The sequence below is a fragment of the Cynocephalus volans genome, chromosome X (genome assembly GCF_027409185.1).
Source record: "Cynocephalus volans isolate mCynVol1 chromosome X, mCynVol1.pri, whole genome shotgun sequence".
NCBI lineage: Eukaryota > Metazoa > Chordata > Mammalia > Dermoptera > Cynocephalidae > Cynocephalus > Cynocephalus volans.
Genome location: NC_084478.1, coordinates 60,508,644 through 60,797,001, shown reverse-complemented (window position 1 = coordinate 60,797,001; position 288,358 = coordinate 60,508,644). Strand labels below are relative to the sequence as shown.

At 40.3% G+C, this 288,358-nt stretch overlaps 2 protein-coding genes and 1 pseudogene across 2 annotated transcripts; all 3 read left to right on the top strand.

Moving 5' to 3' along the window:
- Nucleotides 1-91,738: 91,738 nt before the first annotated feature.
- NDP (norrin cystine knot growth factor NDP) lies at nt 91,739-101,199 on the top strand. Its single transcript, XM_063082986.1, has 2 exons — nt 91,739-91,912; nt 100,972-101,199. The coding sequence occupies exons 1-2, from the start codon at nt 91,739-91,741 to the stop codon at nt 101,197-101,199; spliced, it is 402 nt and encodes a 133-aa protein (XP_062939056.1).
- A 37,963-nt stretch (nt 101,200-139,162) lies between these two features.
- LOC134367732 (phosphatidylethanolamine-binding protein 1-like) lies at nt 139,163-139,761 on the top strand (annotated as a pseudogene).
- A 16,721-nt stretch (nt 139,762-156,482) lies between these two features.
- Nucleotides 156,483-270,465, top strand: MAOB (monoamine oxidase B). Its single transcript, XM_063083606.1, has 15 exons — nt 156,483-156,583; nt 190,940-191,034; nt 193,881-194,018; nt 233,849-233,953; nt 234,786-234,877; nt 239,727-239,868; nt 241,501-241,650; nt 242,583-242,742; nt 258,166-258,262; nt 259,301-259,354; nt 261,612-261,669; nt 263,948-264,045; nt 267,087-267,198; nt 267,771-267,833; nt 269,570-270,465. The coding sequence occupies exons 1-15, from the start codon at nt 156,538-156,540 to the stop codon at nt 269,720-269,722; spliced, it is 1,563 nt and encodes a 520-aa protein (XP_062939676.1). The 5' UTR covers nt 156,483-156,537; the 3' UTR covers nt 269,723-270,465.
- Nucleotides 270,466-288,358: the final 17,893 nt, after the last annotated feature.

Genomic DNA, 288,358 nt, shown 5'->3' with positions numbered 1-288,358 from the left:
TGTTCATTCTACACGTTGTTCTTGAGCCTTGAATAGGAGGCTGGCCCTGCGTCTAGCACAGGGGACTGAGTATGTAAGCCAGATGGGGCCTCTGCTCTCATGGGGCTTACGGTCTAGAGTGGTTTCTGCCAGCCCCCTTCCTCAGTGCTGGCCACATCTTTCAAGCTTGCCCAAGTCTGCTAAACAGACACTGTTATCACTGCTGCTTGGGCGCCCCACGTTTGGACAGACTTTAGTTTGCTAGCCCATTCAGATTTAGAGATTTGCTCTGACATACTCTTCCTGGAGAGAGGCACATTTGCTGGCTGCAGGGGGTTTTGCCCCCAATTCCTACTTCAATCCTTCCTGGCTTTCTTTTCCTCATGACCAGGAGTTCCAGCATGCTCTGGGGTTGGGCCCTCTACCGAGAAGGCAGAGGCACAGATCACTTTCCTGTACTTCCTTTGAAAGTAGTGTTCCTGGGTGGGCCATTTTGGTAATTGGCCACTTTGCACCTGTGTGGGAGGAGAAGTTTCCCTCACTTTGGGTTAACCCACACTAGTGATACAAATTGAAGCAAAGTAGATTTCTGTCCCCAAATCCACAGCAAAGGAAGTTACTGGCCTCCACCAAAATGCCATTTGGAGTGCCAAAAATATGTGTTGTGGAAGTATTCTCAGAGGACTCATAATTTACTTGATGTGCTTTTTAAAGTGGCCAAATTGTGAAGCCTTTGTGATGGTGTCCCTTTTGGAAATGGCAGCCTGCCTCTGATTCACAGACTTCCCAGAACATCTACAGGAGTGTGGGCTTTCTCAGAGTTCTTAGGAGGCAGGGCTCCCGGTCACATTAACAGAAAAATGTGGCCTGAACCACAGACTGCTGAATCTAGCTGTTTTCATGAGGAATAATTTAATATTCAAATAAGCGGTCATTAAAGAGCCACTCTTCCTCCCTGACCCATCTCGAGGCTGGAGGCGAGCTATGAATCCTGCGATTGTGAGGCAGAGTGGCCGCCAGCACAGTAAAGCCAGGCAGCAGAGGAGAAAGTACAGTACAGCTCCTGGGTCATAATACCTCATAAATCAAATAGATTTTTCTCATTGTCCAATGGTCCTGCTACGTTCTGGTTTCCATTTAGATTTACGAGTGTGTTCTCCACATGAGATACATACCATGATGGACTAATTGGCACAGAACACGAAGAAACACAGGGCACTTAGGAACCAAAATATGAGGAGCCCATTGACCCCAGTCAGCCTCTCTTCCCTGACAAGTTAGTTATTTGGATTCCCATCTGGGGACAGTTCAGGTCACTAATAGCTTCTCAGTGTCCTAATGAAATCAAGGGAGGGAGAAGGCACCCAAGTTGTGGGAGCTATCTTTCGTGTGATTTTCTTCTTGGAAAGTGACTTTGGCTGGCTCAATAGAAGTTATCCCGGCCTTCACTGGATGGCCGGGGCCAGCAAGGAGGAGAGAGAGAGAGAAGAGAAAGTAAGAACGGTGAGAAGAGCGCCTTTAAGCATGAGCTGAGAATGGCTGGCGTGGAGATCTGGGGGGCTAGGCTGTGTCTTCCTCACGCCAGGGAGAGTCCAGTTCTTGCTTTACGCGTGTGCCATGGGGAGAACCCGGGATGGCACCCCCAGCCTGGCTGCCAGGCTGAGTCAGAGCTCTAATGTTCCAGGGCTTCTGTGAAACCAGAGAGGTGTAAAAATGCTTTGTGGGGAGACGGGAGAATAAAAATAGTTCGGAGAGAACACACGCTTTGCTCTTTGAGCTTTGGGAGCATACATCAAATGCAATCACCACAAAGTTGGGGAATTTCTTTAAAACAAGAAGGGAAAGAAAGAGGTTTAGATGCATTTAGGGACACAGCATTTGTTCAGGCTTTCATAACGCTGTATGTCTCATCCTGTATGTTTCACTGAATGCCTTTTGCTTTGTTCTTTTGGCTTCCATAGAAAATAAATAATGAATATAGAAAGGCTGATTTACCCCAAGCTGGGAAGCAATGAATAATGCATTGTAGGGTTGTGACGAATTCTGGACTTATGACAAGGTGCCATCATTCATATGGCTGTGCATTTGCTAAAGGCTTTTGTAAAGTGAGGCATTCTAATTTCCCCGATTTTCTACTCCAGATTTACTACTTTATGGTCAGTCAGGTAACTGCCCATGCAGAATTTCCACAGAGCAAGCTTTAAAGCCCTTTAGATAGTCTTCTAGCATGCGATTTGTAAGACATGATAGAATATGACCTAAAAAATTAAAGACGACTCAGGGGCAGGGTGTTTAAACCCTGGGACAAAGTACATACTCCTTCCCTCCCTTCTTTCCCTACCTTCCAACCACAGCATTTTTTATTATCTTAAAATGAGGTTAAAATAAGCCTCAGACAGCTGTGAAGTAGATTAAAACCACAAAAAAGGCCTGTAGCTTGGAGGGATGTGCCCAGGGTGAAAGGACAGTACCACCAACCTGGCCTTGGGGATGAGTCACAGACAGATGGCACCATTGCCAATATCTCTAACTATTTTTAGCCCCAGCTGATAGAGCCACCTCCTTCTGCTCTCTTCTCATGCCCCCTGAGTCACTCTAGCATGGGGGCCCCAGGCCATTGTCCCCAGTGCTCCAGGACCGGCTCTGTTCAGGCTTCTGCCATGATCAGAGAAACTTTTCCTAAAATCTCACTAAAAATAGGAAGTTCTCCTACTGGAGTGTATCTTTTATGGGTGATTTATGTACCAGAAATAGACTCGTGTGGCCCCAACGCCCTCATAGAAATTAATCACTTAAAGTGCTCTCTTGTTGTTTGCATATCATAGGAAATATACAACAGGAAAAATCTGGAAGAGTCCATCTGTTTGCCTCCATTTCTAACTTCTGCGTTGGCCACTGAAAGGACAAGGTCTAACCGGTTGGTAACATTTACTGAGCCCACATGACCCCAATTGGGTTGAACATTTTCCAGAGACATACAATAGAAAGAACGATATGTTTGTCTGGAAGATTAACAGCTCTGTTTACGCAATGTTTCTGTGAGAAAGGAGTGCGTTTGCTCTTCTGCATCACTGTAAATTACCGTCACGTCACAGAAAGTAAGCAAATGTGAACGTAGTTGGACGCATATTTTTTCCTTGTTACACAATCCAGAAAATGTAAAACACTGGAATATAGGGATGTTGTAGGCAAGTCAAAGGAATTTCATGGAATCCCTTTGGTAGTTGTGTATACCCCCTCAAACAACAGGATGGAGAGTCTTTTATTAAAACCAGGGTCTGTGCTCACTGGGCCCTGGAGATGTTTGCCTGCCTTGTTGATCCATATCACCCATGTTTACTTCTACTAGACTGGAATGCTATCAGCCAGGATGTGCCTGCCACTTTTCATTGGTTGGTGGTATTCTCTGAATCTCCACACACGCATTTTAACTGAGGAAGCAGGATTTAAGGAGCATCCTTTTGCTGAACTGGAGTTGACTTGCTTTCTTCTTTGTTTATAATAGCCTCAAGAGAGTTACTTCTTCCTTACTCTTCTCACTAGAAAATGACCTTCCTTGAGCTGTTTTCCATTTTCCAAGGTCAGACTCTCCTGTCTTTGGGAGGGGAGGCCCAGTGTCCAATGCGGGTGGTTCTCTTCAGCTGGATCTGGCTAAGCTGTCAGTTCCTCAAAGGGCAGCTTCTGGAACCCATGACCCTCTCTGGATCCACCCTGCTCCTTAGAACAAGCATAACTTAGGGATTAAGATAGTGAACCACAGATTTTTGGCTTTCCTTCTTGTCCTAGCCATTGCATTCTGGGGTCTTCCTGGACAAGTAATTTAAGTATTCTGCTCCTCAGCTCTTCCACTATCATAAAATGATAACCATCATAGTTACTTGGGAGAAAATTCCTTTGTGATCCTGAGATGAAATCAACCAGTGTAAATGCAAAACCGTATAATGTCACCAAAAAGTCAGTGACTTTCTATTCAATGAGTTGTCTTGGTCAAGAAAAGAAAACATGAATTGACCTATACCACTATGGGGACTTTAACATCTTTTTGACAATTCAAGAAACAAAACTGTCATTGAAGTTAATCAGAAGAGTCTCTTCTGCCAAGGTATCCCACTTTTGATAGAGGGTGGGGGGACAGGGAAGGGCTGTTGCAAATGACCAAGACGGTCATTTCCATCTTCACGAGTGAAAGCCCCTAAAATATACTCAAAGAATGCACAGGTCTAAGTGGAAAGTATTGTTATACAGCTGTTATGGAAAACAGTATGGAAGTTCCTCAAAAAATTCAAATATGATCCAGCAATTCCACTTCTGAGTATATAATCAAAAGAATTGAAAGCAGGGTCCTATAGATATATTTGCACACCCATGTTCACAGCAGCATTATTCACAATAACCAAAATGTGAAAGCAACCCAAGTGTCCATTGATGGATGAGTGGATAAACAAAATGTGATGTATACATACAATGGAATATTATTCAGTCTTAAAAAAGAAGGAAATTCTGATACGTGCTACAACATGGGTGAGCCTTGAGGACATTATGCTAAGTGAGATAAGTCAGTCACCAAAGGACAAATACTATCTGATTCCACCTATATGAGGTACCTAGAGTAAACAGAAAGTAGAGTTGTGGTTGCCAGAGGTTGGGGATAGGAGAAAATAAGGAGTTGTTTAATGGGTATGGAGTTTCAGTTTTGCAAGATGAAAAGAGTTCTGGAGATGGATGGTGGGGATGGTTGCACAGCAATGTGAATGTATTAAATACCACGGAACTGTACTCTTAAAAATGGTTAAGATGGTAAATTTATGTTATGGGTATTTCACCACAATGAAGTTTTTTTAAATTTTAAAAATTAAACAAATAAAAAAATAAGTGGAAAGTAATGGTACTGGGGAACTTTGGGATTTCCCCAGGCCACAGTGCATATTAAGTGTATGTCCAGTACAGTTCAAAGCATTGTTTTTTCTCTGGTCTTAGAGCAAGGTACTGCTACTTAAAGGCAGTTCTTACTGACTCCAGGGAATTTGTACATTGGCCATAGAGGAAGTTTTTGACAAGACAGGCAATCCAACTTCATCTCTGAAATTCCTGAACATTCTTACGTGTCAACCCATGTGATAACCCACAGCTTTCCTCTTCCAGTGGAGAAGAAAAAATTCAAGTCCTCACTCTAAGGGCTGAAGGGATTGACAGTTGACTCTGTTCACTTGCTTGCCAAACATGTGAAGATTTCAGGCCCTGCTGGAAGCCTCCACAGTGCTAGACAGGGCAAAATTGTTTTCACAACTTCTTGAGGAGAAGGCACCCAAACAGATGGCTTCCTCCTCAGCTGGTTGCTAGAATGAGCTCCTGATTTTTCTTTTGAGAGGCTGAGATGAAAATTACCATATTATGGAATTCCTTGAAGATCCTCAAGAAAAGCAGAAAGTAGTGTTTTATTACTTTCTTTCTGTACAATTTTCTTTGTTCCCCCCAAAAAGAATCAACTGTGGAGCTGGCTGGAAGGTCCTCCCCATCTTCCCCCCAAAGACTTAGAGAAATTCTACTAGCTTTCCCTAATTGAAAAGAGTCATTAGGCTTTTCTATATATAGGATCATGTCATCTGCCAACAGGGACAATTTGACTTAATCTTTTCCAATCTGGATGTCCTTTATTTCTTTCTCCTGCCTGATTGCTCTGGCTAGTACTTCCAACACTATGTTCAATAGTGAGAGTGGGCATCCTTGTCAATAGCAAGAGTGGAGTAGTGAAAGTGGGCATCCTTGTCTTGTTCCCATTTTTAAGGGAAAAGCTTTCAGCTTCTCCCCATTTGGGATGATATTGGCAGTGGGTTTGTCATATATAGCTTTTATTGTGTTGAGATACTTTCCTTTTATACCTAATTTGCTGAGAATCTTTATCATGAAGGGATTTTGAATTTTGCCAAGTGCTTTTTCTGCATCTATTGAGACACTCATATGGTTTTTGTCCTTGATTTTGTTGAAGTGATGTATTACATTTATTGATTTGCATATGTTGAACCATCCTTGCATCCCTGGGATGAATCCCACTTGATCATGGTGTATAATTTTTTTGATTGTTGCTGCATTCTATTTGCTAATATTTTATTGAAGATTTTTGCATCTATGTTCATCATAGATATTGGCCTGCAGTTTTCTTTTTGGTGTATCTTTGTCTGGTTTTGGTATCAGGGTTATGCTGGCCTCATAGAATGAGTTTGGGAGAATGGCCTCTAATTCAATTTCCTGAAATAGTTTGAAGATAATTTGGATTAATTCCTCTTCAAAGGTTTGGTAGAATTCAGCAGTAAAGCCATCCAGTCCTGAGCTTTTCTTTGTTGAGAGACTGCTGATTACTGCTCCAATCTTGTTGCTTGTAATTGATCTGTTCAGGTTTTCTATGTCTTCTTGGTTCAATCTTGGTAGTTCGTATGTGTCCAGAAATTTATCCATTTCCTCCAGGTTTACAAATTTGTTGGCATATAGTTGGTCAAAGGATAAAAAAATTCAGTTAAGACAGCAGGGATAAGTTCAGGATATCTATTGTACATTATGACTATAGTTAATAACAATGTATTGTATACTTGAAAATTTCTAAGAGGTTAGATTTTAAGTGTTATCACCACAAAAAATGATATGTATGCAAGGTAACACATATGTGAATTAGCTTAATTTAGGCATTTCTGTAATGTATACATATTTCAAAACATCATGTTGTACACCATAAATATATGCATTTTTAAATTTGTCAATTAAAAATAAAGAACAAAAAAAAAAAAGAAAGAAAGAAAAGAAAATCAAATGAAAGGATTCCCAAATAGGCTGAACTCTGTAAGGCCTTCAGGAGGGGGGATGGGGGTGGAGGTGGGCAGTTCTAATTTCTTCCATTACCACCTTTCTGCACTCTGGGGTCACACTGTGTACTAGTGTGACCCAAACATCAAACAAAACATTTCCAATTGTTTCTCTAAACACAGTATAGTAAAGACAGACTGGAACTTTTGTAAAAGCTTTATATAATTCTAAGGAAAAACAAAAGGAAATAAACACAGATAGTGGTATAAGGTTCACAAAACAGTTTTTTGACCCTGATTTGGGCAGCCTGTATCCAGGGCTTTTAGCCTACATTCCTTTTCATGTGCTGTGTTGGGATTTGTGTTCTCAAGCTCAAATTGTCAAGCTCTTGCCTGACCCCTTTATTTCTGTGCTTCTGTTGCCATGTGGCTGGTGCCATCATGGAGCTTTAGCTAACTTGTAAGACATCTTTGTGTGAATGTGACAAAGCTGCCCTTTCTGGGCAGATCCAGCCCTGTAGGTTCTTGTCTTGGGGAGCAGAGTGCAGCCTGGATTTCAGCTTCTACTTACCCCATCAGCCAGGCATTCTTGTACAGTGAGCTACCTCCCCAAATGTATTTAGGGGCCCTGACTTTCATCCAGGGCTTTTCAAGATAACTTGATCTTTGTATAACCAAGACAGCACATACTAAGTTTCCTCTACCTACCTAGAACCTTAGCTTTTAGGTCTGGCTTCTAGTCTAAAGAAATGCTTTTTCTCCAAATAACTGTCATTAGAAATGACATCCCAGAATTCCACACCTTATAAAGACTTTCTTGCCAGCCTACCAACATGTCTTAATTCAATATAGTGACTAAATTATTTATACAGTAACTATATATTTGGAGTCATAAAAGGGCTGTTCCTGCACTAAGAGGAGTTTTTAAAAACAAGTTTAAAGGTCACTGGATAAGAAATAGTTGAACTCAGTTTGGACTTCTAAAGGGCAGGTCCCCTTCCAACAACCTAACTCTTCAGCTAAACAGAATCACAGTGAGCTGTTGTGTAGTCTCCATGTTGATTGCCATCCAATTCTACAAAAGCTCAGAAATATGTTTTTTTTTTTTTTTTTAGCAAAGCAGATAAGCATTGCATCTAGGATCAACATGCAGATTTTCAGCAAAACACATATCCTGCTGGGTCCTGCTGTACTCTCTCCACATATTTTGAATAGACTATCTTACAAAAGCAAAGGGTTGTTTCCTTGTAGAAAAAGCATAGGGCTGCTGCTCTGAGTCTGTATTTGTTGGTAGGTGTGTGGTGCTTGGGGTGATCTCTCTTGGCTCAGGCTTCCCTTGGGCTAAAAAGGACACCGTAATTTAAGGTATTTGATCAACAACATAGACAAGGAGCTCTAAATTTACAAATAGGCTGTGCTGTAAAATATTCTTCTATAGAAGCAATGTTATTTTATTGGGTTGTTCAGGTTTCCAGGTTAGTCTGCATCTCCCCCTGCCAGAACACAACACGGATAATGAACATTTTAGCTGGAATTGTGTTGGAATATTTTTAGCAGAAAATTTTTAGTGGCAATGTTATTAGCACAAGTAATCTACATTTAGTTGGAAACAAAGCTTTTGCAAAATGACTTATTAAGGGAAAACATTTTTAAATACATGTTTTGTTTTTAATGATTTAGAATGCTGGGGTTTTGGGTAAAAGCATACCTGAAAGCATTTGAAACGGTAAAGAGTGATTGGGGGTCTTCCAAATTTGTTTAAAGGGCTCTAGAGGTTAATTATAACGATTTTCTATATTGCTTTATTTCACCTTCTATCTCCCTCATGTTGATGCATGACTAGAATGAAGGTGGTATTTGGAGCTCACAAATGGGAGAGAGGGAAAAAGTAGAAGAGGGATGGGAGAATAAACAGAGATTATGTGAAGTAACAGAAAAGAGACAAGGCCGAGAGGAACAAAGCGGAGGAGCAAAATGGCCCAGGGTGAAATTAACTGAAATCTACATAATTTCAAAGGCAGGCAAGGAGGGGTTGGTGAAGCGCTGTTGGTCCCTGGTGCCTGTGACACCAGCACTCCTTCATCCCAAGTCACTTCAGTTTCTAACCAGAGCAGTGTCACAGGAGCCGGGAGGAAAAGGGAAAGGTAAGGAACAACCAATTGGATGTTCATATATACATGGCATTCTTCACTTATGTGTTTACGGCTTGGAGAATACATTTTTTTTCTGGTTAAACAGATCAATTGACAGAAAATACAGAAAACGACAATTCATCAGTCCTCGTTAACATTTATTAAACTCAGATTACACGCCAAACAATCAGCTAAGTGCTGAACACACATTGTTTTCTCCTTTCTTGTGACAACTCTGTGAGCTTGCTACTATGATTCTCCCCATTTTGCAGAGGAGCAAATTAAGGCACAGAGAAAATACAGAGATGGTCTCAAACTTACAGAGCTGGTAAGTGAAATAATTGAGTTCAAACCAGGAAGTCTCAGTCCAAAGCCATATTATACAGTCCTCATGGAAATACTATTTAGCTAATAAGTGATTTGTAATCAAAGTGATAAAATAAATTAGCACTTTTAAAACTGCAACAGTATTTTTGTAACTCCATCAGCTGCTTAGCTTGGCAAACGCAGCTCGAGGATAGTAATTCAAGGTTTATCTCTCACTCTTTCTCTCTCTCCCTCCGTGTTTCAATCAATAAATAAGCATTTATTAACCTCCCTACTCTGTGCTGGGCACTGTGCTAAACACCAGAAATATAATGGTGAAGGGATCCAGGCCCTGCTTTCAAAGAGCTCCCAGAACAGTAAACAGATTCTTAAAACAGAATGTGATCTGGGCAGGAACCCCAGAGTTGTAGTAGAGGACTTTACCTAGCTTTGGGGTTGGGGACCAAGGAAGCCTTCTACAGTGACGTGAAGTAGAGCTTAGCTGGATGAAGATGGATAGGGAAAAGTGTCTCAGGTAGAGGAGCCAGTGTGAGCAAAAACCCAGAAGACTGATGTGTCACTTTTCTTCCAAAACAGAAACTGGTCAGTTTCATATTACTTTGTGGAGTGTCCCATTCAAGTGGAGCACTTGGCATTGGAGGAGGGATGAGTTACATTCAGTGGTGTGCTGGAGCCAACTTCATTCACATTTCTTCCCGACTTTGCATTCAGTGAAGTCAGGTTGGTAGCTTGAAATTGGCTACGGTGGAAGTGTTTATACCGTGGAACTCTGCAGCCACTACAGATCAGAGTTTTTTATTTCCTGGACAGCTGGTTGTTAAACATTTACCAACACACCACTGGACACTGGTTTCAGAGACCATACTACTGCAAATATATATCTGTGATGTGGCTTTAATTCTGCTTCTCACCTAGAACTGAACATATTTTTCCTGATCTTCTACCTCCCCCACAGGCAGCTGCTCTTGAGCTGAAAGTGGAATGGAGATCAGCCACAGGACGCCACCGCAATAGTTTCATCACCCTGGTCTCCTTTGACTGCAAATCTTGCCACATTCACACATGCTTACATCCTGTGAGTCTTCCCACATTCGCAGCTTTTAAAGTCAAACATATGTTAAAAAATAAACTGACACTGTTTTCCTCAGACATCAATGCTCATTAACACGCACCTAGACTCCCATAGCTTCATTTTCGCACCTGTAATCTGATTTGCATGAATAACTAAATCTTTGCTTATATTGACTTGAAGTGATCCAGAAGAACTAGCATTTCACTTTCAGAAGCAGATTCTTGCTGCAGACCTCAGCAACCTGCTCAAAATATTATCAGAGATGAATAATATATTCAAAATCTACCTTGCCATGGTGACCCCAGTTTCCATGGCAAAGGTCAGGGGCTGTGATCTTGTAGGAAATAAGGAATAGACCTAGGGTGAACTAGGTTTAGCATATGACACTTTGTCATTTTCAATCATTTGACCTCCCTTTTTCCCTCCTCTCTCTTTATTGATCTGGCACAGATTTATATGCCCAGAGCAGACTGGGAAAATTCCCTTGTGCCTTGTGGATGGTGTCTCTGTGTCCCTGGAAGGAAAGGTGACAAAGAAATCAAGTCATATTCACATGGGAGGTAGAGCAGGTTTTATAGAACAGGACTGGCTCCATCTGAGAGGCGGAGGAGAAAATTCAACCTAGCTCACGGCATGCTGGGAGTTTATTTATTTTTCACATTCAATACAAATTAGCATCTTCAAATTTTATCCATATGCTTTTTCAGCAAGAAGAGCTTTTTGTTCTGGAATTCATACCAAATGTTTTGGAGAATGGCATTTTTTTTTTTTCTGTGGATTAGATGCATAGGCACTAAAAACACTTCTCAAAACTAATTAAAATGAAGCAAAGCTGTCCCCTTCTGAAAGCCCATCAAGGAATGAAAAGATGAAACAGAGAGGTGGTTGGGTTACATAACTAACCTGGTGGGATGAAACTCCCTCCCCCAAATCTACTGTTTTACTCCTAATTAAACTTATTGTCTATAGTCGAAAAGCTGCTATTAAAACGAATACAGTCAGTGTTAACATCAGTAAACAAAATAGTAGGATTTTTTTAAAAAAGAAAATGTTTAAAAGTTTACATAGATCAACTTTCTAAAAATACCAGTTACCTGATTCCTTCCCCCCCCCCCGCCCCTTTCTTCCCCATTTTTAATTTAGAAGGCTATTTAGAGTATTTGAAAAAGCATGTACTCGGGCACAAACTCCAGCCTCACTGCTTTCTGATCAGTAGGCATTGAGCATTTCACTGAACCTCTCTATGACTCAGTTTCCTTATTTGTAGAATTGAGGTAATAATATCTACTGTCTAGAATTGCTGTGAGGATTCAGGGAGATAAGGTATGCATAGTATCTGATCTATAGCAATATCTATTGGCATAGATTTAAAGTTTCATTCCCTGTGTTCAGGTTGGAAGTTCTAATTGGTAGTATGAAAATAAAAAAATTGTGATTCAAGATTTTATAGAAGTGATCGTGGGATGAGGGGGTAGTGGGAGTAGAGTCCTCACACCAGATATTCAGGCCCATGTTGTTCTGCTACGATGCACATTGAGAGAATGTGGCCGTGTTTCTAGATACATTTTTTGAGACCTCTCTATTCAGAATATTTTGAACGTTTTCAACAATTTCTTTCTCCTCTCCTTCTTTCCCTCCCTCCCTCCTTTCTATCCTTCTTTCCCTCTTTCCTTCTTTCCTTTTTAGAGAGTGGGAAAGAATATATTAGAGGCATTATTCTCTCAGTTATCTGAACATTTAACAGTATCCCTTCAAATTCTCTATCCTCTGACCCTGTGTGTTACACATGAAAATATTAGCAAAAGCAACCTCCAGAAATTGAACTTGTTTTTTTTCCATTAACTGCCCAAAGATATAATCAGGCTGGACCTGGACCTGATTATATCATCGATTGCACTGAGCTTTGTAATTTATACCCTCCTATTCTAGATTGGCTTGTGACTTGCGGAATAGATTCTAGGTGATTCTTTCTGTATTTGTAGAATATTATTTCATGTGAAAGAGAATTTTATAAAACCATAAATGTTTCCATAACTGGAAACATTGTCAGTACAAAGTAATTCTCCCAAATTCCTTCTGTAACCCTCAGGGATGCAGTCCCATCACATCTTCTTTCTCAAAATTGAATTTAAAATGATTAAATTTAAGAGCCAGATTGGCAAGGAACCCAGCATCCTCTATTTTTGTCAGCTGTTCCCCACACTCCATTAGTTGCTTAAGGTCTGTCCTCTTGGATACCTGAAGGCCACTCCTGGTGTCAGCCAGCCTATTGCTGCATGGCTGCCATCCCTCCTAGACTCTTCAAAGCCCCCTGAGGGCCTTGATTCTCTCCATCTTCCTGTCCTTGCTGGCTCCATTAGAGTGAAATCATGCTGGTCCCAGTCCACGGTGGCCCAGTGGGAGAGCACAGTCCCCCAGCCAGCTGGGGTTCAGGCACCCACCCCCACAGAATTGCAAATACCACTCCTCTTCCCAGTCCTGGGGATTCCATCTCAGGGGTGGAGGCACATCCTCTTTACCACTTGAATCACAAAGAAGCGGTCATTTTGCCCCTTCTACCTCATTATGCTTCTTTGCCTTTGGCTAGAATGATACCAACTCAGTAAGGGGGCTCTTGGCTTTATATAGGTGAGAAGACATTATTAACAATTACTCAGGTCTCTAATTAATAAGACATTTTTAACTTGTTTAAAAGTAAGTACAGCTTGTTTGTTAGTTAACATCTTTATCAGTCAGGATCCTGCAGGGAACAAATGGCACATTCAAGGGGTGATTGAAGAGAAAAGGAGCCTTTATAGCACTGTGGTTGGCCTTAAGGGAACCAACAATGTTGGTGATGCACCCCAGGGACTAAGGAAAGCAGGAAACCATTACCACCTGAGGTTTAAAGGGGCAGGGGGAGGGTGCTGTTACTGGAACCCAGAGAGAGCTATAGCTGTGGGGGAGGGGCTGCCAGGCAATAAAGAAAACTGTGGCTTACAGGGAGGTAGGGGAGGGTGGGATATGTTTCCTGACCTCTCTCCTTCAGCCCTCTAATTTCCCGCCAGTGCCCCACATTGGCCCAACACAACCCGAAACATGAGGACTGGTGAGCCCAGTTGGTGCAGTACCATAGAAGTCAACTTCAGGGCACAAAGAAGGAAGGAGAAACGTGAACCTGGAAGAGCAAACCAGGAAAATAGCCAGAAGAACATCTTTTAGCACAATAGAAAATACAAAATGGATGAGAAGATCCAGTGAGTATTAAGGGAAATGAAGGATGGGTCCCGGTCAGTAGAAAAGGTAGGGGAGGAAGAGATGAACTGAGGGACAAGGGATCCTCTCCTCCTGGCTACTTCCCAGAGTGGAATCCTAGAAGTTGCAGCTAAATAATTACTCTTTTCATTATACCTCTGTACAAAGAGACCCTTCCCCAAATGACCCCACCTTCCGATCCACAATTTGAAATGCAAACATCAATCAGTAGTTGGGACAGCATACCATCAGGCCTTCAGAGCACCTACAATCAGGCAATCAATTCTCAAATGTAAAGGCTATTGTCATTTATTTTCCTGGTTTGCTGCTGGGGAAGGGAAGGAAGAGTGTGTTAGTTATCTTCTGCTGCATAACAAGTCACTCCAAAACCTGGTGTAAAACAATGATTTATTATTTCTCATGATTCTGTAAATTGATGGGGCTCAGCTGGGGCCACCTTATTTATGATCCATGTCATGTAGCTGAGGTCATGCATGTGGCAGTATTCAGCTGGGAGCTTGGTTGAGTTAGGAACGTCCAAGCTGGTCTTTTATCTCCTATGGTTTCTCTGCAACATTTTGGCCTCTCAACATTAAGTGGCTAATCTAGGCTTCCTTACAGCATAGCAACAGGCTTCCAAGGAGGACATGATCTAAGAGGACATGTCCCAGTGCGCAAGCATTTATTAAAGTCTCTGCTTGCATCATGTTTGCTAATGTCCCATTGACCAAAGCAGGGCACATGGCACACGGCCAAAATCAGAGTCATTGTGGGAGGGGACTACATGAGGGCATAAATACAGGGAGATATAGTCCAGCAGGGGCTACCCATGAGGCAGTCTACCACCAAAAACTAAGAGAATCTGGTCCTTGAAGAGAAGGAGGGATCATCACGAAAGTGGGATGGTGCAGAAAGAAATCCAGAAATCGAAACTTGCTCAAGTCATCCTTGCTACCTTAGTTTTATGAAGGCAAATACAGGTTATGTTCAGAAGGTTGTTGCTGTGAGCATGGAGAGCACTGCTTCCATGCTTAATGAGGGTTTCTTTAACGTGTAGTAATAATGTAATTCTCTATCCAGGATAGTCATTACTACAAGTATCAGGGTAGCAGCTTGCTCTTTAGGTTTGAGGAAAGAGAAAGAGATGGGGGTGAGGTGGGGAAGAGTGGGAGAGTGGAGCTCGTGGTCCTTTTGCACAAACTGAGAGGTCGGCTCAGAACTGGCACCCAGCATTTCACCTCTATCGCTGGACCTAAGAAAGTGAAGCTTAATGGAAATCAGAGTTGTGCTAAGTTTGACAAAGGCGAAGATGTTTGTTTAACAAGTAGGAAGTATTCTGCTCATAAACAGTTTGCAATCTTAAAGACTGCAAATGGAGGGGGGTCCCAGAAAATAATCCTCCCTTATTTATGTTGTAAGTCATTCTGCCCACTCTCCTTCCAACCAGCTTAAGGTGAGTGGCTGTGGGTGTTATCAGATTTCTCTCAGTCCTGAAGGGGTCTCAAGGTGTAGGTGTGGCATGTCAGTCTCATATTGACTCTAACTGCCAATTGGAAGGAGGTCTTAGAGGCACACATGGGTAATCCCTGTGCGTACTGCTGTGAAAGCATCCTGTCTGTTCATGGGGGTGGTGAGGGGTATTATCTGGAGCCCACTTGGGGGACTCTGGGTCTCTTCCCAGTGTCCTCTTCTGTCTCAACATGTCCCAACGTGGCCTATACTTTCTATTTGCCTTAGAATGTCAGACGTAGAGGAAAAACTGTAAACACATAAGCCATGGCTATAAAAGATGCAGATCGAAAATATTCAGATGACTACCTGATTTTAAGCATTCAAATGAAGATTAAATCAAGAAAATCTTTTTCAGGTGCTGCCTTCTAGGCCAATTTATGAGCCACATAAGGACATTGGTCTTTTTTATTTAACATTTACAAAAGACAAGACTAAAAACAGCCTTACCAGCCTTGATTAATAACCTTATTTATCTGAATGACTTAACTGTTTTCATTACTCAAATCTATCTGCAAAGAAAAAAAAAAATGGCCATAATTTGGGGCTGGGGTAAAGTAGGGGGAGTGCAAAGAGTGTGCCACAGGCACTGAAATCAACTCTGAAAAAAATTTTAAAAACTGATTTGAGGAATAGTTTAAGTAAAAGATTGTTGAAATATTTAGAGCCTTACTAAGTTGCCTAACTCGATAGGGACAACATACATTTATGTTCCAGGTTCTAGTATGTTTGTCTAAACATGTTTTTTCTTTGCCTCAAGCTATATTTTATTAAATGGCTAAAAGATCTGTGTCAGTCAGCCTCTAAAATGCCCCGCAATCGTTTCTGCCTCCTGGTAATCACACGCTTGAGTGGGCTGGACATAGTGACTTGCTTCTAATATATAGAATACAGTAAAGGTGATAGGATAACTTCTGAGATTAAGTTACAAAAAGACTGACTTTTTTTTTTTTTTTGCTTGTGATCTCTTATACACTCTTTTTCTATTGGAGTCCTTGCTCTTTGGGAAACAAGCTGCTATTTTGTAATCTGTACTGTTTACAGGCCCATTTGGCAAGGAACTGAGAGAGGCCTCCAGCTAACAGTCAATGATTACCAGAGACCCTCAATCTAATAACCTGTAAGGACCTGAATACTGTCAACAGTCACTTGAGTGAGCTTAAAAGCAGACCTTCTCCAGTTGAGCCTTCAGATAAAACTGTAGCCCTGGCCAACACCTTGACTGCAGCCTTATGAGACACCCTGAATCAGAGAATCCAGCTAAACCATGCTCAGATTTTCAACCTACAGAAAGTGGGAGATAACAAATGTGGTTGTTTTAAGCCACAAAGTTTTTGGATAATTTGTTACACAGTTCAGATGGTCCCTTACTTATGATGGTTTGACTTACAATTTTTTTACTTTACAATGGGTTTATTGGGACATAACCCCATTGTAAGTCAAGGAGCATCTGTAGTAGATAATTAATACAGATCAAGGAAAGAAACATTTCTTTCTACTGTTTTCTACCTTTGAAGAACATTGTCCCAATACATCTATGTAAAATTTAAAATAATGAGATTTTTACATGGTTAAAGATTCTGAAATGTGAACAAATAAATTTCTCAAAGGGACTAACTAATCAGTGGGAATAATTCTTCCAGGACAGTTCTGGTAGAAGTAGTATGATGGTCACCCACAATGCCCTTTTTAATATCATAAAATGTTAAAATTCATCTTTGGGTCAAAGACTAACTTTGTATATTTCCCTTTGTTAATCTCCATTTCCTCTTGAAAGGCAAAGTTGTTTTTCACTTACTTCATCTTATAACATTAAAAAACCCTCCATTTTCATCAACAATATTCTGGAATGGTTTCCAGAGAGGGTGTTAATTAAAACAATCATATAAACAGAATTGCATCTCTGTACAAGTCTTATTTCATGCTTGAGCTCGTTTCATATCCTTTGAAGACAGCCTTTTTTTCCAGGAGTAGCTCTAAGCCTGCATTATTATTGAGAGATGACCAGGCTGGACCATGGCCAGTAGCTTGTTTGTAGGAAGCTTTTTCCCCCTCTCTGGCCAGCAAGTTCGTCCAACTGAAGCTGTCTAGTCTGATAGTGAGGCGGCTGAATGAAGTCATAGCTGTGATTCAGCCTGGAAACAGCTAATGATGGTTTCTCACAGGTTTGGGGAGAGACTATCCATGGAAGGGAGCTCTTGTCATCTGAAGGAGGTGTACTTTTTGGGTTAAGGCTTGGAAGAAAGATATAAGTTGAACTGCTTCTTATCTCCCACCCTTTCTTTCACTAATGACTCATTAAACTGAGTTGTTAATGACAGAACGATTTCCCTGCAGGTCTTAGAGTCTGTCAGAAACACCCAATTTATAAACCCAAATCAAGTAAGTTTACATTACGGGTATATGTGTTGGCAGATCACATGTAAAAAAAAATTATAGACAGGAGGCCCCCTTGTACAGTCCACAGCTAGAGTTTAGGTTGTGCCAACATTTCCATTACAACCCATAATTCTAAGGGTCAAAATGAGAACAAGGAAGAGGATACCCCACAGGGGTCTGGCCTTCTCTGAGAAGGGTAGCTTAGTGATTTTTCTGACTCAGACTTGGATGTGCATCTTCACACAAATAAGAATAAAGATCAGATTTCAAGAGGACCCAGTAGATTTTGAGTGTGAGATGAAACTCCTGATTTCTGTTGATGTAAGTCTGGTGATTTGTATTTCTGGCACTCAACAACCCTGCCAGGTCTTCTGAGGCTGCCACTGTGGGAAATGTCCACAGTTTTCTATTGATTCTTTTATATGAGAACTTTCGAGAAGAGCTACGAAATCTATTTTACTCAGGAAACTAAAGACTCTTGTAGGATCATTTAGGGCTGCATCAGGGTGAATAAAATGTCTCTGGGACCTGAAGACAGCTCTCTGCTGTCCTGAATGTAGAAGAATGTGGGTCCTCAACAAATGCCCCTCTGATTCAGACCACAAATGCCAATTCAGCTATGTCTCGGGGTGGCTGGCCAATAGTAATGAGAAGGGGCTACTGACTGTCTCCTCTCAGACAACCAGTAGCCCCTTCTCAAAGAGCTGGAACTCTGCCTGGCCAGTAAAGTTCACTGATGATGTGTGGGCTTACTGACATATATGAAGGTAAGAGAGAAGCATGCTGAACAGAACTGGGTTTAGAGATCATAGGCTGTCCCAGTGATCAGTGGGATAGTAGATCAGATTTATGTTTCTAATTCTTAATTCTCTTCTTGTAATAGAATTATACATCCACACCCTTTGCCTCTGTGACTTTGCAGTGCCTCTCAGGAGAGTAAGCAGATTATATACCCGTGACACATTGACTTTGGTTTTGGCCATATGACTTGATTTGGCCGAGGGATGTAGGTAGAAAGAAGTGAAATGGTGTCAGTTCCTGCCTGAGGCCTTAAGGGGTGTTATGTATTTCCACTCACTCCTTTCGTTTTTCTGCTATTGGCTATGAGAAGAACATGACTGGGTAGCTGCTGGTCCCAGAATAAAGAGAAATGTGGAGCAAATCCGAACCCAAGTTCAAGCTTGGAGCTGAGGCCAGCTGAGCCCAACTGAGCTACAGCAATAAATGTTGATTGTTATAAGCCACCAAGTTTTGGAGTTGTTTATTATGCAGAATTATTTCAGCAGAATCCTAAATAATATACCAGGGACCCTCATCTTCCCATATTCATACAACAGGGCTTTCATTCTAGCTGAAAAAGACATTAGTTATCATCCACCTCTATCTCTGTATCTAAAGCCCTGGCAGTGAGATGACAAGTCTCTGGCAATGAGGTGACAAACCCTTGAGGTACAAATGTTAGGTGGTAGAATCATGGCTTGACTAGATTCTCATGCCATAAAAAGAAAATTCTTACTTTTACTCAGAAAACACTTCTCCAATCAAGGAGTCAAGTGCCATATCTGTATAAACATTGGCTATATAGTGTAATAAAACTTAGAAAGATGATCTATGGGCAGATCCAGCAAAGAAGCACCATAATGATTATGTACTAGTTTCAGAAATTTCTCCCAGGATATTTTCTCATCAGCTTAGACACAATATATATTTTTAAACCTGAGGCAGGTGTCTAGTTCCTGAATTCCAATGCTGGAGGGGTGACACAGGAAGAAAAACATTCTATTAGGGATTGAATGTTGATTTGGCCTATCCCATAGTCACCACTTATACAGCTTCAGTTACAAAAATAACTATTAACTCTTCATTTCTGTTTCGATGCAAATCTCAATAGTAAATGTTAAAGACTGTTATCTTATCACTTCCCTAAAGATCTTCTGAGTAGTTAGAGTTCAGTGGAATATATATGGTCCTACCTGGAGGTGGCAGGTTGACCTAGATGATCTTCTGCAATTGTTTATTGCAGTGTTATTAAGAAAACATCTGGTACTATTAGCTAAATTGATGTTTCTTTATTTGCATAAATACCAGGGCAAAATTCCTAAGAATGTTTAAATACCATCTCTTTACCATAAGCCAATCATACTATAACTTTTCATTGCTTGGCTTTTTCTTACAGTTTCAAAGATTTGGGCAAAATTATTCCAAAGGACACTGACATCTTAATTATGAAGCTGGCTTAAGCTAACCTTCACAAGGAACTCAATTAGGGGCCTTAAAAGCTCAGATCATAGTTCTCTGGAAGGTGAGATAGAGTCCCTTTTTCTTAGATCCATGTGCCACAGCTTCTCTCCACCTGCCTGTGGAGAAGTCAGTAAGTGCACCATGATGGTAGTAAATTATAAATTAAAAAATTTAACTAGCCCTCCCTGCTGCTTCCCACCAGCATCCCCCAAACTGGAATTTAGCCCCCAAACTCCATACCAATCTTGTCAGTGACTGCCCCCACTTTTCATGGAATTCACTGCCTTCTAGATATCCTTCAGAGGCTCTGAAAAATTCAGACATTCTATTCTACAGATGTATCAGTCAGGTTTCTAAGAGGAAAAAGTTGACACACTCAGAAAGGATAATTTAAGGAGGATTTACTTACAAAGTTGGTGTAGGGGAACCACAAAGGATAGTACAGTAACCTGTAACTCATAGCAACCAATTTATTTTTATTTTTTCTTTCTTTCTTTATTATTATTATTTTTTTTAACTTTTATTTTGTCGATATACATTGTGGTCGATTATTGTTGCCCATCACCAAAACCTCCCTCCCTCCTCCCTCTCCCCCCTTCCCCGCAACAATGTCCTTTCTGTATAGCAACCAATTTGTTATCACTCCCAGGCCTGAAGAGTTAAGGGGAGGGAATGGTTACTGGAATCGGGGAGGGGCTAATGAGTCTTTGGTTGCCATAGAGTAGGCTGTCTGGAAAAGGTGGTTGAAGGATGCTTCCAGCCTGAGGCCAAAGTTCAGGGAGGGAGCCAGAGGCATTATTATTTAATATCCTGCCCACTCCCTCCTCTGTTTCTCTGATCTTCTGCAGATGCTTTCTGTGGCCTAAACACAACTGGAAGCCAGAGGGCATGAGAGCCCTGTTGATGTAGTGTCCTGGAAGAGGGTAGGGAAGAGAAGGACGGAGAGTAGAGCTAAGAGGACAGGGCAAAGACATCTGAGTAGTGCATTCTTTGGTGCATCCTGACTGTCTGCAGATCCTTCATGACATCTGAGTGCAGAAATGCTTCTAAACCACTCAAGTATACCTCATACCTGGTAGGAAACATTTCATTCTTCGATGACTGATGCTGGTGTAAATTGTGTGGATAATCCTACAGCCCTTTTGAATATATTTGTTTGCAAGTCTCCCCACTTCGCCCCAGATATTTTACAGTTGGGGTGGGTGAAGATTATATGGCTTAAGGTGTGAAACATGGCAGTCCCTGCCAGGGCCACAATGTAGGCCTGTAACAGATGGGCATCCCATGGATTCGTGTCGATCTCTTAGACATGCTAAGATTGTCACTGATGCTGCTGGGGATGTGTGGTTTGTGTTACTAAACCTTGTAGTAACCATGCAAAGTTTGTATAAGGCTCTTTAATTTTAGCTTGACTTTTGTGCCTAGTAGTTAATATTTCCTCTAGATAACAGCACAAAACACATGTAAATGTCTCACCTATCACTTCTGATGAAGACTTAATGAATATGGAGGAAGAAACCCTCAAGTGCCCTTCAAAAATATCAGGGAAACAAGAGCTTGCACTCTTTTCTGGGACAGAGTCGAGTAAGGCAGACCTCTAACTCTGTTCCCTCCACCTCCGGAACTATAGTAATACAGCAATATTTGTGAATGACTTCCTAGGAAACCCAACAGGTAATGGGAAGACACTGCCAAGTTCATCATCCACACTGATAAGCTATGATAAGCTGCCACAAGGGGACTGATCCTTGTCTCCCTGCTACAGTGGTTTGGGATTGCCAGATGATGACAGCAGTGGAGGGATCAAATACTATACTCAAAATTGGAGTTGGGGTAGGATTAAACTGGATGAAGAAAAAAATGTGAAAATGTCACATTCTGCATGTACAAACTGTCCTAAGGTGCTCTCTGTAGGTGTAACGTCCATAGAAGATGTCAGGCATCATCTGGGAAATGATTTTGAGTGTTGTGGGACATTCAGATTCAGAATTTTGTTGGCAAATAAGTAATGTGTTAATTGCCATTCGTTCTGTTTGTATATACTGAGTACCTTTGTCTCCAGCATCGTCCTGTCTAGCCATGGAAATGCCAAAGGAGGAGACTCCATGTTTGCTTTAAGGAGACAAGAGAGAGGATGGTGGTTAGGAAAAGCCCTCTCAAAACCGACCAAGGACAGGAATGCATGTGGGAGATGTAGTTGTCTCTCCCTCAGAAATGCAAAGTCAGTGTGAGTGAATTAAGCCAAGAAAAGGTACTGGGAACAGTGGATGAACGTGATGGAATAGATGGGAAGTGGGGTGGGGAAATGCGTGCACGTGTCTTTGTATGCATTGTATAAAGAGTAGGAACTAATAGAGTCCCGAGAGCACTGCCTTTCCCATTCTTCTTCATTATTTCTTTATAGTTCTTTCAAATAGGCAGTTCTAGTCCCAAACTCCTCCTGCAAGAGGAAATTGAGTATAACAGGGAGATTAAGGACTTGTTTGTTTTTTTAAAAAAGGTTCCGGATGGCCATATTCTTTCCTTCATGTTCCAAGGGAACATTTCTCAACACTTACCCTATGCCAACCACGAAGTCTTAAATCTGATTTTCCTCTGAATCCAGTTTTTAAAGAAGAGTATGTCCAAATGTTACTTAGAGAATACCACCAAGGTGCCGGCCAGAGAGGTGGCCGGTTCACAGACCTTCAGTTTCTCATGTCCTTTAATACCTCATGAGTGGGCCTTGAAGGAAGCATGAAAACAGTTCTTTAATTTGAAAAATAGATGTAAATGACAATACTACTGTATAGTTTGGAAGCGGAAAATGGATGATTAACGTATATATGTACTGCTTTAATAGATATAACAATTTAAATAAAAATTAACATTTAAAGAGAAATCATTGCTGCCTTTTGTATATGACATTGATGAATTCTGGCTCTTTAATCTGAGTTAGTCCAAGGGTCTGAAACCTCAGGATATAAAATGATCTTTGGCAAATAAGCAATCCAGGCCTGTAAACCAGACCCTAGTATAGAGTCCTTTAGTACACATAGGGATTGTTCTGTTGTTTAATGATCATTCTGTTCTGATAACAGCACTCTCAAAATCACAGAGCACCTTTACTGGCAATGAGGAAGGAAAAGTACACAGTTCCCCAGAGTTTTATTACACACAGAATTTAGGGAGAAACAAAATGGTGGGTATTTGTATGTTATTTGTAATATTTGTATTACTACAGTCCACATTCAGTTGTGAATGGACATTTTTACATGATATCTTAGTCCTTTTGGGCTGTTATAACAAAGTACCAGACTGGGTGGCTTAGACAGACATTTATTTCTCACAGTACTGGATGCTGGGAAGCCCAATATCAAGGTGCCGACTGATTTGGTTCCTGGTGAGGGTCCTTCTCTGGTTGCAGACAGCCATTTTCTTGCTATATCTTCACATGGCAGAAAGAGGAGGGTGAGAGAGCTTTCTGGGGTCTCTTTCATAAGGGCACTCATCTCATTCATGAGGGCTCCACCATCATGGCCTAATCTCCTCCCAAAGGATGCCATCTCCTAACACTATCACTGTGGATTAGGGCTTCAATGTATGATTTTGAGGGGGACACAAACATTCAATCTACAGCAGATGAGGAATGAAAGGAAAGAAATGCAAACTAAGTTCTGCTTAGTAACACCTTGTGTATTAAAAAAAAAATATTTCTCTAGAAATGTGATGACTTTTACTGATTAGGCTTTCTTCAATTATGGGGACAGAGTTTCTAAAGTTAAGACAACAAATGAGTGCCTTAAGTGATCCAGAACTGGCATGTGGACAAGGTTAGACGTAGGTATGCATTTATAAACATATAATCAGATAGGAAGCAGATAATATATTTTCTTCATTCAGAGGAGTGCATTCCTAGGAAGAACTAGGGCACCACATCCCATACGTACCTCAGAGAAACAGCTGTGACTATTAAGACTGAGAAGGGCAGAAATGCTTTTGGTGAGGAGTTAGCACCCAACAATTTACCAGTCTGAGGCTAAGGCTAGGGATCATAATCATTCTAACACATGCTTTGGTTGGTTTCTTGTCCACAAGAATCATGGGCAATAAGATGGCTGAGTGTTATACAAGTGAGATTTCAAATACAGATGTTCTTCTGAACTTTAGCTTTAGAAAGGTTGGTCCTGCCCTCTGTTCATTCTAGAAAAATGAATCCCCACTAATTATTTGATAGGATTAAGGAAAACAGCCAGAAGTTTTCATAGGGAGGGGGAAGATGAGTGCATCTGTGTTAAAAATCATGTAATAATAATATTTAAATAGTTTATAGGCCATTTTAGTGTTTCCATTTCTACCTAATTGTTTTGAAATAAATATCTAGTCCAGGAATTTCACAGCATGATTAGGTTGGCCCCTTTGAGGTTTTTCTCTCACAGACTTGAATGTCTTGGCAGAAGGTCTTTTGAAAACTTGCTTCTGGGGGTAATAAAGAGATGTGCTTCAGGTACGATTCATGGGAAGGTTCTGAGAACTGTCTCAGCATATAGTGCTAGCCCTCAGACTTTCATATTTTACAGCTACGTGTTATTCAGAAAAGTAAAGGAAGCTTGAGCTGTGGTTTATCAGAAGGTGGCCTTCCTATCAGCAGGTCCCCTGCCATGTCCACCGAAATTGGGTCATGGGCTATACAGAACCAGCCCCCGCCCAGTCATTCCTTTGGGAATTTTGGAATTATTTGTAACTAAGTAATATGCTTTTCTTGGATAAGGAATCAACTAATTGCTTATTTTCCTTGGTGCTTTGCAAATCTGAGTAATGTTGACTCAGGTAGAATATTATGAAGTTATTTATGCTGTGGGTGATAATTACTTGCAAATACATTTGTAGTTGGAGTGAAGCTTCAATAAGTTTATACAATCCAATTATCCAGCCCTAGGTAATTAATGATTTCTCTCCCTTCTTTTAAAAATGTTATTAATTGATTTTAGTTTACTGTTAATGAAGATGGTTTCCTGAGTTTTATTTTTTCAGCTCATTACACAAATCATCAATGTGGAAAAAAGAAGCAAGGGTAATTCATATTTCTTTTTGAAATATAAATCTGTGATGGCTTGAATCTTGCCTTTGCAATAATTTGTGTGTAGAATATATTGAATAGTACCAGGTTTTGTAATGAGGTAATTAAGGATAATAGTCATTATCTCACCAAGTTCAATAGTAACTTGCTGCTTGCTTTAGATACTTTCAGTGAAATGTTAAAGTCTGGTAATTCTTTATTTTTAAAAGAAACCAAAAACCTAAAATTTCTAGAAGGAGAAAATTATCTACAATCTGTGGATAAGTTTCTTAGTAATTTTTTTGCCAATACATACTAGCTATTATTGACCATGCTACAAACTACCTATAGAAAAGATACAAACATTAATCATATCTTTTAAAAACTTAGTACTAAGTAATTGACTTTTCTTTGGGTAATAGCAAATTATATTTCCCCACCCAGGATTTTGGCTTGTATCTCAAAATATTTTAAAAGTTAGCTTTACCACCAGTCACAGTTTCCACAGGAAACTACCTCTGTGGTAAAATAACTTACAATACACATTTTTTGTACAGCATTATCCATCAATATTGATTTTCATTACCCCACTACCCCCACCCCCACTCCCACCACCAACAGAGAGCTAGAAATAGTATTTCCTTGGGAAAATTACTTGGGAATGTGTATGAACAATCAAACCTGCGGTATTTTTTAAGTATTAGAAAACCTAAATTCACATGCATTAGACAGAAACCTTAAGGTGTTAAAGGTTAATGTTGTGCCAGATTCCTTCAGTGTAAAACAAAAAGAAAAATGTAACTGAAACAAAAAGTGCAGTGTGTGTATGTGAGTGTGTGTTTGTGTGTAGTGGGGGAGGGGGTTATAGGAAAACAATTTTAGTGGGAAGGAAAAAGACCTCACAGCTCTTTTCCTGGCCATGGCAAACAAGCCATATATTTCTGAAAGATGGTCAAAACAGTGTCTCCCATTTCACACACTCTTCTACAATGTGGTTTTGACATTCCTCTCGTCATGAGGTGGGGGCTGTGTTCCCTCCTTTTGAAACTGGGTCTGCTTTTGGAACTACTCAACCAATAAAGTATGGTGGAAGTGACACTATGAGACTCCTGAGGCTAGGTCATAAAAGGCCAATCAACTTCCACGTGACTCACTGCAACACTCATGCTTGGAGCAGTGAGTCTCTCTGTAAGCAGTCTAGTCATGGAGATGCTGAAGTCTCCATGCTTTTAGGGAACCCAAGTTAGCCCACATGGAGGGACTATGTAGAGAGGCCCTGAGACTTCATGAAGAGAGGAACATGCCTAGCCAGGTCCCACTGTTCCAGCCCCCAACTGTTCCAGCTGTAGTTACTGTCTGACTGCAGCTGCACCAGAAATTTCACATTAGAACCACCCATCAGAGCCCTTCCCGAATTCCTGACTTGCCGAAACTAGGACAGATAATAAATTGATTGCTGTTGTTTTAAGCCAGAGCTTTGCTATGCAAAAATTGTAACTCGTACACTGGCATACTGGCTCAGGATGAGGCACCTGAGTGGAGTGGGGATGGAGATGGGAGTGAGGGAGGTTCACCTCTCTGTCTTCCTTATTTTCACCATATTTCCTCCAGGTTCTTCTCCTCCACATCTGGTTACCAGACAGACTGCCCCTTTATTCCTCAACTCTAGCCTCCTTAAATGAGAGTTTCTGCCCTACACTGGCTGGAAGCCTCTTCTCCTAGGTGTAAGACTGAAGTGACATTTCTGTAGTCCTCCATGAGGCCTCAAGTTGCAAACTAAGTAAAAGAACCAGTTGAAGAAGGCACGCTTTGTTAAACAGCAGGGACAACTCCACACGACTTGCTTGAGATAGGAGCAGCCCCTACCTTCAAGAGGCTCATAGCCCTAGTAAGAGAAATAGAGATATAAATCAATGGTTGCCTTCAGGGGAATTGCTAGATGGAGGTATATACAAAGTATTGTGGAAACAAAGAGGAGTTGGGTATAAGGTAGGTTGACTGTATGCTGTCCTGGCCTAGGCAGGTTACCATAATTTTCTCTCTTCCTTCTCCTCCTCAGACCACTAATTAAATAGCTTGCTCTCAAATATGGAGAGCCTCTTTAGAATCTCCAATAAATTTCTGAAATCTAATATAGAGGCTTTGTCTTATTCTCAGGCAATTTGAAGCAAATGATGATCAAAATATATTTAGTACAACAAATAATCATTCCCCAGCCAAGATCAACTGATTTCTAAGATTCTTTTTTTATCTTCTCCCTCCCCACAGGCAGTCCTATTTCCTTGCTCAGGCAACACTAAATGGTTGTTTAATTGAATTAAGCTTAGTTGAGATTAGTACATTCACAGAGTTCCATGATTCCTTAAACATAAAAGACCAGAATATGATTATGAAAATAAGGTTAGAGCTGTCACAAGTTAGCTTATAAAGAAGGAAGGGCAGCATATGTGATTGACAGTGGTAGGGAGAATGGGAGAAAATGTGTTTTAAAAATTAAAATATATTCCAAATTTTTGGGCTAAGAAAGTTAAATACAAATCAGGCCTTTTCGTGCTAAACTTTGTTTGCACTGGGTAAAGTGCAACTTCCTGTTTTGAAGAAAAAGTTTTAGTAGGTTCATGAGGACTCCTGGGGGCTCACTCATTTACCAACATAACATTTGAACCATTTTAAATGTAAATTAGGGAAAATGTGGATTGGATTTCATTTGCAACACAACTTAAATAAGAGAAAGAGAAAAACATTTGGAAATGATGGCAACCATTTGAGAACTCCAGATCCTAGTCAATCTCCATTATCCTCTACCAGCAGGAGGCCCGCCAGGCCCAGCGGCTGAACCTTCATTCCTCTGTCAGAACAATGGGCATCAGTTTGGCCTCTTAGCATCACTATAAACAAACACCCAGTGATGGCTCCTCTCCCTGAATTCAGACTTATTGGGAGTATGACCTCTATGAAATAGTGAAAGAGTTCAAGAACAGAATACTCAGAAAGAAAGACAATTCTGTTTCTTTGCAGTGCAATTAAGAATACTCACACATCTAACAAACAACTATTTTCTTGTGCAGTGTTCTCACACTTGAATGTGCATCAGAATCCCCCAGAGGGCTTGTTGATACAGATGGCTGAGCCCCCCTCTCCCGCCCACCAGAGTGTCTGGATCATCTGGTCTGAGGAGGGGCCTGAGAATTAGCATTTCTAACAAGTTCCCAGGTGATGTGGATGCTGCTGGTTGGAGGACCACACTGAGAACCACCACCTTGGTGATGGGCAGACACACTCTTGGTCCTTCTTTGAGGGGTGGAAAAGCTCCATCATTTGTATTCATGTATTCACTGGTGGATTCAACAGACTGAGCACGTAGCTACTCTATACCCACATAATGGGTTGGATAGGATTGGTTTACAACGAAGGTACCAAGATTTCTTAAAACAATTATTTTTGCTTACGCAAGATGAAAATGCTTTCACCCATTCTTATTTACACTATAGCACTTTCCTTAACACGTTCCTTAGCACACTGTTTCTTCAGAGAAAGTGCAGAGTTAAACATCAGCTTGACCTAGATTAAATCATCACCAATTAATGGACTCCAAATCAATTAGATCTTACTGCATTTAATGCAGTAGTTTTGTACATTTGAGTTTTTTTATAGTCTTTGTGTGCATTTGAATTTAATTATCTGATGTGGGAGCACTTTGCTAGTGCTGAATTCACTACTTAAATAATTTTGTCATCAATTCTTATTTACACTCTTAGATGTTCTATATTAAAATGCTACGGAGGGTCCGTTATATAAGAGATTAGCTTCAAACTAAGAAAAGGCAATGTTGGACCTCCTACTCTAATAAAATTATACTTCTGTGAACCCAGAAAGATCACACCAATTCTCATTTAATACGGACTGCACAGAATAACAAAATTATAAGGATGAAAAGATTCTTCCTGGTACAGAAAACTTCTCAATCTGTACATCTCCAGTCAATTTGATACTCTGGAAAGGAGCTCTTACATTCAATTTATCCACCTTTACATTCAATTTATCTGTTTTCCATCTAGTTTATTTTTCATGTGTTCATTTCATAAACACAAGCCTGTAAGACAATTGGCTAACATTTTCCTTGTGAAAAAAAAAATTCCATGTTTAATACTGATGCTTTGACAAGGTCTCAGCAATTGGGGCTCATGTAAAATGGAAAATGTGGCAAGGCAGCAGGAAGTAGTGCAAGGAGCATGGGACAGATAGTTGAAAAGCCTAGGTTTGAATTGTGCCTCTGCAACTAACCTTCTTTACTGACCTTCTTTGACTTTTCACTTAGTCATCTTTAAAAGTAGAAATAACAGAAGGATAGAAAAACCTAAGGATATTAGAGATGGGGGGGGGAGGGAGGGAGGGGGCATAAAGAAATATTACGATTTGTAAGAATGAATATGCTAGTAATAATAAAAATTTAAAATAAAAGAAAAAAATAAAAAATAAAAGTAGAAATGAGAAAAATAGCCATCATAAGGGGTTCTTGTGAAGTTTGGAAAAAAAATTAAGTAAAAACTGCAGCAAATTTCAAAAATGCTAGTATAAATTGAAATTATTTATAAGATTAAGTTCTATTATGTGTGTCAGACCTTGTCAATGAAATGAAGCTTCTATTATTTTTTGATTGATGTTTTTGGACTGTACCTAGCTACCCGCTGTATTCAGATAGGCCCTCTTGGTGTCATTTTCACTGGCTAGTTTCTGATCATGAAACAAGGTAAATCTCAAGTGGTCGACACCCAGAAAGAACCCCTTCACCATAATCTCATTAGTACCATGCTTTATGGCATACTTTATCCCAGGTTACATCCAAACAGACCTCAGAGACGCCAAGTTAGTCTGTTGGCACAATTTACCCTTGAAAGGAAAACTGATGTCATCTGTTGACTAGAACCTCCATCCATATGTATTAGTCTCCTAGGGCTGCCGTAGCAAAATACCACAGACTAGGTGGCTTAAACAACAAAGATTTACTTTCCCACAGAGGCTGCAAGTTCGAGATCAAGGCAATTAATAGGATTGGTTTCTTCTAAGGCCTCTCTCTTTGGCTTGAAGATGGCCGTCTTCTCTTTGTGTCCTCACATTGTCTTCCCTCCGTGCGTGTCCACACAGGTATGTGTGTCTTATAAGGACATGTGTCATTATAAGGATGCAGTTGTATTGGATTAGGGCCCACCAAAATGACCTCATTTTAACTTAATTACCTCTTTAAAGAAATTATCTCCAAATACAGTCACATTGTGAGGTAATAGGCATTAGGACTTATAGGAATTTCAGGGGAAAACACAATTCAGCCCATAGCACTATATGTAAGCCCATTACTTCTCATTCACCTTAATAGGATAGAGATCATAATATTCTTATGTGAATCCTTTTTACACTTAAATAAAGGTAGTGCTTTGCACGTGTTCTAGAAGTGGTTTTGGCCACCAGAGGGCTCCTGTATTTATGCAATAAACCATAATTAGAATGATATGTTCAAAATTAAAATTGATTATGAAAGTTAAATGCATGATATCTGTGTATCCTCAGTGAATCAATCCATAAGCTTCTATTAACCTGATGATGATGATGATGATGATGATGATAGCTGCATTTACTTGAGTAGCAACCACGAGCCACCACTGTGCCTGGTGCTTTACCTATATGATCCAATATAATATTCTCATCTCCCCTGTTACGCTCAGTGTTTTTATGATTTCAGTATTACAAATAAAGTATCTAAGACTTGGAGAGGTTAAATAACACACAGCTAGCAAGAGGCTGAGTGGAAATACAAACCTCTAGTACCATGATTAGCACTAGTTGCATCCTACGGCCTTTGGAAGACAGTTCCTAATTAGCTTCAAGAGGTTTGTGAACCTCCTGAAATACTATGAAAAATATGCAAGTATATGTACAAGTGCACAGACAAAAGATCCAAATTTGTTGTTTTGTTAAGAAGCTCAGCTCTGCTCTGTAGTCTAAGAAATGTTGGTCACATGGCAGAGTCAAGGTGGCTCCAATCTGCTCTGCACCCTTTTCATTTCCACTGCTTGACTCATAGTCCCCACAGTTTCTCCTCTAAAAGGTGCTCTGATGGATATGTGGCCTCTATTACTACTTTAGTTTTATCAATTGTCTTGTCCCAAGTGTACCTGGCTGAGTTTCCCCCCCATATTAGCCAGGACTCTTGGTTGCAAGTGACAGAAACACAACTCATGCCAACTTCAGACCCAGGAAGGGCAGGGGTGGAGCTGGTCCCAGGGACACCTAGAACAGGGGACTTGAACTCCATCAGGGCCCCGGTTCATCTTCTCTCCATGCATCTACTACATTGTCTTCCATGGCAGATGGGCTTTTATCCAAGAAAACGACTGATTAGCCTGGCTGGGAGCATGTGCCCATCCCTTGACAAATCACTGTGTCCAGGGGAAAGTGGCACTAGGGATGTCCAGGCCTCAGTTACATGTCCCTGTCTCTGACAAGGTGGGTGGGATATCATAAAGGGCAGCCTCCAAAAAATCACACGGATAGAGTTAGGGAGAAACAGCCTGCCCCCATCCCCTCAAGGAAGAATCGTGCTATTACCAGAAAAAGAGAGAAGGAATGATAGGCTCACAAATACATCAAAGATCTGCCATAGGAATGACTTTAACCACCAGAAACAATCCTGTCTCCCTCCTGTTTCAGAAAAGAGAGTACAGCAGAGCTGGGTGGCTTACAAGAATCTTGACCTAGAATTAAGTTCCAAGTTGACCCTGACTCCTAAATTGTTCACTGTCATGCTCAGCAAAATTGAGTACTATTTATGAATTTCAGCATTTTATTTATTTCAGTACTCTAAGGTACAGTTGTTAATTATATAGAACAGTTTTGTTCTATGACCTCTATGAACAACCATCCATTTATCATTGACACAAGTGGCTGGTATGAAGGGACTAATTTTTGTTTCTGGGCACATTCTTTAGTCCCTGAGGGCTGCAGTGTTACACATGCCCACTGAACCCTACCTCTCCAAGTCGAGTGGTTGTGGGAACTTTGCAATGAGACTTTGGACATAAACACTCTTTGGGGAAGAAGGTAGAGGGAAGAGGGAAGGCCCAAAGGTGGGAAGCTCTGCTTTCCCTTGTCTTCCAGATCTAGAGTTCTCCCCTTTGCACATCTAGTTAATAATTTCAGATCTCAGCATCTCGTCTGGGAAGCCTTCCTGGACCCTCTGGGCCTGTGTTAGGTCCTCTCCACTATACTTCTGGGGTTAATGGGGACACTAGAAAACAAGACTGCCAGATTTCCAGTTTTAGCTTTGATTCTTGCCTATGCTTTGCCATATGCCTTTGACCAAGTGAGGCTTCACTTTAGTTTCTATAAATATAAAGTTAGGTGAATAATAAGCCAACTTTTCTCCAAGGTTTACTGTGAGTATACATGAAACAATATTTGTGATTCCCTAGGGTGCTAGGCTGTATGCATAAGGAGCTCAACGAATGCTACCAGGAAATATATGTAGTCATAGACTAATATAGAAGAATAACCACTTACGGAAAAGTTACCACATATCAGCATTGTCCTAAGCACTTTATATGCATGATCTCGGTTGAGCCTCATGGTACTCTAAATGATACCACATTATTATTTCCATTTTACAGACAAGGTAACTGAATGCCCAACCTCACCCAGCTAGTAAGTGGCACAGTCAGGATTTGAACTCAGACCTCACTGATTCCAAAACCTTAGCACATAGCAAACTGTTAAGACTTTTAAATAAATTTCAGAACACTACAGCCCTGTTATAAAGTTCTTCAGTGTTCTACGTATTTAGTTATACTTGGGATCTATTTGACTAGGCATTCTCCTGTGTGTATTTTATGATATTTGGAAGATCTTTCCCACTATAACCCTGGAAGCCTATTATATGGGTCTTTTCCTTTCTCTCTCAGTAGCATTACAACCAAAGTCAATTGTAGTATTATGTAGTATCCCATCTTTTCTGCTAGTCTCCCAAACACATTCTTGGATCTGTGAGGGAGATAATGAAGTCCAGATAGACCACCACAAACTAGCTTGGTTTTAAAAAAATTTCAGAACATTACCTTGGATTAGGGGTTGTACACATAGACAATATCTGCTGTAGTCAGCGTGACGGATGATTTTTTATGGAAAATGAGTGCACACTGCCCTGTTTGGCTTTCTCCTGCCTCGTCCTGGCTGGCCCACGCTCTGCTTGTCAGGGCTAGGAGTTAAGTCTCTCCTCGTCTTCAAGGTTCTGAGCTGGTGATCACCCAGTCTTCTCTACCCATCCCTGAATCTCCAAAGGAAAAAGGTCAAAAACACTTTATCTTTTATTTCTTTTTAAAGCTACTGATGCCACATTTTCAATGGCAGCTTTCATCAGTTATGAAAGCAGTGAACAACTGAGGGAATGTGATTTCAGTAGTGGCTGTGGATTTCATTCACAAGATGACCTTTACCTAAGTCAGAAGGTTTGAATAATTCTCCCCATCCCATTTTCATGGTGTTTAAGTTTTGGCTTCCAAGGACTTCAGACAAAACACACAGATAGAGGGCCATATCATATAGCAAAATGAGCCACGGGTCATGTAGGCCAGAAATCTGAGAAAAAAAAATCGAATGCAAACAAGTGTGCTGGGCCAAATAATAAGAAATAAACAGAAATGAAGTCAAGTCACAAACCAAGCCAGAAAAGGAAAGCAAACCCCCTAAGAAAACACACTTAAGGAAATCAACAAAACGTGTAGCCAGAGGACCATCAGGGCAGTTTTTAGCGAGCAGAGGCGAAGGGATTCTTTCCTCAGAGCCCAGCCCTTCCTGGGGAGGGCTCAGTCCTGAGGCTCCAAAGTAAAGGGTTGGGGCAATAGGGTGTGAAGTAGGGAAATAGGGCGGCTCCCCACTTCCTAGAAAAACCAAGATGCTGAGGAGACAAAACAGCTTGTGGTGAAGACCGTGAACTTTGTAGTTCCACAAGGTTGGGTGTGAGTCCTACCTCCCCACTCATTCTGTGACCTGGGGCAATTTACTTCCCCTCTCTGTACCTCACTTTTCTCATCTGTGACTGGGGAATGATAATAATACTTATCGAACAAGGTTAAAGCGGAAATAAATGAGCTAATGCATGTAAAGTGCTTAGAATCGTGCTCACAATGGTGGTGGGTTGGGGAGCAGAATAGAGACAAGTTATAAAAGTAGTGAACAGAGGAGGGACAGGAGAGCCAGGAGACAGCTGACGTTCTATAAGGAATTAAGGAGTAGTGGTTTGCCTAGGAATCTCTGTGAACATTTTAGTCACAGTATTCTTATTTGAAGGTTCTTGTTAGTTCTAAGTCTCCCTGACAAGTAAGTCCTCTGGGACCTTCCCAAGAGCCAATTTAGCATTTCCCAGATGCCCTCAGAATTGTCTGGAACAGATTGCTCACACAAAGATCAGGTGTGGCGTGGGTTTCTCTGTAACTGAACCCAGAGATCCTGGCATCTCTGGAATTCCTGGGTACTAAGAATTGGGTCCAGGGAACCAGCTACCCAGCATGGCTGGCTGCAAAACAGACACATGCACCAAACAGAGAATGGAAAACAGCCACCACTCCTGTGGGGCTTCCCTGAGCTTATCTGAACCTTCATGGTCTCCAGTGGCTGAATCAACACGCAGCACATGGATATAGGAAAAATAAAGATAAGGTAAAGAAAATAAATATTCGCTCTGCCTTGATCTCAGCCAATTCTCAAAAGGTCTATTCGCACGTCCATCTGTCTGAATTGTCTAGCAACAGAGGAGACACAGTTCTCTCAAACTGGGTGCCTCCACCATGGGTGAAATGTCAGAGGCTTTTCCATCACATTTGCCCTTCCCTTCCTTTTAAAGGAACATGGCTGCGCTATCCTGGCCAAGTTTAATCTATTCTCTGTCAAGTAGGAATATTACAGTGGGGGGTACAGACAGTTTGGAGTCTAGCATTTAAAGCTCCACATTGAAGATCCACTTGTTTTGTCTCAGAAGTTGTGGGATGATCAAAAATTATTTCTTACTGCACACAGTATGGGTCATGTAGACATTTATCTTTCAACTGTAGCATTCTTAGCATGCTTCATGGTAAAATTGTTAGGTAAGTTAGTTTTTTCCTGGACACTTCTATTCCTTCCTTTTACGGGTACTTTATTACCTGACCAATGCTTTCCTTCTCCTCAGGGCCCCCAAACAGACCCTCCACACGTGCACACCTAGCTCAGACAGCCTTTCTCTCCCCAACCACTTTCTACACTCAACAAAAGTATGTGGGTCCTGAATCCTGGTCCTGCAAGGTGCCCACTAACTAACTAATCTGATCAATGAATTCCTGCCAGAATGTTAATTTCATAATGGATTTATGTATAATCCCTCTTGGGGGATGTAGTTCCATTTTAACAGGAGCTTCTGAGGTCTTAATATCTCAAGTTAACTCCAAGGAGGGGAGAGAGATTTGTACATGCATTTTGGGCCCTGGCTGTTGCCTTCATGATGCTGATTGTCTGCAACTCTCAAACATCTTAATGTGTCTTGAAAAAAACATCTGTTAAATCCTTGGATTGGGATAGTGCACTTGGACGACATCAATGGTAGCCTGGCCTGGCTGTGCTACAGAAAATAATCCAGAAGCTCTTGTCTTTTCAAGTCTGAACAATTTTATTTATACTGTCAGATATTCATGGGGTTGCTGCTATAAGGGTGGTCTTGAGAATATTAACAGATTCACCAGTAGAATTGAGACATTCAGCCCTGCCTTTATCACCAACTAGCTTTGTGGTCCTGGGAGAGTCCCTTAACCTCTCTAGGCCTTGATTTCTTCCTTTTATACTTAAAAGAATTAGACTAAATGATCTCTAATATCCTTATAAGCTTACAAGTTCTCTAATTCTAAAATCCATCAGTGAAGCCTGCTAGGGTGTTGACGGTGTCTCACACTAACATATTCACAGCAGGGTTACTTTAGGGCATTGGAGTAATATCTCACTGGAGACACTGTTTCTTTGTCTGTAGATTGCTATCTTGCCACAGAGGGTTCTTTTGCATTGCTCCGAGTGCTGAGTTACAAACCCATAAACATCGTCTTAATAGTTTTATCTTTCCAAGAACAATTGGATGGTCAGTAAATATTTCTTCTACACGTCTTCAGTGTACTTATTTTAGCTTCACTTGATTCCAATCCAAAGTTTTCGGTTAGAGTATTTGGCTGCTTATTTTAGTCAGCAACTCTGTCTGTCCAGTTGGGAAGACCACACCGTTGAACGACTGCATGGGACACACTTATACTTTTTCAAATATGATGCTTCCACATTTCTACTCTTCCCCCTCAAACTCCCAAGATCGTCTCCTGACAATTCCAAACATTGTGTTCTCCCCTAATGTGGATCAGGGTGATTTAAAATAATTGTTTCTCTAGTAATTCCACTTCTAGGTATATACCCAAAAGAATTGAAAGGGATCTTAAAGAGATATTTGCACACTCATGTTCGTAGTGGCATTATTCATAATAGCCAAGAGGTGGAGGCAACCCAAGTGTCCATCAACAGATGAATGGATAAACAAACAAACAAACAAATGCGCTTTATACACACAATGGAATATTATGCAGCCTTAAAAAGGAAGGACATCCTGACACATGCTGCAACGTGGATGAACCTTGAGGACATATGCTAACTGAAATAAGCCAGTCACAGAAAAACAAATACTGTGTGATTCCACTTATATGAGGGGTATACAGTAGTCAAACTCACAGAAACAGAAACTAGAATTGTGGTTGCCAGGGGCTGGGGGAACGGGAAAACGGGAGCTGTTGTTTAATGGGTACAGAGTTTCAGTTTTGCAAGATGAAAAAGTTCTGGAGCTCTGTTGTACAACAACATGAACATACTTAACACTACTGAACTGTACACTTAAAAATGGTTAGAATGATAAATTTTATATTATGTTTTTTTTTCACCACAATTAGAAATAAGATAAAAATTTTTAAACATTGTTTTCTGCCACTACTTCAAGTTCAACAATTCCACCACCAGGGCTCACTAGTTTGCTGTTTAGGTAAGTTGCTAGGAGCTGTGTCTGGTCACCTTGTTCTCTTTGTAGAGTGTTTACAATAAGCCTCTGGGGTACTATACTCCAAATATCAAGTTTGGCATTAAGACTCAGCAGCTCAGATCTTGTATTTTCCCCTTTTTGCCTCAAGGGATTGTAATTTGGGGTAGAAGGTGTGCCCCAAGAGTGCTAGATATTCTCTTGCTACTTTAGGCATCATCTTACAGCTAAGTGAGTGGCACTTCTTTTGGAAACATTGACATAGCGATCACCCAAACAGCCCCCCAAAGACTTAAAGGGTGGTGCAAGTCTGGTGTTCTGTCTCATTCACTTTTTTCACACATATGTGATGCTCAGTAAATGTCAAAGTGTAAAAATAAGTGTTTTCTAGGGCTGGCTTCAAAGGTGTGCGATCTGTGTACGTACAGGGTCCACCCTCAGAAGGGCCCTGTGCTTTCATTTAATGCCCTGCTGTCACTTTCTTGAAATTCTTAATAATTTTACGTTTGAACTTGTGTTTTGATAGGGAGGGCTGGTGTAACAATCGAGCATGCGCATGAGTAGAGGAGCGGTCTAGTGTTTCTTGCCACCTCCTTAGGACAGCATTCAAGATGCTCCTTGAACCTAGAATCCCACTGGACCCACCGGGTGTGTCAAATCAGCCAGACTCACTCAAAGCATGTTACATCTCCACCTAAGTGGGCAAGGGAGCTGACAGCCCTGAGAGGCCACACTTTCCAGTTGAATCAGAACTTGCTTCGATTTCAGAACTAAGGCAATGATGTTCTTAGAAACATGGAGGATCAAGGAGCCCTGTCATATTCTTTCTTACTGGTGTTACTTCCGTGTGTGAGCCAACCCCTTACACTGAAAATGGCAAGAGGGAAGGAGCGACAAAGATAGGACATGGCTCCTTCTCCTTCCACTCCTTTCTTCCTCATCAGTAAGCCGGAGATTGAGAGTCCTGATAGAATGCATGCATGTGAAGAAGGGAAATAAAAACAGTTGAGTTAGTTTGTGCAGCATTTTTGCTCTTCTGGTAAAAACAAAATACACATAAACATAGGAGCTATGAAATCCAAATTGTGTACTTTTGGTGCTTCCACATACGGGTCAAATGCTTTTATATTTGCATTTATAACTGGCATCGTGCAATATAAGATGAATGGTAAATTCATACTAATAATTTAAAATTTGAATTTTTCTTTACTTAGAACGACATTAAATAGCAAATGAGAAACACCATGACAGGAGAGAAACTGCATAAGAAAGAAAAAAGCTTTATACTTTAGTACCTTTAATAGAACCTTTTTTCCTGCTTTTTGAACAAGGGGTCTTGCGTTTTGGTTTTGCACGGGGCCCCGCAAATGATGTAGCTGGCTCTGATGTCCCCTACAGCATTTGGCTAGCGTGCTTTTCAGGGAGGTGGGGAGAATTGTAAAAGGGCCTCTGTGTTCAAGGGGCCTTGAAATTAAATTCATGTCTCTGGTTCCAAGGACTGAAAAAACCACGAGACACAGTCCTTGCAAGTTTGTTTTTTGTTTTTGTTCCTCACCCATGCTGGACGTGTGGTCATGCCAGAGGGATTTGAATGAGCCACTGACATTCAAAAGGTTACATGACAACCAATTTGCTTGTATAATATTAACCAATGGCACCTGTGCTAATAGTTGCATGTGAAATGAAGTCAGGAACAGATGGAGTTCTAAGGCCAACTGTTGCCAGTCATAGAAAACCTGCCCTCCTTAAATAGCCTCTGGTGTAATTGTCTGCCCACACTCTGCCCACTTTTCAGGTTTAAATGCAAGGCGACATTTGGTATGCATTTCCTGTAATAAAAAAACATGGGATGATTATTCCCAAGAGGTTATTTTTAAGGCTATTGTTAACTGTGGTCTGTCTTTGGTTTCTCAGTTAAGGAAAAAGCAACTTGACTCAAAGTATCACTTGATTCAAGCAGAGCAACCACAGCAGAACAAGCTATGAGCAAATTTCCTGAGGGAAAATGAGTGGGGACAAAGCCACCCCACTTTGCAGACACTGAGGTATGGCATGATTTGGTGACTCCTGGGAGATCAAATCTTGCAATGCTGTGTAAAACACTGGGAATGTCACTAACACATGAGGTTATCTGTTTTTATAACAATCATAAATACCTATTTATTATATAGTTATTTGAATATATCACCTTGCAGATAGGCACCCAGATCTGGTTTTTCTTGCTTTTTTGGTTTCATTTATGATTAAAAATAACTTGAAAATCAATAATGTTGAAAGGTAATAGCTTATTTTTCTCAATATGAAAGAAGAAAATACAATGTAGATTGAAGCAATTAATTAAAAGAATAAGACAAGTGTGCACTTAAATTGAGAAAGAGCTTGTGCTAGAAAGGAGTCTATGGTCTATAAAGTCAAATCATGGTCCAGTCTGATTCATGCTCAGATCTGACTTGTGCCCAGTGCTTGTCTCAATAGGTTGGCACCAAAAAAGCAGCAGGGATTGGTTGAATAGAGGCTAGTACTTACTGTAGAAAGCTAAGAAATGCCCTGAAGTCTTGTGCCCAAATCAGGAATAAGGTATTAGTAGTAGAGTAGTCCCTAAAGGGTAAAGAAAGACCTGTGCTCAGTTGAATTTCCTGGAAGGCTTTGGATCTAAAAAACGATTATGATCTATTTACTTAGTCTTGGAGTGGACATTCCAAGACAAGTGTGTTTGAAATTAAGTGCAGTTTATTTAAGAAGGTATCTGGCTGAGGTTAAGAGTGATGCAGGGCCTCTTTAAATCTATATTGTATCTATAAAATCTATAAAATCCAGCCAATGTTCATAATTAGTGTTAGGTTGAACCATATGAAAATGTGAATGGAGACTTCATATGGTTCAGCTTAATACTTAAATATTTATACCTGTTATTTTCATAAAAAGATACCATTCTTTATGCTAAAAAGGAAAACGTATTTGGACTGTACACTCTTCTTGCTCTCCCCGGGCTAACTGTGTGTTGGGTAAGATGATCTGCTTGTCTTTTAGAGTCTAATCCAAGTCTCATATGGTCCTGTACCACCTTTTGGGGCCATTCTGGTATGTAGTGATTAGTTGTAGGATATATTGAAAATAATTTATTATTAATAATAGCTAAAGTCTGTGGATTTTTTAACTCATTAAAAATAAACCAGTGCAGAAGCAAGGTTATGCCTGTAATACTGATACTCTCAACAAATTGCACAGCAATGGGCTTTCTTGAGTAGGGGAGCAAAGGCTACCCTGGGAGTGATGCCCATGGGAGAGAGTTGCATATGATAAGAGTCATGGTAGAAAAATGCTAGAAACAAACACTCTAAAAAGAGCAGCACTGACTTAATAGCAGCTCTTTCTATTGGGTGTGATGCTTAGAAAATTGGTTCTCAAGTTTTGGGATCTCAAAAGAAAATTTGAGAGCTGATATCGGGTTGCCGCTTTAAACTTTTTTTCAAGTATGACCATTAGAAACACAACTTCCATCTATTATCACTACCATTTAAGAAAAGAAGACATTTTGACATTAAAAACAGAGTGATGTTAGCTGTGGGGGGAAAGCATACCACGTCCTCTTCAGTTTTCTCATTTTGCTGGAAATCAGGAGAAAAATGTTAAGGACTGACTCAAGTCCATGAGATACTAGTCAGCCTTTATAGGGCTAACAATCACCATCAACTGTTAAGCACTTACTTATTTTAAACATTATGCTAAGAGCTTTATATGCCTCATTTCTGATCTCCAAGTTAGGTATTATTACCTTCATTTTGTAGATGAAGAAACGGACACTCAAAAAGATTAGGTGACTCTTTCAATCATGAACTGTAAGGCAAAGTCTTTCAACCTATGGAATTTTTAAATCATGTAACTGATAAAGTGGGTAAAGGATTCTAATGCAATTTCCAAAGTCTAAATTTTAAAGTGTTTTTAGGCTGGAGTTTGTGTGGTCACCCATCTCTATGAGACTTTGCAGGGTTCCAGATAAAATTATAGAGTTGTGCATGTGAGTCAGAGAAGCCTTAGTCCTGGAGGGAGCCCTGGAAGAAGAGTTTTGTCTTAGATTGAAGTCCCCAGAAGTAGATCCTGGCATAAAGATTTGTGTGCAAGTGAATTTTTCAGAAAATGCTTCCTGAAGAAGGCAGTAAGGATGTGGAGGAAGTAGGACAGTGAAGGAGAAGAAGGCAATGGAGGTGGGTTCTGAGGCAAAGTCCCATGGAGGGAAGTCTCAGCCTGATTCTGCAGGGGAGCTCTGGGGGCTAAATTATGCCTCAGAGTTGTCCCAACTCACGGCCAGGGAGCTGGGCTTTCGTACCACAATGCCCACAGTGCCACAGAACTGGACTGTGTCAATCATGTCTTTACAGAAAAACAAGTATCTTCAATAAATCCATTTAGCCCTATTTCCATCACCACCTCCTTAATCCAAGCCACTATCATTTCTTACAGGTGCCGCAGCAGCAGACCTCACCTCTAGCTGCCAGGCATCTACCCTATGTTCATTCTCTACACAAGTCATGGCGATTTTTACAAATACAGTGGTGATGCCTGGGGATGAGGGTGAGTTGAGTTGGAGACACATTAATCACCTCATGATCACCATTAGTCCCTGTGTCCCCCCATTCTTTGGAGGGCACAATGGACATCTTCTCACTTTATGCACAGTGCTATGCAGTTTTACTCCATCTCCCATCTTCCCTGCTCACCAACCCTCCCCTCTGCCTATAAAGACTCTTCTCTGCATCTTGCCACTTTCAAGCTCTTTCCATATAGAAATTCTGGAACCAGCAATGTTAAAATGTAAATCTAGTCACGATGTTCCCCTACTTAAGAGCCTTTAACGGCCTCTCATCACACTTGGCATAGGCTCAAACTTCTTCCCATGACCCATGAACCCCACCTCAGATGGCTTCTGTTTCTCCAAACGGTTTTGCATGCTCACTTACCCATCAGTTGTGGGATAACACAGAAAGAAGGCCCTCACCACATGCCAGCACCATGCTCTTGGACTTCCCAGCCTCCAGAACTGTGAGCCAAATAAACTTCTGTTCTTTGTAAATTACCCAGTCTGTGGTATTCTGTTATATCAGCAGAAAACGAACTGAGACCTTCATGCTGTCTTGTGCATTGATTTATTGGCTTATTTTCTGTCCCCTCTGCTAGATTGTAAGGTGCAGGAGGCCATGTTTGTACAGGCCACCACTGGATACCTCTGTAACAGTGCCTGCCATGGCCATAATAGGTGCTCACTCAAGACTTGCTAATCTGAAGTCAGCCTACCAAAGAAGCAATTTATTTATATGCCTTCACAAGCTTTGTAATAAAATCTGTGAGAAATCATTTTTGCCTCATGGTTTTGATGCAGGTAGATAAAGATGAGTCCTTCTCAGAAATCACCTGAAAGAGATGGCTGAACATGGTTGGATTCACTATCTTCCATATACCCTACTGGTCTGAGCCTATCTAGAAAATAATGTTTATTTCCAGTGGCCACACTATGTAAGGAAAAGGAGTCCATGATCACATGGCTGAGTGTAGTTAGCCAAGAAGCTTCAGCTGCCGCTCCTTTGGGATCCACAGCCAAATTCGTGCTCTGCAATGACTGAGCACAGTGGGGGTGCTAGAGCTGGGCTGTTTTAGTCTAACACGGGACTTCTCTTATGAACAATCTTTATTCTAGTGCTTCCCATCTGCTGAGACTTTCTCAGAGCTACACTGTAGCCTGAGGCTCCTTCTACCCAATTCTCCTTCATTTCCTCTCTCCTTTCATAGGTGTAAAATCTGCATCTTGGCCTAGTCTCTCCCTGTCTACTCTTGTTCCCTTTCCCTTTTCTCTTTCACACAAATTTCTCTCAATAAATCTCTCGCACGTTGAATCCTACCTTAGCATCTGCTTCCTGGACGACTCAAACTGACATAAAAAGTCTAAATCTTACATAAAGAACATATTGATACTGTGTATGGAATCATCTGTAGAGCTGAAAATATTCATTTAACTTTCTTTTTCTGGGTCAGTGAAAGGACACTAATATTAACATCCTTGAAAACCATGGGTCCTGAAATCCATTTCTTTTTCTCCTATCTGGGATCCCAATGCAGTCGAATTGTAAATTAATTCAATGGGGATTGATGGTTGCTTGGCTTGTAGAAAAAGTTAGTTCAATCTGGGAACCATGAAAATGATTCATACATTTCTTAAGCTTTTAATTTTAACTCAAAATATGTAAATTTGCATCAATCCTTTGATGAAGGGCCAGGATTTTTCTTGAGTATGTTTTTCTTGAGTGTATTTTACAGATGAAACAGGGAACATTGGTTAAATTTGGACAATCTGTTAAGAAGTGATTGGTAAGAGAACTTTCACTACATGATGCTTGATATAAAATACTTCAAATTATTAATGATATTACTCCTGCATTTCCTTTGGCTCTCTAAGCTGCCTCTATCAGTGGACAGCAATAATTGATATTGACTCTCTAGCATGGAACATTCTTCTCAACTAGTTAGTCTTATCCTTGTCTGATCCTTTTCTGGCTCATGGATTCTGTTGAAAATCTGCTATGTCATAGACCCTTTTATCAGAAAGATGTACACTCACATGCAAAATTGTAGGCAGAATTTTTTTATCTCTGAATCTCATTTGTAGATTCCTTATTCATAAACCCCATGTTACATTATTAAAACACACAGAGTAAAATTTAAATAGGCAGTGCACAGGCTTGTCATTTTCTAACCAAGAAAATAAAGTCAAGCATGGACCATAATTGCCTGATAAGATTACTTGATCAGAAATGCCACTGTCTGGTTCTTGAGAAATACAAAACACCCACAAAGACACACCCACACTCATATTCACATTTGTTTAGTCCCCTTCAGAGAGTGGCGAGAATCATGTCAGTCTGATTCATTTTTCAGGAAGGAAGAGGGAAGTACAGAGTAAAGCCACAACCCAGGCCACAGAGAGGACTGGTCCTGGAGCATAGCAGAGGTTGGGGCCGTTCAAGGGCAGAGCAGTAGCTGTCAATGAGTAAGGACTGTGTCACCGACCCCCCAGATGGGTACAGCTTCATGGTGCCTTGCCAATCATTCAGGCCAATTCATTCCACTACTCAGTCCCATCAGATGTAAACTATTACAGGATAACATGCAAGAGACTATCCTCTCATATCTACTCTCAACTCTAGGAGGAGTAAGAATTGCTTTCCTGGCCTAGATTAGCAGGCAGGTGGTTGGCGCCAAGTGTCTTCCTCCTTGTCCTGAAGATGATAAAACTTGAACTCATCATGGTCAGTGCCTACAAGTCGGTGATAAAAGCTGGGTGGGAATTCAGCTCTTCTACTGCTCTTTACATGTTCTTGCTACCAAATCCCACTGCTCTCGGCCTTTATGATGTTTTTGTGGTTTGGCTAATCATATTAAAATAATTTAAATATCAACATTTCAATGACGTTCTCATTCTGTTCCCACTCTCCTCCCTTGTTCTTCTGTTCAGGAAGAGCTTTGAGGCCTCAAGATCACCAGGGACATTAATGCTTCTATTTCCCAGGCTTGATAAATTATTCTGAGTGAGGTTGAGTTCTATTTCTTATTTCTGCCACTAACTTTGTACAGGGTGTCCTAAACCCAAAGTCGAATGGTTAGAACTTGCAATCAAGTACAAGGCTCAGCTTAAAAGTGTTGCTTAGGATTGCCTCCTTATTTTGCTATCTTGCTTAGGGCATTGAATAGTGACTCATTTATTTATAGAATAACTTAAAATGAACAGGTGATTATGTACAAAGTAAGCTGATAATTGGTTGGAAGCTCGTCTTTCAAGTACCAATCCTCTCAGCTGAATAATGACCTGACTTGGCAGTAGGAGTGGAGACAAGCCCAGGGGGAGAGGGAAAGGAGACTTCTGTTTGTGCTCCTGGCCACAATGGAAGGGGAATAAAAACGGGGGTTGGGGTAGGCAGGATAATGCCACCCCCAAATGTCTGCGTCCTAACCCCTAGTGAATATGGCACGTTACATGGCAGAGGGGAATGAATGCTGCAGATGGAGTTAAGGTTGTTAATCAGCTGACATTAAAATAGAAATACTATCTTGGATTATCTGGTTGGCCCAACGTGATCACAGGGGTCCTTAAAAGTGGAAGAGGGAGGCAGAAGAGGAAAGTCAGAGGGAGATACGACTACAGAAGAGGTCAGAGTGAAGCTCGACCTGTTGTTGCTAGTGTTGGGGGCTCAGAAAGCGACAGCCCAATGAGGTGAAGGCCTCAGAAGCAGCCTCAAAAGCAAAGTTTCCTCTGATTTTCTCCTGCCCTCCTGTCTCTCAGCCTCATTTTCCCCTGAGGCAAGCTTAGAAACTAGATTCTCCCTGCTTTGCCTAAAGGTAACTTGGGCTTTTGGAGGCTCTGTGTTAGTTTTCTACGACTGTTGTAACAATTTACCACAATAGCTCATGGGACCCTTCCTCCATCTTCAAAGCTGACGGTGTGGGGCTAAGTCCTTCTCATACTGCCATCTCTCTTCTGCCTCCTTCTTCCATTTTAAGGACCCTTGTGATTACATTGGGCCTGCCTGGATAATCCAAGATCATCTCCCCATTTCAAGGTCAGTTGAACCCTAATTAGCAACCTTAATTCCATCTGTAACCTTATTTCCCCTTTGCCATGTGACCTAATATAGTCACAGTTTCTGGGACTAGGACATGGACATCTTGGGAAGCTGTTATTATCTCTACCTCGGTCACTTTTTCTTCTGTGCATTGTCCATGTTGCAAAGATTATTTTGTACACATATACACATGTGCGTATGTACATACATGCATCTTTTTGCTACCTCTTTCCAATGAGAGGGCCTAGAAGCAATGACACCCTTGTAGCAATCGAGCACACCTATGACCTAGATTTGGTTTTTATCTCCACAAAAAAAAAAAAAAAAGAAAAAAAGAAAAAAGAAAAAGAAACAAACCTGGACTCTTTGGAGAAATGGATGATTCTGGGGTTGGGGCAGAGAAATTACAAGATGATCCTGGAGCTTCTCATTATGCCAGAAAGACAGGAAGGGCTCAAAGAAGGTTGGAGCCATTTCAAGAGGACACAAGGGCCATCTTGAAAGAGCTGCCTCTGGCTGATCTGAAACAATTTTACTTTAAAATAAACAATGTCAGTAAAGGATTATAACCCACAAAATAAAATACGAATCCATGTGTCCATGGTAATATAAATAAATAAATAGTTGAATAAATAAATAATTAAACACAGGAGAAGAGAAGGCTCTTTCTTACAATAGAAAGGTCACACATAGAATAGAAGAAATGGTAGAAATAGAAAATCACCATTTGGCATCATCATAATGATAATTGATTTAGGTGAAAACCCTCAACAGATGACTAGAACTAGTCAGAGATGTTCCTTCCAGGTGGACCACAGTGAGACAGCCCATCTTGTTCTACATATAAACAAGGTAGTGTGAGTGACCCGTTATGTTCTTTAAAAACAGCATCCAGCTCAATCGCTCTTTCTAGTTTTGTGCAAGTACCTGTGAGGACATAGTTAACACTCTGTGGGTTGTCAAGGTCAAGAGCTTAGCATCCAGCAAGACCTGGGACATAGGAGGTGCTCAGGGTATCTGTATTCTGTGCATAAGTCAGTGGTGTCAGAATATGCTTATTTTCATTTGCATTTCAAAGGAACAAATATTTGTTTTTTACTTTATTTTTCATTATTATTTTTAATTGACAAATCATAATTTTATACATTTATGGGATACAATGTCATGTTTTGATATATGTATACGATGTGGAGTGATTAAATCAAGCTAATTAGCATATTCATTACCTCACTTGCTTATCATTTTTTTTGTGGTGAGATATTTGCAATTTACTCTCTAAGTTGTTTTGAAATGTACAATATATTATTATCAATTATAGTCACCCTGCTGTTCAATAATCTCAAAACTTATTCCTCTTGTCTAGCTGAAACTTTGTACCCTTTGATCAACAATTTCCCATTTCCTCTCCTACCGCCCCCCTCAGACTGTAGAAACCAGCATTCTACTCTTTACTTCTATGAGTTCAACTTTTTTAGATTCCACATATGAGTGAGATTGTGCAATATTTGTCTTTCTGTGCCTGCTTACTTCACTCAGTGTAATGTCCTCTAGGTTTATTTGTGTTGTTGCAAATGACAAAATTTTCTTCTTTTTAAAGGCTGAGTAGTATTCTATTGTGTATATATAACACATTTTCTTTATCCATTCATCTGCTGATGAACAGAGGTTGATTCTGTGTCTTGGCTATTGTGAATAACGCTGCAGTGAACACAGGAGTGCAGATGTCCCTTTGACATATTAACTTCAATTTCTTTGGATATGTACCCAGAGGTGGGATTGCTGGATCATACGGTAGTTCTATTTTTGGTTTTTTTGAGGAACCTCTATAATGTTTTCCGTAATGGCTGTGCTAATTTATGTTCCCACCAACTGTGTTCCAGGGTTCCCTTTCTCCCCATCCTTGCCAATACCTGTTATCTTTTATCTTTTTAATAGTAGCCATTCTAACAAGTGTGAGGTGATCCCTCTTTGTGACTTTAATTTGCATGTCCTAATGATTAGTGGTACTGAGTATTTTTTCATGAAACTGTTGGCCATTTGTATGTCTTCTTTTGAGAAATATCTGTTCAGGTCCTTTGTCCATTTTTAAATCTGGTTGTTTGTTTTCTTGCTATAGAGTTTTTTGAATTCCTTATATCTTTTGGCTGTTAACCCCTTATCAGATGTACGGTTTGCAAATATTTTCTCCCACTCTGTGGGTTGTCTCTTCACTTTGTTAATTGTTTCCTCTGCTGTGCAGAAGCTTTTTAGCTTGACGCCATCCTATTTGTCTATTTTTGCTTTTGTTGCCTGTGTTTTTGGGGTCATATCCAAAAAAATCATTGCCCAGATCAAGCTTTTCCTGTATGTTTTCTTTTAGTAGTTTGACAGTTTCAGGTCTTTTGAGTTGATTTTGGTGCATGGTGTAAGGTAAGAGTCTAATTTCATTCTTCTGCATATTGATATCCAGTTTTCCTAACACCATTTATTGAAGAGACTGTCCTTTCCCCTTTATGTGTTCTTGACACCTTTGTTGAAAATCAATTGACCATAAATGTGTGGGTTTATTTCTGGGCTTCCTATTCTGTTCCATTGGTCAATGTGTCTGTTTTTATGCCAGTACCATACTGGGTTTTTTTTATCTTTAGATATTTATTGTATTACATTTATTTTTTTATAGGACTCTTTTTTAAAATAAATTTTATTGTGTATATTTAAGGCATACAACATGTTGTTATGGGATACATATAGACAGGAGAAAGGTTACTACAGTGAAACAAATTAGCATATCTATCATATCACATGGTTACCTATTTTTTTGTTTGCTTGTTTGTTTTGGCAAAAGCAGCTAAAATCTACTCATTTAGCATGAATCTGAAATACGGTACAATTTTATTACCTAAAGTCGTCATGTTGTACATTAGATCTCTAGTCTTGTTCACCCTACATATCTGCTACCTTTGTATCCTCTGACCTATATCTCTTCATTTCCTCCTCTTACCACTCCTTCCCCAACCCTGGTAACTACTGTTTTGTTCTTTATCTCTGCATATTTGATTTTTTTTTTTTTTTTTTTTAGATTCCACATATAAGTGAGATCATGTAATATTTTTCTTTCTGTGTCTGGCTTATTTCACTTAGCACAATGTCCTCCATGCTTATCCATGTAATGGCATATTATTCAGCCCTAAAAAAGAATGAGATCTTGCCAGTACCATGTTGTTTGGGTTACCATAGCTTTATAACATATTTTGAAACCAGGAAGTGTGATGCCTCCAGCTTTGTTCTTTACACTCAAGATTGTTTTGGTTATTTGGGGTCTTTTGTGGTTCCATACCAATTTAAGGATTGTTTTTATCTATTTCTATAAAAAATTACATTGGAATTTTGATAGAGGTTGCACTGAATCTGTAGATCTCTTTGGTAGTATGGACATTTTAATAATATTAATTCTTCCAATCCATTAACATGGAATGTCTTTCCATTTTTTTGTGTGTTCTTCAGTTTATTTCATCAATGTTTATAGTTTTAGGTATACAAGTCTTTTGCCTCCTTGGTAAAATTTACACCTAAGTAATTTTGTTATTGTTCTTTCTATTGGAAATGGAATTGTTTTCTTTTCAGATAGTTTGCTATTTGTGTATAGAAACATTACTGATTTTTGTGTGTTGATTTTGCATCCTGAAACTTTACTGAATTTGTCAGTTCTAATAGCTTTTTGGTGGAGTCTTTAGGGTTTTCTATGTATAAGATCATGCCATCTGTAAGCAGGAACAATTTGAATCAGCAAATATCTTATACTACTGTATTTACAATGCTGCCCTCTTTTGTAATTTTGAACATTTGAAGATGATGTGCAGAGTTTATTGAAAAGAACATTCTAATTCTGATTGTGGTAATTGCTCCAGTAGTGGCCCTGAATAAACCACACTTCCTTGTATTCTTGCTCTGTGTATTCCCTTTCCCCAGTGACCCTGGGCTTCAACATGTGTCTTGCTTTGGCCAATGGGACATTACCAAGCTCAGCACAGGTAGAGGCTTGATAAACATTTGCACTTGAGGCTTTCCTGCTTGGAAAGTTCACTCTAAGAAGCCAACCAACCACCATGTAAGAGACCTGACTATCCTGAGATCACTATGCTGTCAGGAAGCTGAAACTAGCCATGTGGAACACCCACGTGGAGGAGGACCAAGGTATTCTGGCTATGTTAAACAGAACAAAGGCCCGCCAAAGATGCCCACATCCTAATCGCTGGAACCTGCAAATATGTTATGTTACTTGTAACGTTACATGTTATATTAAGTGTTAGTGTTGTGCAGCATTTCCATAGCTCTGGTAAGAACAAAATACATATTCATGGAACAAGCTGCAAAATATGAATTGAGTAATATTGGCGACTTTGCATATGAGTTAAATGTTCTTGTATGTGCATTTAAAACTGGTATCACACATTATAAAGATACATGGCAAAATTCATACTAATAACTTAAAGTTGTAATGTTTTTTATTACTTAGAATGACATTGAATAGCAAATAAAAAACACTATGGCAACTCAAGAGAGACCACGTAGGAAAGGAAATGCTTTATATTTTAATACCTTTAATGGACTTCTTCTCTTCCCCCCAACTTTTTGAACAAAGAGTCTCAATATATAAAATTAAATAAAAATAACAATTTTTTATATAAAAATAAAAATTTTTATTTTCCACTGGGCCTTGAAAATTATATAGCAGGTCCTGATGTATCAGAATTAAGGTTACAGATAGACTTAAAGTTGCTAATTAGCTAACCTTGAGATGGAGAGGTTATCCTGGGTTGACCCAATGTATTCACAAGGGTCATTATAAGTGAAAGAGAGAGGCAGGAGACTCAGTGTCAAAACCAGAGATATGGTTTCATGAGAAAGCCTGGACCAGCCATTGCTGGCTTTGTAGATGGAAGGGACCATAAGCCAAGGAGTGTGGGCAGCCTCTAGAAGCTGAAAAAGGCAAGAAAACATGTTCTCTCCTGCAGAAGGGAAGGCCACTCTGTTGACACCTTGATTTTAGAACAGCTCTACATAAAACTTCTGATGTCCAGAACTGTAAAATTTATCAGTTTGTGTTTTAAGCCACTCAGTTTGTGGTAATTTGTTACAGCAGGATTAGAGAATTAACACAACAGTCGATAACTTCAGCCTGGCTATGAGCTAAATGTAGTTGGCATCACATAGAACAGAAAACCACCTAGTTAATCCACAGAATGTTGAGAACTGATAACTTGTCATGGGAAAGCTTCTCTGGTGAAAAATAAATGTATGTACATCTAAGCGACAAATCTTCTGATTGCAAGTAACAGAAAAGTATGTGAGCAATTTTAGGTTAAAACCAAAAATGTTTGGGGAGGATTTATTATAACAATACAAAGATGTTTTAGAAAACTGAAAAAGAAGGCAGAACACAGAGGGTCTTGAACCAGGACTGAAAAGCCATCAGAAACACACAGGGCTTCTCTGCCCCGCTAGGGCCACATGCTTTCTTGAACCTGCTTGATTCTGTGTATCTGCTTCTCTCTCTCTCCAGGACGACTTTCTCTTCTTCAGGCATTCATGGTCAAACAGGACATGCCCAGCCCACCCTTTCTTTAGTTTGCAATCCAAGTTCCCAGCACACTGACCAGTACCTCTGAACCTCAATTCTAAATTCCTTGGAGAAAGAAAGTGGTCCAGGTGGGTCAATTATGCAGGCCAGAAGGGCAGATCAGCTAGCACAAACATGGCCAATGGGACTCGTGTGTGTGTTTGTGCGTGTGTGCATGCACATGCACGCTGCCATTCTGAGGCAGGCAAGCACACTGGTGATATTCTTATAACCCACCTCTTGGAGCAATAGTAATCTATTTGGTCTTACTGCTATAACTTTGAAGAAAGTCAGAAGTGCAGAGCAGGTGGTCCCAGATGCCAAAGCCAGGGATTCTGGGAGTACAGAGCCAGATGCTCCTCCAGGGAAAGCCTGAGTCACAGCATGGGCTCCTGGGATACTGCTCTCTGGAACTCTCCCACCCCACCCACTCACACTCGGATGGGGAAGTCCAGACCATCGGGACATTTGGGACACAGGCATCCAGGAAACTGAATGTGTGATGTGGGTGGTGAAGAAACAGACAGCCTGTCTGGGTTTAATCTGTCTCTAGACAACATACCCATTTATGTTTCTCCACCTTTCCTGACGCATGCCTCCATTTGAGGGATTTAAACTCCCACGCCCTCTTAATTGTGATTACATCTTCAAAGTGAGTTAATTATGGTGACTAAAATCAAATCTGTAATTATAATATTAATTATTCATTTTCAAATAAACATGCCTTCAAGACTCTGATCCGTCTCTCTGGGAGAAGGGAGCGCTCTTTCTCTGCTCCATACCTATTTTATCCCACCCCTGGGTGAGAGCAACTGATTTCAATCCTAAAACAATTGATTGCATTCTGCAGAGATTCTTACTGGTGTTAATTATTATTAAAACAACACTTTTAGAATCTGAGAAATGACCTTTGAGTGAAAATTCATGAGGATGCATTTACTTGCAATGAAGAAATAGCCTTGGGTGGCCATTTTATTTTATTAAATTGCCATTGTATTGGACATCTTTATACCTGCTATTAAAAAGTCAGCTATTTTCTATGTGCCCACATACAGTGTCATACTTTCTGAAGTATACAGAAAATGTTGTTTATGCAAATGAATAAAATCTTAAACACTGTGGTTAGCTGATCTATAGAAAGCTAGGATAATAAATTTTCCTAGTGCGGTATGCCTGCAAATGGGGTGATAATCAAGAGCCTTATTATGTTGTTATTACTCTAACATCTCATCATTCACATAGAATTGGGCTTACTAAGGCCACCTATTGTTGTCTTGAGCATTATCAAAGGGTCTCATCAGAAATCATATTTCTGCTTAAAGGATAAGTTGTTTTCAACAAATTTTAGGAGAAGTTTGCTTTGTAAAAACCTTTTTCCTAGAACAGTTAAAATAAGAATGGATTGAGGTTTTCTGTTTTTGGAAAGGTCTAGGGTAGTATTTCCCCAAACGTGTTCTGTGTCATGTTATCATGGATGCTGCAGAGGGCAGGTGGTAAGGATCCTTGTTCAAACAAAAATAAAGTGCTTTCCTGCAAGATAACCATATTAGTCAGTGTTCTCCAGAGAAACAGAACCAATAAAAGGAGACATGAAAAACTGGCTCATGCAATTACAGAGGCTGAGAAGTCTCATAATTTGCTGTCTGCAAGCTGGAGACCCAGGAAAGCTAGTGGTGTAATTTCCAGTCTGAGTCTGAAGGCCTTTGAACCAGAGGAACTGATAGTGTAAATCCCACTCAGTCAGAGGGTAGAGGATGAGATAAGATGTTCCAGCTCAAGCAGTGAGACAAGAAAGGGGTGAATTCCTCCATCTTCAGCCTTTTGTTCTATTCAGGCCCTCAGGGAATTGGATAATGCCCACCCACATTGGGGAGGGCCATCTTTTTTTGAGTTTGCCAATTGAAATGCTAATCTCATCCTGAAATACCCTTACAGACACACCCAGAAACAATGTTTAATCTGGGCACCCCATGGCTCAGTCAAGGTGACACATAAAACTAACCATCACAGCCATTCAGAGCCTTTAATATACTAATGAAGAGAAGGTATATCCAAGAAGAAGATAGTGGGTATGACTTTGAAACAAATTGGATCACAGAAGTCCTGTTTTGAAGACCCATTGGGACACTATATTTCCTCGCAATGTATTTTTGAAGAAGCTCATCTATTGTATGGTGGTTTTTTAAAAAAATTAAGGTGAACTTCACATCACATAATATTAGCAGTTTGGGGCTGGCCAGTTAGCTCAGTTAGTTAGAGCACAGCCTTGTAACAAGGTCAAGGGTTTGGTTCCCCACTGGCAAGCCACCAAAAAAAAAGGTTAACAATTTTAACACGAACAATTCAGTGGCACTTAGTGCATTCATCATGCTGTGCAACCACCATCTTTATCTAATTCCAAAACATTTGCATGACCCCCAAATAAAATCCTCTACCCATTAAGCAACTATTCTTCATATTCTCCCGTTAAGGGACGCCCCAACCCCTACTGACCTTAACATATGCATTCTGCTTCTGTACAAGTCGCTTGCTAAAATAAATGGGGGAATAAACAGAGTAGCATGGCCAATGCCATTTTAGGCGGCTCTGCCATTTTAGCCTGAAAAGTCCCTATGGGGAATCCAGGGTGGGGAGGGGCTACAGGGCTAACCACAAAATTAGCTTATGTACCGCTGGCTTGCTTGCATTGGCTAGATTGTGTCAGGTGCGAAAAATTCCCGCCTAGCTAAAAATAAAAGCTGCGAGAGGTTTCAACTCGGGGCTGTGCACCTCGATTGGCCTGCGTAGCCCTGGCTGCCAGAAATAAACTCTTTTCCCTTTCCTATCACCCGGTTCTCGTGGGCAAATTTCTTTTACCCGTCGGGCGTTGGGCATAACACTCCATTTCTACTTCAACCAAGTCCCTGGCAACCACCAGTCTGCTTTCTTTCTCAGCGGATCTTGTATGGTAGGTTTTTTTTTTTTTAAAAATAGACTTTATTTTTTAGAGCAGTTTTAGGTTCACAGAAAAATTGAGTGGAAAGTACAGAGCTCCCATATACCCCCCAGCTCCTCACACGCACAACCTTCCCCACTATCAACAACCAGCAAGAGAGTAAGTACATTTGTTACAATCCTGTGTTGGCTTTTAAATGGGACATTTTTTAAGGTTCTTCAGAGTCTTATTTTTACAACTGAAATAGTTTATGTAGTCAGAGTCTCCATGGCACATTTCTACAGAATTGTTCTATAGTTTCACTTTTAATGCTATTGTCCCCTATCCCCAAATGATGTCTATGACCAACCCCCCCTCTACTTCGTAACATTCTGCTTCATGACTGTGGTAATGGGCTGAATAGATTTTTCTTTATAAATGCTCAGATAACCCTTTGGAGTTGGGTCCACTCATCTCTCCAAGGTTGACGTTATGACTTCCATGAAAGTAGAAGGCATTACTAAACATACATTACATCACCTCACCTCCCAAAACACAAAATCTGTTTTTTTGGACAAAATAATAAATGTGTTGAGGTAAGAAGGAGTAGCATCTAGTTTTTAAATGTAGCCTTCTTAATCTTTGTGTGAAATGCAAAACTTCAGGCTAATGTTGTTTTAATCTTATAAGCCACTAATTTCCAGTTTCAAATTAATTGACCCATTAATCATTTAGTCATTCAATAGTTATTTGTTGGGCACCTCCAGTTCTTGTAGATGCTTTGGAAGAAAACCAAAAATGTAAAAACAAAAAAACAAACAAAACCAAAGCTGTCTTAGTGGGGGAGATGATGCATAATAGTGGGTAAAGTTTCTTAGGCTTAAAACATGCAACTTGTGTTGATTTTCTGCTACAGTTTTCCAAAACTGTTGTCCATAACTGGTTATCTCTAGCTATCATCTTGCTTGGTAAAAGAAACTTAACTGTAGTTAGTTCCACATAAATTTAGGCAATCCAAAGTTTTCTCGGTCATTTCAAAGCTTTCCTTTTCTGCTCTTGTCTCTGGGGTGGTAGCCAAGTTCCAATGGGCTCAGTATGAGGCAAGTTTTGGGGAAAGAGCTTCAGCAGAGAAGCCAGCGTAGACCCACTGCCACTGGTCCCTGCACATCATTGGTATTTGTGCTCACTGGTACCTGCCAAGATATTTCCATCTAGTCTCTACTGGTCACTTGTACCATCCTTATCTGAACTCAGAAGACCGAAGTTCCACCATTGTTCTCTTGGCCACACCTAGGCTTGGAAAAATCCAGGGGCTGCTTCAGCCATGCTGGAGTGCATGAAGGCTCCCAAAGTCTCCCTTAAGTCCTTCTGCCTGGACATCCCCAACCCCGAAGAGCCATTGCCACTTATCTGTCCTCACACCACAGAGGAAGGCATGGGGAGCTTGCTTGCTGTAGTTTGCTACAACTGGAAAGGGAGCACAGGTTCCCGTCTTCAGTCTTCATCTCCCACTCCCTGTAGAAGCCTCTGCTCTGACTCTCCTGATCTCTGCCCAGCCCAGGTGCCTTTTGTTAAGCGTAAACTTTGTGTCCTGAGTCTCCTTGGCTTTTAAAACGGAAAAAGACCATACTCTTGGAACTCAAATCCTTTTGCTCTCAAACTATTTATTGTCTCTGCCACAAACTTTAAGAGCCTATTTTGAAATCCAAAAACCAAAACTGAGTACATTTTTTCCCCTTAACTCTGTTCTAACAATTCTTTCTTCTCTGAGTTGATGATGCCTGAGACTGGAAGGGGAGAAGAGCAACGTGTACAAGGCAGGGCAAGGGGGAAGGCCCCCAGGTCATGTCTCAAATGGCTGACTCTCTCTCTCCCTTTGTTTCTCAGAAAAGTGTATGAATCTCTTTCTCTAAGAAGAGTATAAAAATTAACTAAAATATAAGGCTACATTATAAGAGATGTCACAGAGCAGTATTTGATTATTGACCAAAGTGGCATAAAAACTGTGCTGTCAGTGGCAGATGAGATGAACATGGGATGGCCTCAGGAACTTTCAAAGAGGAGAAGGCATTGACTGATTTGTAATATGTAAATCAGTGGAAAGAAATGTCTAGTGAATCCCACTTTGAGTCGCAGAGAAGTGAACACACATGGTGTGGCCATGGAGGGGACATTCATGAGTGTAGAAGGATGGCTGCAGTAACCTGGTGCTGCAAAATCTCGGGGAAGAGAGGGTTTCAAGGAGGGAATGGTTAACTGTGTTCAAAGCTATAGGGAAGTAAAAGCAAATACCAACTGAGAAAAGGCTATTGTATTAGTTGGAAAGCTCCCATGTGTTGGTGTTGGGAGGGCATTTAACATCGCTACATATGTCAAAGTTTATTGACTTCTCAATAGAGCTGACCTATAGTACAACGAAGATTGTAGGAATGGACAGAGAAAGGTAAAACATGCTGGAGTCATGTTGGAAAATGACAGCTGACCCACAAACGTCTAAAGAACATTTCCACCTCCCATCGGTAATGGTCCCTAGAGCTCTGTACCTATAATCACATACCTGGAGGTGGGGGGGGGGGGTGCCTATTTGATTCTTAATAAGCATGCAAAGGAAAAGTAAGTAGTAATAATCTTAGCATCCTATTATAAACTGACAAGGTACCGTGTTCAAAATCACCCTTGCTTTATGCTTATAGCTGGTAGTTCTATCAGCTGTGTTCAACCATTACTTATTTATTGGTGTTCTAGATGTCTCTCAAGGCCATATGTCTATAGTAGAAATGCACAAAAGGATTAGCAGAGAATCAAGCTACAGTATTACATTTTAAACTATGTGGCATATTCATAATATTCTCAGATCAGTTTTTTTTCTTTTTAAAGAATTTCTTTCTGTTCAACTTATTTGAAAAGAAAAATGACTTGTACTAGATTACTAAAAAAATGAGCTTTTCCATATACAAAGTGAATTCAGAAATCTGCTCGCAATCATCAGTTACAAAAATCTATAGCTTTAAAGAGCCCAATGTATTTTAATTTACTTACTGAATGATCAGTTTGGTATGTGATAGAATCTTGAATAACGTCAACTTTGAAGTAATGCATGGTGGGCATTTGCTGATAACCAGATAAACATTTTTGGACGTGGTGGCAGGAGTAAAACCTTGCTCTGAGTCGGAGGACACTGTTAGAGGTGAGGTAAGCATCTGCTTGCTCAAGAACTGGGTTACAGCTCTGTGCGGTGATAGGAGGCAGACCTCAGAGTGACACAAGAGAGTGATTCCTCGGTGACAGAAAGAGGGGGTGTGTGTCATTGAGTGTCTGGACCCAATTGATTAATGGATGACTGTAGGGGCATGAAGAGAATGAAATTTATTTAGAGAAGCTCCCAGGTACAAACCTCCGTCCACATCCAACTGGGTGGTCCTCATCTTTCTGCCTGCTTCGCTTATGCTAGGCCCTGACTTGGTGGCTGCCACACCTTCAAGGCTTTCACCAGGATGGGGCAGTGGCCTGAAAGTGTTAGAGGCACCTGAAGAGCAAGAGCTTTTAGGAAGGGGAAGGGAGTTGGAAAAGTTGTACACAGGATGAGTATCAGGAAGCACAGACTTACCAAAATTAAGAATGAACTCTGAAAGGAGGGTTGTCTGTTCTTATCCCCAGACTTTCTGGATTCACGTATCTGTGACTGAGAGACTGTTTTAATGGGAGACTTTTTCAAGAACTCGAGTTAATAACGGATGACAGAGCACACACTCAGTGCTGAGGACTCATTGCACTTCACCACAGAGGCTTAAACACAATTGACAGAAGGGTCAGAGTGGCTTCTGATGTCTGTCACCAGTACCTCCCCCTAGGACCCGTTCAGCCTCACTTGCCTCTTGGTTTCTGCAGCCAGCTCAATTCTTTCCTGCCCTGGACCTGTGTGCCTGCTGCCTCTTTTCTTGGGATGCTTTCCCCTCTTCGCAGGCCAGTTCCTTCTCATCCTTTAGATTAAAGCTGAAATTGTGCTTCCCCAGGGCGGCCTTTCCTGAGTACCCAATCTGGACAGTCCACAACTTGTAATTATGTATTTTTTTTCTTTGCTCATTTGCTCCTTACCCCTTGATGGCAGGTTTATTAGTCTGCTAGGGCTGCTGCAACAAAGTACCAGAGGCTGGGTGATGTAAACAACAGAGATTTATTGTTTCACAGTTCTGAAGGCTGGAAGCCTGAGATCAAGGTGTTGGCAGGGTTGTTTCTGAGATTGGCTATTATAAGAAATGATGCAATGGACATATTTATAGATAAATCTTTAGCAACATTTATAATTATTTCCTTGGGACAAATTCCCAGAAGACCAAAGGTCAAAATGTGAAGGTTTTTAATATAAATTAACACTTTCCCATACAGAACATTATAAAATGTATACTCCAGCCAGGTGTATGTAAGGGTACCAATCGCTCTCACACTTACCAACGCTTGTGTGTTGCAATCTTATTTAATTCTTTTAAAATTTTTGTTAAAAGATGACTGGTAAGGGGATCTTAACCCTTGACTTGGTGTTGTCAGCACCACACTCAGCCAGTGCGCTAACCGGCCATCCCTATATGGGATCCGAACCCGCGGCCTTGGTCCTACCAGCACCACACTCTCCCAAGTGAGCCACGGACCGGCCCTAGCAATCTTATTTAATTCCTGTCAGTTTGATATACAAAAGGTGATGGATACCTCATCTTTATTTCAGTGTGCATTTTATTACTAAAGAGGTTAAACTTTCTTGAAAATAAAATGATTGACTCTGAAATTTTGTGAATTACCCTTTACTAAAATTGGCTTTGCCAATTTTAATTTTTTTTTTTTTTTGATTTGTGAAAGCTGTGTCTTATATATATTTTTTCACTTCGTATGTAGTAATGATGTTTTCCCAATTTTGTTTGTGGTCTCTCAATAGAAGAATACAATATGTTTAAGTTTTTTATGTATTGTATTTTCTTTTATGTATATGAGTTTAGAATTTTTTATATGGTTCTATAGACCAGTAGTTTTCTTATAATTGCTATGGTTTGAATGTGTCCCTCAAAGTACATGTGTTGAAACGTAATCTCCAATGCAACAGTGTTGGGGGGTGGGGCCTAATCAAAGGTGATTAGGCCATGAGGCTTTGCCCTCATGAATGGATTAATGTCACTATCGTGTGAGTAGGTTAGTCATTGAGAGAGTGCACTTGTTATCAAAGCAAGTTTGACCCCTTGTTGCTCTCTCTTGCTCTCTCGTGTTCTCCTGCTGCCTTCTATGATGGGATGATGTGAGGCCCTCACCAGATCTGGGACCCTTGACCTTGGACTTTCCAGCATTCACAACTATAAAAAATATTTTTTTCTTTTTAAATTCCCCAGTGTGTGGTATTCTATTATAGCAGCACAAAACGGATTAAGACAATGATGTTGCTCTGGGTGTCATGATTAGAAAAGGCTACCTCACCCTCAGATTACATAAATGTGTATATTCTCTTCTGGAATGTTCTTAATTTTTTCTTAAAAATTTACGTTTTTAGCTCAGCTGAAATTTATTCTGGAATATAATGGAGCTACTTGAATTTTGTCACAAATATTTAGTCACATATCTAGTAAATATAATTTTAAATGCCACAGCTATCATGCAGTAAATTCTTAAACATTCTTGTCAATAGAAAGTCTGTTTTGAACTTTCTATTTTTGTTACTTTGATTTTTGTTTTTATCTAGTCCTGCACCACGTTATTCAAATTATTGTGGTTTTATAATATACTTCAACATTTAGTTTCAAGTCCCTTCTCATTTTTCTTTTAAAAATTTTCTTGGTTCTTCTTGCATATTTGTTCCTTTGGATAAACTTTGAAAGCATTTTGTCAAGTTGCAAAAATGTTCAGTTCGTACTGGATTAGATTAGAAATGTATTACATTTATAAAGCAAATTGGGAAGAATTAGCACTTTAGCAATAATGGCTTTTTCTATCTGGAAATATGATGTCTTTCTCTGTTTTAAGATTTTTGGTTGTTTTTAGTTTTTTCTTAAATTTTATTTGCACAACATTGCACATTTCTTGTTAAGATCATTTGTAAATATACTTTTTGTTCATTTTGTAAGTTAAAGAGTATTTTTTAATAAATGAAAGCTATACTTTCATTTGTATATTTGTATATTTATGTTGTTATTTGCCACTTCCTAGTAAGTTATAACATTTTCATGGCTGATTTTCTCGAGATATTGGGCTAGGTTATAAAAATTGAAAATGGCACTAGTTTTGTCCCCTTTTCAATATTTATACCTCATATTTTTTATTTTATTGTTTTGTCCAGAACTCACATGAAATGAAAAAGAATAGTTGTGATTTGAAGCATCCTTATCTTATTCCTGACTTCAGTTGAAAAGCCTGTCAGAATGAAATAGGTTGTTGGTTTATAAAATATACCATTTATCATGTTGAGAAAGTTTCCTTCTTGTCCCAGTTTACCACATATATTCATAATGAATGGATATTTAATCTTATCCTCTGTTGATTGATTTGGGGATAGCTACTAAAATTCTGGCTTTTCTCCCTTTAGGTGATAAATTATAATTAGTAGATTTTTAAATATTAAATAGTGCTTGCGTTCCTGGTATAACTCTTTTTCATTGTGGTGAACCATTCTTTTATATTCTTGCTGGATTCAGTTTGCCAGTGCTACATTTAGGACTTTTGTTTCTATATGTTCACTAGACTATTTAATAAGCTTTTTCTATGAGTGCTTAATCTTTACCAGGTTTTAATACTGTGGTTTTGTTAACTTCGTAAAGTGAATTGGAAGCTTTCCATCATTTTCTCTACTTTGGACTTATTTAAATAGCATTGGAATATTATAAAAATGAAAATAACCCAATAATTCTTCTTCTACAAGTTTTTCAATTTCTTGTATGGTTTCTGGCCTGTTCCAATATCTTACCTTTTCTTGAACCAATTCAGGGGGCTTTTTCTCAGAAAAGTGCTTTTGGAACCTTAATGTGCATCCATATCTCCTTAACGTGTACATTCCGTTTCAGTAGGACGACACTATGTAGTCTAAGTATCCGACTCTCTAGTGTTCTACCTTAACTCAGAGAAAGATATTAGAATATCTAAGGAGATGGATGTAACTTAGGTTGTGTTTCCAGAAGCATACCCTAATTTGAGGATTCATGTTCATGTGACTTATTTAAAAAGTGCTCCCAGGAGAAACTGTCAAGGGAGTGAGAGAAACAGGCTAGAGGACAAGAAAAAGCCAAGCAAAGGGGGGAGTTCAAGTGATGTCCCAGCCTCAGCCTGATCCTGCAGAGCACACTGGAGGATGAATTACAACCCAGAGTTTGTTCTGACTTGGGGCAAAGGAACTGGGCTTTATTTTCCTGCACCCATCAGTCACTGGCTAAGGTCTATGGGGTCCAGGGGTGAGGTGAAGATGAGGTAAACTCCCAGGTACTTTCTGCTCTAGAGCCTGTGGGCAAAGTGCCTCCAGTAGCCTGAGGTTAATCCTCTCAAAAAGAGTTGCAATAGTTGGGGGAAGGTACATGCTGGTAAAAGGGATCCCAGGGGATCTGGGCAGAGTGATGACAGTGCTGCCTACTTGGTGGATTATATATCCCTCAAATAATCTGCCCTAGGCATCGTTTATTTCAGACAAGCATTAAATTAAAAATAGGGCAACAGAGAGTTCGAGATTGTATTCTTTGATGATTGCCAGCAGTCAGTCTTTCTATGCTGGAATACTTTCGTAGAAGATTGATGGTCTGGGAGTAGGGTTGACATCCTTTTGAGAAAAGCGAGGAACCACCTAACAAGGGTGTGTGCCTGAATAGAGAGTCGTATTCCCTCTGCTTTAAGGTGAGACATGGGAAAAGTTTGGGTGAGGCTAAGATTCTCCTAAAAAATTGTTTTTCATTTACTACAATGCACAGATACATCAGGAACAACAGCCTGAAGTGCTACTCCATATAATATGACAAAGATATCTTTAGCCTGGAATTTTTCAAGGATTTGATCATTAAAAACAATATCTCAGTAAAGGACCTGAAGTAAGTTTTTTCCAACAGTACAAGATAACTAAATAAAATAATGTATTTGGAAATGTTATCTATATACCAGTTTGTAATTTGAGAAAGGCCTGCCAAAAATGCCTTTAATTTTAAAAAAGTTTATTTGTACATCTTCTTTTATTCAATTATTTGTTAGAGTTTCAGTAATCTGCTCAAACCATAACATCTGCATATGAGAAAATATTTTTATTCTCATCGCTATTGTAGGAAGGCATACGCCCAGCTTGTTCAAAAATGGTATCAGATCCTTAAAAAACGAACTACCCATTTGCCCTGTGGCAGATTGTATTTTTCAAAGATGGCTGCATATATATCCCATCCGTCATGCCTTCTTACAATATGACATTGGCACTTCTCCATTGAGATGTGGGGTCTCTGTTCCCTCCCTTAAACCTGGGTAGGCTTTTGTAACTGCCTTGATCAACAGAATATGCCAAAGTGATGTTGTGTGACTTTTGAGGCTAGGTCGCAAAAGGCAATATGGCTTCCTCCTGGCTTTCTCTCTGCTGCTCCCTTCACCCTGAAAATCCAGCCGTCACGTTGTGAGGATGCCCAGGCTACGCAGAGAGGTTGCATGGGGGTGTTCCAGCTGATAGTCTCAGCTAGGCCCCCAGCCAATGGCCAGTATCAGCCTCAGATAAGTGAGTGAATGAGCCCTCAGAGGATTTCAGCCTCCAGCCTTTGATCTGCTCCAGCTGAGGCCCCAGACATCATGGTGTGGAGACACGCTGTTTCTACTGTGCCCTGTCTGAATTCCTGGCCTACTGAATCCTCAAGAGATAATAAATGGTTGTTGTTATTTTGAGCCACTAAGTTTGGGGTTCGTTTGCTGAGACATGCACCAGTAATCTATCTTTCCCCACTGATTTAAGAACCCATCGTCATATACAGTCATGCTCTGCATAATGACATTTTGGTCAATGATAAACTGCTTATACAATGGGTGGTCCCCTAAAATTATAATGGCTATACCATATAGCCTAGGTGTGTAGTAGGCTCTACCGTATAGGTTTGTGTAAGTACACGCTGTGATGTTCACACAACCAGGAAATCACCTGAGAATGCATTTTCTCAGAACATATCCCTATTGTTAAGCAACGCGTGACTTTACGAAACTTCCAAATGTACATAGGTGTACCCTATGAACCCTTTTCTATTTCTTTTTGTTTTTCATTCAACAAATGCTTATTGGACTGGCTAAAAGATGATATCAAGAATAATTCTGTATTAGTTTCCTGTTGCCAAAATGTAGCAAATTAACAAGTTAGCAAATTTAGCACTTTTTTTCATTAGGAACACTTAACTTTATTCATTTTTCATACATGGTTGGTAACTAAACTCCAAAAAAATTGCTCAAAAAATAAAAGCAGAAGAAATGCATCATTTCAATGGATGCCCTCAGGGGATGATATGTTCTCATGTTCTCTTTTATATTTCATTGATCTATTTAGGAGTATCAATTGAGGAAGTTAGTTTTCCTTCATATCAGCATATACATAGGTAATGGTATCGTAAAATACAAAACTTTAAATCTTTGTAGCTTAATACAACAAAGACTTATTTCACGTGCACACAAATTGTACTGTGGGTCGGTTGACTCTCCAGGCCAGGTGTCTTCATGCAGAGGTTCAGTGACATAGGCCTCTTCTGTGTTGTGATGCCACAATCTTCACATATGGCCTTCCAGTCACTGAAGTATGAGAAGAGAGAGCTGGAGAGTTTGTGCCCATGGTCTTAAATAGTTTGTCCCCAAAGTGGTACCTTTTCTGTCCATTGGCCAGAACTAGTCACATCGTCCCACAAACAACAAGGGAGTGGAGCAATGTGAAGGAGTACATGGATATTGGGGGTAGTAAATGTTTTACTGTACCTGTCATTATTCACTGTTAATTTTTCCAGAAATTTCATAGCTATTCTCACCTATATATTGGTCCTGACAAATTTTAGAATCAGATAAACTAAATTTTAATTGTATTTTAAAAATTCTCTATATAGTTATAACTAAGGAAAAGAAAGTTTATTTATTTACTATTAGCATATTCATTGTTACAAATCATGATTTTCTTTATGTCCTTTACCTGATCTATCACTCTCCAAACCCCCTTCCTCCCTCCCCCATCCCTAGTATCCTTAGGTTTGTTCTCTCTTTCTGAAAATTCAACATATTTTTGTGGTCCTTCCTCCCTCCCTCCCTCCCTCCCTTCCTTTCCTTCTTAGCACCCAGTTATGAGTGAGAACATGTGGTATTTCTCTTTCCATGTCTGGCTTATTTCGCTTAACATAATTTTCTCCAGACTCATCCATGTTGCTGCAAATGTCGGAATTTCATTCTTTTTTATGGCTGAGTAGTATTCCAATGTGTATATATACCACAGTTTCCTTATCCAGTCATCTGTCAATGGACATTTAGGTTGGTTAAATGCTTTGGCTATTGTAAACAGAGCTGCAATGAACATGGGAGTGCAGGTATTCCTTAGACACGATGATTTCCATTCCTTTGGATATATACCCAGTGGTGGGATTGCTGAGTCATACGGTAGATCTATCTGTAGTTGTTTTTATTTAAAAAAAACCCAAACCAGATCTTTTTTGGGGGGAGGGGAGCAGAAAATAAGCTAAAACAAAGAGGAACCTGAATGATTCCCTATTTTATATTATTGTGCATTTTTATTTGTTGCACCATTCTTATCAACCAAGACTCTTTTGGCTCCTGGTTAAGTATTATGAATCAGTATTTAATGTCTAGCTCATTTAGCTTAGGCCATAACCAATTTCCTAGCTCTAGACCCAAAAGTTCAGGAGAGGACAATGGCATTTTCAAATTTCCTTGATGATTTCTCCTCAGAGTAATAAAGAATATATCGGTGATCTGTAGTGGAATAACCATATCCAAAGCATCATTGCTTCCTAATTGAAACATTGGTCTGAGAAATCTAGACTTGAGGCAGAAAATAGACATATCATGTGAGTGGAATGTCCAGTAATTTAAGAGTTCTGTAGTTTGGGGGAAGGGGAGAGTAAAATATAGCCCTATTAAAGATAGAATAAAATGTTGCATTCAAAAGAAAAACAAGCCTTCCTCAAAAAGCTTTGAAATAATTAGGTAATTTAAAGTCTCTGAAAGAGTAAGCAAAGTAAGGACTTTTGTCAATCTCTTGTTCAAGTGGCAGAGAATTCTCCTTAGAGGAGTGGGGAGAAAGCTTAATACTTGTGTCTTCGTCAATTTTGAGTATCTGTGTTTGTAGAAATATTCCCCCATTACCTTGGAACATGATACTTGAAGTCTATCTCAAGCCTGCCTCATGCAGTAAATCACATGTATCATCTTGAGATTACATTGTGCTTGAATGTTCCTTCTTCTCTTGGTGTAGGCAACCAAGAGTCTGCCTGGAATAGACGTCGGCACTAGGCCTGCTCCAGACTTCTAAATATTGACACAAGGTTGGCGGAGGTCAGTTTGTGGCCCTTTTCTCTTTTATATGTGCTTCTCAGATGATTCAGTCTCATGACTTGCAAAGAAATCTACATGATAATGACTCCAAAATTTATATCTGCAGCCCAGATTTCTCCTCGGAACTCCAGGTGCTGTCCATCTCTCTACTTGGGTATCTATTAGGCATTTCCAAATCAGAACTCTTGATTATACCTCCCCTCCCACTACACACTCCTTCAATCTTCCTTATTTCCATCCATTATGACATGATTAAGTCAGTTGTTCAGGATAAAAACCAACACATCTTCTCCGATTCCTCTTTTCCCCCTCAAATCATAAAGCAAACCATCAACAAGTTCTTCAGGAAATCTACATTCAAAATATTTCCAGAATTCAACCACATTTCACCACTCCACCCCTACCAACTTAATCCAAGTCTTTACTAAGAGATAAGTGTTAATTTGCCCGTGAATTATCCTCTGTGGAGAGGGAATTGGCCTCTTGTAAATCTCCATAGAAACTGGCCGAGGCCAGCACTTAAGGCAATCAATCTTGGTCAACCATGAGGCTTGGACCTCAGCCTTCCAAGCATGCCCAGATAGGGGCTGGTGCTTCTCTAATCAGAAACACCAATGTGGCAAATCCTGCTGTTGGCTTTCTGTGTCATACAGCTGCAACACGGAACTCGGATCCTCCCCTCACTTCTGTAACACTAGAAGAGGAGCTGGTAGGATAAGGGTGGAGTGTGGTTCTACTGTATAATATTGCTATGACATTCTGGCCCTTCATCATATCAAGAAAGAGCCTGATTCTTCCCTAATTCAGCATAAATGTTCCACATCCCAAATGTCAAATCCCTCTTCCACATCTGGCAGCTGGGGTGAAGCTACCCCAGAATGTGAGGGGCAAGGGGAAACTCACACAGCTGCAATGAACGCTGTTTCAGTAGGTCTGGTCTGCTCGCCATCAGAACATTTGTCCTTGGTGCACAATAGATGTTCTATTATGTCCAAATCAGAGCCCTTGGTTCTGTCTCCCACATCCACTGTACTTATCCTCTAATCTTCCCCATTTCAATCAAATGGAAACACCAATTAATCACCAGTTGTTTATACCAAAAACCTAATCACCAGTTGTTCATACCAAAAACTTAACTGCCATCACCAATTCCTCTTCCCCCAAACCATAAATTCAATCCATCAGCAAGTTCTGCAGGGGATCTACTGTCAAAGTATAGTCCGAATTCCACCATGTTTCACTGCATTGGCCTTCTAACAAGACTGCCTGTTTTCACAAAAGACCCAGGGTGATCTTTTATGAGCATGAACCAGGTTATGACACCCTCTAGTTCAAAACTCCCCAGTGGCTTCCCATCACAATCGAATACACTCTGAATGCCTTACCATGGCCATAGGCTCTACATGATCTGATCCTTGGCTCCTTTTCTTCTACTCTTGCTCTTATTTTCTCTGCTCCAGCCACAGGGGCCTCTTTTCTTTATCTTGAATATGCCATGCTTGCTCCCCTCTCGATGCTGTCTCCTCTTCCTGGAATGGTCTTCTCCCAGCCCCTGCATGACTGCTCTTCACCCATGTCTCTATTCAAATACCACCTCCTCCTGGGTGCATTTCCTGATCACCCCATCTAAAATAGCATTCCCTCTCACTCTGTATCCCCTTATCCTTTTCAATTTTCTTAGCTGCACTTCCGATCACCCAAAAGTACATTGTATATTTGTTCATGAGCTTGTCTGCCTTCCTAATGGAATGTCAGCTTCCTGAGAGCTGAGACCTTATCTTGTTTGCTACTCTATCCCTAAGGCCCAAAATAGAGCTTGACACTGCTCAAAAATTATTTGTCGAATAAATGAGTGAGTAAGACTGAAAAAGTTTGGAAAATCATTTCTCAGCTATCTGGGAAAATCAGGGGATATTTCTAAAAAATACAAGTATAATTATTCATCAGTTTTCAGTAAGGAAAGTGGGTTTTTTGCACTTAAAAGGCGCTTCATAAATACAGATTAAATAAATGAGTGGATAAAATGAAGCTGCCTTTATTCATCCTATAAAACAACTGTGGAACACCTCTAAGCCTGTTATTTTTTCTTGACTCAAATCACAAAATACGGTTTTTTTAGATTGAGTTTTAATTAAAAAAGTTATAAACTTGTGGCAGAGAAAGTGTTTAATATGGTGAAAAAATTCGTCTGGGAAAAATAAAGAAGTGTCAAATATAATGAGTGGTATCTTTTTTTTTTTTTTTTTTTGCTGGGGGAAGATCAAAAAATATAATCATTTTTTGAACATCTAGTCAATGACTATTCATAGTTTCAATTCAAAAGTGTACATTAATTATAAGCTGTCAGTAAAAACTCTAACAATTAATTCTTTCTACATGAGAGTGACCTTAGGTAAGATTAAAACTGACCTTATACAAATTTGTTGAGCTACTAGTAAAAGTAGTGATCCTGAGACATGCAAAGTTAATTAAAAACATATTTTTAAATGAATGTCACATTTTATACTAAAAGAAGTGAATATTTCTTAATACTGTGAAATTTAAGAATTTGAGAAAATGGGATTTGATAGTAAAGCCTATTATTTTCTAGCAAGAACATAAGAAATTCAAGTTCAAATATGTCTGAAGCAGTTCTGTCTCATTCTATAGAGAAAGTTATTACTTCCTAGCCTGCCGGTAGTTTTATAGGCATAATAATATAGGAGTCAGAGACCTTGGGTCTCTTTATAGTCAGGACTGAGTTCACTGTTTCCTTAGGTGTTCTCCAGCAGGGCCTTGTCTAAGAACAACACAGCAATAATGTTTGAAATCAAAAGCAGTGGCAGCTCGGTGTCTCAAATAGCTTTACACACTGAGCCTCTTAAATTGGTTTTCTTTACCCATAAAACAGATGAAGTAACTGAGGCTGGAAAAAGTTAACGATTTTTCCAAAATTGCAGAGCTAAATAAGAGTTTCCAGGCTGGGGCGACTATGATGCAATTAAGTCAAGGCTACAAAAAATGGGGCAGCAGAACCGATGATCTATTTGACTTGCTACCTGGGTGAGAGGTGCCAATAGGAGATTTAAATGGAGATTTCTGGGAGCAAGTGGAAATTCTTGTTTTGGAGTTCAGAAAGCAGGTTAAGAACAGAAATTGACATTGGGCTAACATTTGAACCATGAACTAGATAAATTGCTCAGGTGGGTGTTAGTGGAGAAGAGAATTTGGGCCTTGAAGGAAAGGGACTCCAGGGTAGGAGTGAATCCCACAACCTAATGAAGACTAAGAGAAGAAAGAATTTTCAGGAAAGCTGCTCATTTGTGTCAGACGCTGTTAAGGAGTCCTTTGGGGTGAGGAATAAGACCTTTGAAATAAAATGGACATTGGGGTCTTTACTTCTAGCATAGAGCCCCTCAGTGGTTTAGCAGAGTACACCCTCTGTGTCCATGGGTGCCATGTCAATGGGTTCTGCCTCTGTGGATCCAACCAAATAGGGATCGAAAATATTTGAAAACAAAAAGCACAACAATAAAAAACCATACAAAAAAATACAGTAAAACAACTATTTACATAGCATTTACATTGTATTATTTATTATAAGGAATCTAGAGATGATTTAAAGTATACAAGAGGATGTGTGTAGGTTATAGGCAAATACACCATCCTACATCAGGGAAATCCATGGATTTTGGTATCTGAGGTGGGTCCTGGAACCAATCCCCAGGGGACATTGAGGGACAACTTACTAAGTGATGATTTTAATAAACTGATTTCTCACCTTAATAAGGGGGAGCTAATTTTAGAACCACAGTGAATTAAGATGACACACTCTGTTAGAGGATTTGTTTCCTCCTTAGAGACAAATCCTTTTTTCTCAAATGTTCTTTGGACTGCCTTGAATCCTTGCATTTTTAATTTTGTTTATAAAGTAATTTTTCATTAACTTTATGTAAGAACTCACAGAATTTATCTAAAAAGGGCTAGATGAAAATCTTAATTTTTCTGTTGCACTATGTTGCTCTTAAAATGATTTTTATGAAGTTCAAAAAGTGCTTAAATTTAGAGCCGAAAGTCTTTTTTCTTTTGTCATCTTTTTATAAACCAAAGATTATCCCTGATTTATGCCTTTGATGAGATATACAATATGTTGTAAGATGTCTTCTCGGTGCTTTGAAGAAACTCATAAAATGGTGGAAAAGATGCCAAAAGAGATTATTCGTTAAAATGAGCGCATTAGTGGTTCATTAGCTTGAATTTACACCATGAAATTGTTTATTGAATCGATTGTATACATTTATAATGGTTAAAGATGGCTCTTTGGAATCATCTAGGGAGTAATTTTGTTTTTTTTTTTTCCAAAGGTATTAATCAGGTAACATTTTGAGGGAAGAAGGGGAAGTGTCCCATGCTTATTGTGTTTTTTAAAATAGACTGTATTTTTTTAGAGCAGTGTTAGGTTCACAGCAAAACCGAGTGGAAAGTAAAGCAAATTCCTATATAACCTCTGTCCCCCCCACGCACAGCCTCCCCCATTGTCGACGTTCAGCACCAGAGTGGTCCATTTGTTACAACTGATGAACCTACATTGACATGTCATTATCACCCAGAGTCTACGGTTTACATTAGGGTCTTTCTTGCTGTTGCACATTCTGTGGGTTTGGACAAATGTAACATGACATGTATCCACCATTATAACATCATACAGAGCAGATTCACAGCCCTAGAAATCCTCCGTGCTCTGCCTCTTCATCCCTCCCTCCCCCTCCCCCCAGCAACCACTGATCTTTTTACTGTCTCCATAGTTTTGCCTTTTCCTGAATGCAATTTAGTTGGTGTCATACGGTACGTAGCCTTCTCACATTGGCTTCTTTCACTGAGTAATATGAATTTAAGTCTTCTCCATGTCTTTTCATGGCTTGATAGCTCGTTTCATTTCTTCTTAGCACTGGATAATATTCCGTTGTCTGAATGTATCACAGTTTACCCACTGAAGGGCATCTTGGTTGCTTCCAAGTTTGGGCAATTATGAATAAAGCTGCTATACACATCCGTGTGAAGATGTAAGTGTGCAGGTGGACATGACTTTTCACCTCATTTGTGTAAATACCAAAGAGCACGACTACTGGATCCTATGGTAAGACTTTGTTTAGTTTTCTAAGAAACTGCCAAACTTCTTCCAAAGTGGCCTACTGTTTTGCAGCCCATCAGCAATGAATGGGACTTCCTGTTGCTCCACATCCTCTCTAGTATTTGGGGTTGTGGTGCTATCAGTGTTTTGGATTTTGGCTGTTCTAATAGGTATATAGTGGCATCTCATTGTTGTTTTAATTTTCAATTCCCTAATCATATAGGATGTGGAGTATCATTTCATGTGCTTATTTGCCATCTGTATTTCTCCTTTGGTGAGGTATCTATTCAGGTATTACGCCCTTCTTTTTTTTAAAGCAGGTTGTTCATTTTTTATTATTGAGTTCTTTGTATATTTTGGATAACAGTCCTTTGTCAGATGTGTGTTTTGCAAATATTTTCTACCAGTCTGTGCCATTTTTAAAAAAAATTCTCTTGACATTGTCTTTCACAGAGCAGATGTTTTTAACTGTAATGAAGTCAGGCTTATCAATTGTGTCTTTCATGGTAGTGCCTTTGGTGTAGTAAAGGAAGTTTTTAAAAATACCAAATGCCCAGACCTCACCCCTAGAAATTCTGTTTTAATTAGCCTGGGTGAGGCCTGGGCTCATTAAAACATTTTTGAAGCTCTCCATTTAATTCTGAAGTCGAGAAGTGCAGGTGTAAAGCTGTAGTGCCCTGTCTCTAGTTTTAGGTAACAGCTTTCTACGAGCAAAAAAGCAAAAAAAAAAAAACCTATTATTGTTTTTCTGGTGACAACCCACTCTCCTAGTTTTCCTCCTCCCTCTCTGACCTCTTCTTTTCAATCTCACTTGGTGTAGGTGAGAGTCAGGGCTCTTTACTAGTTCCCTGCTAGATTCTCTCTCTAGGTGATCTCAATCAATCATATGGTTTTAAATACCCTCCATAGGTTGACAACCTCCAAATGTATAGCTCCAGATCTGAAATTGCCCCTGAAAATCCAGACTCGTATATCACATCATGTTCTTTACATTTCAACTTGGATGTCTTGTAAGAATGCCAAACTGAACCTGTTCCAAACTGAGTTAATGATCCCAGATTCACTCTTCATCAAACCTGTGCTCACTCCAGCATGGGGCAGGCATCAACCCTTGATTTTTTTCACCTCCTGCATCCAATCCTGAAGCAAGTCTTGCGTATTCTATCTCCAAAACATATCTGAGATCTGGCCACGTCACTCCAGCTCCACCACTACAACCTTGGTGCAAGCCGCCACTTTCTCCTGCCTGGGAGACTTCAGTGACTTCTCTCCTGCCACTCTTTGTCTCTTCCCACCTCTTTTCCCCATGGTCCATCTCTACACATGAGCCAGAGGGAGCTTCTAAAAATGTAAATCATTGCTTTAAACCCAGCAGTGAATTCCCATTCAACTGCAAACAAAACTGTATTAGTTTCTTAGGGCTGCCATATGAAAGTACCAAAAAGTGGGTGGTTTAAACAGAAATTTCTTGTCTCACAGTTCTGGGTGCTAGAAGTCTGAAATCAAGGTGTCAGCAGGGCCATGTTCTGTCTGGTGGCTCTAGGGGAGAACCCTTCCTTGCAGCTTCTACCTTGTGGTGTTTGCCAGTAATCTTTGGCATTCCTTGGCTTGTAGATGCATCACTCTGGTCACATGCCGCCTCCTCCCTGTGTGTCTTCACATTATCTCCCCTCTGTGCATATCTGTCTCTGTGTCTAAAATTCTCTTTTTTTATAAGGACACCAGTCATATTGTATTAGGGTCCACCCTAATGACCTCACTTTAACTTGGTTCTCTCTGTAAAGACCCTATTTCCAAAGAAAGTCACTTTCAGAGGTGCTGGGGGTTAGAACTTCAACATATCTTTTTTGCCGGGGGGCGGGGATGGGAATTCAACTCATAACAAAAACCCGAACTGCCTACACTGGCCTATGCAGCTTTATGTGCTATACAAGGGCATTTCAAAAAGTTCTTGGGAATATTTGTATTATCTTTTAATTCTATTTTTTTCTGTGAACTTTTTAAGTACTCTCGTTTGGCCCCTGCTTTCATCTCTGACCACATCTCCTACCACTTTCTCCCCTCACCCTGTTCTGGCTGCTCTCGCATTTCTCCTCCCCAGGCTCGCTCTTAGCATTTAAATGCAGATGTTACCTCCACAGAGAGACCAACTCTGATCACCCTGTTAACTCACCCCCTCTCCTGCACTATCTTATTTACTCTTTATCTCATTACTGTTCATTAGCGTTTGTCACACTCTGAAGTCACTGTGTATATATATTGTCACTCTCACCGTGACAAATGCCACTAGTTGTCTACCCAACTGTCTTTCGTCCTCTTTCTTCGCTAGGAGAGTCTGACCGTGTTTAGTCTGCTGTGCCCCCAGCCCCAAGGCATGGGTCGTGATGGGCAGGCCAGCGATGGCTATTGTGTTTGCCTTCGCAGAAGCTGCTATTGGGCTGGGCATGTGGTCAAGTTCTGGCCAATGGGATGTAAGAAGAAGCCTTTGAGCTTTCTGGAAAGATTTTCCTCTTGACTGAGCACCATAAATGTCCTTATGTTTTAAGCCACTGCTACTCAGGTTTTTGTTATTTGCCTTTAAGGTGTCCTTACTGACATACTCCTCCACCATAACCATAGAAACTTTATCTGTTTCATCCAATGCTGGAGCCCCCGGGATGAGAACAGCATCTGGCAGTTAGGAGGCACTTGAAGAATTTTTTTTTCCCTGTATTTCAAAGTTTATTTCAAGTTATTTACTATGGCATTGTGACAATGACTTAAATAATTGTACTTTTTGCAAAATAGCTCTTTCATAAAAGAATATCTGTTGAATGAACGCACGGGTGAGTGGAAGTACCAGTCTGCACTCCTGCCGTGCTACTTATCTTTGCTCCTCTGCCTCAGTTGTCTGCTTTCACTTACATAACCTTTCCTTTGTCTCCGACTCTGTCCTCCCCTTTTTAACCCCATCTGGCCCCAGCTCCTTAGCCTGCTCCACTCTGCTTACTACATCCTCCTGGCTCACCAGGGCATAAGTCTAGGTCCACCTTTGTCCTCAGGTCCCCACTCTGTGCCTTCAAAGCCCAGACCCAGTGGGGTTGTCCCTGATGCACCACTTCCTCTTCTTGCACCTTTTACTTTTCTTGTGGCCCAGATCACATTCTACCTTGCAGTGTCTTCATAAATGAAAACTTCTCTCTTCTCTGCAGTATCATGAACACCTTAAGAACTAGATTCGTGTCCTACTTTTATTGGTGTCATGCACAAATAAATGGTCTCAGCATTACTGTAAAGGGGCTGTGTGGGAAATTTCTGTTGAATGGGAGCAGCACGGCATAGCAGTTAAGCCATGGCCTTTAGAGACAGGAAAGTCCAAGTTCATATCTGCCATTTGCTTGCTATGGCAACAACAGGCAAGTCACTTAACCTCCCATAACCTCAGTTTCTCCATTTGTAAAATAGAGCCAATAGTGGTATCTTCCTTACAGGGCTGTTGTGTATCTCTCTGAAAGAGATAATGCTTATAGAATATTTGGCACAGAGCCCAGCAGAGTAAACACCCATTAAGTAGTTATTATTATCATTAACAGGTATTTTTGAATGCATAGATACTATCATATTTATGAGGACAATAAAGATTAGTATTCTCAAAGAAAATTGTGCCTAGTAGACTATGCTACACACACACACACACAACCATTTATCTTGTTATATACCTACATAGGAATTTTCTACTTTCAAAATATTTTAGCCGAGACTATAGCAGAGTGACAATGATTCTGAAACCACATATTTGCTTGGGAAAGTAACTAGGAGGAAGTGAAGGCTGTATTTCCATTTGCATGTTAATGATGTTAGTTTGCTTAAATTTGGAAAATGTAGCGTTCAGGTCAGGACTCCCGGTTGCCAACCTCAAAAACTGTCCCTAGCTAATTAAAGCAGAGAGGAATTTATTGGCAGGATCTTGGCAGAGGTGAGGATAAGATGCATTCACAGAATCCCCAGGAAGGCTGGAGATCCAGGCTCATAAAATGGTGGTGAACACGAATGTAGCCAAAGAGATGAGACATCTAAGAATGTCATCATGGGCTCTGTGTCCCCAGGACATCCACCGTCACATTGCTGGGCTCTGTTGCCCCGACACTGGCTGCTGCAGCCTCTGGACTCTTGATTTAAGTCTGACTACAGAGGGAATAAGCTCTGAATGTCTGCATGCCTTGGTCACTCCTCCCGGATGGCTCAAGCAGTGAACCAGGCTTAGTCACACCTGCCTCCTCCAGCTGCCCTGAGGAGGGGAGAGGAAACACCTGCTCCTTCAGGTCCTGCAGCAAGGATGCAGGTCCTGCCTCCCACCTGCCTTGAGATTACCCACCCCCCAGGGGTGTCTGGATGCTGGGCAACTCCTGTAAATGTCTACTAGGGCTATCAGGAAAGACAGATGCTACCTGAAAACAGGACCAGAAATAAAAGGCTCAGAAGTGGTCCCTTCAAGGATTTCCCATCCAGCTGGGGAACATCTGCAAACTCTTTCCACCCTGAATGCATATGAAATAACAGCAGGGGTATTCTCATCCCTTTTTGCATAGGTGGAAATTTAAAGGGAGCTCTTCTTTCTCAGTAACATTAATGGTGGCCACTAAAGTGACCATACGTGGCATGGTGACCTTTCTAAAAAGCATGGTGATGTGATGAAAAGAGTTGCTATTGCCAGATCCCTATTGACAGGCTTACAAACGGGTCCTCTGGAGCCCAGCGGGTGGAGGAGGCAAAGCCTTCCTTTTGAAAGGGGCAGCAGATGGTATTCTTCGCCACCCATGACAGAATAGCGGCTGGAAACAGCAGTGGGGCTCCATCTGGGAGCAAGCCCACCTTCTGCGGCCAAGCAGTCAATGTGTTTGCAATCTTTATACTTTCTGTGGTGCTCTTTCAGAAGGGCAGATTGTAGAAGGCTGGAAAATTCCGCCCAGGAAGAACCACACCTTTTCATGCTACTTCAGAGCAGATAGGGTGACTCCGAGAACCTGAAGGTGAGAGATGACAGGGTGGAGTGGTGAGCACGTATTGAGAAAGCCACAAGTTATTTCTTAGGGGAAATGAAAAGGTGGATGGATGTCAAGCTCTGATATCTGAAAATGTTGGTGGCCGAACAGTATATCCTCCCTCCCAATGTGTCCCACAAAATAGAGCCAGAAAATGTATTCATTACTGTTTCCATGGCTCTTACTCAGCTACAAGTCATTTCCCCTTGCAGATTATTTCCATTTTTAAGGCCCAATTTCCATTTGCTTTTTGATCTTCTGCTTTTAAGACATTTAGCCAATGTCATCATCAGCCAAGTGCCAGGTTTTCTTTCAAGGCTTTGAACTTGTCATTTATCCTTTATCCTTCTTAGTGGATTCTGTTTGTGACTGGCTGGTCCAAGCTAGACAGGGGTTTCCAGGTAGAGCAAAAGAAAAAGGGCTTCTTATTAAAAGGTGGAGGTGAAACTGTTCATTTTAAGACACCTCTTGTAAATAGCAGTGCCTGTTTGGATTAAAGGTTCTGTGGAAAACAAGCAAACAAAGAAACAAAAAACGAAAACAAAATTTGATTATCAATTTATTAATGAATAATAAATAGTTTAATACAGCAGAACATGGCAGTTTCAGTATCAACAATTATGTGGCGCTCCCAAAAGAAATTTCTTCTTCAGTTTTATGATATATTTACTCTTCTGTGAAATATCATTTTCTAAAAAAAATTCTCAGTTTAATTTTTCCTCAGTGTTAATAAAACAAATTCTTCTGGGGCTGGGTCCACCTGACATTAAAAAAAAAAAAAAAAAATATATATATATATATATATATAAATGGTTCTTTGTATTTTCCACAAAAATTGCTGACGGTTTTCTGTCTTAATCTGAAACTTGTAAAGGGCAAGAATTATGAAATATTGCCTTTGTAGTCCCGTGGCTCATAACACAGCTTTGTTCAGCTGCAGGTACTTAACCCACACACATAGCTCCCCTCGTCACTTTCCTAGTAGCTGTGGTGTGACGAGTTGGCCTTACCTGTTAGTCTCCCCCCACCCCCCGCCGTCATATACCTCCAGGAGTCACCGACTACACATCCTCCTGGTTTCGAAATCAGATCTCAAGTTTTATTCCAAATGATGAAGAGGAAGGCACTTATTAAAGTGCCATTATGAATTTAATCATATATATGCCGCTAAGCATCACTCAATGGGTGAACAACTCGGAAAAAAGAACTCTCACCACCCACACACATCGTGACAAAACAGGGCAGCAGTTTGCACTTGCTTCTACAGCATCGCCCGAGAAAGCTTTCTGATTCCCATCTTTCTCCTCTCTTGCTGAGCATTTCAACTTCATCCCAGTCAGCGGCTGAATTGTTCAACAGAATGCCACTCTGTCTTTGTATTGCCCAAACTATGCGTCTCTACTGCGGACTGCACATCTTTAGGGCAGCCACACGCTTGCAAAAGAATAAAACTCAGAATATTCACTTAGCCTCTTATTATTGACATAATACCAAAAAACCAAAACCAAACCAAAACAAAAAAACCCTAACAAAAGGAAACTTCCCTGCCCTTGTTTTTCTAGGCTGTTGCCATCGTAAGATGCTGCGTGGAAGGGCGCTGAGCGGTGGGCAGCGGCTGCGAGTCCCCGATAACGAGCGCCTCACATTTCCGTGGCGTTCCCATTTGCTAGTACGCTGCGGCGGCCGCACGCCTGATTGATATATGACTGCAATGGCACTTTTCCATTTGACATTCTCTCTCTCTCTCCCTCTCTCTCGCTCTCTCTCCCTCTCTCTCTCTCCCTGTGTCGCTTAAACAACAGTCCTAACTTTTGTGTGTTGCAAATATAAAAGGCAAGCCATGTGACAGAGGGACAGAAGAACAAAAGCATTTGGAAGTAACAGGACCTCTTTCTAGCTCTCAGAAAAGTCTGAGAAGAAAGGAGCCCTGCGTTTCCCCCAAGGTAAGCAGGAAAACAAGCGCTGCCCGCTTGCCTAGGAAATTGCTTCTTTCCAAGCCGAGCATTTCATCCTCCTCTCAGACAAAGAGACAACCTTTAGATACCACTTAAATTTGCATTACTTTAATTTGCATTAATCTGTAGCATGCTAGCATTGTGTTTTTTAAGTGAACGGGTCTTTGAAGTCTGTGACAGAGCAGGGAGCCTCCCAGAGAAGCTCGAAAACATCTTTTGGTTTGACTTAGAGATTTTCTTTTCAAACTCTGCGTAGTTAGATGTAACTTTGTAATGGTTCGTATATATGACCCTGTGAAAGGGGGCTGAGGAGCAGCAACTCGCCGACATGGATTCATGGAGCCCAGTATCTTCCTCACTGCCCTCATCCCACTTACAACGGGGCACTATTAACGCAGGCGAGCCTGCGAGTTTAAAAGCGCACTGTTTACTTTTATTACTACTTATGTATGCGGCTGATCTCCTGCCAGGGCTCTGCCGGAGTGCTAAGAATGACTTCAAACAATAGGCAACATTTATTTCTAGCTTTCTGTGTCATGCTTTGCAGGAATCCTGCTCCTTTGCCTCTTCTCCCAACGCACAGGACTTCGCTTCCATAGATGCTTGCGGGAGCACCGGGGAGAGATGAGGGTGGGTTTACTGTATAATTTTGATTGGGCAAAAAATCTGAGGAAATGCATGCTGTTTGCCTTGGCCTTATTGCAAGGGGTTATTTTTAGTGTCAGTCTGTCCCTGCAGCACGACCAAAGCTACAATGTCCAGGGAGTGACCGGGAAAGGATGCTCCCACCAGCACAGGGACCAGGACCTGTAGGAATGACTCCGATAGACACCTGAGGAATATTCCGGAGGGTTCTTGCAACCCCCTGAATACAAGTTCTCTCTTTAAATGAACAATCGAGCCGTAGGAGGCCCGGGCATAACTCTTTCTTGGGGGATGGGAAGTTTGATTGTGTACAGAATGTTAATGACTCATGAACGCCCAGTGACTGAGGCTCATTGTAATGGACAAGCCCAGATAAACCTCCCTGAAGGAGGCAGACTCCCATCTGTACTGAGATTCAGGTGCGGGAAAAGAAGCTATTTGGCAAGATGAGAGTCCCACGTAGTAGTCTTTGTAACTGTCATTAATAACAGATATGGCTGCTGCAAAATATGCCTCTTTTCATTTCTAATATGAGAGTATTTTAATTGCAAAGCTGGCATCAGCGAATTGCTCCAACGCACAACCCTAAATACCCAGTGCATTTGAAAGCACAGAGATGCCGAAAATGCAGTGTTGGCTGTGGGTGTCAACCAAATACAGCAAGGACTGCAGAATGCTTCTCAACTGAGTGTTTAGACCAGATGCAAAGATGCACTCATTTTTCTCTCACCAGTCTTGCTTCTGAAAGTAAACTTTAGGGTCCTATTGACCAGTTTTCATTGTGGAGCGGGGACATGGCTTATGAGAAACTTTTCTGATTTCCTCTAATAGCTAGCCTAACAAACATTGTTCAGTGGAAATCTGACTTTTGAATGAGTTAATTTACAACTTTGGGATATTCAGTATTCGAGGAAGCCTGTAAAAGACACTATGGATTCTACTGCTATAAAATTTTACAGTGATTTTTTTTTAAACTACTGCTGTTAGCGAGCATTTAGCCGAATCAAAACAATTTTCTTAAACTATTATTCAGATCATTACCTGAGAGTGTTTGAACACAAAATGCAACGTTTTGCATCATTTATTTAAAAATAAATTTAGTTCAGGTAACAGGAGAACTGGCCGAGGCCTTCCTACGACTGTGTACCAAGCAGCTGACATCCACAGATGGAAACGTGCCTGTGGAGTTTTCAATCTTAATTCGAGTTCCAATGACACTGTCAAGGGAAAAATAAATCATTTTTCAATACATTTAACAATTTCCAACTCATTTATTTTCCTGGGCCCTTGAAAAATGTGGTGAGTTTCTCGGAATTATGGCCACCAATGGTGGCCGGCAATTTTTACTCTATTTTAAGGACTCACAATTCAAATACTATGGTTCTTACTGGTTAGTTATTCATTTCATCATTTCTTAAATAAATATTTATTAAGCATTTACTATATGTCCGGCACTATGCTAGTCTGGATGCATGCAAAAGTGCATGAAACATTGCCCCGCACCCTAATTCTCGGTCCGCACGCCAGCTCCAGTTTGATTTTGGAGCTGAAGTGGGCTTTGCCGATGGGTTAACTGGACAATAAATTCCTTGTTATAAAGAACCATTAAAAATAGCTGTTGGTATCCAGATTTACTTGAGACGATTCTCACTTATCAAAAGATTTTCTTTCCGTTTATGAGTAAGGGGTTCCCCTTCGACCTTTATCACCAGGTCCTGGGGACATGTCACTTGCCCAGCTAACATGGCCTGGATCCTTCCAACCTGGGTAGAAGCCTGGGAAAAGAGCAGTTTGTCCTTTCTCTGCTCTCTTGAGCACTCCTCGGAAAGGACCACATGCTGCCTCTACTGGGGATGGGTGTGAGTCACCTACTCCTCAGATGACATCAGAGCCACTTGATGAATCATTGAATTAGAAACATGCATGGAGGAAGATACAGTCACTGTCTTCCACCACTTACTTGTCCCACCCCCAGGACAAGTCACCTTTGGGCCTGGCCTAAATTCAAGTGGCCCCTGGGAAGAAGAGGCTGGAAGTTGTTCCCCAAACCCAGGTCTCTGTCAGAGCCACACACAGTGTTGCTTTTAAATAGCCCAGTCTCGTGTTCTGCCATGCAGTTAGGTTACTGGGAAAAAACCCTGAAGACAGCATCACCAGGGTCCTTGACTTGGTCCTTATCAGTAGATAATCCCCCGTGGTTGGATTAAAATGCCTCTGACTCCCTGGGGTGCCTGACTCACCCTAGCCAGCCCTCAGCTTCTTGGCCAGCGGCCTTCGAGCCCATCCTCACCTCTTCCCATGACAGTCAGTCAAGGCTACTTTGTCCAGGCCCTGTGGCTCAGCCAGCGGCTGGCCGGAGCGGAGAGGATGAGGAAGCAGGTGGAAGGACCGAGAAGCCTGATGCAGAGGGTGGAAGCAGGGCCGTGAGAGGGGTGGGTGAGCTCCAGGGCTGGGATTGCTGTGGCCTGCCCTGGCTGTGATCAGCTGTCATTTCCTCTTCGTGTATGACACTGTGGAACATATTAAAATTTCTCTGGGATGGTATGTTTGGAATTCCTCTGATGCCCCACCTCACCAACTTACCCGGACAATAAAAGCAAGGTTGTAAGCCTTTGAACAGCTGGCCGGCTATATATTTCCCCTCTTTCTTTCGCATAATCTAATTCAGAAAAGAATCCAGCTAGACTGGCAGTGCCATGTCTGGGTACTTGTTTCCTGCAAGTCCTTCCTCCACCACCTCCAGCCGCCCACCCTGGAATCTTCCTGGGTGGCATGTGGCTTTTCTTTTCTTTTGCTCACCAGCGCTCCCAGCCCGCCCCCTTTTCCTTTCGCCTGAGCTCCTTCCATTGTGAGCTTGCTCTTTGCTCTGCCTGTGTTCCAGACAGCCTGGGTCCCGTTCCACCCAGGAAGAATGGCCCATGAGGTCTCCCATCTCCGTAGTATTCCCAGGATGTCATTTTTGGCCCCAGCTCTGCCGGGATGATAGGACTGGGGGGCTTTTTGTAGCCCCGAGCCTGAGCCCACTCACAGAGAGGAGCGGCCATATGGCCTGGCTGTCCCTTAGGCTGCTGAGAGCAGGGCTAGAGTGACCCGGGTTGGCAGGGACAAGCATACCATCACAGTGACCCGGACGTCTCCAGCAAGGCCTGGGGGTGGGAGCGCTATGGGAATGCCTGGATGTGCTTCGGTCTACATTAAGAGAAATGTTATTCTCTGTTTCAGGGGGAGAGACAAGTGACTTGAAACAAAGCTTCCTGTACCCTCCCCCCACTTGTCCTTCCCACGTCCTTTCCTCCCCAAACAGAAAGAAGGAGAGACAGGACTTTTAATTTGGCTAGTACAGGCCTGAATATCTTTATGCAACCCATTCCGTGAAAGGGAGAGGGGAGGAATAGACCTTGGGTTGAGCCGAACTAAAAATGCATGGGGCTTTAGAGATGGGGAGGGATTTTTCTTTCTTTCTTTTTCTCAGCAGAACAACTGTTTGGTTGATGAGTTGCAAATGGAAGGAACTAGACCTCTCAATTAGAGATTCCCATTTAAGAGCCTCATGTAACCCTCTCTGTGCAGCATCCTTAAAAGATGCTGCTAATGTCCTTGGGACCAAAAAGTATTAAAGAGCAATCTACAAGGCAGCTTCCTATCTTTTCCTTTTCCTGGGGGCTTTGGTTGTCTCTTTCAAATTAGCTCAAGTTCATTAAAAGACCTAAAAGGAAAAATTTAACACAGCTGAATTAAAATGAGTCTTTTCCTGTTAGCTTGACAAGAAGGAAAAAAAAAAAAAAAAGAAGAAAGAAAGAAAAGAAGAACCAACTTCCCTCCGCTGCCACTACTTGGGTTTTAATATGAATTATTCCATACAAGTCCCTAGGCTAGAGGATCTATTTAAAGATGCCTGGCAGCATGAAGGGAGAGGGTAAAAATACAACCACTCTTTTGTCCATCAAAGGTTTTCTTTGGGAGGACATTAAGAGCATTCCTGTTTTTCTGTCTGCCCCTGCCCGTGGCGGCACTCCAGCTGTTAGTACCCACTCCTCACCCATCAGCTCAGCGACCATGAACTTCTGTTTGATTCCAGGAGAAAACAAAGGGTGAAGAACCCTGGTGAAACCCTCAATGGTGTGCAGCAGGGCAGGGGAGGCTGGGACTGAAATGAGGGCTCGCTTGGCTGTGCAGGTTGCACGCTGCAAATTTACACACCCACACATTTGAGTGTCTGAGGGAGATTGTGCCCCTGGCATTATTTCTGATGCCAGCTTCCGTCACATCTGCAAAGCTTTTTTTTCTCGTGTCTTTGGCAGTAGTTTGCTTGGCACCATTCACGATTACTGTCCCCTTCATCCAAGGGTCACTGAGCCTGATGGGTGAGAATATATCTTTAAGAGTCACAGCCCCTAGACCCCTTTTCAATAGTCAGAATGTAACACCCTGAATGGAGTTTACAGTCGGAACAACTACTTTCTTGTTAGAAAGAGTGCTGACTCAGAAGACTCAAAGAATGGGTAACTTTAGTTGGCAATATGTCCCCAGTGTGTATAACCAGGAATTCATCCAGTTGGGGTCTATTTCACCCTCATGTCAAAACCTGGACATGAACATTGACTAGTAGCTTTAAACTGGATACAAAATTTGTAGTAGATATATATTTCTTCTTCTTTTTTTTTTTTTTCCACAAAAGCTAACATTTTCTTAGACAATCTGCTCTCTCCCAACGCCTGGCTCAATCCCAACTTTTCCTTTTAAGCCGTGATCCAACCAATGGCACCACCCTTTGAAAATGAAAGGGCGACAGGTTTAGACATTCAAGAAAGTTGATGAGCCATCAGAAAATGCTCAGGGTGACCTATCTCGAGTGCCAGAAACCAATAGCTCTAAACCTGGAGTCCCCTTCCATCCTTTAATCAATAGGGAATAAAAAGGGGGGGGGGGAGCAGGTCATGGGGGAAGGCACAAAAAAGAGGAGGAAGGATTATTTTTGATTTTCAAAATCTACCACCGCCCTTTCAATTTTTTCAAATAGCACGATTTCAGAAAGGGACGGTTCCTTTCGTTTTACCCACTCCCTCCCAGTAAGGAGTTTGAAGTTGCTTTCTTTACCCGAAAAGGAGGTCAGCTCCTCAAGTGGAAAAAATCCCCCATCCTCAACTCTAAGTAAAAATGTAGGTACACACATTCCTAATATGGATGGGAAGAATCAAAAAAATCCCATCCTTAATCAAAGCCCAATTTTTCTTTAAAACCCAAGGGCATATTTTAGGACTTGATACATTTCTGTGATTTCTTCCACAAATTATGGAAAATGATTCCTTTTCAGAACTTAAATTTTTCTTTTGAGATTTGGAATCCAAAGGTGGAATAGGATTGTTACAGGAGAGCTATTAAAACGCATAACTATAATATGGGTGGTTTAAGCAAGGCAAAATACAAACAGAAAACAAACAGCCAAACAAGTTTAGGGTTATCAACAATATAGGGAAACTTTTTTTTTTAATGTGATTTTTGTGTTAACCTTGCCCTTTTGACATAGGTCTGTGTTTAGGAGTGTTCCGGATTGGATTCAGTATTCAAATCCCACCTATCAGGCAGAAAAGGAAAACTGAATGGAGAATGGGGAATGGAAAGACTGAGTTGCTCCTATTGTTTGTGCCCCATTTCTAACTAAGGGCTCTACAGCTGTTAGGTGAGATCACTACCCACCATTCCAAAATGCTGTTGTGGGTGAGGAGATTCAAATGCAGCTTTGGAAACACTTTGCTAAACACTTTGAAGAAAAGCCAACACACTCATTTGGCTCTAGAGGAAAAAGGAGCCTGTACCCTGAGTGAACACTAGTCACCTCTCTTCTCTTAAAGCCATACCACAGCCAGTAGTCCAGTGGCAGAGCAAGTGTCAAGTTATTTCAGCACAAGGGTCCCCAGAATACCTGGCCACCTTTTCTTTTCCCCAGGGAGAGTGTACATTCATGGATTTTGGCAGAATTGAGTCCTCTGGGTTGGGTATCTCAGAACTCTCTTGCTTTCTTTCCAAAGAGTCTTATGCAAGGTGAGCAGTGGAGTGTGTCTCATTCCCCACACAAAACCCCCCTTACTGGGAGGGAGTGGGTGAAATGAAGGGAAACGTCCCTTTCTGAAATTGTGCTATTTGAAAATTTGAAAGGGCAGTGGCAGATTTTGAACATCAAAAATAATCCTTCCTCCTTCTCTTTTGTTACTTCTTCTGTAGCTTCATCTCTCCCTATTTTAATTCCCTATTGATGAAAAGATGGAAGGGGACTCCATATTTAGGGCTACTGTTGATTGGTGGCACAATAGAAAGGCCACTGGTAAGCATTTTCTGACAGCTCATCACCATATCAGTCACAGCTTTTAGTCTGGTGACTAGATTTACAGAAATAATCCAAACCCCTGGAAGAAAAGTGCTTCCCAACTCAGGTAATCAGACCAGACCACTTCCAATTTATGCAAGGTTTGTATTCTAAAAGTCAATTTGTTCTGTCAACTGTTAAGAACTCAGAATGAGCCTTTCTGTAGAAACTATAGAAGTCCACAGATGCTCAGCACAGGATCCAAGAGCCATACCCGATGGTCAACTCTTTTAGACCTGAGTCCCAGCCCAGGGGTTAAGGAATATACCTCCCCTAGCACAGAGGTTCTGAACCTATTTTAACAAGCAGAGTGCTCTTGACCACTAGGATCTTATTAATTTTACACTTGCAGAGAAGACAATTCTTCTAACCAACCTTCCTCTCCTATTCTGAACAAGAGCAACAAAGATGGCGCCTCTAGAGCATGAGGATCTGTGGCTCAATCTCAGTTTAGGAATAAGGGTCATTCATGAGAAAGGTGCAGGAGGGTTGAACTTGGCCTACATCACCATCATCAAATGAAAGAAGTCTAATTCTAGCATGATTGACTACTATTAGTCTTTCTCCTCCTCCCTTTTATGCTTTGGTGGAGACTGGAAAGAAACACCATACATTTTAAGACAGCTTTAAGAGAAATAGGAACTGGTTAAACATCCTTGCTAACTGCTTTCTATTATTAACAGCATATTAATTTATAAACTACATTTTGTACATTGCAAGCACCAAATCAATTGATATTAAGGGCTATTTTTATTTCATGCCACCAATATGGCCTCATCAAGGGGCAAATTCTTATAGCTTGGATTTCGTTGTTGGCCCAGGCACCACAATACAACTGGTTTGGACTTTTCTGCAATCATTAACACCTTGAGTAAGGAAGGAACTCTTTCTATAGGAGTGCTTTGGGGAATATGTAGCCCCCAAAACAGGTGCTGTACTGAAAAGCTTTGGAAGAGATATAGACTGTTAGAAATGGATAGAACTGCAGAAGCATCTAGACCAATCATTTTGTAGATGAGAAAGCTGAGTCCCGGAGAAGGCCAGTGATTTTCAAGATTGCACAGCCAGTGATGGGAGAATAGGACTCGGAGCTTGAGGATCCTCACATCCACCTTTTTGCCACCAGATCAAGCAACAGTAGAATGCTCTTTAGGTTTCAGAATGCAGAATTTTGTCAAAAATACTTCTGACAAATGAGTACAAAATACTGGGACACAGGACACTAACAACGTAGGCTAGCAATGGGTCTGGGGTGGAAAAGATGAAAGCTGTTTGTAAGAGGGAGTTTGGATAACAACAAAAGGTTTCTCCGGTTTTCCTGACAATTCCTAAAAATCAGTATTTGAAGTTTCAGTCAGGCTCAAGGTTAAGTCCTCCCACTCCTGTTCCTCCCCAAACAGTAAAACTATTTGAGCCAAGGACACACACACAGGTGGAGCCACTTGATAGTTGGCTCGTCTCCCCAAATTGTTTCTATCCCCAGTCCTTTGTTTTCACCCCCCTATGTACCCCAGGATTGTGATTTATTCTCTGTCCCTAGCTATATTCCTCCTTCCCTTCTGCTTCTCTCACCTCTTTTCTTCCTCTGTCACCCCCACTGCTGAGCTTGGCCACGCTTGGCTAGTAGTGTGGGTTGGGAGAACACAGAGTCCTAGCCCAGACCAGAAGACTGCTGTTGGATTGCAAGGATGTTATCTTCTCTTCCCTAAGGCAGTGCTTTGGTGGCAGTCATTGTTCCTATGCTACCCCCACTCCCACCCCCACTGTAGAAGAGACATGCTGAGATGAAAGGGGCAGGAGCCGCTCCCTCCCTGCTGACCTTGTGGCTGCCCATCCTTGGAGATGCCTGGAGTTGGCAGGCTGGAGTCCTGGTGGTGTTTGCAGTCAGCACCACTGCCTCTAGGTCAACCCAGGCTTGGCTTTTTGGCTGCTTACTGATACACTGCCAGATAGGAATAATATTAAAAACCATTCATTGAGCGCATGGGATGCTTTATAAAATCCAACATGCTGTTTACAGTTTATAAATTAAGTGACCTGGGAAGAGGCATCTGACTTATTCTACAAGGCATCTAGTTGACTAGATCCAGTTGGAATTCTTTAAGTTCCTGGGAAGGGGCTACTTAGCACTTCACACTCTGAATTAGACCTAGAGTTCTTGCTTTTCCAATTCTAGGATGAAGTGTTATCTAATGGCAAGCTTTCTTCCACACTAATAAATCTTTGATCTTGGGTTTTTTTGGAGGGGCAATTCTTTTGAGAGAAGACCTATGTTCAGCCATTTTCATCTTACTCATGCCATAAATTATGACTTTTTTTTTTTTTTTTTTTTTGGTGTCCGGCCGGTATGGAGATCTGAACCCTTGACCTTGGTGTTATCAACACTGCACTCTAACCAAGTGAGCGAACTGGCCAGCCCTCAAATTATGATTTTTAAAAGTTACGGTAAATATCAAACAATTCTGTTTACACTGACTCCATTCCAAAGTCATTATATTTTATATGCTGAATTTGATCTTCTTAGAAATGATGCAGTGCATATTGCATACCAATTAGATGTTAAGGGGGTTTATCAATGTGTCCAAAAAAATTACCCAGGAAAAAAATAGGCCAAAACTCTTTGCTTGTAGATGCAAGAAGAGGAATCTAGGATAGGGCCTACTTTTTTCCCTGACCCTTACCTCTTCTCTGCTAGAGCAAAAGGAGGCACATAGTAGGTGTTCAATGAATATGTGTTTTAAAAAAAATTGGTTGAAAGAAGCCATGGGAGGGAATACCTGCATTCATCAGTACTGAAGCCAGCCTGGGGTGTGTGTTGGGAGGGAGGAGGCAGGAGAATCTGGATAGCAAAGTGCCGCCCTCCTTTGCCTGGCAAGCAGGGCAAGAATAAGGCCATTTTTGGCACATGCCACTTGTCTTAGCCTGTTGCTGGAATAACTTGCCTGAAACCAGTGCTTGACCCTCTGCCAGGCAGAAGGTCAGCCCAAGAGTGAGCTGATCTGTGGGCACAACACCATCTCTCACCCAGGAGGCTGGGCCCACTGTAAGCTCTGCTATATTATTTCGCTGAGGATGACAGGTGGGGAAATCTGGGCACCAGTTGTCCTTTTCCACTGGTATCGTTTGGAGGGTAGTTCCAAAGTCGGGCACGCCAGCCTACGTGCCTCTTCTGCCGACAGAGGCTCCACATCGGAGTTATTAGAATGTGGGCTCTGTACCTGGGCCAAGTCCATGTCTCAGAGACTGTACCCAGGGCACAGCGCGGCCACGGGGCTACTGAGTTCAGCAAGAGAGTCTTTCTGCCATTCAATTCATCGCTGGCTGGGCCGAGGCTCTAAGTCCTGAAAAAACTAAGGCAAACTGGAATTACTCTAGTTTTAAGAAAATGACAGAAGCTCCTACAAGGCAGAAATAACCCTATGCTGCAGAAACTCAGTGGATTTCAATGATGTAAGTTTTCCTAATTCCTGATTTTCCTATTTGGAGGTCTCCTCCTACCCCCTTCTCCCCACACTCGGCACATTTCGCCTAGACACACACTGACCAACACAATAAGACAACTCCACTTGGCACTGCTCTTTTCGTGAGCTTTATTTTTATTTCTTCTTCAACACATCAGTGTTGGTTCATTCCATTTGAACACTTACAGCCAAAAAAATCCCAGTGTTAGGTTGCAAGGGTATTGAGGGTTCCGTGAGTTCTGTGGCATATTTACACTATTTCTTGCATCCTCATTTTGGAGTTTAATATAAAAGCTGAGCAAAAAGTATCATGCTTTGTGAGTATGTTGAAATGAAAAATCTATTTCTTAGAATTAGTTGAAGCAACAGTTCTTCTCTCACTCTTTTATTTTTCATTACTTCTGGGTTCAGCTTATCACCTCTAAAGAAAAAAGCCATATAATAAAGTTACATCATATGTGACATTAACTATTTTCTTTACAAGTATAAACATAATATTTGCTTGCAAAAGTGTTTTATTCACCTTTCAAGAAAAAATTAACTGTGCTTGCAATTCAGGGTGTTGCTACTAGGTGGCAGTAGCGTACAAGAACGAAAGGGTCCACCTGGAACAGTATTTAAGAAAAAAACACTGGTGTGTCTTCCCACATTTACAAGAACTAATATAATATTATTAAAATATTCAAACTGACACAAACATTAAACATCCATTAACTTAGTTACCACTTTTAAGGTGAGCTTTAAAAAGAGAAAGCCTTTTTGTATTTGGGTATGTACTACATTTACAAGTTCAAAAATCTAAAGATATGAGAAGGTATACTGTGAAAAGTCTTTTTCCCATGTCTGTCCCCCAACTCCCTCAGGTAAATAATTTTATTAGTTTCCTGGATATCCTTCCAGAGCTTCTCTCTCACAAATATATATTCTTCTTCCTCCTTATTTTAACACAAATCAGTACATAGAGTTTCTGCCTCCTTCTTTATATAGTTGCCCAGTATTCCATTGCATGAATGTTGTGTAATATGATTTATCAGTCCCCTATTGATGGATATTTTGTGCTGTTTCCAATTTTTTGCTATTACAACCATGTGCTCATGAGATTTTACATGTAGGACAATTCCAGAAGTGGAATTGCCAGTTCTAAATTATATACACTTGCATTTTTAAAAGATTGCCAAAATGGTCTCTACAGAGTTTGTACCAATTTATACTGTGCTGTCTCCAAAATGGGTCTGTTTTCTCACGGCCTTGCCAACAGGGTGAGTAATTAGACTTTGGAATCTTTGTAAATCTGATTGGTTGAAGAAAGTTATCTCAAAGCACTTTAATTTTCATTTCTCTTTAGTAAGTGAGGGTGCCCATCTTCTATGTATAAGGGCCCTTTATATTTCTTTTCCTCTGGAGAAAGTGGAGATGACAATGAATACAACTATACATACACACATGTAGGGTTTTGTTATTGATGTTGCTTGTTTTTGTGATCATGCTATGTTTTTCTCTAATTTGCTTAGCTCATTTAACCATACCTCCTGGCCATGGCTCTGAAGAGAAGTTGCTGGCAATGGGAAGGGAGGACCAGGACTGAAATGTCTGCTTTTCCCTTCATCTTTTTGCCATCGACTCCTGGGGGAAATACCTGTAGACTGGAGTGTTGAGAAGAGAAATCTAATCAATTCTCTGTCTGAGATTAATTAAGTCTTCAAAGAGACAGATAACTGCTTAGGATATTTTAGTCATTGAAACTCAGGAAATGGTCAGTAATACTGCATCCTCTTAAACATGGACCCCAAGAAAGTCCTGACTCTTTGAGCTGAAGTCTTGGCGAGTTTCAGGGTAATGTGTATAGGAAAATCTGGAATATGCATCTGAAAAGAAAACAAAAAATGCTCTTTTGCATCCTTTGCTGATTTGGAACTTTGGGCATAGGATTGATCCATTTTACTGAGATGCTGCCATTAGCATAAAGGAAAAGTGGTGCAAAGTTGTATAAAAAATGGTCTCCTCAACTTTAGGATTACCTTCTGCATATGGAAATGGTGGTAGTTGAATCCGTAGCTATCAAGTCGTGGCATTTTAGAAGAGGAGGGGATAGGACATACCATCTGGGCCAACTCCCCAGCTCTGTAGGTGAGGAAATGGGCTGGAAGAGTTTAAATGATCTGTGTGAGGTTTCCCAGCTAATTAATGGCAGTACCAGGACTCAAGTCCAGGTGGGTTCCTCATTACTGGTCCCTGCCCTTTCTGCAATTTATAGGATTCCCTGAAACACATGAGGCTTTGCTATTGCCAGAGATGTTCTGTTCTGAAACAGCCCTATCTCATACTGTCTTTTCCGTCTAGGATCCCTTGCCCCGCATTTTCAAAGCAGCTAATTGAGACTAAGTGGGTCTGGGGCCACTCTCTTAGGGTTATACAAATTGGCTTATTCCACCTTGAACTTCTAATCTCAATTTTATCAACACTTTGCCCTGTTTATTCAGACTGTTCATGAGTAGGAAGCTTAAAAAAATGTGCTATGAGCAAAATAATCAAACTTTTATCTGAAATACCTTTGAAAGTTTTTCTGAGGCTTTAATGATCATGTTTCTTTTGTTTTGGATGTAATATCAGGTGCCCCCAATTTTCCCACATGTTTGAAAATATTTTTGATACTCTCTGTCTTCTGGTGTGATAAAAAGCATCCGTGTTGGTCATGCCTGGGGGTGAGTGAGGTGATCTCAGTAGATCTCTGGACCCCAATCCTTTGTCCAAGAGGTATGGTTAAAAGAACAAAGCAAATTTCAGGAAAGCTGGTATGATATGATCCCATTTTAATGGTAAGTCTCTACTCGAAGGACAGCTTTCTTTTTCCAGTTACACCATTACTCAGGCTACAAAGGCTGTGCAGAAATGTGTGACTCTGCTGGCACATACATATGAGCTGCCTTAACCATGCTGGAGGCTGGTTAGCAAAATGTATATTTCAGATGTAGTTTGTCATTAATGCTGGGTGGCATAGGGCTTAAAACAAAAACAGGATGAGCCCCGAACACAGAAGTGGAAAACTAGGTGGGTGAGTGGGTGTGGACACGGACATGGGAAATGTGTTGCCCTGTGGGACATGGCCTGTGTTCATTAGTGCTGACCTGCCTCCTCTTTAACCCTGTAAGCTGATGTTGACACGAAAGCTTACTGAGAAACTGAATAGACCCTCCTGCCCCCACCAACCCACGATAAAGATGAGACTACCCAGTTCAGTTATGCTATGACCAGAACCACGTGTTTAATCTTTACCATGAGTTCAAACTATTCTTGCCCCTAGGAACATGGACTCCAGCAATTAAAGTCAACATGTGCTTTCATTAAACCTTGTGTCCGCCTCCAAATGGTTATAAATATGTAGCATAAGTTGGGGTGTGTGTGTGCGTGAAATGGATGACAGCTTATACTAATCACACTCTAGAAACCAATATTCTCCACTCCAAATGACATGGAAAAATTCTACTCAGTCCCTCCTGGGTTCCATTAGTGTTTCTGGGTAAATATTTCTGGGGAAAATAATTTCTGTTTTTATTCCAGCTGTGTGGCAGATCCTGGGATGATGGATTGCAAGTGCAAAAAGTAAGACAAAACTTCAGCTTACAAAGGACAATGACAACCAGAAAGCTTCAGCCAGATCCTGCCCTTTCCTTGAAAGGAACTGGATCCTAGGAGGTGAAGGCATTTCCAATTTTTTGTCCTCTGCCTCCCTCTGCTGTTCTTCTGGAGAAGTTTTCCCTTACAACAATGAGAAATCATGTACTAGCTGCATCCTTTTCTATGCTGTCCCTGCTGGCGATAATGGGAGATACAGACAGCAAAATGGACAGCTCGTTCATGACGGACTCGGACCCTCGACGCTGCATGCGGCACCACTATGTCGATTCTATCAGCCATCCATTGTACAAGTGTAGCTCAAAGGTAAGACCAGACCGAGGTCTCTGTGAGGGTAGCATTTCCCCTGGAAACAGGAGAGAAGCCATATTTCTTTTTTTTTTTTTGTCTTTTTCATGACCAGCACTCAGCCAGTGAGTGCACCGGCCAGTCCTATATAGGATCCGAACCCGCGGCGGGAGCGTCGCTGCGCTCCCAGCGCCGCACTCTCCCGAGTGCGCCACGGGCTCGGCCCAGAAGCCATATTTCTTTCTCAGGGGACGGAGGACTGTGATCACAGCCCAAACTTGAGCTGTATGGCTGGCCTGCAGGGCTTGTGGGAGAATCGTGCTTTGAGGGTTTCCCATCATGCTTTGCACTTTTTTTGTCAGTAAAGCTGCCTAATCGACCGTGTGCACACCCATCCAGTGGGAGGTTTGTCTTTTGTCCCTGGCTGTGAAATTTATGAGCTGTAGTGTCCTTTTTCAAAACAGAAAAATGGAGTCTACAGGTTATCGTAACTCCTACTTCCAGCAGAAATAAAGAGGAAGAGAATGCAAGGAGAATGGGAATGAGCAGTGGAACACACTTCTTGGAGGGCTCTTCAGAGGGTTTCCTGGTGAAATAGTTGGTAACTGGCTTTGTGGTCCAAGTCTCTCTCCATGTGCCACATTTACGTTTAAATGATTCTAAAAGATAAGATGGCAATTTGATCATTTATAATTTTTACATTGGTTAGCCAAACTACTAGGTTGCGTGTTTCCGGCAGAGGCAATCTATCCCTCAGTGTTGAGACGAGGTCTGCGAAGGAACATCACGCTTGAAAAACCACCAAGGAGTGGCCAGTCACACGGACCACCCAGAAGGGAGGCACATTATAAGGAGGAATGAACTCTGAATGAGAGTTCTCACGACTGTCACTGCCCCCAAACAGTCACATGAATGAAATTTGTCTTTACTTGGTAAATAAAAATTTGTTTAGCCCAACCTCAGAAGCTTTCACTTTTAGTCCTGAAACTAAAACCATTTAAACATTCTCATATGGCAAGTATTTTTAAAAATTACCAGTATAATTAAGATTTTTTTTGTAATAACCACTAGAATTAAGACCATATAAGTCAATCTCTCCACCCTTCATTTAAAACATTAGGACTTCTGTCTGCCTTTAAAATTTCCATAACTTCTCTGATTATAGCTCAATGATGATGGCTTGTTTTAATTTGGGGGAATCAGAACTTGAGTTAAATCGCTTTAACCATTATATTAATACAGCCTATGACTGTGGGAAAAAATAGAGATTTTCCACTCGAGAAAAACTTACTGGCTCTCATTTGTACTTGTAGAACTAAAAAAGGAGTAAATAGGTGAACGTAAATTTTTGCAAGGCTACAATCCCTTTTTAGGAAAACTAAAACAAATTGAGGAGAAACTATGAGAAATGTTTTTACAACTGTGATCGCTCAGAAATTGTAGGCCCGAGTAAAGGTTGACTGGAGCAATTATTAGCTTCCCCCTGCCTCCCCCTTTAGAAGCGGACAGCATTGATACTTAGTGTTTCTTACTCCATGGATGGTTTCTCCCTCTGGGGAGTTGTCTGTCCTCTATAATCATGATTCTTTAAAAAAAAAAAAAAAGGAATTAAAATTATTTCAAAGAAAGTGTCGATGTGATGATAGAAAGGAACAGAGAAATAGGAGCATCTAGAAAAACTAGAAAACAATTCGGGAAGATTGGGTGGAATGATGAAGGAATGCCTTAGCAAGTATCACGTTGACCTAAGGAAGGTCAAAGAAGAGACGTTGTTAACTCAAACCCTACACACTCTCAGTGTCTGAGTGTGAATCTTAGAAACAGACTTCAGTCTACTTTTGTTCACCTTTGTTTTTTCCAGAATACCATGGCAAATAACAGCGCAAAATTGTGATAGCAGGAGAAATGCTTGTAATTTCATGGGAACAATCTGTTTTCAAACATCCCGAACTGTCTCAAATATAGCAATAGTTTTATGTAAATGGTGCTTATAATTATAAACCTTTCTTCTTTGGCCATGAAATATGCCTGGCAGAATCTCAACTACCCAGACCTTTTCTGGATTAGATTTTCTCTACGTATCCAGGAACAAAACTGTTTTTCATTTGGAAATATTCTATAATTCTTAACTCTCACAGACGCAGGCTGATCTTCTCTCTAATGGGTCTCAGATCAATTAATGAAATTGTTCGCCTTTAGAGACTTGGGATAAAACATTTAGCTGGTGTCTAGAATTGAGCCAACAACGATCTAGAAGAGGGTAGGGTGGAATTTTTCTCTCTACAAAAATTTTCTTTCAACATGATGTTCAAGGGCGTTATTTAGCAGACATGCTCCTACCGTTTGCCTGCCAACTGTTAACACTTCCTGACTTACATTTATCCAGAGTGTGGCCTTGTGAAGACAGATGTGACCCTAGCTCAGGATGACAGAAGGAAGGTCAGAAAACAGAGGGCATCTGCTTGAACACCTAATATGTGTCAGGCACCTCATACTGTATAATCTGATTATTCCCAACAAACCTGTGATGGCAGGTGTTATTATTCCCATTCTACCCATAAGGAAAACAGAAACCCGAGAAAAGTGTTAAGTAGGTTACTTGATGCCATATCGCCAGGGAATGGCAGTGTCTGCCTCGAGGCATTCATATTGTGACCACTTAGACCTTCATATTGGAGGAATGCAAGTAGAATGTAGGAGTCACTGTTTAGAAGTCCAGGCTCAACTTTTGATCTGCTGGCAATAATGATTTACGCTCAGCAATTTTTCTAGAAAAAAGAAATAGCAGTGAAAGCTTTCCTGGGAGACTTCAGTGAGGCTGTCTGTTCATCCTAGCCCTGAATTTGCAGCTGGTCAGTCCCAGGGTCCTGTTGCCCATCTCCTAGCAATTCAAGAAAGAGCTGAGATGGAGTTAGGTAGAAAAGACTGAGCACAGTGGCCCTCTAGGGAGGACAGTGTGGCCACAGATTAGTATCTGCCTGGTGGCCTTAAGTGGTGGCACCTCCTGGGATTGGGTACTAAAGATCCTGGGAGTGGTAGGTTCATTTACAATCTTCATGGGTGTAAGGTAAATGCGGGACATAGACCTATCCCTACTCACTGTGCATGCCAGAGTCCCCCCTCTCCCCGGGAAACTACCCCTGGCCAAGGTAGTTACCCAAGGAATAGTATGTCTCCTTTAAGACAAATGGAAGACAGTAGTAAATAAATTAGCATGTAAATGGAGTTAGAACACTAATGTTAACTACTCTGGAGCCAGGAGGTAACAGGTAAGTTAACTTATATACTCAGCCAGATCTCCTGCGAGCTCTGAGTTGGGTGAGGATCTACACATAAGCACACGAATGATTTACACCTCTCCTTTGATCTGTTCACTATATAACTGTAGTATGTATCCCATGACGGGGCAGGATTTCTAGCTGACCAGCCACCTTCAGCACCTCCCGTAAGTCTAATAAACCGATGTCTCTACCTACTGGCTCGGGTGACTTCTCTGGAATAGGCAAACACTATGTGAGTGCCCTTTCAGATTTGGGGTTCCTGCGATGCAACAGGAGACCAAGTTTCCCTGAAATTTTGAGTGAGTAAGGGCTGTGGAGCAAACAGGCAAAAGGTCAGTGGTTAATGGAAATGGGCTGCCTGAGGAGTCTTGAAGGGAACTCAGGCACCTCAGGCTTTGAAGTGAGACAGACCTGGTTTCCAATTCTGGCTCCACAGCTTGCCAAATGGGTGACTTTGGGGAAGCTAAGTAATTTCTGGGCCCCTCAATTTTTTCCCATGTAAAATGGAGCTGTCTACCTGAGGATGTGGGTATGAGTGTTAGTGATAATATTTGTAAAGCATCCAACACAGTGTTTGGCATATAATAGACATTTAATAAAAGATGTTATGATCTTGCTGATGAAGTTATAAACTGGGCAGGTGTTTAGACTCACTTTTCTATTTCAGTCACTACTGAGACCTCAATAACTGTTGGGATCTCCTATAGCCTTAAAGGATTAGGAAAATGAACCTCATTGTGGTTCTTGTTAAATACAGGGTGAGGCAGAAGAGCAAAGTCAATGTAAGCCACTGCGATGGGTGCTAAGAGGGAGGCCAAAAGTCAGAGAGAAACAGACTGTATTGTCTGACCTCCCTTACCCAGTGAGTGACGAGTGGGAGATGGTAACCCCAGGCCAGGGCATGGACCCAAACACGGATCGGTAGTCTGAACTCTTGAGAGCCATAGGAGTGGGTGGGGACCCCAAGGGGCAACAAAAAAGGAGAAGGAGGAGGAGGAGGGTTCAGAGGACAAAGCCTAGGAACATTCCCAGAGGAACAGGGGCCTGGTGTGCGAAGGACTGAGCCTCCATGTTGGGAGGGAGCTGTTAGGACCCCCAAGCCATCTCCTACTGCTGCCCATGAAGCTTATGGTATGATCGAGGAAATGAGGAGAGTCAAGAATATTGAGTTTATAACACAATTGACTACTTGAGAGATACGACATGATTTTTAAAAAGAGTCAAATTTATACAAAGTGCCTACTATGTGCAGGCGCTGTGGAAGGTGCTGGAGACACTAAAGTGGAAAGAAAGAAAAACAAAAGGACAAAGTTTTTGCCTTCGTAATATTTATAAGTAAGCGGGGGAGAGAGGGAAGGGAGGTTCTGTGTGCAAAGGCCTCTTCATGTCTCTTTGACTGGTGACCACTCTGGCTGGAGTGAGCTGGGTTCCCACCCACCCTTTCAAATCCCCACCACTCCCCATGCCACTTTGTTCCCCTGGTTGCAATTTTGTTGGTGCCCTCAGCTTGACATGGACCCTTTGGAGGTTGACCTGGGTCCCTGGCTATTGAGGTTGCTGATGAGGGAAGGGATGGGAGAAGCATGGGGGGTCTTGTTTCGGATAAGAAAGGGGTGCTTCAAAAGGTGCCATAGAAATAGGGGAGCACAGTATTCACTGCTGAGAAAAAGGCGAAATGTGCTTCCCACTCAGTTGGGGCAAAAGAGAATAGCCAAAAAAGATGCTCTAGGTGGGTCTTTATTCTGATGCTAATGGAGATATCTTATCAGTCATGGCTCTTGGAAGATCCCGCTCCACATTAGCTTGGGAGTGGTGACGCCATGTCTCAGGAAGCCCCTAAGAAAAAGGTTAGACGTATATGTATCTTGTAATGACATGGTCAGGGCTCCCAGAAGCAGGTCAATGTAGATTAAAAAGGGTGTGAGTTGGCGCAGGCCTCAGGAAAACATCTTAATAGCATGAGGCAGGTATTGTAGTGGTTTCCATTAAGAGTTTGGTTTGGGGCAGACCTGGGTTTGATGCCAGCTCTGCCTTTTACCAGATATGTGAGTTTGGGCAAGTTACTGAAATTAAAGCCTCAGTTTCTTCATCTGCAACAAACCGTCCAGATCAGAATAGTACCTTTCTTCTAGGATTGTTAGGAGGATTGAATGAGATAACTCATGTTGTAAGCACTCAATAAATGCTCTTATTAACTAAATGATCACTATCTAGTAGTTCATCTTGAACAGAGCCCTCAAACTTTAACGGGTACAGAGCCTTGCTACTCAAAGTGTCATCCCAGCAGTACCAACATCAACTAGAATATTATGAGAAATGCAGAATCTTGGGCCCCAGTCCAGAACTACTCAACCAGAACCTGCTTTTAAACAAGATCCTAGCCGATTCCCATGTACATTCCAGTCTGAGAAGCTCTGGTTTGGAAGAGGTCAGAAGATGTTCACGAAGTACTGAAACACAGGTGAGGCGTGACAGGGGTTAAAATGTACACTATCAAAAGTGAATCTGGAAAGCAGATGGTTATTGCTTCCATTCCTGAACAATACCCACTTATGGATCTTATCTTCCGAACTCCCGCTTTGCCCCTTCAACACACATGCACAGAACAGAGATAGATTTCCTTCTAGTTTCCAGCTTTGAGCTGAGATCTATATACTGAGATCTCTGAGAGGGAATGCATGTGTGTTGAGAGCATCAAGGGTCCAATAACTGTCTCTTTTTTGAAGAGAAGTCATTTGAATTTGGCCAGAGGATAGATAGGTGGGATTTTAATAGGCAGAGCCAGGTGGAAAGAACATTCTTGGAAGAGAGAAGACATGAGCAAAAGCAAGAAGGTGGGAAATTGGGGTCAGTTCCATGGGCTCCAAAGTAGCTAAGCTTGATCAGAGTAGGGTGTGGGTGATGAGAACAGGCATAAGACTAGAAAGATTTGGGAAACCCGGGTCACGGAGGGCCTTGACTCCTGTTCAGGATTTTGGATTTTATTATGAAGGCTAGGGACAGCCACTGAAGGTGTTTATTGTACATGTCTGTGCATTCTCCTTGTGCGGAAAGTCCAGCTCGTGAGAAAGAGAGGCCAGGCCGGCCCAGGTCTGGTGGTCTTGGAGGTGGCCCAGGTCCTTTAGTGCTGGAGTTCTTGTCCTTCAGAGTGGGCTGGAGGTGGAGCTTGACATCCTGAAAATTTTTAGTGAAATCACAATCAGGTTAACTCATCTACAAATGGCCCTACACTGCTGACTTGGTCATGTTAAGACAGTGCTCATGGCCTGGTTAGTTAGGTCTATGTTCGGTTCACCTGTATATGTGTCATTTGGGTATGATGCCCCATGTTGTCTTTGGCCCTTCTGAATTGTCTGTTGGCACAGGTTCATCATATCTACCCAGACTGAAACTAGACCTTTACAGACTCGTGACTCTTTGAATAACCACGTAATCCACCTAATAGATTATCTAGATTAGAGATCAGCAAGTTTGGCACTACTCCAAGGTGACGTGTCAAGCAGCTCTTCCCATGTACTGGCAGGTGTGGGGAGAAGGGACTAGGGAAGACTTTGGACTCTCTCTCATTAGAGAGATGGTGGGGGGCACTAGGGACTGGCCTGTGTCCTACTGACCTATGGTATAATCTCTTAAAATCTGTTTCAGATCATGTTTATTTTGCCTACCAATGTGAAGAGCAAGCAGGATAGAATCAAAAGCTTTAATAAAATCAAAACAGCTTACAGCTGCCATTTTTTCTCTGCCTCTGTGATCTTTCAGAGAAATTAAATCAGCTGGTCTAGTGCAGCTTATTCCTCCCCAAGCCCTGCTGGGTTTATTCCTAATATCTCATATTCCCTTGTTTCATATTCCTTTGTTGGTTGCTAAGTGATTGCTGGATTTACCCCCAGCATCTTCTCAGATAATGACAGTAATAATCTATAATTATTAGGAGTCATTTTTTCCCCCTTTTGGAAAGATGGGCTGGCCACTTCCTTTTTTTTTTGGTGGCTGGCCGGTACGGAGAACCCAACCCTCAACCTTGGTGTTACAAGGCTGTGATCTAACCAACTGAGCTAACCAGCCAGCCCTGCCATTTTCTTCCTTTAATCCCTGGGTTTTAATTCTGCCCTATACGATTATGTCAGAGATAATAGCTGGTGAGTATTTAATAATAGCTGCTAATTACTCAAAATCATAAGGTAAATGTCAAAAAGTTTCATGCATATATATGTATCTTTTAATCTTTCATTTAAACAGTTCTGCTTGTTATGATCTTGTTGCTGGTTCTGGAGTTATAGTACAACTTTTTCTCCATCACCTAATATGCAAGTTGCCAAGCAAGACCTTCTAACATAAACATGGACCAATAATTTCAGGTTCCCCACCCCTGTATATAGGGTTACATAGCTTAGTGACTGAAACTGCCCCACTCTACTCCACCCAAGACTTCTACTCACAGGATACCAGGACATATGTATAGGATACACAAATGACCATTTTGTACATCCCCTTAAGTTATATGCAAAATACTGAGTGTGTGCTTATGTACATTTTTCTGGGGATAACTTCGGTGGTTTTCATCTGATTCTAAAAGGAGTCTGTTTACTACAGCCAGATTAAGAGCCACAATAAAGGGCACAAAGCCTCTGTAACTCCAGGCCAAACTTTTGGAAATGGAGATGGTCAGAATAGTTGCAATCTAATATTAGCCCCAAATGGCTCTGAAGATGCAGATGTGATTGCACACATCTCAGGCTCCTTCAGTGTGTAAACCCTGGAGTGTGATCCCAGGGCCCCAAATGTGCCTCAGCTCTACTTCATCCTGTTGTCTCAAGTTGCAGCACCTGGAGTATTTCTTCCATAGGCATGGCTCAGATTACCCCTTTTTCTTCTGCAAAAACCATGTTCCTTTTGTTTAGTGATTCCCTACTGTATTAGTCCATTTTGTGTTGCTATAACAAAATACCTGAGACTGGGCAATTTATAAAGAAAAGAGGTTTATTTGGCTTACAATTCTGGGACTGCTGCATCTGGCATGAGCCTCAGGCTACTTCTACTCATGGCAGAAAGTGGGAGGCAGCCGGCGGGTACAAGCAGATCACATGGTGAGAAGAAGCAAGAAAGAGGGAGAGGAGGTGCCAGGGTCTTTTAAACAACCAGCTCTCATGGGAACTAATAGAGTAAGAACTCATTCATTACTTCCCCCCAACTAGGGAGAGCATTAATCCATTCATGAGGGATCTGCCCCCATGACTCAAACAGCTTCCAGCACTGCCACATTGGGGATCAGATTTCCACATGAGTTTTGGAGGGGACAACACATCCAAACTCCATCACCTACCAATTCCTTTTTCCTGTAGTCATTCTTTATTTACTGCTTGACTTCAATTTGGAATGGCTTTCTGCAGTTTGCTACTGGTAGAATGGCAATGCATTGGGCCAAAAATAGACCACCACCTGCCAGGAGAAACTTGTTTGTTGAATTTTATCTGCGCATCATGGTGGTGAGCCTCGTCCAGTGGTTCTATACCCTCAGTGCACTTCGGAACCACCTAAGGGGCTTTGTGAACCACGAAAGCCTGGGTTTTACTCCCAAGAATTTCAATTCAGTTGATCTGAGATGGGGCCTGGGTGTTGACATTTTTTTTTTTTTTAAGTTTATCAGGTGATTCCACTGGACAACCAGTGTTGAGAGCCACTGGTTGAATCCAGCAGGAATTGGCAAGGAGCGTTAGGGTTTTTCAAAGGATGCTGTGGTACCTGGATGAGGTTTTGGCATCCCCACAGGGTAACCACCTCTTCTTCTTTTCCCAGATGGTGCTCCTGGCCAGGTGTGAGGGGCACTGCAGCCAGGCGTCACGCTCAGAACCTTTGGTGTCCTTCAGCACTGTCCTTAAGCAACCCTTCCGTTCCTCCTGTCACTGCTGCCGGCCCCAGACCTCCAAGCTGAAGGCGTTGCGGCTGCGCTGCTCAGGAGGCATGCGACTTACTGCCACCTACCGGTACATCCTCTCCTGTCACTGTGAAGAATGCAGCTCTTGAGACCAGCTGCTGAGTGGCTTCTGGATGGGACAACTGCAAGGGCAGCTTAACCAGCCTGGGAAGGACTGGCAAGAAAAGAGTTAAGGCAAAAAAAGATGCAGCAATTCCCACAGGATTCTGCATATTCTAGTAATAAAGACTCTACATGCTTGTTGACAGAGAGAGAGACTCTGGGAACTGGTCTTCAGCTCCCATCTCCTTTCCCTGGTACAATTTCTTCTGGTTCCTTTTCAGATTCAGGCATTTCCCCCCTTGGCTCTGAATGCTGTTTGGGTTTCCAACAATTCTGCATTAGTGGGAAAAAGTAGGCCCCCGTGTAAGAGTGTGTCAGGCTGTCACTGTTTGGTGCATATTAGGGAAGAATTTGGTTTGGAAAGCAGAAAAGCCCAATTCTTTTGGGGACATCTTCTGGGTTTTTTTTTTTTTTTTTAATCTTGTCATTTTGGTTTAAGGTTGCTATTGCTGCTAAAGGATACCAATTTGAAATTCCAGACACCGAGCATGTGGATATGTTTAGCTAGGTTTACTCATAGCCAGCTAACTGACATTAAAATAACTAACAAACGGATTCTCTTCTGTGATGCTGGAACTCTCAAAAGCTATAATTATTATTCAGAAATGACTTTTGGGAAGTAAAGGCAGCGTAAAGAATTTGTCACCGGAAGGCTCTTGCAGATAAATTATGGTAAAATTTTGTAAGGGAGCAGACTTTTAAAAACTTGCACAAATACGGATCCCCTGCACAGACTTTGGAAAAGGCATATGTGTACTAGCGGCATGGAGAATGCACCATACTCATGCATGCAAATTAGACAGCCAAGTCTGAATCCATTCGTGGGGGTGCTCTAGCTTTAGCTGTGTCACGAGCATCGTTCTCTAACATCTACTTGTCCATATGCAGCTTGCTGCCAAAATGGTGGCCTGGCACATCTTCTGAACATTTTGTCCAAATATATTTTGGTCCTTGAGGCTCAAATTTTGAGTTATTCCCATGTTTTGAAATAAAAAGAGAGTATCTTCAAAATTTTGTCTAAGTATTGTTTTTTTCCTCCTCAATGTCCTGCTGCAATGTGGACTGTAAGATACTTGTAGCTAGTGCTTGAGCATCTTCTATGTTGTGGGGGAAGGGTCCAAAAAAAAAGAAAGATGGGGTCCAGAATGTGTGGCAGGGGCATTTATTAAAACCAATGTACTAAGGGGGGAAGGGGCTTATGAAATTTGGCTACTTGTCTCAGAATACAGCTTATTGAATGTACACAAAATCTATTGCATTCTGGCTTCCTTAGATGCTATGTAGTGAAATAGAGAAGTCATCTTTTTAATCCCTTCAGTTTTCTCAGAAGAGAATAAGTATCCATAAGTGAAGTCTGAAGAACCAGCAGGAGTACAAATAGTTCACAAAAATGTGTCATTGAATGTCCAATGCTCCAGGTCCAATGGTACTACTGAGCATTACGAGGATACTCTAGCATAGTGCTATGTCCACTTTAGGCATCTCAATACTAACCCAGGCTTGTCAATTCAGTTTCCAGGGCAACCTTGACACCATGATGTCCTGGCTAACCAGAAATGACAGCACTCTCCACTGTTAGTACAACCAACCTGTGAATTACTCTGTAGAGATGCTGTTTTGTTTACTCTTTGGCACAGCTTTCATACCTTTTTGAGACAGCCAGAAGGGTTAAATTTGTATTTGTGGCTTTGAAACAGAATGAGACTAATGCTATGAAGCCTTGACCTTGATCTTAACCTTCATGGTGACAGAGCCAGCCAGTCCACTAAAATGGAGGGTCTATTTCTTCTGAAGGCAATGTGAAATGGTAATTTGGACCATTGCATGAAGAGAGATTTTGTCATAAAAAGAATCATAATTAATTCTGAAAGTTAAGTGGTTATAATTCTTAACTGATAAAACTATTGACTGCTGGTCCCATTTATGGCTGTTCTTTCATGTTACTAATCAAAAAGTAGAAATAATACTTCCAGCTTTAAAATGTCTCCTCTTGGCTTTGAAAACTAAATTTGCTTTGAGAGTCTATAATACATCGTATATGCCCCAAACTCCAGTCTACATTTCCTACTGATTTGAGACTGGCGGGGGAAAGGAGTATGACTCACATCTTCCAAATTCTCCAGAAGCCATAGAAATTAGTCCTTCAAATCCCATTACATGGTTTGTTGTCAGAGCTTTCCCCATGGAAATGAGCAGAATATGCTTGGAGCATTAGAGAATCATAGGACAGGGGCATCAGGAAGACCAACAGAAACCACTCATCCTCTTCTCTCCTTAACTGTAGGAGCAAATGGAGGCCCACAGAATCTAGAAACTTGCTCAAAGTCACACGCTTAGTCTTGGATTTGGAATTAGAACCCAGGCTTCCTGTTGTCCACAGCTCTGGGTGCCTCCTGTCCCTTTCTCCTGCTAGCGAAAGGAGCCTCACTCCTTTCAGGATTTTGGATACTGAATCTGGTTAGTGGGCTGAAAAAAGAGTGTGGCGAGACAGGGGGGTAAAGTTTAATGGGGGCATAACAAGGCTGAGAAAGAGAAAAAAAGAGTTATATTTTCTCTAAAGACCTAAAAATAGCCCTGGGAACCTAGAGAATTCAGACATTATTGGATATTAAGTTACTATGGAATTTGTATTATATCTTTTTAAAATTAAACACATTTAGCCTTATTTTGGTGTCTACCCCTTAAGGATTGAGAGAGAACCAAATGAAAACATCGATCAGTTAAAAACACTACTCCTGGAATGTCTAAGGAATGTTCACTCGCCTTCCCCATTTACTGTGTATGTAAAAAGGGAAATTAAAATGTTAGAAAATGTCTAGAAAAAAAGGGAAATTAAAATATCTTAGAAATCTGTATGATAATTGATAATGGTAGAGGGCAAGTCTCTTGTAAATCAATCTTACCCTCATTATTTATAAGCATTTAACAATAATGAGTTAATACTGCAGTGGAAGATAGAGGGGTTTATGAACTTACTTGATTTTCTTAAGATCCCAGCTTCCCAATCCCTTAAGTCTTATATATGTGGTAAGCCCCTGAACTTTCCCAGAAGCTTAGAATGAAGGACAAATCAATCGTTCTTGGTCCTGAGAAAATAGTGGTTGAATTTCTTCTAAACTCAAGTGTTTGTTAGTCCACCCAAAGCATTATGTTGTATTAGATAGAGCAGGCTATATATGCATTAGGACTGGGGAAATGTTGAATTAAGGTGATTTCTTCCTTGTGACCTTGGAGGAATTAAGGTACAACTTTTCTTTCGGTCACTTCTTCGGGCCCTGTTGAAACATACCCAGTTGAGCAAGACAGCTGCTTAAGGTGGAACACAAAATGTGTGGGGGCCGGGGTGGGGTGGGGGTGGGAAGGCTTAGGTCAGAAAGGGAAGCTTTCTTCCATGCTGCCCTCTCCATGACTCCAGGGCAAGGCACATCCTGGTGGACAGACACATCCATCCGTTCCCTAGAACAGTGGAGAGGCTCAGGTCTAGGAAGTGTTCTGGCAATAGCCCTATCCTTACACGCCGGGAGGAGCTCTTGGCTTAATAATGCTTGTTTCAATGCACAAACAGGCACCCAGCAACACTTGCTGAAGGATAGCATTTCATGGAAAAATAACATCACATCCCAACAAATCAATGTTAAAGCCCCCCCCCCTTTTTTTCCCGTAAGTCCTTACTATATTAATTGCATGTTTTGGTATATTCCCTCATACATTTATGAGAACATAGGTATTTTCTTTTATTCTATTGTGAAAGTAATTCAAAATGTCTCATTAATTAAAGTCACTCTCTGTCCTCAAATATTAATACCATCTTCTCATGTGGTACAAAGAACATTTTAAATTTGATGGAGATGCATGCCCCAAGTTCCCCTTCAAGGAAGGGTTTGTTGTGTCAGCTGGTAACCCCTTTTCAGGGACTGTCTCAGCTACAGAGTCATCTAGCCCAAGGACATGCTCTTCAAGGGGTGGCCCATATCCAGTGCCTGATGGAGGCTGGGGTAAAAAGGTCTGGCTATCTTAGCCCAATGGAGGACATAACCAACACTCCTTGTTCCAGAGCTGACCACTGGGTGGCTGAAGTGTGCCACCTCTACTTCCTTTTCTACTTAAGCTTATGTCCTCACATTGCCTGCCAAGCTGCTGATCCCTAATAAATATCCCACACAACAAACTCCATCTTAGCATCTGACTCTTGAGAACTGAACCTGCAACGGTAACTTTTACATATTTATTGGCCTGTAAAAGGAAAAAAGTGCATTACTTTTGGATCTAAGCCATCTAGTCTCATTGTGTGGTCCATAATATTTAAGGGTTTGAATCAATGTTTCTGTTTCCTTAAATGCATAGTTTAAAAATATGTGCCAGTGCCTACTATGTGCCAGCTAAAATGCTAAATGCTGAAGACATCGAGATGAAAAAGTCATAGCCTTGCTTCTAACATGGGCACAGGCTAGACAGGGTGAAAGATGCCTATAATAAGTGCACTGATGACATATAGAGATAATCCACAAAGAGATAATCTGGCGTGCTTGGTTTTAAAGCGGCCGTTTTAACATAAAGGGATATGACTTAATAACATTAGTATTCATACAGCACTTGCACAGATAGTATCTCATTCGGTTCTTAAAATATCTTTATGGGCTAAGTTAACTACTACAAAAGCTTCTCAGATAAGAAACTGGAGCTCATCTTCTGACCTCAAAGTCTATACTTTCTGTGCTATTCCCCAAACCTTCTTTTTCTTTTTTTCTAAAGCATGTGGACAGAAGGAAAGACCACCAAGCCATCTTGTGATGGTGTCTGTCGGTTCCCATCAGCAAACTATGATCCCAGAATGCAAGGAGCTTGTTGACATAAAGCATACAGAGCCTTGGCCTGATAGAACTTTATAGAATAAACTATTCTGACATGAATTTCTGGAGAAAATAAACACATTCCAAATTATATATGAAACGAAAGCCATGCTTGTGAGTTTAAAACTCTATCAAATTTGGCTGTAATCTTTTGAATAGCTGCAATGTCCTAGTGCTATAACATGTACAATGTGAGTGTTTCAGGTAAAAATTGTTGAGAGTTGAACATGGGTCACTAGAAGCAGTTTGATTTGTGTGGCATGTCATCATCATCATTGTCACTATCATCATCATTATTAAACTTGATTAATTAATAGCATATAAAGAAGCAGACATTGCATTTAGCACTTTCTCAGCTTTACCTCATTTAATCCTCCCAAAAGCCCTTGAGGTTAATATTAGCCCTACTTTACAGATAGTATGAATAAGTGCTTAAGGTTCCTAATCACCTCAGCTTTTTTTTCTTTTTGTATCCCAGAGTTTTTCTTCATTATCTTCAAAATGATCACCCAAACTAACATTGCCATCTCATCACAAAGTGTAGACAAAGTACGTTTGCATGCATATGTGCTCTGGAAATAAATTTAAAGAGGTAAGTTGTCTCCTTGTAAGAGCTGACGTCCTAAACCCTGCTTGTGTTTTTAAATACCTAAATTTTTAGCATTGTGTTCTCTTCAATCTTTGGTCTACTCTAGCAGTGTATTTTTTCCCGTAATCCTAACATATCCAATTATTTCCCCTTTTGCATAGGGACAGTCTCCTTTTCTTTCCCTTTTTTGGTCTCCACAACTCTGTTTGCAATTCATGACTCTTTAGGTAGCCATTGTTGGAAGAAGCCACAAGCAACCATAGCACTAACAGAATCACTGGTTTGAAAGGGAACATGGAGGACATGTACTCAGACTCTCATTTTACAGAGGTTTTTGATTCTCTGTATCCTGAATTCCTGGCTAGTGCTCACTCCACTGGCTAATGCTAAGTTCTTGATTCTTCTTGCATGACAGTTTCCCATGGACAACACTGTGATTTTTTACTTTGTTGTTGAAACCAACATATTATGAATTTCTTTGACTCTTCGTCCACTTTTATCTGTCATTTCATAGTGCTTATCATTGTACGATAAGGACATGAACTCTGGGACCAGACTGCCTGAGGTCACAGGCCCCTGCTCTACTATTTCTCAGTCAGGTGACTGAGCAAATTCCTTGGCCTCTGTGTACCTTGGATTCCACATCTGCCAGGTAGGGATGAGGATAATATGTATATACTTCGCGGTACTGTCTTGAGGATTAGATAAGCTAATACATGATGCGTAGAGAACTAGAACCATATGTGGCACCTGCTAAGCACTCATGAGTAGGAGCTACCATTCATTCCCATTATGCATTCTTAGTTTGAATGTGTAACTTCTCAAATATAGATTTGGTTAAGTTGAACGTTTTTCTTATGCCAATGTTTTCCTCAGCAAAAGTTATGCATTTTTGAGATTTCTTGTTGGATTACTCTACAGTAAAAAGTTTTCATTTTTTAAGCTACTAAATTAATAGAAAATAATTAGAGCTGGTTGTTAATTTACAGCTTAAGTTTTAGCTTGTGCATTCTGCCTTCAAATTATATTTATACTAGTAGCACAAAACGCTGATGAGATCATTTTATGTGTTACCTACATGCCTGAATCAGGCTTAGATTGAAACAAAACAAGCAATGAAATGTGCAAGTTTCTCAATACTTTTTCTGGGAAATTATTTTACTTTTAAATAAATCCAATTATTTAATCCAATTATTCTCAAAAATACTATTCACCCTTAACAATTTCTCTAAACAGTGAGAATTAATGACCCTATTCTGAAGTATGTTTTGATAGCGGTCTGATGGAAGAACTTCATGAAGGTAAACCTTTTGGTCAATTTTAAATTTAAGAACACCAGAGAGTCGGGGACTATATTTTCCACCACAAGGAAGGGAGGATTACAGTAAATAGTGCAAGTTAATACATCTAAATCACTGATTCCTTACATTAATTTCTATCTTTCCAAAATAGTACAACTATAGATTAGCACAATTTATACATTTTCTAAAAACAGCACAATTATTGATTAGAACAGTTTAATAGATCTTGTTTGTCTCTTACAGTAATTTCCATTTTTCCAAAATAGCAGTCATTTATCCATAACCAGAAACCTTTGTAGCAATCCTTAGATTTGTTTGTTGGTTTTTTTTTTTATTATGAACTAAAGTCCATACTTTACTCACCTTATGTCCTTTTTCTTTCTTTTTTTTTTACAATGTTATTTTTATTTTAGTTTGTCAAGATACACTGTAGTTGATTTTCGTGTCCCTTTACCAATTCCTCCTTTCTGCCCCTCTTTCTCCCCCTCCCCCTGTCAACATCATATGTGTTCACTTGTCTTAACAAGTTCAAGAAATTGTTGTGATTGTTGTGTCTTCTTCCCCGTCCCCTCACCCCCCATTGCAATTCTTAGATTAAAATTGGATAATTACAATTCTATATTACCTAAGTCAGTGCGGCCTAAAAAGAAATGTAATATGAGCTACATATATGATTTTTATCATTTTAAATTTTCCTGTAGGGTACTTAAAAAGTTTGAGAAAAAATAGAATTAAAGGATGATATAAATCTTTCCAGGAACTTTTTGAAGTATACTTGTACTAAAAAAATACAAAGAAACAATTAAAATTAATGTTAACATATTTTACTTAATTGAATATATCTCAAATATTAACATTTCAACATGTAATCAATACGAAAAGATACTAATGAGACATTTTACATTCTGCTTTTTAATACGAAGTCTTCGAAGTCCAGTGTGTATTTCGCATTCACAGGGCATATCAAATCAATAATCTTTTTGAGATTTCATGGATGTACTGAAATCACTGGGGAAAAAGGGCAGATATGGCAGACAAGTCTAAGAACAAGAGAAAGGAGAATGGGCCTGCAGATTATGGGTGAACCAGCTTAGCACGTGGCAAACAATAGCTACGTGGACATTTCAGAGACTTTATTGCCAACGTGGTTCTGCCCAGAAATCCCCTCAGAGACAGCAAACCTGAATGCACCCCTGGCTCTGCCTCTAACTTACTGCATGATCCCAAGCAAATCACCTAGGCTTTCTACTTCTCAGTTTCTTAGACCAGATTGTGAAGATCTCTTCCTATATCGTGAATATTTTTTCTACACACACACACACACACACACACACACACACACACACACACACACACACACACACACACACACACACACACACACTCTCCCCTTCTAACACTTACCTGTTCTCAAGGCAAAGGGGCTTTTTTAAAAAAAAGCTATTCTTATTTTATTTTTACCAGTAAGAAACCTTATATTTTTGGCTTATTAGATTTCTCCATTTTCCCTTTTCTTCTTTTCAAGTGTTTGCATGGGTGATGTTTTATGTACGTGATTAAAAATGGGAGTTCTATAGTAATATCATTAAAATATTGCTTTGACCAATCGGAGAACATAGTTAATTTTATTATTATACAGGGTAGAATTGCTGATAAGACATCATTCACTTTGAGAGTCAAAAAAGTGGAATGTGGCATATTTTATGAAAACTGTGTTAGATTTCTCCTTTTCTTTTCCTTTCGCTCTCCCCTCTCTCCTTTTTTAACAAAGGCCCCAAGCAGTGTACGGAAGGGAAGGGACTGGGGGGTCGCTCAGTGGTGGGTGGTCAGCCAGCCCTCTGCTTTTGCGCATTGAAGCCCTGGAAATATGCCAGGGGTCTTTGAGGAAAAAAGAAAGAGATACAAGCTTTTAGGCAGAATGCTCATCAATAATTAAGTTGTTTAGTTGCAGGGCCATCAAAGGAAAGCTTCAAATACCCTGTTAGCAAAAGCCACCTATGCTGAGAGCAGAAGCAGGGGACAGGAGGGGCCAGTGGCAGATACTCAGGAATCAGTGGGCAGAGAAGACGTTTTGAAAGACAAAGGCAAGGCCCTGGGCTAGGCGTCAGAGGTATCTGGCAAGCGTTTGCTGCGCCTGAGACTCAGGCTTGTGCTCAGGAGCAAAGGCCTTCAGTCTTCCTGCGCTGCATCGCCTCAACAGGAGGGGCTGATTTTCAGTTAAGAGGCCAGTGACATCACTCCTAGAATCTTCACTCTGCATTAAGTATGGAGCTAGACATGATGGGCCCACTGTCTAATTTAATCCTCTCAACAATGTGGTTGTTAACCGCGCTTTACAGACATGGGAACCAACAGTTAGAGAGGATGCACAATTTGCCCTGAGTCTCACGGCCAGTACCGGGTAGGGGCAGACTTTGACCATAGATCTCCCTGTCTACTGAGCTTATGAATCCTTTTCTTTTTGCTCCACCCACCCCTCCCTCCCCCCACCTACCTATATTTGACCCCCAGGCAAGGCACTTTCCCACTGGATGATTGCAGCAGAGGACCTGGGTCGGGATCAAAGGCCAATTCATTCTAAAAACCACCTACCACACAAGTCTTTTATAAGACCAGCCCCTATTTCTAAAAGGTCCTTGGGAGCCCTCCAGCTTCTAGGGACTCTGGAGACTCCAGCTAACCACTGGGGTCCCTGTAAACTTCCCAAGGAAATTTTAAGTCAGACTTTCCTTGTCCTTAAATTTAAAGGATTTGGGTGAAACTTGGCTGGGCTTAAGAACTCCATAGCACAGACCTGCCTGGATTATTTTATTTTGCTCCATGCAGCAATATGAAATAGAGGTAAGGGACCAGGCCATCTACATCACTTTCCCAAACCCAGGGCCACAATGATGTCAGAACAGGAGGGGTCCCTAGACAGACTCCTGTTGAACAAACTTGTTTTATGAATGAGAAGCTCAGAGAGGTTAAAGTCACAAACTTAGCACACAGCAAAGAAGGACTGGATGCCCAATCTCTTAGGCCCAAGCTAATGGCTGTTGGATATCTGTCCCATCCTTCCCCCACACCTTTCTCTTCCCCATGCACGTGGCCAAATTCAGACTAGGCCCACTGGCAGAGTGAATTTCCTGAGCTGAAATAAAAGGGCACCTACACAAGAAAGCGGGCCAACCCAGCTTCTGAAACACATGGCCTACTGTTTTATCTCTTTCAAACAGGGAAGCACTGCAGACAATATGCACCTCCCCCGGAATATAACCATCACAGATGCACAGCACAGTGGCCTTACTGCTTCATTCCAGGTAGGCAAAACTTCTCGGAATGTCAGTCCCCCAAAGAATTATATCATCAGAACAAACAGTGTATTGAACAGCATGAATAATGGCAAGACATTTGGTATGTAGCCTTTAGATGGTGCTAATGGTCCATTATAACACAGAGTCTGCACGAATTCTTTATACTAAGAATCAAGGAAGTGGATGAGACCTCAAAAGACTAGCTATATTTCAAACCTGTGCCAGGCCAGGGGAACACATCCACAAACAGATTTGGAGGCATCCTGATAAAAATAAATTTCTGGGGCTTTGCTTGTCACAGCAAGATTTTGGCAATGCCAAATGTACCAGACTCTTCTAGGCAGGTCTCATGCAATTCACGCCATCAGTCAATACTTTGAACATGATTGCACATCCTCTGGATTCAGAATTATCTTGTGTCTTTGTGACTTGACTGGAGCTCGTGGCGATCTTGGTTCATAATGTCCAATTGTGTTGCAAGATTGTCGGATGGAGCCACTCATTTTGTGAGACAGTTTTCTTCAGGAAAGTCTCATTCATTCACTTGAGAAAGACGTGGTTGAAACCTACATCATTCATTTTTTTTTTCTGGCTCTGAAAAGAGGGGTGGGAAAGAACACATCACACCATAGCAACCTTTCTATAGCAGGCTTTTATGTCTTATTTCTTCTCTTTTCCACACATTGTGAGTTCCTGAGGCTTTATTAAGCTCGTAGTCCTGCCAAAAGAGACAATACTTTGCTATCCAGCTTTTCTTTGCCAATGTAGTTGGTGACAGGCTGTCATAGTCACACTGAGAAGCCCTGGACATTGTTGTGTAACCCTAACCCTAACCCTTCTATGCAAGAAGGAAAATAACTCCTTGTCCATTCACATGGACGGCTCTGCACATGTGGGAGTTGACATAGGTCCCTGAAGTCAGATGTCACACTTAGCATATATACACGGTGCTTGTGGGGATATGTGTTGGCGTGTGTAAATGAGTGTCAGCCCTGAATTAGAGGAGGAGAATTAGGGAGCAGGAAGGGGGCAAAGGTCAGGGAGGAGGGAGGTGAAGTTCCCATCCAGATCATCCAGTGAGAAAAAAGTTTGGTATATCATGGTACCATTATTCTAAAGTCTGAAATTCCATTACAGTGGAAAAAAGACATAATTTGTTCAGAAATATTATGCCAGGGGCGTAATCCAAAGGGATGGAAATCTTTAGGAGCTAGATTTCAATGTAATTTTAGCAAGATCTTTTTTTCTTTACAGTTTTTAAAAATTAAAAAAAAATTTCTAACTTACATAAGAGTTTCAAGAAAAGTGCAAAAGATTCCTCAGTTGTTACTATTTTGCCACATTTGCTTTCTGTCTCTCTCGGTACATATTTCTAAACCATTTGAGAGTAAGTGGTATTATAATATTCCTTTATTCCTAAATATTTCATCATGCAGTTCTTAAGAATACATACCTTCTATTACATAACCAGGGTAAAATTATACACTCCATACTCAAATTTCAGCAATTATCTCAATAATGCCCTTTATAGCAATATTTTATCCTCTGATCCAGGATCCACTAGGATATGTTACTGGTGATGTTAATAAGTATGAATTTTTAAGATTTAGGATTCCCCAAAATGAAAGAGGCTATATCAAAGATCAAATTTCAGTTTTCAGCTTGGCAAATATGTCACATAGGGGATACCAGCTTGGGGTGTGTGGCAGAATAAATGACCTGTTTAAATAAATAACCTAAATAACCAAAACCCTTATGGTTAGAGGTTTTTGTGTCCTGGGTAGGACATTTTGCCTGCCCCAAAGTCACGAAGATATCCTCCTATATCTTCTTTTGGAAGCTTTATAGTTCTAGGCTTTACATTTAGGTTTATGATCCATCTTGAATAAATTTTTGTGAATGGCATAAAGTAGGGGTTGAGGTTTGTTTTTTCCTTTCCAGTTACTCCATTTCATTTTGTTTAAAACATTGGAGTCCTGCTAATCTTCAGGTATCTTTTATAGATGAAGAGATTTGTATGTATACACGACATTTTCTTTATCCAGTCATCCACTGATGACCACTGAGATTGTATCCATATCTCAGCTATTGTGAATAGAGCTGCAATAAACATGGGAGTGCAGATATCTCTTTGATATGCTGATTTCATTACTTCGGATATATACCCAGTAGTGGGATTGCTGGATCATATGGTAGTTATATTTTTGGTTTTTTTTGAGAATCTCCATACTGTTTTCCACAATGGCTCTACTAATTTACATTCCTACCAAACAGTGTGTGAGGGTTCTCTTTTCTCTGTATCCTCGCCAACACTTGTGATCATTTACAAAGGCAGACTCACAAATCTTAAAAGAAAACCCTCCTTACCGCTTTTACAAATCTAATAAATTGAGTAGATTGAATTGTCTGAAGCATTTTAAAAATCCTTAAAAAAGAAAAGAGAAGCCTGCTTGGGGCAGAACAAGACTTCAACACTTGTCAGCACACTTGTAAAAACACAAGGTACCTAAAGTATAAACACAATGTACCCAAAGTATTCCAATACCTTCCTTGTGTTACTTAGTTAAGCAAGGGGAAGACATTCACCATCTGTTTAGCTGATCTTTCTTAAACATGGAAATGACTGTCATAAAGGAAGAAGTCTTTACTCCCAGATCCCTAGAATCAGAGTCACGGCAGGCCATGCAGGCCAAATGGGGAAGCACCAGGGTTTGTCAGGAGGCAGAAGGAGCAGAGAAAAGTATGGGCCAGAGCCTTTATTGTGGTTTTCATGGGAAGGAGTGGTGAGGCAGGGTAGACAAACTGAGCAGGCTTCAGATTGGGTAGTTTGAATAAACTTGGCAGGCTCTGGGCTACAGGGTGGTCCAGTACTCGGCCCTGGGGTCATTTAGGGCAGGGAGATAGTGTCCCAAACAGCAGGAGCCTGACAAAAGGAGATGGGCAGTGTTATGAATTTGAGATTGGTTGGTTTGCAGCAAGTTGCTTGCTATCTCTAGGAATTAGCTAATCCTGGGAGGTGCAGTCCCTCTCTGGGTCTGCAAGACCCCAAGATGTCAAAGCATCATAAATTGCAAAATTAAAAAACAAACCATGATTAATACACCCTGGGAACCCTACCCAAGATGATGCAGTCAACTATTGAGAAGGACTCCTGTTTTGTGCAGCTTTTGTCTACCATGTTACCTGTCATCTTGGACTTAACCAAGCACAGAAATTTCTGGTTCTAATAATATTATATGACATAGTCATTCTGACCTGAAACGATCCATCTATTACATTAGTTAGGCCCTTTTCCAGGTCCTCTGATTTTAATTCCCATTTATATAATGTCTGGTAATGTCCCACATCAGGGACTATAATATTATATATGAATGGAATTTTGAACCTCATACTCTGGCCTCATTTGTGTCCTTTGTCTCTTTCTCTTTCTAATTCTCATATGCCTCATGAATCACTACATTGTTATTGCTTTATTCACTTACTCATGCAACCAATAATTATTGAGGGTCTGCTACCAGGCACTGTTCTAGGTGCTAGGAATATACCAGAGAACAAAACAGACACAAATTCCTGCTCTTGTGGAGCTTTTATTCTAATAGGGAGACAGATGACAAACAATGCGCATAATAGATAAGTTAATTGGTTCTTACGTTAGAAGGCAGTAGGTGTTACGGAAAGAAGAAAAAATAGGGCAGGAGGATTGGGAATGCTGGTGCTGGTGGGGCTTGAGAGCAATCTTAAATAGGGTGGACAGGATAGGCCTCACAAAGAGGGGAGAATTGGAACACAGGGTTGACATTTACTAATGGAATGACATGATCATATCTGAAGATCAAGGCCATGGCTCTATTGGCTACATCTGTCATCCTCCATAACAGGAGAGGGAGTAAGAGAGGGAGAAGAGACATGTGACTTTTGGGTGAGGTAAGGTGTTTAGATGTTGAAGGCGGTGCTAAGGTGCCCTGTTTGTGAGTCTTTCTGCACATTCTACAGGGGGTGGGGTGCTAGGCCCTTAGGAGCACTGTCCTGGGCTGGCTGCAAAAGATGGAGGCCAGACACAGACACAGGCACGGCAGTCTGCAGCCCATAAGTGGTAGTGGAAGCCATGAGAGTAAACAAACTTTACAAGGGGATCCTGGAGGTTTCAGTCAGAGATCCTGAAGCAGGACCAGGAAAGACAGAAGCCAAGGAAGTGGAGGTTGGAGAGGATCCAGAGGGTGGTCAGCATTGCATCATCCAGCCAAGGATTGTGTGAAGATTGGGGGGTTCAGATGGCACAGCGAGGGAGTCCCTGGTGACATGGCAGAGGGGAATGAAGGCTGCAGATGGAATTAAGTTTGCTAATAAGCTGACCTTTAGATAAGCAGATCACCCTGGATTATCTGGGTGGGCCCAGTGTAATCACAAGGGTCTTTAAAAGTGGAAGAGGGAGGCAAGAGAGTCAGAGTCTAAGAAGGACATATGATGATGGAAGCAAGGTCAGAGTGATGTGATATGAAGATTCAACTCCATTTGCTAACTTTGAAAATGGAGGAAGGGGCCACGAGCCAAGGAATATTGGTTGGTGGTCTCTAAGAGCAGGAAAGGCAAGCACATGCATTCTCCCCTAGTGCCTCCAAAAGAAATGCAGCCCCACCAACACCTTGATTTTACTTTCTTTAAAAAATTTTTAAAACATTTAGTTGACAAATAAGGACTGAATATGTTCAAGGCATGCAACATGATGATTTGATATACATATACATTGTATAATGCTTACCACTATCAAATGAATGAACACATCCGCACCCACGCTGTATATGAGTTCCCCAGAATCAATACCTTCACTTTAGCCCAGTGAGACCCATTTTGGACTTCTGACCTTCAGAACTGTAGATCTACTGCATTTTGTTTTTTTTTTCTCCAAATTCCCGCACAGGGATGGAGGAAGGGTCTTGAGTGGCAAGGACCTTTGGACTCATACCTATTGTTCTCTTCTACCCTCAACTTCCTTTTAAACAGCATTTATTGTCTTACATCAGTTTGAATGGTCAAGAAAGCTCTCTTCTGACCCTTCTGAGTAGTTACCCCCAGGAGGCAGGAAATTGACCTTAGCTTTGTTGTTTTGTGATATATTTACATGCTTTCAGGATTGCTTTCCAGTACCTAAATCTTGCCTTTGGAATCTTTAAAATGTATTTTCATAAATATAATTTACTTCTACTTTTCTCCTTCTAGCCATTTCTATTAAGACCTATTTTTATCATTTTAAAAGTAAATTGTTCTCAATAACTAGAGAGGTTTATAGCTGTAGTTTTTTATCTGGAAACCTTTCTGAGAAAATCCAACCATGGCAATATGAATTTCTCTTTTCCATTGACCAATTATTCAACCAATTTAGTATTTTTTTTTTTTCTTTTTGTTATGTTCTGCTTCTGGAATGTTGCTTTGAGGATCAGAATACTAAGATGTTAAATACCTGCCATCTGCTTCCAGTGTATAATTTAATAGGATAGCGGTAAGGATCTGGAAATATAGGAGTTTTGATTTCACTGTGTGGTGTTTGATTGCACCCTCCCTCCAGGTGCCACTGAGTAATCAGTGATAACGAAATTGTGCTTGTTAATGTCTAGTATGTGGGCGATGCCTTGAGTGTGGTATAAGCAATGAAAGGGGTATAGTCCCTCTCTCCTGTGAACAACACAAGGTCACACTTGCTGATGGTTCTGTGGTTCATATGTGTTATCATGGACATCATCTTACTTGATTTTTATAAAAACCTGTGGCATAGGAAGGTGAGTTTGATTATCATTATTTATCAATTTCATTTTACCAAAATGGATTCTGGGAAGATAATGGAGCAAACAGCAGCACAGCTTTTAAATCTTCTCACAAAAAACACAGAGCAACTAAGACAGTAAAACTAGAAACACCTCCAACAAAACCAAGTGACAAGATATCCCCACAATCACCCAAAGATAAGCAGATTTAGGACAAAGCATCAATAGAGACAAAGCTGGTATAGAATCAGCCACTGTGCAGGGGGAAGTGGAAGAAAAAAATGGGAATTTTTGATGATCCCAAGAAACAGATAATATAAAGATTACCCATAGATTTCTTCAAAAGAATGAATCCCCCCTCAGCTGAGAAAGCTCAGAGCACCAATCTGAGAACAACAAAACTGGAAGGGATATTTCTAGGTTACAAGCTAGGGACAATGTTAAGGTAGGACCTTGCTGGAGTTATGTGGGTCCTATGAACTCTCAAAGCTAACCCACTGAAGCGCCCTTCTGAGATGAGCCCCACACTGAAGAGAATGGTTTCCTTCGAGGTGAAGGAAAGAGAAAGCCCAAATAAAAGAAGAGGAGAGTAAGAGAGCCAGGAGAGTTCATAAAGGAATTCAAGAAAACCTTCCCGAAATAAAATGAAGAAAACCTGAAAAGTCATCTGAGATAATCCACCTGAATGGCCTGCATCAAGACATATTTTAACCCTGAGGCTTCGGTAATGGGCCACAATAATCAACCACATTGTATATTGACAAAATAAAATTAAATTAAAAAAGAGACATATTTGAATAAAACTATGGGGGTTTAAAGTAACATTTAAAAAATCCTTTGGGTGTCCAGTCAAGGAGACCATGTCATTGATAAAGGGAATAAGTTAGATGGACATTAGCCTGTTTGAGAGGTGCACACTATGCCCAAGGACAATGGAATTAGCATATTTATGATACAAAGGAAAAGAAAATGTGAGCCAAGGTCTTATAAGTGCACAAGCTGACCTTTGAATATAGAAGCTATAAGAAAACTATTGGGAATCTACAAGAACTCTTGAAATATTCCCATGAGATCTTTCTGAGAAATCTACTGGACAATAAGCTTCAGAAAACCGATAAATGTTCCAAGACTAAAACCATGGTAATAAGGGAGAAGGTATAGTTCTTAATGCTTATCTCTGACAATGTAAATATAGTATGCAAAAAATGGAATGGGAAGGAAAGGGTCCATAGAAAGTAGGGCAAATTTGCTGATTGCCATATACATGTATATGTGTGTGTGTGTGTGTGTGTATATAAATTGGGATCAAAGGATATTACTTCAAAATTATATGCCAAGGGAGATAAGAGGGGGAGAAAGTGTTTATGAGCTAATTTCAATATTGCTCATAGTAGACTATAAAAAAAAAGAAGGAACTGAGGGTTTCTATAAAGGCATTATGGGTAACTGTATTAGTTTTCTGTTTCTTCTGTGACAAATTATCACAAACTTAGTAGCTTAAACAATACAAATTCATTATGTTATAGTTCTGGAGGTCAAAAGTCTAAAATGGGTCTCACTAGGCTAAAATCAAGGTGTTGGTGGGGCTGCATTTCTTTTGCAGATGCTAGGGGAGAATCCATTTCCTTGCCTTTCCAGCTTTTAGACACCACCAAAATTCCTTGGCTTGTGGTCCCTTCCCCCATCTTCAAAGCTAGCAAATGGGAGTCGAGTCCTCACATCACATCTCTCTGACCTTGCTTTCATAATCATATGTCCTTTCCAGACTCTGACTCTCTTGCCTCCCTCTTCCACTTTTAAAGAACTTTGTGATTACATTGGGGCCACCCAGGTAACCCAGGATGATCTCCTCATCGTAAGTTCAGCTTATTGGTAAGCTTAGTTCCATCTGCAACCTTTATCTGCCTTTGCCACGTAATATAACATATTCCCAGGTTTCAGGAATTAGGACATGGACATCCTTGGGGGAGGGGGCATTGTTTTGCCTATCACAGTAATGATTAGATTTTAACAAGAACATAAAATTTCTTAAATGACAAAATATATCCTCCTCCCCCAAAGATAGAGAGCAAATTAGTAGAGGATTTAAGAGGAAACTGAGGCTCAGAGGTAGACAAGCTAATAATTGATAGACCAAGGGTTCAAACCTAGAACATCTGATTCCAAATCCTATGATCTTTTTATTGCTTCACATGGTAACATCCAAAGACTCATCACTTAAGAAGTGGAATTACGACTGTCAGTCTAATTCTTATAAATAAGGAGTATCTAAAGATGGAGATATGATTATGGTCAGGATTGTGCTCCTAAAGAATGCCAAAAACTAATTGAGGAAGGTAGAGGCACTCAGGAAAAGTCAAAGACTACTATCTTCAAATATATAATTGGGATTTTCATGGGAATGAATTGGATCATTTTTCTTTATTTTTTTAGAAGACAAAAACACAAAAACTGTATTTAAGTTAGAACTACAGGAACTTCAGATCTTCATTAAGAAGAAATTCTTTTCTTTCAAGGGAAAGAAACACTGGAAGAGGCCTCCAGTGGAAAAGACAGGGACTCTGTGCTGGAGAACCTTGAGAAAGAAACAGAATAGCAATTTGAGAAAGGTTGAAGTGAGGGCCAGGCCAGATGGATGACTTCCTAGGAACTCTCCTAATGCTAATAAGAGATGACAAGATTCTAAGTACAGGGTCAGGAATGTGTCATGTGTCATAGTACAAATTCAAACCGCCCTTTTTGCTGACAACCACTGGGTAACATGAAAAACTAGTTAGACCAAAATGCAAAGGAAAGCTTAGGTGTCAAACATTTGGAAAGTTAATGCTGCTTGCTTTGAAGAGATTATACAATATGATGGAAGAGACACTTGCATGACTCCTCCAGTTGTGGAGGAAGCAGTTGGAGTTTTCAGAGCATGTCTTGGGTTTCAGTCCCAATTTTGCCACTTACTAGTTGAGTGGCCTTAGACAATTCACTGAACATCTCTGAGCCTCAGTTCTGTCATTTGCAAAATGGGGATAATAATACATATGCCAAAGAACTTTTAGGAAGACTGAATGAGGGAATGTAAGCCAAATTTTTAAGCTGGGCTTGCAACATGACAGACACTGAATTAAGGATATTATCCTTCCTCTGGACAAACAATGAAACAGGTTGCATTTTATTTGGGATGTTCTCATGCTGCCTTTAACAGGCCTGAGCAACACCTCCCTAGGAGCTGCTTTCCTAAGAATGTGCCCTCTGTGCCTACATTTTCTCTTCCCCAACCCTATCCATATCCACACCCCAAATTAACATTTGAGTGGTCCTTCAACAGATGTCGAGTGAATAAGACACAGTCTTACTTTCAATGAAGAGGGGAAAACTGAACAGAGAAAAAGAGAACATTGTAGAACAACATGAAAGCATGGTAGGAGGTGTGAGACCAGCCACCAGCTCTTATGGTGCCCTTAGGGTCATAAGGTGCTTGGCAGGGTGGCAGGCAGTAAATCTGAGCCAGAAGTTGGGCTTTCTGCTGCTGTAGATACACTTTAATCAAGTGCTCCTGTGGACAGGTGCATTACTGTTGTTAACCCCAAAGAGTGGTTCAAACAGTGGAAGATATGCTATTGGTAGTGATGCTTGAGACCATTTGGGTCCCTTTTCATTCTCAGATTATCTTACTTGGTCACTTACTACATATAAAATGCATAGGGTGGCAATCTCTCCAGAGCCATCTCACATGATCTTAGAAAGGAGAAGAACCATTCTGAGATTTTGTGCGTTCTAGCTTTGATCAGCAGAGATGCCACCTAGGACCAGTGCAGGAAGCCTGACTGACTATGCCTGGCTACTGTGGCTGTAGCGTATATTGCCTCAGTGTATACTTGTGTTGCTGAAGATTGTTTAGATAAGTGAATTATGGTTGGCTAGGAACTAAAAGATTGCCGATGGCCACACCTTTTTCTCCCTATCATCAAGATGTGTAGTCTATTGCTGTATCCTTTGAATTTGGGTTGGCTTACAATTTGCCTTGACTAATGGGGAGTTAGCAAACAGGATGCAAGCAAAAGCTTGAAAAGTGCTCGTCACTTCAGCTGAGGCCGTTCTAGACCAGCCAGCCCAGAGCCAAGCTTCTGACCCTAGACTAGGGGTTGGCAACAGAGTTTTCTGGACAGCTGCTCATCTTTGTAAATAAAGTTTTATTGAAAAATGATCATGCTCATTTATTTACTACTGTCTATGGATCCTTAAGTGCTGCACTGGCAGAGTTGAGTAGCTGCAACAGAGACTTTATGGCCTACAAAGCCTAAAATATTTACTATTGGCCCTTAACAAAAAACATTTGCTGACCCTTGACCCAGACACATGAGTAAGCCCAGCTAAGACCAGCAGAAGAACCTCCCAGCTGATCCCAGACCAAATTTCCAATACACAGGATTATAAGCTAAAAAAATGATTGTTTTCAGCAATTTAATTTTGGAGAAGTTTGTTGTGTAGCAAAAGCTAACTGGTGTAGTTACACAAATGCTTCTCAGAGAAGCTACTCCATGTAGCTGAAGGAAGCTTCAGAAGAAGTCAGATGAAGGTAGCAAGACAGCCAGCACAATATTTTTGCCTTTAGCCTTTGACAGTGTTTTGGAAGAGGGAATTGATTTCTTTTCATAATATTCCTGCACACATTTATGAACTGAATAAAGAATAGTCTGTCACAGGAGTTATACACCCAGCTCTACAGCTATCAATCTGTCAACATCGATCAATCCATCTCCATCTTGTATGCTGGTAGAAATTTTAGACAGATTAAATCACTGGATGGCATATCCATAAGAGATAGCAGAGAATTTGCAAATAAAGACCCTCGGATATTAAATCCTGATGAAATTTTTATTAAAATCAGTGAGACTCTGCTTTTCTTGATAACTAACAATATTGACATAGTGTCCTTAAGTTGCCTCACTCTCCCATCAGAATGCACTTAGTCTATATCTAAATAAAGGCTATTTGGTGGTTTTTAAGTCTGTCAAAAAAAAAAATCCTCTGTGTGGGAAGAAAAAGGAATATATTTCTTTTAACTCTTAAAGAGCAAATGCATTATTTCTATTTTCTGCAGTTAAAACTATCCTCCCCCATCCCATAATTCCAGGCCCCCAAACTCTGAAAATTAAATTGCTTTTTGGAGAGAAGACCACTACACCATGTCTGCATGCAAGTCGCTTATTTTAATCATTCTTTGTGTCTGTTTGGAAAGATTTATGTAATCATATGGACTACCTGTGCCCAGAAGTCCTCAAATAATTAAATATTTAGGATTGGTCGATTGATTTCTTAAACCAACATTTATCAAGATTTATGTGAGAAAATAAAGAATGGTGATAACCTCCATTGTGCAAAGAAACTAAAAGTCAAGAATTACATAAAGCCCTCCCATGGATTGCCACTAAATCCAAGTTCGGTGCAAAGAATTTCCTGGCACCCAGAACTTGCTCAAACTTTATCTTCACTCTCTCGTGAAAATTCTAAAAGTTAAAATTGCAAAGATGTTATACTATCAATTATTATGACCTAGATTTTTACAGACACTTTTGCTGTGAAAATACATGATTCATATGATCATCACAACATTTTGCTCTTTAATTAAACTGATGATTAAATTTACTTTTCTTCATCTGCTAGGTACCACCTTGTTCAGTTTCTGATAAATTATGAAAAAGTGTTTTGCTGTTCTAATGAACTCAGGGTATTTGAAGTCACTAGGTGATATTTCATATAGTGGTTTTTCAGCTGCAATTTTAATTTAAATGATCTCCAAGAAAAAGCCAGAAATATAACATCTTAGCCTTAAGAGACTTATTCAGAAGCCTTTTTTTTCTGCCTGAAAAAAAAAAAAACCCTTCATAATAATAAATTTGTCATGAGGGGCTTATATAACCAGTCACTGAAGAATTACCATGGAGGTACACATTGTGCCTAAGTTAGAAAGAAATTATTTGATGACAAAGTAAGAATTCTAATTTAAAATTAAAAAATCATCTTCAACACCCCACAAATCCACCTTGTTTCTGCAGGCCCCTGATATTTCTTGCTAGAATACTGGTAAATAGGAAATAATAGGTATAATATTATACATATAATTATAATGTATATAATTATAATGTGTCCATTAAAATACATTTTAAAAAATTATTTTTCACAGTTCTGAATGCTGGGAAATCCAAAAGCATGGTGCCAGAATCGGGCAAGGGTCGTCCCTTGGCAGAAGGTTGGAAGGTGGAAGTGAGTGCACAAAACAAAGAGAATAAGGCCAGACTCGTCCTTTTTAAAATCAGGAGCACACTCTGATAACTAACCCCCTTCTGCAATAATCCATACAGGAGGGCAGAGCCCTCATGGCCTAATCATCTCTTAACAATCCCACCTCTCAACACTGTCACGATGGCAATTAAATTTCAAAATGACTTTTGGCAGAGACATGCAAATTATAGCAGATATGTTGGGGACCACGAGGAAGGAACTCTAGTTCCTTAAGAGTAGATTACTGCCTGGACACTTTATCACTAATGAGGTCTTATCAGCAGCTCCAGAAGATCATGAAAACACTAACAACATTAACAATAATGATGATTCCTAGACCGGGAAAGTTGGGGTTCTTCATAATTTATCTGTAAGACTACCCAGGGGATCCCAAGGGTGAGATTTTATTTTATTTTAATTTAATTTTTGTATTTTATTGGCAGCTGGCCAGAACAGGGATCCAAACCCTCGACCTTGGTCTTACCACAGATCTGTTTTAAAATGGATCTTATGAGAGATCTTATAACAAAATTGAACTCCATCTGGAGATTTGGCATTTTTTAAAGTGTTAATTTCTTTTCTGATTATAAAAATAATACATAGTCATTTTTGAAAAACTGAAAAATACAGGGAAATATGAGGAAAAAATACAGTAGTCTATATTTCTTTTTCCAGTGAAAATAATAATGTATTTGTGAATATCATATTAGTCATTATTTCCATGAAATATTAACATGATTGAGTACTTACTGTATTTTTTATTTTGTTTCTGCTTTCCAAAATTAACAACTATATTTTGTCTCTAAATTCATTGTAAACATTATTAATGGTGTCATACCATCTCATAGTTTAGATACATTATATTTTCATTTTTTTTGAACAATTTGAACTTATGTACAAATAAATGTTTGGATTTAAAATTATTATTGCTTAGGATATGTTCCCAGAAGCAGAGTTACAGAATCAGAAGATAGAAACACTTTTAAGGCTGCTTGTAAACATTGCCAAATTTCTTTCACAAAGGGAATTCTTACTGTTATTTCCACTGGCAATGCAGGTAAGCACTCATTTTATTCCCCCTATCTTGCCAACTTTGGGTTTTGTCTTTTCTTAATCTTCTTCAGTTTAATAGGTAAAAATAGATTTTCATTGCTACTTTCAGTTTGTGGTTGTTTGACTATTGCCATGTTCAGTAGCTTATCACGAGTTTATTTAATAATTGATTTTACAAATTTGAGGAGTATGTACCTGCAACATAGGCTCATTTATATTTCAGTGTGATATTTATTTTTGTATAAATTTCCGTGTCTCTTTAATTTACAAAAAGTTATTAACACTTTGTTTATAATATTTGTTGAAATGTTTTCTCACCTTTTCTCATTTATTTTATTAATAGTTCTTGACATGTAAATTTTTTATTTCTATCAGTCAGATTTGTCTATTCTTCTGTATTTTCTAATAGCTTTTAATTTAAACTTAGAAACTCTGTGCATGGAGGGATTAAATAAATATTCATTTTTATGTATTTGCTCATTTGATTTATAGTTAATCTTTATTCCAACTGAAATTTATTTCTTTTTTTTTTTTTTTTTGTCGTTTTTTCGTGACCGGCACTCAGCCAGTGAGTGCACCGGTCAGTCCTATATAGGATCCGAACCCGCGGCGGGAGCGTCGCCGCGCTGCCAGCGCAGCACTCTACCAAGTGCGCCACGGGCTCGGCCCTGAAATTTATTTCAAGTATTGTGTGTGGTAAAGATATAAATTGATTTTGTTACCAAGTAGCTAAAGAATTTTCCAGCTCATTTTACTGGCTAATTCCTCCTTTTGGCCACAGATTTATGGTGCCACCTTTTTGATACATTACATGACTCTCTGTCAATGATATGGAGATTTATTGATCTGTCAAAGAATACTTGCATCAGTTAAAAAAAACTTTCAGTTATTAAACTTTTATGATATACATCAAAATATGTTTATTTTGAATTTCAGTTTCCATTCAAAATGGAATAATAGGGACCCGAAACCATTTTTAATGAAAAAATAAAAAGTGAAACCATGGTTTTCAAACATTGGACATCAGGCAGTGCATCCCTGAGAGAGGGTAAACAAATGGGGTATGGGCCCTGCGACAATTCCAGTTTGCTGTTCAGAGGGAATTTCCTGGCAGTAGTGCAGGGAGGGGTAATCCAGATGAAGACTGGTTGTCTCCCTCAGTTGAGTTTTCAGCACAGAGTCCTGAAGAAGAGAGTGTCCAAAGAGGATTTTCCTGAGATCTGCATAGCGCCTCCTTGAGTTTTCAGCTGAGAGCTGATCCATGCATGTGTCAGGGAGCTACCAGAGGCTGAGCAGAAAGAATAACCCAAGAATATCAGAAAGAGAAATCTTCAGAATTCATGCAAGGTCAGGAATAGTTTGTAATCCCACTAACCAGAAAGGAAAACCCTCAGAATTCACAGGGTATTGGATAATCACATGGGTATTGATGGAGTTATGAGGCTCAATTAGACCTACTCAAAGGCAACTCAGATCCCATCTAAACAAAGCTTAAAACAAAGCCTCAAAATAATCAAACTGTTTCCAAGTAACTTAACTACATCCTAGAACAAAGCTTGAGAATTTTTTTAGGAACACAAAAATATTCAATCACCAACAAAATAAAATTCACAATGTTTAGCAACCAGTCAAAAATTATCAGGTATGATAGCTCAGTTGGTTAGAGCATGGTGTTATAACACCAGTGTCAAAGGTTTGGATCCCCATACAGGCCAGCTGCCAAACCAAACCAAACAAAACAAAATTATCAGGCATGCAATATGCAGGGAATTGTGACCCAAAATGAGGAGAAAAATCAACCCATCATAACATATCCACAAATGACAGAGAAGATGGAATTAGTAGACATTAAAAAAGTTATAGTTAGATTCCATATATTTTGGAAGGTAGAAGATGATTAAGCATATTAAGTAGAGACAGAAGAAATAGAAAAGACTCAAATGGAATGTCAGAGAGAAAAAATGCCATATTTGAGAGGAAAAATACTCTGGAAGAGATTAACAGCACATGGACTTTGCAGAAGAAAAGACTGGTGAACTTGAAAGCATAGCAGCATAGCAATAGTAACTATTCCAAATGAAGTAGAATGAGAAAAAATACTAAGATATGTAAATAGAGCATCAGGGAAATGTGGGACAATATCAAGTGACATAATATATGTATAGTTGAGATCTTTAAAAGAGAAGAAGAGACAGAAAAAAGAATTATGAAAAGTTTTTAAAAGTACAGTTTTGATGAAAACTATAAACTCATAAATCCAAGAAACTCAATTAATTTCAAACATAAGAAACATCAAAAAAAAAAAAAAAAAAAGAAACCTACACAGACTTACTACATAATAAAATTGCTTAAGACCAGTGATTTTTTTTCACATTTTTCTTATTATCAACTGTTTCTTTTTTAAAAATTTATTTCTTTAAAAAGATCAACAAAATTTGCAAACCTTTATCTAGATGGACCAAGAAAGAAAGAGAGAAGACCAAAATGACTGAATGAGAAAAAAACAGGGTTATTATTACATTGTCGTTATGTTTTTTTGTGGTGGTAAGATCTAGTTTCTTTCTCTTTCTTGTTTGCATTTTTGTTCTACCAGTGGGTTTTGTTCTTTCTTGTGTATTTGTGGTAGTGATTGTCATTTTTGGGATTCCAGATGTAGGACTGCCTTGAGGATTTCTTGTAGGGCTGGTCATGTGGTGGTGAACTCCCAGTTTTTGTTTGTCCAGAAAATACACTATTTATCCCTCATTTCTGAAGGATAGCCTCGCTGGGTATAGTATTCTTGGCTGGCATTTTTTTTTCTTTTAGTATTTTGAATATATCATCCCATGTTCTTCTGGTGTGTAGAGTTTCTGTTGAGAAGTCTGCTGTTATTCTGATAGACTCTCTCTTATAGGTGACTTGACACTTTTCTCTTGCTTCTTTTAAGATTCTCTCTTTGTCTTTGAGCTTTGTCAGTTTGACTATAATGTGTCTCATATTTTGGGGTTGACTCTGTTTGGGGATCTTTGAGCCTCCTGGATCTGGAGGTCTGTGTTTCTCCCTATACCTGGGAAGTTTTCCATTATTATTCCATTGAATAGGTTTTCCATGCCTTTTCTTTTCTCCTTGCATGATTTGAATGCTTGTGGGCTCAAGGTTGTTTGCTAGCTCTCTTAGATTTTCTTCATTTATAAAAATCATTTTTCCTTTATTTTTGTCCACCTGAGTTATTTCAAAAAGACTACTTTCAAGATCAGAAATTCTTTCTTCTGCTTGTTCTACCCTTCTGCTTAAGCTGTCTGTATTTTCTATTTAATTGAGGAAATCTTTCAGTTCCATGAATTCTGCTATATTCTTTTTTAAGGTATTAATCTCTTTGTAAATTTCCTCCTTCATATCCTAGATGTTTTTCTCTCATTTCATTATGTTGTCTAACTGAGTCTTCTCATATCGCATTGAGTTTCCTTAAGATTGTTGCTCAGAATTCCTTTTCAGTCATTTCAAGGGTTTTCTGCTATATAGGGTTCAATATTTGAGAATTACTGTATTCTTTTGGTGGTGTCATACTTTCTTGGGTTTTCATATTCCTAGTATCTTTACGTTGATGCCTAGTCATCTGGTAGAACAGTTGCTTCTTCCATTACTCTGGAGTGGGCTTCAAGGAGAGAGATATCCTCTTCTTTATCTGGTCTCTGCTGGTGACTCTCCTTGTGTTAATGTAGTCGAGTGTCTGGTGGGCCACCTGCATGGTGGCTGTGGCTACTACTGTAGCATCAAGCTACTTTTGCAGCAGCATGGCTGTGGTGGGCCACTCATGTGGAAGTGGTGTTTTTGGCGTGCTCCTTGCCTGCTTCCAGGTGGAGGCAGCTGCCCTCAGCTCCTGTGTAGGACCATGGACATGCTTTGCCCAACTGTTCTTTTTTTAATTGCTCAAATAATAAATAGAAATTGTATAAAAGTCTAAATATTTAAATAAGAAGAAAACAACATGAATGATAATTTTTACTAGCTAGGATAGTTCTACAAGAAAGATAGTGCCTTTGTACAGTTTTTATTAAGACCTTGCAATAAATTCAATTTATTTTTCAATTGATTTCCTTGAAACTTTTAGGAGAATATTATGCAGTCTCCATTGATGATAATTTCCACATTTTTAATTAAAATGTTACCTTTCTGTAATTTATAAGCATTCTATTATGGAATCTGTGCTGACTAGGACAAAAGCAGATTTCTCAACCCCCCTTTATCAATCTAAAAAATTTAGGAATATGTTCTTTCTCTGCTCTTGGGTGAACATCAGAGGGAAACTCCTATCGTGCACACATAGTCTTTTTCAAAATTTTGACTATTTTTTTCTGATTTCTTCCTCTACTTTGTCTTTATACTTTTGATTTGTCACTTCTTTATCTTTGTATTAGTTTTCTGCTGCTGGTGTAACAAATTACTACAAACTTAGTGGCTTAAACCAACACAAATTTATTCTCTTACAGTTCTGGATGCCTGAAATTCAAAATCATCTAATTCAGGTATGGGCAAGAGCTAGGGTATGGTGCATCTTGGGGCAAAATTCCTTTCTGTCTGCAAACCTGTGAAACCAGACAAATGTTCTGCTTACCAAAGAAAATGGTGGGACAGAGATAGTATAGATATATCCATTCCAAAGGAGGATAAAAGAGGTTATAGGTCCCAAGTAAGTCTGAAACTCAGTAGAGCAAACTCCATTAGATTTCAAGGCCTGAGAATAATTCTCTGAGCCTCCATGCTCTGTACTCTTGGCCCACCAGGACAGCCCTGCCCACTCAGTCCTGGGTGGCAGCACTGACCCCTTGGCCCTAGGTTATAGTCCCACCCTATTGGTCTTGAGAGGTGTCCCTGCCCTCTTGAACTGAGGAGGTCTCATCTGCTCAGGCCTTTGCCCTGAGAGTCATTCTTCTTTCATTTCATCCTATCTGTCCCTTTCAGTCCAGGCTGGCAGTGTTTCTGCTGGTATAAAATTCTCAAAAACCTTTTCTGTTTTCTAGACAAGAAGGTCCTCTACAGGTATTTCACAGATAACTGCATCTCTATTCCTGACATCTGCTGAGATTGATTGAATACGTGAGTCACACACCTAATCTGTTTAGCAAAGTGTTGTTCATCCACACCCTCAGTTTCCAGAGCACGCTATTTGAATAGGCTGAGAATATTTTGAATCATCAAGTCCTGTTTCCCTTTTGCTTAACTGTTCATTCTTCAACTTATCTCTTTCCTCTCACATTTAACTATAAGCAGTCAGGAAAAACCAGGCTCTACTTTTCACAGTTTGCTTGAAAATTTCCTCACCTAAATATACAAGTTCATTGTGTATAACTTTTACCTTCCATCCAACTGAGGAACAAATTTTAGTTAAGTTTCTGCCACTTTATAAGAAGAATTTCTTTTCCTCCCGTGTCCAGCAACACGCCCCTCATTTCCATCTGGGACCTCACCAGAAGCACCTTTAATATTCATATTTCTAGCAGAATTCTGTCTATGACAAGAAATGGATTCTCTAAGATGATAGAAGCTTTCTTTACAGCTGTCCTACAATGTATTTGATTTAATCCTATATATCCAAACTATTATCATTTCAACATGCAACCAATATAAAAAGTTATTGATGAGAAAATTTGTATTCTTTTTTTTTTGTCTTCAAAATCTGGTGTGTGGGCCGGCCTGTGGCTCACTCGGGAGAGTGTGGTGCTGATAACACCAAGGCCACGGGTTCGGATCCTGTATAGGGATGGCCGGTTCGCTCACTGGCTGAGCGTGGTGCTGACAACACCAAGTCAAGGGTTAAGATCCCTTTATCGGTCATCTTTAAAAAAAAACTCTGGTGTGTATTTTATACTTACAGTACATCTCAATTTGGACTGGCCACATTTCAAGTGTTCAATAGTCACGTGTGATGAGTGGCTACTGTATTGGACAGAGAAGATCTAAGGGATGAGGAGACATTCTCAACCAGGTCTTAAAACTCAGAAACCACAGTGCACAATATGAATATTTTGAGTATATTTTAGGGCAAATGGTATCATAAATAAAGTTAATAAATGAAATTCTAAATAAATAAATATGTGTAATACAGAGGGCCAACAGAGTGTCAATATCTGTTACAAGGAGCTCCTACATTTGGACAAATGAGTAGCCAAATGCCATAAATAAACAATGGACAGAAAAGCAAATACGAAGACCCAGCAAACACATGAAAAGATGCAAACTGAATTAACAATAAGATTTCACTTTATACCTATCAAATTGGCAAAAGTTAAAAAGATCAAAAACTATTTCTGGAAGGAATTGAAAGGAAGAGATTCTCTCATGCATTGCTGTTCAAAATATAAAAGATTAAAGTCACTTTGAAAAGCAATCTGGCAATGTCTCTTAAATTAACAAATGCATATGTCCTTTAACTGAGTGGCCCACTCTTTAAAATCTCTTCCCTTAAAAATAAATCACCAGTGTATAATGATATTTGTACAAGGATGCTTATTATGATGTGTTTCATAAGGGTAAAATACTGGAAACAAATTGAATCAGAAGGAGAATGGTTGAATACATTATCTTCATCAACTATAGACTATTATCCATCCATTAAAAAAAAGGTACCACTTGATTGGGAAAGATTTTTATAAGAATGTTAAGGACAAAGAAGATGCAAAAATGAGTGTTCATAGTTTATGAAATAAACTAGGATAAACCCTCATATGTATGTATGTGCATATATAATTGCATGGTAAGAAATATGGAAGGATACACATTAGGTAGTCAACATGGCATGCACGCCCACACATGTGTATGTCTGTGTGTATGTGAGTGTTGGAGGGGTGATTGTGGATTAGCGTAGAGCAACGAGGTGAATGGAAGAGCCAAGCAAAGAAATGGAAAAGAGAACAAAAAGTTTACATTGTTAAAATATATATGTATATGAAGACATATCTGAATTCACATAAAACTTTAAAAAATATATTTTAAAATAATTTTACAAATAACAAACTTTTGTATGTTTCATATTCATACTTAAGCCACCTTTGGAATTTGAAGTTGACACTTATGGATGTCTTTTGTTTTGAAAGACTTCAACTAAATAAAGGAAGCATTGTTTTACTCTAGGAAGGATTTCAGGATCATGTAGTTCATAACTTTTGATCTTATTGCCAAGAAAATATCAGAAGCTCAATCTATGAAATCCATCCTTTGTTTTATGCTCGCATACACACATGCCTTTTCCATTGCCTTGTCTCAGACATAGACATCTGGCCAACTTACTTAAAACAAAATGTTTGTTATTGTTGAGATCAGAATTAGATATTCTGCAGTTGTTACTGAAGCAACTGGAAGATAACATAATGAAATTTGTCTTAGATAATACTTTTCAATGCTTTGGATGGTTTGGGTCTGAGCAATTACCTTGAAAAGCAAATGAACAAACTCTGTTTTCTCCCTAGAGTTTAAATAACACCTGTTTTTTTCTGAGAGTTGGATCAAGATCTGTCATATGCTATTTACTGTAAAGAGGTCCTAGATATGAAGCGCCTTGGGCACCAGCGTAGTTCAGGGTGACTTAAAGGGCAAAGCCCTGGCGGAATGAAAGGCAGGTTCTTCAATCAACAGGATGGCTCAGTGGCATAGGAAAAATACAGGAGGTGTTTAAGTCTGAAGCACGCAGGGACAATGTACGTAGCTATCGTTCTTTACACCTAAAAATGAAATGAGCAAACATTCAAAATCGGAAGTCTTCATTAGGCAAATTGAGATTCTCTGGGGTGGTTAAAGAAATGGACAGACTAATTTGCCATTATTTTCATATGGAAATGAGAGGAGAATGTGGTTAAGAAAGACACAAATATAATTCAGGCACATTATTTTATCTAACAACCCTGGAAACCTATTGCTTTTTTTTTTCTTTCGATTTTTTTTTTTTTTTGTCCTTTTCGTGACCGGCACTCAGCCAGTGAGTGCACCGGTCATTCCTATATAGGATCCGAACCCGCGGCGGGAGCGTTGCAGCGCTCCCAGCGCCGCACTCTACCAAGTGCGCCACGGGCTCGGCCCTTTCTTTCGATTTTTTAATTTAAAATTTTTACTTATTATTAGCATATTCATTCTTACAAATTGTGATATTTCTTTATGCCCTTTGACTGACCTACAACTTCCCCAGCCCCCTTCTTCCCTCCCCCCCATCTCTAGTATCCTTATGTTTGTTCTCTCCTTCTGAAAGTTCAACGTATTGTTGTGGTCTTTTCTTTCTTTCTTTCCTTCATTCCTTCCTTCTTTCCTCCTTCCTTCCACCCCCCTTCCTTCCTTCCTAGCAGCCAATTATGAGTAAGAACATGTGGTGCTTCTGTTTCTTTGTCTGGCTTATTTCACTTAACATAACTTTCTCCAGACTCATCCATGTTGGTCCAAATCGCAGAATTTCATTCTTTTTTTATGGCTGAGTAGTATTCCATTGTGTATATATACCACATTTCCTTTATCCAGTCATCTGTCGATGGACACTTAGTTTGGTTCCATATTTTGGCTATTGTAAATAGAACTGTGGTGAACACGGGAGGGCAGGTATCCCTTCGACATGATGATTTGCATTCCTCTGGATATATACCCATCAGTGAGATTGCTGGATCCTATGGTAGCTCTATCTGCAGTTGTTTGAGAAACCTTCATACTGTTTTCCATGATGGCTGTGCTGTTTTACAGTCCCACCAAGAGTGTAGAAGAGTTCCCCTTTCCCTGCAGCCCTGTCAGCATTTGTTATTCTCTGTCTTTTTAATAAAGGCCAGTCTAACTGTGGTGAGATGATATCTCATTGTAGTTCTGATTTGCATTTCTCTGATGACTAGTGATGCTGAGCATTTTTTCATGTACCTGTTGGCCATTTGTATGTCTTTCTTTGAAAAATGTCTATTCATCCCCTTGCCCATTTTTTAATTGGATTATTTGTTTTTCTACTGTATAATTGTTTGAGTTCTTTGTAAATTCTCGATATTAATCCCTTGTCAAATGTATAGTTTGCAATATTTTCTCCCATTCTGAAGGTTGTCTTTCTGCTCTGTTGATTGTTTCCTTTGCTGTGTGGAAGCTTTTTAATTTAATATAATTAGTAATTTTATGTAATTTTATGGTTTCAGGTCTTATATTTTAGTCTTTAATCCATTTTGAGTTGATTTTGGTATATGGTGAGAGGTACAGGTCCAGTTTCCTTTTTCTGCATATGGCTGCCTAATTTTCTCAGCACCATTTATTGAAGAGGCAGTCTTTTCCCCAATGTATGCTCTTGGTGCCTTTGTGAAAGATCAGTTGGTTTTAAGTATGTTGGGGGATTCTCAGGTTTTCTATTCTGTTCCATTGATCCTACTGTCTGTTTTTATGCCAGTACCATGCTATTTTGGTCACAAAAGCTTTGTAATATAATTTGAAGTCAGGTAGTGTTGTGCCTCTGGCTTTATTTTTTTTGCTCAGGATTGCTTTGGCTATTCAGGGTCTTTTGTTGTTCCATATGAATGTTTGGATTGCTTTTTCTATTTCTGTGAAGAACGTCATTGGTATTTTAAAGGGCATTGCATTGAATCTGTAGATTGTTTTGGGTAGAAGGGACATTTTCATAATGTTAATTCTTCCCATTCAAGATCATGATATGTCTTTCCACATTTTTGTGTCCTGTTTAACTTCTTTCAGTAGTGTTTTGTAGTTCTCATGGTAGAGATCTTTCACCTCCTTGGTTAAATTGATACCTAGGCATTTTATTTTTTTGGAAACTATTGTAAATGGGTTTGCTTTCTCAATTTCATTTTCTGCTAGTTTGTAATTGGGGTATTAAAAAGCTATTGATTTGGGGGTGTTGATTTTCTATGTTTCAACATTACTGAAATTGTTAATCAGCTGTAAGAGCTTTTTGGTAGAATCTATAGGTTTTTCTGTGTATAAGATCATGTCATCAGCACGGATGAGGACAATTTGACCTCATCCTTTCCAATCTGGATGCCCTTTATTTCTTTCTCTTCCTGATTGCTCTGGCTAGTACTTCCAATACTTTGCTAAATAGGAGTGATGAGAGTGGGCATCCTTGTCTTGCTCCTGTTCTTAAGAGAAAAGCTTTCAGCTTTTCCCCATTCAGGATGATATTGGTGATTGGTTTGTCATAAATGGCTTTTATTGTATTGAGATAATTTCCTTCTGTACCTAATTTGCTGAGAGTCTTAATCATGAAAGGATATTGAAGTTTGTTTAATGCCTTTTCTTCATCAATTGAGATAATCATATGGTTTTTGTCCCTGGTTTTGTTGATGTGGTGTATCACATTTATTGACTTGTATATGTTGAACCAAACTTGCATCCCTAGGATGAATCCCACTTGATCATGGTGTATAACTTTTTTGGAGTGTTTCTGTTATCTGCTTGTTAGTATTTTGTTGAGAACTTTTGCATCTATGTCCTTCAAGGATATTGGCCTCTAGTTTTCTTTTTTTGTTGTATGTTTATCTGGTTTTGGTATCAGGATGATCCTGGCCTCATCAAATGACTTTGGGAGAATAGCTTCTTTTTCAATTTTTTGGAAGACGTGGTATTAATTCTTCTTTAAAGGTTTGACAGAATTCAGCTGAAAGGCCATCTGCTGTTGGGCTTTTCTGTGTTGGAAGATTTCTGATTATTGCTTCAATCTCATTGCTTGTTATTGGTCTGTTCAGGTTTTCTATTACTTCTTGGTTCGGACTTGGTAGCTTGTATGTGTCCAAAAATTTATCCATTTCCTCCAGGTTTTCAGATTTGTTGGCATACAATTGTTTATAATAATCTCTAATGATTCTTTGTATTTCTGTGGTATTGGTTGTAATGTCTTCCTTTTCAGTACTGATTTTTGTTATTTCAGTCTTCTCTCTTCTTTTTTTTGTTAACCTAGCTAATGGTTTATCTATTTTATTTATCTTCTCAAAAAACCAACTTTTTGTTTTGTTAATCTTTTGTATTGCTTTCTGGATCTCTATTTCATTTAGTTCTGTCCTAATCTTACTTATTTCTTTCCGTCTACTACTTTTGGGATTGGATTGTTGTTGTTTTTCTAGTTCTTTGAGGCATAGTGTTAGGTCATTTATTTGAAATTTTTCCATTCTTTTGATGTAAGCATTTATTGCAATAAACTTCCCTCTTAGAACTGCTTTTACAGTATCCCACAGGTTTTGGTATGATATATCTTTATTTTCATTAGTTTCAAGAAACTTTTTGATTCCCTGTTTAATTTCTTCTTGGACCTATAGGTCATTCAAGAGTCTGTTGTTCAGTTTCCATGCACTTGAGTAGTTTCCAGAATTTTGCTTGTTATTGATTTCTAGGTTTAATCCATTGTGGTCTGAAAAGATACTTGGGGTGATTTCAATTTTTTAAAATTTGCTAAGACTTGATTTTTGACCTAGTATGTGGTCTGTCTTGTAGAATGTTCCATGTGCTGATGAGAAGAATGTACAATCTGTAGGTGTTGGATGAAATGTTCTGTAGATGTCTGCCAGGTCTAATCGGTCTAAGGTGTTGTTTAAATCCTGAGTTGCTTTGTTGATTTGTTGCCTGAAAGATCTGTGTAGTGGTGAAAGAGGGATGTTCAGATCACTCACTATTATTGTATTTGGGTCTATCTCTTTTTTTAGATCTAAGAGTGCTTGCTTTACATATCTAGGTGCTCCAGTGTTGGGTGCATACATATTTATGATAGCTATGTCCTCTAACTGGATAGATCACTTTATCATTATATAATGGCCTTCTTTATCTCTTTTTATGGTTTTTGATTTGAAGTCTATTTTATCCAGTATAAGAATAGCTAGCCATTCTCATCTGAGGTTTTCATTTGCATGGTATATCTTTTGCCATCCCTTCACTTTTAGCCTGTGTTTGTCTTTATAGGTGAGGTGAGTCTCTTGAAGACAACATATAGTTGGGTCTAGCTTTTAATCCAATCAGTCTGTGTCTTTTGAATGTTGAGTTTAATCCATTTACATTTAGGGTTGTTATTGATAAGAATTGCTTTACTCCTGTCATTATATTGCTTTTTGTTTATATGTCTTAAACATCATTTATCCCTTTCTTCACCTTTTGTTTTTATCTTCAATGCTAGTTGTATTTTTCAGGTGATTTGATTTAGCTTTTCTCTTTCTTGTTTGCATTTTGGTTTTAATGGGGGGTTTTGCTCTTTCTTGTGAATCCATGATATTGGTCACTATTTTTCAGATTCTTGATGCAGGACTCCATTGAGTATTTCTTGCAGGGCTGGTCATGTGGTAGTGAACTCCCATAATTTCTGCTTGTCAAGGAAATACACTATTTCTCACTCATTTCTGAATGATAACTGTGCTGAATATAGGATTCTGGCTGAAAATTTTTTTTCTTTTAGTCTTTATATCATCCCATATTTTTCTGAGCTGTAAGATTTCAGTTGAGAAGTCTGCTGTTAATCTGATGGGGGCTCCCTTATAGGTGATTTGGTGCTTTTCTCTTGCTGCTTTTAGAATTCTCTCTTTGTCTTTGAGTTTTGCCAGTTTGACTATCACATGTCTCAGAGAGGATCTTTTTGGATTGAATCTGTTTGGGGATCTTTGGGCTTCTGAATCTGAAAGTCTGCATCCCCTGCTACACCTGGGAAGTTTTATCTTATTACTTCCTTGAATAAGTTCTCAATGCCTTTTCCTTTTGCCTTCCTTTCTGGAATACCCATCATTCAGATGTTTGTGTGCTTGAGGTTGTCTGTTAGCTCTCTTAAATTTTCTTCATTCTTTCAAATTCTTTTTTCCTTTATCTTGTCTGCCTGGGTTATTTCAAAAAGACCATCTTTGAGTTCTGAGATTCTTTTTTCTGCTTGCTCTAGCCTGTTGCTCAAGCTTTCTGTTCTGTTTTTTATTTCATTTAGAGAATCCTTCATTTCCAGGAGTTCTGTTACATTCTTTTTAAAATTATTAATCTCTTTGCAAATTTCCTCCTTCATATCCCAGATATTTTTTCTTGTTTCACTGTGTTCTCTAGTTAATTCTTCTCTTATCTCTTGGAGTTTTCTTAAAATCAGTGCTCAGAATTCCTTTTCAGACATCTGAAGGGTTTCTTGCTCTATGGGGCTTGGTACTCGAAAATTACCATATTCCTTTAGTGGTGTCATATCTTCTTGTTTATTTGTAGTTCTAGTATTTTTACTCTGATGTTTGGTCATCTGGTAGAACACTTAATTCTCCTATCACTCTAGGATGGGTTATGAGGGAGAAGACTTCCTCCTCTGTTTGTAGGTTCTGCTGATGACTCTTCTTTTACTGATGCAGTTGAGTGTGTAGTGGTCTGCTTTGGCTCCTTCCTGTTCGGTTAGTATGTGGGTGCTGCATGCTCCCACGTGGGCAGCCCAGGCAGTGGTTTGTTGGGGCCAGTGAGCCCCTCTGGGGCTCACTTGGTTGTGGGCAGGCCTTGCGTCAATCCCTGGGGGATGGTATAGTGTGGTTCAGGTCCTGCATGCACTCACCTGGATGGCACACACGGTGGTTCCACCTGTTGCTTTTTGAAACTAACATATAATATTTGAATTTCAGCAGCAAGAGTTTCATAGAAGGTTAACTTCAAGCTTTATTACTTATGTCTCTACATCCTGAATTCTGAATGCACTACATTGGAAAGCTTGCCTGCAGAATCAAAATATGTGGGACTTTACGACCCAGAATATTAATTTCTTAGTTTGTTTATTTGTATCTAAGATAAAACTTCAGTGTGTCTGAATAGTATGCATAGATGCATTGTGGAACTATCTACACCTGCTTCCTTCTGGGACATTTAGGTTTGTTTATGTCAACCAAGCACACTGAAGGTCAGAAGGAAGATGTATTCCCAAGAACCCAAAGAGTACTTTTCACCTAAAATATATAGTCAAACACTATGCCTTGAATTATTTGAACCCTTACTCAAAGTACCCCACATTTTGGGCATTGTGAGTAGCCTACCTTTTCTTTTGTTTATATAATTCTGTAGTATTCTTTTTATTGTTACTAGACCATTGCAAACAGTAGGTGTTGAGTAAATTTTAGTTGGATGAATGAATTTATATTTAAAACTCTCCCTTTTAATGATTCCAATCATATGACCTTCTGGAAAAGGCAAAACTATGGAGTCAGCAAAAAGATCAATGGTTGCCAGGGTTTAGGAAAGAAGGAGGGATGAATAGGCAGAACACAGAAGGTTTTTAGGGCAGCAAAACTATTTTGAATGACACTATAATGGCGGATACTTTTCATTATACATTTGTCCAAACCCACAGAATGTACAGCACCAAGAGCGAATCTTAATATAAACTACAGACTTTGTGTGATGATGTGTCAATATAGGTTCATCAGTTGTAACAAAGGTATCACTCTGGTGGTGAATGTCAATAGGAGGGATATGGGAAATCTCTCTGCCTTTTGCTCAATTTTTTTGTGATCCTAAAACTGCTCTAAAAAATTAAAATCTTAAAAATCCCTCCCCCTTTTGGGTAGCCAGTGGTGTGACTGTGCCTGCCTTGGTTCAGACCCCCTCCACACCTTTTCTGGATGACTAAATCCATGGTCTTTTGACAGTCAAGAGTCCCCCAATTGCACTCAATTGCTGCAATCTGCATGATCAGTCTGCAATACAAATTCTATCTCCAGCTTAAAATTATTCAGCTTAACTATTATTAAATATTCAAATTATTCCCTTAATTTTAAATTTATTGTTATATTTATTATTACTAAACATTAAAATTCTTTCTTTGGGAGGATGGCCCTGAGAAGCTCCTTCCCACCTGCATCCTGCCTCCCACGCCACTACCAGCTGAGCACCCCGCTTGGCCCCGCCATGCTGGTGGACCTCAGCTAGTGGTCCGGGCCCTTGAGCCTGCAGGGAGTGGAGGAGCGGCCACAGCACCCACTGCAAGTCACCTACGAGCTGGGTAAAGTGCTGACGCCCACCCAGGTTAAGAACAGACCTACCAGAAATGCGTGGGATGGTCTTGATCCGGGTAAGCCCTACACCTTGGTCCTAACAGACCCAGATGCTCCCAGCAGGAAGGATCCCAAATACAGGGAATGGCACCTTTTTCTGGTGGTCAACATGAAGGGCAACGACATCAACAGTGGCACCGTCCTCTCCGAGTATGTGGGCTCTGGGCCTCCCAAGGGCACAGTCCTCCACCACTACTTCTGGCTGGTTTATGAGCAGGACAGGCCACTGAAGTGCGACAACCCTATTCTCAGCAACCGATCTGGAGACCACTGTGGTAAATTCAAGGTGGCGTCCTTCTGTAAAAATTATGAGCTGGGACCCCCGGTGGCTGGCTCTTGTTACCAGGCTGAATGGGATGACTATGTGCCCAAACTGCATGAGCAACTGTCTGGGGAGTAAGGGAAAGCTTGGAGACATAAACTGTCCCAGAGGCCTGAGCAGTGTTCTCAAGTTCAGCATTGCATGTAGACTTCTCTTCTCTCCTGACCCCATTCGCACACTGGCTTAGGGTGACTTTTCCTGCTGCCTGTCCTTCAAAATTCTAGATAGTCACACACCCCAGTTTATGTTTTGGTCAGATTTGAACTCCATTTGGGGGGATATTTTGGTACTGTGATGGGGCCATCAAGTTGTTAATATGAGTGTAAGAACAGCAACCCAGAATTTAAAGAAGAAAAAATCTAGGTAAAAAGACCTTTTATAGTAAAAGAGCAAAGCATCAAAGAATATTTAAGTGAGGTCTAAAAAAAAAAGGGATTCATTCCCTCTGCCTTTGTGTTCCTGAGTCCAGAGTTGTACATGATGTCATCTTTTGAGACATGTTTTCACAGTGCTGTCTCTCACCAAGACAACCAGAGGCTGGCGTTGCAGCTAAACTCCAACACGGTACATTTCAGATGGTGTAATAGATGTCATTATACTACTCTGGCTCCTTTAAAGAGCAATATTGGAAAAAGCATTAGGGAGATTGGCTTTGCTGTTGTTGAGGCATGACTGTCTAGACAGGCAGCATTGCTAGGTGACAGAATCCTTAAGTCTGTGCCTGTTGAATTGATCACTCTTCATCGATGTAAGAAAAGCTGGTCTGGTGTTGCTGAATGTCATGTTAATTCTGCTGTTTGCTTATAGTTGAATAAAAATAAAAAGATTGAATGTGCACAAAAAAATAAATAAATAAATAACAATAAAATTTTTTCCTTAATTTTCAAGATACATTTAAAAGTCTTCACCCTTGACATGCAAAACACAACATGATTATGATTTTATTTCTCTCCTCACCTTACCTTCCATCACACCCCTCATGTTCCCTTCCTACTGGGGATACTGAGACATCAAGGACGTCGTGTTGAGCCACTATACCCTTCTCATGTGATGTTGAGTCTTTCTCAAATGCTCTTTATTCGTTTCATAAACACCTACTTCCTTTTTGTCTGTAACATCTTCCAGGACTTAATTTTTAAGTAACAGATACCATTTAGAGATAGGTTAAAGAGAGGAAAAAAACTTTTTTAGAAGCGTCCAGAAAGAGTCTGAAAACAGGAGCTAAAAAACTCACTAAAGCTTCTAGGAGTCCAGGTAGTTCACCACTTCTTATTTTGTAACTATCCTACTTCCTCTTTGCCAATTACTCTTTCTGTTTTTTTTGGTCACCTTGGAGCATGAAATATAATCTCTAAATCCAAGTTTCTCTGCTGTAAAATGGGATAAGAATAGTAATTAACTCAGAGTAATATTGTAAAACTTAAAAGAAATGATGCTTGTAAAGGGCCTAGCACATTCCTTGGCACACAGTAAATATTAGTTATTATATTATTAGGCAAATGGATCATTTGAGTACTAAGGTTCTAGATACATTCTAATCAATTCCATTTCACATAAGAATTCAATGCTGAATTAACCAGTCCACAGAAGTCTGTTGAGAAATTCATTTCGCTAGATACCGTGGGAACAAAATATAAAACTAAATGAATGCATTTTGGAGTTGGAATAACATTCCCATTTTCCAAAAGGGAAGAAAGGTGGGTTCTGGAAACCAGAGAAGAATGTGCTTGATGAAATTTCTCAGCAAAATCCTGAAGCAGATAGCAGAGGAATGGTTTGGGACACACACACAAGGAAGTTGTGATCATTGAGTGATGGAATGAGTTCATCAACGAACAAAATAAACTTTTTTTCCTTTGTTGATAGTGTTAATGAAAGTGGTAGGTAAGGGATTCGTAGGCCTAGTAAATTTTAAATTCAACAAGGTCTTTGACTAAGCATTTCATTTCATATTTGTGGACAAAATTGTTGGATTAGTAGCTATTTGAATGGTTTTACCCAAAGGATGATGAATGAATATCAGCCAGGCATGTGCAGCACTGAACTCAAGGGCTCTGTACTTTGCGTGGCTTTGTTCATTTAATCCCCAACAGCCCTGTATGGTAGATAGTATTATCTCCATTTTTACAATGAGGACATGGAAGCACAGCAAGAGTAAGAAACTTGTGCAAAGCTTCACAGGTAGTAAATCAGAAAAATTTCCAGGAGAAATCTAGCTCTATCAGACACTATGTAACACTGGGTAAGTGACTCTACCACGCTGAAACTCAGTTTCCTCATTGATGAAATGGGGTAATCATGCTTGCCAACAGGATTGTTGTGGTGATTAGGTCGCTGTCATTCATTCATTCTTTCATTCAACGAATACCAAGCATTCTGGAAGGGGCTGTGGATACACTGTTGATGCATGGTTGGATTGGAGACAGACATGAGGAGAAAAGGAGACATCTAATAACAAGTTAAACAAATAAATATCAATTGCAAATTGCATTAGTACAATGAAACAAAACTACAGGTGCTAGAGGGAAAAAAGTAAAATTTAGCATGGGTTTCAAAAATAAAATGAATTTATATTTTGAATGCCCACTGTTCTAAGGGAATTATTGATCAAATATTAGAGGAGACTCTCTTATCCTTGCCTTAAAAAAATTCAAAGCATTAAATTAAAGTTTCAGAGCTTCAAATGATAAGTATCAGTCAAAAAGGATTTTTAATAAAGTCCCTTAATTTCCTACTCATGGTAACATTAAGTAATAATCAGATATAGGACTTGTATTTCCAGCAATATGATATGCTAGGTGTCCTGAAAATTCTCCCAATACAAAATAGCTACAAATTCTAGATAAATTATAACAAGCATTACGTTATGCTAAGTGAAAGAAGCCAGACACAAAAGGTCACACATTTTATGATTTCTTTTATATGAAATGTCCAAAATAGGTAAATCCATAAAGACAGAAAGTAGAGTGGTGATTGTCAAGGGCTGGCGGAGCAGGAAATGAAATATTAACTGCTCGATGGGTGTGGGGTTTCCCTTTGGGGTGATTAAAATATTCTGGAAGTAGATGAGGTGGTGGTTGCCCAACACTGTGATGTACTGAATGCCATCGAATTGTACTCTTCACAATGGGTAATTTTTATGTTATGTGAATGTCTCCTCAATTAAAAAAAATATGCATACAACAAACATCTTTTTAAATGTTCAGCCAAGTTAATAAGAATGTGATAGAAATCATGAGGGGCCCAACATTAGAAGCAGATGCCAATGCAAGTAATCATCTGAAATTACAACGATCCTGGGGCTTTTGATGATCTTTCTTACCAAGGGCATTGGGTTTTAAGAGCAGCACCGAGACAGGAGGCAGAGCTTTGGGCCCATTCAGCATGAAATGTTGGAATTGAGACCCATGAAGGAAGCCCAAATACTAAAAGGGATGAGTCAATGGGGGCGCTCATTGGACACAAGCCACCTGCCTGGAAGGTAGAAGAAAAGGAATGCACTTCTGCCTGGGATCTGGATTTGAAAAAAAAAACCCAAAACGAGTTTCTTCCCTGTAATAGCAGATTACAATGAGTGGAAGGAACGAGGGGGAAAGGTAACAGTTACAGACTTCCAATGAAAAAGGATAAGTATTTATCATATCAAACTATTAAATAAAGTTAAACAAAATGGTAAAAATGTAAGGAACTGAAATCAAAACAAGTTAGTGCATTGGAAATAAAAAAAGGAAAAGAACTAAAATATATAAAGGTGATTTAAAAAGCAAATGGTCATATAAAATGAATAGACAATCAAAGGGAAGGGTTTTTTAAAAAGGCTGACTCCTAGAGAGTTAAAGGATAGAAAAGAAAATAGGGTACTAATCCACAGAAAAATAATTTAAAACAAGTTAAACAGAGTAAGTGTACATAAACAACACAGAAATGCCAAGTTACAAGTAATTTTAAAATAAATTTGTACCTAATCACAGTGGGATAAATAACAGCCACACAACTAATGGAAGTTGGTGAGAATTTTTAGAGTGGTGGGCTATGGCCAAGCCCCACGGAAGGGCCAGGGCAGAGGTCCTTAGAGGCCAGGGTGGCCGCCAGAGGTGAAAGCCCTACCCTTTGGCTATTTACAAGATTACATAAGACCCAAGACAGCCCCTCAGTACAAACACACACATAGAGATGCAGGGATGGAGGTTTCTCCCAGATCACACCACAGATAAATGACAGAGCTGTTATTTTCCCTCTTTTCTTCTGGGGCTAAGAACATCAGTTTCGATCCTTTCTCAAACTCTCATCTTTAAGTGCACAATAAGTGAAGCAAATAAGTGCACAATACCTCTTGTTGTTTTGGCTTGGTTTTCAGTGTACTTTTTCGGTTTTGGCATCTCAGAAATGCTATGTCTAGTTAGAAAAAAGAAAAGGGCAGGACAAATGCAAACCCTTTTGCTCAATCGGAAGGGAACAGAGCTGGGTGGCAGTGCTCAGAGGGAGGGGGAGAAGGGAGCAGAGGTCAAAGAGTGTGAATGCAGAGCAGCAGAGTCCATGTGGGACCCGAGGGAGCAGGTGATGCTTGAGCTCCATCAAGGATTATCAACCCTCCCCAAAATAGAAAAACAAAGGACCTCATGGTGAAATTTTCAGAAAGCTAAGATTATGCTAGTTTGGGAACCATCATCCAGTCTGAGATTATATACTCATGCTTTTTTGGTGTTCACATGTCCTTTCTTTCATAAAATGATGACAAAAGTAGATAGCTTCTAAAAATCTCTATTGAGGAAAAATAAAATTTGACAAGCTTAAACCAGCCAATCAATTGATTGTTACTATTATTTTTAGGGAAATCATACCAGTCTGTGACATGGCAAAGTCTGAGTATTCCACATTTGCAAGACAAAAATGGCAACCTTAATAAGAAAGCACCAGCTGCCACAGTGTGTACGTATGTGTGAGTGCACAAGAGAGAGAAAGCTAGAGACACACAACAAGAAGAAGAGAGAAACAAGGAAGGCCAGTGTGGAATGTGGGGGGTTTAGAGAGGCATTCTGGGAACAAGGAGGGGAGAGACTGGGATGGATGGGGCTGGAGAGCATCAATGCTTTGTCTCAGCTCTGCGTAAATATGACACTTGCCTTAGCTTGCATTGCCCTGAAAAGCAGAGCCTGGGACAGGGTGTCATGCAGATAATTTATTTTGGGAAGTGATTCAAGGAAATGGTTATGGAAACTGGAAAAAAAAACACTCCTGGCCATTCTCACCTCTGTTCCTTTATTAAAGTGATTCCCTTTATCTAGAATTAGGGTTGCCAGATTTAGCAAATAAAAATTACAGAATGACCGGTTAAATTTGAATTTTGGTTAAACAACATATACATTTTTTGCATGTAAGTATGGCTTATGCAATATCTGGGACATATTGATATTAAAATTTACTCATTTCTGATCTTCTTTTTTGGTCCTCTTTGCTGAAAAGAGCTATTGAAAAGGTCATAACACTGCAGTTCAGAAGAAAGGAACAGAGCAAAGTAAACAAGAAAATGCCCCTTCTTGAAATGGATGTAGTGCCGGAAATAGAGGCTATAGAAAGGTTTAGGAATTGTATAACAAGGGAGTTTAACAAGCTATCCACAGTATTAGAGAAAGGATGAGCACATATCGTGGAGTTGAGAGAGTTAATAGAGAGAAGATACGAGCTGGATTGTCTACAAAATCAAATTACTGAAGTAAATGCAAAACAAGAAAAAGTCTCACCAAATGCAGAGAAAAAGGGAAGAGAAATCAAGATAAGAAAAGAGGAGAAAAAGAGAGACCTAGAGGGCCAGTCCAGGAGATGCAATCTACACATAATAGGAATAGCTGAAACAGAGGACAAAGCAAATGGAGCTGAAACAGTAATTAAGGAGCTAAATGAAGAAAACTTTCCAGAGTTGAACACACTAGATCTACAAATGGAAAAAGCACACAGGATACCTTTAAAATTCAATGAAAAGAAAGCAATGCCTAGACATATTCTGGTGATATTTTTGACATTTTAAAATTTCAAGGATAAAGAAAAAATTCTACAAGTATCCAGACAGAGAAAGCAAGTTACGTATAAAGCAGCAAAAGTCAGGCTGACCTCAGATTTTTCTCTTGAAACTCTAAATGCCAGAAGACAATGGAACAATATCTATAGAGTTTTAAGGGAAAATAACTTTGAGCCAAGAATTATATATCCTGCCAAGTTATCATTTCTATACGAGGGCAACTGGAAGACATTCTGAAATATGCAGAGGTTAAGAAAGTATGTCAACCAAGAACCTTCCCTGAAAAGTTTGCTGAATGATTTATTGCAGCAAATGGAGAACACGAACTGCAGTAACTCAGGAGTAGGGAGGCAATCATATGAAAGAATTAATGTTAGCCTGGAATTGCAAACTTGCCACGAGACATATACTATCCAGATCCCAGGAAACCAAAGAAGATATCAATAAAGCTATACAGATTCTACCCTGAAGCTCATCAAAATCCAGCAGGACCCTAAGATAACATCAAGGATGGGAACAGAAATCAGATGGAGCCTTGGCGAGACCTTGCATCTGGCTCCTTGCTCGGAGCCCTCACGGCTCATGTGCCCCTCCCTCGTTTTCATTTCCCATGTTCCATTCCCTCAACCACCTCTTTAAAAAACCCTCCGTAAACCTGAGTCTTTGAGATGGCTTTAGTCTGGCCATTCTCCTTCAGACTTACCAGAGAGATGGGTTAACCCAACATCTCTCCTCAGGTCACTGGTATTCCTGAGTAAAAACTGACTTCCTATTCCACCACCAAAAAAGAAAAAAGAAATTTACTCATTTCTTATGTGAAATTCAAATTTGACTTTGTGTTCCTTACTTGGCTGCACTAAGTAGAATTCTTTCTTACTCATTCCTTGGGATGCATTTCCAATGTCATGTCCTCCAAGAAGACTTTTTTGTATCCCTGGGTTGGCCTGAATGTCCTCTTCTGGGCACCTCTGGGTCCACGTGTGTGCTTCCAGCCTTGCATACAGCACACTATTGTGACATTATCTTTGGCGGCATTGTTGTCTTCCATTAGCCTCTGCGTTTCCCCAGAGCCTGGTGCAGCAGGAGCTTTGTATTCCCAGCATGAAGGCTGCTCCATAAATGTTGATTGACCTGAATTAGTATCTGTAAGAGTCTATTTGCCGCCTTGCAAATAAATGCCACAAACATACCAACCCAAAGAGGTTTCTTTTTTTAAAAAAAGTTTGTCGTCACTCTCACTGTTTCTCAGGCAATAAAAGAAAAGGGAGTATCCTTGATAGCTGAGCCCATACCTTATCCCCGGCACTGTGTGAACGAAAAGGACAGTTGTGACGAGCTCTAAGAAATCAGATCGTACTCTCTGCAAAGCATCCAAGTGCAAACAATATTGAAGTTTGATCTTTCAGTGTGAATATATGTTTGCTATAAAACTTTAGAAGAGAAGACATTTTGCATTTTTCTATGTCAGAGTGCTGCTGAAAAGATAAGAAAATGTGAAGTACTTAGTGCTTTAAGAGAAAAAGCATGACTGCAAGCCATTAAATAGCTCAACAAGGAAATCTAGTTCATTTTCTTGACTTGAGATAAGAATCATCCCAGCAAGATGAGAATCTAGCCAAGAATCAAAGGTGTCCTTTATTAGTTCAAAGCTGCCACGTTACGGATAAAGGGATTAGGACCCAGAGAGGCTAAGCAACTTGTCCCAAGGTCATGGGATTAATCAGTGGGGTTAAAGGTTTTGTGATATTTCTGCCAGAGACGTATAGTAGGAATTTAATCACAAGGAAACATCAGACAAATCCAAATTGAAAAACATTCTACAAAATTCCTTGTAATTCTACAAAATCTTCTAAAGTATCAAGGTCGTGGAAGTAAGGCAAGATTGAGAACTATTCTAAATTAAAGGAGTCTACAGAGACAGCACAGCTAAATTCAACATGTGATTCAGGATTGGGTTCTTTTGCTAGAAGAAAGGGTATTATTGGAACCATTGACAAAACTTGAATGAGGGTCTGAGGATTAGATGGGAGTTATGATTCAGTGTTAATTTCTTGATTTTGAGGGTTGTATTGTAGTTATGTAGTAGAATAACTTTGTAGGAAATACACTTTAAAGTATTGGGGGATTGTGATATGACATCATGTCAACAACTTATCCTCAAATGCTTTAGGGATAAAAGGTTCTTTGTACCGTACTTGCAACTTTTCTGTAAGTTTGAGACTGTTTTAAATAACATAGTTATAGAGAAATGACAGCCTCCACATTTTCCTCACTGATTTGAGATGCCCCTTTTATTAAATTGTAAATTTCTACATGTGATTGAATAAATTTCTTCCATTTTCATTCCACTTTTTTGTCTATTCAAGAACTGATGCCACTCTGTTTTGGTCATAGAATCTTTAAAATATGTTTTTATAGATATCTATTGTCCATGGATTGGAAGAATTAATGTTGTTAAAATGTCTGTACTACCCAAAGCAATTTATAGATTCTATGAAATTCATACCAAAATTCCAATGACATTTTTCACAGAAATAGAAAAAACAATTCTAAAATTTACATAGAACCAAAAAAGACCCTGAATAGCCAAAGTGATCTTGAGAAAGAAGATCAAAGCTGGAACCGTCACACATCCTGATTTCAATTCTTTTTACAAAGTTGTGGTAAACAAAACAGTATGGTACTAACATAAAAACAGACACATAGACCAATGGAACAGAATAGAGAGCACAGAAATAAATCCATACATATATGGTCAACTAATCTTTGACAAGAGTGCCAAGAATACACAATAGGGAAAGGATGGTCTCTTCAGTTGGGAAAACTGGGTATCCATATACAAAAATTAACTCAAAAATGATTAAAGACTTAAATGTAAGACCTGAAACTATGAAACTCCTTGAAGAAAACAGAAAAAGCTCCTTGACATTGGTCTTGGCATAATTTTTTGGATATGACACCAAAAGCACAGGAAACAAAAGCAGAAATAAACAAGTGGACCACATCAAACTAAGAAGCTTCTGCACAGCAAAGGAAACAATAAACAAAATGAAAAGGCAACTATGAAATGGAAGAAAATATTTTAAAAACCGTATATCTGATAAAAGGTTAATATCCAAAATATATAAGGAACTCATGACTCAATAGCAAAAAAAAAAACAACCTGGTTAAAAAATGGGCAAATGTCTTGAATTTTTCCAAAGAAGACATAAAAGGCCACCAGGCACATGGAGGGGTGCTCAGCATCACTAATTACCAGAGAAAAATGAATCAAAACCTCAATGAGATATCTCACACTTGTTAGGATGACTATTATCAAAAAAACAAGAGATAAGTGTTGGTGAGGGTGTAGAGAAAAAGGAGCCCTTGTGCACTGTTGGTGAAAATGTAAATGGGTACAGCCAATACAGAAGACAGTGTGGAGGTCCCTCGAAAAAGTAAAAATAGAACTACTGCATCATCTAGCAATCCCACTACTGGGTATGTATCCAAAAGAAGTGAAGTCAGTAGCTCAAAGAGATATCTACACTCCCATTTTCATTGCAGCTTTATTCCCAATAGCCAAGTGGTAGAAACAGCCTATGTGTCTACAGGTGAATGGATAAAGAAATTGTGGTGTATATACACAATGGAATATTATTCAGCCATTAAAAAGAAGACAATATTGCCATTTGAGACAACATGAATAAATCTGGAGGACATCATGCTAAGTTAAATAAGCCATGCAGAGGACAAGTACTGCATGATCTCACTTACATGTAGAATCTAAAAAAGTCATAGAAATAGAGAGTAGAATGGTGGTTAGCAGGGGCTGGGGAAATGGGGAAAAGTTGGGCAAATGGTAGAAATTTTCAGTTATGAGATAACTAAGTTCTGGAGATCTAATGTACGTCATGATGACTATAGTTAATAAATACTGTATTGCTTACTTGAAATCTGCTAAGAGAGTAGATCTTAAGTGTTCTTCACACACACACACACACACACACACACACACACAAATGGTCACTATGTCTGCTGATGTATGTGTTAATTAATTTGATTGTGGTAATGATTTCACAACATTTACATATATTGAATCACCTCGTTGTACTCCTTGAATATATACAATTTTATTTGTCAATTATATCTCAATAAAGCTGGAAAAAATAAAAATTAAAACAAAAAAAAATATTTTTTGTGTCTGATAGGGCCAATCCTCTGCCTCCCTTTATATTTTACTCTTCTTTTTTAGGATCTTCCTGGATATTCTAAGGTAAAACTATCTCTATTTGCAGATCCTTTGTGGAAACCCCCCCCCCAAAAAAAACAATGGAAAGGCTTCAGCAAATCACAAGAGATTTTAATGAAGTAATAGGTTATAAAATAAATATGCAAAAATTAAAGTCCTCCATTAAAAAAGAAACGGTATCATATTCAAAGATATGATGAAATATAAAACCTCAGTCACAATAGAAAAAAATAAATAAAATACCTAGGCATAAAATTAACAAGGTACATCCAAAACCCATATGAGGAAATTTCAAAACAGTTTGGAAATACACAAAGTTATATTTGAACAAGTGAAAAACCATTGCATATTCTGCGATAAAAGAGTCAACATCACAAAGATGTTGGCTCTTCCCAAGTTAATTTTATAAATTTAATACAATTCCAAATAAAATCATCCATCAGCCCCCTTTGGGGATTGCCTCAGTTGTTGACAGCCGCTTCACCTTTCTTAGGCAGCCCCCATCAAATGATGGATTCGGGCCTGGCCCTTACTCCAAGAGGGGACAACTCCGAAGGACCATTCCAGTCCCGGGGTTCTCTGCTGAGGCTTCCGTTGGGAATGTATCACAGCTCCACTTCCTCTTCTTCACCTTCCTGCTCCTTTCCATTCTCTTCTACAGTCGTGGATCCTGAAAATAATTCCTAGGATACCTTCTGCTTGCTTCCCCATCTCTTGAATTTTGGTCCATTCTGAGCACAGAATCCTCAGTCCTGTGAGATTAGACACATTACCCTTGGCTGCATGCTTTAGGCGCAAGGCTACCCTCTACCCCTGGAGAGAATTACCTCCGTCTTATTCTGGTACTGCTACATTTTTGAGGAACAGTAACTTCCTGTAGTGCCTCCAACTTGCCCTTTCCAGTAGAATATTTTTCTTCACTTGTAGATGTGGGTGCCTGGCCTAAAAAAACAAGATGATGCATCTGCATCTTCTGAGGAGTCCCTGTCCCATAAGCCACACTCAGCTGCTTGTCCACAATCTTGGCTGTACCCCCCCCCCCCAACAAATGGACCTCAGAAACAATTTCTATTTTTAAAAAAAAAAAAATTTATCAAAACATATTGATTGTACATATTTATGGGGTACAGAGATATATCTCAACATATGTATACAATGTGTGATGATCCATTCGGGGTAATTAGCATATTCATCCTTGCAAAACCCAGTAATTTCTTTGTGATGTGCACATTTGATCTCCTCTCTTCTAGTAACAAGTTGTAAATCATTGTTATAGATTCCTAGGTCGACTGTACACCAATAGGACTTCTTTTTCCTATCTAGCTATAATTTTGTGCTCATTAATCACACTCTCACTATTCCCACCCCCCAACTCTAGTAACCACAGTATTTCCCTCTCCAATTTCTAAACACCCTAATTCTGTAATATATATTGCTATGGTTTGAACGTCCTCACCAAAACTCATGTTGAAATTTAATTACCATTATAATGGTATTGACAGACAGGACCTTTAAGAGATGATTAGATCACGAGGGGTCTATACTCATGAATGAATTAATGCCGTTATCATGGACTGGGGTAGTTACTGCAGGAGTGGGTTCTTGATAAAAAGGATGAGTTTGGTTCACTTCCTTCTCTGTCTCCTCCGCTCACTTCCGCCCTCCACCCATCCACCATGGGATGAAACTCTCCAGATGCTGGCACTAGGATCTTGGACTTGCCAGCCTCCAGAACTGTGAGCCAAATAAATCTCTGTTCTTTATAAATTATTCAGTTTGTGGTATTCTGTTATAGCAACAGAAAACGGAGTAAGGCATTTATATACACAGGAACAGGGGACAAACACCAAATATCTTTCTTATTATACTACAAACACTTTGTTTCAACCATTTTATATAAATGGGCTTTCTATTACTTAAAGGAGTTCAAGTTAACTCAAGTCCCAGCTATGAGCATCATTTTATAATGTGTAACCCTCCCAGCTAGAAACATGTCTTATTATGGCACCCATCTGTAAGAAGAGCTACTACCTTTCTTATCTGATAACTTTTGATTGCAATCATCGTCTGAAGTCTAGATGACATAAATATCTATTTATAATAAAACATGAAGAGATTATTTAACTCAAGGCTGTACAAAAGTAACCAAAGAATTGATTCTGCATCAGTGAACTCCTCACACTATAAAATTAGAATTATATAAAGCAGAAAAATTCATTGAAAATAACTACTCAACAACCAGTAATGGGCATATGGTGGGACTCTAATATTAATTTCTAATTTCATATTTACCAAAAGAATTGGTGTGAAAACCTTTAACCCGATGTTCTTGGGAAATGTCTGCCTCTGATTTTCTCTTCTTTCTGAGTTAATGTTTTGCTATTTAACCTCCCTCTTTATGTCCCTCTTTTCATGTCATCTGCTCTAATATATCACCCCTTGTTTTGGACCCTACTTATGATTTGTAGAAATGTTCTTAGTTTTAACATTAGTCATTGTAAAAGATTAACTTTGGGTACGGATTGTTTAGCACTTATAATGCAAATAAGGTCTTGTTTTTCTTCATCATGCTCTGCAACATGTCTGAAGATGACCTCTATCTTTCTGAAGCCTTGGAGTTTAGTGTCTCTGCCTGACTCCATTTGTTCTGGGGCCAGCACCTCTGCATTGTGCCCTTTTGTTCCCTGTGCTGCCTGTGCTATGGCAATGAGGTCATAGAGGAAAGAGCCATACTCTGGTTCTTCGGGCAAGAAAGTCATTTTTCTGTTTTCTCAACCTCGTTTCTATAAGCCAGCTCAGCACATCTACACAGCTGTCAGTTTGTTAAGGTGAACTGAGAATGCCCACCTGTTACTTGACTCATTCCCTGACAATTTCACTTTGATCGAGGTCTTGACAAGTCCCCTGGCCTTGGGATAGGTGTTTCTTTTGGCATCTTAAAAAAACCTATGGGCTTTTGAGTTAGATCTAGATTCTGTAGCCCAACTTCCAATGAAGGGCCTGGATTTGTACTGAAGCTGGGATCTCCCAACTCTTGGTCTGCTTGAGGATGAGATTTCCTTCTAAGTAAGTCTTTGGGGCCAGAAGAAAGGTCTTGGCCCATTGAAGGGTTCCCTACCACCTCCTCATTACACCAAGAAAGAGATTTGGACACTCTCAGATTAGAATCCAAACTAATAATGGATACTTCACTCGATAGAACCGGGGGCCCTATAACACTTCCAATTTAATATTATTAAAAAGCTGTCCTGGCTGCAATGGTTGATGCTTTCATCATTTTATTCCTTAATGTATGTTTTAAAAAAAAGATTAACAGAGTAGTTGGGAAAAAGAAACTGGTAAGCTCTAAAGAATCTAATTTTAAAACAAATTTTCCATCTCCTGTCAAGCTTCCAGCATTAAAAAAAAAAAAAAAAAAAGTCAAATGTACAACTTAGATAATATCTGGTGAACTCTGTTCTGCACAGCCTGCGTTTTTATTAAAACCTCCTGTGGCATCATAACAGACTCACTGAAATATCCGTTAATGAAAAGCTGGACAGCAAGAAAGAAGTAATAAGGACATTTTATCTCTTTGGCAGTCTTCTAATAAAAAATGAAAGTAAGTTCATTTTAACTGATGAAAGAAACATGGATTTCATCAAGTTGAAAAGGCAAATAAACACTGTTGGGGCCGACAGCATTCTTCTGCGTTTCTTGGTTAGAGGTGTTGGGCATCACTCCACTGGACATGAATTAGGTTTATTGTAATTGTATGTTTTCATATTTAGTTTCCTAGGATTTGCATCATTTCTTATTCATAATGGCATATTTCTGATGATGAGCACAATGCCTGACATAGAGTTGGTGCTCAGTAAATTATTCTTGAATGGATGAATAAAAGATAATGCATTATCCTTTCCTATAGGAACTTATTATCTAGTTGGGAAGAGAAGACACATGCACACACAAAAATAAATGACGATGCCTATCATTTTATTCGTTGTTAATCATGCATTGTTATCATTTTCTTATTCACTATTAATTTTGTGGCATTTTTGATAAGTCCTAAAGGTGGTCACAGACGTTCTTGGTACCCTGGCCTGTGTCCATGTCCTCCAATGCTCCAGCCTCAGGCTTGCCTCCCAACTTAGCACTTGCTTTTCACTCCTCTTCCTCAGTGGATTGGTTAACTCCATTCATCCTTCAAGTCCCAGTAGAAACATCATTTCCTCCTGGAGGTCCTCCATGATTGCCTGGGCTAGGTTAACTGGCCCTGTGATATTTTCCAGAGCAATATGCAGAATTGTGCTTGTGATCACTCTTCCTGGATGTCTTCCCTGGTGGAGCATGAGCCCCGTGAGGGCAAGGGCAGCCTCCGTCTTGTTCATCTCGTCCCCAGGGCTCAGCATAGCAGGCGTTCCATAAACACTGATGTAATGAAGAGACAACTTCGAATTAGGGGGGCCTTGAGATAGGAAATGGGCTGTAGAGCACGGAGCTGCTTCAGGAACTGACGGGGACGCTGAAGCCTGGAGTGGAGGAGAATGTGCTCGGTGTGCGGTCCGTGGGCCTGCAGCACTGGCATCACCTGGAGCTTGTCAGAAATGTGCCTTCTCAGACCCCACCCCGACCTGGGTGACTTGTATGCACGGTCAAGTTTGAGAAGCACTGCTTTTCATCTGGCCACACGATGCAGAGGGAGAAGACAAACCTCGGGAGCTACTCCACCAAGGAGCCTGAGGGCCCTGAACAAGCCTGGATGACTGCCTGTGTGGGGGGACAAGGCGTGGCCTCAGAGACCCTTTGATGGCTCCTGTTTCCCCTACAACCAGGGCCTGTGCTCTAATTCAACCCATTTTTCACCTCACAGAGCACAAGGCACTGGTTACCTTTGTCTGGGGAAAATGCTGTTTGCCAGTGAGTTTTCTCCAGATACCATGGAACTCTGGTTCCTCTCCTGCCCGCGTGGCCAGTTGGACATAGAGAAGGGATGGTCAAGCTGCCTTGGACTCAAAGTCTTAGATGCTCAGGCCCCTGGCTGACTTTGCATTGCTAGAACCAAGCAAAAGAGATCCCAAACAGATCCGACAAAGATCCTCTCTATCCATCTCACCTTACCTGACACGTGATTCATTTGCAGGCTAGGTGAGGGGACAGAGTTTCCATAGCTAAGGAGCCCGCAGCTTCAGGACCCTGTGGACAGAGGTGGACCAGGCAGAAGATGGCAAGGAGGAGATCAGTGCAGGCCGTCTGCAGGGTCAGCCTGCTTTGCTCCCTGCATTGGGAATATGGGGTGGGCTCAGTGCTCAGGCACAGGGTCTGTTTTATACCACAGCAGTCACAGAAGTGCCCAAACCCTCTTCTAGTCAGAGGGCTGCCGAAGCTCAGGATACCTTGGTAGCAGGTGAATACAGGGAGCACGGTGGGATGAGGCGGAGGTTTGCTTCAGGCTCTCACCAATTAACCAGTCCTGGAGCCAGTCCCTGCCAGGCCTGCAGCTCCCCTGGCCTGAACAGAAGCACCTGGCACAGCCAGTTATTTCTTGAAAAGCCACTCTACATTGCTTCCTCACACTTTCAGTTCTCAGAGGTGGCTTTACTACTGCTCTGAGAAAATACGCTGTACCTCTTTTACTGCGGAGCCACGTCAGCTTAAACACCCATAATCTTGTTGAATCGTCCCTATGTTTGATTAAGCCAGGGCCCCCAGACCCATATCCCAGGGTCACAAAAATAATTCAGCTTGCTGCTTCAGGGGGCTCTGACTCTCGCCCTGCCCATCTAAGGCCTCTCCCTTGCGGCCACTAGTGTCCTAGGGTCCAGCCTAAACAGCTTCCACCCCTGCCTTACTGGGTTGCTCAATGTGCAGCTGGCTGTTTTGATCAGTTGCAAAAGTGGGGAAACAATAGTGTCTTTAGGTGCTGCATTTACAACGCTAGGGAGGAGCTCTCCTGAGTTAATCACGCAGGAGGAATGGGAACAGAGTGGGGGTTGGAAGGAGGGTGAGGTGGGCTGGGAATCCCACCCAAGTGTATGCTAAGAAACGGCAATACTGTGTGGTGGATCGAAATGGGTCTTGGAATCTTCCAATCTTCCTGGCTTTTTTTTTTTTTTTTCCTGACTTTTTTTCTTATCTTGACCACTTACTGCGTTGTCTCGCTTTCCTCATCTGTAAAATGGGTTGTTGTAAGGTTGCACAGGAATCGTGCGTAAAGCGCTCTTAGCACAGTGCCCGGCACCTGGAAAGCGCTTAATTAGTATGTCTTATTTGCTTCTTACCGAGCTGTAATTGGGGCGCTGGAGAAAGACACCCCAACCCGCCAATCTCCCAGCCCCCAAGCTCAAGAGCACACTAGGGAGACTGAAGGGAAAATATCATGCAGAAGGCCGAGGGGTGCTGGCTCCGGGAGGGACTCCTGTAGGCCCCAGGTGACCTCTCCTCCCAGGCGCCCGCCCTCCCCCGACTGGCGGCGGAGCTGCGGGCGGAGGCGGTGGCCGGCCGCTCCTCCCGGCCTGCGCATCGGCGGGCGGGCGGGGCTGCGCGTACTGGCGCCCGGGGCGGGCAATATAGCGGCTGGGCCGAGGCGCTAGTGCGCGGGGGCAGAGAGCTGCGGGCGGGGGCCGGGGCCCGGAGATCGGATCAGCGGGCACCGGGGCGGCCCGGAGCTGGGAGAGCGCCATGAGCAGCAAGTGCGACGTGGTCGTGGTGGGGGGCGGCATCTCAGGTCAGTCGCGGCTGCTCGCCCTCCTTCCTCCTCGCGCGCTCACTCGGACAGGTGGCCACCCGCGGCAGGCGCGCGCTGGCCCTGGGGCGGGGGCTGACCCTGGAGCTCCCAGACTCTCCATGCATGGACCGTTCCGAGGCCGCGCACTGCACCCTCCCTGGGGGGAAGGATTTGGTGCGTCCCTGGACCGAAGCCGGGGGCTGGAAGCCTGTTGAAGGTCTGGGGCCAGACTTTGGATTTCTCCCCTGCTAGGCTGTCAGGCCTGCGCTTGCTGGAATTTTCGAAGCAAGGGGAAAGGGGGCGGGGAGGCGTAGAAGCCTATTAGGGGGTGGCACAAAGGTCAGTCATTTGCTCCAGTGTAACCCGGATAATACACACCCTCGCTTGGAGCAGACATGCACCACAACATGTTGTCATCCTGGCATTGGGAAAACGACCTTGAACAGAAGGAAAGGGTTGGACCCTGGCCAATCGATTGCCAAAGATCTTTCAGACCCTCCTGATTCTCTGCCGTTTTTAATTGTCTTAGGTCTACCTGAGGCTGCAAGACTTTGCTGGCAAATGCCCCTTCTCCTATTCCTTACCAGCCCCCACCCCCACGCCAAGTGCAAGGTGGCCAAGCTTCAGCTTGGCTCTCTGGCCCAGTCCATGTTTGGCAAGGATGGGGACAGAGACTACTCCTTAAGCCACGGGGGCACGGGGCGGGGGCGCTGTGTGCACAGCAGGGGAGCTGAAAAACAGAAGCCAGAAGTAGGGATGGGGTCAGTGGCGGAACATCCTCTGAGGAGGGTCAGGCAGATCACGTGGGTAAGCCAAGCTCCCAGCACAGCTGTTTCACAGACCCCTGGGGATACTTTGGCCCAACTCCTGGGCCTCCCGGTGCTTGAACAGTAATTAGAGAACCCATGAATGTGTTGCCCAAGACTTGCTCTAATCAGATCTCAAGTCGCCTTCAGGAGCAGGGGGTCAGCCTTGCTACCTGTGAGGAGGACAAGGCAGGGGTGCCCTGACTCTCCTGTGCCTGGAGAGGAAACCAAGGTGCTGGATGGTGGGTGCTGACCCTGGTCCTGTGCTGCCTCGACTCCAGCCCACTCACCTTCGGGTCAGATCTCGGGCTACAACATCTGTGTAGCCACCTTTTTGAGCTCACCATTCCAGCCCCTCTGGTCGGAGCTGCGGGCACATAGATGCATAACCCTAGCATGCTGAGGTTGGCCAAGGCTGTGTATAGATTCAGTTTTCTTTCAGTATTTCTAACATCTTCCCTCCTAGAGGAACTTGGATCTAAAAGCATACTTAGTTAGGTGTTTTAGAAAATATTACTAAGTGCCTCTTGAGGCTGCCTTGCACAGCACCCCATCTTATGAAAACTGAAGTTTCTCTTTTCAGGCCCTCAAAGTCCTTTTCTTATCCAAAATATGCCTAAAGGGTTCCGATTCTTCGCCCTTTCTGACAAATACTCCAAGCCTTCAAGCTCACTCACTCAAATTATGCATGTTAAACCCATACAGGAGGGGTAGATAAGGGTTTAGCTGTTTTTACAAGCAGTGGTAAACCTCTACGTTCACCCCTAAACTTTGATCAAAACAAAGGACTGATGAGTAGATCTGCAATGTAAGAACATTACAATGAAATAGTGTAATGTAAGGACATTACATGGAAGAGGCATTGTTCTAAGAATCAAGAAAGCAGGGTTCCAAGGCCCAGCTTTCCTCAGTTGCTTTATCTGCTACATGGAGAGAACACCAGTTCGTCATAGCTAGACTACAGGGTCGTTCTGAAGGGCAAGTGAAATCATGTGTGTGAAATAGCTTTGCAAAGTCTGAAATATGGCACAAAGCCTCACAGAGTTTTACTCATTTATTCAAACAACAGGCATTAAGGGAGGGTGTGGTAGGGGATTAAAAAATGGATCATGTTGTTCTTGCCCCGGAAGACTTGTCATCCAAGAAGGGAGATGAGATACCCAAACGAGGACAGCACAAGCTAGAAGGTGGTGCGTGCCACCGGAGGGATCCATTCATTGATTCATTATTTATTCAGTCAATGAGCATTTTCTTCCTGTCCCACATCCTGTCCCAAAGGAAATGAAAGATGAATTATAGAGGTCCATTGCCCTTGGGACCCTCACAAGCTAATATGGGAGACAGAGTCATGTACAATTAATACTAATGACCTGTGATAGATGCTTTAGCAGTACATGTAAAAAGTTCTAGGGAAGGTGATTGGAGAGAATGTCAAAGTGTCTGAGAAAATACGGGAAGACTTTGCAGAGGAGGTGACATTTGAACTACATCTTATTTTTTTTATTTTTACGCCACGGGCTCGGCCCTGAACTATGTCTTAATAGATGAATATGAATGCACGAGGAGACTAAATGAAGAAAGCATCTTTAGCTAAAGCAGCTTATATAAAATCAAAAATATGTGAAAGAACATGGTGGTATGTTTAAGAAACCTTAAAAATTTACATGTGGAGAGTTGGAGGAGGGTCTGTTGGGAGACAAAGCTGGAAAGGTCAGTTGGGATGAATTGTGGGGAGCCTTGCACGTCATCCCCCCAAAGAGGTTTAGCTCCTTCCGTGGTCAACAAATGGCACTGATGATTTTTTATTCACAGAAGCGATGTGTGTCAAATGACTGGGGATATGGTGATGGTATTAGCAATAAGAGGGACGTAAAAAGAGAGAGCGAGCAGGTTTTGGGAAAATTTGGATGTATAGAGTTGGAAGTGCTGGGAAGACACCCAGGGAGAGAAATCCAGCAGTTGGAAATCTAGCAGGAAAGAAATTGGAGTTACAGATGTGTATAACAGAGAAGTTTTAGTTGAAGCCATGAAAGTAGATGAAATGACCAAGACCAAGAGTGTAGACTATAGCATTTTAGAGTTAGTAAGGTGACCGACACAGTGATGTTTAAAAGTCTCTGAATTCGACCCTGGTTTTTAAACCTTGGTAATTATTAAACGGGATATTCTGGTAATTCCCTGATAATTTTTAAAGCTGTCAGCACATTTTAATCATTCCTTTTGGGATCAGTAGAGATGTCCTGGGAGTGTAGCTGGCTAATATATAACTTTACTTTTTGATGTTTGAAAGATTCCAAGACGAATGGAGAAGAGTGTTCTAGAAATGTGTATGGCATATAAATGAATACCTAATGAAATCTCTTCTCTGGAGACTTGGCAGAGCAAATAGCATCTCTCACATAGAGCATCTGTCCTGGGTCTCAGTTTTGATGTTTAGGTTGGTGGAACCATGGGAACTAGCATTTGCAATTCTGGAATGGCTCTTGCTCAATCCCCCAAATAAAAACTAAAACAAGGCAATTCGGATCAGAAACAAGCAAATTTTTTCCAGGCTCGGGAGAGAAGATTTGGCCATCTGAGGATGGCAGGCATTTGTTTGAAATCCTTGGAAGAGTTGGAGCCAGGCTTCCAAATTGTCACCAACACCTGGCAGGTGATCTGTGTGGCCAGGAGAACGAGCCTGGCTGCAGGCTGGCGGGACTGGCCTGGGCAGGGAGCCCCGGAGATGGCTCAGGAGGGATGCTGAGTTGAGGGACGCGTTGGGCAGATATGGCCCATGTGATAATGGGAAAGCCTCCTCACCTGTAAAGATGGGCAACTTCCCTGGCTTCCTCCAACACACTCAAATGTTCTAAAAAATAATAATTGTATAGGTGTGATTGTAAATTTATATATCCCAGTCAAGGAGAGAATATAGAGAGGCTTAGGTCTACCTGAGGCTGCAAGACTTTGCTGGCAAATGCCCCTTCTCCTATCCTTTACCAGCCCCCACCCCCACGCCATAATGATAATGTTAAAACAGCATCGGCTTTAGTTGTGAGTCCTGTTTCCTACGCTTCCCTATTGTGTAACCTTAAAAGTTGCATAACCTCCTTGTTCCTCAGCTGCCTTATCTTTCGGATGAAACTCAGAATGCCTTCCTGGTGGGCCTGTTGCAAGGATTAGAAAGAACGCATGCAAAGGACCGTAAAGGATGGTCATTATGGCTTCGGCTTCTAGTTGCCTTACTCTTCCTTTTGGAAAATATACCCTTGTTTGGCTTCTGGGGTTTTTCAGTCTCTGGGAGCAGAAACAGGCATGTCTGCATAATCACTTCTTCATTTTCACCAACCAATGATTTCCCTGCATGTGAATCATATATAAGGTGCAATAGGATATGGGGTGCACGTGTAGGCATCAGTAGGGACCTGCCTGTTCCAGCTTGCCATGCCCCAGCCCCTCCCTTTATTCCCCCCAGTGGGGGGGCCTGAGGAGCTCAGGCTCACCCTGGGCCCTGGCACCCAGTGGGTTCCCCATCAGGAGGCATTTTTCTAAAAAAAAAATTTTAAATTTTTTTTTTGTTTATTTATTTTTTATTTTAACTTCTCAATATACATTGTAGTTGATTTTCATGTCCCTTTACCCGTTCCTCTTTCCGCCCTCCCTCTCTCCCTTCCCCCCAACTACATCCTATCTGTTCACTTGTCTTAATAAGTTCAAGGAATTGTTGTGATTGTTATGTCTTCTTCCCTCACCTACCATTCGTTTGTATATTTATTTATTTATTTATTTTTAGCTCCCACAAATAAGTGAGAACATGTGGTATTTCTCTTTCTGTGCCTGACTCATTTCACTTAATATAATTCTCTCTAAGTCCATCCATGTTGTTGTGCATGGTAGTATTTCATTCTTTTTTTTATAGCAGAATAGTATTCCATTGTGTAGATGTACCACAGTTTCCTTATCCAGTCATCAGATGATGGACATTTGGGCTGGTTCCAACTCTTGGCTATTGTAAGTAGTGCTGCAATAAACATGGGAGTACAGGTGTCCCTTCGACATGATGATTTCCATTCCTCTGGGTATATTCCCAGCAGTGGGATATCTGGGTCCTATGGTAGACTTATCCGTGATTGTTTGAGGAACCTTCATACTATTTTCCATAGAGGCTGCACCATTTTGCAGTCCCACCAACAATGTATGAGAGTTCCTTTTTCTCCACAACTAGGTCTGACCTTTCAAATGTTAGTTGTCTTATCATAGTCTCTGTTGAATGACATCTTAAATGTCATATTCTAGTTAATTTCTACTTCATGCTGGAAGTCTAAGCTCTTGATCTTATGTTAGTCATCTCTTATGCAGGGCATTTTTCATTCTGGTCTCCTCATCATCAACATTCATCAGAACTGCACAGTGGTGAAGGTGTCCTAGTAGGTCCTTAGTTTTATTTGCTCTCCTTCCATCCTAAATAATCCTCCCTTTTAATTAACCTCTTCAACATTTCTAACAATTTAAAAAATTTTGAATTTGGAATCCTGACCTTATCTTTTGGAGTCGGGGCTATTTTTTATTCCTGTGATCTCAGTTGTGTTTCTGTCTTAAATTATGTCATTATAATTATATGTCTTTAATTATATTTTACTTCTTTGGGTTATTTTTCAGTTTTCTACATTTAAGTAACAAGCTCTTTGGAAGAACTTTTCTTATCTAATAGGGCATCTTTTTCAGAAGGATAAAGTGAAGAATTAATACCAAATTAATTAATTTCTTCTTAAAAACTTTTGAGGAAATTTTGGTTATTAATTAACTTGGTATCCCTTTAAAAATAGATAATAACATATTATAAATGTTTAACCATGTCTTCAATGCTCTTCTTCCATATGATCTTGATAACTTGATAAATATTACTTATTACTTCATAGGATTGTATTATAACTTTTTAAATCAAATCTTCTATTGTTGAACATTTGTGTTCCAAATTTCCAAATTTCTGCTATTTTAAACAAAGCTATCATGAACCTAAATTGTTGTGCATAATTCTGAACATTTATTTAGGAAATTTCCAGAGATAAATATTGGCAATTATTTTAAGGAATTTAATAATAATTGCAAAATTGCCACCCCCAGAAAGTTTCACCAATTTACTTTATGGTGAACTTTTAATGATGGGCTTCTTAACCATTTCAGTAGGAAACCAACACACACCCCCAGAACAGTATAGAGAATATGACGATTGTTCACCAGTTTGTAGTTGTAATCTAATTAGGCTTTGTGTACTAGAAATTACAGATATCTTCAGTTTTGTAAAATGTTAGTGATGTCAAGTAAATTTTGCTCTCTACAACATGCAGGAAACTGATTTTTGCAATTTCTGCCTTATGCTTACCATTATTTACTAGGAACATATATTTTTATAGCACTTTTTAATTTATTGGATACCATTTATCCTGTGCTTCTAGAAGTTTGGCATCATTAATTAGATAACTATTGTATTTCAGTGCAGAAAAGAAAATAGGTCTTTAATAAGCCATTTTCTATGATTAATTATTTTTATCCATCTAGATAAGACATGAATATAGCCTTTGTCCATAACCTATTGTAACAGCTGATCAAACAGCTGTTTCATGTTTTATATTTTAATTTCCTCTCTAGTTTGTATTCAGATCCTGTGATAGGTTTTAATTTGTTTAGGAGACCTGTAAGATACAGTTGACTGTTTCATAATAGCCCTTTTATGCTATGCCAGTTAGTTGAAATCAAACAGCCCTTGTTAATCACCAATGATAAGCACACAAAAAGGCGTGCACTGTGAACTGTCCTCGGTTCATCAACTGCGTTTTTCTAGGTTGTTGTTTCTTTAAGGGAGAAAAATAAATTCGTTCATTCATTCATTCATTCATTCATTAAACCCTTGTGGAGTGCCTGATTTACCAACACTGGGCTGGATGTTGAGATATACAGCTAGTTAATACATGTGCCCATCTTTGAGGGGTACACCAAGCAGAGGAAGGCGGACATGTACAGGTGAATACTCTGAGGGGTGGTGGGTGCTGAGAAAGACATGTTTATCTGGCTCAGATGAGACAGAACAGAGGAGGATGGTAGCTTTGAACCTCAAGGGCCTCAGAGATACTGAAGGAAGATTTGGTGATAGGATTTATTGGAGAGATTACCAGCCAATTAAAATATTCTTCCTTAAAATATAGCTTTAAGTGGTTAAAACTTAAATCTATGTTCTAATATACATAGGGCATTGAAATTCAGTTTCACTCTTTGTACTGTTGGCTCTATGATGGTAGTGTAGTGGATGCTGTAGCATGCTGCGTGAGCCCCCTTCAGGACCTGCTGAGAGTGTTGGCTGCTGCAGGATCACAGCTGAGTCCCTCTCGGGAAATTTCCCTTGATTGAACGGAGCTGACTCACTGAAGAGCATGCCCCTTCCCTGGGGCATCCTGCAACTAATGTGGGGATATGAAGGCCTGGCCCCCTTGCCTCAATCCAGGATTACTATGAAGGGCCATCTCAGCTTCAGAGCTCCCTATAGAATTGACTGGTTTCTCCTTTTGACTGCATCTCTGCCCAGTCCTGCTTCCCTTACTTCTTTACCCCTGTTGAACCCTAATAAAACTTCTACATGCAAATCTGTCTCAGAGGCTGCTTGTCAGGGACCCTAATCTAGATAGACAATGCTTGAAGAGTGTTTTTGTTCTGCATGTCACATGATGTTGTTCTAACCATGAAGCTTCAGCTGGGGGTGGAGAAAAGGATTCAAGAAGCCACTAGGACCCTGGGATGGTGCTTAGCCTCATCAGTTATGGATAAACACTCTTTGGTGCCCTAAGAGCCCCCAGAGTAGGGGTGGAAGGTGGAAGCTGATCACCACACTAGTCCAAACATGCTCTGGGGAATCTCTTCTCTCACCGCTATGTGGCCTGATTCAAAGCTGAGATTCAGGACCTCTGATCTGTAAGGGCTACATATGTGGATTTCTTCCTTTTTTGGAGAAATCTGTGGCAGTGCAGCCAAGGGAGAAATTATGAAACAGACAACCCTAATTCGTGAAGACTGGATACAGAAAGTTGGGGCAAGCCACCTCTCCCAGTCCACCATTTTGGATCCAGCTCGGATTCTGGGTTCTTGGGAAAATAGCCCCGTTGGTGTGCACCTCTGTTCTTCCCCTAATCCTGCCGGCATTTTATGCAGCTTTCTGTAAGATTTCTCACAGTGAGTTGAAGTTACTGAAAGTGACTATAAAAACGGACGATGGAATTCCAGATGGCTGAGGGAGAAAGTGAGACTGTGAAGGAGCTAGCTGGTTGGTAGATTCAAGTGGAGAGATTAATAGATTGGAGGTCTTTGCCTGGTTGAGGGATGTTCGTATTACAGGGATTTGAGCAAGTGAACTAGAAGGATAAAAGATCGTCATTGTGAGGGAGTGTGCTGTAGGATTTGGGCAGGTGACCTTTTGATTGCACTTTTTGGAAATAATCATAATCATTGATAACATTTAAATAAGTTGTAACATTTTGAAAATATTTTGAATCAATGTTTCTGGAGATAATAATCCTCTGTGTGATTCAACAAATGATTTAAGAACCAGAGAAGGAATGTCTTTTTTTTTTTCTTTTTAACTAATCTGCTATTGGTTTTTACAGTTGTACAGAAGAAACACCTATCCATCTAGTCTAAGTTTAGAGATGACCAGAAGGCCCCTCTACTGGATCGAGAAAGGCAGGAATCGCACACTTTGGGTATTGCAGATCCTAAGTAGAAGTCTCTCTTAAAATTGCATGCATGTCCCAGGGAAAGGTTACCCCCTCAACTTCTGATTTGTTCTGTGAATGTTGTACAGCAGGATGAAGAAGGGACCCGAAGCAAGGTGCTCAGAGTCTAGCAGTGTGAAGCAGCTGGGAGACAAAGACAGACTATCTACGGCGCATTAGAAAAGTATAGAAAAAGGCAGAGACTATACATAATTCAGCATTATTAAAGTTCAGTGGGGACAGTACTTCGTCCCATTTCATGGCAAACCATAATAGAGAGAAGGAGAGATCAATCCTGTCATTCCCATGCCCCAGCCAACCAAACCTTATGGAGCTAGACTATTAGCATCATGATGTCATTAGCACTTTGAAGACTGTATTCTCTGACTGAAAAAAGAATAAGTGCATTATTTATGGCAGTGTCTGTAAAATGAAATTGTGGGCTAGTTTTAATCATGTATTTAGCTTCTTATATTTCCCGTCTACCTGAAATCTTGGCTGGCAGCATGCTGTTCTATCTCAGTCTGTCTGCTGCTAGTCTTTCATTTAGAAGACATTAACTGAATGCCTTCTACGTGCTAGATGCTAGGAATGAACAATCAGGAAATGGTTACAGCTTAACACATGCGCACACACGTAAGAAATGATGTGCAGTTACATTTCCTGTGCCTATTTATTGTTGGCTCATGCACAAAAATGCGATTTTTAAATGAAAGAAGCCTCATGGTATCTTGAAAGAGCTTACCTTTGGGCAAAGTCAGAAAGGATGCTAAGATCACTTTGGTTTTGGTTTGTAAGTGCCCTGTCCTCTGCTAGCTTTTTAAGTTTTACTCATAGCTGGTGTGAGTTTCTGGCCTTATGAGGGGTAAGTAGAATATCATGCATGCCTTCTATGTTATCAGAAATCTGCTGTACCCAGGAGTGGTCAGTGTCTGAAAGGAAATCACATGGCTCTCGTTGATAAAATGCAGAACATCCAAAATACACTGCCTGGGCTCTGCTCTTCTCCCCTTGTTCCTTTTTTTTCCTGATTTCATGAGGAATGTGTCCAAGGAGAAAATGAGTTTTCTGTAGATAAACCAGCCTGCCACTCTGCAATACTGAGCATCTAATGGACAGAACTGAGAAATGGGGAAAAGTACAAAGAGGGTGAGATGACAGTAAGGTAGAGAAGGCAAATGTTTGTGTATAGGAGAAAAGTCATCTAGGCCTTGTGCTTGCTTTATTTCTGGGTTTTAGTTTGTGAACAGAAGACTATGAGAAGCTGATGAAAATGAGAAACATTTTCTTTCTCCTACTGTGTTCTTTTAAACGTATATTTCAGCAAGCGATACCTTTTTAAAAATTTTAATTTACCAATATACAATGTAGTTGATTTTCGTGCCCCTTTACCAATTCCTCCTTTTCCCCCTCCCTCTCTCCCCTCCCCCATCAACATCATATCTGTTCACTTGTCTTACCAAGTTCAAGGAATAAACAGATATCTTTTAAATTTGGCTTCCTTCTCCATAGATGAATTCCTTTGAAAGGAGTATGTAGATTTAAATGTTGCTTGAGAGTAAATTTAAAATCAATCTTTAAAATTAAAAGCCTTATTGAATTTTAAATTTCCAATGAATATATATGTGTGTGTTAAGATGTTTGAATACCCTCTCTTAGAAAATGGGATTTTTTGAAAAAAGTGTTAGCACTTAGACTTTAAACCAGTCTTCAAATAATACATTCTGTATGTAATTTTTAGAATGAGAGCTCATTCAGTTTTGCTGCTAAAATAATTACAGGTATGTGTGAAGAACAAACAAAATACATGTGCAAAATATAGTAGCTATAACATCTGCCTGGTATTTCTAAAGGACTTTGGTTACACATAATTCTATCCACATGATAAGTAAGATTTTTTCCCTCAACAAATATATCCTTCCTGTAAGGTGGTATGTGCAGTATATTGGTCTTTATAATTCCTACATTACGTGGAAGATCAGAAAAGAGATGTTGAAGCTTGTATTTATCTCACACTGTTGTCATGTCGAATATTGTTTTCTCCCTCTTTGGCATGTAAGTCTCATGGTATATAGTGCGGTATAAGTGTGTTTGGACTGACAAACTGTTATTCCACTAATACTGTTTTCCAAAATAGTTCCTATGATCTAAGAAAAGATTTCCTAGTTTTTTGTGCTGTGTATTAATTGGGCGTTCTAAAACATTACTTCTCCTCGCCACCCCCATGATACCATAATTTCCCGCTTCCCTTCTGAATAACTAGCTGCTCCTCCAGTCTCCTTTGCCAGCTCTCTTCCCTTGCCAGCTCCTGCTTGCTTCGCCTCCAGTGTTTCCTGTTTTGGGAAATGGAACCACCTTCAGGCTAGTTTTTAAGCCAAGCCTTTTGACATTTGTAGCAGGTATTACAGGGGTCCCACCAGCTCCCCTCGGCACTCATTCCCACACACATGAACTTCTGGCTTCTGTCTGCTGTGAGTCTTTGCCTGAGCCCCTCTTGGTTCATAGCCAGGACAGGCAAACAATGGGGGTGGGGTTAGTGCCCTCTAGGAGCAGCCATCAGCCCATGACTAAAATGATTTGATGGATAAATAACACAGCTTCCTCACCTCTTAGGTGGAATAACTGAGGCATGTTCCACCCACATGTCCCCACAGTTGCCCATAGTGGTGACCCACTTGACACTGCCCCCTTCATTGGCTGCCTTCCCTTGTCTTGCTTCCCCAGGCCCCTACCAGGGCTTCTTGAGATCACGTCCCCAATAATCTAGTTGCACCCAAATCCTTGTTTCAGGGTCTGCTTTTGAACCAACTCAAACCAAGACATAATTATTCTAGATACTTTCTTCTTGCCATATTTTATTATTCCTAAAGTCCCGTTCCTGTTTCAAAACATCCCTCAAATCTGCCCACCTCACTCTATCCATGCTCCTTCCAGATCTGGGGTTCCTCATGTGGGCCACTGTGGTTCTGAGTCTGCTCATTTACCTCCTACCATTCAGTCCAGTCTTTCTGCAGTCCAATTTGTTTTTTTTAATTGTGGTAAAATATACATAACAGAAGATTTACCGTTTAACCATTTGCAAGTGCACAGTTCAGTGGCTTTAAGTACATTCAGTGTTGTGCAACCATCTCCACCATCCATCTCCACAACCTGCTCATCTTCCCAAACAGAAACTCTGTGCCCATTAAACAGTAACTCCCCCTCCCTCTCACCCCAGCCCCTGGCAACCTCCATTCTATTTTCTGACTCCGTGAATTTGACTACTCTGGGTTCTTGGTATGAGTGGAATCATACAGTATCTGTCCTTTTGTGTCTGGTTTATGTCACTCAGTGCAGTGGCTTCAAGGATCATCCATCTAGTCCATTCTTCCACTAAAGGAAGAAGAATTTGTTTTTAATGGGAAAAATTCAAGTTTGATATTCTGGGGTTCGAAACACGTTTGCTGTCAGAAGTAAAGCAAACAAAGATGTTCAAAGACAAAGCTCACTATTTGTCAGCCTTCACCCCACCCTGCCCTCCTGAGGTGACCCGTGTTACAGTCTGGTATGTATCCTTCCACACTTTTCCCCTGGCAGGGCAACTTTTCTAAAATGTAAATCTCATGAGGTTACTCCTCTGCTTCAAACCCGGCAGTGGCCCCCCATGAACACACTGCAGACCTGATCCCTGCCTACCTCTTCTCCAGCCACTCTCTTCCTTTGGCTCTGTAGCGACACTGGCCCACTTTCAAGTTCTTGAATAATCTACCACCGTCTCTGGCCTTTATACTTGCTCTTCTCCCATGTGGAATTTCTTCCTAGATCTTCTCCCTTCTACCCTTAACTTGGGCATTTTTTGATCATTCTTCAGAATTTATTTTAAAGCTCACTTTTTGGGGTCTGTTTGTCTGACAGACCCGTGCAAACTACATTGGCACCTGCAGCCAGAAAAAAAACCTGTGGGCAGAGTCAGTCACAGGGGCTCAAGAAAGCAATGGTTGCCCGTAGAAGTGGAGGAGGGAATGGGGGGGGGGTGGCATTGACAATACCCGCTACAGCATCTTTCATGAAAACTTGTGAATATCTTGAGAAAGTAATGATAATACTAGCATTCTAACATTTAATAACATTCTAACATGTCATCTTCTTAAGATTTTTTCATAATAGCTTTATTGAGATATCATTCTCATACTATACAATTCACCCAGTTAAAGTGTACAATTCAGTGGTTTTTAATATATTCACGGGGTCGTGATTATCACTCAAGTGTAAATTTTGAACATTTTTGTCCCCCTGAAAGGAAACCCCACACCTACTAGCACTCGTTCCCCAATCCCCACAGCCACCACCCCCAGCCCCTGGCAACCACTATTCTACTTTCTGTCTCTAGATATTGGCCTATTCTGGACATTTCATGTAAGTGGAATCATATAATATGTGACCTTCTGTTCCCATTTTTTTTTTTTCACTTAGCGTGATGTTTTCAAGGTTCACTCATGTCGTAGCATGTATCAGTACTTCATTTCTTTTTAATACCAAATAATATTCCGTTGTACGTATATACCATAATTTGTTTATCTGTTCATTAGTCAATAGACATTTGGGTTGTTTCCATTTTGGGGCTAGTATGGATAGTGTTGCTCTGAATATTCATGTGCAAGTTTTTTTGTGGACACGTTTTCATTTCTCTTAAGTATATACCTAGGAGTGTAACTGCTGTGTCATATGATGACTCTGTGTTTGACCTTTTGAGGACCATCTTAAGATTTGAAAATATGATCTTCAGTGATTTACTGGATACCACATAATGGGGGTGCACTTAGAAAGTCATTATTATGTATTGCTTTCTGGAAAGAGGGTAGAGGTGCCTGGCTTACTGGTTGCTTGCTCCTCCCATGTGCTTTTCCCAGATGGTTGGGATTGGAAGAGATCCTTTGCGTGAAACAATTAGTCAGCTCAGCTTCTTCAGGCAAGATGCTGCCCTGAGGCAGACCCAGTTCTGATCTTATTTAGGCTTCCAAAGGCTAAGTAGAGATGTGATATGAGAGCATCCACATACCATTTCAAACCATACTACTCCCATCATTTAAAACCTGACTCTGGGCCATCTTGAGTGTTGAACCGATAATCAAACCTAAACCTCCTCTATGTAGTTGAGCCCAAAGTCCAAATAAGATCTCATATTGGCAGGAATAAACCCATTAATTAAAGTGCTGTTTATCCATCTATTACTTGAGGTGATTGTTTGATGGATCATGCATGGATCATGCATTTTCCAGGTATTCCTGGGAAATAGTGTGAAATAAGGTAAGCTTCCGGGAATGAAATGCAAACTAAATGGAAATTCAGGCATTCTTTACTTTACCATTCATAAGTGACACTTATGAGACCAAAGAAGGTAAAACATGTTAATTACTAAAAAAAGATTATCCGAAACAATTCACATGTAGTAAGCAATATTTTATATATAGGTGTACAGATATTATATGTGTAATATATATATAAAATGTGTGTGTATATATATATCTATATGTTTATAAAATAAACAAAATGTCCCAATATTCCCATGAAAACCCTGACTAAATAAAATACATGTATATTTAAGTGTGTGCGTATATATAAAAAGTGTTTATTTACACAAATATAAATACACACACATATATATTTAGGTATTATATTTAACATTGTAATGAGTATTTTCCTTAGTCACAGTTTTCATGTGAATGTTTAGGCATTTTTGTTAGACCCTGAGCCTGGAGTTACAGATAGTGATGTCAAGTTTAATCACCTAATCGGTGAACAAAACGTACATTGTATTTATCAGTTTAGAAAGCACAATATAAACAATGTTATTAAACTCCAAAATTTACAGTGTAATCTAATAAAGATGTATTGGTGGTGTTAAAGAAAAAGCAATTAAGGGAAACAGTTTCTTTTTTAAAAAAATTTTGTTGAATCATAATTGATTATACATATTTTTGGGGTTCAGTGTTGACATATGTTGTTCAAATCAATATTACAAGCATATGTATTGTTACAAATCCTACTTATTCTTTATGCCCCTTGTCCAATCTCTCCCCCTCCCTCTCTCCCTCCCTCCTTCCCTTTCTAATTACCTTAGATTTCTTCTCTCCTTCTGAAAGAATAATGGTTACTCTGTTGATTTGTTGCCTAGATGATCTGTCCAATGATGAGAGGTGTGTTCAGGTCCCCAATATTATCTTAGAGCAGATGCTTCTTCTGTCATTCTGGAATGAGCTTTGTGGAGAGAGACATCCTCTTCTTTTCTTTGGTCTCTGGCTCTCCTTGTGTCAATGCACTCCAGTGGCTGGTGGACCATCTGCATGGTGGCTGTGGTGTCCAGCTGCTTTCGTGGCAGCTGTGGTTATTGTGGTGGCTGTGGTGGGCCACCCACATGGAGGTGATGTTTTTGGTGCACTCCTTACCTAGTTGGTGGTGGCGATGGTGGTGTGCCTGGATGTGGGAGGAGGGTCCGGTCCCTGGCTCCATACCTCAGGACCCCGGGCAGGCCCCATGGTGCTGGCAGTGTGCCTGGTTGTCCCCCCTTTCTGGCTTGGTAGCCCAGGGGACTTCTGGTCCTTCTAGGTGTTAAAGGTGTTCTTTGGTGAAATGAGACCTTTACTAGTTAATATCAAACTTTGTCTCTGGTTGTGGGTACTCTGTTTTTCCTTTCAGTTCTGTGTTGGATTATTTGCTGTTTCCACCACTTAAACTCTGCACTGGAACTAATTTGTTGTCCTTTGCTTACTTCTAAAGTGGGGGAACTTCCTATGGGGACCAGTACTTGAGCTCTGTGGTTGAGCTAAATTGCTGCTTTGCTGTTGATTCCCTGGGGAAGGCTTTTTGTGCAGCTCAGGTTTTAATGGTTGACTTTATAGGACTTCTGGGTTTATTGAAATCCAATGTACCTGGGTTGTGTAGAAACACTGGTCTGGTCCTGAGTCTTTTCGGCACACTGCACCCCATGCAATTCTATATTCCTGACCAGTCTCCTCGGAGTGGTCCTATGCTGATTGGGGGGCAAATCAGTTGTCCTTGCTGTGTCCCAGTGTTCTCCTGGTGGGCCTGTCTCCCCCACTGCCTGTGCTACAAACACTTTCCATGGGATGGGCTGTACACTGGTTCCTTGCAGTCCCTTGCAATGATTCACCAGCTTCTGAGTGGCTCCTTTATTTCAGCTGTTGTGGCTCTTCACTCCTATGTGGGTCCATGGGAACCCTATTAGTGGTCTTGTTGGCCCGGGGGCCACCAAGGCCCTCTTCTCCCCTGCTGCCTCCAAACAACTTCATCCAAAGGGCACAGCTGTGGCTTTTGCTGGTTCCTGCTCTGTGTGCTCAGCAGCTCCAGCCTGGAAGCGGCCAGGGCTCCAAACAGTTGGAGAGGCTTTTTTCTTTCTCTCATTGTGCCTTCTCCTGCCTTCATGAACTCCATAGGTCTCTCCTCCTCTTCCCTTGAGCTCTAGTGGCCCCAGCTTGGCTGTTGTTGCTTTTTAATAGTTGTAAATTAGTTGATTTGTGGGAGAGAGTGACTCTGGGGACTGTCTATTCTGCCATCTTGACCGGAATCCCTCAGAAAACAGTTTCTTAGACTTGAAAAAATAATGTACATTCTTCTTTCCATTCCCCAATCTGATCATTAGGTTGTAATTGAAGTAAATTTCATAAAATACCAAGTAGTTGATGTTTACTTTTATTTCATTTGATATGCAGTTGACCTCTGGGAAAGCATTTCTACCAATTTCAATGTATTACTTGCATCCAATTTTTTTCTGAAATAGGGAGGGTTAGTGACAATATAAAGGAAGAAAGACTGATTTATAGAGAAGTTTTACAATTACATGACTCTAAGTGCTTAATTTGAAGTCTCTAAAAAGTATAAATTTATGAAGAAAAGTTGATCATCTATAAAGAAAATCCCAGAAATAGTGCAGAAAATAAAATTGCTCACATGATATCATGATTAAACAGGGTTTTTAAAAAGTAATTCTTGATGAATTTCTTTTATAAGTTCATTATAAAGTCCCATTCAAAGACAACCACTCTTAACATTTGAGTATGTTTTCTTCCAGCTTTTTCTCATACATTTGTTTATTTTGGCTGTGTGTATGTGTGTGCAAACACATTCCACTCATTTATATTTATAGTCATATTGTAGATACAATTTTATGTCTTCTCACCTGATATTATAAGTATTTTCCATTTTATTACCGTCTTTATGAACATAATTTAAGTAACATCAAATAAGGTGTACCATAACTTACTTAACTAATACCAGACTATTGGAAATTATGTATTTTGTGTGTGTGTTGTTATTATAGGTGACACTGCACTGAAGATCTTTAGGAATAATTACTTTTTTCCATATTTGGTATTACTTCCTTAGGATTGAGTCATAAAATAATAATTTCTGATTTAAAAATATGGACAGTTTAAAGTTGTTGACAGATACTGCCATGTTGCTTTCTTAAGTGCTTTACCAATTACTCTTCCAGCCTGCTGTGTTTTGTCAAACTGTTGGGAACATGTAATATCATCCTTTTTTCTTCAGTCTTTTTCTAATTGAGAGTGAAAATGGTATTCTCAAATTGAGAGGTGAAAATGGTTGTTTTTCATTTTTAATTATTAGCAAAGTAGAAAATTTTTTTATGTCTCTTGTTCGATTATATTTTCTGGGAGAGTTATTTTTATTTCATTTTTTCTTGACTTGTGGTTAGAATATGGGGTGGAATCCATTGTTTTTTGGATTAGAAGAATTTATATTCTTCTGTGAGCCTCACAACCACATCCAGTGTACAGATTTCATACCCAGGTGTATGGCCAATAGCCAGAGGGTGATTCCTGATACTGCAATTAAAATGGCCTAATCCAATAAGTAGACTTCCTCAAAGATGTTTTCTGTGTGGTATTATTCTATATAAATTTGTGTTGTGATTCTAATACTTTTATAAACCTCCAGCGGAACTCAAGTGGTTTCAAAATCCACCTTAAATAACGTGACTCCAAATCTCTGTATATTTTCAGCCCAGCCAACAAATGTGCCAATAAATAAATATTTATTGGCTTTGCATTTGGGTCAGTTAAAAGAGGCAAAAGGAATTGGGGAAGCATGGGATACAGATGGGCGTAGTAAGACACAGAGCTAGGAATATACATGGAAATCCTCTCAAAGATACAACAGAGTAAAGGAGCTCCAGAAATAAAAACTCATGGAACTGAACATAAATCCAAAGGGACAAAGAGGCACTGAAGACTGTAACTTCACAGTGTAGTTTTCTGGATTTAGAATTTTGCCATTAAAGACTTTTAAAATGTTGTATTTTTGCAACTGTGGGTGTAAGTATTGAAATTGCCATTTTTCGGTTGGCGAACAATTTGCTCCTTTTTGTCTAGGAGGAATTTGTCAAGGATCACAGGTTCCTCGGGTCTGGATTATACGTCCCTTCTACAGGATGGAATTGCCCTCTCCCATTAGAGGTGGCTTTACCTTTCAACTTGGAATGCTGACTGATATGACACTTTTGGGCTATGCCCAAAGCTTGGGAGTACAGAGAGTTTGTTTAAAGTACTTAAAAAATACACACGCACACACGCACAATATTTCAGCTGGAGTATAAATATTAAAATACATTTAATTTGTAAGAAATTTCTGTAAGTAGCTAGTACAGCATAGAGCCTGTATCTTTCTTTTCAACAATCTAGCAGTGTAGGCATAGAATTTAAATGCTCCCAAAAGAACTAATAATTAACAAAAAACCCTTAAAATAACTCTTTAAAATTTAAGGTGCCCACGTGGCCTTCAGCAAAGGTAGCATTTTGATTTTTTGACAAGTGCCCCAAATGGTATTACTGATTAAAGGAAACTCTTCTGAGGTTAGACATGCGGCAGACAAGTTGCAGAGCTGACAATATGTGGTCGATATTTAGGGGCCTGTTTTGAATCTTTGTCCAGGTGGAAGACTGCACTTCTGCACTGGTACTTTAATAGTTTTTCCTCGAATAAACTTTTTATGAAATTTGTAATTAAAGCAACATTTGGAGCAGAAATTTGGGGCTGAAAATTTTAAAGGATACCTGTGATCAAATGGTCACATTCACATTAAAATAAGTTTTGTGATGATGCATCAGATTTTGAGTAGGAGTGCATTCTGATGGACCCACCAGAGTACGTTCAGTGCAAAATGAGCCACTCTGCATCCTTCCCAGCTGAACTAATTGAATTGTCTGAGTTCTTTCATGCCAGGAACAAATACTTATTGAGGATGTCTGCATGCCAGATATTCTCCCAGGTGCTGGGGATAAAGCAGGAAACAAAACAAGCAAGATCTCTGCCCTCACAGAGCTTATTGTCTAGAGAGGAGGGTCACCCAATGAGCCAACCAAACAAAAAGTGCTATAAAAGTGCTGCTAGTGATAAGTAATCCATGAAAAATAAAGTAGGATGGGATGATGGAGCAGAGTCAGAGAATGCCTCTTCTCTAGAGATAAAATCGAGCTGAGATCTGTGATGCTGAACATGTAAATATCAGGGTGAGGAGTATTACAGAAGGTGGGAACAACCTTTGCATGTTCAAGGAACAGAAATAGAATCAATGTGACTGGAGTGGAATGAGCAAGGGGTAGTACAGCAAGATAAGTGGACAAGAGTGAGGCCATGTTGGGCCCTGGATGTTAAATAACAGGGTGGCATCTCCTGTTTATAATGTAAGACACTGAAAGATTTGAAACAGGAAGGTGTCATGAGTTTGATTTTGTTTTAAAAGAGACCCTGTGCTGTGTAAATTGAAATCTCAGAGATGCAAGAGTGGAAGCAGATGCAAGACTGTTGTCATAGTCCAAAGGACAGATGATACTGTCTTAGACCAAGGGGGAAGTAGTAGGGGTGGTAAGAAATGGTTGTATTCAGGTAGAGTTGACTTGCTGATGTATTGATTGGAGGGCAGAGTGGTGAGGGAAAAAAAAGAACCAAGGGCAATTCCTGGATTTTGGCCTGAATAACTGGGTGGATTGTGGCACTGTTACTGAGATGGGAAAGACTACAAAGGAGGTGGAGGGGAGCTCTGTTTGGGACATGTTAAATTTGAGATGATTATTACATTAGCTGAGAAACAATTAAGTAGGCAGTTTATATATCAAATTGGAAGCTTCAAGGCCACAGGATTGGATAAGATCACCTGGGAATGATTAAAAAAAAAGAGATAGCGGTCCAAGAAATGAGTCCTGGCACTCTCCAACATTTAGTGGTTGGAAAGAGGAAAAAGATCCAGCAAAGGAGTCCGAGAAGGAGCAACAAGTTTGAGAGGAAGAAACTCAAAAAAAATGTGTGGCTCAGAAGCAAAGAGAAGACAGTGGATCATGACCAAAAGCTGCTAAGAGAACAGTCATTTAAGGACAAAGATGTGGCCATTGGATTTGGCAATGCAAAAATCACTGGTGTCCTTGACAAGAGCGGTCTCAACGGAATGGTAGGGATAAACGTCTGACTGGAGTGAAGTAGGGAAACAGAGGCAGCACGTATAAATTACTCTTTGAAGAAGTGCTGTGAAGGGATTCAGAGGCAAGAGGTTGTAGCCAAAAGATGTTGGGCCACAGTTAGGTTTTTTGAAGATGGGAAATACCAGAGCAGGTGTGTGCTGATGGTAATGATCCAGGAGAGAAGGAGAAATTAATGATGCAGGAGAGAAAGTGTATAATTGGAGGGTCAAAGCCCTGGGGGGAATAGGCTCCAAAGAGAGTGGGGAGGATTGGCTTCCTTAAAGAAAGGACATTTTATTTAAGTCACAGGAGGTAAAGCAGCACATATAGGCACAGGTGAAGGTGTATAGATGGGTTTATTGTGGAAAGGTGAATGACTTCTTTCATTTTCTCCATAAAAAATGAGGCAGGATCATCAGCTGAAGAGAAATGAGGGTGGGATGGTGTCATGTAGGAGGTTTAAGAAGAAAAGGTATGTAACAGCCATTTTGGACAGTGGGGAATTACACACTAGGTTTCAAATATATTATTCATTTAATTGCAGAAAGGCATCTGTTAAATTCAGCGGTCTTTAAGAAAAGAGATGTTAAAGGTGGTTTTTTGATGATGATTAAGCAAAAGTACTGCTTAGGTGGCTCCAAGTCCATGATAAAAATGTTATCAACAGAGAAAAAATTGCTTTACCTCTTCTCTGCTATGGTCGGTGGTCATTCATCCAATCCAGATATTTGTTTTGCTATAGGTTAAAAAGAGGGTGATTTTAGATTCCGTCATTTTTGTGTATGTGTGATGCACAGTTTGAAGAAATATTAAAATCTAGGAGGTTATGCCAATATTGTAAGACTTGATCGATAGATAAATCGTCTATATTGATTCAAAGGGTGATGAGAGATGCTGTGAAAAGCCCTAAGTTGTCAATAAGCATTTGTTGGGAGATGAAAGTGAAGAAGTAGAGGAATCATTAATTCCCACGTCCAGCCTGCTAATCACAAGATAGCATAGCAGGCCCTATAAAATGCAATGTTGCACACACAATCTTCACATCAACCCTGCCTGGTAGATATCATCCCCATTTTACAAACTGGAGTTAGGAGAAGTAAAGAAATTACTTGCCCAAGATTCCATAGTGCCTAAGAGGCAGAGTGGGGTTGGAACCTAATGCTTACAATTTTAAAGCCAATAATTTCTAAGATGCTGGACTCATTCATTCATTTGACAGATATTTGCTGGGTATCTGCCATGCAGCAGGCACTATGCTGAATATTTTATATGTGTTACCTCATCTCCTTTTTACAAACACTGAGGGTAGGGGTAGACATTTTCACTCTTTCACAAACCAGGAAATTGAGGTTTAAAGAATGGAATAAATTTGATCACCTAGTCAACGGCAGACTCAGAATATGAACAATGTCTAACTTTTTATAAAGATATTAAAATTTCCTTTTTGAAGTAATACAAAGCCAATTTAACATAAATTAATTAAAACAATTGGATTGGCAAGGGTTGGGGCTCACCACTCAGCATGACATCTAGATGTTAGGACTAAAAATACCTTTTTTTTAATTTTGGGTGACTGAGCAGATGTCCTAAAGTAAATGCGCAAACTGGATCTGAGCTACAGATACCACTGAAATAATTTGCCCAGATAGCAATAGATATTTTGTTTTTCTCTAAATCTTTGCACTAGTGTTAATTTTTATGTGCCAGGTTCTCTTCTGATACTGACCTTGACAACTGAGTCTTGGGCCTCTCACTGAGATCTAGAATGATCCTTTTTTTAAATTATAATTTTCTCTAAAAAGGATTGAACTTAATAAAAGTATAAGTAATTTCATCTGAGTTCCATTTGAGGCCTTGTCTTCGCAAACATTGCCAGCTTGTTTTGGCTTTCTGTTAAGTCTTTTATCAAACCACAAGCTGGGTTTTGGCCAGACACGAAGAGGTTTCAACCTATCTCCAATCTGTTGGTATGAAATAACAGGAAAAGCCTCTTTCCAAAAATAATTTGAGTGAAAAGTTTAAAACTGTGGAGCTCTTAAAAAGATTCTTGTGGATTTAGATGCAAACTCTGCCTCAGCCTGCCTTCTCCTGGCCTGCCATGATCTGCTACTTCTTATTGTGAGTGATCCAGTAAGGGGTAAAGTATTCGTTGCTTTGGAAACCCCTACTTGGTGGTCCTAAAGCACCCTGGGGATTGGTTAGAGCACGTTGTCTAGAAGAGGTGACACCTGAGTTGTGTTTTTGGGGGGTGAGGTGGAATTAGGTGAAATTTCAGCAGGATGAAGTCCTGGAAACACTAAACAGCGTGGAGTATTGAAAGAACCACTGGGGAGGTGGTTTGGTATTGTCAGAGTGTAGGGTGAGAAGAAGCTAGAGAAATTGGCGGGGGCCAGATCGTGCTGGATCTTGTAGGGCATTATGGGTAAGATGGGATAAGGGACAAGGAAGACTCAAGGATGAAGCCCAGACTTTAGGCTTTAGCTCATGGGCAGATGACTGGGTCCAAGTAATAAACCAAAAGAACCGCTGGGAAAATGGGTAAGATTTGGTCATTCATTGGTTTCACATTTGTCAATGATCCCTGCATTGTAAATATGCTGAAAACCAGAGGTTTCCTTTGATGAAGAGCCCTGCTTGGGACCAGGAAGAGCTACCATCTTTGGAGCCATGCAGTTAGCTGACTTGAATCAATGAGGGCCCAGGAAAATGGTGTCCTCTGCTGAAGACACATCCCCAGTAATGAGTTGAGGCCCCAGACGGTAGCTTAGAGCAAAAGTTCTAAACTCGTAGCCTGCTGATCGAGTCTCTTACAAGTTGGGGCTGGCTCTCCTGTGTTTTAAAATTTGATTTTAGTGCTTTTGTTCAGGGCACACACATACACTTCTGCTGTCCACAGCCCTTGCTCCTGGCTATTCTTTGACACCTGCCCACTTCACACTTTACCTACTCTGCCCACTCCCTGGGGCGTTTGGGTTTTCAAACCCTGACTTGGAATGAAAAATGAAGGAGAGATCTTGCCAGAACCTTATTACCTATGACTCCGAGACAAGCCCAGGCAATGTAATATTCAAGGCTGGCAGGTGGAAGCAGTTTACAGAGCAGCCAGATTGGGGAAGAAAATTCTTTGTAGCCAGATGGGTAGGCGTCTTTCCTTTCTCAGGACAGCAAAGGCCAAGGTGAGATGTACCATAGCACTCTGGGAAAGTGCTTTTGGGCTGTCAGCCTTGCCCTGAGTTCCCATTTTATGTCGAGATGCTTTAAATAAGAGACAATAAAGTGAAAGTAGATATAAGCATGTTGTAAAAGCTGCTATAATTGAATTTTTCCAACACTAGGATTTCAGCAGGCTCTTTTATGAGAATTAAAATAGTTGAACACTTAAAATATGGTATAGAGTTTGTTTTCTTTTTGTTGTTTTGCTTTTTCAAGGGCAAATTCCTGAATGCTGGGTGGGGTTGCTGACTCTCCCTGGTGATGAAGTATATACGAGGGTATTTCAAAAAGTTTGTGGAAAAGTAGAATGAAAAGGTAATATGAATCTTTCCATGAACTTTTTGAAATACTCTTTTATTTTGTCTCCTCAGATCCAGGCTGCTGCCAGAGACACTGACCTTAGGCATGAGGATGCTAATGTAGGGGGGATTAGCTACAACGCAGTGGGACAGAGGCCATCTGCTTGCAAAAGCAGCTTCTAAGAAAACACACCTATGGCCGTATCCCCTCCTCCCACTCCCCACAGGACACGTGCTTTGACATGTGCCTTGATGGTGTTGACCAAGAGAGCTATACCTTTGCCTTTTCTTCATTGCCGTTGATTTCTCTGTTTAGAATTCTGGATACAAGGTCTGTTCTAGTTGAGTCAACAAAATAAACTTCTTGAGGATTCTAATTGTGCGTGTTATGACTTCCAAGAATCTTTGTTTTCCTTCTTCAGCTCCAGTTGTGTATCACAGTAGCTTTATGTTGTCTCCCTATTTTAGTGGGAAGAGTGGCACCCAATCCCCAGGGACAGTTGAAGGGGCAATAATAGTAGCTTGTGTGTTGCTGTCTCGATGCCACCTCCACCCCCTCGGGTAATGCTCTTGGACATGTGTGTCGTTCACAGCTTCAGGGCCCGCGGGCATGCATGTGCGAGTTTGTGTACGTGCGCAGACCCACAGACACTACTATGCCACACACTGAGCATGAGTCTGTGCACTCCTATGTGGGTCAAGATCTACACACTGTTAGGGTGGAACTGTACAGTCTTAACATGAATCTTTCAGGTTAGGCTAAAACAAACGAACAAACAAACAAACCTGCCTGGTCTGTGATTATCGGAGCCATTGTTTTAATGCCAGGACTGATCCCTCTACCTCTTTTGACTTATGTTTGGAAGTGGTTGTTATGGCTTAAAGGACAGATTTTCCCACGCACATGTTTCTGAATGGCCTATTCCCAGTCAAGTTCACATTCTTGACTTGCCACCATGTTTCCATCCCACCCGGTCTGGGTGCCCAGGGATGGACCAGGAGTGCCTGAGGTGGCAGAACGGAACTTCTTGGGTGTGGGTGTGTCATAGCTTTTCCTTGGCACTGAGAAACACAATGAGGCCCTAAAGTCATAGTGTTTCTTAGAGAGTTGAATAGTTAGATAAATGTCACTGACAATCATTTTAGAGTAGAGTTTAATGAGAGACAAACATTAGACATTCTAAAAATGCTATGGAATTTGTATGAAGCATAGGATTTGTTTAATCTTGGCAATGGCTAATTTCTTAATGTGCAGCTCAGAAAGCTTTATTCCTCACTTAGGTTCTAGATCATTCACAGACCCTCATTATTACCACTATGTGTTATTATGCTACTTATAGCTCCAAGGCTGGAACTCCCATCCTTGAGCTTTGTCACTTTGGGGCTCACCCAACTGCTTACTTAACACCTGTTTGGGAAAATGCCCCAGGCCCAACGGGTCATCCGAAATAGTGCATCTGCTAGGAGCTCCCTCTCTGCCCTCTCACTCCCCAACCAACACCCCAGCATTACTGAGAACATAAGAAATGCCAGCCTCGACTGGCTAACTAGGACTTCATGACCATGTTATCCCCAAATAAGTTCAATTAACAGTGAGGTTAATATGCAAGATAAAATTGCCCATGTGTATTAGTTTGCTAGGATGGCGACAACAAAGTACTACAGACCAGAGGGCATAAATAACAGAAACGTATTGTCTCACAGTTCTGGAGGCCAGAAGTCTGAGATCAAAGTGCAGGCAGAGTTGGCGCCTTCTGAGGGCTGGGAGGGACCATCTGTTCCCTGGGCCTCCTCTAGCTGCTAGCGGTTTGCTGGCACGTGCATTGTAGTGGCTTGTAGAGCTTCTTCCTGATCTCTGCCTTCATCTTCACATGGCCTTCTCCCTGTGTGCATGTTTCTGTGTCCACATTTCCCCTTCGTAGAAGGACACCGGTCATATTGGATTAGGGCCCACCATAATGACCTCATTTTAACTTGATGACCTCTGTAAAGACTATCTCCAAATAAGGTCACATTCTGAGTTTCCGGGGAGTTTGGACTTTAACATATGAATTTGGGGTGGGGGACACAATTCAACCCATAACACTGTGCTACGCAAATGTACTCATCTGGTTGTCCTTGGGCTTACTTTTGGTTCCTTGGAGATGGCAGCACATTTTCCTTTCCTCCGAGCTCCAGTTTAGGGCATTGCCCCCAGGCTTTCCAGAACTCTGGGCTGTCTTCTGTCTTTTGGCTACCTTTGCCTGGGTGACCCTGCTGTATGCATGTCTTGCAAGAAGAAAGAGAGAACCTTCCCATTCATTTCTTTGTGGGACACTATCTTTTTCCTTCTTATTTCATCGTTTTCTACTTTTCTGTAACTTGGCTATACCAGGTGAACTTCCCACCTCCCCAGGAAGCTCCCTTTCCAAATACCTTGTAGTCACCCCCTTCCCTGCTGTAGTTAGTGGTGCCTCTTCTGTTAGGCTTTGTTCTTTTCTAGAGCCGTTGAGTTTTGGACATCAGTTCCTTGATAATGCACAGCCTAAGGACAATGGTATTGTTAATAATGTTTGCATTGCTGGGAGGAAGAGAGGAGGATATTTTAAAAGAGGAATGCGACAAACCTACCGCTAGTTTTAGCCACACTGATCAAATTGACTGGTTGCTTTAGGTATGTTTCCCAAAATATGTAACAAGAAATTTCTGCCCTTACAAAATCACTTCCATCCCCTGAGCCCCAATAAGTTATAAAGACTAAGAAATTATGTAAATAGTGTATATAGTATTTCCTGAAGGAGTTATGTGATACATTAATTTAAGACTCTGACAAGTCTAGCTAAATAGAAACCCATTTAACTTTTTTCCAGAATTTCCTTATGAAAAATTTCAAAGAATTCTATAGTTGACACTCCTATACCTACCAACTAAATTCTACAGTTGTTTTGGCTGTATTTGCTTCATTCCATTGTATTCATCTATCCATCCTCTCTATTTATCAATCCCTATTATTTTTTGATGAATACCAAAGTAAGTTACAGACATCATGACATTTCACCCCTAATTATCTTAGCACACCTATCCTTGACCAGCTTTGTTTAAATCAGAATTTCCTTGTCCTACATGAACACAAAAATTCCGTGTTTATTTTATTCACACCTTTTGATGCTACCCAAATTTCAAGCTCCACAGGGCAGAATTTGGACTAGATGCTTTGGGGGTCATGAAGATACCACCTATGTAATGAAATCTCAGCTTACGTGAAATTACCATCCTGTCTCATTTAGATTAATCACAGACTGGAAAGGGCCTAATCTAATCACTTCATTTTATAAATGGGGAAAATGAGTCCCAGAAAGGTGAGGACTCTTACCTGAGGTTACACAGCCAAGCAGTGGACTATTTAAGGCATAGAATTTTTCTACAGAAGAGCAACATTCTGCCTCATCCTTGAACCTGGTGGTGTTTTCCTTCCACTCTGGTCCTTGCACACCACTGCCTGCCTTGGGTCTTTGTTTTGTAGGCATGTTTCAGGGGCAGGCAAAGCAAAGCTTTTGGGCCAGGCTCCACATGCTCACTAGGCTCCCAGAAGCTGGAGGGAGGACGGGCTTTGGCATCACCAAATGACTCCTTTGTAACTTCATTTCTTTCAGTCACTCATTACATCACACCCAGATTTCTTTTCCTTGTCAATGCCCACATTATCTGCTCTCTTTCTAGAATTCCTAATCCATCATCTTATTTTTGGTGGCAGGGGATATTTTAATGGAAAGGTAGTCAAGGTACTTGTCTTAGTTCGTTTTCTGTTGTTTATAACAGAATACCTGAAACTGGGTAATTTATAAAGAAACAAAATTTATTTCTTACAGTTCTGGAGGCTGGGAAGTCCAGGGTTGAATGAGTGCGTCTGGTGAGGGCCTTCTTGCCAGTGGGGAACTCTCTGCAGAGTCCTGAGGCAGCATAAGGCATCATATTGTGAAGGGGCTGAGTGTGCTAGCTCAGGTCTTTCTTCTTATAAAGCCACCAGTCTCACTCCCATTATAACTCATTAATCCATGGACCCATTAATCCATTAATCCATGAATCGATTAATGCATTCATTAGGGCATAGCCATCATGGTCCAATCACCTCTTAAAAGCCCACCTTTCAAATACCACAGTCAGACTTCACACCCTCCTAATACTGTTACAATGGGGATTAAGTTTCAACCTGAGCTTTGGAGAAGACAAACATTCAAACCATAGCAGTACTCTATAGCAAAACCCTGACCCTCTGCATGCCATTTGTAACACTCATCTCTTTCAGAGAATGGGATCTAGGGAGGGGGTGAGCCAAAGGGGTATGGTAGCTCTTCAGTTCAGGGTGATTCAAAAATAGAATTAAAAGATAATATTAATCTTTCCATGAACTTTTTGAAGTACCCTCATATATTCTGCCTTAAAGATGTTTGTGATTCTAAAAATTGTGTTGATAATCCATAAGAGGGCTGTCATGGAAGTGAGATATTTCATCTTCAGATCACCCTCAAGGAAACTATCATGGCATCATATGATTATCTTCTATACTTAAGAAACAATTTTCTTAAAGGAGTATGTGTGTATTTATTCCTACATATTTTATCTAACTCCCAAAAGGATTTGAAACAGGTGAATTAGAAGTTTAGTTTTATTGAACAGTTTTTAAAATGAATAATATACTACACAAACTTGAGAAAGACAAAGCTGTAATTTCTGGGTTTGCTTCCTTTATTCATGGGAGACCATGTTGAGGTAAAGTGAAAACAAATTTTGTCTACCACGATTACAATACACGAAAGATATTCAGCTCCTTTCAAACAACAAAGGGTAAAGACAAAAGCTTGGATATGAAACAAGACTCATTGTGATTGCTGACATTTTAGAAAAATGCAATTGTTTGCATATAAAGCATGATGAAGAAATGCTTTTTATGGTTTTAGACATTCTGAAAGGACTTGGAAGGCAATCTCTTTCTAGTATCTCGAAGAGGCTGCATCTGGAGAAAGGTTTCTATGGCAACTTATGAAAGCTTGATTTTTTTTTTTTTTTATCCATTTCAAGAGCATAAATCATCCCACTGCCTGAGGCTTCAGTAAAGGTCTCTTTTATTTTACAAGCTATTGCCATTTGTTTTTGTGTTATATATTTTGATCATCTTAGAGAGAAAAAGCAGAGCAAAGGTTATCATACTTCCAAGAAGGCTTGGAGTCTATCTTTTTCATTTGGGGGATCAAGATGTGAATAATGTAATTCTAGACTTTGCTTCTTAGTGTTCAAAATGATGGTACACATTGATGTGTTTGGTTTATGTCATGCGTTGTTTGGATTTTTCTAAAAATTGTGATTGGTGCATTCTCAGGGAAGAGGAGTCAGTCTGAACTTGAGGAGAAACTGATCAAAGCACCTCTTAATGTGTATTCAGTGGAGCCAGACCCTAGGGAGCTCTGTGTTGCCCCAAATGCCTTCAGATCCTCCTCGAACGATATGGTCCCAGGGCTTTGGGCACTGACAGGCTCCAGGTGATTATTATCAATATATTCTTTCCAAGAAAGCTAATAAAGAAAAGTTCTCTGATTTTAAAACTTTGCATACTTTGAGAATTTTTTTTTTAACAACATAGGCCTTTGTATGTTATAGGAAGTAATGTGGCTAATGAAAAACACATAGGACACAGAAACAGAACTGGGTTTCAGATCTAGCTCTGCCATTGGTACATCACTAGCTGTATAACTGCGAGCAAGCCCTTGAAATCTCTGAGACTCCGTTTCCTAATCTCGCAAATGGGAACACCAATACCAACCTCACAAGGTTCTTGTTAAGGATTGAATGTGAGTGTTGGAAACTTGGCAATGCTGTACAAAGGTAAGGTTGTTATTATTATTGGTTGGCTGCCTTTCCCTTTGAATAAGTCAAGGGTATATGTTACCATTTCTGGTATTACCAGAGGAAATCAGTTTCAGTGCGTCTAAATGTTTTAATATCTTATACTCTATTAAAAATACTATGCTTGTATAGACACCACTGCAACCATTTATTTATTAAGTAATTAAATGTCATCTCTGTTGAAAGGGATTAAATAAATCCATTCAACAAACATTTCAGTGCCAGCTGTGTCCTAGTACTGAGAAGAGAAAGAATAGATAATTAAATTCTTATCATTCAGGAAATAAGTTTTCTGAGCTTCAAGGCCACAGCATAAGCTGTTCAGACAGTGCCCTGCTGACAAGGGTGCCTGGCTGATGCAGTGAAAGAGACATGCAGTCCAGCCCCGTGCTGCCAGCCAAGCCATTTGTATCTGTGGGCTGCATTGTCCTGAAGGCAGGATGCCTTTGGGAAATTTACTTGCCAGGAATGTGCACCTTCGTGCAATTTACAGAAAGGCACAAATGTGATAGAAAATGGCCTGATGTTTGTGTGGTCCGTGATGTTAAAGGAAAGGTTTTCAGTGTTTCCCTGTTAAGTAAAACGAAGGCTGCTGACATGATTGTTATCTGGAGTCAGATTGCCTGGACTGTGAATACTGGCTCTGCCACTTGCTGGCTGTGTGACCTTGGGCACATTATTTGGCCTCTCTGTGCTTTGCTTTCTACATCTGCCTATCTCATAGAGCTGTTGGGAGGGTAAGTTCTTATTTGTAAAGCACTTAGAATAGAAGCCGGCACAGAGTTGGTGCTCAAAATGTTAGCTGTTTTCAGTGATGGCTTTACCTGCTTGGGATCTGCTCACGACTCTGTTGAAAAGTTCAACAATTAACATCTGAATTCTATCGACAGATACCACTTTCCTTTAATGAACTTTATTTCAAATTAGGGTTATTTTTCTTCTCACCCCAGACCTTTTTTGTGTGTATTTGTGTTAAATAACTAACAAGCATTCTCTTTAGAGATGTCAAAGAATTCCAGTTCTTTGATCAGAAGTTCACTTGGTTGTTTCTAGAATTTCCTCATAAAACCATTGCTTTGTCAGAAGTGACAGAGGTGATGAGGGCTGCTTGCATATTCTTGGCTTTTATTTGTCCTGAGGGAATCTCTGTATTGTTTACCACGGTTACAAGGTTAGAGATGCTTTGAGGTACAGTGGATTTCGTTGTCAATTTTGCTTAACATGATTTTCTCTCTCTTTTTTATTTTTGGTAACTTTAAACTGCGAGAAAGTCCTTATGTGGTATCAAAATACTGATGTTTCATAATGTTTTCAAGACAATTAACTTTGCATTTAAAAACGTTTAAAAAGCTTCATTAGATATCAAAGGTTGATATGAAAGGCATGAAACAGGTTGACAAAGCAAAGAATGAGGCAGATGATTTTGATCTTACCCTTCCCTTCGTATCCTAACTTCTCTGCTACTCTTTAGACACTGTGAAGAGGCCCCTTCTGTGTTACCTCACTGTGCAATTTTCAGTCTTCAACAGCATCTAACTCTCTGGTCAATTTCCAGGGCACAAAACTGCTGAGCATATAATGCTAATAATGCTGATTTCTAGGTCTTTAAAATAATTTGGGTGTGTAATCATAATGGAGATAGTCATCACTTTGATGAAACCTTTTCTAAATAAACTACTCAGGGTAAGACATGCATTATTTTGATAATTTCATGGCATTAGGCATCACTCTACCATTATTTGTGTGTGCCATGCTGTGATTTTTCTTCCAAGGGCCTGTCAGGGGCACATAGGGGCTGCTTCTGAAAGTGCCAAATGATCATTTGTTTGTGAAATATTAATTGATACTGTATATTAAATTCAAATTTCTTTAGCTTTTTAAAAGTACAAAGTGACTATAAGCTTGCTCCTAAATTGTTTGCAAAATGAAGTATCTATTTAAGAGAAAAACTGATATTTTAAGATTCTTGTAGCTAGACACAGAGCAGAATGTCTTAAGACACTACATCAATCTGTGTACATGTAGAGTTATTGTTCTTTTAATTTTACCTTGTTGGTCCCAGGGGGGTGGCTAAGAATTCAGGTTTTGGGTTGAACTCTGACCCTGCCACTTACTAATTGTGTAACCTACAGCAGATCACTGAACATCTCCAAGCCGCTATTTTTAATTTTAAAATGAGGATAATACCTCTTAGCATTGTGGAGACGATCAGCTGAGCTTTGTGTGTAAAGCCCTTCACGAAGACCAAAGTAAATGCTCCGTGCTTTATGATGGTGGCTGTTATTATTGTGGGTATTTCTATTTTTAAAAAACTATTACTGCATTTTGTCAGGAGACTACTGCGCAAGTGTTAAACAGTGCAAATTACGTTGTTTAGTGTTTTTAGGGCAAATGTATTTCTGCAACTTTATGATTTTTCTTTTTGTAGTAGTATTACACTTGAAAATTCTTTTCTAGGGCAAAATGTGTTAAAAGTTCCAAACAACCAATATAGAAAGGAACTCTTGAGAAACTGCCCTCTTGTGAGCTGGGTAGAGTTAATCATTTGCTTAGTCTTTGAGCAGTCAAATCATGAGTTCTTATATCAGTCATCACTGAGGGATCCCTTGAGAGATATCTCTTCTAGACAGTCTTAATCCCCTCCTGACCAGACTCCAACTTTTCAGTTTCTCAGCTACCCTAAAATTCCCTCCTCCTAAATTACAGTGACTTCCAATATTTGGGCAAATTATTTTTCTAATCACTTTTTGTTAGTTAATGCCCAACAAGCATTTTGGCTGTCTCCCCCCACCCCCATGAACATTAGTGAGGTAAATTGTGAGGTATTCCAACAACATACTTTCATGTTGCCCTGTTGAAAGATATTTTTGTAATTTTCTGTTTATAATTTTTTAAGGCACATGAGCGTAGAGAACCCTACTCAATGGTTTGATAAGCCCCTGGTTTGTTTTAGTAACTGTTTAGGTTTAGCATCAGATATTATTGGATAACTGCACTTACTAAAAGACAGTACTTTTGTGGAATATAAAATGCTAGGGTGATGTATTTCCTCTGAATCATTTTGTGTAAGCCTCAGCATGCTCGGGTGGTTTATCTGAACTGATAACAGCTGTTACTAAGGCTGTATGTTATTTCATTTGTTGAACTGATGCTTGATAAGACAAATGTCACTGAATTGTTTGCAATTTTGAATTTCAATAGAAGTGTTTTTTGTTTTGTTTTGTTTCTTATGGAGGTAAAATGAAGAAACTGGAGTTGAAAATCCTCCAAGCTCTATATTTCTGAATCATGCTTGTGCAATGCTGTGCGCACTGTGTGGGGCTGTGGACTTTGGGACTGTTACTCCACTGCCAACTGGAAGCCTTGGCCTTGCCCCCTCGGGTCAGGGATGGGAAGATGGATTAACTCAAATAATAAAATGTCAAATCAGCCTTCCTGAAAAATGGGTTTCAGCCTTTAAGATTGCTGATTGTTGGCTTTTCATTATGGTTCTTAATATGGGCTCATATTTTATCTTTTACGGATTCTTACCAAACCACAAGATGCAAGTGGGTCTTCAAAACACATTGATTCAAATAAAGTGAAAAATACCTTTTGAAATGTAATTTCTCCCTGTAGCAAAAGGTAGTGTCATGTCGTGGTTGGGAATACAGACACTGAAGTGAAACTGGCTTTGCCACCTACTGCTTAGGGGACCTTGGACACCTCTTTGTGCTTTGGATTTTTCAGCCATAAAATGGGACTGTTGATAGTACCTTATCTCATTGGGTTGTAAAAAATCATTGAATTAATATATTAAAACACTTAGAAACAGTGCCTCAAATGTAGTGAGCATTATATGAGTATTAGCTATTTCTATAGGAATCTTTTTATTTTGTACTAATGGAGTTTAAAAGTCACAGAACCATTAATTTTGAAAGATAAGCTAGAAACTGTTTTATTTATCTGTAAGACACAACAGTGTCTAGGTGTTTGCTTGATTTTTTTTTTTTTTTGGTCACATAAAGCAAATGAGTAAGGTAATGGGGACTGAGTGAATTCAGTTCATCAGAGGAAGAGCAGCAGAACTCTGTTCTCTGAGAAAACCTGCTAAATTCTGTAAGAGTGGTTTTAAAAGATGCAGGATTTTAAGAGCTCTGAGGCCAAAAACTACATCCAGGATGTATTAGTACCAAAACTACATCCAGGATGTATTAGTACCAAAACTACATGCGAGTACACCAACTCTACACTTAAATGGGTAAATTTTGTTGTACGTAAATTTTCCTCATTAAAACTGTGGGATTTTTTTTTAAAGCTAAATTCATGGTGGTGAGAATGTGACAGGCATTTAATAAGTATTTTCGATTAAATTAATAATTAAATGGGTACATACATGGAGTCATTTCATTCTTCAGTGATGGATCATGGCAGGGATTTAAGATGATTGAGGTCAACTTCTGTGTCTTTGGTTTTGAAACTTTATGTCAACTTCCAAAAGTCCAATTTTAACAGTAAATCCCAGGTCTTCGCACCTGCTTTGAGGGCCCCCTGCCCCCCAGTTTACTGATTTTCCATAGTTACTCTGAGAATGAAGTCAGTGGCTAGTCTTGATCCTGTGTCTGCTGCAGCTTGTACATTTCTCTCGATCGTGGCTTTGTTTTCATTTATGCTGTCAGGGTGCAGTTTAGTCCTTAAGACAGACATTTTGATAGAGTGACTGAGGATGTTTTTAAGATTTGAGACATTTACCAAAAATGAAATCCTTTTTGTTCTTTCTGGAAATATCACTTGGTTTCCCAGGCTTGGACTCTGTAAGTCCACCTATCCACCTGTAAGTTGAATATAACACTAGGGGTTGCACGGGAACCAACACAGGCTTTTGTCATTGGCTGTTAGTGTGAAGAGCTTGTCTGGAGTCCCTGTGAAGTATTTCATCCTGATGTTGTATTGTACTGTCTCCCAGGTATGGCAGCAGCCAAACTTCTGCATGACTCTGGCCTGGATGTGGTTGTTCTGGAAGCCCGGGACCGCGTGGGAGGCAGGACTTACACTCTTAGGGTAAGACATTAAAGATGGAGTGGAGAAAAGTGGGACTGAAGCTGAGTTTTGTTTTTTTATTTTATTTTATTTTTTTAAAACTGAAAGTCTTTAATTTTATTTGACTCTGAGAGGGTGAAAATTACTCTGAAACATTCTTCACAGCTTCTCCCTCAGTCTGCCGCCTTTTCAACTCTTTTCTTCTGTCTCTTTTTGTCTTCTCATTTCATGATAGTTGGCATCATGGAGTTAGGATTGGGGAGGAGAGAAATGGGCAGGGGTGTATGTGTGCATGTGTCAAGTAGGAAGAAAATATCACAATTCTTTGTACTTTCCACCCCTAACTTTGAGGCTTCTAACACCAACACAATAATTCTTACTACACAAGCTAAATTTTTTTTCTTTGAGTCATTGCCTCATTTATTCATTTGTTTAATTTTTAATTTATTTTATTTTTAATCGACAAATCATAATTGTATTACATTTATGGGGTGCAATGTTATGTTTTGATATATGTGTACAATATGGAGTGATTAAATCAAACTAATTAACATATCCATCACCTCACTTACTTGACATTTTTTTGTGGTGATACATTTCAAAATAACTGAGAAAGTAAGTTCTAGTTTTAGATTCATCCATATTGTCCCAAATGACAGTTTTGTTCTTTTTTAAGGCTAAATGGTATTCCATTGTGTATACATACCATATTTTTCTTAATGCATTCATCTGTTGATGGGCACTTAGGTTGATTCCATATCTTGGCTGTTGTGAGTAATGCTGCAATGAACATGGGAGTGCAGATATCCCTTCAACATATTGACTTCAATTTCTTCAGATGTATTCCCAGAAGTGAGATTGCTGGATCATATGATAGTTCTATTTCTAGTTTTTGGAAGAACCTCCATACCTTTTCTATAATGGCTGTACTAATTTGCACTCCCAGCAACAGTATCCAAGAGTTCCTTTTTCTCCACATCTTCGCCAATACCTCTCATCTTTTTGATAAATGCCATTCTAACAGGTGTAAAGTGATATCTTATTGTGATTTTAATTTGCATTTCTCTAATGACTAGTCATGCTGAGCATATTTTCATGAACCTGTTAGCCATTTGTATGTCTTCTTCTGAGAAGTGTCTGTTCAGGTTTTTTGTCCATTTTTTAATCAGTTTATTTGTTTTCTTGTTATTGAATTGTTTGAGTTTCTTATGTATTTCGGATATTAACCCCTTATCAGATGTATGGTTTGAAAATATTTTTTCCCATTGTGTAGGTTGTCTCTTCCTTTTGTTGATTGTTTCCTTTGCTATGTGTAGTTTTTTAGTTTGATGCAATCTCATTTGTTTATTTTTTGTTTTTGGAGTCATATCCAAAAAATTCTTGCCCAGACCAATGTCATTTAGCTTTTTCCCTATGTTTTCTCCTGCTAGTTTTACAGTTTCAGGTCTTATGTTTAAGTCTCTAATCCATTTTGAGTTGATTTTTGTTGATGGCATAAGATAAGAGTCTAATTTCATTCTTCTGCATGTGGATAACCAGTTTTCTCAGCATCATTTATTGAATACACTCTTCTTTCCCCATTGTGTGTTCTTGGCATTTTTGTCAAAAATCAATTGACCATAAATGTGGGTTTATTTCTGGGCTTTCTATCCTGTTTCATTAGTTGATGAATCGGTTTTTATGCCAGTACTGTGCTGTTTTGATTACAATTGCTTTATATTATATTTTGAAGTCGGATAGTATGATGCCTCCAACTTTGTTCTTTTTGCTCAAGACTGTTTTGGCTATTTGGGGTCTTTTGTGGTTCCATATGAATTTATGAATGACATACATCTAGGATATTATCCTTCCTCCTCCAATCAAAAGCTACTTGCCTTTCTTCTGTGTTAATAGCACTTATCTGTTCTGCACCTGGACAATTATTACATGTTGTCTTATATGTTGTGTCTCCTCCAGCTCTTGAAATCTTCATATTCCCACAAAATATGGCACATAAGAGTGCCTTTTACATAAAAGAGACTGATTTAGCGTGATGAGGTGCTGAATTTTAAAAAACACCGTTCTTTCATTTATTTTAGAAAATGTATTGGGCAACTGCTATCAGTGCTTGGAACATATCAGTGAATAAGACAAAGATCCCTGCCCTTGTGAAAACTGTGTTCTTTTGAGGAGTGTTGAATGAGGAGCTAGAAAATAAACAAGCAAACAAAAACAGAAAAGGAGGACCATTTCTGGTGTTTCTGACTAATACGAGGGTACTTCAAAAAGTTCATGGAAAAATAGAATTGAAAGATAATGTGGATCTTTCCATGAACTTTTTTAAAGTACCCTCATAGTACCTGGTTCTGCGTGGGCACGTTCAGAGATAGGGAGGTTCTTGTTCATAGGCTGCCCTTTAGTCATTGGAAATGAAGCCAATTCAAAACCATATAGAAAAAAAATACAATTAAACATAAAAGCAATTTCAAAGATCCAAAATATGACCGAATATTCCCTGTATTAACAAACCACATAAGAAGGGATAATTTTCTTTCAAAATCAGCCTGAGGTACTGAGTAAAGAGATTCATCAGCAACTCATAGCGTACAAATTCAAGGCCCGAAAATCCAAACCTGTTGTGATATATTGGGAATAATGGGGTTCTCTTGCCTATTCAATCAATTTTGCTTTAAATTAAAGATTGATTTAGTAACTATTAAGCCATGTGAATGAAGTAGAGTTGAGAACAGAATTCAGTTTTCCACGGATACACCTCAAGATGTATGTATTACCTGTGAAATCTGAATTTGCTTATTTCAGGACTGTCTTTTTTTTATTTTAGGAATATTTTTATAAATATCCATTTTTTTTTTCCCATGGGAAAACAGAACCAAAACGTTAAATATGTGGACCTTGGAGGATCTTATGTTGGGCCAACCCAGAATCGTATCTTACGATTAGCCAAGGAGCTGGGATTGGAGACTTACAAAGTGAATGAAGTAGAGCGTTTGATCCACCATGTAAAGGTGAGTCTGGGCCAGACTTTGAAGGATTTGAAGGCTTCTCTATGGGTATTTCCCTATATGAGTTCCAGATGGTTCTCTCTGAGAATCTTCTGCATCTCTGGATGATGCATATGTGTTTTGTATAAATACATTTGTATTTCAGCTACTTTGAAAATTTATTCACTATTTTCGAAGGAGAATTAGGTGGGAATCTAAACTTATTTAGGAAGGTTATTGATGAAGTGCTATTGTCCATTTGGTAAAATGTTTAATAGTCAATAGAGAAAAAAGTTTTGTGATTTATTTATTAAATGTTCCTATTTAAATACCTTGGACTCTTTCATGTTATGCAAAAACCTGTGTACAGCTTTGTAAATGCTTCCCTAAACCTCACGTTATGAAGACTATTTGGCATATGTCTAATGGAATATTTTGAAATTTTCTCATTGAGTCCTCTATATCAGCTGAAGTTAATCTTCTTTGGAGATTGACATAAAAGTGGCTCAAGTCCCAAATCCCATCTTTTTTAGGGAAGCTCCATTGATTTCCCCAAGATTTCTGTGGATTTACTGGATCTCTCATTCCCATGATCATTTGTGGCTCATGGTTCCACAACACCTGTGCTAGTTCACACCCCATGCCAACCTGGGTTCAAACTCACCTCTTTCCCTTGATTTTCCTCAGACCACCCCAAGCGTTTGTGAGCAGCAGACATGACTGAAGTTTTGAGCAATGGAGGCCTTTTAAATTACAGAAACGCCAACAGCTTAGAAGTGGATAGTGGACATTTAATAACCCCTTAGACCAAAGCACACCTGAGGATTTCTCACTGGCCACATTTCTCTGTGGATTCCCCCTCCCACCATGTTGCTGGTCTTCAGACTCTCTTCATAGCTCCCTGATCCTCTGTTTTCCCAGAATCTGCATCTCGGTCCAAAAAGTCATTGATGTTCTTTGACAAGCAAAGAGTCATCTACTCTGAGCCTCACCCCAGAGTCCACAGAAGAACTGGCAGAGCTTTTGAATTTCAGTGTTTCCTCTCTCTTTCTCATTCTCCCCCATAGGTGAAAGTGAGCAGTATAGCGACATATTCTTCACTGGTAGAAATCATCCTCTTAGAAGACAAAAGAAGCTAGCAACAGTCAGTTTTGATTTACATAACAATTTTGACACTCTTATATGTGAGTGAGTGATATTATCAGGGACAAATAACAGAGCATACATTATGAATCATTTAATTAACAGAAACTAAGCATCTACGTAATTTGGCATAATATGGGTAAAAGCTTTCATTAATTTATAAGTAAATGTTTTGGTTGATCTTCAAATTTTGTTTTATCAGTCTCTTTACCTGGCTTCCATATGCGTGTAGCAGAAAAAGAGATGTATGAATTAGAAATGAAAATGTAGTGTGGTGATAGTGTGATTTGTTGAACGTTAATCAGCAGTTCTTAGTAAATATCGTTTGTTGGGTTCTTTGCTTTTTAAAATGTAGGTCATGTTGACTGAGTTCTTATGTCTTCCTTATTTTACCTGTAAGATTTGCAGAGATTGACTTCTCAGAATGCTAGTATCTCTTAGATTTCTCCAGACAAAGGAGGTGACTAGAAATTATATTCATTTGTCTCTCTTTGTGTGTGCAGGGACTCTTGTCAGTTCAGAACTACGTCCAGGATACTTTGTTCTTTCTATAATCTTACGGCTGACGTTAAGTCCCTTGTTTGAGAGAGATTGCTCACAGTCATTAACTGTGGAGATCACTGTGTTTTCTTGGTTTGTGGATTTTCATATTCCTGTATTGCTATTTTCTGACCTCTGCTGGAGGAAATGAGAAGTATCAGATCAGTGCATTTAAAAATATTATATGCATAGGCATATACGTATATGTTTTATATATTAAATTACTCTCTAATTCTCGCTAGTGAGACAAAGTGAAACACTAATAATGCTATGAAACAAAAAGTTTTTGTAATCTTGACAAATGTGCCAATTTGATCTCCTCATGGTCATAGCCAGTGAAGAGCTACATGATAATAGTGATAAAGACCTGATAGCTATGTAGTCCTCCCCAAAGTAAATACTTGTTCTCCACCATGGCCACTTGCATGTCTTTGGCCACATGTCATTTTTCTCATTTTTAACCTGTAAAAAGCATCACGAATGGCCATGTCCATTCTGGAATTATTGACAAAAACTCTGACATTCTATCTCCTACTACATGCCAGAGAATGTAGTTCAGAAATTTCTCTTCTCTGTCATGAAAGGCAGTGCTTTGAGCATTTGAACATTGCCCTCTATTACTTACTTTAATAACTACTGTTCCCAAGTGCAAACTACAGTTCATGTAAATCGTGTATTTGTGCCTTGTTTCTTCAGCAGATCTGCATGTATTTCTTAATCTGAATCCTGAGCGTATCAAGCATGCTACTTGCCATGTAGTCAGATCCTGCTGTTTAAATCAGCCTGTTGAAGGGATCTGCTTTTTAAATTTCTTACACGTTTGTTAATGGAAGATTATATGCGGCCTTAATGACATTAGGCTAAGGAACTTGGATATGCTGGTTGAGATTGGAACTGATTAAATGGAACTACCCAGAAAAGGGGAAGGGTAAAGCAGCTTACAATTTGCCAGCTACCAAAATGAAAAGGTGTCTTTCCTCAAGAGAGGACTCCTACTATCCCCAGTTCTCTGGTAGTTGTAAAAGAAATGGTTTGCTGATAGATGGGCAGTGTTCCTGCTAGCCCCGTAACAGGCATCCAGAACCCCCTGGTGTGCTATGACGTACTTGCCCCTATATTGTCTGGGTTCTATCTGTCAGAAATGTTTATATTTACCGAGTGGCATTCATTTTTAGTGCTACTGTAGGTCTGTTTTATGATGTTAAAATGTGGTTTTCCAAAGATGACTTTGTGAATAAAGATGTGATACAACTACATTGGGATTTAATTATCACTGTGAGAAGTCATTGCTTTTGCTCAAATCTATGTAATTTAGAAGGTGATTCTAACATCAGTGATGCAGCCGGTAGTACTTAACCATTATCGTTAAGCATCCACTGGGGTTTTTGATCTGTTTTGTAAATAGTCGTGCTAACTCCTACTGGTGTAGTTTAGAAAGCAGCTGTTTAGATGCCTTGGAAGTGACTTGCAAAAACTGTTCCCTTTTAAGGAAAATCTCATAATTAAAAAGAAAAAGATAAAAACAAAAACTTAAAGAATTCTGTTATATTTTGACTTCTGCCTCTTCCTCTTTCATTGTACGTGTGTGTGTTTACATGCACGCGTGTGTGCTTGTTTTGTTGTTGTTTTTTGTTCTTTTGGGTTCTTACTTTGAAGATATTGGAGAAAATTTTGAGGTTTGGTACAATGTAGGCTATCAGCAAATAAAATTTCTCTACCTCCGAAGCTTTCATCAGTCTGAAATTTGAAATGAAAGCACAGTCAGAGTACCCATGAAATTGCTTAAGGACTGAAGATTGCACTGTTAAGGGTCTGGTCAATGTAAAGATGTAGTGTGGTTTAAAATTAGCCCAACTTCATAGTGAGAATCACTTCCAAACTTCAGCTATCTGGAGAAACTGAGCCAAAAAGACGCTATGGTCTTAGCCTACATCCCAGTGGGCAGAAGCCAAGCTCATTGTCAAAGTCCCTTTTGCAATGTATTCTTTGTGTGTGTGTGTGTGTTTTGTGTTGTATCTTGTATTATATCGTGCTTTGTGTTCAGCTTCAATGCTGAAGAGGCATGTGAATGAGGGGCAGGTGCTCAAATGTACTGCCTGCTTGTTGCTACTATAACTGCTATTGCTCAAACAGCCTCATGGAGGAGGGAGCATTTGGTACAACCCCTCAGTCTTGTGGACAGCTCTGAAATCCAGTTGGAAATATGGTACATGAAAAGCATATAAAGGCAGAAAGGGGAAACTGTAGATATCCATCTACAGTCCTATCTCAGTGAATCTCTGTCTAAACTGCCCTCGGTATTGGGGAACAGCAACAGAATCAGAGTAGAAATATAGAGAAATCCAATATCCAAATGATGATGTGTTTAGCAAGTGGAAATCATCCTGTTGTGTAGGACCTCTGTGTCTCCTGAAGGTCTACAGGCCAGATGTGTCCAGTCTTCTCCAGATCCTTAATTTCCCGTTCCCCACACCCCTACCCCCAATCCTGTTAATCCAGGGAAGTCTGGATCAAAGTTCAGAGTACACTTGCTTCTCTCACGATGACAGAAGCCTCCAGGAACAGGTTAGACAAACTCCTGTATTTCACCCAGGAACAGCTGCCCATTTCACATGAACTTCACACATGCCACATCGATCTTACCGGCTCCATGACTCTGCCCTGTCTGAGGTGGGCTTAGTGAACCTTCTCTTCTGCTCCCAACCACATTCCATTTCATTTCTTATTTGTTGGAAACAAATATGTCTTATCATCATGGAAGATTTTTTCAAAGAAAAAATGTGGAGAATAGTCATTTCCTCTTCAGCAAGGGAAACACATTTGTCTAGTGATCATTCTGAAGCTTATGTTGAGTTATTCTGGAAACCAAACTGCTCGTTTGTGTTCTAGAGAATATAGGCAGATCTTTGGCATGTAATAATTTGCTGAAAATTATGCCTTCGATGGCTGGATTTGGAACCACATTTTGGGATGAATTTATTCTAGGCTTCTAAGGTTTCCATTTGGAACTAAAAACATGATAAAATTAGTAAACATATTCTCTATGCACAAACACACACATCTGGATAAACTTAACAGTGACTAGAGTTGTGGGAAACACAGAGTTAGTTTTAAATTATACTGGGGGTGGAGGGTAGAGAATGTATAGAATTCATTTATGATGGTGAAATTCACGAAGGGAAACAGGGCTGTAACTTAAATCTTGTGCAAAATTTTACAGCTTCCATACCGTGTGGTCATGGGGCATGGCCAAGTAGTCAAAAGGAGATACAATGACAGGGAGCCCAGTTCACCAAAGGATGGTGACTAATGAGGGAGCCATGTAACAGGTTAAAGGGCCTTAGCAGTCTGCGATACCAAGGGATTGACAGGAAGGACAAGATGGCCTAAAATGCGTTAGCCAGCCTGCCTTGCCACACCCTCAGCAGCAGCAGCCTGCGGAAAGGCTTGGGCATAGATTTCCTGTCTCTGTCACATGGCTCGAGCCTTTCCCTTGCCTTCTGCTGCTATCAGAATGTAATAACAATGGTAACATTGTGCCAATATGGACATCGAGAGCCTAACAGCGTTTTTGGTCCCAAATAACTGTAAGTTACTTAGTTATGAACTGGAAGCTTTATCTCCATTAACAGGTGAGGACATAAAGATTAAAGAGGTCAATTGCAAATGACAGGAAGCAGTGAGGTCAGAGCATGAGTTGATGCCAAGAACACACCATAAAAAGCTCACTGTCTGCTGGATGGGTGGTGGGGGTGTGCTGGGGGTGGGGGGAGGGGGCTTTCTGTCATTTCCTTCTGAGCCCCAGCACTGGGCTGGCCCGACTTCCTTCCTGCCAAACTTGCACTCTCATATATTGGAAAAATCAAGTTCAAGATCCTCCATTCCTTAAAACTTTCCACAGTTGACTATAGTTATTCCAATGGTTCCTTCGCAAGTCCTGTATTCTCCACACTTTCCTGATGACACTTTGTAAAAACCCATTTGGAAGTAGGATGAATGGTTTTCTGTTATTTGTACTTTAAGATTTTATTTATATACACACACATATATACACAGACACACTTATACACACACACCCATACATATATATGTCATATTTAGTTTATATTTAATATTCTTAGATTCCTATTTTATATTTTTCATATAGAGAAAGTTTTGAGGTCTTCTTTTTCACTTGTTAATGTTTCACAAATAGTTTCCAGTATCATTAAAAGTTCTTTGTAAATGCCATTTTAAATAGATGCATAATGTTTTGTCATAAAAATACTTTGTAATATAGTGAATATTTAGCCAATTAGTTACTATTAGTTAAGCACGTACACTGTATTCAAATCACCCACATTTTTGAGCATCTAATATATGCAAGGTACTGGGCTAAATAATTGAATCTGAGACAATTTGGGGGACATATGGTGTGGAATTTGTGGGATCAAAGATTCTCCTCTCAATATGAAGTGAATTTAAAAAAAAATAGGAAAAATGACTAAATAGAATAAAGCAAAAAACCCCCAAGAGATTCCAATGCCATAATCAAACCTGAAAAAGAAAAAAGCCTTAGATCATAAAATTTGAAAATCGATGGCAAGCAAAACGTAACGTTCCTAATCCTGGCTATTCAATCTCCAGATCTACACCATTGCCGAAAGCAAACTGTTATGAATGAAAGCCATCAGTCACTAACACTCTTTCCAACAGTTTCTTTTAGAGTTTTAAGGTTGGTAAGTACTTGGTCTGCCTTCCAAATTATCCAGGGAACAGTTTTGCCATTGACTTGCCACTTTTTCTGCTTTTCAATCCCATGACACCTGTTTTCTGGCTACCTGTAACCTGTCCACTAAGCCCGTGAAACATGATCAAAAGTTTTGTCAGAGCAGCACAGCGCTTCAAAGTATCACCAGGTGATGACTCGAAATAAAGAATTCAGGAATGAATCAGTGTTTGTGAAATTGGTATTAAGCACTAGATACATTTAAATAAAGATTTAAATATACAGAATTAGAGGAAATCCAATTGTAGCACAGATGTAAAATATTATAAAATCCTTTATATGGTAAAAAATTTTATGAACAAAATCAGAATGTGGGGAAGGTGAGAAGGGAAGAAGTAAGTATAAGAAGGGCAACAACTACTTAAATTTTCTTTCATAGCATGGAATCAACCTATACCGAAATTAAACTTGTAGTTAACAAAAGACAAAGACTCAAGTCTCTTCATGATTCTCATGATATTTTGACTTAATCCTATAAGCCTCTTTCAGGAACTAGTGTCTCTTGGGGTTAAGGAAACATTTATTTGAACTTTAGCACTTCAGCTCACTTCAGTTTGTGTTTCTTCCGTGAAATGCAAGTACATTTATATCATTTAAAATAGCAAATATAATACGATTCAATTCTCATGTATGTTTTTAATTTTAGATTATTTTATTAATTTTATTTTAAATTATTTTTATTTCTCTTATATGATATGATCATGTATATACATTTCCTCTAATTTCTTGAACATCACTGAAAAATAACTAAAGTACAGGAACTATTTCTTTTGCATAGGTGAAGATATTGTAAGTTTGCAAACAACACAAATTCCTATACAACCAATTTCGATAATAATTTTGAAATAATAAAAAAATCTAAGTGTTTTGTCTTCATCCACCAAAAAAATTAGATCCATTTTTATGTACTTTGTAGTTTGAAATAGTCCTTCAAAAATATACTTGCATGTTTGTTTTTATCTTTTTAAAAAATTGGTTATGAATATTCATGAGTTACAAAGCTGGTTCTCACCCCTTGTGCCCATGAGGTGAGGTCCAGATTCATACTGGAAGCATACCTGTTACCAGAAATTGCATTTGTACCCTGTGTACCCCACCCAACTATCCCCCAACTTCCCTCCCCTCCCCCTTTCCCCCCACTGCACTTGTACGGCTATACCACCCTGAACGCACCTGATCTCATCTCATGTATTGTTTTCTTTGCCCTTTCCTCCCTCCTTCCTTTCTTCCTTTCTTATTTTGTTTCCTTCCTACTTTTCTCAATCATCCATTTGTTCATTTATCCACCCATAGCCACCATCCATCCACTTATCTATCTTTGTGTCTTGTAGATGCTTATAAAAAGGTCTGCAAGGTCATACACCAAATGTTGCAGCTTTTTTTATCAACCTCGATAACGCGATATGAGGTAATTTGTTGCTTTCTTCTTTGTATTTTTTAGTACTGCCAGAACTTTTTATAAAGAGCTCCTCTCATTTTTATTTTTGAAAATGTAATCAGACACAGACTCTACTTTGGAGAGCTCATGATCTATGAGGAGAGGTTAGGCCCAGTGTTTCCAGCAGATTTCTGTGCCTCTCACCCACCTAGGCAGCAGTCTCCTGGGTTACATATCCATTAATAAGCAAACTACTTCCAGCCAGGCTTAGTGACTGAGCTTAGATCTTTTGAATTTAGACAGTCTAGATCCCAAAGCAGCTGTTCTAATGCAGAACCTCAAAGGCTCTTATCCTGGTATTACTGGGCTGCGGAATTTTCCCGGTGTTTGACACACACACGCACGCACACATGCGCACGCTTCATCATTGACCTTTCGTGCAACCTTGCCCATGTTATTTATGCTTTTGTGCCTTGATTTCTCCATTTGAAAAGAGGGATATTTGTACCTGTCTCACTTAGTGCTTTGATGTTTTAAAGAGAAAAGATGTTAACAGAAGGTTAACTGATTAACTGATTAACTTCACTGTCACCAGCAAGGCTGTGTGATAAGCTAAAGATTCCCAACATTTTGATAAGAAGGATACAGTCTGTTTACTTTCCTTCTGAAAATGAACTTTCCTAATAGGCTCTGGGGATTTTTACTACCAAGTAAAAATTTAAATGATGAGACACCAGGTAGGATGATGCTTTACAAATTCTTTTCAAAAGAAAACTAGGCCTATAAACTCATCCTGAAAAATATTTTTGTAGGCACCTTATACACTGAATTATGAATTCCTGTCCCTTCTTCTTCTTCCATCTTCCTTCTACCTTCCTCCTTCTATCTTCCTTCTTCCTTCTTTCACCTTCCTTCTTCCTTCTTCCTTCCTCCTTCCTCCTTCTATCTTCCTTCTTCCTTCTTTCACCTTCCTTCTTCCTTCCTTCTTCCTTCTTCCTTCCTCCTTCCTCCTTCCTCCTTCCTTCTTCCTTCCTCTTTCCTTCTTCCTTCCTCCTTCTTCCTCCTTCCTTCCTCCTTCCTTCTTCCTTCCTTCTTCCTCCTTCCTCCTTCCTCCTTCCTCCTTCCTCTTTCCTCCTTCCTCCTTCCTTCTTCCTTCTTCCTTCCTCCTTCCTTCTTCCTTCTTCCTTCCTCCTTCCTCCTTCCTTCTTCCTTCCTCCTTCCTTCTTCCTTCCTCTTTCCTCCTTCCTCCTTCCTTCTTCCTTCCTCCTTCCTCCTTCCTTCTTCCTTCTTCCTTCCTCCTTCCTCCTTCCTTCTTCCTTCCTCCTTCCTCCTTCCTTCTTCCTTCTTCCTTCCTCCTTCCTTCTTCCTCCTTCCTCCTTCCTCCTTCCTTCCTCCTTCCTTCCTCCTTCCTCCTTTCTTCCTCCTTCCTCCTTCCTTCTTCCTTCCTCCTTCCTCCTTCCTTCCTTCTTCCTTCTTCCTCCTTCCTCCTTCCTTCCTTCCTCCTTCCTTCCTCCTTCCTCCTTCCTCCTTCCTTCCTCCTTCCTCCTTCCTTCCTCCTTCCTCCTTCCTCCTTCCTCCTTCCTTCCTCCTTCCTCCTTCCTTCTTCCTTCCTCCTTCCTTCCTCCTTCCTCCTTCCTTCCTCCTTCCTCCTTCCTCCTTCCTTCCTCCTTCCTCCTTCCTCCTTCCTCCTTCCTTCTTCCTTCTTCCTTCCTCCTTCCTTTTTCCTCCTTCCTTCCTCCTTCCTCCTTCCTTCCTCCTTCCTCCTTCCTTCTTCCTTCTTCCTTCCTCCTTCCTTTTTCCTTCTTCCTTCTTCCTTCTTTCATCTTCCTTCTTCCTTCTTCCTTCTTCCATCTTCCTTCCTCCTTCCTCCTTCCATCTTCCTTCCTCCTTCCTTCTTCCTTCTTCCTTCCTCCTTCCTTCTTTCATCTTCCTTCTTCCTTCTCCCATCTTCCTTCCTCCTTCCATCTTCCTTCCTCCTTCCATCTTCCTTCCTCCTTCCTCCTTCTATCTTCCTTCTTCCTTCTCCCATCTTCCTTCCTTCTTCCTTCTTCCTCCTTCCTCCTTCCTTCCTTCCTCCTTCCTTCCTCCTTCCTCCTTCCTTCCTCCTTCCTCCTTCCTTCTTCCTTCTTCCTCCTTCCTCCTTCCTCCTTCCTTCTTCCATCTTCCTTCCTCCTTCCTCCTTCCTTCCTCCTTCCTCCTTCCTTCCTCCTTCCTCCTTCTATCTTCCTTCCTCCTTCCTTCTTCCTCCTTCCTTCCTCCTTCCTCCTTCCTCCTTCTATCTTCCTTCCTCCTTCCTTCTTCCTTCTTCCTTCCTCCTTCCTCCTTCTTTCTTCTGTTGTTGTTTCCTGTATTATTAGTAGGTTAGGAGATCAGCATTGGGCTACAACTAAACTCACATGCCCAGGCAAACAGACTAAATAGATCATAGAAAAGAGAAATAAAATGCCCTTTTCTGGTTGTGTTACCTTCTAAGTTTCCTTCAGTTCTACTCTGATTTCTTTAGACCCTGGAATATGGGACAGTGGTAATTATTAGGCCCAGTAATGACCTTTTCCCCCGGGGTGGTAAGTGGCCGAGCTGGCACTCTCTTAGAGCTGTCAGAAGATAGGAGGCATGTCGGGGTTTGCCAATCTTTAAATAACCTAAGTTCAGAGAATTAAAACAAATTTTTTTTGTGTGTGACATAGCTTTGAAAGCTTGGAAAATTCATTAAAATAGCTTAAAACAGCACTGTCCAATAGAAATATAATGTGTGCTCATATATAATTTTAATTTTTCTAGTATCCATATTAAAAAGTGAAAAGGAACAGGTGAAATTAATTTTATTTTATTTTATTTATTTTATTTTTTTTAACACAAAAATGATTTATATTTATAGTATCCAAAATGCATTGATGAAATAATTATCAATTGTTAATAACAAAATTTATTTATTTTTTTGCTGTTCTTTTTTTTTTTTTAATTTTATTTTCTCGATATACATTGTGGCTGATTATTGCTCCCCATCACCAAAACCTCCCTCCCTTCTCCCTCCCCCCTTCCCCCCCAACAATGTCCTTTCTGTTTGCTTGTCGTATCAACTTCAAGTAATTGTGGTTGTTATATCTTCTTCCCCCCCCCGGTGAAATTAATTTTAATAATACTTTTATTTAATCTAGTATATCCAAAATATCATTTCAACTTATAATCAATATAAAACATTATTAGTGAGATATTTTATATTTCTTTTTTGTACTAAGCTTTTAAAATTTGGTGTGTAGTTTACCCTTTCAGCACAGCTCAATTCTGGCTAGCCACATTCCAAGTGCTCAATAGCAACTTGTGGCTAAGTTAGCCACTGTACTGTACAGCACAGGCCTAAAAGGTTACCAAATTCCATGTATTTTTGCAAACATTTCTAATCTAGCTTAAATTTTTAAAAAAACCTATACAAAACATATGCCTAGATCTCACACGATAGATGCTACATTACATAGCAAATTAACTTCACTTATTCTGGCAACATCAAATATCTGGCATCACAAAGAACTTAGAAATAAAGAGTGAAATTCTTCATATACCTGTTCCTTCCTAAGGGCAGACCAGTGTGGAATCACTTTGAGAAAACTGTCTCAGGTGCACAGGGAGATGCTATGCCCCTGTCATTTTAAGACATGGGAAAGCAAGCAAGTTGGAACTGAGTGAGGCTGGGGATGGTCAGAGAGACTACTGTAAGAGAATGCGTTGAGCATGTCCCAAAACCTTGAAGGACACTGCACAGTAAATTTAAGGGAATAACTTTATGGAGAGCATAAATACTTTTCATAAAGCGTCATTATTTCAGTACATTTGTTTATTTGTTCCTGACTATGACTAACTCAGGAGAAACCATAAAACTGGCCCAAAGTGTTGTAAATGGTGATTGTCTTAAGATATAGTCAGGGAAAAGTCCAACATGTAATGAATTGTAGAGAAGAGAAGCCTGGAATTCAGTAGAAGAAGTTTATTTATTCATTTCATCTCTCAGCATACATGTTCTATGCAAAATTCTGAGCAAAAGGGCTGCAGACTGACCTGGAGCCTTTTACTGCAGACATTTATTGTTTCCCTTTTTGTCAGGTTGGCAAATGTTAAGGGCAGTTGCTGTAGATAGTTTCTCGTGACGTGCAAACTGAGAAAAAAATCACAACTCATAATTACCTATAATTTATGCTTTTAAGTTAAACCAAACTCATGTACATGGTGGCTCCTGGAGATCCAGCTCAAAACTGAATTTAATAATAACGGTAACCAACATCTTTTGAGATTTTGATGTATGCAAAGCACCATTCTCAGCATTTTGCATGCATTATCTTGTTTAATAGTCAGAAAAGCATGATGGCTATTATTATCCCTCCTTTCCAAATGAGGGCGTCAAGGCACAAAGCATTTATGTGACTAGCTCAAGATCCCCCAGTTGGTAAGTGATGGAGTGGGGACTCCAACCACGATCTATCTCATTCCAGCGTTCAGGGGCTTGTCACCTCAGCTCAGGTGCTGACCTACACGTAGACCTTACTTAGGACTGGGCAAAGTCTCTAGAATGACAAGCAAAAGGGTGAGGGTGCTGAGGACTGAACTGTGGGGCAGGCCCTCAACTCTCCTTTTCCGTCTGCTTAGGTTCTTGCTTCCTAATGCTGACTTTTTCTGTCTTATGCCCCATCACTGATTTTTTTTTTTTTTTTTTTTCGGCGGCAGATATGGGGATCTGAACCTGTGACTTTTGTGTTATAAGGCTGTGCCCTAACCGGCTGAGCTAACCAGCAAGCCCCATTCCATCACTGATTTTTTTTTATCCCCATTTGATCTCCTGGGGCCTACCTGATCTCCCAGTGATATCAGAAGCCCCATAAAGGCCACCAATGTGAACTATACATTTAGTTAAATCAAAGACTATTGGGAGTAACTCGGTTGGTTAGAGCACAGCCTTATAGCTGCAAGGTCACAGATTCAGATCCCTGTACTGGCCAGCTGCTAAAGAAAAAAATAAAAATAAAAAGACTACTGGGAGACATTGAATTATCTTATCTCATTCTTAATCCAGGAATTTAAAAAAGTATTTAAGCTTCTCATTCTGTTGAGATGGCTGGAACTCTGTGTTACACAAGATAAACGTAGGAGTAGACAACCATACGTCTATCTCAGGTTCATTTTATGTTTCCATTGTAAAATGTAAACATAATAAGGTTAGAAGAAGTGTTGCTTTATATATAACTTCATGCTTAGGCAGAAAGGAGAAGATACAACTATATTTAAGGGTGACTTATGTAGATAGATGTTTGGCAGTTCAAGGGTGCTATTATGATACCGAATGACATTGATACTTTAGATTAGAAGGGATAAGAGTCCATCTAAAAACAACAGGTTGTTTTTAAGCTGCTATTGTTCTTTCTAAGGCCAGGGGAATTGTGCTGTGTCTATTTTAGGAGCCTCATATTTCTCCCTGATTGGTTCCAGGCATTTTCCCCATATCCCTGTTGATATCTTGCCTATGTATCCAGGCTAGAGCTAAGGTTGATATCTTGCCAAGGAACCAGGCTAGAGCTAAGGTTCCTTGAATGCAGAACCCTGGAAGAAAAAGCAGTAAAAATAAGTTAGAAGGAGAATGAGTTAAAGTAAATCTTTATCATGGCCTACAGGTACCTAAATGATATACCCCTACCGACCTCCCGACCCAGCTCACTCTGGTCCAGCCACTTTTGCACTTTGAGGCAGATTAAGGATAGCTGGCCGCGCATTCTTAGACAGTCCTCCCATGGACAGGGAGAGGTGGGTTCCATGCCCCCTCCCTTTGGATCTGGGAGGGCTCTGTCACTGCTCTGATCAGGAGAATATGGCAAAAGTGAAGCTGTTCCAGTGTGGGGGCCCAGGCCTTAAGAAACGGGCAGCTTCCATCTCTCTTGGAGCCTTGAGTTACACTATGTCAGAAGCCCAAATACCTTGAGACTCCCATGCTGGAGAGGCCACATGCAGGCACTGTGGTCACCTGTCCCTGCTTAATGCAGCCTTCCAGCCCTCCCTACCAAGGTACTAGACTTGGGAGTGAAGCTGCCTTGGACGGCCAGCCCAGTCGAGCCTTTGATAACTCGAGCCTCAGCCACTATCTGATGCAGACACATGAGCGACCTCAAGCAAGATCTGCCCAGCTGAGCCAAATCAACCCACAGAACTGTGAAAGGAATAGATTGGTCTTTAAACCAGTAAGTTGTGCAGTTATTTCTTTATGCAGCAATAGATAACCAAAACCCGCTTGCTATTCCCTCCACTTAAAATGCTCTTTCTTAGGTCTCAACTCAAATATCATCTCCTCAGAGAGGTCTTCCCTGATAACCCTGTCTTAAGGAGTAGCCTTCTCCACCCCCACCTGGTATTCTCTGCTCCTAACTTATCCTTTCCCTGCTTTGTTGTTTTTTATAAATGCCTGGCATCATATATACATGTATTTGTTTTTCGTCTGCCTTGTCCTGGTAGAATGCAAGCTCCATGAGGGCAGAAATTTTTTTTTCTTTATTTTGCTCACTTCTGTATCTCCAGCACTTGGATCAGGATGTGGCACCTAGAAGCCCTTAGGTAAATGTTTCTTTCACGAATGACCGAAAGAATGGGTTCTTGTCCCTAGATGAGCCTGGCCCTTTTAGAAGACAATGGGGCAGACCTTGATTTGGCATCATTCTTAAGGGAAAACTGAAATATTTTAGTCACAAGTAATCTAGTCCTACAGGAAAATCAGTGCCCACCTTGTGTGATGTCAAGAAGCCAGGAAGGTCCCCCGTCTCAACACTTGTACCATCAGCTCTCGCCAAAATTCCATGACCAAAGACTACTTCCTTTGTCCACAGTTAAGTGACACGTAAACTGGAGGAACAGAGGTGAACAGATCATACAAAAATCCCTGCCCTCATGGAGCTGTGCATTAGCTGGGGAGGACATGCAATAAACAAACAAGTGGAACAATATATAGAAACAAATTTATCGGGCCAAGCCCGTGGCGCACTCGGGAGAGCGCGGCGCTGGGAGCGCTCCCGCCGCGGGTTCGGATCCTATATAGGACTGGCCGGTGCACTCACTGGCTGAGTGCCGGTCACGAAAAGGACAAAAAAAAAAAAAAAAAAAAAAAAAAAAGAAACAAATTTATCTACCTAAAACGGAATTAGTATTAGCCATGTTTTATTTTATATTACTTTTCACTTGCAGTAACAGACACAATCAAGAGGTACAGTTAAGTGCAGAATAAAAAAATGATGTAAAATATGGATTTTCCTAAGTGAAATTAATTCAGATGTACCCCAAATTCACATATAGCTTTGTCTGAAACGTTTAAAATGCTACTTTTTAATTTAACACTCTCAACTCTAATGGGGATATAAGTTGATTTTCAAGTATTTTTTAGAGTTAAAATTCAGTTAACTAACAAGTTACTGAATTATGCAAAAAGCTTTAGCTTTTAAAATCTGTTACTTCACCCATGTCAAGATTTAGTAATTTCTACTAAGGGTTTGAACTTTTTAACCAGATCAGCTAAATCTCCTATATGCATGTATGAGATGTTACAATGTTAAAAACAATGTATAATTTAAACATTTGCTTAGCCATATTTGAAAAGAAAATATGTATGTATATATATATTTAGTGTCAGAAGGTGATGAATTACGGAGAATGGAGGTGTGTGAGAGAGTGGGATCCAATTTCAAGTAGGGTGGTCAAGGAGGGCGTCACGGAGGAGGTGACGTTTTAACAAAAACCTAAAGGAGGAGAGAAAACAAAACGCGGCTATTTGGGCAAGAGTGTTCCAGTAAGAGGGAAACGGCAAGTTCAGAAGCCCTGAAGGTGGCGTGTGAAGGATGTGTTTATGGACTAGCCAGGAGCCCCGCATGGCCGGAGCAGAGGAGACAAGGAGAGTCGCTGGAGAGAAGCAGTGGTGTGCTGATAAATCACTCTCAAAATCAAAACAAAATAAACAACCTCTCATCTGTAGGTTTTGTATGGTATAAATACTTCATGGTTGATGCCAGTCTACCAACTTATCACCACTGAATGCAGAGTTGGGAAGAGGTGAGTGCAGTTGGCTCTTGTGACCCGGTACCCACAGGCTGCAGCACAGTGCTGGCAGGCAAGTATGAGAACACTGGCTTTTGCTCTGGCTGATATGGAAGCCACTGGAAAGACTGAACTAGGGAAGGAGCATGATCTGACTCTTGTTTTAAAAGTAATATTCTACTGGTAAGCAGTCTATAAAGTACCACTGATGATGGTACATATTTTAATCAAACATTAACTACATAATTCTTTTAGGATATAATAATCTTTATATATATCGTGTAACTTATTAAATATGTAAGTATAATTCATTTTCTTTCACAGACTTTTTTTTTTTTTTTTTTTTTTTTTGTCTTTTTGTGACCGGTAAGGGGATCGCAACCCTTGGCGTGGTGTCATCCGCACCGCGCTCAGCCAGTGAGTGCACGGGCCATTCCTATATAGGATCCGAACCCGCGGCGGGAGCGCTGCTGCGCTCCCAAGTGCTGCACACTCCCGAGTGCGCCACGGGGCCGGCCCTTTCACAGACTTTGTTACGGGAGATTGAAATCAAGCTCAAAACTCATTTCTCAAATAAATAAATAAATAGATAAAAATAAAAGTAATATTCTGCAGAAGTTTCCTCAGGAGCAAATAGACTGTGTGTGTGTGCGTGCGCGTGTGTGTGCGTGTGCGTGTGTGTGTGCGTGTGCGTGTGTGTGTGTGTGCGTGTGTGCCCGCACACGTGTGCCTGTGTATATTTCTTCTTCATAGATAGCAATCCACCCCAGCCACCACTCTACTCTTTCTTTTGGGCAGATACAAAACAATACACATCCTTTCCCATGAAGGGCTAATCTTCTCTCTTCATTTTTGGCATTTAACCCAGAACATGCTGAATTAAAAGTACCATATATTATCATGATTTTTAACAATGTATGGTTTATGTGACCTCGGGTTTCTCATACAAGTGAAATTCAGTACACTTTGTGAAGTTGTAAGGTATCATCGTCACAATTAGTGCTATGACTTCATCTCATTAATTGGTGGTAGAAGGATTCTTAGGATCCTGCTCTATTCTCCAGCCCTGAAGTTCACAGCCTTCTATTGAAACTGATGCATGTATGTGTGGGAAACAGAAGTGTTGGCAGCAGTCATTCAATAATTTTGAAGAGGGGCACTTAGTCCGCCCTGCATTTCTCATTATCCATCTCTGAAACCTACTTTAGGTCAGCATAAGTTAGCTAGCACCCTGTGGCCTGCTTTGGAATTTAAAGCCATCATAGGTGACAATATCCTCCAGCAGAATTTTAAAATTGAAGCTATGCATAAGAATGGCATTGGGGGTATTTTGGGGACCTCGTAAATTAAAAGATTAATTTTGGGGGGTCCAAATGATACAGATCAAAGAAAGAAAATATTAGCAGAGTGACAGACTTCCTGAGCACAAACACATAGGCTTGAAGGTACAAAAGATGAGATAGTTGGAAATAATGTCAAGGAGAAAGAGACAAGTGCTTATAAATTTAACAGAAGCCATGAATTATTACATATCTTAAAGAGTGTCTCCCCTAGCTACGAAAGCAGTAGTCATTGTCTCACTAGTCTTTTTTTAATACCTTCCAGCAGTGCCAAGATATATAAGCATTATCATAGCAAAGCTCCTCATAGCCTTGAAAAATGTACTTTATCATGTGTATATTCTTGGGAAAATCAAAAGGTATGCAATAAATGCATTAGTAATAATGTAGAGATCGAGAGCGTAGGCTTAAAACCCAGAGGGTCTGGATTTGAATTTTGGGCTTACTACTTAATCGGCTTTGTGATTCATGGCAAGTTTCTTAACCTTTCTGTGCTTCTGTATCTTAATCTAAAAAATGAAGATAATAATAACACCTTCTGCATAAGACTGTTGAGAGAGGTAAGGGAATTAAATGTGTAAAATCCTTGAAAGGATTTTGGTACACAGCAAATGTTCAGAAAGTGTTAGCCATGATAATGACAATGATGATGATGATGATGATGATGGTCGTGGTGGTGATGGTCATGGTGATGGTCATGGTCATGATGGTAATTATGGTGCTTGCCAGTCACAATCATTATTTCTTGTACCCAATTTCTTTTTGCTTATGATTTCTTTGAAATTGCGCTTTTTTTTTTAAAGCATGTGAGTGTCAATCAGAAGTACCCTTTAAGTGAGTTTCTTTGAAAACTCTTTCCTCCTGAAAATAATTATTTCAAATAAGCAGATGCCTCTGAGATAACCCTTTCATGTCAGTCCAGGTGGTAAAATCTGAATTCTCTTAAAGTGTCTCCAAGGTGTCTTCCATGTAAAATTCACAAGTTGCTTCTTTGCCAAACTTGTCTTTATCTGAATCTCATTCCAGGTTTCTCCTGCTGTGTCATTTCTCTGCTAGTCCCCAGAACGTTCTTCTAATCAGGATCTACCCAGCACCCTTCTTACTGCCTCAACAAGTGAATCTCCCTTAAATCAACACAAACTGGGGATTGATGTTCATAGCAGCTGAGCTTGTTTTGGGAGCCAAGGAAACTTTCTATTTGTGCATAAAGTCTCCTTTGATTTATTTTCAGGTGGAATTCTTATTTCAAAGCATTGCATTTCTTGGGGGAATCTTCTGACTCATCATTTTGGTTCATACCACTAAGGAAAGTGAACATTTCTCCCAGACAATTTATGGAGTGAAAAGTTGGTACCGGTACCGGCATTACTCAGAGGCAGCCCTGGGAACTGGATGAGTTATTTAGTGCAGTGGAGAATGTATGTTGTGCTTGGATAAATTCAGGGATAAGAATTTCCATCTTGTAAGGATCTCTTTGTAGAGAAAGGCATACTAACTCTGGAGTCACAGACCTCTGTTAAACTTCCAGGGTTTCAGTAAGTTTACCATGGACCTTGGGTATGTAGTTTAATGCTTCTCAGAAGCTTCAATTCCTAGTCTGTAAAGTGGGACTAGATATTTTCATCATTATTATTTTTTATCTGGTGGTACAGAAATCCTTCAGGAAGGAGTTTTTTTGATAATTTGCTTTTTAGACACAATTTTTTCTAGATTTAGATCTTCACATGTCCTCAGATTTCAAAATGGTAGTCTGGTAACCCAAAGATAATAATTGACATTAAACCCCATTTTGAGAAAAATCATTTATTTTAGAAGTCAATTTCTCCCTCCTCCTCTTCCTCTCCCTCTCTCTCTCCCCCTCCTTCCTTTTATCTTGTACTAAGCATGTACCCAGGTTACAAAGAGCTTTTCCATCTTCTTATTGCTCTCTATATTTCAGGGACATCAAAAGCATTTGGATAATATCTTTGAAAGACGAGGGGCACACCTGTCACCCAGCACCTGTGACCCCAGCAGGCCTACAGTTGGGATAGAAAGTGGTGCAGTTGTTTTGGATTAGCTGAGCTGTTCTCAGAGGCTGGGGTTCAGGGTCCAGTTCTGGAGGTTCAGAGAGGGCTTCCTAGAGAATGTAACTGGATGAACACCTTCCCTGGCAAGGGCGTGCTGGAGTGAGCAGTTTGGGGGTAGATATTTCAGCTGGTTAGTCCCAGCATGCTCAGTGATGCTGTAAGGGCAGGAAGCTTTGAGCCTTCTGCTACAAAGTCATCCTCAGGCTCACACCATGGAATTGCCCCAGAGGGCCTGGACAGCCTCCTTTCATGGAAGGCTCAGGATATGTGTGGAAAGGGGCTTTGAGGTATTTATTAAAATTATAATAGCAACAACAATAATAACTAACATCCTTCTAAGAACTTTGCCTGTATTATCTCATTTAATCCTCTTCACAGCCCTGGAGGTAGGTATTGCTATCTACATTTTATAGCGATGTAACTTACCTAAGGTCATAGAACCAGAATTAGTCTGTTTCTTGAGCCAATGCTCCTATCCTCTAAGTGACAGCTGGCGATACCTTTTGTGGAAAGAAAAATGTAGAGACAGTAATAATAACATTAGTCAATATATATGCATTTACTATGTGCAAGGCTATATGTTGAGATGTATATGCATTATCTCACTGGTTGCCTGCAATAACACTATGGCATTGTTTCTCTTTATATCCACGTGATGTAATATACAGAGGCCCAGACAGTTTGTCATGTGCCTGAGTTCATGGCCACCTACTGGGAAGTTGAACATCACAAGCTGTACCCTCACCTCTAGTAGCATGTATGTGTAGGCAAACATGGGTCATTTTCAAGTGGTTTCTGGTATGTGAATATTATAAAATAAGGGTTTGCAATGACTACTGTGAAACCAAGTGTCACCTTTTTGCTAATGCTGTTGTCTCTGGTTTTGTTTCTTTTCTGCCCTCCAGTACAATCATCATAAAAATCACTTAACATCTGTAGTTAAATTTTTCAGGCTATAACATATCTATATGAGCCTGAAATTTTACAGCTCTTTAATAATGGCAATTATAAAATTCATATTCTTGATATGTTTGTCTATGAAAAGCCACATTAGATTTATTAATTAAACTAGAATATTAGATCTGGGAAAACTACCTTCTGTGTAAATTATTTGAGGAAGATTTTATGAAGTCTTGTAGTAAGACTAAAAGTGTTCTGTTCTCCAACTTAATTAAACTTAAGCAAATGCATTTAGCAGAGCATGTTAAAAATGCATGGAAGAGAGGATTTCAATATTTAGACTTGTTTAAGATTCATTGGAATTCGGAGATCATGTGGATTTTTAACTCCAAGCTCCTTTCCTAAAATAACTCAAAATGTATAATAGGAGTTGTTATGAGTTTTTAGGTCTTTGGAGACACTTTTAAGATGGCAAATTCGCTCTTGCTTCTGGCACAAATCTTTATATGAACATTAATGGGATTTTAAAATTATGATCTATGATGTAAAAGTAAGCTTTTCTTTTGGGCCTTAGATTTGATTACAGACTTTCTCCTCTCAATTTCCCCCTTTTAGTCTGTTCACCTATCTGAATATACTTGTAGCAGCTCTTGCTTTGTTTCCCATTTTCTTTATCAAGTCTCTGGTGATGGAGAAGAAGATTGGGACCTCCCCACCAACACCCCCCCCAAAGGAAAGCCCCCCCCATTCTCAAATGAGGTCCCATTGGGCCGGTTTCCAGAAGTTTCTCATGGGGTCTGGGCCACCTCAGAGCCCTGGGATTGAGATTCTTCAGACATTGCTACAGTCTGCTGTGCCCATTCCAAAGAATGGCTGTCATGGTTGGGTTCTTCAGGACACAGACTCAGAGATGGAGAATAGCATGCAGAAGGTTTGTTAGGAAGTGCTCTGGGGACCAACAGCTGTGGATAGGAGGGGAAGGAGGCAGGCGTGGGCAAAGGGAGAAGTCGAACTGTAATGTAGTTGTAGTGGAAGCCTCAGTTGACCCTGCAAGAAATTCTGAAGATGGGATGATTCTTCAGAGCTGTCCTGAGTGGAACAAGAGAACAAGGACTTTATACTCTCACATTAATCAGTTACTGGAAATGGGTTGCCTAGAGAAGGCAGCATGACCTTGTGAAAAGTGTTGTTTTGCAGCTGGGGTAATCTCTGAAAGGGGCTAGGAACCAAGGGCTGCCTGCCAGTAGCACTCCTAGAAGCTGAAGGAAGAAGTCCCTTCTTTCTGAAGGGCGATCTGAGCAAGTTCATCACAGCATCCATCACATGTACCACTTGGGAAGTCCACTCTTCTCTTTAGTAGTTCCAAGCCAAACTTTATGTTCTGGGGCTTTTGCAGACCTTGCTTATCTGGCTGAAACAATGGCCCTGGACAGAGAAGTGTAGGGGTGTCTGGGATAAGATAGATATAGTCATGAATACTGCTGACTACCCTCTCCATGAACCAACTCCTTTACCCAGAAACTGGGGGTGCTATCAAGGGGCTATGCAGTACAAGGCCACATAGCCAGGTGGAGCCATGAAGCCAGCCATGTGCCACATTATATTTATGGTGCCGTAATCCTCTGTTCCCGTGGACTTGCCAATTAGACTTTGGAGCTTCTTAAGCTATATCTTATTTCATCTCTGCCAGTTCAGAGAATTGCATGGTGTTCATAGCCCATGGTTAATACAATTTTTACTTAAGGAAAGAAGAAATAGTCCAAGTGTTACTAGCACTTAAAAGTGTGATGCCTAGAAATTTCTCCTGGGCCTATCCAAGCCTATCAGTAAGACAATTTGGATTCTCTTCATTGTTTAGCCAAATACAAGTGTTAGTTCTAATTTGATGGTTAATCCTTTGCTTTGTTTCTCTGCCTAGGGCTTTTAAAGTCACAATTACATTAAAGCAGAGTGGAATGGTGATGAAATGGGCCACGTTGATGCCTGCTGTTGCCTGGGCACCAGGATTTGTCCAGATCTTGGACCTCCTGCTGCATGCAAGGCAGCATGCACTGGGGACCTAGCTTGCCTTAAAGTAGACCTGAATTTGAACCTTACTCATTAGCTGTGTGATCCTGGGAAAGTTGTTTTTTGTAAGACTCACTATCTTCATCTGTAAAATGGGTTAATACACAAATGTTCATAGCAGCATCATTCCTAATAGCCAAAAAGTGGAAACAACTCAAATGTCCATCAGCTGGTAAATGTGTAAACAAATGTGGTATATCCAGATAATGGAATACTATTGCCCTAATAAGGAATGAATATAATAGCCCTAAAAAGGAATGAAATTCTGACACTTGGTACAACATGGATGAACTCTGAAGACATGCTAAGTGAAATAAATCAGACACAAAAGGACAGATACTGTATAATTCTGCTCATATGAGCATCATTACTATTTGCTCTGAGTTTCCTCTGGCCTCTAAATATGGTTTCAGATGAATACAGTATCAGATATCTATCTATTTATTTCTCAAATATTTATTGAATGAGGACTCTTCTAGGTACTGAGAATACACCAGTGAAAAAGACAAAATTTCTACCTTCATGGGGATTACATTCCAGAGGGGAGGGGCACTAAACACATGTATCAATAAATATATCACATAGTCTAAGTTGCTATGAAGAATAATGAAGGTTGACAGAAAAAGCATCTCTGAGGAAGTAACATTTGAATAGTGATTTGAACGAAATGAGGGGGTAGCCATGTGAATATCTGGCAGAACAGTGATTCTGAAAGAGGAAATGACAGCTGCAAGGGCCCTGAGGCAAGGATAAACTTTGTATGTCTAAAAAACAGCAAGGAGGTCAGTTGCACTTGAACAAAGAGAGAGGGTGGGAGATGGGGAAAGAGAAGTATGTAAGCCTTGTTGACTATGGTAAGGACTTGGCATTTCCTGTAAGTGTGATGGAAAGCCATTAGAGGAATTTGGTCAGGGGAGTGACATTTTCTAACTTAAGTCTCACAAAGCTCACTCAGGCTGCTGGAAGACTCTTAAGGCCACAGGTGAAAGCAGGGAGAGAATTTAGAAAGTTAGTGCAGTAATAAAGGTCAAAGCTGATAGTGGCTTGGACCAGGGACATAAAAATCAAGGAGATGAGAAGTGATTGGATTCTAGATATATTTTGAATGTAGAATGGGCAGTTTTGATTGCTGTTTATGTATGGGATGGTAGAAAAGGAGAGGAGTCAAGGGTGATTTTTAGTCTAAGGAGCTGATTTTAGGCAATCTATGGTTTCACAGATGAATGAATTATTATTGTCTGGCAGAAAGAGTAATGGCCAGGGGGTGGGGGTTAGAGAAAGTAATAGAATGAATCAGTGAAATTCACTAGACTCGCCAAAGAGTCATTTCAGTCAGTAGTTAAATCAGGGATATAGCAAAAACAAAACAAAACAAAAAAGAGATTATACCTGGGAGGAAGAAATGCTACTCTTGAAGATCTCAGGCTCTTATTCACGGCCATTGGGGATGGCATGGGAGGCTCCTGAAGCTCACCTACTAAAGAAAAAAGCATCTTCTGCTGGGAGGCATCAAACACAGGAGCAGCCCATTCTGGACACATGACATCAGCCTGAAACAAGACATCAGCAATGCCTGTGTCACAGATTATGGTGACCACTCCAAACTCAATGCAACTGGAATACATTGATTTTTAAAAGGAACTTGATTTTTAAACCCCTCCTCTTCTTTCTCTCTCTGAGGCAGTCAGTCACCTACAGCCAGTTTGGACATTGAACATCCCTTTCTAGGGAAAGAACCTTGTCTTGATCTGGATGTCATTTCAGTGCATCTGGCTGGGCAAGAAGCTTTTCTCAACAACAGTAGTTTGGTGCTGGCTGGACCAACATGAAAGCTAAAGTCCTTTTCTATTCAAGTAATCAATGAATCTATATTTCTGATGACATCCCAAGACTCCTTTGCTGGCTGCTAACTTCCTCACCCTGAACTCAGAAGTTACATCAGCCATTCATTTTTTTACTGCTTCATTGAGATATAATTCACATACTGTACAATTCACCCACTTAAGGCATACAGTTCAATGGGTTTTAGTCTAATCTGAGTATGTACATATTCATTGATCTATAACATACATACAGAAAAGGGGACAAAACATAAATGTACAGCTTGATGAAATGTCACAAAGTGAACACAACCATGAAGCCAGCACTCAGATCAAGAAACAGAACATTACTTGGCCCCAGAGACCTCCTTATGTTCCCTTACTCTATTATGCTGTCCCCAAGGATAACCAGTACCCCTCACTTCTATCACCATACATTAATTTTGCCTGTTTTAGAACTTTATGTAAATGGAATCATACAATATGTAGTCTTTATGTCTGATTTCTTTTGTGAATTTATGCTATGAAATTCATCCACATTATTAAAGATAGTTGTAGATGTTTCATTTGCATCACTGTATGGCGTTCCACTGTGGGAATATAACTCAATTTGTTTGCCCATACTGCTGTTGATGGACATTTGACACTCTTATGTTTGGAGGACATTTTCTTGGGCATACATGTAGAAGTGGGTCATAGATATATGTGTAAGCAGGTTTGTTCGATATTACCAAACAGTTTTCCTAAGTGATTATACAGTGTTGCACTCCCAATAGCAAAGGCTGAGAGTTCTGGTTGCTTCTTAACCTCACCAACACTTGGTATTGTCATCAAGTTTTCTTTCCATCAAATTCCTGGACTCTTGGGGGAGGGCCTATGGATAAGCTTCTGGCACACTCTCCTGGTGTTATATAGAGCATTATCTGCCTGTGTGCTCTCTACTGGAGAGATTCCATGATTTTCAATAAAATTTAAGAGGGGCTCTTGTCCCAGAAAAGCTTCAAGTTTTCGGCTTCCTTTTAGTCTCTAACATTGTGGTGGAACAGCCTTTTATTTGAGCCAGGATTTCTCTTGGAAAAGCTAACACTGCTGGGTAACTGAGTCTGTTTTTGAAAAGCACATTATTCAGGGCCAGAACACTCTGGAATTTTGCTAGTACTAGTGCATGTTGGGCAATATGTTGGGGATGTTCAGAAATTACACGCCCTAAATAAAGGAATGATACTTATTAGGATAATTTAGGTGTTTGATCAAATAAACACTTGTATATCTACAAACTGAAAGAGTGAAAAAGTTGGCACAGAAAAACAGATTTTAGCCGTGGGCTTTATTCTGCTTTGGAAACAACCCCTTGGCATCGATGGTGTGTCCTGATGGTTCGAAATGTGATCTGGCCGGAAGTGGCTGATATAGGTAGCAAAGGATTAGGGGCTCAAAACCCTGCATCCTTCTGAACACACTCGTATTCTTTGAGGTTAATGTACGGACTAATTTTGGAGGCTCTTCCCTGTGGAACTCAGGCCTGTCTCCATTGGCAGGTGTATTTACAGCAGATTATGAGGGTAAAGAGGACAAAGACATTGGTTAGGTCTTTCGGGGGAAGAGTTTCAATTTTCAGCTTCCTAGTTTAAACATTTACTTTAGCTTTTTCAGAAGAAATTAATTTTGATTGTGTTTAGAAAGCAGTCGGACTTCTGCCTTAGACTCTGAAGAATTCCTCTTTTTATTTTAATACTATTTATCCAGTCATCCATCTGTCTGTCTGTCCATCTGTCCATCCATCCATCACTCTCCTCACATCCATCTGTCCATCTGTCCATCCATTCATTCAACTGTCCCAAGCCTGTCAAACACAAATTGAATATATAACGTTGTTAAGTATTATGGGAGGATACAAAGCATAGGTTCCTTTCTTGAAGTAGCTGGGGAGAGAAGAGATACTCACATGGAGTACCTAAAGAGTAATATCAAGGTGACATGGACAAGTACAAGCTACTACGGTAAGGACTCAAAATGGAGCGAACTTCAAGTGCAGAGCACTGATCAGAGACGAGGTGAATTTCGGAAGGCTTCTTGAAGAAAGTCAGTCTTGAGCTGGGCATAGAAAGTTGTTTATGCTCTGCGCTGATGAGACTGGAAGATAAAGAGCCTCCGAGGGAAGATGCAGTGATGACACTGTGGTGAGGATGGCCTGCTAACGTCAGGGAAACTGCCTGACCGGAGCACAGAGGCAGCCGCCTTTTTCTGGCAACCTTAAGAACCAGGCTCAGGAGCCTGGATTTGTTTCATTGAGGAAGGGACACTCCTGTTGGGGAAGCAGAGCCACAAAGAGGCTGGTTCCCTTCCTGCTCCTTGTACAGTTCATTCAAGCTTTGGTCGCAGGACACTTGCCAGGGCCTGTGCCTGCCTGGAGCACTCTACCCCCAGATATTCATATGGTTCCCTCCCTCGCCTCTTTCATCTCATCAGTCAAATGTCACCTTCTCAGTGAGGCCTTCCCTCACCACCTTATTTAAAATCGCAACTAACTCCAAACCAACACTTCCTGTTTGCCTTCTCTGCTCTCTTCTGCCACGTGATTTTCTTATCTACTTTGTTTAGTGTCTGTTTTGTTAGCTTATTTTGTTTCCACCTACTAGAATGTAAGCTCCCAAGAGAGCAGAGACTTTTGTGTATTGTGCCCCCAGTGCCTGGAACAGTGCCAGGAACATAGGAGGTGCTCAGGAAATATCTGTTGAATGAATGAATGAACCAATGTGGCAGCCTTTGAGGATAGGCTACACTAGGCCTTGCTTGGGAACAGGGGGACAGCCAAAGAAACGATCTGACTGGTCATTGAACCCATCATTAGTTTCTACCTGGTTTGTAAGAATCCTAAGTGGTTACTGGAAATAAATTACTTCCAGAAACCTTTTTCAGACCAACTAAGAAGTGGCTCCTAGAGCAGAGACCTGAGTAAAAGCTTGAGCTGTATTACTCATATGTGCGGTTTACTGTTATGTCAATTATGCCTCAATAAATCTCTTTAAAAAAAGAGCTTGAGATCTAAATACATAAACGTGAGGCTAAATTCTGTTCTTACCACATATAAGTTGTGTGATCTTGAACAAGTTATTCAACCCCTCTGTGCTTTGGAACTCATCTGTAAAATGAAACATACTATTAGCCGCTGGGTTGTTGTGAGGATTAAACCAAATAATTTAATTAAAGCTGTTAGCCCAGTGTCTAACAAAGAGTGTTCTATAATTATAATTATTATAATTATAATTAGGAGGCTGGGAAGCTTCATGATCAAGAGCGTTGACCTTTGGATGTCTGAATTTAAATCCTGCGGCCACTTACTAGTTGTGAGACCTTAGACAAGTGATACTGATTTCATCTCTCTATGCCTCAGTTTCTTCATCTAAAAAGGACAACATTGGGTCTGTCTCTTAGGGTCATTGTGAAGATTAATGAGTCAGTACATGTGAAGTGCACAGAATGGCCTGAACAGAGTAAGCACTCAATGCTAGCTGTTGTCGTGGTTTGTTATTATTCTTCCTGCAGGGCTTTGCCTAGTTTCTCAGCCACTGCCATCCCCATCTTCCCCATTTCTCCCTACATGGACAATCCCAGGCCTTTCACATGCTTTGGTGGTGCTGGCAGGTTCCAAAAATGTAAGGTTGCCACTGTAGTCTGCCCCTGGCCCCAGCTTCACCCATGTGGTGGTGCAATCAGAAAACAGTGTCGGTGCCAGCTCTGGGTGCTTAGATATGTGAACAAGGCCCACAGAATAGGCACATGAACAGAGCAAGAAAACCATTTGCCCAAGTAGCATTTGCAGGACTTCCCCCACTCCCCACAGGAAAGATTAAATTTCTTTTCTCCCAAACTGCAAATATAGATCAAAAGTAAAGCTTGGTCCTCCAGATTAGTTTATGGCCCAAACATAGCCCTGTCGATAGCTTTTAAAATGATTGAGTTATAGAGAAGTGGTCAGCCTACCCTGGCTCCCTGTGGTTAGGAAGGTAAGGTTCCCATGAATATCAGAGGAAACATCCTGAGAGAAAAAGGTTACTCCTCAGGAACTGGATTGAAGAAGGACCAGGTCACTTGTTCCTACCAGCAGGGACTGGGGCCAGTATCAAGAATAAGATGGCAAAGGGGCTTCCCAAATGTGACAGAAATTGGGGTGTGGAGTTTTGCCTCCAGAACAAAGGTCAGGGGAAGAGTAGGGCATGTGGAATATTGAAATTGACATTTGTGATGTGCATGTCGCCAAGGCAGTGTGATTCTGAGAGCCACTTACCCACTCGTTAGGTGAAGATTCCTGCAGGTGGAGTTTAGATGTTTTTATTGAGCCTATAGGCTTCAAAATAGGGCCATGTTAGGATCAATTTGGTTGCTGGTTTTCAGCAGGTCTGCTTTAAGAGTCAAACATAAATCTCTTGCCTGGAATTCTGATTCTACGAGTTGATCCAAAGGTGATTGATCAAAAATGTGGACATGCATTTATGGGCAAGAGGTGGTTGTATAAAGTATGGTACATTTATCACGATCACAAAACCAACAACAACATCCATTTCGTGTGTGCATCTACATGCCACATATAATCTCAGTTCATTCCTACAATATCCTTGTGAGATAGTATCATGATTCCAATTCCAAAGGTAAGAGAACTGAAGCTCACAAATGTTGAGCGATTTGCCTGTATTCACACACCTGTCACACTTCAGAGCCAGTTCGAGTCAGTTCTGTTGGTTTCTGAAAAGCCATCTTCTATCCCTTCTCATGAGGTTCTATTTCAGCACCTCTCAAAAGTTTCTTAAAAATTATTGAGCACCCCAAGTTGCTTTTGCTTATGTGGCTCTGTCTCTCTATATTTGCCATATTAGAAATTGAAACTGAGAATCTTAAAAATATTTTCTAATTCACTTAGAATAACAATAATAACTCTATTACAAGTTAACATAATATATTTTTAGGAAAAAAATAGTTTCTAAAACAAAAAAACATGAGTGAGTAGCATTGATTTACATTTTTGCATATGTCATTCACATCTGGCTTGATGGAAGACAGCTGGATTTTCGCATCTGCTTCAGCATTCAATTTATTGTAATCCATTGTTTTGGCTGAAATGTATGAAGAAAATCCTCCCTCACATAGATATGTGGTTGGAAAAGAGAGACCCTCAAGTACTTCCTGAATCTGTTTCAGGGCCCCTGAGGTCTCCTTCAGCCATAGATTGAGAACTGTTGGTTTCTGTATATCATCGAATATTATATAATAATCAAGGACAAGAGTCAATGACATGGGAAGTGTTTAGGATAGGACATCAACTAAAAACTAGCAAGACAATAATTGTATATGCACAATAGGACCTCAACTGTAAAATGTATGAAATAATAAAAAGGTGAAAGAAACATGGTGAAAAGTTAATAGCTAGAATGGATCTTTACTTGGCAGGATTATGAATGCTTCTTTATAGTTTTGTCATCTAGAATTTCAACAATGGATAAAACATTCATAAAATGGATGAAACGTGTGTTTCATTTACACCAGGCCTAGCTCCTGGCCTTTGCCTTCTCTCCACCAGTGGGGATGTATGCTTTTCAGCCTTGTCTTACCTTTTCACAAGTACCCACCATTCCTAAAGTGTCCCTTAAAGAGCTGGGGGCTGCCTTGGACTCCTATCAACTCTTTTCCCCTAAGTCCACTTTACTGTTCCTTCCAGGAAGCCCAGAGGACAATGCACCTTGTTCTCAAATCCCCAAATCCCTATGGTGGTGTTCCTTTCTCATGGTGTTTGCTATTGACACTAACTTAAGTTGTATCACAGGGACTTTGATATTAGTCACCAGTATATACATATTGACTAATGAATGGTTCCTGACGATTGCCAGACGTTCTCCATCCCCCTCTCACACACATACACATATGGATGCATGTGTACATGCACACACACACACACACACACACACACACACACACACACACACACACACGACTTTGCCAGATACTGTAAATTCAATTGAACTTCCTGTAGCTTCCACTTATGAGCTGTGAAATCCAGGACTAGTCATTAAAATTTATCAGTGCTTTATTTTCTTTGCCTATAAAAGAAAAAAAGAACTTCTTCTGGGCCTACCTCACAAGGCTGTTCTGAGGATAAAATGAAAGTGCCGTATGTGATTAGACTGTAACTTGGGCACATCCTGAGCCGGGGCGTGTTCTGAGGTCTTCTCAGGGTTTCTTCAGGACAGGCTTCCCTGGGCAATATTCAAGACAGTAACAGTAACTGGACTGTTTCTACCATGGCCAAATCGGAGGCACAAAACTCTTGCAGTGCCTTTGGTGGTGTAATCTTATAAAATTAGATATTTCCTCTCTACCCTGCTTATTCCCTGAAGCCTGAAGATTTGACATTTTTTTATGAGTGTAACCATAGCTCTTTCCTGTGTTTATTAGAAGCTTTCCCTAATTCTATAAAAGTATACTCACTTTTATGAGCTTAGTTAATTAAGCTAAGCTGTTACCTGCTTGGATGTAAGACATGGAAGACTGTTAGTAAATGAATACATAAAAGGGTAAGGTTGTTTATTCTTCTTCATCACGGTGCTCTTTACATATTGTTTGGTTTCTATCTACTCTCACAGAGCCCTTTGTGGTGGTTACTTCTCACTCTGTTTTTGTTTGAGTTCTGAACACATCTCCTTTCTGAGAGCATTCCTGAATTAGGAGGGCTTTAGCAGCTGGTCTTTGGCACCATTGTATTTCTGGATTGATTGCTGTTTGGGCAGCCCCCACTGTGTTTGGGACCTCATTGACATTTTGACTGGGCTACTGTGTTGGGATGCCAAATGGAATCTCAGAAGGGGCCCCCCTCCACCTACATCACATCGATTCCATATGACACTTTGTGCTGTAGAAAGATCTTATCCTTGGGGAAAGGAAGGAGGGATGACAGAGATGTGCCCATCTCACAAGGTGTCCCGAGTGGAAGGTTACTGTAGAAGGAGGAGCAGGACACTGGTGCTGGGTGGGCTCCACACACATTTGTCTGGAACTCTGCCTTCGCCCGAATGCCATTCTCCACCTTTTTTCAGTCCAAGCCCTGGAAATCAGACTGGAGTTTTCACTTTCTGCAACAATTATCTTTGTGTTCTCAGAAGCTGCCGTAGATAGCTGTTGCTGCGGTTCCTGGCAGGGACAGAGCAGACATGAATGAACCAAATCTGCTGGTCACAATTTTCTAGCCATCTGCTGGTCATTTCTGGCAGAACCAATGTGTTTGTGAAAACAAACAGACAAAAAACCCTAAATAATTAAACTGTTTAACTGAGTACTCATTTCTTCTCCTCCATCTTTGTCCTAAGTGTTTTTCTAGTGAAAACATGCCATTCTTCCCATTTAAGGGGTGGCTATTCAACCTGTTTGTGGTTTTAGGTCTTCCTGATCGCCTTCACTTGGGGCACAATGCCACACTGAAGAGTCCAGGGAGATGACTTTGTATGCCAGTCCTAGATGCATGCTCCCCTCAGTGGGTAACTTGACCTGGTTATTCACTATTTAAGTACCATCCCACACTCCCTTTGTATAAGTACATGTGTGTGTTGGCAGGGAGACAGAGATTGGCATTACTCTGCTGGTGGGGATCTGCAGAGGCCACAGAGGATCTGGGCTCCATGGGACACTTATAAAACAAGGAGGTTAATAATAGCATAGGAAACCAAAGCACAAAAGATGAGTTTAGACATCAGGACATTGTATATCAAATAACAAGTTCAGAGTCACACAGCTGAGATGATGTCAAACATGTATGGCAAACCTACTATGTTCCAGCAATCTATGTCAGCAGGTTCTAAGCATACAAAGATTATAATTACAACCATAACCATTGGGCCCCAGGAAGATTAAGCAACTGCCTTGCTCTGTGTCAGCCAGCTTAGGAGAGGCAGAGATGAAGTGGGGATCTATATCTCCTTTGTGGAGAATGATCCTATGGATTAATCCACAGGTTTCTACCAAGTAAGTTCTATGTGCTGAGCTCTGATGGAGGAGGCATAAGTAGAGGTTTTAAAAAGTCAGCATTTAGAGCCAGAGAAACAGAAGATCTGCAAAGACCACGCACCCTGCGGTGTGGGCACGTGACCCAGCAGGTGGGCCTCACTGCTGCCGCCCAACTCCATCCCAAACCTGGTCAAGTGCATGCTGACTAGACAGGTGCCTCCCGGGAGAGGCCTAAGACCCGAGGCGACCATGCACCCAAGGCACTAGTGGCCAACCGAGCAGACACTGAGGCAGCCATAACAAATTGGCAGCCCCACCAGCAACCTAGCCAGACAATAGTGTCAAACCAGTGGAGTGTGAAATCCCCTGCCACAATGACTAAACATCAAAGGAAAAATACCAGAAATATGAAAAATCAAGAAAGTACACCACTAAAGGGTAATAACTCTCAAGCTCTAGATCCTATAGAACAAGAAGCCCTTGAAATGCCTGACAAGGAATTTCGAGTGATAATTCTAAGGAAACTAAGTGAGATACAAGAAAACTCGGCTAGACAACACAATGAAATGAGGAAAAGTATATAGGACCTGAAAAAAGAAATGTACAAGGAAATCAATGCCCTGAAAAAGAATGTAGCAGAGCTTGCCGAGCTGAAGAATTCATTCAACAAAATAAAAAACACAACAGAGAGTTTAATCAGCAGGCTTCCAGAAGCAGAAGAGAGAACTTCTGACCTTGAAGACGGGCTGTTTGAAATAACACAGGCAGATAAAAAAAAAAAAAGAATTAAAAACATTGAAGAAAATCTAAGCAAGATATCAGACAACCTTAAGCAGCCAAATATCCGAGTAATGGGTATTCCAGAAGGGTAGGAAAAAGGAGATTTCATTGAAATCATATTCCACAAAATAGTGACAGAAAACTTCCCAGATATAGAAAAAGACATAGATCTTCAGATTCAGGAAGCTCAGAGATCCCCAAAAAGGTCTTCTCCAAGACATGTTATAGTCAGATTGGCAAAACTCAAAGACAAAGAGAGAATCTTAAAAGCTGCAAGAGAGGTGTCAAATCACCTCTAAGGGAGCCCCAATCAGACTAACATCAGACATTTCATTACAAACCCTAAAAGCCAGAAAGGAATGGGATGATATATTCAAAATACTAAATTACAGAGATTGCCAGCCAAGAATACGCTACCCTGCAAGACTATCCTTCCGAAATGAAGGTCAAATAATATATTTATCAGACAAACAAAAACTGTGGGAGTTCACTACCACACAACCAGCCTTACAAGAAATTCTCAAAGGAGTACTGGGTTTGGTACCTGAAAAACAACTACCACTGCCATAAAAACCCAAGAAAAATCAATACCCACTAGTGAAATAAAAATGGCAACAATGAAGAGAAAACAAACAAACCAAAAAAGGTTATCTACAACCCAAGGAACCAACAAATACAGAGAACAAACAATAAATCAGTAAGAAAGGAACAAAAGACACTTAAGACATCCAAACAAAAATCAATAAAATGCTAGGATTAAATCAACACTTTTCAATAACAACTCTTAATGTAAAAGGTTTAAATTCCCCAATCAAAAGACACAGACTGGCTGACTGGATTAAAAAGGAGGACTCAACTACATGCTGCATTCAAGAGACCCACCTCACCTATAAAGACTCAAATAGACTAAGAGTGAAAGGATGGAAAAAGATTTACCATGCAAACAGAAATGAAAAATGAACTGGAGTAGCTATTCTTATGTCTGATAAAATAGACTTTAAACTAAAAACCATAAAAAGAGATAATAAGGGCCACTACATAGTGATAAAAGGATTGATCCTTCAAGAAGACATAACAATCATAAATATATAAACAACCAATGTTGAAGCAGCCAGATCTATAAAGCAAACTCTATTAGACCTAAAAAAGGAAATAGACATTAATACCATAATAGCAGGGGACCTGAAACCTCACTGTCAATATTGGACAGATCATCTAGGCAAAGAATCAGCAGAGAAACACAAGATCTAAACAACATTCTAGACCAATTGGATTTGGCAGATATCTACAGAACATTCCGTCCAACTACCTCAGAATATTCATTCATCTCATCAGCACATGGATCATGCTCCAGGATAGATCCCATGTTAGGTCACAAATCAAGTCTCAACAAATTCAAAATAATTGGAATTATCCCATGTATTTTTTCAGACCACAATGGATTAAAATTAGAAATCAACAACAAACGAAATTCTGGAAACTATACAAACACATGGAAATTAAACAGCATTCCACTTAATGACATATGGGTCCAAGAAGAAATCAAACAGGAAATCAAAAAAATTATTGAAACTAATGAAAATAATGATACATCATACCAAAACCTGTGGGATACTGCAAAAGCAGTACTAAGGGGGAAATTTATTGCATTAAATGCTTCCTTCAGAAGAATGGAAAGATGGCAAGTGAATAACTTAACACTTCACCTTAAAGAACTAGAAAAACAAGAACAATCCAAACCCAAAGTTAGCAGACGGAAAGAAATCATTAAGATCAGAGCAGAACTTAATGTAATTGAAACCCAAAAAACAAAAGAAAAGATCAATGAATCAAAAAGTTGGTTTTTTGAAAAGATAAATAAAATTGACAAACCATTAGCATGGCTAACTAAAAAAAGAAGAGAGAAGATCCAAATAACAAAAATTAGAAATGAAAAAGGTGATGTTACAATTGATACATCGGAAATACAAGGAATCATTCAAGACTACTATAAACAACTATATGCCAACAAATTTGGAAACCTGGAGGAAATGGATAAATTTCTGGAAACACACAAGCTACGAAAACTGAGCCAAGAAGATGCAGAAAATCTGTATAGACCAATAACAACAAAGGAGATTGAAGCTGTTATCAGAAGGCTCCCAACAAAGAAAAGCCCAGGACCAGATGGATTCACAGCAGAATTTTACCAAACATTCAAAGAGGAATTGACACCAATTCTCTACAAACTATTCCAAAAGATTGAAACAGAGGCAAATCTCCCAAACTCATTCTATGAAGCAAACATCACCCTGATACCAAAACCAGGTAAAGATACAACTAAAAAAGAAAACTACAGGCCAAAATCCTTGATGAATATACATGCAAAAATCCTCAATAAAATACTAGCTAACAGAATACAGCAACACATATGCCAAATTATACACCATGATCAAGTGGGATTCATCCCAGGGATGCAAGGTTGGTTCAACATATGCAAATCAATAAATGTGATACATCATATCAATAAAATCCAACACAAGGACCATATGATCATCTCTATAGATGCTGAAAAAGCATTTGATAAAATTCAACATTCACTCATGAAAAAGACCCTCTATAAGTTAGATATAGATGGAAATTATCTCAACATAATTAAAACCATATATGATAAACACACTGCCAATATCATCCTGAATGGGGAAAAGCTGAAAGCTTTTCCTTTAAGAACAGGAACTAGACAAGGATGCCCACTCTCACCACTCCTATTCAACATAGTGTTGGAAGTACTAGTCAGAGAAATCAGAAAAGAGAAGGAAATAAAGGGCATCCAGATTGGAAAAGATGAAGTCAAACTGTCCCTGTTTGCAGATGACATGATCCTATATATCGAACAGCCTAAAACCTCTACAAAAAAACTCTTGGAATTGATAAATGATTTCAGCACAGTAGCAGGATACAAAATTGACACACAAAAATCAGTAGCATTTCTATTCTCCAATAGTGAATATGCAGAAAGAGAAATCAAGAAAGCTCACCCATTTACAATAGCATCAAAAAAAATAAAATACTTGGGAATTGAGTTAACCAAGGATGTGAAAAATCTCTATAGTGAGAACTACAAACCACTGCTGAGAGAAATTAAAGAGGATACAAGAAGATGGAAAGATATCCTATGCTCTTGGATTGGAAGAATCAACATTGTAAAAATGCCCATACTACCCAAAGTGATATAAAAATTCAATGCAATCCCCATGAAAATTCCAATGATGTTTTTCTCAGAAATGGGAAAAACTATCCAGACATTTATATGGAATAACAAAAGACCATGCATAGCCAAAGCAATTCTGAGCAAAAAAAAAAAAATAAATAAAATAATGCCAGAGGCATAACACAACCTGACTTAAAGTACACTACAAAGCTATAATAACCAAAACAGCATGGTACTGGCATAAAAACAGACACACTGATCAATGGAATAGAATAGAGAATCCAGAAATCAACCCACACACCTACAGCCATCTGATCTTTGACAAAGGCACCAAGCCTATACACTGGGGAAGAGATTGCCTCTTCAGCAAATGGTGCTGGGATAACTGGATATCAATTTGCAGGAGAACGAAAATAAACCCATATCTCTCACCGTTTACTAAAATTAACTCAAAATAAATTAAAGAATTAAATATATGCCCTGAAACAATAAAACTTCTTAAAGAAAACATAGGAGAAACACTTCAGGAAGTAGGACTGGACACAGACTTCATGAATACGACCCCCAAAGCATGGGCAACCTAAGGAAAAATAAACAAATGGGATTATATCAAGCTAAAAAGCTTCTGCACAGCAAAAAAAACAATTAACAGAGTTAAAAGACCACCAACAGAGTGGGAGAAAATATTTGCAAAATATACATCTGACAAAGGATTAATATCCAGAATATATAAGGAACTCAAACAACTTTACAAGGAAAAAACAAGCAACCCAATTAAAAAATGGGCAAAAGAGCTAAGTAGGCATTTCTCTAAGGAAGATATACAAATGTCCAACAGACATATGAAAAAATGCTCAACATCACTCAGCATCCGGGAAATGCAAATCAAAACTACACTACCGTCTCACCCCAGTTAGGATGGCTAAAATCCAAAAGACTCTGAATGATAAATGCTGGCGAGGTTGCGGAGAAAAAGGAACTCTCATACATTGTTGGTGGGACTGCAAAATGGTGCAGCCTCTATGGAAAATGGTATGGAGGTTCCTCAAACAATTGCAGATGGATCTGCCATATGACCCAGCTATCCCACTGCTGGGAATATACCCATTGGAATGGAAATCATCAAGTCGAAGGTATACCTGTTCTCCGATGTTCATCGCAGCATTCTTTACAATAGCCAAGAGTTGGAACCAGCCCAAATGTCCATCATCAGATGAGTGGATATGGAAAATGTGGTACATCTCCACAATGGAATACTACTCAGCTATAAAAAAGAATGAAATACTGCCATTTGCAACGACATGGATGGACCTAGATAGAATTACATTAAGTGAAACAAGTCAGGCACAGAAAGAGAAATATCACATGTTCTCACTTATTTGTGGGAGCTAAAAATAAATAAATAAATACACAAAAATTACCGGGGGTGGGGGAGAAGACATAACAATTACAATTCCTTTAAGTTGATACGATAAGCAAACAGAAAGGATATTGTTGGGAGGGAGGGGGGAGGAGGAGGGAGGGTAGTTTTGGTAATGGGCAACAATAATCAACCACATTGTATATTGACAAAATAAAAGAAAATAGGATATTTTTTTTAAAAAAAGTGAAGAAATAGGGCTGGCCCCATGGCTCACTTAGGAGATTGCGGTGCTGGTAGCACTGAGGCCGTGGGTTCGGATCCTATATAGGGATGGCCGGTGCACTCACTGGCTGAGCATGGTGCAGACAACACCGTGCCGAGGGTTGCAATCCCCTTACCGGTTAAACAAAAAACAAACAAAAAAATGGGCAAAGGACCTGAACAGACATTTAAAAAAGAAGACATGCAAATGGCCAACAAGCACATGAAAAAATGCTCGAAATCACTAAGCATCAGGGAAATGCAAATTAAAACCACAGCGAGATATCACCTCACCCCAGTTAGAATGGCTATTCTCAACAAGACAGAAAATAACAAATGCTGGCAAGGATGCCCAGAAAAGGAAACTCTACTACATTGTTGGTGGAAATGTAAATTGGTACAGCCATTGTGGGAAACAGTATGGAGGTTCCTTGGAGAACTAAAAATAGATCTACCCTATGACCCAGCTATCCCACTACTGGGTATATACCCAAAGGAAGTGAAATCGATATATCAAAAAGACACCTACATTCCCATGTTCATCGTGGCACTATTCACAATGGCCAAGAGATGGAATCAACCTAAATGCACGTCAGTGGAAGAATGGATAAAAAAACTGTGGTATACATACACAATGTATACTATTATGTATATTATGTATTCTGATGTATACACAATGGAATACTATTCAGCTATGAAAAGAAATGATATCCTTTCATTTGCAGCAATATGGATGGAACTGGAAACCATCATGTTAAGTGAAGCAAGTCAGGCACAGAAAGACAGATACAGCATGATCTCATTCATATGTGGAATCTAAAAAGAAATGGGGTTTTCATAGAAGTAGAGAGTAGAATCATGGTTACCAGAGGCTGGAATGGGGGCAGAGGGAAGGCGTGGCCTATGAAGGGGTACAAGACTATGCTATCTACCCTAAGTGAATCATTGTGCAGTATATGTATGTATTGAAACAACACAGTGCACCCCACAAATATGTACAAGTAAACACTAAGATAAAAGTTAAAAATTTACTACTATTTAATTTTCTACTAGAAAAATAAAATAAGAAAAATAAAATAAGATGGGTACATTGTATGTAAATTACACCTTAATAAAATTAATTAAAACGTGTAATGGTTAATTTTATGTGTCTGCTACGACAGTACCCATATATTTAGTCAAACATTATTCTAGATGTTGCTGTGAAGGTATTTTTTTAGATGAGATTAACATTTAAATCAATAGACTTTGAATAAAACAGATTACCCTTCATAATGCTTGATGGACCTCATCCAATCAGTTGACGGCCTTAAAAGAAAAAGACTGACTTCCCCAGGAGAAGAGGGAATTCTGCTAGCAGACTGCCTGTGGACTCCAACTGCAACCCTTTCCTGGGTCTTCAGCTTTCCCTGCAGATTTTGGACTTTTCAGCCCCCTCAATAATATGAGCTAATTCCCTAAAATAAATTGGAATCTCTCCCCTTCTCTCGCTTTTTATATATGCATATGTGCGACACACACACACACACACACACACACACACACACACACACACACACACACACACACACACACACACACACACACACACACACACACACACACACACACACACCCTGTTGTTTCTGTTTCTCTAAGAAGAAAAGTAAGCCTGCATCTCAACTCTTCCCTGAGAATCTTAGGGCTTTGCGGAGAGAGAAGACCAACATGGCCACAGAATTAATATAAGAACAAACATGAAATCTCTTCTCATTTTGCAACTCTAGTTTCTCTGCCTACAAAATCAGTACAAGATGAGTCTTTGCTGAATGACTCAGAGTTATTGTGAGATTTTGGTTGACTGTGAACCTTGAGTTATTCCAATTCGGTTGAAGGTTGCTGTCACTCAAGTTTCTGGATTGACCCAAAGTGGTTTTTGCATATGTCGCTTGAGTGCCATCAACAAGTTAAGCCTCCCGGGGATGATTTGTGGGCTTTTTTTTTTGTTTGTTTTAACTTGGAGAGGTAATTGGGTAAGAGACATAAGAAGTTATTATGATTTGTATTGATGAACATGCTAATAATATCTATTTGATCACTGTACACAAATACTTATAGTCACCTATAAGTATTTAGTATACTTCTGTACCCCATAAGTATATAAATAAAAATAATAATAAAAACAAAAATAAAAATATCTTGTCTCTCACAGGGCAAGTCTTACTCCTTTAGGGGCCCATTCCCACCTGTGTGGAATCCAATCAGCTACCTAGATCATAACAACCTTTGGAGGACGATGGACAACATGGGGCGTGAGGTAAAGCTGCTTAAAGCTTCTTTGACTGCATTTGTGTTTTTCATAAAAAGTTTAGTCCTTAAAAGAAAGAAGGTGCAGTATACTACCAGTGCCTTGCACATTGTCAATCGAGTGGTAACAATCAGTAAAGATCTGTGAAATGAATGAATGAACTTGTATCCTGACTTGGTCATCACATATTGTACACAAATACTGACAGTCAACTCTGTACCCCACAAATATGTATAATCAATTATGTTTCAATACAAAAATAATAAAATTTTAAAAACCTGTAAAAGTATTAGATGCCAAAAAGCCTGCTATTTTCATATAACTACTGAGGGAGCAGAAGGTCATGTATCACTCACCGTTCCTCAGATGATGTTTCTAATTTAGAAAATTCTCAGAACATAGCAAAGTGAGACTTCAGGGTCTTTGATTCACCAGTATTCCCAAACCTGTAGCCTGTAAGTAAACATACACAAAGCTTAACTGAAAACTCCTATTTAGATGTGGTTTGGTGCAGCTGTCTGGTCCTTGTTAAAGAGCTGAATTTATGAATATTCTCTGTAAGTTAGTAACTTAGTAATCCATATTTGGAAACAGCCCAATTACCACGTACCTCCATTTATTGTGCAGGAAGTGTTATCAGAAATTAAATATGGCTTGAGTGCTGCAGATCTATAAGGAAAGCTACACAGAGAGCATTGATTATGTAGTAAAATAACTATTGGGCAAATCTGGAAAACTCACATTTTTCTTCTTTAAGTTAGAGTTTTTAATACTATTTGAATAGCTTTTAAAATGGAAAATTACATTTGTCTTTCTCCTTCAAATCCTCCCCTAAATGTAGATTCCCAGTGATGCCCCATGGAAGGCACCCCTTGCAGAAGAGTGGGACAGCATGACAATGAAAGAGTTGCTGGACAAGATCTGCTGGACTGAGTAAGACTCCCCATTTGGTGCAGGAATTTATTGTGACCATTTTTCAGGTTTATTTAGCAATTCCATTCAACATATATGGGACAAGTAGCTGTTTTGTATCTAAAACCATGCCACTAGCCAGGTGGAATACTGAAAAATATTGGAACTGGGTCGTACCCTACAGATATCTATACATCCAACTTACTTCTTTGGAACAGTTTTGCATCACAAAAGTGGTATTACTCATAAAGTCCTCAGAGCAGACCAGAATGTGCCACCTCCTTTACTTAGAACAGCTTAAAGATCTCATTTGTCAAGTTGTTAATGTAAAAATACTTTTGTATTCCTCACTGGTGGTGAAGTGTAGAGAGGGTTAACGTACACATTCAAAATACCTTATGTGATGTAGTGCAACTCTTCGAGAATTTGAAGAGGAGCTTCTAGAAAAGTACTCTAGATCATTTACAACTGTAGGGGAAACATGTATGACTGGATCAACTGCTCCCCTTTCATAAAAATCATGTAGTATTGAAAGTAACTATTCATTAGTCAAGCATTAAATTCTTGTTGGCAGAACTGGGAACTATATATAAATTACAGAGGCTGTATAGACAGATGACATGGAGAGAGGCCTCACACTGCTCTTGAACATGAGGGAAAATGGAAAGGATTGGGGGGATTCCAATTCAAGCACATGGTGAATTCATGGTAAACAAAGTTAAGAGAAATGGAAACCAAGGAGACTGTCCCCTCATGCTAAACAGCATTAGTTGGGAATATGTTTGGCTCTGGGGTTCATGTCTTCATTCTCTAGACATTGGGTAGGGAAGCTGGGACACTGCCAACAAAAAGTAAAATCAAGTTTTTAGGAATATCTGAATCTAAGAAGTAGAACTAATCAAAAGACATAAAATTTACATGCTTCTTGATATAGAAATTTAGCCTCTTAGAATTTGGCTTAAAGAAGGAAAAGAAAAGAAGAGAGAGAGGCATACCAGGAGGGAGGGAGAGAGAGACAGAGAGAGGCAGATTCAAAATATTATTCTTAAAAGGGAAAATATAAATGTCCAATAATAGTAGATTGGATAAATTAATTATGGGACATAAAAATATGGAATATTCTAGTCTTTTAAAACCATGTTGCAGAGGAATGTTAATGACCTGAAAAAATCATAATATTAAACACATAGAAAAGCAGGCTCTCATGGCATCAGAGTAATATGTGGTCTCATTTCTAAAAACAAAAGTGTTTATATATGTACTGCAAAAGCAATGGACATTCATCAAAATGTTTTTAACATTTAATACTATGATGCAAACATTTATTTTTAAATGTTTTAAAATATTACATCATTAAGAAGTCTTCTTTAAACATCATATTTCATGGTTGCAGAATATTCCATAGAAAGTAAATATCATAATCCATTATCCATGATCCATTATCATCCTGTTGGACATTTTGGTTACTTCTAGTTTTTCATTATTATTATTATTATTATATAATACTCTGTAATAAACATCTTTCTGCTTCTCCTATGTCTTCAACCTTTAAAAGCTACCAGTTCTGGAATAGTAAAGTCCTTTTATTTTTATTTATTTATTTTTTTGTGTGTTCCTTCCCTGTTCCCAGTGCAACACCCTGCACATGGTAGTTGCACTGAGTACTTTATTTTTTTTTATTTATTTTTATTTTTTTAATTTTATTTTGTCGATATACATTGTGGCTGATTATTGCTCCCCATCACCAAAGTAAAGTCCTTTTATGTCACGGAATCAATGCCTATTATAAACTATATCCTTTTTAACACTTACCCAATGCTATTTAATGCTTCTTATGAGAATACAGTTTGCAATATAATTTATTTTGACTGTAATAAAATTGTATTTATTCTTAAATAAATACTTTAGGTTTTTAAAATATAGTGAGTATATAATTATTTGCATTTATTTTATAACTTCTGTTATGAAAAGCTTTCAATAAATCCAGTTAGGTCTTTTCTCTCCAGAGAGCTTTTAAGCTCCTTGAAGATAGGACCCATTATATTTCTTTGGGATCATAGAGACCTGACATTTTCTGTCATAGCCCTTGGCCTAGCCCTCCACTTAGTGAGTATCCTAGGTTGTTCTCTGACAAAATGAAGCATTCTTTTAGTTCTTGTCATTTATAAAGTGCTCTTCAGAGACACAAGTTATATTTTCAATGTGTTCACAGCTATGTAAATATGTTTTAAAAAACCTATACCTAGTAAAAAATGCATCAATATGAGACTAGTGATTAAATTTGGGGGGGCAGGTATATGGAAGATACTCATTTTCTCACCTTTTTATCTTATGAATTTTCCAAATTTTATATAATATGTATATATTTTCTATATAGAAAAATATTATAACATTTATCTTCTAAAAAGTCAACAGGGCAAAAAATACAACAAAATTATTGCACTAGCTTCCTTGACTTTCCATCCCTCAAATATTGTTCTTCTCATTTCTTTTCTTACTGAAGCTCCCAGAGTAAATCAAATAAAGGTTTACAAATGGACTGGCCCTCCAGAGAGAATTACTTTTAGATCTCCCTTCATTTCAAACCAGGATTATTTCTTTCCCACCAAATCGGCAACAATAACAATGAGAATTGCAGCAATATTTTTATGTTTAATATTGGCTGTCTGGCTGGGCCAACATTAAGTTATAGTTATTTATTACTCCCTTTACTTTATGCCCCAGAATTCACCTATAAAATAAGAACAAAAGAAATAGGATATCAGAAAACAGCAAAGGATGGTTTTCGCTTTGGAGTAATATTTTAAACTGGTGTCTGGATATTTGCTTTAGCTAGATACCACAAATTGCCTCTGCAAGGAAGGCATGAATCAGTGATTTCCATCCCTTCAGTTATCATGAGGAATCTTACAAACTATCTCTAAGTCACTTCAATGTATATATGATACCGTTTTGCAGGCTGTGATGATGGGAATGGTCAAAAAAGTGCTGTCAGGTTGTTATGGCTACAAACATTGTTGGTAACTGGTATGTGTGTTAGGCATGATTGTACAAACTTCCAGGGTCAAGGTACACTAGAGTAGAAAGATGTTCCCTGGTGGATATTTGCACTTCCTAAGTTGTCATCTGACTAATTACAAAGCATTTTGAGGTATTAAAAGCATGAGGTTTGAGTCAGGTATGATCTAGCTTGAAGTTGTACCACTTAGTGAGTTACGTAGCTATGTGTCTAAACTCTGAGACTCAGTTTTCTGGCTTGTGAGCTGGGGGAAAATATGACTGTATTATAGGGTTGTTATGACAATACAACAAGATAATAATTTTAAAGACCATGGAATGTGGAAAGAGTTCAGTAAATGGAAGATGGTATCATTTATTTCACCCATTGTCAGGACTACCGGGTGGAAAATTCTGTGTCTGATGGAACCATACTAACAACACGCAAACTTTACATCAAAGTCAAGAGTGGGATTGGTCTTTATTAAAGATATCCCAGAGTGCACATTACTACTGGAGAATTTTAGGATGTGCTCAGTATAACTGAGTCCTTGGAATTGCATGAAATCGTTTACTTTCTTGTGTGCCTCCTGAAAAGATATAACCTCTAGCCATTACCTGCCAACCCCAGTCAAAAGTTCACTCATCTGTGCTCTATGAATAGCTTTCTCCTAAATCCATCCTTTGAGCTTGTCTTCCATTAAGCAGTAAAGTAACTAAATAGATAACTGTGACTACTTTTGTGTTTGGTACAGCACCTAGCATATCCTTTGCACATTACAGACATTTTAAAAATATTGTTTAATTGATATTTTTCATCAATCATTCATTCATTCAGTCAGTCAGTCATTCAACAAGTAATTATTGAGTCCTTACAATGTGCCAAGCACTATTTCATTAAAGGGGACACTACAGTAAGCAAAAAAGATATGGTCTCTGTTCTTGTAGATTGATATTCTAGTGAGGGAGACAGAGCTAAAAATAATAAAACAATAATCAAGACAATTTCAGACAGTGAAAAGAGTTCTAAAGATACTATACAATGGCAAAATGATAAAGAATGCTAGTGTGCCGGGGATGTGGAAACTGGCGCTCATTTTCATAGATGAAGAGGAGTATGTCTTTCTGAGGAAACATGAGAATAAGTAGGAGAGGGTACAGGATGAGATAGAAAAGGTAGGCTTGGGCTAGATCACTTAGGGCTTTGGAGGGCATGGTAACAGATCTGAATCTTATTCTGATTTAATAGGATGCCACTGGAGTTTTTAAGTAGGAAAATGACATGATTTGATTGACACTTTAGAAAGAGCCCCATGGTGGGGAGGGAGGTAGAAAACATCTGGCTTTGCGTGTGGTGAATAGACACTAGGTGAGAACAAAGGCAGGCAGAGAGGCCAGTTTGGAGGAAATAATTGCAATACTCTTGTCTGGAGATGATGCTAAACTGGTAGTGATGAAGGTGAAGACAACGGGACTTCCTGATGGATTGGATGGGGGCAGAGTGATGGAAAGGGAGAAATTAAGCTTGACTTCTAGAATGTTGGCTTTAGCTGTTGAATGAATAGTGGTGCCTTTTACTGAAATGGGGATCACTAGAAGAGCAGCAGGTATGTGGGGAGAAGTTATGATGTCACAGATTATGAAATAGAAGCCCATTCTGAGGAAGGTGCTTTGTTTAAGAGGAAAATAAATCTCATATTCTCAAAATCTCTGATGTCCTCTTTCATAATATTGGATTCTAGTGACAGTTTTCTGTGACTTGCCAAATTGTGCTAAACTTAGCAAAGAAAATGTATGATCTGAATAATTTCTAAAGAATTAAGGAGATGCTGTCCCATGTTTGCCAAATTTGCTCTTGTTTCTTCCTGAGCAGATCTGCAAAGCAGCTTGCCACTGTCTTTGTGAACCTGTGTGTCACTGCGGAGACCCATGAGGTCTCTGCTCTCTGGTTCCTGTGGTACGTGAAGCAGTGTGGGGGCACGACCAGAATCATCTCGACAACCAATGGAGGGCAGGTAGCCATCCATCCCCCCACTGTCCTAACAGAAAACCACCATTACAGAAGTGAAGTTGGCATCACCCTTCCACCATGAACTGCTGAAGCAGGAGGCAGGCTTGCGGCTTTGAGAGCTTTACCATGGCAGCTTACAGTGGCTTTCATAGGGACAGTCTGTTGTAAAGGTACCCACTGTGAGAACCCAGTGGCCAAAGTAATTTTAAGACTAGGCTGGTCTCCCTTTATGTACTTTTGCCGTTCCCCATTTTAATATACAGCCTATTGTTATTTGGTAAGTGTGTAGGAGACCATCTGATAAACATAGCTTGAGCATTTCCTGGAAAGCTCAAAAAGGAAACTCAGAAATGCATTTTCAATTTAAAACACCCAACATACATAGAATTTATTTACTCATTCATTCATTCATTCGATGCCCTTTTCCTGAGCCCCAACATTGTATAAGGAACTGTGCAAGGCACAGTAGGAAGCAGATAGAGTTCTCAGATAATCTGCTAGGTAGTCATATTCCTTTATTCCTCCTCCTACTACTATTCTTCCTTCTCCTCCTCATCCTCTCCTTCTCCTCCCACTCCTCCTCTTCCTCCTCCCACTCTTCCTCCTCCCACTCCCCTTCCTCCCACTCCTCCTCCTCCTTCCATTCCTTCTCTTGTGACTCCTCCTCCTCCTCCACCTCCCTCTTCTCCTCCTCCTCCTTCTCCTTTTCCTTCTCTTCCTCCTCCCCTTCCCTCCTCCTCCCACTCCTCCTCCTCCTCCCATTCCTTCTCCTCCACCTCCCTCTTCTCCTCCTCCCACTCCTCCTCCTACTCCTCTTCCTCCCACTCCTCTCTCCACTCCTCCTCCTCCTCCCACCCCTCCTCCTCCTGCTCCTCTCCCTCTTCCTCCTTCACTCCTCATCCTCTTCCTCTTCCTTTTTTTCCTCCTTTTCCTCGTTCTCCTCCTCTCCCCCCCCCCCCCCCCCGCCTTGGACCTATTTGAAATAGTCTTTTAGAAAGTTAATTGAACTGAAAATTGAGGAGCAGGCAGTCAGCTCAACTGTGTGCATAGCCATGTAGAACTTTTAGAAGCTTTAGCAAGACTTGGGCAGGTGGGTACAGTGAGGTGAAATACCTGAGTGGCCACAGCAGCAGGCACCTAGCATGGGATAAGACAGATAACCCAAGACAGCAGTGGGCTGGCCTGCAGGAGGGGACATGGTGTGGAGGCAGGGAGCTTCTGAGCCTGAGTCACAAGGAAGGGGAAAGAGGCTTAGGTGCGCTCCTCCCAAACTTTAGATGGAACTTCACCAGCCCCACCCCCCAACCCCCAGCACAGCAAAAGAAAGCAGATGGGACAAAGAGAAGGGAAAGTGACCAGACAGGTGGGACATGGAGTCATTCTGAAGATGTCCAGGTGAGGTTGGAGCCTGGGAATCCACAACAGCATAGTCTGGAAGGTGACTTAGACAACCTATAATTTTGTCAAAAGCCAGCAGTCCCTAGTTAGAAAAACATTGTGAAAGACACTATTCACAACAGCAAAATGAAATGTTATACATCTCAGAGTAAAGATATGCAAAGAAAACTAGCCACTTAGAAATTTATGCCCATTTCTGTATTTCTCACCCACCTCTTGAGTCTTATTTTCTTTCCAGGAGCGGAAATTTGTGGGCGGATCTGGTCAAGTGAGCGAGCGGATAATGGACCTCCTCGGGGACCGAGTGAAACTAGAGAGGCCTGTGACCCACATTGACCAGACAGGAGAAAATGTACTTGTGGAGACCCTAAACCATGAGGTGTATGAGGTAACCAAGACCCTTAAACTAAGGGGAAGAGGCCAGAGTCCCATAGATAAACCAAAGCTTAAATGAAGTCGAGAATATCCCAGACTTCATAGGCAGTCCCTTTGCCAAAAGTGAAAAAACTACCTCTATCTGAAAGAAGGGAAAGCAGAACCAGACTATTTGAGGGGATGAGGATTTACAAAAACATATATTCTCAACCCTCTGTGTTAGGCTCTTATGTCATTAGAAAACCAAAGAAAATACTTATTTGATAAATATCAAGCCCCTCCTACATGTCTGGCATTATTCTAGAAGTTGGGAGTACAGCAAAAAAGATACAACTCTCTGTCCTTCTGAGGCTGACAATCTAGTGAAAGGAAAAGGCCATAATCAAATACATAGTTAAAATACAAAGCATGTCAGAGAGTGGTAAGTAGTGTGTAAAAAATCAAGCAAGGAAGGGAGGGGGTGGGAGGAGTGGTCATGAAAGTTGAAATGAGGTCTTCAGGGAAGACCTCACTGAGAAACTGATATTTGAACACAGAACTGATGGAGATGAGGGATTGAGCCATGTGGCTCTCTGGGGGAAGAGTGTTCCAGATAGATGAAACATCCAGTGCCAAGGCCCTGAGGTAGGAAAAAGCCTGGCCTGGTCAAAGAACAGCAAGGTGGTCAAAATGGCAGAAGTAAGAGGAGTGGGACCAGAGATTGTAACAAACAGGGGTCCATTTCATGTATGGCCTTCAAGGTAAGTGTGAGGAACTTGGCTTTGAGTCCAAATGTGATGGGAAATCACTGGAAGCTTTGAACTAGGGAACAATAGGGCTACTTCAGGTTTCAACAGGATCCTTCTGACTTCTCTGTTAAGAAGAGACTGAAAGAAAGAATCATTAGGAAAAAACAAAGACAACATGAAAAAACAAAGATGTTTAACCATGTTGCTTTTCATTCAGGCTAAATATGTGATTAGCGCTATTCCTCCTACTCTGGGCATGAAGATTCACTTCAATCCCCCTCTGCCAATGATGAGAAACCAGCTGATCACTCGTGTGCCTTTGGGTTCAGTCATCAAGTGTATGGTTTATTATAAAGAGCCCTTCTGGAGGAAAAAGAGTGAGTACTTTCCTTCTATAAGGGCCTTCAGAAGAAGGTCCAAGAAATTTGGCACCAAGATATACATTTGCATATAGCTGTTTTTATTAGAATGCTGGATGTAAAACATTAGTCCAGGTTCTAAGTACAATTCTTTCAAATAAAATATATTGGCACAAACTTGTGGTAGTAACTCTTCTTGGAATATGACCAACTCTTTTTCTAATTCAATATAAAATTTATTTAGTCCTCCCACAAAATCTGGTGATAAGAGGTGATCAACATTTTCTAATACAGTTAAATTTTTTTTTATTGTAACATCGTTGATTGTACATATCTGTGGGGTACAGAGTTGAATATCAGTATCTGTGTGAAATATGTGATGCTCAAATCAAGATAATTAATATATTCAACAATATGCAATGTAACTTTTTCATGGCCCTTTACCAATTCCTCCCTTACCCCCCCAACCCTCCCTTTCCTACCTCTGATAGCCTCAGTTATGTTCTCTCCTTTTGAAAGTTCAACATTTCTAATACAGTTTTTAAAAGTATGAGTTTATGAATCCATTCACAAACGTGGAGATTCTGAGAATTTCCAGGCAATCTCTCAAGATTCTACTATATTAAATTAAGTTCATTTATTCATTCGTATATGTTCAACAAGTGTGCTAGTATATGGAGTAGACATGACTTGGGATGCTCACTAAAGGGCTAGATTCTGCAGTGACAGAAATGTGCCAGAGCTGCTCTGTCTGATATGCTAGCCACTAGCCACATGTGGGCAACAAACTCTTGAAATGAGCTAGTGAGACTGAGGAACCAAATTTTTAAATTTTATTTTATTTTAATTGCTTTAAATGTAAATGTAAATAGCCACATGCAGCTAGTAGCTACTGCATTGGACATCACAGCTCTAGAGTCTTATCACATTTACTCTTACCACATCCACTTTTCTTCCCAGTAGAGACCAGGTAAGAACAGTCAGTACCTGGGACTGAGGGCAAAAGGCAGGATGGACTGAAATGAGAAGCAAGACTGCAGAAAGGGGATGGCTGGTGGAGGTGAATGGGGAACATGTCACAGTTTGGCCTTAGGACGGTTCTTCCTGTGTACTAGCCCTTTTCAGCCACAAACACAGGCTCCTAATTTTCCACCCTGCAAACAATCACATTTAGGACTGTTGTTGGACTGGTGGACCAGTTGAGCAAGTAATCTACCCTTTGCAAGGGACAGTGCAGTGGCCCACCATGGAGAGCTCTGTCATTTTAGTCTTTTAATCCAATGGCAGTGGCACACTGGTGCTGAGTTGCTGCCTCTTGTGATGAAGGTCACCTATTTTAGATGACTGGCTGGTGGCAAGTAAGATAGAGTCTAGGACCAGAAATACAGATTTTTTTCTTCATGACTATGAATATCTTTATTTGTGGAGAGAATCTATAACTTTTCGTTCATGTCTGCAAACCTTTATCTTAAGCTTGCTATGTGCCAAGCAAATTGTTGGGCACCAGTATCAGAAAGAAAACCCAAGTTCCCCACCCTCAGGAAGAAGCTGCATCTGACTTGATCCTTTTTGGTAATGAGCCTTGAGTAATACTTTAAAAAATGATTGTGGACATGAGTTAGCCCCACCAAAGCATTTGAAATTTCTTTAGAGTTATTATATTAATATATTTCTTCAACTGACCGTGATTGAGCACCTGTTGCATGCCAGGCACTGTGCTAGGCATTGAGAATTCAAAGGCACATTTCCTTGCTCAGAAAATCCAGATTCAGGAGACAGTCATACAAACTGATAATTGCATGACAATATATTGAGTTCTGGGCTACTATATAGAAACACAGAGGCGGGCTCCAAAACTCACCTCTAATATGATTCCTGTAACATTGATAAGCGATTCAATAACAATTATTTGAAGGATTCTATAATGAAACCTGAAGAAGTCAGCTCTTATAACAGGGTCTTTGCTTCGCATCGGACTGTCAAGGTCACTGCTGAAGACACTGTAATTAACTAGTAACACGGAAAGGAATAAGAACTAACAAGATGGAAAGGGGTGAGTTTTGTAGCCCCAAACAGACTAGAACAGTGACTAGTGCATATCAGGCATGTAGTAAGCAATCACTCAAGATTTTTGTTTGTATGTTTGCTTTGTTTTGTTTTATAATTTTGGTATGGTATGGGTTATTAAAGAAAAGGTAACTTTTTGTATTTTCATAAGGCAGCCATAGCCAATTCTTGATAGCTTCTTTTTTCCCCCCAGCATTAAGCTAAACATTGCTTTTATTTTATTTTTTACTCTATATGTTTGAGATGTACATCATGATGTTTTGATATACATATGCATAGTGAAATGATTATTGCACTCAAGCAAATCAACATATTCATCTTCTCACATAGTCACTTTCTAGATTGATTATCCCGGGAAGTGCTTCTCAGTCTCTTGGTGTTAAATATCTTTGTGAATTTGCAAGGAAGGGCCCCTCTTCTTTGCCAGCCTCTCACCAAGTCATCTCAAGTCCAGCTGCCCTCACCATCCATCGGCACCCCACCCTCCCCCGGGGGCATCTCAGCAGCATGAGCCCTTCATCCCTGCCCACTTCCGTGGAGAAAGCAGGCTGCTAGCAACGCTTCAAATCCTGCCATCTTTGCTTTTGCTGATCTTTTAACCACTTGCACTTTCTCTTAAATCTTGACATCTAATTTACATCAGTTTATGATTTTCAATAACAGAAACTATACATACTTTAAAAAAAAATACAAAAGCAAACTTATTCACCATAAAACTTTCAAAAAATAAAAATGTACGAAGAGTGTCCTTTTCCTATTCTTCCTCCCCCCAGGGAACCACTGTTAAAAACGTATTTATCCTTAGATAAATAAAGATATTTACTTGTTTATCCTTAGAGATTTATTATATGCATAGGTAATACTTTAAATATATGTGTACGTATATAGAGAGATATATACGCTGTAAACATATATCATATAATGTGTATATTTATATGCAAATATAATTTTAAATATGTTATATATTTTTCCAAAAGCACTGAAATTTGCTTTTTCCTGTTAACAGTATGCCATGGACATCTCTTCACAGCAGTACATTTAAATCTACCTCCTTTCCACAACTGAATAAACAATATTTCATTGTATGGCTCTGTCAAAATTTACCCAATAGATCTGCTGTTGATAGGCATTTCTCTTGTTTCAAAGTTTTTGCTATTGCATACCATGCTGCAATAAATAGCTCCCTGCATATAGCTCTACAGATTTGTATAGGAAAATTCCTTTTTGATGAATTTGTAAACATGGAATTGTAGGGGGAGGGGTGGGGGTGGAGAGGAATGGGTAAAGGGGCATGAATATCAACTACAATGTATATTGAGAAGTAAAATTTAAAAAAAACTAATAAAAAAAAGAAAATATAACAAAAACAAAAACAAACAGACAAACAAAAAAGGCGGTTAAAACCAGGCTTTTACAAGGTGGTCTTCCTCTGTTTAGAAATGCCCAGGAACATTGTACTACTTGTAACATTCCTCTCAAAACCAAAAATCATTATTTCCTCCTTTACATTTCGATTTTCAACAGGTTTAATTAATATTAATTTTTAAAAAGCAAGTCTTCAATCATACTTCATACAAGATTGAGACCATATTAGAATTTAAATTTTTCAATGCTCCTTTCATATAAGGAATACCTTGAAAATGATCTATTGCAGCACATATTCAGGATTGTATATTACAAAGAGCTGTTCCTGATAGTAACAGCCTCAGAAGCAATCTAAAATTACAGAGAAGAAAAAATAATATCAATTCAGAAGAAACAACATGAGCAAATAAAAAGGTAATAGTGGTGATAGATATTTTAATTAGTTTTATTTAACCACTGCACAATGTATACATATATTGAAAGATCATGGACACCATAACCATATACGATTTTTGTCAACTATATGTTAATAAAAATTAAAATAAAAAAAACTAAAAAGAAAAGTGGAATTGTAAAGTCAATTGATTTGAGTGGACCTTTGAAATTTTTGCTTTAGTTTCTGTCCTCCCAAACCCGTGCTAGCTAGTAATATTTTTTAATTTTTTGCCAGTCAGGTAGGGGGAATTAAATAATTATCTATAATTTGTAATTTTTATTATTAATAAGGCTTAGGGGTATATTAAATCATTTTGTAAATTACCTATTTATTGGCTCATTAAAATTTTTTTCTATATATCTTGCAAATATTTTCTCTCCCTACTAAATCCTCATATGTACGTGGAGCCTTTCTGTTCCACTGATCCTTGTCACTGAGCTCCAAATGTTTTTTGTAGCTCTCTGTATAAAAAAATTTAAAAGTAAGCTACCACTATATGTATTTATTCCTAAATTATACACATGTACCTCTAGAAAAATGTATTGTTATTACTATAGAACATACATGGGCTGGCTGGTTAGCTTACTTGGTTAGAGCATGGTGCTGATAACACCAAGGTCAAGGGTTTGGGTCCCTATACCGGCCAGCCACCAAAAAATAAAATTAAAAACTAAAAAAAAAAATACAAAAGTGAACTTTTAAAAAAAGCTGATATTAAAAAATAACAATTTTTAGTATTTTCTTTCATTATTTAGATGTGCAATCCAGGTGTACACACCTCACTTTGGAGAACACAGATTTGCATCATGTAGTCCTATACTGTTTTAATTACTGTAGCTTTGTGACATATTTTGATAGATATGTGGTAGGACATTGTCTTAATTATTATTTTTCCTTTAATTCTGTCCTTGGTAAACTTCCTAAGTTATTTTTCCAGATGAATGTTATTATCATTTTGTCAAAACTCCTCCCTCCACACTCCTACACTCAAAAAGTTTCTATGAATTATTTTCTTCTGAATATTTCTCTTTATCACCTCCCACACCTATAGTCTTCTCCTTTCTCTCTGAGGATGTTACTTGCTTTTGGAAATTTCTTCTACAGCCTGATTCAATGCCTTTTTTTCCTTAGTTCTCTCTGCTTTATTGTTGTTAGTTTGTATCTGCTTTTGTCTTTGCTCTTCTTCTTAAAGTACTTTGTTAGATGTCTAGATGTCTTTGAATGTCTCTTTCTTTTTAAGAGTGAGGCCCTACAATGCTGTTGGGACACTCTGTGTGCAGGGCTTCTGAGCTTTCTACCTGAAAGTGGTAGAAATCCAACTGATGCTGCATAGTTTGTCCTGGCACAAACATGAATTTTTTCGCTGCTCCTTGTTCCTTCACTTCCACCAGGTGCATCTGTCTGGTTCAGAGGCCAGCTTCACTCTGGGAAGGCAGTGTCCCCAGGATCCCTGCAGCTGGAAAGCAGTGCCTTTACCACAGCCAGTCCCTATGTTATCAATATGCACTTGCTCTTTGATGGGATCCTGTCCTGTTTGTCTCCTCTTTCTTGCCTTCTTATAACATGTTTTTATTCCTTAGCTAGTTTTCACATATTCTTAAATCTTCTAGAGTTCTTGAGTGGTCTTTAAACATCTCTTATTGAGTTTCAAGATGGCGGCGGCTGCTGCGGTTGGCGCAGAGTAGCTGAGGTGGAAAAGGTGGCCACTGGGCCTCAGGCAGCCGGGAAACTTGTGGACCTTCCTCTGGCCATCTCTTAAGGGAGGACTGCTGCTGCTGGCCGGTCGTGGGGGCTCAACGCCACTTTGCCCCTGGCAGGAGAGGCTGCCTCATTTACAGGCAACAGCTTTGAAGTGTGGAGCAGGAAAAGAACTGATTCTTAGCTGCAAAAGCGAGTCTTGAAACAGGGAACACGGCGCCAGGGCTGCTGTGGATGCAGCCAGGATCCCGGAGGCTGGGGCCGCACTGAAGGCGGCCAGCTGCCCTATTCAGGATTCGAGGTTTCAGGCCGGCATTAAAGAAGATTCCTGGGAGCGCCCGAGCCGCGCCGCAACTGAACAGCCCGAGGCGGCAGCGCCGAGAACACGGAAGGCGACAAACCAGAGACAGAGTGAGCGCCCGACCTGGCACAGCACTGTGAGTGATCCCTGGCACAGCTCTGTTCGGGGGGTGGATGCCCACGCGGCTCCCGCCTGCACCACCAGGCCACTCACCGCCTGGTGCTGCCTCCATTTGCCCAGGTGCGGGCAGCTCCGCCCTGCTCGGCCATCACTGAGCCCATTTGCTTGGACTGGCGTGGGGCTTTCTGGAGCCTGCGGGCCGGCCTCCTCTCCCACTCCCTCCGCGGTTCTCTGGCGGGGCTGGGGGTGTGGGGCGTCCCGACCAGTGTTGGGAGGGCAAGGAAGTACGGGCAGGCCGACTGTCACTCCACCACACCCTGGACTCCGGCCCCGGTAAACTTCCTGTTACTGGGAGGCAGATACCATCTCTGCGACCACCAGTTTGGAAAAAAGCCTAACGAATTTCTGGTTGGGAATAGTGTGGTAGGAGAGTTCCCAGGTCCGCTTGAACCTGCCGGAGAGCAGGCTGCAGGCGGGCACTAGACTCGGTTTATACCGGGGGGATACAAAGGTGAACAAGACCCGAGAAAGATCTACACAGTGCTACAAAGGCACCCAGAGAGACCGGTCATCTGTGCCTAGCAGAAACCTGGTAGACTTCCTGGGCAAGGCGGCACCGAGCAGGGTCTTGAAGGCCCAGCTGATAGACGAGGGGTGCAGAAGACACACCCCAGCCCAGCACAGTGTGCACAGAGGGGGGAGACGTGTGGCCAGGGAGGCGGAGACTCGACAGAAACCACACACCCGGTGGGGTCGCCACTGCACGATCTAACAGCCTGGGCCAGAGCACACGGAACGGGGAGAAGTCCTGTACAGGAAGTGAAAGCTCAACAGAGATCACACACCCTGTGGTACGTGATCCACCAGCCCAGCAGAGTCCAAGCTGACCAGAAAGGTGGATCCCCGGAGAAGCCCAAGACCCGATGCAACCACACACACAACACACTAGAGGCCAACTGAGCAGTCACGGCGGGAGCCATACCAAATTGGCAACCACAGCAACATGCTAGTTAGTCATTAGTCTCAAACCGGTGGACTGTGAAACCCCCTGCCACAATGAATAAACACCAAAAAAAAGACACCAGAAATACAAAAATTCAAGAAAGTACACCACCAAAAGTTAATAAATCTCATACTCTAGATCCTATAGAACAAGAAGCCCTTGAAATAACTGACAAGGAATTTCGAGTGATAATTCTAAGGAAACTGAATGAGATACAAGAAAACTCAGCTAGACATCATGATGAAATGAGGAAAAGTATACAGGATCTGAAAGAGGAAATATACAAGGAAATCAATGTCCTGAAAAAAAAATGTAGCAGAACTTGCTGAACTGAAGAAGTTATTCAGCGAAATAAAAAACACAACGGAGAGTTTAACCAGCAGGCTTGTCGAAGTTGAAGAGAGAACCTCTGAACTTGAAGATGGGCTGTTTGAAATAACACAAGCAGACAAAAAGAAAGAAAAAAGAATCAAGGACATGGAAGAAAATCTGAGAGAGATATCAGACAACCTTAAGCGCTCAAATATCCGAGTCATGGGTATTCCAGAAGGGGAGGAAAATGGAGATTCCATTGAAAACATATTCAACAAAATAGTGGCAGAAAACTTCCCAGGTATAGGAAAAATCACAGATCTTCAGATCCAGGAAGCTCAACGATCTCCAAACGTATTCAACCCAAAAAGGCCTTCTCCAAGACATGTCATAGTCAAATTGGCAAAACTCAGAGACAAAGAGAGAATCTTAAAAGCTGCAAGAGAGAAGCGTCAAATCACCTATAAGGGAGCCCCAATCAGGTTAACATCAGACTTTTCATCACAAACCCTAAAAGCTAGAAAGGAATGGGATGATATTTTCAAAATACTAAAAGACAAAGATTGCCAGCCAAGAATACTCTACCCTGCAAGGCTATCCTTCCGAAATGAGGGGCAAATAGTATATTTCTCAGACAAACAAAAACTGCGGGAGTTCACTACCACACGACCACCCTTACAAGAAATCCTCAAGGGAGTACTGGGTTTGGTTCCTGAAAAATAACTACCACTGCCATAAAAACCTAAGAAAAATCTAAACCCGCTAGTATAATAAAAATGGCATTCATGAAGAGAAAACAAGCTAACAAAAACACTATCTACAACCCAAGGAACCAACAAACAAAGAAACCAAACAGTAAATCAGAAAGCAAGGAACAAAAGACACCTAAGACAACCAAACAACCAATAAAATGCTAGGAATAAATCAACACCTTTCAATAACAACTCTTAATGTTAAAGGCTTAAATTCCCCAATTAAAAGACACAGACTGGCTGACTGGATCAAAAAGCAGGACCCAACTATATGCTGCCTACAAGAGACCCACCTCACCCATAAAGATTCACACAGACTAAGAGTGAAAGGATGGAAAAAGATTTACCAAGCAAACAGAAAAGAAAAACGAGCTGGAGTGGCTATTCTTATATCTGACAAAATAGACTTTAAACTAAAAACCATAAAAAGAGACAATGAGGGACACTACTTAATGATAAAAGGACTGATCCATCAAGAAGACATAACAATCATAAATATGTACGCACCCAATGTTGGAGCAGCCAGATTTATAAAACAAACTCTATTAGACCTAAAGAAGGAAATAGACACTAATACCATAATAGCAGGGGACCTGAACACTCCACTGTCAATATTAGACAGATCATCTAGGCAAAGAATCAATAGAGAAACACAAGATCTAAACAAGACTCTAGACCAATTGGAATTGGCAGATATCTACAGAACATTCCACCCAACAACCTCAGAATATTCATTCTTCTCATCAGCACATGGATCATTCTCCAGGATAGATCACATATTAGGTCACAAATCAAGTCTCAATAAATTCCAAAAAAAATGGAATTATCCCATGTATCTTCTCAGACCACAATGGATTAAAACTAGAAATTAATAACAAACAAAACTCTGGAAACTATACAAACACAAGGAAATTAAACAGCATTCTACTTAATGACATATGGGTCCAAGAAGAAATCAAGCAGGAAATCAAAAAGTTTATTGAAACTAATGAAAACAATGATACATCATACCAAAACCTGTGGGATACTGCAAAAGCAGTATTGAGGGGAAAATTTATTGCATTAAATGCTCACTTTAGAAGAATAGAAAGATGGCAAGTGAACAACCTAACACTTCACCTTAAAGAACTAGAAAAACAAGAACAATCCAAACCTAAAGTTAGCAGACGGAAAGAAATCATTAAGATCAGAGCAGAACTGAACGAAATTGAAAACCAAAAAACAAAAGAAAAGATCAACGAATCAAAAAGTTGGTTTTTTGAAAAGATAAATAAAATAGACAAACCATTAGCATGGCTAACAAAAAAAAGAAGAGAGAAGACTCAAATAACAAAAATTAGAAACGAAAAAGGCGATATTACAACTGATTCATCTGAAATACAAGGAATCATTCGAGACTACTATAAACAACTATACGCCAACAAATTTGAAAATCTGGAGGAAATGGATAAATTTCTGGACACACACAAGCTCCCAAAACTGAACCGTGAAGACGTAGAAAATTTGAACAGACCAATAACAATAAAGGAGATTGAAGCTGTTATCAGAAGGCTCCCAACAAAGAAAAGCCCAGGACCAGATGGATTCACAGCAGAATTTTACCAAACATTCAAACAGGAATTGACACCGATTCTTTACAAACTATTCCAAAAGATTGAAATGGACGCAACTCTCCCAAACTCATTCTATGAAGCAAACATCATCCTGATACCAAAACCAGGTAAAGATATAACCAAAAAAGAAAACTACAGGCCGATATCCTTGATGAATATAGATGCAAAAATCCTCACTAAAATACTAGCAAACAGAATACAGCAACACATACGAAAAATTATTCATCACGATCAAGTGGGATTCATCCCAGGGATGCAAGGTTGGTTCAACATACGCAAATCAATAAATGTGATACACCATATTAATAAACTCAAACACAAGGACCATATGATCATCTCTATAGATGCTGAAAAAGCATTTGATAAAGTTCAGCACTCATTCATGACAAAGACCCTCTATAAGTTAGGTATAGAGGGAAAGTATCTCAACATAATTAAAGCCATATATGCCAAACCCACTGCCAATATCATCCTGAATGGGGAAATGCTGAAAGCTTTTCCTTTAAGAACAGGAACTAGACAAGGATGCCCACTCTCACCACTCCTATTCAACATAGTGTTGGAAGTACTAGCCAGAGCAATCAGAGAAGAGAAGGAAATAAAGGGCATCCAGATTGGAAAAGATGAAGTCAAACTGTCCCTGTTTGCAGATGACATGATCCTATATATCGAACAGCCTAAAACCTCTACAAAAAAACTGTTGGAATTGATAAATGATTTCAGCACAGTAGCAGGATACAAAATCAACACACAAAAATCAGTAGCATTTCTTTTCTCCAATAGTGAACATGCAGAAGGAGAAATCAAGAAAGCCTGCCCATTTACAATAGCCACCAAAAAAATAAAATACTTAGGAATTGAGTTAACCAAGGATGTGAAAAATCTCTATAATGAGAACTACAAACCACTGCTGAGAGAAATTAGAGAGGATACAAGAAGATGGAAAGATATCCCATGCTCTTGGATTGGAAGAATCAACATAGTGAAAATGTCCATACTACCCAAAGTGATATACAAATTCAACGCAATCCCCATCAAAATTCCAAAGACATTTTTCTCAGAAATGGAAAAAACTATTCAGACATTTATATGGAACAATAAAAGACCACGAATAGCCAAAGAAATGCTCAGCAAAAAAAATAAAGCTGGAGGCATAACACTACCTGACTTTAAGCTATACTACAAAGCTATAATAACCAAAACAGTATGGTACTGGCATAAAAACAGACACACTGACCAATGGAATAGAATAGAGAATCCAGAAATCAACCCACACACTTACTGCCATCTGATCTTTGACAAAGGCACCAAGCCTATTCACTGGGGAAGGGACTGCCTCTTCAGCAAGTGGTGCTGGGATAACTGGATATCGATATGCAGGAGAATGAAACTAGATCCATACCTCTCACCGTATACTAAAATCAACTCAAAATGGATTAAGGATTTAAATATACACCCTGAGACAATAAAACTTCTTAAAGAAAACATAGGAGAAACACTTCAGGAAATAGGACTGGGCACAGACTTCATCAATACGACCCCAAAAGCACGGGCAACCAAAGGAAAAATAAACTAATGGGATTATATCAAACTAAAAAGCTTCTGCACAGCAAAAGAAACAATTAACAGAGTTAAAAGACAACCAACAGAGTGGGAGAAAATATTTGCAAAATATACATCTGACAAAGGATTAATATCCAGAATATATAAGGAACTCAAACAACTTTACAAGAAGAAAACAAGCAACCCAATTGAAAAATGGGCAAAAGAGCTAAGTAGGCATTTCTCTAAGGAAGATATACAAATGGCCAACAGACATATGAAAAAATGCTCAACATCACTCAGCATCCGGGAAATGCAAATCAAAACCACATTGAGATACCATCTAACCCCAGTTAGGATGGCTAAAATCCAAAAGACTATGAACGATAAATGCTGGCGAGGCTGCGGAGAAAAAGGAACTCTCATACATTGTTGGTGGGACTGCAAAATGGTGCAGCCTCTATGGAAAATGGTATGGAGGTTCCTTAAACAATTGCAAATAGATCTACCATACGACCCAGCCATCCCACTGTTGGGAATATACCCAGAGGAATGGAAATCATCAAGTCGAAGGTATACCTGTTCCCCAATGTTCATCGCAGCACTCTTTACAATAGCCAAGAGTTGGAAGCAGCCCAAATGCCCATCATCAGATGAGTGGATACGGAAAATGTGGTACATCTACACAATGGAATACTACTCAGCTATAAAAACGAATGAAATACTGCCATTTGCAACAACATGGATGGACCTCGAGAGAATTATATTAAGTGAAACAAGTCAGGCACAGAAAGAGAAATACCACATGTTCTCACTTATTGGTGGGAGCTAAAAATTAATATATAAATTCACACACCCACACACACACACACACACACAAACTGGGGGGGGGGAAGAAGATATAACAACCACAATTATTTGAAGTTGATACAACAAGCAAACAGAAAGGACATTGTTGGGGGGGAGGGGTGTGGGAGAAGGGAGTGTGGTTTTGGTGATGGAGAGCAATAATCAGCTACAATGTATATCGACAAAATAAAATTAAAAAAAAAATAAATAAAAAATAAACATCTCTTATTCCCATACTTCAGTCTTTCTCAATGTCTGTCCACCCCAGCACACCTGAGGGACATATAAGCACCCCTCAAGCCAGTGGCTGACTGGGCCATTGACTGTCACAGGTGCACAGTGAGGAGGGAAGTGGGAGGAGAGAGAGAAGCAAATGCAGCTTAAAAGGCCTCCAGGATTTTCTCTTAGAAAATGGCAGAATTGATGGTCCCCAGCATCACTCTCTCCCACAAATCAACCAATTTACAACTATAAAAATGTAACATCAGCCAAGCTGGGGCCACTGGAGCTCAGGGGAAGAGAAGGAGAGACCTATGGAGGACATGAAGGCAGGAGAAACCACGATGAGAGAAAGAAAAAACTGCTCTGAGCATTTCAGGCCATGGCTGCTTTAAGGCTGGAGCTGCTGAGCACACGGAGCAGGAGCTGGCGGAAGTTGGAAATCACAGCTGTGCCCTTCAGATGCAGTTACTTGGAGGTGGCAGGAGAGAAGAGGGCCTTGGTGGCCTCCAGGACAGCAAGACCACGAATAGGGTTCCCATGGACCCATGCAAGAGTAAGGAGCCAGAACAGCTGAAAAAGGGGAGTCATTCAGAGGCCAGTGAGTCATTGCAAGGGACTGGCACAGGGCCCGTTCCATGGGAAGTGTTTGGAGCACGGGCGGTGGGGGAGACAGGTCCACCTGGAGAATACTGGGACACAGCAAGGACAGCCAACCTGCCCCCCCCTCCCCAATGAGCACAGAACCAGAGAGACTGGTTGGGAATGCAGAATTTCATGGGGTGCAGTTTGATGAAAACTCAGGCCCAGATCAGAGTTTCTACACAACCCAGTTGCACCAGGTCTCTGTAGAGCCAGAAGTACCTATAAAGTCAACCATTAAATGCTGAGCTGCACAAAAAGCCTTCCCTAGGGAAACAGCAGCAAAGCAGCAATTTAGCTCAAACACAGAGCTCAAGTACTGGACCCCACAGGAAGTTCCCCTGTTTTAGAAGTAAGCAAAGGACAAAAACTTAGTTCTGGCCCAGGCACACCACCAGCACCTTGGGGCCTGCCTGGGAACCAGAGGCTGGAGCTGGGGACTCGACCCCTCTCCCACAACCAGCCACAGCATGCCAGTGCCTCAGGGCCCACCTGGGGAACTGAGGCATGGAGAAAGGGACTGGACCCCCCTCCCACAACCAGGCACACCATGCCAGCGCCTTGGGGCATGCCCAGGGACCCAATGCATGGAGAAGGGGACCAGACCCCCCTTCCACAACCAGCCACACCATGCCAGTGCCTCAGGGCCAACCTGGGGACCTGAGGCATGGAGAAAGGGATGGGATCCCCCTCCCACAACCAGGCATACCACGTCAGTACCTCAGTGCCTGCCCGGGGATCCAAGGCATGGAGAAAGGGACCGGACTCCCCTCCCACAACCAGGCACACCACACCAGTGCATCGGGGCCTGCATGGTGACCTGAGGCATGGAGCCAGGGACCAGACCCCCTGCCCACAGCCAGGCACACCATGCCAGTGACTCATGGCCAACCCAGGGACCCGAGGCATGAAGAAGGGGACCGGATCCCCTCCCAACCAGGCACACCATGCTAGCACCTCAGAGCCCACCCAGAGGTATGGAGCCAGGGACCAGAAACACCCCACAATCAGGCACACTGCCAGTGCCAAGGAGCATGCCAAAAACATCACCTCCATGTGAGTGGCCCACCACAGCCACCACAATAACCATGGCTGCCATGAAAGTGGCTAGATGCCACAACCACCACGCAGATGGTCCACCAACCACTGGAGTGCATTGACACTGGAGTGCATAGTCACCAGCAGAGATAAAGAAAAGAAGAGGATGTCTCTCTCCACAAGGCCTATTTCAGAGTGACAGAAGAAGCATCTGCTCTATGATAATATTGAGGGACCTGATCACACCTCTCAGCATTGGACAGATCATCTAGGCAACAAATCAACAGAGTAACCATTATTCTTTCAGAAGGAGAGAAGAAATCTAGAGTAATTAGAGGGGGAAGGGGGAAGAGAGAGGGGGATGGGGAAATATTGGACAAGGGGCATAAAGAATAATTACAATTTGTAACAATATATATGCTAGTAATATTGATTTGATCAACATATTTCAGTGTTGAACCCCCAAAAGACGTATAATCAATTTTGATTCAATAAATAAAATAAATTGTAAAAAATAAAGGGAGTCTTGAGAAAATAAATAAAGCACATTTCTCTTAAAATCAATAGTGAAAAACAGGCCTCCAGGTGTGTCTGCACACACACACCTGTGAACACATGTGTGCACAGACAGGCTGGGAAGGTGCATGCCTGCCAAGTTCTTTCTCTGTCCTATCTTCCTTGTTTTGAAACCCTCTTACTGGCTTTTCTATACAATATTTGCCCCATAGTCTTTCACCATAGTTTTGCTCAAACAACCTCAAATTTGCAAGTATATGATGGAGCAGGAAGAGTAGTATGCTACAGTAGGATATCATTAGAACATTTCAGACTCCACCCTGACATTTTCAACATTGCTCTGTCCCAGTCTTTTGTTGAAATTGCATGTGCTCGTGTTTTGTTCACGAGGGGAATGAAGGAAGCACTTTTATCCAGAATGAGCTGAAATTGTTTCCCAACTTGTTCTTGAGGGAGAAAGAATCATTGGAGGTCACATTTGAAATGAGGGTTTGGAACTCTATGGATTTTAGTTATTCGTGTCAGCCTGTCTTCAGATAAGCAAAGAACTAGTTAAAATAGAGTAAGTGGCTCCTCATAAAATGTGAACATTCAGTCCCTTCCGTTTTACAGCAATGGACTAATATTTCCTTTACACATCTTTGGCTTTATTCTGATTTCTCATGAAAGAGGAAATAGGAGACACAAAGAAGACTAGATTTCATTAAATGGTGGCCTAGACGAATTCATAGTATCACATTGCTCTATTCTTTGCAGAGAAGGGCTTATGGTTCAATTTTTTTTTCACAAAATGTTGGCTGCTTAGCCCTCCTTTAACATCAGTCTGGTTTGCCTTCATATAGAGAGAGTATAATATGCTATGTTTGGCCTTTGGGCTTCTCAGGTTGGAAAATGTGTGCTTCATTGTAACTGCTGTGGATAGTTTGATAGGGTGATGAATATGTTCCTCCATTTTTCTGTTCCCCAAGATTACTGTGGAACCATGATTATTGAAGGAGAGGAAGCTCCCATTGCTTACACATTGGATGATACCAAACCTGATGGCACCTATGCTGCAATAATGGGGTAAGGCACAGTTATGGTGCTGTGGCTGCTATTCAGTGTTGACAAGGTAATCACATACTATTAATAAATGTGCCCCAAATGCTATTAAACCCATGGTACTATTCTTCAAATCCAGCAGTAGAAAAATTCTTATTGCTTCTTTTTGTTCATAAAGCTTTCCAATGAATTAATATCTAAAAAGGAAGTAGAATACCATTTTTAAATTTGTTATATTAGTTTTCTGCTTTATATTTAGTGCTGGAGGTTGATATATTTTGGTGAGCCATCTTTTGTTGAAACCATGATATAAAGACCCGACTCAGGGTGTTTCCCTAAGAGGGCTGCTTGTGGAGGCTGTATGGGCATCAATATTATTTATGTGGGATGCTGAGATCTTACGATTCCCACTAGAGAGCAACCAAGACTAACCCAGTCCTTAGCTTTCAGGGAAGACCAGCACAGATGGATGATGCTTGGGGACCAGAACCTGGTCCAGAGAGGTGGTTACCTGGAGCAGCTACAATTGAGATGAGCCCTAGGACGTGTATGAGTTTATCTCAGAGAGAGCCAAGGGTCAGAACAGGGAGGTCAAACCAATTGTTAAGTTGAAGGCAATCACAGGGCTAGAAATGGAAGCAAAATCTAGAAGGTTGGGTGCTAGGGAGACACCATGGTGCAGACAGAAGCAAAGAGCAAGGACTGGATGAAACTGGAAGGGCTCAGACACAGCCTTAAGTGGGCATTGGAGGCCCAGGCTCATTCCTATTAGCCACCAGACGAGTTGGGGGAAGTGAATCAGTCATAGTGTCACCCTAGGCAGAAATTATTGCCAGTCATCTACTTTTAGTCCCTTGACTCCCTGAAGCTAGAAGGAGCTCTTCAAGGTTAGGAATGTAAAGTGGTAACAGTAAAACTGTGAACATAAACTAAGCTGGTGTATAGCTTGTTTCTTCTAATTGGCTTTTAACATTGTACACTAGGCACACACATAGCTATAGAAATGAGGTCAGGATGAAAGCAGCCATTAATTTCCCCCTTTTTCTTGTTTGTGTGTTTTAGATTTATCCTTGCCCACAAAGCCAGAAAACTGGCTCGTCTTACCAAAGAAGAAAGGTAACAAGAGGAGTGCCTCTTCTTTCCCTCCCTCCCTCCCTCCCTCCCTTCCTTTCCTTCTCCTTTCGTTCTTTGCCGCCTACTTGCCTGACTTTCAATTTTACTTAAGTTTTTAACTTACAGGCTGCTAATCATATGTGTTTTGCCAGTGGCATGTAGGTGCTATGTTGATTATAAGGGGTTTGCTGTATAAAGGTGCAGTGCTGATAACTTAAGCACCAAGTCTTCAAATTAATATTTATTGAGTGTATTGCACATAAGACAGTATACTAGAAGCTATGGAGAATACGAAAATGGATAGAACCCAGGGGCTGAAAATTTGCTTGATGACCAGATAGACAAATTACTGTGTTGCAGGGTGGTCTGCAGTACATACTACATGAGCGATGCATAACAATTACAGATTGTAGGTACAGAGGGGCTAATCTCTCTGCAGGTGGCAATTTCTTCTGGCTATTAGTATTCACTGCCAATTATTTATTCCCACACCACCACTGATAACATATTTACCAACTATGAGCCCCTGAATTACATTATGGTGCATTCTTTACCCTTCCATCAGCATGCTCCTCCATGACCAATGCCACCTCTGTCCATGGGCAGGGCTATGGAGGTCTGCCTGGGCCATTCACCCAAAAACGTCCCCAAGAATGCTTTGTCTGGTTGGTTTACTGCTGGATCTCTAGTGCCTGCAAGAAATCTTTTCCAAATTTGTCTTTTGAACATGTTTGTGGCTTATTTACTTTATACTATAATAAAATTTTATCTTTTTATGTAGTCAAATTTATCCATTTTTAAATCATGACTTCTGATTGATCTATGATGAATAAAAAAGACTTTCTTATTCCAAGATAATTTTTTTTTAAATCACCCATTTTTTCAGTTACTTTTATGCTTTCATCTCTTATATGTAAATGTTTGATCCTTCTGAAATATATTTTGGTGTAAGAAGTAATGTAGGAGTCCAATTTTATTTTTTTCGTGGGCAGCCATTTGTTCCGGGGCCATTTTATCGAATTGTCTTTTTCTCCATGGGTTTAAAATGCCCACCCTTATGAATTCTAAATTTCCTATGTATTTGGTTCTATTTCTGAACTTAATTTTATTTCTTTGCTCTGTGTGGCTATTCCTCTGCTTGTGCCAAACTGTTTCATTTATGTAGAAACAAAGGAAAAAGAGCCGGTTAGCTCACTTGGTAGGGCATGGTACTGATAACACCAAGGTCAAGGGTTCAGATCCCTGTGCTGGCCAGCCACCAAAAAAAAAAAAAAAAAAAAAAAAAAAGAGAGAGAGGGAAGGAGAAGAAATTAGGCATTTTGTGATTTTTTGTAGAAAGAGATCATGGCTTTAAAATAATAATAATCATTGCTATTTTGTAAAAATCAGGCTGGAAATAACTATAACCTCATTTCTTCCTTGACATTTCTTAACTGTTGGCTTACTTCCAATTCCTCCATTCCACTAAATTTCCTAAGAGCTACTATTGTTGAGCATTTATTTGTTATGAACAGTTATTGGGCTTAGAACTCTATAACACTTTTTATCGGTGGTTCATCAAACTTGAGAATCACCTGGAAAGTTTATGAAAACACAGAATTGCTGCCATTTCCGTTTCTGGGTTAGTACGTCTGGAACTGGGCCTGCTAATTGGCATTTTTAACAAATTCCTGGGTGATGCTGATGCTGCTGGTCTAGGGACCACATTGTTTTAAATCAGTAGTGAAAAAATCATGCAAGATTGTTGATAAAACTAAAGCTCAGAGAGCTTACATAACCTGCTTAAGATCTTAGTGTGTGAGAGACAGAAGCAGAATTCAAGGCTTTCCTGATCCACACTCTTTCCAGTGTGTGCACTGCCTTGTAATGGGGCGGGGGGAGGAGGAGGGCTGAGCGTGGCTGTGGCTCCCCTCCCAGAGCTGCAGAGCTCAGCACACGGATGACACTTAAGAGGCACACGGCGTGCTTCCTTGAATGAATGAACAAATTGCAGGGTGCCCCGGTGATTCAGGCAGCACGTTGCTTTTCTTTCTTAAACATTTATCACCAATCTCGCACGATTCATATCTGACCTCACAGATTTGAGACATTGGAAAAAGAACAATGTGCCTTGTTTTAAAAAATTAAAACCAAGTATCAGAGCGGAATCATTGGCTCACAGAGACTTTTCTATGAGGGGATAGGTGCCTCTTTCACTTTTTCTTTTCCTTCCTTCCTTCCTTCATTTTCACTTCTGCCTCTTTTGGTTTTTCTCCCATAGGTTGAAGAAACTTTGTGAGCTCTATGCAAAAGTTTTGGGCTCCCAAGATGCTCTGCACGTAAGGCTGCTTCCCAACCCTTGCCTGGGGGAGAGAGATCTAGCTTTGTCCTCAAGGACTAATGGGGATAGATTCATGCAAGTATAGGGTCCTAGAGCTCATGTTTCCCCTGATATACTCGTGGAAGGGTCTGCACAGAGCTGGTCAATTTATAAGTCGTCCCAGAGAGTGTGGGCCCTGGCTACGCTGGTGGTGGGTTAGGGACCCTGCCATATGCTGTGGTTTAGGTGGTGCTACACTTGTCCCTGAATTCTCCCTCTGCCTGAAGCAGGGCATTAGGCCACTCTGCTCCCAACTCTGTCGGGGGGTAAAAGAGAGGAGCTTTTGCTGCCTGTAGGGAAATCTTAGATCCTGGCAGCCAGGATGGGAATCTAAAGAGCTTTCTTTTTCTCTGGTGACCTTGTGAAAAGACCAGAGTCTCAGTCGTGTACATAAATCTGCACCCACCCTACCCCTCACTATCTTGTAGGTAAGAATAGGATGACCTGCTGCCCTCCTGCATGTCCCTTTTTCTGCCTTGTTTTACCCTTGAATGTTAGGGATAGAAGGAAGACAGGCTGATGCTACATGGCTTAGTCCTATTACTCTAACACTTACTTACCTTACTGAACTTGGAAGTTTCTTGCTTCCTCCTAGTCAAGTTGTTGTGACTTTTCAACTTGAAAATTTTTGTTTATTATTTTGAAGTAAGATTCCCACCCCCCCCCCCCCAGTTGCAGATATTCTGTACTTGATAAAGGTGAAACACAGGCTCTTGAGTTTTTTTTTTTAAAGTTCTTTCTCAGCAAATGACCAAGAACAATTAATTGACTGGTGTGGAGAGAAATAGAATATTAATGAGGAGTGTGCTTTGTTTCATTTTTTGCATTCATGTACCATTTAGAAAGTTTAAATATAGGCATAACGTCCAGGCTCAAGGATGGTGAGTAAATTAGCAAAATCAAAAATGTATACACACTAAAAAAATCACTTAGCATCTGTTAAAAATTAGTTTTTCTGTTTAAAAATGCTGTTCAAGATATTTCACCCTGGTAGATATTCAAGTTTTTTTTGAAATTATGTTCTGAGACACTCTCAAGGATAAAGCAGTTTGTAATTGAAGTTCCTCCAACAACCTTTGAAATGGTTGTTTGGGGAATCTCAGTTGGAAAGAAAAGCAGTTGTTGTCCTCTATGTCCAAAAAAGTTAATCCTTTTTCATTTAGGAAAGTCTCTTTTTCTAAGAAGAATGGAGATGATTAATTCCCAATGATAAAAATGAGTGGGTCCTGTCCTTGATTGCTCTTGGCATAGAGGGGACCACTTGCTTTACTCTTGCTTTGGTGTCTATTGTGTGGAAGGAAGAAATTCATGGGAGCAAGGAAGGATGAAAGATAAAGTCCGACCTTTCTTCTGATTGGCTGGAAACAGCCAGAGAAGGATGTTCAGGAGCTGGATGTGGAGCTCAGAGACTGGAGTGTGCAGTGCACACGTTAACACCACGAGAGGCCGGGCCTCATACTTTGTAAATAGGATGCCTTACAAATGACTGTCCGAAGTCATCTATGTGATTGCAAATTTGTTTAGACAAAACATTTTTCAAAATCTGTTTTTAAGCATTTTTCTCTTGAAACTTACTATGTGGATTTTATCTTTTCAAAGTCATGCTTACTGATAAAGCTTCTGTTTAGTTACTTTAATAAAGAGTTAGAGCTTTGCAAAATCTCAGGTAAAGTTTTCCCTGTTCTTGGCAAAAACATATCTTTCATGCCAATAGTTGTTTACGAGTACCATCATCGGCAGAAGTACACCTACACGCGCAAGAACATTAGTTTGTCTGTCCAACTTCCCTTAAAAAAGCTCACCTCCACCAAAACCATGAATCTGGTTATCCTTTTTCTGCAACAGATATTATTTTTCTGCTTTTTCCCCCCTGTCCAATCATTCCAGCAAGCATAAATCTTTTTTAAAACTTTCTTGAAACTATTAGACACTAAAAACTTTTTAATACGTAAGAGCAAGTTAAAACTGGAGATAGATGATTGCAACTTATGAACAGTACCTAAGACATGAGTGAACCGAGTGAGAAACCTTTCTGAAGTCTGCATTTCGTAGAAGTTTCTTACGAAGGACATTTACTTGCCCAAAGACATATCTTCAAAAACATCAGGAATAATGAGGATCTATTTCAGAAATATATTAGTTCACCAGTACAAAGTCTACTGGACTGTGCTTGATTTATTGTAGACTAGATGTCTTCCTCTGCATCTCCTTCAAGCTTTTGTCACTCTGCCTTGCAGCCGGTGCATTATGAAGAGAAGAACTGGTGTGAGGAGCAGTACTCCGGGGGCTGCTACACCACCTACTTCCCCCCTGGGATCATGACTCAGTATGGAAGGTAGAGTAAAAGTGTGCTAAACTGTGACTGAAATCCCCTGCAACTGGATCCAAACTCTAAATAGGTTTATGTAGCTCTTCTGTCTCTTATAAATACAGAAAAAAAGAAAAGGTCTAATTTCCTTTGTATCGTGTGGATCGGATCTCATGAACAAAGTCATTATAATTTTGTGCCATAGTGTGACCTTTCACTCTTAATTCCTGTGGAGAAACAATCCCAATCAAAATAACCAAAGACGTTTGCCCCATAAGATAGCAATGTAGATGTTGGAGGGTTCACATATATTGTCAGAAGAAGTGTCCTTATACTGAGTTTAGAACTCAGTAAAATTTCCTCAAATGCAACTGTATGAATGCCAACATAGGTAGAGCATTCTAAAAGCAAAATGAATTCTAGACTGATCATAAAGGGACTTGGGTTCCAGTCCTGATTCTACCAATAACAAGTTTTGTCTTGTTGGACAGCTCACTTCTCTCTGAACCTCACTTTCCTTAGTAGGAGGATGAGAAAGCACGAGATGGCATCCAGTGGGCACTAATCAGTATGTTAATGAGAGTATGAGTTATTTTTTAACATCTTTATTGAGATATAACTCACATGCCATGCAATTCAGCCATTCAAAGAGCACAGTGGCTTTTAGCAGTCACAGCATTGTGCATACATGTGAGAGTTATTGATGTTTGGTTGATTGTATTTGATGACAATAACAAGGTATGAATTAATGGTATAACAGCAATTATTATGACCATTATAGTAATACTAAACCAAGCAATAATTTAATGCCAAGTGCTCAGTCTAAACTAGATAGGAAATGCAGAACAGTGATTGAGAAGCTGTTGAGCGTGTGCAGTAAGCAGAGGGTATAAATGGAAATGGCTAATCAGTTTGTTCGTGAAAACCCGTCAAGCAAGGATGAAGACCTGCTTATCAGAAGGTACATAATGACTTTGGTTAGCACTTTTCTTATCTTCCTGAAGATGACAAAATGTCATCCAAGAGAACATTCTGGGGTCAAAAGTCACCACCTGATAAGCTATGGGGTGATTGAGTTAATTTTCAGATATGCTGAGTATATAAAATGTCAATAGTATTTGTTTCATTCAGCATTTATTATCTATGTTTCAACTGTTTGCCATGCACTATGCTGGAAGCTTCAATACCAAATACACCCCTCGCTGCTGAAAAGGATCTGACAGCACTGGGGGCTGGGGTGGGGATAGGGAGAGGGCAGCACATCAAACTTTGACTCTAAAGTGTTGTGGTAAGTGCTCTAATTGAGGGGCACGTGGAGGGACGGGCCAGCCTTACCTAGAGAAATCTGTGAAGGCTTCATAATGCACATACCCCCTGAGGGTTGTGGGAGGCAGAGATAGGCTACTGGGGACGCAGCCTAGGCAGGTGGAAAGGTACGAGCAAACACTTGGAATCCTACAAGTTCCTGGAAAGTCTGGGGAATAGCTCTGCATGGCGGGGCTTTGGGTGATGTTGAGGATGGAATGGGGAATCAGACCAGAAAGGTAGGTAGGATCCTTTACCTCCTATGACACATTCAGGAACACAAAACTTGATAGCTTAGTGATATAACTCCCAGCCTCAGCACAGACTACCAGCCCACAGGGCTTCTCTTGAAGGGTCTTCAGGGCCCTGGCAGTATGCAGTATATTTTCTGCTTCTAGATGGAAGACAGAGGACAGAATTAACAGTATAACTTTAGTATAGAACTAAACATACATTTCTTAGGGAATTTTTCTTCTAGATAGAGTGAAAAACTAGTTATAGTGATTATGCAGTAAATCACATAAGCCACAAGAAATGTACGTGGAGCTCTCCTTTGTGATACCCTATATCCTTTGTGAATATGTACTGTTTGTTCACCCACCTGCAAAAGAAGGGTCAGAGAGTTTTCTTATATAGCTGCTGGACTTTTTTTTTTCCCCTAAAAGATTTCCACATGATGAGTGTAGGAAAATTATCTCTTCATTTAAAATTAATTCTTGGTTTTGGCATTTTTACATTCTGGGTGTTAGCATGATTAATTCTCTAAGCCTTTGTTCTTTCTTCTAATATTTAACTCTAGGGTTTGGCCAGGCCTCCCAGAGGACTCCAACTGGAGTTAGTTTCCTCTGTTTGAAAAAAGTGAGCATGCTGTGAAAAGTAGCATTGTTTAATAAACATGGAGAAAGCAAATCCACCTTCTCTTTCATGGAACCCTTCCTGAATGCCCTTAGGCACTCGATAATTCTAGATTATTCCATGTACTGTCAGTGTACTAATATTCTATTATATCTTCTCCTGTTCTTTTTTTATTTATAATAAGGGGGTCTTGGTGGTGCCTGACAATGTCTACCACAGTCTACCTCCATATTCTCATCTGCAAAATGGGGATAACAAGAATGCTGATCTCACAAGGTTGTGGTGACAATTCATGCACTTAGAAGAGTACTTGGCACCCGACAAATACAAACTGTTATAATTTAATGCAGTAAAACTCAACACTGGTAGAAGTAAGTGCTTAATGAATGGAAGTTATGGAGTCATAGTTAAACTCACAGATTTGTAAAATGCTACTGATGGAAAAGGTCTTAGAGATAATTGGACCATCCACTTTAAGAGATGAGGAAGCCAGAGCCCAGTGAGAGGAATTGTTTTGCCAAGGTCATTAGTTGAATACCCAGGTGGGGAATTGGGGGCATGTGTCACCTTGACCAGAGCTGGTGAGCCATAAAAGGAGCCATATGCGACTGGGCTCATATAGTCCCTAACTTCATGTAGGTGAAGCAAATACCTGTTTTACCCCCATCGATGTCAGTTCCTTTACCTGTAAATTCTGGGTGTAGGAGTGGACTTTAGCTTTTAGTCCATTTTGTCTTTAAGAAAGATCATGCAAGATCTGGAGAACCTAATGAACATTATTTCAAAATTGCCAATGTCCTCCTTGATGTTTAGAATCTGTGGAAGCTGACTAGCCTTGGTCTTTCTGGGAGAGCTTTTCTCTGGCTCTCTGAGACTGACCAATTTTACCTCTTTGCTTTTATTTCAAGGGTTCTACGCCAGCCGGTGGGTCGGATTTACTTCGCAGGCACTGAGACTGCCACACACTGGAGCGGCTACATGGAGGGAGCTGTGGAGGCTGGGGAGAGAGCGGCCCGAGAGGTAGGGCCCAGGGTCATGGGCTCTGGGGAAGAAGGCAACTCATGGGCCTGATAAACAGATCAAAGGTGTCTGAGATCCTGGAGCAACTCCCCAGTAACCCTCACCTGAAGATCCACCATTTTAACAGCAGTCTCAAGTGAAGTAAGCGACTTAACCCAAAAGTAATAACAAAAATATCTAACATGTCACCCAAAGTAAAAAGAGACCAGGGGACAAAAAATCACCATGGCTATACTTGAGAGATCACCGAAGCCTGATATTATAAAACCAAACATGTTTCTATTAGGTCCAGAATTCATTTTTATCTTTCCTGACAATTCTTTTGACGTCATTCCTATTAAGGTATATTTACAACTACTAAAATTTATGGTGTGCTTAATGGTTGGAACCACTTATAAAAAGATCAAAGACATTTTGAAGCCTTTTAAAGGTTGAGTGGGCTGCTCTGGCCTTTACCTGCTATTTTTGATGGATATCCCAAGATATATTCGCTTAGTCCTCTATTTAAAGAGCAGGTTAGGAGAAAAGATGGTATCAGTTTTGCTGTTTTCCAAGATGCTCTTTCATTTCAGATCCTGCATGCCATGGGGAAGATTCCAGAGGATGAAATCTGGCAACCAGAACCAGAGTCTGTGGTAAGCTATATTTTATTTCATGAATTTATTTTTTTTATTTTTTTATTTTTTTTTTATTTTTTATTTTTTTATTTTATTTTATTTTTTTTAAATTTTATTTTGTCGATATACATTGTAGCTGATTATTGCTTCCCATCACCAAAACCTCCCTCCCTTCTCCCTCCCCCCCTCCCCCCCGACAATGTCCTTTCTGTTTGCTTGTTGTATCAACTTCAAATAATTGTGGTTGTTATATCTTCTTCCCCCCCCCCCGGTTTGTGTGTGTGTGTGTATGTATGTGTGTGAATTTATATATTAATTTTTAGCTCCCTCCAATAAGTGAGAACATGTGGTATTTCTCTTTCTGTGCCTGACTTGTTTCACTTAATATAATTCTCTCAAGGTCCATCCATGTTGTTGCAAATGGCAGTATTTCATTCGTTTTTATAGCTGAGTAGTATTCCATTGTGTAGATGTACCACATTTTCCGTATCCACTCATCTGATGATGGGCATTTGGGCTGGTTCCAACTCTTGGCTATTGTAAAGAGTGCTGCGATGAACATTGGGGAACAGGTATACCTTCGACTTGATGATTTCCATTCCTCTGGGTATATTCCCAACAGTGGGATGGCTGGGTCGTATGGTAGATCTATTTGCAATTGTTTAAGGAACCTCCATACCATTTTCCATAGAGGCTGCACCATTTTGCAGTCCCACCAACAATGTATGAGAGTTCCTCTCTATTTCATGAATTTAGATCTCTTTCCTCTAAAAATAATTATTTGCAAGAAGAATACACTTGTGTATATTCACATACCTTTTCCTAAGTGATCCAACCCATGAATGTTTTAATAGTTACCATGGGTTAGGGCAGAGGTGAGAGATTTAGACAATCTTTGATAAATGTGTAGCTACCACATTCATTGCAGATTATTAAAAAAAAATATTTTTTTTGATGTGAAGGGTGGGGGAGACATTTCTCACAGAGTTTTAGACATATTAAAAACTCAATAAATAATTGTGAAATAAATATCTAACCTGGTGATTCTCAATAGGAGGTAGGAAAAGAAAAGAAGGTGTGTTAGCATCCCCTGTCCAGGGGCAAAGGGGTGGAATGAAATGGAGCATATTTAATCTAAATTAAACTTCAATGTACTTATCATTTTTGTAATAAAACCCCAGGAAGTTTTCCTGGCTGGAAGAAAGGATACATAGAGGAGAGAGTGGAAGCACATTGTAGAAGACAAGGGTTAAAAAGGTCAAAGTTATTCCTCTATCCTTTTAAGTGTGAAGTCAAAGAGAACAGACCTGCCACTCCAAAGTCATTCTCCTAGTGCTTCTGCTAGAGATGGGAGTGTGGGCTGGAGGGACCATCGAGTCATCCACTCAACAAATATTTATGGTGCACGTGTTCTGCATTGGCCATTGTAAGGGTACAGCAGCGCTTTCGTAGAGTGCAATAGCTGGTGGAGAATACAGGTGATAATCAAAAAGTTCAAGTACAATGAAGACATACTGAGGGAAAATGTCAAAAAGTTTAGGCTGAGGGCTTGGGAAAGGCTCCTTGAGGAAGCAAAGTTAAGTAAAAAGTCCAGTGGGTAAGAGGGGGTGAGTGTTACGAGCAGAGGGCACGTCATGTTTAATGGCCTAGAGGTTGGCAAGAGTGGGTCACATTCAGAGAACTGGAGGAAATGCAGACCTTCTGGAATGAAATGCACAAGCCCTGTACTAATATCAAATGTTCTGTGAACCTAGGATGTCCCTGCACAGCCCATCACCACGACCTTCTTGGAGAGACATTTGCCCTCCGTGCCAGGCCTGCTGAGGCTGATTGGATTGACCACCGTCTTTTCAGCAATGGCTCTTGGCTTCCTGGCCCACAAAAGGGGGCTACTTGTGCGGGTCTAAAGAGAAGACATCTGTAACCACACCCTATTCTTACTCTGTTTGGGGTGTGGGTTTGGGGAAGGGGGTTGCAATAAAGTTCCGCAAAGAAGGTGAAGCGAGGCAGAGATGGTGAAGATAAGTCAGACTCTGACCACAGGAAACACAGTATCTCTTTCTCCACGTTGGCTCCTGGTTGGCATCTCTTACCTGGCTTTGTACTCTGTCTCACCCATTTCCAAGCTCACTGTCTTTGGAATCTTTAGAATTAAATAGACTTGTTTAAGGTCCTTGTTGTGCCACAACACACCTTGCCCATGCACAGACAGCTAGTTTCTCCCCACCTCTGTGGTTTTGTGCTTATCCTTCTTCTTTCCTGTATTATCCTCACCTTCCCAAGTTCTCTGCATTATTATTATAGCTGAAAGACCTTAGAAGCCATTTAGTCCTCACCCTCTGTTTTAGAGTTGAGCAAACTGAAGCTGATTGAGGTAGAACTTACTTGCCTAAGGTTCACAATAAGCCACTGGTATTTGGGGGACTAGAGCATAGATTCATTGCTTTTCCCACCCCCCAGGATGTATTCCCCAGTTACTCTACTATAATTGCTAATGGTGTCCCTTTGTGTGGGTTTACTCTGTGCTAAGTTGTCTTGCACTACTCAGATGCTGTTCACTGTATATTAGGTCTTACTGTCTTGTGCAGTGTGTTTCCAGCTGATTTTAATTTTGGAGGAGATAGGAATCTTGTCTTCCTTTTGTATCCTCCATTATGTCTCAATACAAAGGTCAATACACACTTGGGTAATTAAAAATAAAATTGATTGGCCAGATGTCTGCCGTCTTTTCTTTTTGGGTAATAACTTTCAAAGTCTTGACAGATGAAATCAAGATCCAGTATTAGGTATATAATTCTGGTTTTACAGTATTTAGTCAAAATTTCTTGAAGCCCAGGTGGTATGTGCATTTTGATTTTATGATCCATCGTGGGTGGCATATGTGTGAGCACTTGGTAAATGATTTATAATGATATGGTAAAGATACTAAAAGACACACCTCCTTGCTTTCACCCCTTAAAAACCTGTCAAAATAATTGACATCTTAATAAGCAAGATGCTTAAACTATTAAGATTATTATAATATTTCAGTTGACCTTTGATATTCCTTATCAGTGCAAAGCTTTTTACTAGGTGCACTTGTTAATTTAAAACTACAGTTTCACAGTCCATTAAATCCTATTTGAACTACTTTTTAAATGAGATCATCATTTCAAAGTGTTCATACCTCTCAACCCCAAGGTCAGTTTTCATCAAGATGTACTTTAAATCCATAAATGACCATTCTCACACTCTCCTTTAGAAAACGAATCTTATTATTCTTAGCATACATGAAATTAAAAGCCACCAGAATTAATCAATAACAGTATAGAGTTTCTGATTTTACAGTGGCATTTACATGCATGAATTTATAGGAACTTTAGAGACTGTCTTAGTCTGTTCTGTGCTGCTATAACAGAATACCACAGACTGGATAATTTATAGTGAACAGAAATTTATTGGCTCATGGCTCTGAAGGGTGGGAAGTCCAAGATCATTGGCATCTGGTGAGGGCCTTCTTGCTGCATAATGACATGGCAGAAAGCATTGCATGGGTGAGAGAGCAACAGGGGGCCAAACTCATCCTTTCATCAGGAGCCCACTCCCATGATAACAAACCCACTCCCACCATAATAGCATTAATCCATTCATGAGGGCAGTGCTCGCATGATCCAAACACCTCTCATTAGGCCTCCCCACCCAACACCACCACATTGGGAATAAAGTTTTCAACACATGAACTTTGGGGGACACATTCAAACAATAGCTTTCTTCCCCTGTTTCCCAAAATTCATGTCATTCTCATATACAAAATACATTTATTTCATCGCAATAGCCCCAGAGCCTTAACTCGTTTCTGCACCAACTCAAAAGTCCAAATTCCAGAGTCTCATCTAAATCAGATAAGAGCAACACTCAGGGCACGATTCATCATGAAGCAAATTCCTCTTCAGCATGAGCCTGTGAAATCAAATGAGTTATGTGCTTCCAAAATACAGTGGTGGGACAGGTATAGGATTGACATTCCCATTCCAAAATGGAGAAATAGACAACAAAAAAGGAGTAACTGGTCCCAAGTAAGTCCAAAACTCAACAGGGCAAACAATGTTAAATCTTAAGATTTCAGAATAATGTTTGACTCTATGTGCTACCTTCTGGACACACAAGGGAGGGTGTTAAGCCCCCAAGTCCTCAAGCAGCCCTGCCCCCATGGCTTTGCTGAGCTCAGGCCATGTAGCAGCTCTCACAGGTTGGAGTCTCATGTCTGAAGCTCTCTCACGCTGGGGCTGCATGCTGGTAGCTCTACAGTTCTGAGGTCTCTGTAGTAGCCTCACTCCACAGCTCCACTAGGCATTTCTCTGGCAGACTCTCTGTGGTGGCACCACCTCTGTAGCAGGTTTCTGCCTGGGTGCCCAGGCTGTCTATGAGATCCTTTGACATCTAGGTGGAGATAGCCATGACTTGACAGCTCTTGCATTCTGCGTGCCTGCAGATTTATCACCATGTGGATGCCACCAAAGTTTATGGCTTGTGCCCTCCAGAGCAGCAGCCTGAGCTGCACCTGGGGCCACTTGAGACACAACTGGGGGGGGGGGGCTGAGGAGCACTGTGCTGGAATGCAAGGAGCAGAGTCCTGAGGCAGCCCTGGGAAGTCAGCTCGTGGTGGGTGCCCCAGGCCTGTCCCCTGAAATCAATCTGCCTTCCTAGACCTCTGGGCCTGTGATGGGAGGGGTAGCCTTGAAGATGTCTGAAATGCCATGGGAGTCATCCTCGCATTGTCCTGATGAAGAGCATCTGGTTTCTTTCTATTCATGCTAATCCTTTTATCAAAGGGTCACTTGGCCACACCCTTGCATGCTTTTTTGTTCTTTTCTTGGCCAGGTGGCAAATCCTTCACATCCCTAAGTTCTGTGACCCTTTTAATTATAAATTTTATCTGTAAATCATTTCTCCCCTCTCACATTTTACTATTTGTTGTTAAAAGTAGCTCCTTCAATATTTTGCTTAGAAATTTTTTCTACCAGCTGTCCTCATTCATTGTTCTTAAATTTTGCCTTTCATAAAGCTCCAGGACAAAGAAACAATTCATCCAAGTTCTTCATCACCTTGTAACAAGCATAGCCTTTACTCTAGTTTCCAATAATATATTCCTCATTTCCATTGGAGACCTCATCAGAATGGCCTTTACTGTTCATATTTCTGCCAACATTCTGATGATAACCATGTAAGTAATCTCTAAGAAGTTCCATTCTTTCCCTACAGTTCTCTCCTGAGTCCTCACCAGAATCGCCCTTAACATTCTGTTTACAGCAATACAGGCTTTTTAAAGCATACTCCTCCAGATTCTTCTAGCCTCTGCCCATTACCCAGTTCCAAAGCCATTTCCATATTTTCAGGTATGTGTTGTAGCAACACCCCAATTCTCTGGTACCAATTTTGTGTCTTAATCCATTTTGTGCTGCTATAACAGAATAGCACAGACTGAATAATTTACAATGAACAGAAATTGATTGGCTCACAGTTTTGGCAAATGGGAAGTCCAAGACCAAGGCACTGGCTCTGGTTGAGGGCCTTCTTGCTGCATCATAACATTATGAAGGAATCACATGGGTGAGAGAGAAAGAGGGAGGTGAACTCATCCTTTTATCAGGAGCCCACTCCCATGATAATAAACCCACTCCCACCATAATAACAGTAATCCATTCATAAGGGCAGTGCCCCCATGACCCAAACAGCTCATATTAGGCCCTGCCTCCCAACACCACCACATTGGGGATCAAGTTTCCAACACATAAATTTTGAAGTATACATTCAAATCATAGCAGGGACTAAATGAGGAAACTGAAGAACCCACTAAGAATTTCTTTGTAGCATTTTGTTTTTTTGAATCTGTCTAAAAATGCAATGTACTTGGCATAGGGGTGTCTTCTTGAGCATTCTCCCCTCCAGAAAAGCTTCCCCCCCAAAACCACCAGTTTACTAACTCTAACACATCCATGAAAACAAGAGTCAAATAAGGAATTGCCTTCTCCAGGAATTCCTGGACCTCTCATCCTCCAACTGAGTGAGGTGACCCTCTTCTTTATTCTCCCAATGCCACATGCATAGAACTCTTGTCCTGCACTTACCACATGATATTGCAATTGTGTCATCTTGTTAAATTACATGATTTGACTGAGGTGCCAAAGTTACATTAGATCTCAGTTACTAAGGTGAGTCCTGAGATAGATAAAAATGGAAAACTTCAAAGGAAAGACCTGAAAACCCCTCAGCAGATTTGAGGATATAAAAAGAGGAGGGGTTCCAGTCAAGATGGTGGAATAGACAGTCCCCAGCGTCATTCTCTCCCACAGATCAACCAATTTACAACTATAAAAATGTAACATCAGCCAAGCTGGGGCTGCTGGAGCTCAGGGGAAGAGGAGGAGAGACCTACGGAGTTCATGAAGGCAGGAGAAGCCACGATGAGAGAAAGAAAAAACTGCTCTGAGCGTTTCTGGCTGAAACCTCTGGAGCTGCTGTGTACACGGAGCAGGAGCTGGCAGAAGCCACAGCTGTGCCCTTCAGATGGAGTTACTTGGAGGCAGCAGGAGAGAAGAGGGCCTTGGTGGCCCCCAGGACAGCAAGACCACTAATAGGGCTCCTGTGGACCCACACAGGAGCAAGGAGCCAGAACAGCTGAAAAAAGGGAGCCATTCAGAGGCCAGTGAGCCATCGCAAGAGACCAGAGCAGGGCACTTCCCATGGGAAGTGTTTGGAGCATGGGTGGTGAGGGAGATGGGCCACCAGGAGAACACTGGGACATAGCAAGGACAGCTGATCTGCCCCCAATCACCACAGGACCACTCAGAGGAGACTGGTTAGGAATGCAGAATTGCATGGGGTGCAGTTTGATGAAAAAACTCAGGCCCAGATCAGAGCTTCTACACAACCCAGGTGCAGTGGGTCTCTGGAGAGCTGGAAGTACCTATAAGGTCAACCATTAAACCCTGAGCTGCACAAAAAGTCTTCCCTAGGGAAACAGTAGCAAAGCAGCAATTTGGCTCAACCACACAGCTCAAGTACTGGTTCCCACAGGAAGTTCCCCCATGTTAGAAGTAAGCAAAGGACAAAAACTTAGTTCTGGCCCAGGAACACCACCAATGCCTTGGGGCCCACCAGGGGACATGAGGCATGAGGCCAGGGGCAGGACTCCTGCCCACATCCACTAACACCACCAGCACCTTGGGGCACACCCAGGAACCCAAGGATTGGAGCCAGGGACTGGACCCCCACTCCCACATCCAGGCACACCACCAACACCTGGGGGCCCGCCTGGGGATCTGGGACACAGAGAAGGGGACTAGACTCCCCTCCCACAACCAGGCTCACCATGCCAGCACCTCAGGGCCTGCCCAGGACCCTGGGCATGGAGAAGGGAACCAGACCCTGCTCCCACAACCAGGCACACCTCACCAGTGCCTTGGGGCCCACCCAAGGACCTGGGGCATGTAGAAGGGGACTGGACTGCCCTCCCGCAACCAGGCACCCCATGCCAGCACCTCAGGGCTCACTCAGGGACCCAGTGCATGGAGATGGGGATCAGAACCCCCTCCTACAACCAGGCACACCATGCCAGTACCTCAGGACCCACTTGAGGACCTGGGGTATGGAGCTGGGGACCGGACACTCTCCACAACCAGGCACACCACCAGTGCCAAGGAGCATGCCAAAAACATCTCTTCCATGTAGGTGGCCCACCACAGCCACCACGATAACCATAGCTGCTGTGAAGGTGGCTAGATGCCACAACCACCACGCAGATGGTCCACCAGCCACTGGAGTGCATTGACACAAGGAGAGTAGCCAGCAGAGATAAAGAAAGGAGGAGGATGTCTGTCTCCACAGAGCTCATTTCAGAGTGATGGAAGAGGCATCTGCTCTATGATAGTATTGGGGGACCTGATCACACCTCTCAGCATTGGACAGATCATTTGGGCAGCAAATCAACAGAGTAACCATTATTCTTTCAGAAGGAGAGAAGAAATCTAGGGTGATTAGAGGGGGGAGGGAGAGATGAAGGGGGAGGGGGAGAGATTGGACACAGGGCATAAAGAATACTTATGATTTGTAACAACATATATGCTAGTAATATTGATTTGGTCAACATATCTCAATGTTGAACCCCCAAAATTTGTGTAATCAATTTTGTTTCAATAAAAATTTTAAAAATAAAAAAAAGAGTGAGGAGAGGTTTTGAAGGGGTAGATTTGTGAAGAGATCTCTTTAGAAAGAGCTGCCAAGCTCTGAGTTCAACACACCCCAAAGGAGAGGTACTGCCTGTGTTGTGCTGGAGTCAGGACCAGTGTGAGAATCTCTGAAACTGCTTCTAACTGGGAGAGGGGAGGATTGAGGTCTAAATCAAGTTCAGAGATTTGATTATTCCACAGTACTGGACATCCATGAGTGAGATGAGACTTGTTTGTGACCTAAAGAAACCATAGAATTGTCTCTTATTTAAGAGTTATTGGTAGAGTCATAGACCTGCCAGGTTTTCAAACATAGAAGGGGAGAAACTTTCCTTACTGAACAGCTTTAAATGAACAGCAGAAGACAAAAAAAATGAAGCTGTGATTTCTTTACATTCCATTCAGCACAATGGTGTTACTATCATCTTCTTGAGAGCAGAGACTGTTTTCTCTTCATTTTTTTATCTTCCGTATCTCCTGTGGTGCCTAAACCATCATAATGTCTCAAAAAAACAACTAAATGGATTCCTGTAATTTTTCTCAACTGGGGGTGCACATTGGAGTGATGTGGGCTGGGGGCGTCCTTTGGAAACACCCATGTACCCAAATACATAGGGAGTCTAATACAGTAGGTTGGTAGGGGGCGAGTGTCCTCACAGACCTTCTCTGTGAAGGTCTCTTAATCAAGGGCTAAGAATCACTGGTTCAAAGTAAGGCTTTGTAAACCTAGAAGAAACAACAGAGGCAGAAACATAAAACAGTTTATTTGGGCCATCTTTTAGGATTGCAACCTGAAAACCACCAACCCAAGTTGTCTAGAGTATGTGTTCCAGAGGACAAAAAAGAAGTCAGTAATATTTCAAGGAAAAAGGAGAATCTTAAAGGGAAAGTTCCAAAATTGTTTACCAAGAATTCACATTGGTTCATTAAAATAACATCAGCTACTGATTAGCTATACATTGCTCTTTGCATCATAAATTCCAGAAATCTTGCAACAAAGAAGCACAAGAAGTCTGGAAACGGTTACCAAGACGTGCAATTTAGCAATTATCCCAGACAAAGGTGAGGGAGACGTGACTGAATCCCTATACTCATATCTCTCTGGGCCTGATAAATTTAGCAGACCTCGAATTTCTCAGACTGTTCTGAGCTACTTTCTGTCTCAGCTTGGAGATCTGTCATTGGACCTTTCTCATGGGACTGCTTCTCTGCTTCCATCCTCTTTCAGCTACCCAGCTGTATTGGAGTGAAAAGATGCTTAAAAACACTAAAAAGAAAACAGTGCTGCTCTCTGAAAGTTAAGCATTAATTTAACAGGTTAAAGAAAAAAACATTTCCTGGAACACAGGAACTACTTGACTAAAGAAAAATCTCTCTTTTTTTAAATTCAAAATAGTTTAACGTTTACTTGTACTTATTTGTGGAGTGCAGTGCACTGTTTCAATACATGCATATACCGCACAATGGTTCACTTAGGGTAGGTAGCTTACTTTTGTACCCGTTAGTCCACCAATTCTCCTCCTCCCCCTCTGGAAATCATTACTCCACTCTCTGTTTCTATGAGAACCGTTTTTTTGGTTTGTTTGTCTTAGATTCCACATATGAGTGAGACCATGTGATATTTGTCTTTCTGTGCCTGACTTACTTCACTTAACATGATGGCTTCCAGTTCCATCCATTTTACTGTAAATGATAGGATATCCTTTTTTAAAAAATAGTTGAGTAGTATTCCATTGTGTACATATACCACAGTTTTCAAATTCACTCATCCATTGATGGGTGTTTAGGTTGACTCCATCTCTTGGCTATTGTGAATAGTGCTGTGGAGAACATGGGAATGCAGGTGTCTTTTTGATATATTGATTTCATTTCCTTTAGAATATACCCAGTAGTGGGATAGCTGGGTCGTAAGTAGATCTATTTTTAATTCTCTGAGGAGCCTCCATACTGTTTTCCACAGTGGCTGTGCCAATTTACACTCCCACCAGCAGCATAGGAGAGATCCCTTTTCTCCACATCCTTGCTGGCCTTTGTTTTTCATCTTGTTGATAATAGCCATTCTAACTGGAGTGAGGTGATGTCTCATTGTGGTTTTAGTTTGCCTTTCCCTGATGATTAGTGATTTAGAGCACCTTTTAAAAAGTGCTTGTTGTATATATGGTGAGAGATAAAGGGTCTAGTTTCAATCTTCTCTATTTGGATGTCCGGTTTTTTCAGCACCATTTGTTGAAGCAGCCGTCCTTTCCCTACTGTATACTTTTGGCCCCTGTGTCAAAAATCAGTTGGATGGGCCGAGCCTGTGGCGCACTCGGGAGAGTGCGGCGCTGGGAGCGCGGCGACGCTCCCGCCGTGGGTTCGGATCCTATATAGGAATGGCCGGTGCACTCACTGGCCGAGTGCCAGTCACGAAAACGACAAAAAAAAAAAAAAAAAAAAAAAAAAAATCAGTTGGATGTGAGTGTGTGGGCTTATTTCAGGCTCTCTATTCTGTTCCATTGGTCAATTTGTCTGTTTTTATGCCAGTACCATGCTGTTTGGGTTCCTATAGCTTTATAGCATATTTTGAAGTCAGGAAGTGGGATGTCTCCAACTTTGTTCTTTTTGTTTAAGATTGCTTTTGCTATATGGGGTCTTTTGTGCTTCTATACAAATTTTAGGATTTTTTTTTTTCTATGAAGAATGTCATTGGTATTTAGACAGGGATTGCATCGAATGTGTAGATTGCTTTGGGTAATATGGACATTTGATGATGTTAATTCTTCCAACCCATGAACATGGAATATCTTTCCATTTATTTGAGTACTCTTCATTTTTTTTTCACCAAAGTTTTATACTTTTCATTGCAGAAGTCCTTCACCTCCTTGGTTAAATTTACTCCTAGGTATTTCATTTTTTTGGTAGCTATTGTGAATCAGATTGCCTTCCTAATTTCTGCTGCTGCTATTTTGTTGTTGGTGTACAGGATGTCTGTTGATTTTTGTGTGTTGATTTTGTATCCTGCCACTATACTGAATTCATTGATTAGTTCTAGTAATTTTTCGGCAGAGTCTTTTGGGTTTTCTATGTTTAGGATCATGTAATCTGCAAAGAGAGATAGTTTGACTTTCTTCTTTCCAGTTTGAACACCCTTTATTGCTTTCTCTTGCCTTTGTGCACAGGATAGAACTTCCAGTACTATGTTGAATAAAAGTGGGGAAAGTCGTCATCCCTATCTTATTCCAGATCTTGGAGGAAAAGCCTCCAATTTCTGTCCATTCAGTATGATATTAGCTGTAGGTTTTTCATATATGGCCTTTATTGTGTTGAAGTTCATTCCTTCTACACCTAATTTGTTGAATTTTTTTTTTTATCATGAAAGGGTGTTGGATGTTATCAAATGCTTTTTCTGCCTTTATCAAAATGATCAGATGGTGTTTTTCCTTCATTCTGTTGATGTGATACATCACATTTATTGATTTGTGTGTGTTGAACCATCCTTTCATTGCTGGAATGAATCCCAGTTCATTATGGTGTATGATCTTTTTAATGAGTTGCTGGATTCTCCTGGCTACTATTTTGTTGATGATCTTTGTGTCTGTGTTCATTAGGGATATTGGTCTCTAGTTTTCTTTTTTTGTTGTGTCTTTTTCTGGTTTTTGTGTGAGGGTAATGCTGCCCTCATAGAATAAGCTTGGAAGTGTTACCTCCTCCTCAATTTTTTGGAAGAGTTTGAAAAGAATTGGTAGTAGTACTCCATTATATATTTGGTAGAACTCAGCAGTGAAGTCTCTGGTCCTGGGGTTTTCTTTGTTGGAAGAATTTTTATTACTGCTTCAATCGCATTATTCATTATTGGTCTGCTTAGGTTTTCTAGTTCTTCATGATTCATCCTTGGTGAGTTATGTGTGTCCAGAAATTTGCCCATTTCTTATAGGTTTTCCAATTTCTTCGTATATAGTTGTTTCTAGTAATCTCTTATGATCTGTTGTATTTCTGTACTATCAGTTGTAATTCTCCTTTTACATTTCTGTTTTTAAATAGAGTCTTCTCTCACTTTTTCTTCATTAGTCTAGCTAAAGGTTTATTGATATTGTTTATATTTTTGAAAAACCAACTCTTTGTCTCATCAATCTTTTGTATTTTTTAAAAATCTCTAATTCATTTATTTCTGTTTTGATCTTTGTTATTTCTCTCCTTCTACTGATTTTGGGTTTGGTTTGTTCTTGTTTTTCCAGATCCTTGAAGTGGAACATTAGGTTATTTTGAGTCTTTCTTCTTCTTCTTCTTCCTCCTCCTCCTCCTCCTCCTCCTCCTCTTCTTCTTCTTCTTCTTCTTCCCCCTTCTCCTCCTCCCTCCTCCTCCTCCCTCCTCCTCCTCCCTCCTCCTCCTCCTCCTCCCTCCTCCTCCTCCTCCATTCTCCTCCCCCCTTCCCCTCCCCCTCCCCCCTCCTCCTCCCCCCTCCTCCTTCCCCCACCTCCCCCCTCCTCCTCCCCCCTCCTCCTCCCCCCTCCTCCTCCCCCTCCTCCTCCTTCTCCTCCTCCCTCCTCCTCCTTCTCCTCCTCCCTCCTCCTCCTCCTCCCCCCTTCTCCTCCTCCTCCTCCTCTTCCTTCTTTTGATGTAGGCATTTATTGCTATAAACTTCCCTCTTAGAATTGCTTTTACTGTATCCCACAGGTTCTAGTATGTTGTGTTTTCATTTCCATTTGTCTCCAGGAATTTTTAAATTTCATTTTTGATTTCTTTTTCAACTCATTCATTGTTTAGGAGCATGTTATTTAATTTCCATGTATTCATATGGTTTCTAGTATCCCTTTTGTTGTTGATTTCTAGTTTTATTCCATTCTGGTAGGATAAGGTAGTTGATACGATTTTGATTTTTTAAAAATTCGTTGAGACTTCTTTTTTGACCTAATGTGTGGTTTATTCTAGAGATGTTGTTTCATGTGCTGCTGAGAAGAATGTGTACTCTGCAACTGTTGGATGAAATGTTCTTCGTATGTTCATTAGGTCAAGTCAGCCTAGAGTAGAGATTAATTCTGATGTTTCCTGGTTAGTTTTCTGTCTCAATGATCTACTGCTTGGTGAGAGTGGGCTGCTAAAGTCCCCAACTATTATTGTGTTGGAATCTATTTCTCCCATTAGGTCTGATACTAATTGCTTTATATAACTGGGTGCTCAGGAGTTGGGTGCATATATACTTAGAATTGTTATATCCTCTTTTTGAACTGATCCTTTATCTTTATATAATGACCTTGCTTATCTTTTTTTACTTTCCTTGGCCTGAAGTCTATTTTATCTGATATAAGTATACTATCCTGCTCTTTTTTGGTCTCCATGTGCGTGAAATCTCTTTTCCCATTCTTTCACTTTCAGTTGGTGTGTGTCTTTATAGGTGAAGTGAGTTTCTTGCAGGCAGCATATTTTTGGTTCTTGTTTTATAATCCATTCAGCCACTCTATGTCTTTTAATTATTACTTTTAACCCATTTACATTTAGAGTTATTATTGATATATAGGGACTTGTTACTGACATTTTGTCCCTTTTTTTCTGGTTGTTCTGTTGATCTTTTTTTCCAATCTTACTGTCTTCCTTTGTGATTGAGTGGTTTTCACTAGTAGTGTATTTTGATTTCTTGCTATTTATTTTTAGTATGTCTCTGCTAAGTTTTTGTTTTATGGTTACTGAGAGGCTTACAAGAAACATGTTATAGTTATAACAGATTATTTTAGGCTAATAACAACTTAACTTTGATATCAAAGAATAAAGAAAAAACCAAAGTTGACTCTATGCTATGGCATCATCCTTCCCACTCCCCCCCACCACTTTTTGACATTTTGTTGTTTCAAGTTACATCTTTTAGTATAGCTTATTTCTTATATGGCTATTGTATATGTTAGTGTCTTGTTAGGTTTGTCCTTTAGTCTTCACACTAAGGATGTAAGCAGTTTATTCACCACCCTTAAGACACTGGAATATTCTGAAGTTGTCTATGAATTTACTTTACTAATGAATCATGTACCTTCAAATGTTTTCTTGCTGCTCCTTTTTTCAGTTTTTATTTTTTCAGATTTAAAAACTCCCTTTAGTATTTCTAAGAATGCAGGTCTAGTATTGATGAATTTCCTTATCTTTTGTTTGTCTGAGAAAGACTTTATTTCTCTTTCATATTTGAAAGTTAGTTCTGCTGAATAGAGGATTCTTGGCTGACAAGAACTTTTCCTTCAGCACTCTGAAAATATCATTCCATTCTCTTCTGGCCTGTAGGATTTCTAACTGAGAAATCCACTGAGGGATGTATTAGAGCTCCGTTGAATGTTACGAGTTTCTTTTCTCTTGCTGCTTTCAGTATCCTTTCTTTGTCTTTGGTTTTTGATAATCTGATTATGAGGTACCTTGGGATGTTCCTCCTTGGACTGAATTTGGATGTTGGCCTCTGAGCTTCCCGTATCTGGATGCTGTCATCTTTGTCCACACTTAGGAAATTTTGATCCTTTATTTTTTTGAATATGTTTCTACATCTCCCCTTTTCCTCTGCTTTGGGTATGCCAATTATGCATAGGTTATTTCACTTAAGGGATTTCCATATTGCTGTATTTCTGTTTCATTTTTTCTTCTTCTTCTTCTTCTTTTTTTTTTTACTCCTCTGATTGGATAATTTTATGTCTTTTACCTTTGAGCTCACTGACTCTTTTCTCAGGTTGATTAAATCTGCTGTTGGAGCCTTCTATCAAGTTTCTCAGTTCAGAGAATGTATTCTTTATTTCTAGAATTTCTATTTGGTTTTTGATTGATTTAATTGCTTTGTCAAGTTTCTTATTGGCTCCTGAATTTTTTCCCAGATATCATTTATTCTTCTATCTGTATTTTCTTGTGACTCCCTGAACATCCTTAAGAGGGTTATTCCGAAATCTCTGTCAGACATTTCATAGATCTGCTGTTCCTCTGTATCCATTGCTGGTGTTTTGTTTGCTTCCTTTGGTGGTGACACATTTCTCTGTTCTTTCTCAATCTTGGTGTCTCTGTGTTGATGCCTAGGCAATTGAGGAGACTGCAATTTGCTGCTGATTGTCTGGGGGAGGCTTTTTGTGTGGATCATTAATCACTTCCATGTCTGGGCTATCTGGAAATTCTGGCCCAGGCAGGGATCTTTCCTGCATATCTACTGCCTTGACCGATTTCCACTGAGACCAGCTACCCACCCTGTGCCCAATGTTCCCCTGGCAGGCCAGCCTTTCCCCTGCACTCCAGCCGCTTCCCATGGAGCAGGCCATGTACCATCCCTTGCAGTAACTCACTGGCCTCTGGGAGGCTTTTTTCTCCAGTTCGCTGCAGTCGCTTGCTCCTATGTGGCCCTGGGGGAATTCTGCCACTGGTCTTTACGGCCTGTGGGTTGGTATGGTGGACTCCAAAGCCTCCCTCCCCCCTGCGGACTCTGAGCAGGTTTACACTAAGGGTGCCACTGCCACCTCCGTACTGAGCTGGTTCGGAACAATAGGCACCATCCCTACACCCTCCCACCATTGCCTCTCACACCTTCACAAACTCCATGTGTCTGTCTTATTCTCCCCACACCTCCAGTGGTTCCAGGTTGGCAGTTTTTACTTTTTAATAGTTGTAAATTGGTTACTTGCGGGAAGGTGTGATGCTGGGAATCGTCTATTCCACCATCTTGAGGACATCACTCTCCAAGAAAGCAATGATTGAAAGGCATAATTGTCTTGAGCTGGGTCCCTCCACAGCGAGCAGAGCCTCACATAAGAACTTTTACGCAGATTGCCCACCCTTGAAAGTGATCCTTGGGAGCAGAAGCAGGACTGGGTAGAGTGAAACAGGGAAGAAGGGAGAGCTCATCCTAGGGTGTGTTATCAAGCTGGTCACTGTTGTGGGCCACGGGGACTCAGTCCTGTTGGGGACCCTTTGAGAAGTCATGCAGAATGCACCTCAAAATAGGTCACCTGAGGTACCAAAGAGGAGATATTTATCGCTCATCTGTCAAAGTGTTTCTTGGAACGTTAATTCCCTTGAACGTCCAGGTTTGTCCATGTATCAGAATCGCCACTGAAGAAGGTGCTGGTGTCAGCTTGTGCATCTGGTTGCTTCAGGAATGGCTGGAGTGAAAAGACGAGCTGAGAGGGTGCAGTGGTGCCCAAGAGGTGTCATATATAGGAACCAAATACAACTTTAAAGAGTTTTGTTGAGAGAACTACAATACGATGTTTTCTTTATCTTTCTTTTCTTTTTCTTTCTTTCTTTTCTTCTTTTTTTTTTTTTTTTTTTGTCTTTTTGTCCAAGGGAAAGAGATATTGAATCTTAGGAAAACAATCTTTTATGTGAAAGTCTCATGGATATTTTAGTTATTTTAAAAATCCCAATTTCGAATCTTCAAGGCTGCACAACAGGGGTAAATCTTGAATTTTACCATCTATTGGTAAGGTCTCATGCTGAAAAGGTGTCTATGAAGCACTGAGCACTTGATAATCCTGTAGTCCCCTTTTTAAAAAGTGGTCTCTGCAGAAGTGAATCTTTGCAGAAAGGTCACCTTGTTCTTTGATTCTACTATCTTGGCCATAACCAATTGGACTGGGGTTGACTTCTGAGTCAAAGCTCTCTATGTTTAGCCAGTGCTCCACGAGTTGTCCTGGCTCAAAGCCTTTCTTTGACAGTGGTGTAGACAAAGTGGACACAGGGAGAGAGCGGGCTAAGTTACAGGAATGGGGAGAAAGATGTCTGATTGGGGGGGTGACAGTAGAATGGGTACTGTGTCACTTGACCTACTGAGGCATTTTGACAGCAATGACCAATGCTCCAGGACATTATCAGACTTTACTGTGTCACAGTGGGACTAATCTCTCCTATTTTCTCACTGCCCCTCACTTTTCTATGTAAACATAGTGTATTTAATTAACAGAGACATCTTTCTTCTGCCACCATTCACCTCCTCTCCTATCTGCTTCCTTTCAAATTTCAACTCTGTTTGTCCCCAATTACCTAGTCCTTTGTCACTGCATACCCTTTGAGATCTTGTATCCTGGCCATTCTGTTAGAATTTCTTTACTTCCTTTTTTGCCTTGGCTCCAAACTGAGAAAGACTGGTCCTACATGAAAACAGAGATATTTTTCTCACTCACTTCTCATTTCAACAATGGATTAAACCTTGCAACCAAATAGAATAATCTAGAATGTTCTGGACTCTAGGGGAGTGTGTAGATGTTCTGGTGAAATATGTTGGTGGGTTTTTGTTGCTGTTTATTTCTTTCCTCTTAATTTGTGTAATTGTTGAGAAGGACTCATCTGAGTTGTAAATTCTCTTGGCAAGTGATCTTAATGACATTTCAGCCTGTGGACACTAGAAGCCAAGCTCCTGTATAGGATATAACTGATCTAATCAGATCCTGCACTTACCCTGGACTGCTACTTTCTGATGTGATTGCTCTTGTCATTTCTGCTGAGACCATGTGATATGTCACTGACAAGTCATATACCACTCCAGCAGAATGGCATTTCAGCCTCTGGCCTCCAGCACTGATCACTTTGATCTCTTCTTTCTCCTTTCTTTATATCTCTAATTCCCAACCATTTTTTTCCTTAAGCATTCTGGTTGAATTTATTCTCCTTGAAAATCCATTTCCCTGCAAGGCAAACTACTGTGTGACACTAAGCTATTGCTCTTGAGTTTGACATAGCTGACCGTCTTACCTCTAGGCCATTTTATTGCATTATATTTTCTTCCTCCCAGCCTGCTGTCAAAACATTTTCAATACCAGAATCTTCCCTGGCTTATAGAAAATCAGAGAGACAGTCCTGAAGTTGTGTGGGGCTGGTAGGAAGAAGACAGACCGTTAGCCGTTTCAGAAGATAGTGAGGGCTGGCTTGCACTGTATGTCTCTCATCCCACAACCCATCCCTCTTCTCTGGCCTTGTGTTGTCGTCAGCCTGATCTTCTCTTCTACCCTCCATGCCACCGAATTCTCAGACCCTTAGTCTACTGATCGAGGCTGGCTTTGGATAAATATAGTTCCTCCTGGAGCCCCAGGCTCACTGGGGTTGTTCACCCTTTGGACTACATATCCTGTTGTTTTGGAAACACTCCAAGGACAGGATTGTCTTCAAAACAGCACCTTCTAAAAGCTGCTTATTAAATGTTAAAATCAGGACATAAATTATGAGTCCTTAAGTAATATAAGAGCCTCCCTACCAACTCCCTGCATGTCCTCTCCATGTATCCTGAGCCCCCTTCTTTTTTAGGTGCCCAATGTTACAGGCACTACTTAAGCAAGGGACATTGTAGGTGATGAAACATGACATAGAAAGCAGTATAGGAACAGGGTTTACAGAGGGGGATCTAGGTATTATAGGTCGTTTCCATTGGCAATGGCTGTCTCTTTTCGAGCCACAAGTTAGGACAGAATTCTGAATATAAAACTTAGTCAATGTCTGTACTTCTACCTCCTTCCTAATAGAGTCTTGATTTTGTTCAGCTTTTCACACACTACTGTGCTTCAGGGAAGATAGACTGGCCACCTCCTCAGTCCTAAGAGGTGGATACTGGTTAGTTTAAGGCAATTGTGGTGAGCCTGTTTCCTTTGTCAATGGTTGACTTAAGTGTAGGTATGTTATGCAATTCTAGCCAGTGGCCAAAAGGAGAAGTCTTCTTGGAAGGTGGGCTGGAGCTTGTGGGGAAGAGTTCCTCACTTTTTTTTATTCCACATGAAATTTTAAAAGTCCCATCCGATCCTTCCTCTGAATGTTACAAGTGTCTGGATGTGACACTTGTAACTGTCACAGCCCTCTAACTTTCAGGCCAAGAATGAGGTTTATACGCAGAGAAGGTCAAGTCCAAAAAAGTTACAAGAAAACTGAATTGTAGACCTGATGTACCGTGCTTACAGCCTACCCTGTCTCAGGAAGTCTGGTCATATGAGAAACAAATTCAACAATTTTGACTACAGGTCTTCTGTTACAGTCCATAGCGTCCTGAAAGATCTACCTTGCTTGGCAAAATTTTAAGATCTTCTTATAAGATGGTCTTTGGATAACAATCATGCTTATTATTAATTGTATTATTATAACAGCTACCTTTTATTATGTATATATTATTTACAAGATGCTGTACATCATCTCATTTTATTCTGACATCACCCCCATCACCTTCATTTTACAGATGAGGAGTCTGAATCTCAGAGATGTTATGAGGCAAAGGTCTCATAATCAGTAAAAGGTAAAGACGGGCTTCAAACCCAGATGGGAGTTGCTCTAAACCTGCTAGTGTTTTCTTCACTGTGTCTACTCTCAGGACCAGCCTTATAAGATCACTTATCTTATAATACCCAGGACCTGACCTTTATGAACTACTGCTATCTCCAAAGCTTAGATATTTTATTTTCAGAAGATGTTTTATTTTTATTGCTCCTACCACTCAATTTAGTCCCAACATCTTCTGGATATGATGTTTTGCCTATTCCATTATACGAATTAAAGAATGATAGCCATTCAGCAATAACTCAAAAAATACCCTCTCTGTTCCAGGTATTTTTCTAGGTGCTGGGAATTTAGTTGTGGGCAAAACTGAGAAACTCCCTTCCCTAATGGAACTTCAATTCTAATGGGTAGACAGTATCTTAGTCTGTTTCTGTTGCTTATAACAGAAATACCTGAAACTGGGTAATTTGTAAAGAATCAATATTTATTGTTTACAGTTTGGGGGGCTGGGAAGTCCAAAGTCCAGAACACATCTGACGATGGATTTTTCCTGGTGGTAACTCTATAGCAATGCAGGGTATCACATGGCAAAATGGCTGAGCAAGACAGAGTTACCCCTCACTTGCTCTCCTTTTAAAGCCATCAGAATGATGTCCATTACTCCATGAATGGACCAATCCATTCACAAGGGCATGGTCCTCACAATCCAATAATTTCTTTGAGGTCCCACCTTTCAATTACCATAATAGAATTTCCCACCCTCAACACTGTTATAGTGGAGATTAAGTTTCAGTGAGTTTGGGGGAACATTCAATCCATAGCAGGCAGTAAATAAATAAATCCGGTGCAATATATACTGTCAGGTGGAGAGAAGTGTTATCAAGAAAGAGTAAGAAAGCCAAGGGGATTGCAATGTGGTGGTAAGAGATTGCTAGAGTAGATTGGGTGGCCAGGTTAGGCCTTACTGAGAAAGTGATTTTCATTAAACAGAGACCTAAATGAAGTAAGAAAATGAACCATGGTGCTGTATGGGGGAAGAGCATTCCAGGCAGAAGAAACAGCAAGTGCAAACCTCAGAGGTGAGAATGCGATTAATGTGTTAAAGGAATAGCAAAGGGGCCAGTGTAGTAGGAGCAACAGCAACAGAAAATTAGTGGT

What these genes read in the sequence shown, in the direction of transcription:
- MAOB (XM_063083606.1), top strand. Translation starts at nt 156,538, where the DNA reads ATGAGCAGCAAGTGCGACGTGGTCGTGGTGGGGGGCGGCATCTCAG. An exon ending in GGTGGGGGGCGGCATCTCAG is followed by an intron (nt 156,584 to 190,939) that starts GTCAGTCGCGGC and finishes ACTGTCTCCCAG; the next exon opens with GTATGGCAGCAGCCAAACTT. An exon ending in ATCATGACTCAGTATGGAAG is followed by an intron (nt 264,046 to 267,086) that starts GTAGAGTAAAAG and finishes TTTTATTTCAAG; the next exon opens with GGTTCTACGCCAGCCGGTGG.
- NDP (XM_063082986.1), top strand. Translation starts at nt 91,739, where the DNA reads ATGAGAAATCATGTACTAGCTGCATCCTTTTCTATGCTGTCCCTGCTG. An exon ending in TGTACAAGTGTAGCTCAAAG is followed by an intron (nt 91,913 to 100,971) that starts GTAAGACCAGAC and finishes TTCTTTTCCCAG; the next exon opens with ATGGTGCTCCTGGCCAGGTG.